General features: G+C 32.9%; 4 protein-coding genes and 1 long non-coding RNA gene across 7 annotated transcripts; 2 read left to right on the top strand and 3 right to left on the bottom strand.

The window, feature by feature from the left end:
- The first annotated feature begins 23023 nt into the window (after positions 1–23023).
- LOC124359216 (G protein-coupled receptor kinase 2) lies at positions 23024–95568 on the top strand. The gene is made up of 14 exons (XM_046811780.1): positions 23024–23394; positions 36987–37082; positions 45550–45665; positions 47677–47754; positions 56927–57117; positions 58427–58631; positions 64994–65140; positions 74165–74339; positions 78676–78791; positions 78996–79088; positions 79183–79326; positions 79548–79685; positions 87342–87467; positions 91374–95568. The coding sequence occupies exons 1-14, from the start codon at positions 23343–23345 to the stop codon at positions 91455–91457; spliced, it is 1761 nt and encodes a 586-aa protein (XP_046667736.1). The 5' UTR covers positions 23024–23342; the 3' UTR covers positions 91458–95568.
- Positions 95569–108455: 12887 nt separating this feature from the next.
- LOC124360996 lies at positions 108456–148131 on the bottom strand. Its single transcript, XM_046815034.1, has 11 exons — positions 147863–148131; positions 144995–145060; positions 122033–122236; positions 120823–120893; positions 120171–120388; positions 119539–119684; positions 114056–114230; positions 112649–112919; positions 111749–111881; positions 110695–110789; positions 108456–108637 (listed from the first exon to the last, which is right to left on the bottom strand). The coding sequence occupies exons 1-11, from the start codon at positions 148045–148047 to the stop codon at positions 108474–108476; spliced, it is 1728 nt and encodes a 575-aa protein (XP_046670990.1). The 5' UTR covers positions 148048–148131; the 3' UTR covers positions 108456–108473.
- A 2049-nt stretch (positions 148132–150180) lies between these two features.
- On the bottom strand, positions 150181–182215 carry LOC124359214 (aspartate aminotransferase, cytoplasmic). The gene is made up of 8 exons (XM_046811778.1): positions 181811–182215; positions 172376–172557; positions 163295–163403; positions 162328–162545; positions 161481–161631; positions 158520–158685; positions 156350–156492; positions 150181–153457 (listed from the first exon to the last, which is right to left on the bottom strand). Exons 1-8 carry the CDS (start codon positions 182046–182048, stop codon positions 153315–153317), a joined length of 1350 nt encoding a protein of 449 aa, XP_046667734.1. The 5' UTR covers positions 182049–182215; the 3' UTR covers positions 150181–153314.
- Positions 173191–176747, top strand: LOC124359215. The gene is made up of 2 exons (XR_006922127.1): positions 173191–173338; positions 175292–176747. It is a non-coding gene; the product is annotated as an uncharacterized LOC124359215 (long non-coding RNA).
- Positions 182216–189309: 7094 nt separating the features above from the next.
- LOC124359212 (histone-lysine N-methyltransferase NSD2) lies at positions 189310–235648 on the bottom strand. 3 transcript variants are annotated; one of them, XM_046811776.1, is made up of 21 exons: positions 235553–235648; positions 229939–230560; positions 225910–226058; positions 221212–221321; positions 219555–219720; positions 219072–219298; positions 218041–218247; positions 215381–215594; positions 213954–214263; positions 212399–212602; positions 211455–211673; positions 209198–209329; positions 205073–205232; positions 204266–204416; positions 203067–203204; positions 202208–202505; positions 200818–200974; positions 200296–200506; positions 197414–197597; positions 193986–194140; positions 189310–191430 (listed from the first exon to the last, which is right to left on the bottom strand). In XM_046811776.1, exons 2-21 carry the CDS (start codon positions 230447–230449, stop codon positions 190246–190248), a joined length of 5088 nt encoding a protein of 1695 aa, XP_046667732.1. In that variant the 5' UTR covers positions 230450–230560; positions 235553–235648; the 3' UTR covers positions 189310–190245. The 3 variants fall into 3 exon arrangements, with proteins under 3 accessions (XP_046667732.1, XP_046667731.1, XP_046667733.1); XM_046811775.1 differs by having other exon boundaries at positions 235479–235626; XM_046811777.1 differs by lacking the exon at positions 235553–235648 and adding an exon at positions 235041–235178.
- Between the last annotated feature and the right edge of the window lie 27581 nt (positions 235649–263229).

The raw sequence follows: 263229 nt of genomic DNA, 5'->3' as shown, positions 1-263229 counted from the left end.
TACTATTAGTGAGTGTGTGTAGATGTAGGAATCCTACTCCTGTCAAAAAGCGTTGACTTACGGTCTAAGATATTTCCAGTGCCATAATAGAATATGCCACGTTGTCCTGGAAAATAGAATATATGTAAACACGTAGGGCTGAGAAACCTACTTGTACAAGAAGGGTCTACTTACGTCTCTTTCAATCTTCTTTCGGTCTAAAATATATCATGTGTCATAGTTGAGTCTGCCTTGTTGCCACGATGGAGTAAAATACATACATACTTAGGCCTGAGAAATTCACTACAGTCAAAATCATCACGTTCCGGTATAAGGAGGAAATCCTTAGGAAGTTTATGAAACATTTCAGTAATCATTAATTATAGTCTTGTTTTCGGACTGTAGTGATGTCAGGGTAGCCAACCAGTCTTGAGAATCTAGACAATATTGAACATAAATATTCATAGTTATTATGAAACAAATATTATTAATTATTATTCGAATGTATTAAAATAGCTGTTAAATCAATTAAGCATTTGGTTGCGTTGTCAAAACCAATGGTGGTACAAACAGCTGGTTACATTTAACAGGAGCTTTCAATTATTTCGTAACTATTGGAACTAAGATGGAACTTTTTGCTATTTTAGAGACCAGTGGAGCGTAGGCCTAAGATTTTTCCTAAATTATAATAGGCCAATATATCTCCCAAGGACCTTAAGAATATCCATGCAGAATTTCAGTACAATCGGTTGAATAGTTTACGCGTGAAAGCAAAGCAAACAAACAAAGGCACTTTCGCCTTTATAATATTATTAGGGTTAGAATTTTGATACAGTGCTTTATCAGTAGTGTAATGCAAAGAGCATATGCCGAGCATACAAGAGCATATACCGATGTATATCAACATTTTCCCCCAAGGTTGTGCCAGTGACGAATTTAAACATCTATTACAAAACCATACTAAACGAGTTAACTGCAGCAATCGCCTTATGGCACAGAGTCAGAATGAGTGTTTGTACATAAGGTACTCAAACTGGTTGGCTTCCTTTACATTGTAATATGGCATGTATACAGTCACTTAAGGAAACACTGAGGAATGAACACTAACACGTCTGCATGAGCCATTATTTCCCAGACTACAGTTCGAAAAGAAACAACAGTTCTATAACGCAAAACCCATAAAAACTGTTATTTTGAAATTTGCATAAATTTCCCCCTTAGAACTTCCCCTTGTGTTAATAGATAATGTTTTTGGCTGTAATATGTTTATTGGTACGTATATTTTCTCTATCTGAAGAACAATGGAAACTCAACTATGGATATGTTTTCAGTGAGTATTAATTCGAGATATTGACTAAAAAGGTTTTCAAGACATTCATATTTTTTATTGTGTAAATAAGATAAACTAATATGACACCTTAAATGCATTAAATCGGAAATAAATCTAAATGGCCGCGGGTCCTAATTTGATGCTTTTTGACCAAAGTAAGCTTCTCACCCAGCTCTAAGTACATACGCGCGCACAACACACACACACACACACACACACACACACACACACACACACACACACACACACACACACACACACACACACACACACACACACACACACACACACACACACACACACACACACACACACACACACTACATTATGCAGCGAAAGATGTGTCTTTTACTCTTACGATAAGACAGTTTTTTAAGACACTTCATAATAACTTGAGTTGCAAACTTCCAAAGAGTTGACTAACTGCTAGGTGCAGTGATGGAATTGAAATGAAATCAATCTGAAAATCAGTAAAAGGTTTGTTTCCAAAACTTATAGTCTTAGACTGTTAGAGCGCAATCCAACTGTCAAGACTAACGACGCTATACTCGTGGAAGACGATTCAAACAATCATGAGTGCAGCATTTGTGTTTAAGAATCCTCAGGCATATTTGTCCTGAGACAAGTAGCATAAATTTGTATGCTTCCTCACAACATTTAATGGACTCATTAATTGATCCCCACTTTATCTATGAAAAAACACTATGGGGAAGAGGCTTTAATACTCATGAGTTTATAAGATTGTTTAAACTGCAAACAACAATTTAAAAAATAAATTATTAGAGACGTACACGGCAGTTTTAATTCATTTAGGGTTGACACACTGCCTTTGTATACTGCATGCTATTAGTTCTATCTGAATAATGTATTACCGTTCGAAGTAAAGATGTAATAAAAACAAACAAGAGTCAGGGACAACTATCAAACGGGCTAACACCGGATATTAATACACGAACGCCTGCATCCCCAAGCAGGTATTTGTCAACAGCCCTGCCGAATGGATTAAAACAGATTAACTCAGGCGTTAAAATCTCGATTAAAAAGTCGATTTTGTTCAATTGCCTTTTACGTGGAGGGGGAGTTGCTGTGTCACAACCGGTAGAGTGAGACAGACGACTTGGACTGTGTCAGAGAGGTCTGTGCCAACCGCATGAGTGTGTGGATGAATGTATGCCCATGTAAGTCTGCTGATTAAATAGCACGCGGCTTATGTTGCCCGACGATTACGTAACATATGTATGAAACACTTAAATACAGAATTATTATTGTTATTACAATGTTAGAGAGGACATTCTTGATTCTTAAGGTTCAGCGATTGAAACATTGTACGTGTTCTCACGGATTTTTCCTGTTAGACTGCTACATTTTTCAACCAGTTTCTTTGCAATCACCTAAAGTCCATTTGCAAAATAAAGTCTCCCCTTGCTAATGTTTGAACAGTCGCCGATATAAATTAAAATTGGTGATGTTTCCACAAAACATTCTCGCGACGTCACTGTCTGAAAGGGGACTCTGCCAATTGAAAAGTCAAATTTTAACCCCTCTTTTATGACACATATAAAATTATATAAAACAAAATTTTGGTTCAAACCTTCCGTATTTATATTTTTTTCATCTTCGGTATATTAAAAAAAATTAAAACTTTATCTACTTCAAAAATTCATGTACCAATATTATGAAGGTGTAAAGATTAACTTAATGAAAAATAATTTTCTTGACATGATTTAGACTGTTTTCAGCAAAGAATTTTTAAGAGAAAACTTCGTGATTAAATGTAAAATCTTTCCTGGTGTTTTTGAAAAATTAAACTCGTTAAAAGTGGATTTACTCGATTTCAGTGTAGAACACCTCTGGGCAGAAAAAATCCCTTTTATTAAATTTAACAGGTTATCTTATACTACGTGGACAGTGATCGCCAAGCTGGGCATTTAACAGCAGTATTTCATTAAAAAAACATGTTAAATGAAATGTTTATGTATTTCTAATGGTTTTAATTTTATCACTGATCTAAAATATCTCAAAAACAAAATATGTAAAGAAATTCTGTTTGTGCCAAAACTCTTGCTTTCGTGTTTTATTTCCAAACACGTAGATGCAGTTAATATTTAGAAAATTTAAAGTTGGTGGTAACGTTTGATATTTTTAATATGCCAAAGTAGGCAATGCTGACCTAGAAACATCCTCTACATTTAATTGTTCTATGCTGCAATTAAAATTACCAGGGCGTGAAACTAGCCCGCACCAAAATAGGCTGATGGTGACTGATGAGTTTTGTTCCCTTCTCTACACCTTTCGCCTATCACTGCTGCCAGTTTTACGTGCGTGAGAAATCACTTATCCATCTCAACATCTGCTGCAATAAACATACAACATTATATGTTACTATAAGGAAATATACGTACGTTTGATTTAATTCATCTCTTTTTCAAAAATGTAAATAGAAAATACAGGGAGCAGATAGTGGTCGGCATCCATGTGGCAACAGCGCAGCGCCTCAATGTCAACGAACTATTTTGGTGTGGGCTACTCTAGCTTTTATGGTTATATCTTTGATTATAAACTGTTATATTCATATCAATCATTAATTTATGCAATTTTCTTTATAACATTACAAAATATTTGAACACGATATATATATATATATATATATATATATATATATATATATATATATATATCATTGTACAATAGTTATACTAGAGGTTGGGATACACATGTACTGCAGAGTAAAATCGCTACCCGGGCCAAGTAGGGTTATACGAGTAGTTTCTTATTACCGGTTATCACTTTTGAATAAAAAAAAAACTTACAGATGACATATGCAAGATGCAAATCCATGTAAAAATATCAAGGTAACTACTTAAGCTTATATACTATATTTTTATGATATTTGCACAGTTTTGGACCCAACGAGACTCCTGAGACAGCTCTGCTTGACAGATAGGCAAGCCTAAGCGAGAATGCCGATTATTTTTGCTGTTCTAACGGAGGTCAGAGAAAGAGCAATCCTTGAATGCTAGTTATTCAGGCGTAGCGAAGGAAAGGATTTATTACTGGTTGACTGGATGGGTGCCATAAAACAAGTGTAATGGTCAGTGGTCAACAGTTTTGACACAGATATCGTGTATTTGCTTTGACCATGAAATATTGACCAATCTACCGTTAACAGTGGGGTAGTTCGTCTCGGTCACAAATCGTGAACAGTACAACTCCAGTTCTGTTCCATAGTCAAAGTTGACCTAATGTAGTAAGTTCAACAAACTAATAAAACTACAGGCCACAAATCGTGAACTGCACAACTCCAGTTCCGTTCCTTAGTCAATGTTGTCGTCATGTAGTAAGTTCAATAAACTAGAAAAAACTACAGGCCACCAATCTTGAACAGCACAATTCTAGTTCTGTTCCATAGTCAAAGTTGACCTAATGTAGTAAGTTCAATAAACTAGTAAAAGTACAGGCCACAAATCGTGAAGATCACAAATCAAGTTCTGTGACAAAGTCAAAGCTGACGTCATGTAGTAAGTCCAATAAACTATTTAAACTTTAGATCACAAATCGTGACTGCACAACTCCAGTTATAGGTCAATCGAAGTTAACGTCATATAATAAATGCAATAAACTAGTTAAACTTCATTACTATTATGTACGTTCATTTGTTTAGCCAAAATATAATGATCAATAATTGCGATAGAGTAAAACAACAGATCATTGTTACCCTATAATGTTAGAAGGTATATACTTATAACTCCCTTTTCCTTTACTGCAGATTTAGAGTCTAGCTGACGTTCTTTTTATCCTACCGAGTTTATTTGACTAAACCATTTAGACAATTTAAGGGGGTTTTTATATTTTAACTTCAGTAAAAAGCCGAGGTATATTTAAACAAAGCGATGCGTAGTTTTTGTTTCACATAATAAATAATAATGATATAATAAAATAATTATGAGGTACCTATGTAGAATAAAATAAATTCTTATACTGAACTAAGGAAATAACACAATATAGGAAACAGAGATCGTAAATCAAGAATGCATACTGGTTATATATATATATATAATATAAATATTACTATATAATAATAATAATATAAATATAACTATATATATATATATATATATATATATATATATATATATATGTGTTAAGTTTAGTTATTTAAACGCATATGTGACAGATACGGCCAAATACAAAATAATTGAATCGTAAAAAGTGAGGGCTCTGTGGTGTAATGGTAGCACATTCACCCGGCAAGTGAGAGATCCGGGTTCGAGTCCCGGCGGAGCAAGTACTTTTTGCGATTCAATGTTTATTGATAAAAATAAAATAAGGCTATTGCCATTTATACGAACTTGATTAATGTAAACAAAAAGTCGTTTGACAGGTATTTGGTCTTCCGATCATATGTTAAGTTTAGTTATTTAAACGCATATGTGACAGATACGGCCAAAATACAAAATAATTGAATCGTAAAAAGTGAGGGCTCTGTGGTGTAATGGTAGCACATTCACCCGGCAAGTGAGAGATCCGGGTTCGAGTCCCGGCGGAGCAAGTACTTTTTGCGATTCAATGTTTATTGATAAAAATAAAATAAGGCTATTGCCATTTATACGAACTTGATTAATGTAAACAAAAGTCGTTTGACAGGTATTTGGTCTTCCGATCATATGTTAAGTTTAGTTATTTAAACGCATATGTGACAGATACGGCCAAATACAAAATAATTGAATCGTAAAAAGTGAGGGCTCTGTGGTGTAATGGTAGCACATTCACCCGGCAAGTGAGAGATCCGGGTTCGAGTCCCGGCGGAGCAAGTACTTTTTGCGATTCAATGTTTATTGATAAAAATAAAATAAGGCTATTGCCATTTATACGAACTTGATTAATGTAAACAAAAGTCGTTTGACAGGTATTTGGTCTTCCGATCATATGTTAAGTTTAGTTATTTAAACGCATATGTGACAGATACGGCCAAATACAAAATAATTGAATCGTAAAAAGTGAGGGCTCTGTGGTGTAATGGTAGCACATTCACCCGGCAAGTGAGAGATCCGGGTTCGAGTCCCGGCGGAGCAAGTACTTTTTGCGATTCAATGTTTATTGATAAAAATAAAATAAGGCTATTGCCATTTATACGAACTTGATTAATGTAAACAAAAGTCGTTTGACAGGTATTTGGTCTTCCGATCATATGTTAAGTTTAGTTATTTAAACGCATATGTGACAGATACGGCCAAATACAAAATAATTGAATCGTAAAAAGTGAGGGCTCTGTGGTGTAATGGTAGCACATTCACCCGGCAAGTGAGAGATCCGAGTTCGAGTCCCGGCGGAGCAAGTACTTTTTGCGATTCAATGTTTATTGATAAATATAAATATATATATATGTATATATATATATATATATATATATATATATATAGTTATATTTATATTATTAGGTGACATATAGCCTAATCACTATTATTTCCAAGAAAGGAAACAGAGGATACAAACAAAAACAAGCTAGGCGACCTGTAAAGCAGGCAGATGTCCTTTTAGACATTTAATCTATTTGTAAATATTGTAGAATGGATGGTTTGGACGTTTTTACTTTTGCTCACGATTGTGATAAAAATGTGCATGAAAACCAAAGTTGGTAACCATAACATGCTTATTTCCTGTTCATAATTATAGGACTAAATATTACTTCCAATTATTTGCTGAGTGGTAAGTGATGCCTATGGCTGGCTGTCCGCACTATTGATTGAATTGAATTTGTAATATTAGATTGATTGGTTTTGAATATTAGAATGTCTTTACAAGAGGAATTAGACTAAATTATGAAGTGCTAAGGGAAGCCTACCATCCATAATTAAACCATCTATTAATAATTAAAAAGAACCAGTTGTTTTGTATTGAGCTAGTACTAATTTATTCAGCTCAGTTCGGCTACGACAGCTGTTATTTGCAATACTTTATTACTCTGTGGCTACACGAGGAGGGCGTGTTGTTTGCCGCACACGGGGCCTCCGACCAGCGGTATTAGTCATACGTGGTCTGCAGCAGAAAAGGAATTGTGCCAAATGAAACTTATACTGTTAAAGACACTAGTATGCGTCAGCCAGTGATGTATCAATGATTGGAGTTAAGGACCCAAACACATCACTGTTGGATGATGACAGTTCTAAACTATGGATATTTGATAATGCTTCAAAGTATCCGTTTGAACATTAGGTCCATGTCACTGATCAAGCTAGTAGGGAGTTCAAGCTGAAACACGCACAATGGTTAGAACGTACCCAATAGGTATCCGAGTTTGTGCATGGGCTCAGCTGTTTCTTCTGATCAACCACACGACAGGTAGGATTTTGTGAAGTTTTTACCTAAGTAGCCATAATCACTAAATAATACAAATTCCCGCCTTCGTTGCTCACTGCGTAGTGAAAGAGGGAATGCATACAGAAGCCTTTGAAAATGATTTTTTTTTTTTCAAAGCGTTACTTTGGATAAAATTATATCGAAATATATCACAAATAGAACCCAACTTAATTTTGAATGGTTAAGTCACGCGAGCTTAAGCAAGGATTCTAACAAGCTTATATGAGATTTTGCACTAGTTGACTGAACCAAGCACGTATTAGTTATGTGGGGAAATAACGATGCATAGGTTTTACCTGCATAGGTTCTTTCAATTCACAGTTGGTCACAGGTGAGAACTGATTAAGTCTCCTTCTCATAAATTCTACTTAAAATCCTGGTTGCTGTAGAATATATGGAGTTTTGGACTAGCAACAAAATCGTATTCTGTTTGCTTTGTCGAAGAATCAGCATACCATAATTTCGATTTGGCATTAGTAATTTATACTCAATCTTTTTGCCCTTAAGGTTGAACTTGCGTCAGTATAGCAAACTCTGACAGTTAGATCGCATGAGCATCATCGGTTCCTGTTTTCTGCGACAAGCAGTCAATATGAATTGAGGGAGACCCTAAAACAAATTGTCATGTAGTAAATATAATTATATGCAGGCTACGTGATCATATTACTAATTTCTCAAAGAACGGTTACCTTTGTAATTAGTATAATAAGGAAACTAAAACGCTTGGGAAATATTTATTAGAGTGAATACACGTGTTTCGGCATCTTCATGTCATCGGAATAACCTTTCAATAGCCGAAATGTGTCTTTATAATAGTGCACGTTTTCCAAGGATTTTAGTTTCCTTTTTCTACTAACTACTTTATTATATATAACCATTTTTAATTTGTTATTGATATTTAACCTTGTGTTTGGCATAGTAACACATGTAGCCTAATTATCCGTAGGATTTCTCTAGAATGATTTCTTCTGTATCCTTTAAAATTTGCATGAAACTTCATTTTTACATAGAAATAATGAGGTTTGTAACTGTCTGTCTGTCCACAGCACATCTCAAGAATCAAATGAAATGAGATCCAATGATGTGTTTTCAAGAGGTTTTTGTTGTCTTGTTGAAAAAATCAATTTACTTCAGTGTAATATACGTACAACCTGAAACTAGATTTTTTAAATTGTATATTTTGTCATCTGAGTAAAGTTGAATGCATAATGACGCTTTGTATCTCAGTGCAGAAGGTCAGAGTCAATGTCATGACTGTTTTAGAGAATGCACCAGTTCCAGTGGTATCTACATGAGTCATCGCTGTCCCAACAGTTACTGACATAAGCATCCATCTGGTAGTTCCATCAACTTCTGACTTCACTACTTTACGTAAATACGTTTAGAGAACGTTTTGTGTTAACAAATAGAGTGTTTCTGTAATTAACTTATTACTCGAATCAATATTATGTAGCTAGGAGTTAGGTATATTTTAATTCATTTCGGAATCCCACATTTAGTATAAAATTTTATTTAATTTATACAGGTAAAACATTTTCTCATTTGGGAAATTGGCTTTAAAGAAAGAGAGAATGATTCGATTACATGTAAAAATGCAAACGAACAAAATATTGATAAATTTCAATAAGGAAATTTGCTGGAAATGCTCGATGTATCCGTCCAGTGAGGTAATAGATGAATTGTTTAAAAATTGTGGTAGTTTTCAATGATATAATGTACTTGTTCTAAGAATACTTGTTAAAACTTTTATTGTAATATTCTACAAAAGTTACACTGAACAAAGGAAGATGTGGTGTAGAATGATACACAAATCATTGTGCCAAATTTTACAAATATTAGACATTTATTTTATATTACGTATCTTATTCGAACAATTAAAATTCAATAATTTACAAACAAAAAAATTCCAGAACGTATCTCTTAGGTTGAAGAACGCTACTTGAACTTGACTATTTGGAGTTACGAACTCTTCGTCTTAACTCTTGGAATCATTCATGGTTGACAGTGATGTACCAGCACCAATAGTTAGTTATGTCTATTTGCAGTTCACTGTTGCCACAAATCATAGGAAGTTTAAGGTTATGTTTGAACAATGATGGTTTCACACATTTTACAGTGATAACAACATATAAAGAAGTAAAACAATCTTTTAGTGCTTAAAAAGAATGTCAAACTATATATGTGTACACGAAAAAACTAAATGTAACACTATTACTAATTAAAATAACTATTTTAATATTTAACCAAGCCATAAAAAGTCATCTTACCATTTTAAATTTATGTACATTTAAAAGCATTTCTGTATTGAAAGCGTAGAGTAAGCATAAAAGTAACAACTATTCTTCTTTTAACCTTTTCTGAAATTACTGATGAGCACAAAGGTTATCCAGGTAATAAAATAGGACATTGTGTTAGTCAAAATAAATTTTAACTCTAGATTTGATCAAATATGAATTATGCTGCACTTAATCATTAGTTTAATACAAAATATAAAAGACAAGGTTACTATCTAACTTTTGCAACAGATTTAAAGACTGTTATAAAACACATTAGTTTTTTTATATTGAAGTATACGCCTTTTAGACAACTCAACTAGCCTATGGCACCAGAAATACCTCATATCGGAATAAACTACAGTGGCCATAATTATATAGAGCTTTTGACCAAAATAGACTTCTCAGATCGGAGTATACGTGTATATATACTTGATCGTGGCATCAACTCAAAATTAAATTCAGTCTCAAAATGAAATAGAGTCCATTACATCATGAGTGTGTTAAGTACAACACTAAAATGTTCGACTTTAGGATTCCTCTTAGGTGGTATAAAATAGTTTAATTGTTATTATAAATCTAGAATTCGGTTCGAAATGATAGAGAATGTTTTTTTTATTTTATGACCCAGCAAAATATAGATATTGTTTGTACTAAAAACTAATTTCATACAAGATAGACGTTTCGATATCCCCGGCTTCTCTATATACAGGGAAAACTAAAATGTTCCTCATGCATCTGGGGGTATTGCGCTCTTTGTAAAAAAAATAGTCATCATAGTATATGCCAAGGGGTTTTTTTAATTGAAGTGGTTGGAATCAAGTTTAATTTAAAAAATGGTCATAACGTCAACATGAATACAAGTCACCAAATCGACGTTTTTGTCAGCAACATATTTTTAATGTATGTTAAGGGTATACCGTAACTCTTATTCTAGGTGATCTTATTGTAAACAGCGTTTTGTGGATGTAACATAAACAAAAAAGCGGAGTTCGTCTGCTTCGTGTCATGAATGATAATAATGTAAATATTGCTGCCCTATCCAAGCCTTCACATTACCCTTGGCAAAATATTTTTCTTGCAAACACACTCGACACCACGCTACATCAAAATTTCACAGATTCGATATTGTAACAAGTTTTAATTGAACTTAATTCTGATTAATTCCCTGTTATTTTACCATTTTTCTTACGACCTATGTTTTCACTTTCCCTGTCTAGATTTATCGACGGTAAAGTATACAGGGAAACGGTCTCTACTGATTTAGATAATCACTTGACTACTCCTGCAGTCTTGTATATAATTGATGGTATCGATATTGTTGTTATAATACGGAATGGTTTAGTAAGGTAAACAAAAGTGCAATTGTTTAAACTCATCCTCCAAAATCATGCAATTTTTTATATCCTCCAATGAAAATCTTGCGAGTAATTAGTAAGGCGTCAAAAGAATAAAGTAAGGCGTCTTTGGCAGAAGTATAGACATCCCTGTGTTAAACAAAGATTGAACGAATTTATTCGTATGTTAATTCCAAAAATGTTAATTAAATTAACAACATGAATACAAGTCACCAAATCGACGTTTTTGTCAGCAACATATTTTTATGTTTAAGGGTATACCGTAACTCTTATTCTAGGTGATCCTTGATGAATGATAATAATGTAAATATTGCTGCCCTATCCAAGCCTTCACATTACCCTTGGCAAAATATTTTTCTTGCAAACACACTCGACACCACGCTACATCAAAATTTCACAGATTCGATATTGTAACAAGTTTTAATTGAACTTAATTCTGATTAATTCCCTGTTATTTTACCATTTTTCTTACGACCTATGTTTTCACTTTCCCTGTCTAGATTTATCGACGGTAAAGTATACAGGGAAACGGTCTCTACTGATTTAGATAATCACTTGACTACTCCTGCAGTCTTGTATATAATTGATGGTATCGATATTGTTGTTATAATACGGAATGGTTTAGTAAGGTAAACAAAAGTGCAATTGTTTAAACTCATCCTCCAAAATCATGCAATTTTTTATATCCTCCAATGAAAATCTTGCGAGTAATTAGTAAGGCGTCAAAAGAATAAAGTAAGGCGTCTTTGGCAGAAGTATAGACATCCCTGTGTTAAACAAAGATTGAACGAATTTATTCGTATGTTAATTCCAAAAATGTTAATTAAATTAATTCCCAAAACAATTACAAAACCTATGAATTCAGTACAGATCCTAGTGATTCAAATGTTTAGCGTGCAACGAAACGACATCATCCATCTTAAATATTCATATAATCACTTAAACTTTGATATTTGAGAGTGATACAAATAGAAGTATGTTGCTTTTGATAGCCGTTTTGTCACAAGTGAACATGGTCTGTGTTTGCTTGTGTAATATGTACAAAAAAATGTTACAGAATATTTATTGATTTTAAAATTTAAATTCGTGTCCTTAAAACGCATTCTTTTATTTAGAATTAACCAAGTATAAATAACGTTAAAAATGTAAAACATGTTCATACATTTAAGTACAGTAGTTGGATAAATATTATTGATATAATTTAAGTAAACTATATATTACATATTAACATATATTCTACAATGGAAATTAGCCTACATGGGCAAGCAGCCTGTGCGTAGGAAGCCCACCAGTTTAAAGTAACTTATGTGAAAATATTCATAACTTTGTTCATTAAGGTTAGTTTTATAACAGTATTTAATGCATTAGATTATTTTAACTCGTCACTGACGCAATCTGGAGTAAACTTTATATATTAATGTTTTATTTACTATCTGCATTACACTACCGATCAAGCACTGTTTGCTTATTATTGATAAAATTCAAATGTAAATAGATGTTTCAGAAAGTTTGTCGAACTATAGCTGTCAACAGCGCTGTCAAAATACGTTTAGTTATCATAACATTCGAATGTAAACAAACTAATTTTTCAATTTGAATTCAACTTTATTTGGTGAAATGAATGTGTTATGGGTGGTAAAAAGCACTCTAAATGTTAATTCAGACCAAAAGCTATACCTGTTCCAAATTTCAGCACAATCCGTATAGCAGTTTCAGCGTGATTCGAGGACAAACCTAGAAACATTCAAACTTTCGCATTTATAATATTAGTGGGATGTACGTGGCAATAGTCTTTCAGGCTGAAATCACATCCCTTGCGGAATGCGCGAGATTGAATGTGGAAAGGGACTACAATAACCTGCTACATTAACCCGGTTAGCAGGGCTGCTCTGCAGGCCTTTGCCAACCATGACTGTATATCAAAGACAGTATGGGAATGCCATAAGGTCATGAAATTACCGGCAACAACCGATAAAGTTATTCTAAAATGGGTGCCTGGCATAGAGAATTCACAGGTATTGAAGGGACAAATAGTTGCACTAAGGAGCCAATAATTGTCCTCTTACTGAGGGGAGCATAGAAGCAAAGCGGTTGCTCAATGGACCATCAAGGGACATTGCAGCAGATGCCCGTAGAATAAGTAGATCAGAGATCATTATGATGACTGGTTTTATTATAAATCATTGGATATTCCGAAGCCACCTGATCAACATAGGTATCCCGGTTCAGGAAATCCTGTACAGGAGATATCACGAGGCTGATGAATCAGCTGAGCATATCATATTTGAATGTCCGGCATTACAGAGCAAACGCTCAAGATTCCTAGTTTTTTTTCCTAAAGAGGGATTGGAGCACGCAAGCATTGATCAGAAGATCTTATAGTTTTGTAAAATTCTGGGATTAGTTTTGTAAAATTCTGGGATTTGACATAGCTTAAACTAGGAAAGAGATGCATAATAAGCCGGATGGCTGAGAGACAATTACCAGGATCAGGAAACCTGGCCCTCTGTTATAAACAATTGCCTGATTTAATTTTCAATAAACACTGAATTGTAAAAAGTACTTGTCTTGCTCTGTCGAGACTCGTACCCGGGGGTTTCACTTGCCGGACGAGCATGCTACCACCACACTATAGAGCCCTCACTTTTTTATGATAAGTTATTTTGTATTTGTCACAAGGTACTTGAAACCATATACTCAAAGATTTACCAGAAATGTTGTAGCGGTTTATAATCTTGATAGGTAATGAAGCCTCCTTTCAAACCGCAGAACAGTTTCAATCGTGCGCTCTTCTTTACGATAGTAATGTTGAGTCTTATTATTTCTTTATCACAGTTGTATATTCGTTGGAAGCTGTGCTGAGAAATGTGAAATACTTTATAATTCTATTCTTGCTTTTGTTTGGCCATGACTTCAGCAGTTCAAGTATGCGCATATTAGCTTTTCTACTATACAACATACTTGGAGCACCTTTATAACGTTCACCATTTAGTTTCATGCTTGACAGATTGAAAAACTTGTATAATTCACCAATTATTATAACGTTTTTTCGTTCCGAAGGATTTGAAAAAAGAGCCTCTTGGGTTCAAAATGACCTTGCTCATGATAGTGGAGAAATATCATTTACATTTATAATAACATATCTTGTGTCTCTTTTGATAAATAGAATACAATTGTTCAATTGATGCTTGTAAAATTAAACTACCTACCACTATATTTTTATAGGATTTTTGGACAAAGCTGTTGATTAAATGATAGGTTTTAGTAGTTCACATTATTTGCGTTTTCTACAACGTGACCTTTTCCAAGACCTATAATATTTTAAGACCAAAACAAGCCGACTTTGAGTCAGCATGGGAGGCCTTTAAAATGAAATTGTTTTATTTTATCGCCACTTAGTAAGTACCGGTATAGTAAAAGGGTAATTTACTATTTATCAAATGTAAATAAATCTAATATCTTGGTCTATATGTTTTTGGAAATTAAAAAAAAAATGTTTCTATTCTATTCCTGGACATTATGATATTACATTTTAACAATGGCTAATGGAAAAACAGAGAAATTAATACTAACATTCCTCAACGATTCATTCTTCCCTGGCTACAGTCCAAAAAACAAGTGTAACGCAAAACTTTAATAACGATTATTTTGGAAAGTTGCAAAACCTTAATAAGAATTTCCCTCTTATACCGAAAGTACATAATAAGTAGGTAGGGCTCTCCCCTAGGTCGTAATAGGCTTTTCAGCCCTACTTTTGTGTGCATTTTCTTCATCAGGCCAAGGTAAACTCAACTATGTCAACACGATTTTGACCAAAGTAGATTTCCGAGAACTAGATAATCGAACGTATGTAAAATTTGATCGAGGCAATATGGCAAGCTAAACTGTGACATAGTAGGTAAGTGAATTTAAATATTCTTAAGTAGGCACTATTTAACCGAAGTAGGCATCTCGGTCCTACGTAAGTATATATACATACATATATATATATATATATATATATATATATATATATATATATATATATATTTCTTCTTCGTCAGAACAACAAGGCATACCGTACTCTACTATAGTACTGGAAATATCTTAGACCTGAAATATACGCTTTTTGACCGAAGTAAGATTCCGAGACTTGTTTTATTTGAGATTTGTGTTTTCTTGATCGGGATGACAAGGCAGATTCAGCTGTGACGTTATGTATATAATTAATTAGAACCAGAAATGCTCCTACACTTGCCAAACATGATATAATAATTAAGTTAAACTCTAATACTATTTACCACGAACTTAAATAATATCTACCTGATGTAGATATTACCCATTGACGGGGTTGACAATATTGAGCACTTCATCACTACCCATGTTGCAAGTGTATTTGATTCACATACTCCAATTGTATGCAAGAGAGTAACAAAAAAGAAAGCCCCGTGGAGGAACGATGTCATAAACAAGCAGACTAAACTAAAAAACAAACTCCGTAAAATATATTAGAAAACCAGGGACAGTAAAGATTGGGAGATGTATAAAAGAACACGCAATGAATTGAATTGGAATGGTGTGGAGAGCAAAGAGAGATTTTTTTTACTGAGAAATTATCCACTAACAAGGATTCCAAAGATTTTTGGACTTGTATGAAACAGTGTAATATAGTTATGAAAAACAGAAATGAAAACATTCCACACCAACTGAAGCTTGATGACATCAATCAGTATTTTGTCAATATGGGGAATGGAAATGAAGCCAGAGTTGAATAAATTGATTTCTTCAGAACTAGTAAGAGAATTGAATCGATGAATGATTTTAGCTTTTCTGCTGTCACTGAAGATGATGTAAAAAAAGCACTAAATGAAATCAAATCTAGAGCTGTTGGTAGTGATGAAAATATCCATCCAAATGATTAAGGCCGTGAGTCCGTATGCTTTGGGTGCAATTACTCATCTCAATAACAAATCATTGATGAGCGGTGTGTTCCCGCAGAGATGGAAAATGAGTATTGTTCATCCATTGCCAAAAGTAACGTCCCCTAAAAGGTGTCCAACAACTGAGACCCATCTCGATTTTACCAGCAATATCAAAGATTATGGAAAAGATAGTAACACGTCAAATAGCACAGTATATGAACGAAGTAAACATATTGCCAAAAACACTATCTGGATTTAGAAAAAATCATAGCACATGCACTGCCCTGGTAAGTCTGTCAGTGACTTAATTGATGCGAAAGATAAAGGGATGTGTAGTTCACTAGTGATATACTGGACTACTCACAAGCATTTGATTCCCTTAACCATGAACTTTTGTACGCTAAGATGCATTTTTATGGCTTTGGCAAAAATTCAATCGAGTGGGTAAAATTATACCTAGGAGACAGAAGTCAGGTTAGAAAGATGGGAAGTGGGGACGTCAACTTCACTTGTCAAAAGGCGAGGTGTTCCTCAAGGAAGTTGTCTTGGGCGTATATTGTTCAACTTATATACGTCTGACTTCCCCAGTTGTGTTCAAAGCTGTGCAGCTCACCTGTACGCAGATGATTGTCAGTTTTCGCTTGTCATACGAACCTGGCTCCATTGATGAGGCTATTGAGATAATAAATTCCGGCCTAGTGAACATCAACACTTGGTCGGTTAACAATGGCCTTAAACTCAATATAGGTAAGTGCATTGTCCTTCATCTTGCCCCACACAATCTGGTGCAGGCCCTTGATCAGAGAGGAGTGAGAGTAAGGCTCAGTGGGGAGAGCCTGTCTGTCTCTGAGTCAGTCAAGACTCTCGGAGTTTGTGCTTGACAGTGAGCTCACCGTTTCTGCTCATGTCACTCATTGCTATCCAGCGTGCCCTTGGTAGGCTGAGGGGTCTGTACAGATTTAGAAGTCTGCTGCCAGAAGCCGCTAAGCTCCGGCTTATAAGTTCTCTTGTTCTATCTGTATTTTATTACTGCTGTCCTGCATACGGCAACAGTATCTCTAGGGGAGACATAGATCGGATTCAAAGACTGCAAAACTCTGCAGTTCGATTCATTTTCAATCTGAGGCGCTTTGATCATGTGTCACCTTTCCGAGATGCTGTCAGTTTGTCCCCCATGGAAAATGTATGCAGGATCCTGACATGTGGCATGATCCACAAGGTGCTTGCGCTGGGTGAGCCGCGGTACCTGAGCGAGAAGCTCCAATTTCGGGAGGAGGTCTCTCAACGCAGTGTCCGCCATGGTGACCTGCTTCTCTTTCCCAGAGTCAAGCATGAGTTTGGGAGGAGGAGCTTTTCTTACTTTGGCCCAAAGTTGTACAATGACCTCCCCCAGAACCTTAAACAGACATCTGTTACTGTTTTTTAAAAGTAAATTAAGAAAAATGATTGTACAGTAAATTTAATTGTCTTGTTTGGGTGTTTTTTCTTCAGTCTATAGGTTTTAGTTTTTATTTTATTTCCCAGTATTGTAAATAGTGTAAGATATGACAATAGTTGTTCTGTAAAGCAATTGTTATACTGAGAAACGCTTGCAATAAAGGCATTTTTATTTATTTATGTATGCCTACTTACGTTTTAAAATGTTTATAGGACTCCCATCATATTACATCATAATTGCTTTTGTAAGTAATATAAGGACTTTGGTTCTAAGATTGCGTGCAAAGCAGCGGGTAACAGCTAATAAATTTAATAAATGTTAAAAGTCGTTTCACAGGTATTTGGCTTTCCGATCATATGTTATTTTACTTATTTAAACACATACGTGAAGAAAACGTCAATTGTTCACTGATTTTCAACTTTTATGTTCTAATATTAATAAATAGTTTTATTAAATGTCAAAGCTATATGTAAACCACTCAATACTGTTGAATAAATAAATAAAAAGGTATCTTAAAAGCTAACTTTGTTTTGTCCCAACATAACGTAATTTTTCTTTTATACTTCATGTCAACCCAGTAATTCATTGAAACAACTTTTGAAATTGACTAACAAGTCAAACTGGCTTACCACTCTTTAAAAGTAGAAACTACCTAAACTATCCTAAGTAGCTATAAAGTTAACAACAATTAACACAAACTAAAAAAAGACTACTGGTTATTCTAATAAATGTTCGTTGTGGATGGGCTATTGTGAAGATACAAAATATACTCTGATGAAATCAGGAAGGATAAAAGCTAAAACTGCGTAAAAAATACCTAAACTAACGAAGCCTACCAGCCAAATTTCAGAGCCGGCCGTACCGACTGCTATCTTGACTTTTTTACATGTATTTACTATATTACATCGTTACAGTTTGGTCGTCGGAGATGTTGAATTTCAAAGATTTATTATATACGCATCTATCTTTTAAGAATATATTCATGTGAACATAGTGATTTTTATGGAAACATGTACACATTTAACAAAACCAAGAAGACATATTTGATTCTACTCTTTCAAATTAGTTAGACCAAATTATAACATGAGGAGGAAAAATTCTTGAATGTGTAAATTTTTATTAGGTACAACCAAGGATCGTTTAGAGTAAGACGCTACTAAGCTTCTAAGCGAATAAGACAATGGTTGTAAGGCCTTCACAAACACACAATAAAGTAAACGGATTTATTTATTTATTTACATTCCAAGGGCAATACACCAATAACAATACACTTTACAACAAGTTGATGGCACATGTTAAGAAAAAAAAAACAGCAAAAAACTTAACGAGTAAAACAAACAATTGGATATAACAGTAGCTATGCTACAAGATGCTTAACTGTCAATTCAAAGCCTTACAACTAAATCTGATATTGAATACTTAAATACTTACTCAACGAAGATATCCGACAACTCTGCCACGAATGCTAATAATACGGTGACTAGAAAGTACTACGAATCAGTTAACAAAGATAACAGAAAGAACAAAAACAACGGACTTAATAATAACCATAACAAAGCAAAAATAACAGAGCAATGAATAACAAACGAATAAATAACAACACTATAGAATAACAAAACGATAGAGAATGTGATTAATAACAAAAAAGAAATTGCAATAAGACTATGATTATGACTAGAAGAGATGACTAATGCAGGTCTGGGCTGGAGTCCGCAGCAATGCGTTTGATGGCTCGAAGGGATGTGGAGAAAAAATCCACAGACGAGCAAATGTCGTTGCCGAGTCGCATCAAACGTGGGATGGGGCTATGTCGGAGGTAGTTCCTGGCGGCATGACTCAGCTCGAACAAATGCTGCTGCCTTGTTCCTGTGGGGATACGAAACCGGATCATTTCAAGTAGGCTGCAGCAATTGATCTGGCAGTTTATGAGCCTGTACAGGAAGGAGATATCATCAACTCTTCGTCTGCACTCCAGACTCCGAAGACCATACGCAGCCGACAGCTCGTCCACTGAGACGTCAAAGTATCCCATCCCAGAACGGAATCCCAGAAATCGCACAAAGCGTCTCTGCACTGACTGGAGCTGTTTGATATGTCCCATGTTGGTATGGGGATCAGACGACAGAATAATTCTCCAGCAGCGGGCGAGCAAGTGTCCTGAACATAAGGGCAGGAGCGCCGGTACTCAGCCCGTGTTTAACTGTCCGGATGATCAAACCCAATAACCTTGAGGCTCTGGAGCAAATGTGGCTGATGTGGGAGCCAAATTCGAATGACGAGTCGATGAAGACGCCAAGGTCCCTGATTACCTCACATCTCTCCACTCGGGATCCGTCCATGGAGTACTCAGCAACTATAACAGTCGTCCTCCTACTATAGGTGATAAGCTTCGTCTTCAAAGGATTCACAGACATTTCGTTGGAGGTGCACCAATTAAGGACATTGTCCAGGGCACTCTGCAAAACCTGGCAGTCGTGGATAGATGTTACCTCAATGAAAAGCTTAGTCATCAGCAAATAGCAGGAAGGGAACGCCAATGACTTCCTTGATGTCATTTATGTATATCGAAAAGAGAAGAGGACCCAGATGGGAACCCTGGAGCACTCCAGAGCTTACAACAGAGGAACAAGATATGTGATTGGCAAACCGGACGTACAGTCCTCGATCAGAGAGGTAGCTCTTGAACCATCGCAGCATCACCCCGACGACCCCATATCCCTCCAACTTAGCAAGAAGGTGCCGGTGACTTATTTTGTCAAAAGCCTTGCTAAAGTCTATGTAAACTGCATCCACTTGGTTTCTGCGGCTAAGAGCGTCCATCACATAACACTGGAGTGAAAGGAGGTTTGTTTCCGTTCACCTTCCTGTGAGGAAACCGTGCTGCTCATCAATGATAACATGCTTAAAGAGAGGCTGCAGCATGTCCAGAATGAGGCTCTAAAACACCTTACTCAGAACAGATTGTATCACAATCGGTCTGTAGTTAGTAGCGTCACTGCAATCGCCAGACTTCATTATAGGGATCACGAATCCATCCTTGAGAGCATCATGGAAAATTCCAGTGGACAAGCTGAGGTTGAACAGAAAGCAGAGCAGAGGAGCTAGTTCAGAGTGACAAAAATTGAGGACCCCCGGAGTAACCTCATCAGGACCACATCCCTTAGCAGAGTCAAGAGCAACGAGTTTTCCGTGAACGGCATCAAGTGAGACGGAGCAATCAGAGAAGACAAAGGAGGTATTGAAGGGCGGAACAGGCAGAGCTTTGGAAGATGCAGGTGTGTATACAGAGGAAAAGTAGGTGGCAAAGAGCTCGCACATCTCAAAAGGAGCAGAGACCTCAATGTTGCCAAGTCTAAGTGAAGAAGGAGTGGTAGATGTGCGATTGGGGTCATTCACGAAGCTCCAGAACACCTTGACGTTCGAGGAGATAGTAGAGTTTACGTAACCCACGTAGCTAGCACGGCATTCCCTGGAGATGGTCCGGCAACACTCTCGGATTCTTGCAGAACGAACGATAGTCCATCTCATCGTGAGATAGTTTGAACCTCTTGTGAAGTATCTTCTTAAATATGACTAGCTCCTTCAATTCTTTAGAGAACCACCTAGGAAATACAGAGGGACCAACACGCTTCCAGGGAGAGTGGGATCTAATGCAATCCCCAAGTTGTTTGCAGAAGCTGGAGAAAAGGAGGTTAACATCATTTCAATTATAATCAAGTCGAGCTATTCCATGCTGGAGATCACATCTTACCGCTTCTAAGTTACACCTCACAGTATTCCGAATATATGTGGGGTGGTCAGCACGAGAATTCATTGGGCAAAAAGCAACACTGGTAACGCCAAGGGCAGGGTGACAGGGTTCAGATGCAAGAAGTGGATCGTCCTCCAAAGAGACAGTAAAAAGGTCAGACGGGCCAAATATCAAATCCAATTGGACTCCCCGAACATTGAGGACATCACTGATCTGTGATAAATCCAGTTGAGAAGCAAGGCCCAGAAGAACCCTCACAGGAGGAGGAGCAACGGGTAAGTCAGGGTTAATCCAGTTGAAGCCAGGCAAATTGAAATCACCGGTAATCAAAACCGCATCGAAGTTGTGGCAAGTGGAGATAGTTTCAGTGAGCGACTCAGCAAAAAAAGAGTAGATCCCTGTTGGAGACCGTGGAGGTATGTAAAAAGCACAGATCAGAATCTTCAACAAGGGGTTAAGTCCGACAAGTACACACAGAGTCTCAACCGGCAGATCAGGCTGCATGATCTCAGAAGAATGAAGAGTCCTGTTAACAGCTATCAGGATGCCACCACCACCCTGTTTACTGCTGGCAAGGGCTGAGTGGCCCTTGCGATAGACAACAAAGTCATCAAAGCCAATCTCCGATGATGAAATAGATGAGTTCAAGTTTGTTTCAGTAAAGATAACAACATTATATAAACAAATAGGGATGACAGCATGCAGAGAACTTAACTTAGATCGAATTCCATTGACGTTTTGATAGAGTAAATTGAGTTGTGTAGTGCCGTTGGAGATTATCCGTTTTTTGTCTGTACAATCTTGGGATTGCCGTTGATGTACTTAATTGTGAGGTTACTTTCACCCGAGTCTGATCGACGAGCCAACTCAACTCTAAGGTGCTTGAGACGCATTGCTTCGTTCTTGGTTCTATCACGTCCAACAGATACTTAGGAAAAGTCATCGCCCAGTCCCGACATTATATCCTTGGTGGCAGCCCTAGTACTTTTGTTAACAATAGCCTCGTGCCCGACGACATTCTTGATGGGACGAGGTTTGATGCCAGAAGTTTTGCCCACTCGGAAGAACTTGAATTTATGGACATCAATACCAGGATCGATAGCTGCAACTATAGACTGAAATCTTGTCTTGTCGTCCAAGATCTTGTCCTGCACAGACCCTTTCTTACTCTCGCTAAGGCCAAACACCATGACATTTTTAGCACGAAGGGTCCTCTCATTCATTTCCTCAATAGCCGAGTCCACATACGATTCCGCAGAGGGAGTGTGACTTTCCAGTTTACATAATCTGGAATTTGTTCGATCGATTATAACTACTGGGTTACTACGTCTCACAGATAGAATGTTTGAGAGTAAACCTCCATAATGAATGAATACTAATAGTTTTCAAATACTTGCATTATGTATAAGTCCTAAAAATTTCCTTCGTCACTTATTTAGTTTATATAACTGAAACATTCAATCGAGTCCTGATACATCCTTTTAGTATATATATATTTTTTAAGTGTTTAAATACTTTTATGATAGTATACCCATTTGGTCAGTTCATAAGGTGTAAGTTAGCCTCTTTGGGTCCATTGCAGACGTCACAGCCTCCGCAAGATTTAATTTATCTTGATCTAGAAGGCTCTGCTCAAGTTCAGCATCTCTTAGCGGACGACGTCTTGTCTCAGTCTGTGACATTTGTTGTTTTACTATACTTAATTAGTAGTCATCTTTTATATTAGTGTTTCGTATTTTAAAAACTATTGTTTTATATAGAACTAAAGTTAAGTTTTTGAATGTGAGTGACTGTAATGACCATTTCTTAGTATGAGTGGTGGTATTGCACAGAACTCCTGAAAACGCCATCTTCCCCGCTCCACCACACCCCGTCGTCTACATCGAAGTAAACATCTTTCATGGGAGAGGGTCGATATCGGCCCGGGGAACGGGAAATCGAGCAAACTGGAACTCATGGAATTAGAGAATATTGTTGCGAACACCGTCTATTTAAAAGCGAGAGAAGGTAAGCAAATAACTACTTGCAAAATTGTCTCTTTAAGTGAATATTATAAGAAATCAATATATTGACACAAAAATGCCTAATCTAGAATTGGGCTAGGTTGTGGCTCTCAATTTTCATTGCATTAATAAAAGTTCTACTCAAGAAACCTTAAACATAATTATTTAATTAGGGTTTAAATTTAAACTAAAACATCCTTACTAAGTAAATTTCAGGTGTTAAACCAAAGAATAATAGTACCCTGGTAATTTGAAAAATGTATTTTTTTTACATCATACCCTTGCTTTGCCCTGACTTTTCAATTGTTTGCTGGTCATTGTTTAGCTTGCTAATTTTGGTTTTACTTATTACAATAATATACACATGACATAGCTTGTATATTAGATTTAATTTTGTAAATCTAAGTTAAATGGTCAGTATTCATGGTAATATAGCTAGGCCTAGTTAATTATCAACTATCAGGTTTATGTAATGAAATAATGTAGGCCTTAGTCTATTTATTTCTAACGATTAGGCTAACCTATAAAATGTAAGCCCATTTTTAGCAAGCACTTAAAAACATATGGTTAACAACGTTAAGCGGACCCGGTTTTTTTATATCGAAGAATATAATCATCGATACCGAATATTCGCATCTCGAATCCTAGACTATAAATTGATACAAAAGTATCTATAGCCTAGCCCTAAATAACAATCATATGTTTTAAATTAAAATATGAGTATATAGGAAAACTCATAAATAAATAAGAAGTGGCATAAATAATAAACAAAATTGATCAAACGGGAAAACACATAAATAATTATGAGCCACAATTCATATGGTTTATGTCATAATTATTGAATTGTTTAATTATACACAAGTAATTATATATTATTAGATGTATCCTGAAACTTTTCATGTATGTAGTCAATGATAATGAGCAATACATATATTTTTCCTGATCAAATCCAAGGGAGCGTATTTTAGGAATTTCAAAAAATGTTTTTTGAATATTTTTGAAAATTTGTAAATGTATGTAACATAGTCATGTGATACATCTAATTGAAGAGAATGCTACAAATTTTAGCTCATTTTAAAATAATTGTAAAGTGACTGAAAACTGTATTTTTTTGGCTTTTTAAATGCCTGTAACTCAAAAACGAAAAGCCCAAAAAATTTGAAATTTTGGATTTTAACTATTTCTTGTGGGTAGAACACATAAACAAAAAATCATACAAATCTGAGAGGTCAAGGTTCAGACCATTGGTTGATTTGGTATGGAATGACCCAATAATTATTATTGTTATACATACACGTAATCGTATATGTAATTATAATACGCCTGCGTGTATTATTTGAAAGTGTTTACAGCTGTTGATATAGATTAAGTTAATTGTTCAAAATAATTAACCAGTATCGATTAGTTATATTGATGGTTATGATTAAGTAATATCGTTTGCCAATTTCGATATAAAAAACCGGGTCCGCTTATCGTACCCTACCCAATATTCGGATGAACAAAAAAAATACTGTTGACACATAGTAATGGTTAGGTGAAGAGAAGTCAAGTATCGGTAAGTATTGCTATTTCTGTTTGAATTGTTGGCTAAAGCTAATAATATAAGCTATATCCTTTTTTTCTTACTCTAAAACCAATTTCTTGTCCATAAAGCCAAACTTTTATTCATTAAATTGACATTTACATGACAGATATACTGTCTTGCAGGAAGGCATAATAGCCTCTGAGCCTTTTAAAAGTTAGTGAGAATACAAACACTGTTCAGTGTCATGTCCTCAAATAACCAAACGTAGCTGCAGTATAATAAGCGGATCACCGCCCCAATTGGATCATGATTATCGAATGATATCTAATCATCGATGGGTAGACTTTAATAAGAGGCCTACATTCATTATTTGGTTGTTTCAATCAAATGGTTCAATTGTTTTCATCCAAAGGAATAATTCAATATTACAATTCATTTAACTTAGAATATGATTTCAACTTATTAGTTACAGTAATTGTAATGTAAATAATAAACAGCAAGAAGTACCTAACATTTTAAGTCTTTGAAAATAGCAATAAATCTGAGAAATATATGTGAGATATTTCTTACAAGTGACGAGATTTGTTTTTAAAAGTGGTTTCAACATTGTGGGTTTGGATCCTGGTAACCCATGAGGAGAATTATTTGCTCCATTTCACAAGAATGGTTACTCGTTGTGGTAAATCTTAAGATTAGCGACTACCGCTCCGATCGCCGTAATTTTTTGCATTCTAACACGGTGAAATTACGTTAACCTGTGTTAGTATGCAAAAAATTACGGCGGTTGGAGCGGTAGTCGCTGATCTTAAGATTTACCCTCGTTGTTATCAAGCTGAGCAAGTTATAAATATTGTAAGGTTTCTTTGATATCTAAGACTAGGCCATAGTTAATTTTGTTGTTTTTTTTTTTGTAATGTCATTGTAAAATTTATGTCCTGAAATATAATGTACAAGAATCTTCTTGTTACGGTAATTTATTATAACTCTTATTTTATACGATATTTACATATCGAAGTTGGATAATATATCGAACCATTCGATCAAAACAACCGAATAACGAGTGTAGGCCGCTTATTAAAGTCTCCCCTCATCGATATTCATGACCATCCAACCATCCAAAAGTACTGAAAGCAAAATGTCTGACCAAATAACGTAATAGATATTTCAAGGAACAAATTAGTTTTCTGGTTTTAAATCTTACAAATTAATATATAACAATTAATATTTATTGTTTATAGTTTAACTTGTAAGTTAAAATATAATGTATAATTATCATAATTACAAATAAAACAATACATTTACATAGCCTATCCTTAACTATTTTCAAGGATAAACGTGACGCCTTGTGTAACAAAGAACACATGTACGTTATTGTTCTTGCCGACATTAGTCAAGAACCAAACCAACTTGATTTTACTTTGAAAGTATTTCCAAACAAGATTGATCTTTGAATAAATTTTGAACAATAAGATTGAATTAAATTTTATATTTTCAAAATTGTATTATTGAGAATCTATACTTTTATATGTGAAATGTATTTATTTCAAATGTATAAACTAACTAAACTGTATTTAAACTACTCTTGAGTCACGTAGTACTTACAATTATTTTACAGGGTAGACATAATGTGATAGCATTTAAAGAATTCTTGAATAGATCACCACCAATAATCATTACTTACTCTTACTTACTTACTCTCAGGGCCATTTATATCGGAGGTGATATTTAGCCGCACCAACAAAGCTCCTCCATCTTGAACAGTCCTCTGCATCTTCCTCTGAAGCGCCCATCTTCTCCATATCAGCCTTCACCTGGTTCCACCATCTCACTTTCGGTCTCCCACGGGGCCGTCTTCCTTCTGGGTTACCGTACATTACCCTCCTCAGTTTGCACTCCTCTTCTCAAAACATGGCCTGCCCAACGGAGTCTTCTGCACTTTATTTCTCCTATTACATCCGTACTATTGTAGAGCTCCCTGATTTCTCTATTATGTTTTCTTCTCCATACCCCTTGTTCATATGATGGCCCATAAATTTTACGTAAAATTTTATTCTCGAAAACTAGAAGCTTTTTCTCATCCTTCTTATTTAGCCTCCACGTTTCAGATCCATACAAAAGCACTGGACATATAATTGTTTTGTATATTCTAGTTTTTGAATATAATCATTACTTCTCGTTAATACATACATTCCATGCAAGATGATCAGAAATACAGTCACTTCTGAGACTAATTAGATTCTATAGTTTGGGAGTTTGCAGAAGTTACTGGATCTACAAAGTTGTACTCTGGTTAACAGTAAAATGGTCATAAACTTTTGTTTTTAGGCCAAAATAGGATTCTGGTTTTCATCTCCTCACTACATACTGGAAACTTTGGATTTACAGGAGCAAGCTCGTTGTCTTGCAACAATTTAAAACATTGCTTAAAGTTTAAAAATACATTTTGGCCCCACATCTGCATATTCATCGCCATTGTTGTTCTCATTGTCACTAACATACTCACTACATAAACGAAATAACAACTGAAATTGATGTTACTAGCCTATTCAGTACGTAATAAAATAAAATCAGCTGGAAATGGTAATTATGAATATCTATAGGTTACTGTTGTATTCGATAGTATTGATATTTATAATCGATAATCATGTTTCGGTTGTGGCAGTGGACGCTTTGGACTAGAGCCCAAAACATCACATTATTTTGATTCTTTTAACACCTAAAGCACTGTTTTCAACCCACCATTTTATTATCTTCCTCAATCTCCTCACTAACCTACATGTTAAGTTAAAACTTTGGAAGGAGTTTTTTGGCAACCCATTTTTATTTACATCAAGTATAGCACTATCATCTTTCTATTTATTACTTGAGTTTTCTGTATTGTTTTGTTAAAAATATGGTATTAGAATATCTATTTAAAATACTGTTAAACGATGTTAAAATATTGAAGATTGAATACTCATTAATATCGATGATTCGATAATCATAAACATCGTTGATTCGATTGAGATGGTGGCTACATATTATTTTGCAGCCTAAGCTAATTCAAACAAAGTAAAATCATTTGCATAGTGTGACTGATGACATCAGCAAGAACAATGACAGTGAACATGCACTTTTTGTGTCAAAATGTATTTTTAAATATTGAAATAGCTACATAATGATCAATTGCTCTTTTAAATCCAAAGTGTCCAGTTTGTAGTGAGGTAATAAAAACAGAAATAAAGGAGGAAATCGTATAGTTAAAACAAACATGACATTACAATAAATGCACTTTGAGAGGACAACATTTTTTTACACTAAAAATTTGGTTTGATGAATATAGTGTACTATATTATGTACTATTTTAGTTGGAACAAAACCAACTAAGAACTTTCAAATAAATTATAGTTTTGACCTATCAGTATATGCAGATATACCACTGCAAATTGACCGTCATTTTGTAAAGAGGTTTGTTTGGTATGGTTATAAAAAAATTACTAAGTATTATTATTTTCCTATGATCTTAAATAGGCCTACCTATAATCCTTTTACATAAAAATATAGCTTAACTATAATACAATCTTAAAAGTTTATAATCTAATTCAGTTTGACATTATAGTTACAAGCTAATGCAAACAAAGTAGTAATTCATTTACTATAATTGTAAGATCTATACTGAAATTTTTAATATCTGTAACGTAATTTGGATTGACATTTTGGTTTCAGTAATTTTAGATAATCACGAATACATAGATTTGATTGTTGTGGTGGCCACTTATTATACTGCAGCTTCCTCCTGAGTAACAAAAACAAACCATTTTAAAGAGGTTGAAATGGTTCTCTTCTTACAATTATCTTTCTATTTACCTGAGTTTTCAGCATCAGTCTAGAATAGATCTATTGAAGGCAATAAAACAAAGTTTATTATTATTTAAAGCTATTTAATTAAATATACTAAATTTAATTGTGCTTTTTTTATTTTAAATGAAAATCACTTTTAGAAGGAATATGATGATTACAGTTTGAAATTTGTTATAAAGTTTATACAGTTATTTGCTACAATTAATTAATCAAAATTGGTTGGTAATATTGATGGTTCTAATTTAAAAATATTGTTTGTTACTCAGTATTTTGGTATTAACCCGACCACATAGTGATATTAAATGCTGTGTAAGGTTTCCGGTAATCTGTTTACTTGAGTATTGTTGAGCACTCTTAGCAGGGTTTAAGCTGTGATCTCAGTTGTCGCATTTTGTGAAACAAGCTGAGAAAATGCAACACTGTTGAGAAAAGTTCTTGCAAAATTGCAATCAAAGCGAAAAAGAACTAACCGTGAAAGAAATTATATTGCATTTTAAAAATCATTTTACAGCATTAATAATATTATTTTCAATGGTACTATAAAATTATACATTTTGTCATCACATTTAATTTCATGTATATAAAATATCACACACCGTGAGGCGCAGCTGGTCGACAAACTGTCTGGTCGTAAGATCAAATGTATAGATACATGAGTTTGAACATTAACCACAAACTAACTAATAGAACTATAATTAGAGGAGTTACATTAAACTAATGCTTGTATGTTTCTGCATCTAGACGTATTAAGCAAATTATTTACAACCTAGTTTTGTGTCTGTAAGAATGAGAAATAGGTACCGGTTTTGACGCTTTACTACTAAACAGCAACTCAACAAGCTTTTGGGGAGTCTGTCATGAGCAGTACTTGAATAAAAGAGTGGTACAATCAATTCAAAAATGGTCAAATATTAGTGGAAAGTGAATTGCATTCAGGCGGGTCATCGACTAGCCGGAATGAGAATGTTATTGAACAAGTGCAAAATTTAGTCACCATCGTCTTATAGTCCAAGAACTAGCAGAGAAATTGGAGTCAACATTGGGTCAGTATGTTCGATTTTAACCGAGGATTTGATAATGAGAAGAGTGTCCACAAACTTTGTTCCAAAGTTGCTTCAAATCAAATCAAATCAAATATCCTTTATTTCCATCAGACATGTAACATGCATTGGATTGCGTCATAAATATTTAAAAAAAAAACACATGTACAGTTTTGTATCTATAAAATTATTATTAATCAATTATTAATATTTATATATTATAATTAATCAATTATTAAAACTAATTAATTTTACATCATACAGACTATTTATTTCCAATAAATTCACTGAGGGTGTAGAAACATTTTTCTATTAAAAAAGCCTTCAGTGTTCTCTTAAAGACCATTATATCATTTACATTCTTTAGGTCCACAGGAAGAGAATTATAAAAAATTACGGCATTATAAAAACAGTGATGTTTGAAAAAAGAGGTTGCATGGGGGGGAATATTTAATTTGTTGCTATTTCTGAGACAGTGTCCGGACTGCGGAATTAGTGACTCGAAAATGCCCTGGTTTTGCTTAAAAAAGACCAATGTGTGGTAAATATATATACTTGGAAAAGTAAGCAGATTGAAGTTCTTAAAGTGTGATTTGCAGGATTCTGATTGACGGATGCCAGCAATAGCTCTCACCGCTTTCTTCTGCAAAAGAAAGACATGGTTTGTTCTGCAATTTTCAAAACCCCAAATTTCAACAGCGTATGAAAGGTAGGGATAAACTAATGCAAAATATGAAGTTAGAAGCACATCGGTGCCCGTGAAAGATGAAAGTCTACGAAGAACAAAAATACCAGCACAGACTTTACGTGCGACATGATTTACATGAAAGGAGAAGCTAAGATTCCTATCGACAATTAGGCCTAAAAACTTGACCATTTGCTCAGAACAAACCTCTGTATCGCCAACCCAAACACTCAAAGAGTCATTGCGTCTTGATGAAATTGAAAAATCTAGCAATGTAGTTTTATCAGTATTCACGGCCAAACCATTACTCTGAAACCACTGGACTATTGAATTACACTGAACAAACGTATTTATCTCCATATTGAAACGACAAGACTCATCAATTACAAGTGATGTGTCGTCAGCAAACAAACACAACAAGCCCCTCGAAACACAACTGCTGAGGTCATTCACATACAAAATAAAGAGGAAGGGTCCAAGTATGGAGCCCTGTGGCACACCCGTCTTGACAATCTGCTCGTCAGAAAAGCATCTTTTCCTAGTATTTACGTCAACGTATGGAATTTCCACAACTTGTCTACGCTGACTCAAGAAAGATGACAGCCATTGATTTGCCAAGCCACGCACACCCACTCTGTCAAGCTTTTGCAAAAGAAGTTCATGCGAAACCATGTCAAATGCTTTTCTCAAATCAAAAAAGATACCAGTAGAAAACTGTCCTTCATCAAGAGCTTTAACAACTTTATCCAAGAGAGCAAACATTGCCTTCACAGTTGAGCCTCCCTTGACAAAGCCAAACTGTTTGTCAAACATAACTTTATTACTCTCCAGGAAAGCCGTTAACCTTATCAAAACTGCCTTCTCAAACACCTTAGAAAATGTCGATCCAATCGAAATAGGCCTGAAATTATCAAGTTCCTCAACCAGTCCCCTTTTATGTAACGGCTTCACTATAGACAACTTTAAAATGTCAGGAAACAGGCCATTTTCAAACGAAAAATTTATCAAATGAGCAAGTGGCCTAACAAAATACTCCGTACATGATTTAAGAAGCTTCGATGATATATTGTCGAAGCCAGAAGAAGCCTTTGCTTTTATAGATCTGATGATGTCAGATACTTCCACTTCAGAAACAGGTGAAAAGAAAAATGAAGACACCCCTGCACATGATTGTTGTTGAAGAAGAGACAACGATATGGAAGATGAACTTGCATTCGACACATTAATGAAGAAATCATTGAACAAGTTAGAAACGTCCTTCGGATCCCTAATAATGACTCCTTTACTATCCTTGATGGTTCGAGGGATATCTGCCAAAACTCTTGCCTTACCTCTATGCTCGTTCACTATGTCCCACACAGTCTTAACTTTATTTGAGGAAGTCTGCAGTAAATGTTTAACTTTAGATGACTTAGCTTCCCTCACACTAGCCCTATATTGCCTCTTCAAAGAAAGGTATTGTTTTCTTCTCTCATCAGAAGAACTCAGGTCTTTAGTTTTATAATACCAATGCGCAACCAAATCACGTAGCTCAATTTGCTCCTGGGTTAAAGACACTTTGGCATTTGGAGAACGCCCACGAATCCGAACCCTTTTCTCAGGAAAAGCCTGAATGAAATAAAACTCTATAGAGGACATAAACAAGCTCATCTTATCATCCATTGTTCTAGCTGCGTAAACATCATGCCATGTTTCCCCACCCAGAAGATGTCTAAAAATACGAACATTATCTTCTACAAATGATCGCTTAAGCATAAACTTAGGGCAATCAGGACTAGATAAATACCTGACATGTGAGATTTGTGCATGGTGATCGGACAGTGCAGCTTACAATAGAGCAAAAACAACTTCGCCTTGAAATTGCACAAGACATTCTGGGCAGTGCAAACAGTAACCCTGACTTTTAAGTGCATGGCAGTAGGCTGCCCCAAGGAAAAAAAAAACCTGACTTCCTGAAAACAGCGATCACTGGTGATGAATCCTAGATTTATGGATATGACCTGGAAACCAAGATCAATCATCGCAGTGGAAACGCACGACCAAGACCTAGAAATCATGGCAAGTAGGCAGCCAAGTCAAGGTCATGTTGACAGTCTTCTTTGACTTCAGTGGAGTGGTGCATCATGAGTACACACCACACGGCCAAACCATCACAAAAGAATACTATCTTGAGGTTCTGCGTGATGCTGTGTGGCGCAAACGACTGAATCTGTGGGCAAAAAAAAATTGGTAGCTCCCATCACGACAATGAAACTGCCCACTGTTCACATCTAATTCAGAGTTTTCTGGCTAATAACAACACACCTCTGCTTCACCTAGCTCCGTACTCCCCCGTCATGGCCTCCTGTGATTTCTGGCTATTTCCTAAGCTGAAAATGGCCCTGAAAGGAACTCGATTTCAAGAAAGAGAAGACATTTAACAGAATACGACGGCTGAGCTTTACAGCATTCAAAAAGATGCCTTCCAAAAAGATTTTGAACAGTGGCAGAAGCACTGGGAGAAGTGTGTACATCACCACGGAGACTACTTTGAAAGGGATTATAAGTTTGTAGCACTAGTTCAATAAATAGATTTTTAACTAACAAAAGTTTAATACTTTTTGAACAGCCCTCGTAATTATTAAAAAATTCTAAAATTACATACTCCAAGTATCCAACGAACGGCCATGCTTGTTGCTATGACAGCACTGTTGATGCGCCATAGCTAACACACATACAAATAAAAACCAATGTTGTACACTTCTAACCATCTTGTCTTGGCGTGGTGTCTTTATTTAGTACTGGAGATTTTTTGAAGTTATGTTATAGTCTGATTTTATTTTGAAATGACAGACATTCGTAAAAGGTTAAGCATAACCAATTTAAGCAATTTCTTAATCTCTATTGAAGGTACTAATCAAAAGAAATCCATTTCAATGAGGCTTAAACATTGGTGTTTACAAAACAAAGTACGCTACAAATTGAATGTTGTTGTAGGGCCTAATTAGTTGGTTTTTTTTAGAGATAAATTGATGTTAAAGGTGAAAAATGATATTTTTATGAAAGTGGTGTCAAAATGTTTGTACTGAAATGTACAACAACAAAAAATAAAACAACAGAATATTTATGTACTTGTGGCATGTAAAAATATAAAAAATATATAAGAATTCATTTTTTTACTTTTGATGTTTTTTTAGCAAATTAAATTTAAAAAAATGGTATTGTAGAGATTGTTTTCATTTGTTATAATGTTAAACATTTGAAAAATGGTTACTTTTTTTAGGAAGACAATAGTTACATAATAGTATTTGATATGGTGTACATAATCAAAAAAACCATTTTACAGTAGCCTTACCGATAGTTGACACCTCACTAAAACAAAGTCAGTGAACAACATATTATATACTCACATTTCTCTTGTTTCATATCTGCTGTAATATGTATGCTTCATACTTATTTTATTTTTTCTAAAAAGTATATACACTATATACAGATATAAAAGTCACACAATTTGTGTGTTCGTGTTTTGGAAACTACACGCTATGTCAACCTTCTCTAAATTGTATACACATTGTTCTCCGATTAACAAGTATTTTTTTTTGTTTCAAAAAAAAATTGTACATACAAAGTTGCAAGCATTTGGAAATAAACTCTCGAATCACCAGTCACTGGCTGATCATTGCCAGCTGTTGTTGCAACTCTTCTTTTGTGTTTTGTTTGTACTGTAACTAATATATTTTTTTATAAAATACTACACGAATTACGTATTGTATTTATACTGTGAAATAAAATTGTTTTTAAACAATATTAGGTGTAACAGATTAATTTTACAATTAACAATCGTGTTTTACTGCAAATCATACTGTGTTTATAATGTTTACATTTTATAATTTAATATGTTTTTGATAAATATTTAAAACATAATTTTAGCCTTTTATTTACATTAATTCTTCTTCATGTGCTATGTCCGTGTTATCTATGTTTTGGCTACCCGAATATAGGCCGATCCACAGTACTTCGGTTGAACACAGTCCTAGTGTAAATCTAATGGAAGTAGAAACTCTGAAATTTATAGTTCCATAATAACAGATACATAGTACACTGGCATTGTTTAGTCTATACTAATATGTAATAAATTGGTAATTTTGCACACCAAACACTGAACATTTGGCAAAATTTTCCATGAAATAATATTTATGAGTTATGTATAATGTATTATTTATGAGTATATAATTAATTGGTGGTTTCATAAACTAACCCATATGAAAATTTGGTAAAGTTTTCTATGAAATCATATTGATGAGTATGTATTATGTATTATTTATTAATAATATGTAATTAATTGATAATTTCATACTAGAAGTGCTATGAAAGTTTGATAAAATGTTCCATGAAATCATTTTTATGAGTTTTGTTATTGCATCAGTCAAAAGGTTAACTCATAGAGAAATTTTAAGTATAGGTGCCAACGTCTGAGAGGTCTAAGACGTAAGACTATGGATTTGAGCTAGAAATAGTGCAGGTTGAAATCCTGTCTGTAACCGTAGCACTTTTATCAATACAATTGACTTTGTAATTTGTTGACTTTTAAATTTCATTCAATAAGATCCTTGCAAAAGGTTACTGGCTCATGAAGAAGGCCAGAATAAGGTTTAAAAGGGGACCGTGCCCTTTTCCTAAAGAAAATAAAAATTAAGAAAAATTGTTCTAGTATTTATTGTATTACATTCTACTTCTTAAGAAATATATACATACAATCATCACTTTTGAATCATTTTAGACAAAGTTTTATTTAGAAGCGTCTGATTCTATGTATTATAGGGTAAAGAAAATACTTATAATAATAAATCTTTATTGTCACAAACGTTTCATAATAATATAGCACAGCTATAAAACAGAAGACATGTCAGATATAACCTACACTACTCTTGTTTGAATCCTTGTTGAAGTCCAAACAACCAAACACACAATACAATAAAACACACAAAACATCAATAAAATACACAATAAAATAAACACAAGGGTATTAATTAACTTATCATAGGAAATCAATATACCAACTTGTAGACCTACTTAAAAACATAAAAATTACCATTAACAAACAGTAATGCAGTGCCAAAATTAAAAAAAAAAAACATAATTTAAAAACTCATTTACATTATAATATATTTATTTTAAGTAACAACTCCTTAATGTTATCTCAGAATGCACCTGAATACATTAATTCCTTAAACCTTAAAGTCAATTTATTGAAAAATGAATGACACATGTATGATGGTGTCTTTTCCACCACTTTCAGATATGTCTGGGGTATTGAAAATTAGTTTTATACCTAGTATTATGATTGTGTCTATGGTTTTCATTAAAAAGGTTGTCGTAATTAAACTGCACTGCTATTAACGTTTTGAAAATTATTAGGCTTGGTACAGTTAACATTTTATGTTCAATTTTAACCAATTTCAACAAACTTATAATCACATTTCCAAGTTCAAATAAGTTGTATTTAATCCAAAGATAAGGGTTAACCTTTTCCACTAAATTTCCTGAACCCTGTTGTTCCCTTATACTATATTACTCATTCATTTTTAGAAAAAAATGAAGTAAATAATAAACTATACTATGCTACCATTTTGGAGAATTGAGCTTTAAGTATAGAATTGCTATAAAGTTATTGAACTACTACCTCTGTTTTTTTATAGATTCTGGTTAGACATTATATTGATAATAAATTAATAAAATGGAGGAAAATAAAGTAAAATAATAAATTTATACTTTTATTGTGCTTTAACAGAAATATCCAAAAAACATTTTTAAATTCACATATATGAATTTTATGAAAGTGTATGTGTTTATACAAGTTTTTAAAAATTTATTTTTGATATAGCACAGATATTCTTAATTGTAAACAAACTTGGAAATCAAGTTTTACTTTTGTGTAGAAATTTTATAAAAGAGTATGAAAAGTAATGTTAAAGGATAATATATTGATAATAATTGCAAATGAACTCAAATTATCAAAAAGAAGTTAAACACAACACTAATCACCTGTCATTCATGATTCATAAAAATAATAGACTACATCAGTTGTATTAGCTGCTCATAGTGTTATAATAAAAATTTCTTATGACAATGTAATTTCACAGTCAGAAGATATAATTGTCTCTTTTAAATGTCAAGACTAAAACAGCTGTCATGAAGCTTTATGACAAGTTAGAGTATAACTGCATAATAAAGGCGTATTGACATTGAATAGCCAATGGCACAGAATGTCATTGGAGTGGTGACATCCGAGTGGAAAATATTAAGAAAACACAGTAGAAACATCTATGTATTAAAAATAAATGATATTAGAAAAGAAAAAGGAAAGCATATTAGCGATGTCTATTTTCTTTATATTAGTGTAATTAATCGAAAATAAAACTGCATTACGGTATTGTGGATGGAGAGTGACGGAAATGAAATATTTGTTCTGTATATTTATAAATAGCCTAATGCATTTCTATTGAGATGTTTAATTTTTATTTCAGGTGGAGCAGATAGTAACAAAGGGAAGAGCAAAAAATGGAAAAAAATCTTGCAGTTTCCCCACATATCACAATGCTTAGACTTAAAAAATAAGATTGGTAAGTTGAGTTTTGATAACATATCCCAAGTTATTATATGTGAGTTGAATTATGACCAGACTAGATTTGTCTTAAGGTATATTCTTTTGTAGCAATTCTTACATATAGCTTGTCTTAATGAAACCTGTACATTTGGACGTGCATTTTCTTTTGGATAAAAAAATTATCTGTCATTGTGATGGTAGCCCACACTTTTCTTTAACACATTAGACCTTGAAATGAGCATCTTCGATTATCCTTACTTGTCAACCAGATATCTCCTAGCATCACCATGTTCATATCTCATCTTGTTTTGTTGCTCTAGACATGGAGGTTCATAAATTCAACCAATAACTTCCCACACACTTGTTTTAGTGTTCAGCATTAAAGAAAATTGATTCCTTAATTGCATTGAATCTTGCATTGATTTTTTCCCATCTTGGCATATTTAGTTTAAATTAATGTCATGTTTAATTCCCAAAATATTAAATTTAAAATGGAAAAATCCCTAGACCAATAATGTTAACCCTTAACCCATTGGCCTTGTATCACGGAACGGTTCCATGACAGCTAGTCTGGGCTCAAAATTTATATCACGGAACTGTTCTGTTACAAGTACAGCGCCATCTAAATAATTTTGTTTTAACTCCTTTTTCAACCAAATGTTAGTATAAATTAGACTAATATTGTTGTAACACATAAGAAAAACTGCAGTACTACAATTAATTGAAATTTAAATGAATAATACATAACTATAAGAATATTAGTGTACTACAAGAGAAAAAAAATCAATATTATTCTTGGAATTTTCAGTATTTAGAAAAAACATTTATTCTGACAAACTATGCATATATATATACAGGGTGATTCATGATGTTCTCCCCCCACTTCTACAGCACATTGTACTAGTAAAAATAATGAAAAAATATATATAAACATAGGTCCGAAAACGCTTCGTTAGCGAGTTACAGCTAGCGAAAGATTTCGCCTGAATTCCTGGGTAAAGAGTAAAATAAAGCCATACTGAACTTTTGGAAAGGCTAATTAAGTAAGAAATATCGTGGATTCTTATGTATTTTTACCTGATAAAGCTAATAAAATAGGTTTCATAACTGTACCTGTAGTAGTTTTTGAGGGATTCAGGGTTAAATGCAAAAAATTGGGGCACGAAACAATGTTTTTTTAAGTTTGATTTGATGTACAATAACTTTGTTAAATTGGTAATAAATACATAAAATCAACAAACATTAATTGTAGAGAATTTAATTCCGAGAAAATTGATATAATCAAAGTCTAAAATAAAACAGAAATAAGTACCAAAAAATCGATTTTATTCAGTATAATACATTACTAGCTGAAAAGAAATACCGTACGGTATTTAGTTAAAATAAAACAAAAACAAAATGTTTGTTCCTTAATGATGAGATAAATTGAGAAAACAAGATTAACTGTTAAATAAATTTGTTTGTAAATAAAAATATCATGTTTTATTACGTTGTATTTTTTTTTTTTTTAATAAAAATTTACATCAAATGTTCGAAAATAATACACAAACGTGCTGCAAAATGTATTGATAATGATGGCCTCATTTTCGAACATCTATTATAAAAAGGTGCGTACGGTTGGCCCAACCTGATTAATTTTGCTTAAAACTAGTAATGTATTATACTGAATAAAATCGATTTTTTAACACTGTATAAGCCAAAGTTAAACTTATTTTTTTTAATTTTTTGGAAGAAACAAATTTTTTTTTATCTGTAAAAGTTTTTAACATGTAGACACCCCATATATGGTTATATTCGCATGTCACATCCCACATCATAAGATGAAAATTCAAAGAAATATCTGGTATTTTATTGATATTTTCATGCAATACAATCCGTGTTTCCCAATCATAATCAATACATTTACGCATTTTACTCATTCAAAGCATTTTCATGATTATAATGTACATATTAAACTAAAATAAGACAATATGGATACACCATGTGCCGCCTTTATCATGATTCCAATGGTAGAGACATATCCATATGCTGCGCTTTTAAGATTTCAAATTAAGAGGAAACAAAGGTGAAGTTCAGCTGACAAGATCATTAGTTATAATCATAACACAGTAACATTATACATTATAGATATTTCTTATTACCATAGACTTTTATGAAATTTGGTATGAAGGTACTCCTTATATAGATGAGGAAAATTGCCAATTTCCCCCCAATTATTTCAATCGACTTCAAAGTTACAGCTATGTAAAGTTTTTCAAAATCCACCAAAAACCTAATCTACATATTTTGAAATCACGAAAGCTTTAATCAAAGTAGAGAGATGGAAATGGTGTCACTTTACTCGGTTTTTCATTCTCCTTCTCTTAATGTACTTTGTCATAAGAACTTTTTTGAAAAGTTTAATTCAAAATTTAGATATTTTCCAAAAAGTGCAATAGAAAACCGGTATGGAATATCCTGGATACATAGTAAACTAACATTGATTATTGATAAAATGTGCAGTTGTATTTTTCACTTAATTTACAAGTGAAATTTTCATCTTATTCTATTTGGTAAGAAGGCTGAAACAAAGATTGTAATGTAAAATGCTAACTATGTTGATTTGCAACAAAAGTATCTATCATTAAAAACATGAAAAAAGTATTGCACCTAAGTTGAATTATAAAATACAAATTTGCGTATTCTTTAATTGTCGTGAAGAATTTGGTAATGCATTTTGTAATTTTACATCCTATGGATTTTACAGTTTAATGTCTGCATCTTGTAAATAGTTGTTTAATGTATTTTGAGAAAGACAAGAAAACTTAGTTGTTTCCCTAACAAGCTCCCGCTTAGAATAATACAAGTTGATAGTTATTGCTTTTAAAGCAAATCAAACAGACTTGAGAAACCATTTCCTAATACATTAAAATGATGATATGTTAGTACATATATTCAATTTGTGCAAGATTTGGGTTAATCCTGTTTAACAATTTAAAATATTATTTTTTATCAGATGCCTGCATTATTTTCTTTAACTAATTGAAAGTAATCATTTTGTTTCATTAATTGTACTATTTTATTAACATTTATGTCTTTTGTTATAAATAAATTACTGTAATTGATTACTTTTACCTAAGTAATATTGCTTTAGTACAGTAAAACATTTTACTTTCAAGTGTTGAAATATTTGTAAACAGTTTTATCTAGTACAACATATAACAAAGCTTATTTTCAAATAAGTAGTGAAATATTTTTGAATTAAGTATAACTATTGCCTTATTTGAGATGTTATAAGAATTAAAGCAATGTTAATTATATCTATTTATATTTTGTATACTATTTATGAAAAATACAGTACCAAAGCAAAATACATTGGAAAAGTGACCATTCAGAAATGTACTGCACGGAACAGTTTATACTGAAGTTTGAGGTTTGTTGAGTACTAGGAAGCTTTGCCCTGCTGGAATGTAGAGCCTGGCTCAATTAATGCTCAATTGACACAGATTTACAACATGGGTATATTGCTTGCCCTCACAGCACGTCCTTGGATTTTGCATTGTTTATTCAAATAAAGTTCTCAAGGGTGCAAGCTGTCCTTCTTTTGCAATAGAAAATTCGTAATTTTATTAAAATATGTACTGTTTTTATTTGCCTTTACTTAAATGTAGATTAATATTAATGAATGTTTACTAAATAGAGAAATGTTAATAATTTTGATAAAAAATATTAACAGGTTATAATTTTAAATTAAACATTTTATAAGTGGATTCTTATATTAGTAAGGTTGGATAGTTGACTTTAATAAAAAAATTCTTCTCTGTATGTGTTTTCTCGTTAACATATTCAGGTCATTTGGATAACTTAAATACAGTTTTACTCTTTAATTGTTAGATCTAGCATTTTCAAAATCCTGAACAAATACTGTATGACACTGGATACTCAAGCAGGATTGTCCTTCAATATGTTGCACAAAAGTCTAGGAAAATCATCCACAAGTTAACAGTTTCTTATCCTTTAGGACTCTTCTTCCTTTCTCATATTTTTTACTGTACATTCTTCCAGAGCAAAAAGATAATACTTTTACTTTTGAAGTGTAAATGTAGATTAGTCTAATTAGTACTTATGCATATAAAATATATCTAGTCAAAGACTATATAGCAGAACAAGACATGGTTCTAAGCAAATATGGTTTTGAATGTGTCAAGCTAAAATAAATATGACCCATGATATTCATCATTGCTTTTTTGTACTATTTCACTACCCTCCCATTTAGTCCTCCAATAAAATTAGCTCTAACAGTCTGTTCTTTTCTTTGCAAGAATTACTCCATCCATTTTATAAAAAAAGATTAGATAGATTTAACGTTAGTTCACCTCCTGAACATATTACATTGATTGTTCATGAAAGTGCCTATTCACTGTTGTTCAATATCAGCTGTATCATGACGATTTGAAGTTATTTTGTATTGGTAGTGGTTGTGTTTTAGGAAGTGGTATCAAACAGTTCCCGGACTAAGTCTGTTAATTTTTGTTTTTTTTTTTTACCTGGGCTATTATTGGCTGTTATCCCCTTTGAAATAAGCCCCATTTGAGTTGATACAATGAACCCAGTTTTTTCCACAGCTGAAAAGTGTCAAAAAAGAGCTTTTTTGCAAAGCTGTTGAGAACTTCCTGCGTTTTTCTTGTAAGTCTTCAACACTGTTAAAACGATGATCTTACATATTTTCATTTTTGGGAAGAGAGAAAAGTCACAAGTAACAAAATCTCTTTCGGCTTAGTTTGGTCTGTGAACACGCCAACACGAGTGAGTACTACATCGAGTACAGCCATCGACAATGTCATTACAAACGTATTAGACGTTTCGGTTTCCGTTCTGGATGCCACTAGCTATCTCTGACCACTTCGCACAGGAGGCCGTGATCGGGAATCTCAGTCCGAAGATGGAACCTCTTTCGGTAAATCTAAGAAGAGATCTTAAAATTCAAAATATCCAAATTCTTAACAGATTTCTCCAAGGAGAATCCTGGATTTTATAGATAGTTTTGATCATGCGGAGGAAGCGTTTTCTGCGTTTAAAGACTGTTTGAACTTTTATTTGAACATCACTTGCCCCTATAAGTCATTTAAAGAGTGATCAGACAAAAAACACAACACTTGGATTAATCAAAACATTCTCAATTTAAGAAAAACATTAAAATTTTATCATTCAATTTACATAGAATCGACAAATGAAGAATTCAAAAATTTCTTTCGAGCATACAAGCTAAATTACAGCAAAGAAATAAAAGCTGCTAAGGTTTGGGATATTGAAAATAGACTAATGAATACTGAACATTTTTCTAAAAGTGCGTGGAATATAATTAAAAATACAACTCAAACACAAGTCCTAAAACATTTCAAACCTAAGCTTAAAATACACTATAAAATAACAAAAAATCCGCTTGAAGTGGCAAGTTAGTTTAATAACTTTTTCTTCACGGTTGCTGAGCCGGACCCATGTTTTAATGGGAACAGCACCCGAGAGGACTCATTGACGGGACTGGTCTCGTCCATGGTCCTGTCTCCTGTGAGTGAGGCGGAGTTGGTCCGTGTAGTACAGGAGCTGAAGCCGAAAAAGACAGGTGACATCAACGGGATGTCTGTGTGGTTAATTAACACATTCACTGCGGATGACAAAATTACCGGTGACAGAAAATGCGGGAATTTTGTTTTGTTTTTTACTTACCCAAAACAGAGTCAGGATAGCCGAAAGGGTTGTACAAGGTATCCCGGAAGCTTCGTTGGCCGGAACGGGTGATGTCATGTCCGTGCTGAGTCTGCTCGTCATCCACACCGGGTGCCGGTCCCTGTGTTGTATGTGCTCGCAGCGCACTAGGTTTCGGCACAAACACTCATGAATTACACGTATAAAGTACATGAATGACACGTAGATAGTACATCAATTACACGTATTGGGGTGGGGTGGCCCACTGGTGGGGGATGCCGCCTTCACCGTCCCTAGAACTGTTCGAACTCGACTCATTGTCTTCATCAGATGAAAAATTATCGTCAATAACATTATCGTCTTCCTCCATTATGAGTACATACACAATCAACAGACAATATAATCCACTCACACAATATCGCAAAGCATACACAACAAAAACGAAAATGGCGACCGGCGACGAATCGCACTAACTGACTCAGCTAAACAGGCACACCTCACTATGAGTGTTACAGCCTTCTCGGGCAAGTGCTCAGCTCACACTGAAGCAATATGAAAGCAGCTGCTGTATGCCGAGCTCGCTCGTCCACCGTCCAGCACGCCATTTTCGCATGACGAGCATGCTCGTCACCCGCAGTGAATGTGTTAAGCGCTGCTTTAAGCACATTTCAGTACCACTCACAAAATTGATTAACCTGTCGTTCGTCCAAGGCGTCTTCCCATCCACTTTGAAGACAGCAAAAGTCATTCCAATTTTTACAAAAAGGACGATCCTTATATCGCAAGTAACTATCGTCCTATATGACAAAACGGCATTTAATAAAATTTCTTGACAGCTTCCATAGCTAATACCGACACTACTACATAAGTAATTTATTGTCTGATGATGGTCTTCATAAATGAGGTGCTGAATTTTTCCAACAATTTCATCTGTTTTGATCGTGGAAGGTCGTCTTTAACGATGCCTTGAAACGAACGTACCACTCTAAAACCTGTGTTATTCTCAATGAATGTTCTTTAAAAGCTTCTTGAAGCATTGTAAAAGTTTCCGTTGCTGAGTTTAAAGCAATACTTAATGCAAGCCTATTGCTCGAATTTATCAGCCATCATAAAAATTGCTACTTAATGATCTTGCAGTCAACTATTGAATTATTTCAAGCCATTTGAGAATTCTGCAGACAAAGCAAGAAGAGCATGTTCATATTGTGTTTTGTTCAAGTTGTTTTATTTTGCTTGAAATTTAATTTAATCCTTTTTTAACTGATTTCAGCTATGGTGGAGTGAGTAAACAAAGAGGAAAACTTGTTTGCCAGACTTTTGCTAGTTATTTTTCCTAAGAGAAATTGAATTTTCTTTGGAAAAGTGTTTGGAATTGTGATATGTTATCTCAAACTTGTAAGTTCTACAAATGAGAACTTTGGGCAGTAACATGAATTATTGAAAGAAAAATGTTTCTTTGTTGTCAGAGAGTAATAATTTCAAAAAACAAAAATGTTAATAAATTTATTAAGAATATTTTAACGGAGAAATTGTAATAAATCTGACCAATGTCAGCCAAAAGGTTAAGTCTTTACTAACTCCTGTTTTTTTATACATATTTTGTTCAAAAAAGTATTAGCATTATGAGTTGCTGTGCACACTAAAACAACCGTGAAGCGTTATAATGTGTACCTAACTAATAAATAAAATTAAGTATGGAGTGAAATTTGCTGAATATATTGTTACTCTACAACATGATACTTTAGACCAAACCTGATATCTTAAATAAAATTTGTAGTAATTTTTATTTATTTACATGAGGTTTGTACATTTACAATACACACATATTTTTCGGTCATTGCATTGTAATAAAAACAATTATACAAAATTGTACAAAAATTAAATTTTGTTTGATTTTTTCCCAATATTTTTTATTTTTACTGTACACATTTATTAAAACCTGTAATAATACCAGAAATACTGCTATTTTCCATGCTGCTGGTAAGTAATGGGGGTTTTCTTGATGGCATCCTCAGAAATGTTGTGCATCCTTGGTGATAAACCATGCTAAACCTTAGTCAAATCCCATGAAGGGACATCTACTATAATCAAACTCTTATCTTGCCTATTTAAAATAAAGTTTCATCCAAAATTCAAGCCTATAACTCAATTTCATCTCTTTAGCAATATGCTTTTGTTAAGGCTCAAGGATGGATGTGCTCCATCATTGAACTTAATTTTGCCTAAGTAGAAATAGAGCTTCATAAAAAATTTCAAGTCTATAACACACAAATGCATTTCGCACATTTTGTTTTCAAGATATCTATTGAGAGACAGACAAGACAGAGGGAGAATTCTTTTAGCACACTGAGTAGAAGAAAAATATTCAAATTGCCAACTTTTTCTAAGCTTGGATATCATGTGGGAAGTTAAGTTTTGCTAACACTCATCTAAATTCCATGAAGTGACATTCATCATCATCAAACTCGATGTTGTCCATATAGAAATGAAGCATCTTGCAAAATTTCAAGTATATACCTAAATTATTTTTGGAGTTACTGAGTGGACAGACAGACAGAAGTGAAATGTTTTCAGCCCATCCCTTTGCTAACATTCAGCCAACTAAAAGTTTAATCCATGATTGATGAAGTATTGGGGATTACCATACTGCTTTTTTGCATTTATTAACAACACAGTGAATAATTAATAAAATTAATAAAACACCACACACATCTAAAGCAATCAGAAAATATGCTTCCATAAATATTAAAATGGTTACTCGTTTCACTAACAGATAAAACTTAATGAACATGTTTCAGATCTAAGATACAGTTATGTGGTGGACCAACAACCTATTGGGCGGTTGCTGTTTCGTCAGTTCTGTCAAGAAGCAAGCCCTGAATATCATAGATATAATGTCTTCTTGGACTCCATCGTAAGTATCAGAGACAGACAAGGCAGTGGTATGATGCTTTGTATGCAATGTCTCTGTGACCCTGAACTTAACTGTTGCTCAGAAGGTTAAGTGCTCACTAGGATTGGATGTTAAACACCTCATTACTAGGAAGGGGGAGGCATGCTACTCAGCGAAATGATTGCTCTCTTGTAATTTAAATCTTTTTCAAATATACAATATGCTTTTGCATATAAATAAAATAAAAAGATGTTGCATAATAGTTTTTTGTGTTAGCAGCATTACTAATTTTGATTAAAAAACTATTAATTTATAATAAAATAGAGTCAACATATTTGTCAAATTATTTTGGATGGATTGATCATTAACTTGCACTGGAAAGAAAAATGTGTGCTACAACTCAGTTTCTAATTTGTTATTTTACCTTTTAGAGTATTTAAAGAAAAAAATGTGATTTGAAATACATTGAAAAAATAAGTAATGGGTTTCATAGAAATCTGCTCATTGATATCACCCTCATGTCAGGATGTCTGGAAAATTGTTTCTTTTATTTGCCCACCAAACATAAACCTCAGGCTCCATAACCAACTGCTGATGAATATTTACAGGGTAAATTATGAAAATAATGCACATCTTCTAAATAAATATATTTATTCATTCGATTGTTACAAATAGTTAAAATTGTTCAAAATAGACTCTTGCTGCATCAATACGCTTGCAGATACAATTCTGCCACGCCTGAAAAGCAACCGAGAATTCCTTGATTGCCTCTCAAGAACCTTGTAACGTGAGCTTGGTGGATGTTCTCCACCAAAGGGTCCAATATGTAAAGAGGCTGGGGCACCACAAGGGTCTTGTTCTAGGTCAGGTAGTTAGTAATGATGAAGGCCTTGTGTCTGGGGTATTGCAGTGGCGGAGTTTGAAGATGTCTTTGATTTCAAGCCTGACGCGTGCAACCCAGTGTTTGTCTCTTGAGCACCTTGAAATAAAAAGGCTGCGTTGAAATTTTGTCCTTGAGGTACAAACTCAAAATGAACGATTCCTCGGATGTAAAAGAAGACAATCAGCATGGTTTTGGTACGAGACTTGCTTATGCACGCTTTTAGGTTTGGGACAAGATTGTGTCCCACTTTCTACATTGAGATCTTAAAATGCATTCCTCCTCTATGGTCTCTTTAAGCATTTGATAAGTTTCCGTTGCATTCTTTCCAAGCCACACACAAAACTTGATTGCGTACCACTATCCCAGCATGTGCTCCACCACGCCATGAAACAATAAAAAAAGGCTTACATGTGAAAGAAAGTGATCGAACTTGTTTGGACACTACAGGATTTACTATATAGCAATTGCTGTAGAACTTCAATTTTCTTAAATATTTTATTTTATGCTCTATACGAGATATAGTCTAGATCACAGCAGAGACCAATGATAGAAGTAAAATGCTGATCCATTTGGGAGAAGTGTGCTGAATTGTTAGATAAGTTGTCATAGTGTTACGCTGCACTGAGCCCTCTACTCATCATTTCCTTATCCTTTGACCTCACCCTTCCCCCGCACCGCATTGCTCCTGCCCAACTAAACACCACTCCACAGCTTGTTTAGAGAATAGATCCATTATAGTGAACTGTAGTCACACTGTTCTCGCTGGCTTCAAAATTTTAACATATAACTATTTTTATTAATGGTTCTGATTACAGGGACCTAGGCTGAAGTTGACCTCCATATTGAAAAATAATAAGATTTGGAACAAACTATTAATTATTGTTTTTGACAAAACAAAAAATGTTTTAATCTATTGCACTGTAATGTTATAAAATATGTCCGACCGTTTTGATGACCATTTTTGATGACCTTGTATAAAATTGCCTGCTAGTATAATGATGACATTGACACTGATATTACATAATTTCCAGTTGTAGGATTATTAATTAACATGGCATTATTGAAGATTGTGCAATTTGACCACAGACTGTTGCAACTAGTGAAGGCTTGATTGGATGATGTTAATACTGATTAATTGTTATATTACAGGAGCACTATGAAGTGGAGTCAGATGAAAACAGGGAGGAGTTGGCACAGACTGTGTACGACCGGTACCTCAAGAGAGACGTGAGTGTTCTTTCTGTCATAACACGTAACATAATGACCCATCTTTATGCCAAGTAAACAGTGAGAAGAGATCAATTTGTTATTTCACCTAAAGTTTTCTATACAGAGGTTTTACTGTAGTTTGTAAAATACAAGAAGTCATGTTTTGACTTTGGTCCCTAGAAATCCCTTTTTATACATTTTGATTACCAAGTTCCTTAATAATAAGGAATATAATCACAAATTTATTTAATTTTAATAGTACATTTGCACGCCAATTTTTATAGAAAATTTAACAAATTTCACTATCATGTAATTAATTTATAATTGTTCTTTTTATTAAACTTGGTTTTGAGTTACCATTTTTTTGTTATTTGTATAAGTATGACTCTGTTTCCTTTAGTAACTAAACAAGATGCACCAAGCACATACATTTTGTAAAATGTTACGTTTGATCAACCCTGTATTATTTTTCTACAAGTAGCATTTTTAATCACCAAATTTAAAATTCTCAAAAATTAATATTTAAAATATCTTATTGTTTTATTTTTTATAAAAGCCCTTTCTACAACAAGACTGTTCAAGTTAGACCCATGAAAATTTTAATATGCAACATTCTTTATTACTTTCACGAATATTACTAAAGTAACATTTCAAAATTTACATAATATAACTCCATATTATTATTTCATCTTTATTTTAAAAATTAAACCATACAAAACAGAATTAACCATTCATGAGTAAATGCATTTGTTACAAAATAGTATTGATTTTGAAGAATCTCGTTTCCAAATTCACATGAAAATAGTAATGATGTTCCTGAACGTCATCCAACTATGACGCTGGTCTAGTGGTTACCTCTCTATGTACTCTGTGGAAGAAAGCAGCCAGCTGTTCTGTATCTATAACGTCTTGGTGCTGTTTTCTGCTGTCAGGTGCGTCGAAGCCACAGTGCATGCCTCGAGCCTTTTCCCACAACAGTTTCCCACCTAAATCACTCAAATCCCAACAAAAAAAGGGTGTTAAATACATTATCCTTATCACATTCTGGTACTGTACTGTGAACATGATATTCTTAGTCTCTCCGATTTGTATAAAAGATCTAAAAGTACTGAACTAATTGATACATCGATTTATTCGCTATTGTATGTTACCATTACTTTCATCGAAAAACATAGTTACTTTATAAAGTGGCTTTTTCCCTGCGATGTTTGACTGTCGCTTGCAGCAACGGTCACCAGTTGTTGAGAGTGATAGACTGTCACTGCAGCAATTGTCACCAGTACCTCAGCTAATGAACAAAATGCTTTATTTAAAAACTTAGTTACATAAAAAATATTTTTGCAGAAAAAACAACACTCTTTTAAAGTGAAACATTTTAAACTGTGTGTTTAGCGTTTTTAAAACATAGTCCATAACTTGTTTACACAGGAAAAAATAACTAACCATATATTTAAAAATTAGAACACTTAAAACAAACAATTAAAATTAAACACTCATCAGTGTTTTTTCTTTAATTTTTCCTCACAAAAGCTTAGCTATTGTAACTATGTTTATTTTATGGTAGGATTCATGGTTCACAACACTGAATGCAGACAAGTCTTTTTTATACTAGATATTAAAAATATTAGATAACCTCTATCCTCCGGGTCTGAGTTGTCTACAGTTAAATTCATGAAATGGTTTCTAGATTGGGGGATAATACAATCATCAAAGCTTTAATTACCATCACTGTCACTTTAATTATACTGACAATCACTGTAAAACGCTCCATCATTACACATAATGTAAACACACAGTCAGAGAACACAGTGTACAATATATAAGCTATCAGCTGACCAGCAGTGAAACACTCAAAATATTTTTAAAAAATCGTGTTAACCATAGTATGAAAACTAAATTATTTATTTATTTGTGGTATCCTAACACTTAGTAAGAGACATACCAATGATATCTAGCGGAAATACAATGAACTACGTGAGCAGTATAATGTAAAATGCTGACTACGTAACCAGCGCATGTGTCTACCACAATGGGTTAAACCATACATTCCATCCAATTGTAAGCGATTTGGAATAAAACTGTATGTATTGTGTGACACCAATTCTGGCATTGTTCTTAATTTTATTATTTATACCTGCAAGACCACTGACTATTTGACTGAGAATGAAGATGTTGGTTGGAGTCTCAGTAAAAGTTATCGGAACACTGATGCAACCTTAGGTAGGGCATAATCATGTATTTTATGCACATAATTGATACAGCGGTGCCACTTTGTTCGAGTGGCTTCTTGAAAATTAAACAGCAGCTTGTGGAACTTTCAAATAAAATCATTAAGGTTTCCTATGCTGTCAATGTATCCTTTGACTTTTTTTATTAATAAAATGATATAGACTAATTTTCATTTGAAAATAAAAAAAATCTTCTTACTATTTTGGTTGTGTTAGGATTCAACATCCTTACTCTTATGAACACATCATGTAATGACATTCCAAAACATCCATACTCCGCAAAGAGTTAATTAAAATCACATTTGTCAACTGTACTTAAAAAAACAAATGGGCTTATTATATTTACTGTTGTGAAGTGTCTAACATAGACAACCTCGCTGTCAAAAGGGCTCTTAAAATAAAAACTTGTAATATTGATTTTTTGGATTTTTGAATTAGTTATTACTTAAAAGTAACTAATACAAAATTAAAATAACGTTATAACTTTTTTCAATTCAAAGTAAATATACATATTGAGTATTTTGTTAGATTTGTTTTACAATTTGTCTTTGACACTATTACAGTAAATGCACACTTAACAGGCTTGGTTTCAACTGGCCACTGTTTACAAGTTATGTTTGACACTAGTACAGTACATACACACTTCACAGGCTTCTTTTCCACTGGTAATTTTGTTCACGATGTGTTTGACACTAGTACAGAACATGCACATTTAAGTGGCTTTGTTTCAACCGACCACAGTTTACAAAGTTGTGTTTGACACTATTACAGAAGATGCACACTAACTGGCTTTGTTTCAACTGGCCACTGTTTACATGTTGTGGTTGACACTAGTAGAGAAGATGCACACTTAACTGGCTTTGTTTCAACTGGCCATTGTTTACAAGTTGTGTTTGACACTATTACAAAAGATGCACACTAACTGTCTTTGTTTTAACTGGCCACTGTTTACAAATTGTGTTTGACACTATTACAGTAGACCTTGTTTCAACTGGTCACTGTTTTATAAGTTGTGTTTGACACATGTAGTACAGTGGATATATACTCAACGGGCTAGATTTCAAGTGGTCATTTTTACAAGTTGTGGGTGACAAATCTAGTACATTAGATGCACACTTAACTGGTCTCACTGTTTTACAAATTGTATTTGACAAGGTACAATAGATGCTTGTGAATTAAAGTTTATTGTTAGTTGCAATTTTGTTTTCCAAATGTTTGACAAAGATTAAAGATATATAATGTGTATGTATATATATATATATATATATATATAATGTGTATGTGTATATATATATATATATATATATATTACAATATTCTGTAATTTAACCCTTTCTGGGCCAGGCGGCAATATATTGCCGTCATAGATCGCGTCTGAAAAGTGCCAGGCGGCAAAATATTGCCTCCGTTGTTTTCTTAAATAAATACGACGTCAAATGATTAAAGTTTTATGTTTTTTTTATTCCCTGGTATATTTGTAGATAGTTAATATAAATATCATTTTTATTTTGGAGGTCTGTGCATTTTTATTTCGTAATTGTCACATGACATTATCAGCTGACTCGATCTTTTGTTGTTATTCTTTATGCTTTAGTGTAATCATATTATTGTATGCTGGATTCTTCATTATTTTATTTTGTGGTTGTAAATATTAGTAGTGTTAGTTGTTATGTGCTTAGCTATTGTGTGTAGTAGTTACAATGACTGACAATTTGCGATCTCACGGGAGTGAAATTGTAAATAGCACATTTGTAAATAGAAAAAGTGTAAATAAATTTCAAATAGAATTGTGTAAATATTTCTTGGTAAATAGTGTTTTTTAACTGTATTGAAACTGTTTATGGATCCTACAATCATCTGTTTACCGGTACATCCATAATGTGAATATTTATTTTAAGTTTCTTGCAATGTAAGAGGCAGTTGCTTTAACACATAAAATGTTGCGAAGTACAATTATGCGTATTTATACAAAATGTGTCATACAGAATTTATTTATGAGAGAAATAACACAAAATTTTGTATGGTTGTTCCTTTCTAAATGTACAATATAATAAAGTAGCTTCTCACAGTAAAATTATTTTTCCTTTTTTAGTTATTTGCAAAAAAATAACAAATTTTTATGTAATCTATTAAAACATTATTTTTTTAAATTTTAAATTACCGGTACTTAAAACTATATCTATATATTTTTTTGTTGATAGTATATATCTATACGAGTAATTTGGTGCAACTTTTAGGTCATTCTCTAATTTTTATGAAAAATTATAAATTTTAATCTAAGAGACTGCAAAATCGCCAATTTTAGCTTGGCACTTTTGACTTGTCACGAAGGGATACGAGATGTGAAAAATTTTTTGTGAAACATCTCATATTTGGTCCTAGCCCTGAAAGGGTTAAGGACATACTGTTTATAAATAAAGCCTATTTTTATTTAACAAACATGTTTATATTTAGTTTTCATTCTGGTGTCCTATTATCTGAGACACAATAAGAAATATAATTAAAAACTTTTTAATTATTTCAAAGCTGTTTTACAATTATCATAAATTGACCCTGAAATTTTATTTTTATCTCTACAATTCTTGTTTCTGTGCAAATTTTATAGTAATGTGTTCATGTATATTAACTACTGTTGAAAAATATTTAGTACCACATCCTGTATGATTAGAGATAAACAAAACCACTTATTAAATCCGCAAAACCGTTGTTCTTGATAAGTTTTTATATAATAACCTTTACCTGGAACAATCAATATTCTTAATACGTAGTACTAAGTAATTCTTACAAGTTTTTCTCATTCTTTATGCATCACAATAAACATTTCAAAAAGTCTGTCCATTTATACTTATCCATCTACAAGCCCTCCTTATCTTTCCTTTCTTAAACTTGGTTACATTTCCTATGCTCACTCTCCAGTCATTAAGGAGAATGTATGAGTTCGCCAATAATTCTTTTATCACACCAGCTTTTTAATAACATTGAGAATATTTATCACGCCTCACAATGATAGTAGGAATAAATCAGAATTACTATGCAACCTAAACACCTTCAGTGTGACTTGAGTCGACTTTAAGAGAGCCTGGATAGTATTAATGTGCTTACAACGCAGTCAACATATTAATTCATCCGTTGATCTTAGGATACCGCAATAAAAACAAGCTTCACTGAAATTCTATCTTAGCTATGGTGAGAAATCCTATCTCACCAGCTTCATGATGTCAAAAGGAATAAATGGACTTACATAATATTCCTATGTTGCCAGCCTTAGGGCAGCATTATAAATACACATTCAATGGAAATCTTATGTTATTAGCGTCATGGTGATTCTGAAGATCAATGGGTTTACTGAATGCCTATGTTGCCAGTTTCATTACGTTATTAGTAATAAATGGATCAACTAATGGTTATGTTACTATCCTCAGGACAGCATTGTAAGTACCCAACATTCAATGGAAATGTTATCTGGTTTCGCTGAATACACATACAGTGGAACCTGGCTAATTCGAAATGTTCTTTAATTCGAATATTTATATTGATCCCTAGCATTTTCTATATAAGTAATGTAAAAATATCGTGGTTAATTCGAAGTTTATTTTGGATAATTCGAACTTTTTATGCCAACCCGATGCCAATTTTAAAGTGGAAAGATTCGCGAAAAGACGCTGCACTCTTTCTAATCACAAGGCACTTGCTTCTAGGCCATTGGACACAGATCTAGCCACCCTCCCGCCCGGCCGGCCGGCTCGGCCCAATGCTTCCACGCCTATTGTTTTGTAGACGTGACTCATCGCGACTGGCACAAGCTGCGCTGCCTGCAAGGTCACTCCACCCTCATCCACTCCACTTCCCACCAGCTCTGTATTTTGTAAATTGATTCAACCGTTAGTTTCACGTGGTTAGTCTATTTTGACAACTGTGCGGGTGTGTGAACTTTCTCGCTTGTCGTTTGTTTACTTACAGTACTGTATGTCTTCCGTAATTTTACATATGATTTGTTAGTGTTTGACTCTTTGTTCGTTGAGCAAAATGTCGTCGCCTCGTAATCCTCGAACATACAAAACTTTGTCTTTGGCTCAAAAAATAGCGGCAATCAAAGAAGTAGAGAAGGGGGTTAAGAAAAAATCTGAGATTGTCAAGGACTTTGGAATTCCTCCTAACACATTGTCCACCTACTTAAAGAATAAAGAACAAATATTCGGGAATGAAAGTGAGAACATTAAAGACCGGAAAAGGTTAAGGGAGCCAGAAAATCCAGATTTCGACAATTGTGTTTTAAAAGTGGTTCAAACAAACTAGGGATAAGAAGATTCCAGTGAGTGGTCCTCTCATAAAAAGCAGAGCTGAATAATTTGCTACTGAATTGGGGAAAAAAGATTTTAAGGCTAGTACAGGGTGGCTTGACGGCTTCAAAGATCGCAACAAAATTTTGTTGAAATCCATTTGTGGTGAAAGTGGAAGCGTTAATCAACAAGAAGCCAACCAATGGAAAACAGATTTGGAGGAGATGATTCAGGATCGGGACAAAAGGGACATCTTCAATGTTGATGAAACGGGACTTTTTTTAAATGCACCCCTGACAAAACACTCGCATTTAAAGAAGAAAAATGCCACGGAGGAAAACTGAGTAAAGAGAGAATTACTCTCCTGGTTGGTGCAAACATGGACGGATCAGAAAAGCTGCCTTTACTAATGATTGGCAAGTCGGCTAGTCCCCGTTGTTTCAAGAACGTCAAATCAAAACCAGTGGAGTATGTTAACAGCGTAAGAGCTTGGATGACCAGTCACCTTTTTGAGAAATGGTTGTTGAACTTAGACAAAAAGTTCATAAAAGAAAACCGAAAAGTTATTTTGTTTATAGACAACTGTACTGCGCACAACACGATTCCAGTAATGGAAAATTAGTAATTTTTTCCCTGCCAATATGACTTCGGTTGTCCAGCCTATGGACCAGGGGATCATAAAAAATCTAAAACATTTTTACAGATGTTTATTGGTTGAGTACGTACTTACTGAAGATTGTGACGCCCTAAAAATCAAGTTAGACATTCTTCAAGCCTCTCACATGTGCAAGAAAGCTTGGGACAAAGTAACGCCCGAAACGAACAAACATTGCTTTAAAAAAGCTGGTTTTGTAAAAAAGGAGGACGATGCTGAAAAAGCCAACGACATTATAGCGGAAGCGGTACCTTCAGTTGACGGCTAGGAGGACGTCATTACTGACCCTGCCATCTCTTTTGAAGATTTTGTCAACGTGGATGAAGATGTTGCAGTATGTGGTGAGATAACAGACGCGGAGATCATCGCTGAAGTGCTCAACAATAAACAAGATGGCGACATGGCATCGGGTGACGAAGACGGTGAGTTATCAGTTAGGGCGGAAATAAACGTTTCGAGTGCGGCCGAAGCAGCACATCACATCATGGAACTTAGACGTTTTTTTGAAAGTAAAAATGACGTAAGTGAGTCTATTTTCAATTCATTGAATATGGCAGAATCTTTTGTCACTTCTGAAAGACTTAACAATAGAAAACAAGTGAAGATTTCCGACTTCTTTCGAAAAAATTAAATAATATTGTACTGTATAATGTTCCTGATCACCATTAAACTTATTTTCTTTTATTCATAAACATATACTGTAACTAGCTGTTTCCCGCGGCTTCGCACGCTTTTCGTAAGTTTTGCCCGCGTATGAGCATTTCTGGTTGAAGTAAATTATATTTCCAACCCCGATGTAGATTTTACCTTGATGTCACGATCAAGAAAATATGTCAAAAATGTATTGTACATGCATAATGTATTTTATTACAAAGTGGTCTACCACTCAACCTTTAAGTTCAACCAAAAATTTAGTTTAGACAATTATACATCATAACTTAGCGCCTTCAAATAGTGTTTCACTGTTTAATATACGTATCTATCTCGTAATTGCAGGTTATAATGTGCAGGCGCTTTGAAAACTTTTCTTCATTTTATTCGTTTATATTCACGACATAAGCGAATAATTCAGATAATAACTATCCTATCTTCTAAGTTAGACTAAATTACGGATACATGTGAAATTTGATTGAAATTGGTTCAGTCGTTTTGGAGTTTATTGGCAACATACATCGTGACTCAAGATTTTTATATATATAAGATTGTGTAATTTTTAGATAGTTCATCATTCAATTTTACACTGTTTTACCATACTTTGCCTAGTAGAAATGCATAGAAAAACATACATTTACAACCATTCATGTTATTTTCAATAAAGGTTTTCAGCAAAGATGTGAAGTGTCATTATTTTAAGCCTTCAATTCTTAACTTTTTTAATTTGAATTTTTGGATAGTTCGAATTTTTTTATTGGTCCCTTGAGATTCGAATTATCCAAGTTCCACTATATTACCAGCTTCATGACATATTAGGAATAATGGATTAACTTACATGATTATATTCTCAGCCACATATCAGTATTGGGAGTGTATGGGATTAGATTATGTTTGTAACATTGAGAAGTAATAGATTTATTTATAAACCTTATACCAGACCAAAGAGGTTTGTTTAGTAGTTTTACTACTAAATAGGTTTTTAAGGACTTATAATAAAAATTTATAGAATTGTACTGACATTTTATATTTTGAAACTACACACTGTCCTGACAAATATTTCTGACTTGTAAGGTTTTGTAATTACCTTCCTTCATAATAGTTCTTAATACCCAGAAATTCTGTAATGTTGCCAATTAATTTTAAAATTTAGTATTTCACTTGATTATCATGTTTTTCTATCTCAAGGCTAAAGTTACTATAGTGCCAATTTGTATTTCAACCACAAAGGTCTAGAAGTTAAAATATTCTGGACTTGGTAATTATTATATTTATGCAAAATTAAGGATAATCTGCAACATTTCTTGATCTGAGAAGTGTGTATATATAAGCAACTTACAAATTCAAATCCATTAATTGTTTGTAACATATTATAGGCACCAGATGCTGTGGATGTACTCAATACAGAGATGATTGTATACTGCAAAGAGAAGATCAACTCTGGCAACAGAGAACTATTTACAGACTGCATGGCAGCAGTGAAGACCTTCCTGGCTGGGGAACCTTTCTCCAAGTTCCAGGAGTCCATGTACTTTCACCGTTACTTGCAGTGGAAATGGCTTGAAAGGTAGTTTTCAACCATAAACTTGTTGACTGTGTATTGTGACACTACTGAAAGCAATACTAAATTGTATTAACTTAGTTAGGATTTACTTTTCAAAAAGCTATGAAAAAGTTATTTTTTTAACCCTTTTAATGCCGACGTGCGCCGCGAGCGCACGTCACTACGTTTTACGAAAAATGCCGACGTGCGCTGGGGGCGCTCGTCCGGTTTTTGTTATATTGTAGTTTTAATTATTGACCAAATGCCACTAAACTTTGCATACTTTATCTAGACACTACTACTATTGATACAATAAAATCTTTTTTACTCTATGCTCAACATATGATGACGTATAGGCTATAAGCTGTTTTCAACCTCATTTACATCCAATCATTCAGTGAGCGTCTTTGTTTGCTGTGGTAATACGTTGTTGCTAGGTTATGTTTTAATGGAAATTATTTGTGCTTTTCTTTTGTTTATTTCAGTTTGTTTATATTATTATTAGTTTTGTGATTATTGTAAATAGATTTGACCATGAGTAAAAGAGGGAGATTCATACTTTGTGCTTCTGCAAACACAAGTGTTAAAAAATTTTAAATTATGTACCCTATATTGTAAATAATTAATTTTAATTTTATGTAACCTACTTTCTTTATTATTTCAACAAACAATTTTATACATTGGGCTAAACAACACGTGTAAATAAATTGATTTTGAATGAAACTGACCAAAATATGTCTTATTGAATTTTACTGTAAAATGTGGACTTTACAAGGTTTTTGATAAAATGCTGTAACTTCTCTATTTTTCAAAGTAGGTTCTTCAAATTTGGTGTGTGTGTTAACAAATTAATATAGTACAATTGCCAGTGACTACTTTTTATTTAAGGCTAATAATAAAAGTACTTTTATATGTTCAAACTCACTTTTTTTAACTTTTTGTTTTTTTTATTTTTTGTTTTTTACAAATATAAATTATATAAATTTGTAAAAATTGTAATACTCATTAAATTTAAACACCCCACATTATTACGTAAAAAACTACACCTCAATGGATAATTTCCTTCAATAAATAAAAAAGTTATACATTTTTAAAAAATAGTTGTCAAATTATGGGAAAAGGGCCTGGCATTCTTCGCATGTACTTTTTGAAAACAGGCTGGCATTTTTCACATGGTCACTGAAAAAATGTCTGGCATTAAAAGGGTTAATCAAGAAAATTTAATAAGTACTAATTTTTTGAATATTTTTATAACAGAATTACTATTATTAAGATATGATTGATTACTAGTAACTGATTGGTATCTAATCTATTTTATGTCTTGTTGATATAGCCAACCTGTAACATACAAGACTTTCCGCATGTACCGGGTATTGGGGAAGGGAGGTTTCGGCGAAGTGTGTGCATGCCAGGTGCGGGCCACCGGCAAGATGTACGCCTGCAAGAAACTTGAAAAGAAACGGATAAAGAAGCGCAAAGGAGAGGCTATGGTGCTTATTGAGAAACAAATCCTACAGAAAATTAACTCAAAATTTGTGGTGAGTTTTTATTGTAACAGGATGTTAATGTTGAATGCTAAAGCATTGCTGTAATATATGTATTAAAATCTCTCAATCGATCAATGATGTAAATGAATATATATATATATATATATATATATATATATATATATATATATACTAGCAGTTGCCCACTGCTTTGCACCCAATTTCCTGTTCAAAAACAGTACACTATGTTCACGTATTCTTTTTCTATCGCATTCTCAACATTCCTGAGATTATTGATAGTAGTTTTTTCGTGAGCCTCTTTTGCACATTATGTAGGTATGTACCACATTTCCTGCCTCTATAATTCATGGTTTTTGCTACGTGTTGATAAGTTATTCGGTACGATTAATTTATATGGATGAATAAATATAAATTATTTATATTATATAATTTATATTATTATATTATAGTTATAGAGATAAACTAATTATGTTATAAAGAATCAAATTCGGTCTGTTAAAATTAATTTTCTGTCTAAGATATTTCCAGTATTATTGTGGAGTTTGCCTTGTGCTCTGATCAAGAAAATGTATCAACGAAAACCAATTTCGATCATAAAACATCTTCTTTCACTCTTTTCATTTACCTTCGATCTAACCAAATTCGATTACCTTATGTGCAAACATTCACGGCTTTTTGCAATGAGGTGGTTTTTATAACAGCGTTCAATAGTATTTTCATTGCATTAGATAGTTTATTGATCATTGGTGCAATCTAAATTTAAAATTAGGTAATAACTTAGTCTATGCAATCTGCATTACACTACTAATCAAGCACTTTACAATAATAATTTTCTAAATTTTTAATGTAAACAAATGTTTCTGCCTCTTTGATGAAGTTCAGCTGAAAGTATTAACAGCTGTTAAGTATCAGTTCATTTTGTATTACGTGTCGCAGTGCGGTCTGCCGGATCGAAGGTAAAACATTCTAAAATCAACAACTACTTAGAAATTAAAAATTAATTAATAAAACATTTTCCAGTGGACCAAATTGTGAATCTAAACGATTCTCGAATTCCATTGAAAACACAAAAACTTTCATCAAAATCGGTCCAGTCGTTTAGGAGGAGTTCAGTCACATACACATGAACACAAGAAATATATATACATATATATATTCCTAATGGGCTTCTGTCAGACAAAACAAAACCTAATTAATACTCTGGTAATCATGGTTGTTGATGTTGATTCTTGTAACAACTTGTTTTATGATTTTGTGTCATAAATTTTCAAAATAACAAGTAATGAGTGTTTTATCTTTATCTACCTTACAATAACTTTAAATAACAATTCAAACATTAAATGGCTACCAAATTTGATAGAGTAACATTAGAGACCTCTAATTTGTGCAGTTCTTCTTTTTTATAATAACTTTAAAATGAGGTGTAACTGCATCAAAAAACTAAGTCAATGGTATTTGCTTTTATTTATACAGATTTCAAAGGTCTAAAATGTTATGTATTTTATTCATACATGTTAAGGAAAAGAATATAATACCTTTCAAATAACTTTATTTTCTATGTAGGTTGTTTATAAAATTGGATACAAAATTACTTTGAAATATATATATATATATATATATATATATATATATATATATATACTGTATATATATATATATATATATTATACATTTTATTATATGTATATATATATATATATATATTATTTATTTTTCAATTTTACATGACAGCTACAGGACATGATATAGCACAAACAAAGTACAAAACCTTCAATTATTCCCAAAACAGCCATCCTAACTAAAATTAATGTACTCTTAATATGAACTTTACATAACAAACTAAACTGCTGGCAGTTACACAAATTAATATTTAAATTTCTTTACACAACATAAATAAATGAACTCTATACAATTTAAATAAAAATAACAACTTGCTTCATTGTACACATACACTTCTACAATGAACAATAAATTAAATCAAAATAAAAGGTTGCTGCATATCTTTAAAATATTTTCCAAATTATCATTAAAAATATCTAAGTTTAATTGGTTTAAATTAAGAAACCGTAGAGTCTTGTACAAAGGAAAATTATAATGAGAAACTGTTCTACATCTAGGTAAAGCAAATAAATTAAATTCTCTAAATATATGATGTGGTACATGCAAACCTATGTGACTTAACCCTTTGCACGCCAAGTAATTACGTATATGTTTTGCCCTAGCGCCAAATTACTGAATATTTAAATTTTTTGAAAACAGTAAAGCCATTTTTTTATTTGTTTAAGTAATTGATTTAAAGAATAAAAAACCTTGAAATGCTTTTATGGGCATTTTTTAAAATGAAATATAGATATTTTTCTATTTTAAGGACCAGTAGGTATGAAAACGTTATTTTGATAAAACTGTATAATTTTTACAAACATATACCGGTACATGAAGTAGATATAATGTGTGATAAGTAAATAAATACACATTTTGGAAAACAGTAAAAAACATCTTACGAACTGTTTTCTGTTTTTTTTTTTTACGAATAATCGTCCAAAGTATGTAACCCCAAGAACGAAATCGTCAAAGTCTGGATCGTCTGCGTTAGCCATAATTATGGCAATATATTCACAAGTTACGTCAAAATAATAAATAATAGTTATTACTATAGTAATAATTTTAATAGTTCACAAGCACTAAACGTAATATAAACTAATAAAACTGTAAAAACATAAACTGTCAGTGAGCAGGAACACTAGAGATAGAACTTCACGAAATGGCGGCGAGTATAATCGCTTTGGGCGTTTCGAGAAGTACGGAAAACAAATATGAATAGAAAGAAACAGCTGTTACCGATCGATACTCCTCAAAAGTTCAGTTGGCACATTAGCTAATGCACTAGGCAGCAAAAGTGACTTTCTCTGCCATCTAGCGACAAATTCTACTACTATTAAACTATCTAATGTTGTAAAATGTAGTTCGCGATATAACTCGCTATGGGCGCTGTACAGACTTTTATGCATGCGAAATAACTCGCTTATGGCGTGCAAAGGGTTAACAAATACGAACTATCAACTGAATTATTAAGTAACTTACATAAAAAACTTATTGAGGCTAGTTCCCTTCTTATGGACAATTTTTTAATCTCAAACATTTCCCTTAAATTAGAAATGGGCATGTCGTAAGGACATACATAATTATGTTGTTTGTAAAATAAAAATTTAAGAAATTTGTTTTGTATTATCTCTAAATTGCTACACTCTAACACATTTATTGAATTCCAGATAACAGAACAATACTCTAATTTACTTCTTATCATAGTTTTATACAAAGTCATAATTGTCTCAGTGTTGTGAAAATATCTTGAAAAATATATATAATATACATATAATATATATATATATATATATATATATATATATATATTATAAAAATATACATATTCAAACACATATGTGACAGGTAGGGCCAAATACAATATAATTGAATTGTAAAAAGTAGGGGCTCTGTGGTGTAATGGTAGCACATTCACCCAGCAAGTGAGAGATCCGGGTTCGAGTCCCGGCGAAGCAAGTACTTTTTGTGATTCAATGTTTATTGAAAGAATTATATATATATATATATATAAGATATACATACCATACCTCCGTACCTTATTGTACGCACTTGTATGCTGCCAACAAAACATACAAAATGTAAATACCTCTAAAGTATTTTTGCTACAACACATACTCAATGCAACAACCAGAAACATATTTTTCTATGCAGCATGATAGTCTAGTCACTGAGTAACATAATTTTAAAACAGGTAGATGGTTAACAGAAATGCAATAAATCTTCTTGAATGAAATAGTACATAATAATTTACTTATTTTATATTAAACATATTGTATTTAAATAAAGATAAGGTAAAATACGGGGTAACTAAAACGCCCTATTACTGAAAGGAATTTTATCCAACCACAGTTTCAGGGTAACATAAGGTAGTGTAAAAGATAGTATTATGTCTATAGCAATAAAATATTCTCAAAACAATAAATAAATTTAATGTATACATGGTGTTCACAAAAGGGTGTCACAAACACTGTGGCTGGTAGTACTCATCATTTTAAACAAAAATATATCCTATAAACATAGATCAGGTCATCATTTCAAACAAATAATATTGTAAAAACACATGTCATGAAATGTGTTGTTTAGCCAATAGCCACCATTTTGTACTTTTTACAAAAAAATTGTTATCTCTAGAACTAGTAAAGATACACCCCAGTAGTTGACTCCCCCAAATTTGGTAGAGTCCTATTCGACTACCCTAAACTTGATAGCATTCTATTATTGTGTTTACTACAACTTAGCTGCGCTTCTACTCTGAACATAGAAAATACTAGCTAATACAAGCCAGTTGGACTTTGAGTTCATATACAATACTAATATATATATATATATATCTTCTCCTACTACATTCCTTAACCTAATGCGATCGACTATATTATATTTATTATGAAAATTCAAAACATTTTGTAAAGCAATATGGCTTTACTATTAAACAAAATTAATGGAAATTAATTAACCACGCTATGATCCTACAATCGCCCAAGATTAATAGGATTGAAAGTTCCATCAGAATGTTGTTTATTCCTACTGCGTAATGGTATAAGTTTTTGTTTTATTTCAAATATAAGAGTATACTATTGCCTTAAAAACTTATTTACTTCTCATAATTAATTTTTGATAAAATTACTATTAATATTGAATTCATTTATTGCCCAAACTCTATAAAAAGAAAATAATATAGTAATATTGTGAGGTTGCATCATCTGGAATAGCAACAACATTGTTGGATAGGGAACCCTTAACTTAAACATTAATGACACTCCAATGTTAAGCATTTCAAAACAATCCAACTCAATCCAAGTTTTTCGAGAATGTAAGCTGATTTTCCAGACCAAGTGTGTTAAACGAAGGAGGATTTGATATTTAGACATGACTCTCCAAGACATATGTAGCTGCAAGTCAATTATAGGGACATGACTGTTGCAGGCTAGTGATTTTAGACAAACACTGCTTGTCATTTCCCAGGGAAGGTCCTAGTCAGAGAACTTAGTCACTAGCTTCTTTTATATGCTGGTAAAGTCATAAGCAGAGTCTAGTTCTTGTGTAATAGCTCTGAATAATATCACTGTTCTATTTCATTTTACATTTGAAATAAAGTGCAGATTTTTAGGTATTTCTTCACCAGTATTAGAACATTAGGTACAGTTTTTCGATGAATTTCAAAAGACGAAAACAATAGATCTCATTGCTGCCTATATACTCTTGATATGAACTTTCAAGGTAACCTTTTCTCTAGACGTATTCTAGAAATTTTGCAGAGTTGATTTAGTCTTGTATACCATTAACCATTACTGTTTGGATTTCATTAGAATTCCACCCTCCTAGTCAAAAATAGGTTAATCCTTGAACTGCAGACATTACAGTCACTTTTGAACCAAAAATGAATATGAATATTTTTAACAGTAATAATAATAAAAATAACAGACTCAATGTAAAATCATCTAATAATTAATTTTAGTAACTTCCCTCTTGTAGTTAAAATTAATCTTTTCCCCCATTTTGTATGCCTTTAGGAAGATTATCTTAAAGGGTGTGATTTGGAAATTAAAAAAAAATTCTTCTTACTAAAACTACTGATTACACAAGCTTAAATCTTTAAATTAAACCATTTATGCTTGTGTCTCCAATTTTTGTGGAGTTTGGTATATTAAGTAATACAAATTTTATTATATGTATTATCAAGTATATATAGTTATTAAATTTGTATTGCCATCAAAATATTGTGCACGACTTAGACAAGTCTGAATCTGTGTGATAGAACAGTTCATAATAAATATATAAAAGAAACAAGACGTAATGAATACACATAAACAATAAAATATGAGTGTGTAGTTTAGCTTTTAGCTAATTTTTTCAATTTTACCAATCACAACTGAGATTTTATACTAACACTCAATATTAGGCAGGAGTTTGATTTCTTAACAAACTTATGAGATCCATAGATTCAATGGCCTTTCCTAGGACGTAGCTGTAGTCCCCCCCTTCCCCACCAATAAAAATATAAAAATTCAAATTCATATTCATATTGTTATCTTACCTAATAAATCTTTGTTTATTATTTAGAGTATCATTTTCACATAGTCTTTAATGCAGTTCCATATTACAATACAACTATGCATAGACTGGGCTGTTTTATCATCTCAGGCTAATACTGCAGCATACCCTCCTTTAACTTATATTCATGATACTAGGTGCAGCTTATTCCAGTTGCCCTCCTTTTGAACCTGCCCTGATATTCCAAAGTTTATCTGGTTTAATATCAATTGAATAAAACCTTGTGTAAATTATTACAGGTAAGCTTGGCTTATGCGTACGAGACAAAAGATGCCCTGTGTCTGGTGCTAACCATTATGAACGGAGGGGATCTGAAATTTCATATCTACAACATGGGTGGGGACCCTGGCTTCGACATCCATCGAGCTCGTTTCTACGCTGCTGAGGTATTTGTTGTTTTGCCTAGATAATGATGTTAAATCTGCCGCTGAAATCCTGAATTCTAACATATTGTAAACACATAATTTACAACCATTTGCTGAAAGTTTTACAGTTTATTATAAGTATAATTGTATTTAAAAATGTACACTTTATTATTTATAAGTAATAAAGTTATAAAAGAAGGATGTATTTGTTCAAAAGCCTTTATTTTCTAAAACATATCATTTATTCATCTATACTTACTAAAAACTTACATTTCATAATACAATATTTATCATTTTTGCCCAGTTTTAAAATATATAAATCTGTATGTTTATAAAGAAGATCAAAAGCAAAATACATTATATAATACATAGTACAAATAATTATATATAGGCTAGCCTATATCTTCTAGGTTTTGGAGAAAAATATCCCACATAAATTGCATTATTTGATTGTCTAATGTTATTTAACAATTATTTTCTAACTTTATTAAGGCACATGGGATGCTACATTGTCTATTAAAACTAAAGACATACAGAATTATTTATAAGTTGGTCATGATTTTTAAGTTTTCTAAGATATCTGAGAAATCTCTAAAGAGAAATCTTCTCATATAGTCACCTGCATCAGTATTTTTATTTAACACTGACTGGTAATGTTAAAACTGTTGTATGTATTCTATGCCCATTTTTTTTTAATATTCACATAAAATTTATCAGTTAATATACTTTATTTTATTTAGCAAATATATAATAAAAAACATAGATTTAATTTTCTGTAAAATATAGTTTGTGGAGATCTTAATCAGAAATTTACAAATATTAAAATCTACTAACATATTGTATTATATTAGGACTATCGTGTATAAAAAGTTTTTGACGTAAATACAAAAAAGTAATAAATAATGTCTGCAATGAATTATAATCATCTATTTTATGTACATTCAATATATCCGACTTCTGCCAAAAGAGAATTTTACTATAACTGGGTTATAAAATATGGTATTATTATTCCACCTCATATTTGCATGTTGTACTCTTTTAATTTATATAGTGGAACCCTGATATATGTATAAACTCAAGAGGAAATACAAAACTTCGATGCATTGAGAATTTTGATATAACGAGGTTTGATATATCAAGGTTGTTTGGTGCAGACTTTGATATATAATAGGTTCAAAACAACAACAGTAATAATAAAGGTTTGATTATAAATACTTTATTGGGAAATGTGTAGTAATGGTCATGAGAGTATTTGCTGGTATACCAAATTCCTTTGCAATGTCACTTTATCTTCTTATTCCCGGCATCCACAGTTTACAAGTTTAACTTAATCTTGATAAGTTGTTTTGCCATCACACTTTTATAGGAAATACTATCACAGCTGATTATCTAACACACATAGTTCATGAAATTCATGTAAATTTTCTTGAATCACGGTAACATCCAAATAAACTGAGGGTGAAATGGTGATTCACCAATGACGACAACAGAAAACAAACTAGTGTCTCGACATGAAAAATACGGTACTATAGTTAAATATTTTGCGCTTATAAACTGAAACTTTGATATACAGTGTGAGTTAGTATGCATACACTCTTAGTTTTTATGGATGAAGATGGGAGGATAGAACTCAGGACACATTTCTAGGAAATTGAAGTGAACTTTTTTTGTTACTGTTACAACTGTGCCCATTTCCCCAAAGTGGTATTTTGTGGGGTGGGGCAATTGAACATTTTTTTATGTAAAGACCCATTATGTGATACATTATTTGAAAGGTCTTGATAAAAGAAGGAACAGTGGAAACTATAACTTTGTATCTCAACCCAGTACAAAATGGCAGCTCATTGAAATTAATTAAAAATTAATTGAGGCAAAACAGAACATCCACATTCAGAAGGTAAATAACTTTAATAGACTCCATACAAACTCAAACTTGTCGTACTGTTATTACCCGCTGTATTGCAGGCCTTCCTTATCTTATCAGTTTTGAGGAAGTCCAGTATCATGTTCAGTTTCTGGTTGGAATTAACAACCAGACATTAAGTGAACAAGAGCATATTACGATCCTAATGATGCGAGGCCACGGAGATCGGATGAGATCTTATAATGAAGTAAGGAACTTATTTAATGACACTTATCTCTGTATCTAAACGAAACCCTGTATCTAAATCAAGAGTGCAACAAAAAATTCAACGTTTCCAGGAAATAGGCGGCGTTAAAGACCACCCCAAACCTGGATGACCAAAATCGACTACAGACGAAGCATTGTCACTTGACGTTTTACAGTCTGTAGTAAAGATCCTTATGCCTCAATAAGAAATGTTTCTCAAGAATAAAGTATATCTCAAACATCAGTTTTTAAGGTTTTACATAATAGCGTATAATATTTGTTTAGTTCATGAGCTAAGTGAGGACAATTTTGATCGTCGAGTAGAATTTTGTGAAATAATGGTGTGGAACATTGATAATAATACAATTAGATTAAACAACATTGCTTTATCATATGAAGCAACTTTTATGTTAAACGGTAACATCAACAGGTACAATGCTCGTTATTGGGCTGATGTTAACCCTCATTGGATGAGAGAGTAACATACCCAGCACTCTGAAAAATTAAACGTTTGGCTTGGCATTGTTAGGGATCAGTTTGTTTATTGATGGAAATCTTAATGCCAAAGATAACCATCAAATGTTACATAATTAGGTTTATCCAGCTAGCCAAGTAGCAACCAACAACTGTAATGAAGTTTGGTTACAGCAGGATGGAGTACCTCCACACTGTGGTCTGCATGTCCGCGAGTATTTAAACAATATTTTTTCAAAATCGCTGGATAGGCAGAAGAGAAAGTATTGAGTGAGTGGCCACCAAGATCGCCAGATCTATCTCCACTTGACTACTTTGTGTGGGGTCACTTTAAAAACATTTATAAAACGAAACCTCAGTGCATTAATGACGTTAGGGACAGAATAGTAGCGGAAATTCAATAAATCCCGTGTGAATCTATACAGCGTGCCATTTCAAGTTTCTACAACAGACTGGACATTGTCAAACTGTCCTAGGACAGCAGTTTGACCATCTGATATAAAAAAAAACACAGGTTAGTAAGTTTTAGCTGTTTTATTGCTTACCCCTGCAACTGGCTTTAAGCCATTATCGACACATTAACTACATTTCAAATGGCACTAAGCTATTTTCGACGCATTAACTGTGTTGTAATATGATCTCTCACAGCAAGTTTATTTTTACCATTTGAACTAAAAAAACATAAATTTAAAGGTAAAGATCTAAGGTTTCGTATTATATCATTTAAAACATTCTGTTCCATTAAATTTGTCATTAAAAAATTTTAAACTTTGACATTCACATCTTGCAATTTGTTTACTGTATGTTTCTCAAAATTCTCTATCGAGAGTTTACGTTCTACATGATCTTGTGTGTCGTTATTACAAAATGTGTATTATTGACTTTCAGAAACATCGTTTCAATAGCCTGTAAGCAAATAAATGTTTATACAATAGTTGTTTGAAAAGATTGTTTTTTAAATCTGAAAATGCCTAATGTGTCGAAAAGAGCTTTATTAAATTTTATCATTGTATGGAAGTAGTGAAAACCATATCAAAACAAAGAAGAACTTCTAAGCAACAGTATCATCACTAAAGACGATGAACGTTATTTTATTTTAATTCCGTTGCACAATCACTGTCTCACCTAGTAGATAAGAATTAAGCATTGTGTGGTTGCCATAGTGATTTCTCGGTTGTTATTACACCATTTGTCAAAACGTGTATTGTTTGCTATTTATTTGTATCTTTAGGTATTTATTGTTTAGTGTGAATAAAAAAACATTTGTGTAGTGTTTTGCAAATTATTGAAGTAACAATATGGAAGCTTTTACCTGCAGATAGGCCTCTGTTGATATAGTTCAATATTTTTATTGCTGGATAAATAATTTATCGAACATTTCACAATAAGTGTTAATTTGAATAGTAGTGGCATTAGTAATGTACCGGGTAGTTAATCAGAAGACAATGTTAGTTTGGTAGATAAGATTGAAGTTTTACCTGACTTGGATGAACCATTGTGTAGGGAATTAATTCTGCCTGATCATACTGATTTCAAAAATGTTAGAGATAAAAATAACTTACATAAATATACTTTTTATAGATGTATAGATAATTTTTAGATGAAAACAAAATTTTTTCCTAACAAACTTTAGGTTATTATTTCACAATTTTTACTTTTATAAAAACTTTTTTAAATTTGTTGCCGTAGAAACATTTTTAAATAATTAACTTCTATAAATATATTTTTTGTTCTACATGTATTCAAATTTTAGTAAAAAAAATTAGTTCTTCCAATAGAATACAAACTGTCATAATTCTATGCAAAATAGTGAAATAAGAGAATTTTGGCAATGTTGTAGTTTTTGTAGATATATCATTAAAAAGTACCAACAAACTTTTACAGACATTTTTGTTTATAATTTGTGAGTTAGATGTATAACTCATTAGAGGAGTGTCCTGAGTTTCAATTTTCTATCTTTGTCCATTGCAGGATCCATCCATGCTTTTAACTTAGATTAGTACTAATTAGATTGGTAAACTGTAGAAGTGGATTAGTTGGTGTGCTCTTTTTAAAAAAGTAGGCTATTTGAAAAATGGTTATGTTTACTTAAATTGTTTGAGTTTTTTTTTTTCATTTCAAAACTGAATATTATATTAGTATGATGGGAAAAAAACGTTACTACATTAACCCTAGAGAGCTAACGTGTTCAAAAAGTTACGTTAAAGCTAACGTAGGATTCAAAAAATGGACAAATACATTTTATTTTACAAAAATGCCATTTAATTGCGTATAAACACTTACAATACAGCTTAGTAAACCTTTTTAAAACTAAGTCTATGGTTAAATCTCATCTGTACAATGGACACAGCAACTTCCGCGATGCTCGGCACAGATTGGCTTGGCACATCGGCAGCAAAAGATTGACGTCATCCTCCGTTTTGCTGATGGACATATTCCACAAATTGTTCGACGGGGGTGCTGAGGGACATTAACTTTGTTTGTTTGAAGAGGTGCCTTAATTATTTCAGCAATTGATTGGCGGAGTTTTCTTGGCAAGTTTGGGTAGTTCATACGGTGCTGAAGCCATGGTGTGATGAGGTCATATTGGATTTGCATTGCAAAGTTTCTCCTTGAAAGCGATTTCAGGCCCATTTTCACCACGTTACTAGTGTAAATAACATATGAATTTACTAGCATGATATTTATCATGCCAAAAAATACACATAATGGCCACCACCTCGTCTTTCGGCTGCACATCATTTGATGGCACATTTGATCCAAAGTATCAACTGCACCTTTGGTTGCGTTGTATGTCTCAATGATTAGAGTTTTTTTGAGTCCTTATCAAATGATGGCTTTTCATGACAAGTCGATAGAAGCAACACATTTTTGGAATTCTGACTTTGTATGAAACCATTGTTTCAAAACATACTGGTCCCAACTTTCCTATTTTTCGTGCACAACATTTCTGGAGGGATTTCTCTTTTGTTTTTTTCTAAGAGTACAGACTATGGTCAATTTATATGGTTCTTCCAATAAGGAAGTTGCTAGAGGTACTGATGTGAACCAGTTGTCAATGGTTATATTTCTGTTGGAACCATGACAAGTAGTAGACAGCTTTTTCACAAAGAATTCGCCAAGGGGCATGCCTTATGTATTTAATGTTCTTCCTGAGTATGGAATGGCATCAACCATGAACTTTGTTGCATTGTCACACATTAAAACCAGTTTGATTCCGTATTTATCGGATTTCGAAGGAATGTACATTCTAAATAAACAGCGTCCTCTAAATGCAAGTAGCTGCTCATCGATTGTGAAAAAGGACCCTGGCTTGTACGAAGTGCGACATGTTTGAATAAACATATCCCAGATTTCTCTTATATGAGCAACACTAGGGTTTTTTTTCTTTCGGCTCTACTTTCACTGGCATCGAAACGCAAACATTCTAGCAAGAAATGAGAACGTTCACAAGACACAGTAGCATTATATAGTAGACCACTAAGTTCAGGATTAAACAGTTCATTAGAAGGTAAATGGTTGTCTTTTTTAGCTGCTGAAAGTATCAATAATCCTAGAAAAGCATCAAGTTCTATGTTGGATAGCTGAGCAACTATAGTAATTTGTCTGCTATAGTTGGCACCTTTTTTCCCAATTTTTGAGTAAAGAAAATGTTAAATGTCTCACTTGGTTTGATTTTATTAGCGGTATTGGCAGTAGGACCTGGCCGTATGTGAATTATATTTCGTGCAGCAGAAACATTTCTACCAGTCACCAGTGTAGGCTTATTAGTCCAGCGATGTCCGTTTTTACCCCTAAGGCTCACTTTATCACATACAATTATGTGAGGATCAGATATTTGAGCTGTAGAACTCTGGGTCGGTGCAGCATCTAAGATAGGCCCTGGCTGGCAAGATAAGGAGGCACTCATACCTGGTTGTATTGATGTAGTTGTAGCCACTTCATCTACGGGATGTAAAGATAGAGAGGCCGTGGTTTCTGGTAGTGGTATAGAAGTTGGGTTTTCAACGGCCGGTGCAGTTTTCTTTTTCCTCTTGGGGGATGGAGGTAGTTCTTCATCTGAACTGGAGTCATCTTGTAAAGTTTTCTTTGCAGGGGAATAGGATGGATCAGCATCTGTGTCATCGCTGTCAATTTGGAATTCCACTTCATCAACTTCATCTTTCTCTTTTATAAAGTTCCGAAAATCCAAGCGTAAAAGCTAACGTATTGTATTTCTTACGAACCACTGTTTAGTACACCCACTTTGATGGCTGAAAAGTGACTAGCGGCAAGCTCCCCCCCCCCCCTCTTGGACATATTTACAAACGCAGGTGGCTGGACGAGTCCACTTGGCCAGCGCAAGGGGGTGTTCCATGAAAACTTCAAAACTCAAGTCGTCAGATATACGACACGTTAGCTTTCTAGGGTTAAAAATGTTACTATTACAATGGCTTATTGAAAGGTTCTAAAATGTAAAATGAAAAAGAAAACTTATTTTCTGGTCCTATTTACAAAATATACACATCACCCCACAGTTATGCTTAAGCCTAGGCCTACTCTTTGTAGTTTTTTGTTGTATGATACATGTCAAAACATGAGTTAGGATGGAGACCAGGTTTACGTGGATATAGGTCTAGGCCTAACCCTAACTGGTGCTGAAGGTTGTTGTTCAGCCTTGTTTTCATCTAAATTACGAACAGTTATTACACTTTCATCCTCAGAAATAGAAAGATCAATATCGTCATTGTTACTATCAAAATCAAACAATGCATCCTCAATGTCTTCATCATGCAAAACAATTACATAACCACTGCAACTGCTTGCTGACACCTTTTCGGTTGAAAATAAAAACCCACTTTACATGTTTATTTGTTGATAACTAAACAATCATAATTAATCTGTTTGTATTCCTAAACAATTGAATTCAAAACATGTTTTAAATACTATGCAGGTGTTCATCGTAATAATGCCGAAAGTGAAACCATAGAGGAAGGTAACTTGTGACTGGTTATTTAAAACCCTTTCACAAGATCTACAGAGACATTACATCCATCAAATATGAGTCCGAATGACTTTTTTGTTAGATATTTGCATTACAACATATGTCGGACTCAGTTCGGCCTTGGACTGGAAAGGCGGAGACAGGGATGTCAGACTGAATTCGCCTATGGACCCCAAAAGGTTAAACCTTCTATTGAATCTCTATATCTATAGAGGTAAAATAAGGATTTAAGTAAATGACACATTCAAGAGGAATAACAAAACTTCGATTTATCATTGAATTCAGTATATCAAGGTTCCACTGTATATACAGGGTGAGGCAAACCACCAGTCCACGATGTTTAGCGGTTGAATGGTGAAATCTACCTTTTTGTTTTAATAAATCCACCATATTTCACGCTAAAGAATTTGGAAAAATAATTTTCAACCCCCAAAAATATCCCAATATGGCACTGCACACATTTGTAAAGATTTTTAAATTATTAATGTAGTTTGAAGTTGTACCTCATCTTTTCATTGATCCTTTTGAAAATCTTTTCAATTAATTAAATTGCTTAAGATTAATTCAATTCCAGCATCTCAGGGAGAAAAAGTTTTAAATATTCTCTTAATAACGTCCAGGTAACACCTTCGCCATGTGCTTTTGGGATAGTTTTTAAGTTGGCCATCAGAGCATTGTAGTAATTAAACATCACTAATATGGATTTGTAGTAGTTAAAATTAACTTTACTAGAGGCCAATGTATATTATCTTACAGCTGTCAGGCGTTGTGGAGCAAAACAGCTGTTTGGCACGTGATAACACGGGCATGGCAGTTCAGAGGTTAATGTTGAAGTCCTGAAGAAATTCTGACAAGCAATGTTCAGTCTTGTACCATCTTACTGTGACAGTCCTTGTCCCTCCAGATTAATAGTTTCCACCAGTCCCATGCTCTTGAAAAAAAAACAGTGTTTCTTTACCACTGTGGGGAATGACTTGTCTTCAATCACCCATAGGTGACTCTCTCTAAGAGTTGGAACGTTATAAAATGGCATGATCATATCGTCACTAATGACAATTTTGGTAATAATCTGATGACCACCATTTTTAAGCAGTTGGAGGATCTGCTGGATGATTTTCACATAAAATATCATGCAATATTATTCGCACTGTTGCAAATCTAATCCTTTATTGAAGCTTCAATCATTAAATAAGTGGACTGTCAGTCCTGTTGGATCTTAGCACATACCCGATCAATGTTTTCTTGAGTGACAGCTGAATAGGGCCTTCCTAAAGTTCATTGTGTTAAAGTGAATTTCAGCCCCTTTAAAATGCTGGATATTACCTTAAAACTGTAGCACGGGATGGTGCTTTAGAACCATCCAGAAGTGCTTCAGTTTGACCTCAAAACTTTTAGAGTGACTCTTTTATAAAGTTGAACATGATCTATATCTAACACCTTAAATAATCCTCGGTTGACTGTGGTATTTGCTGTCTAGGTGCTCTGTGGACTGGAACACTTGCACTACCAGGGCCTGGTATATCGGGACTGTAAACCGGAGAACATTCTCCTGGATGACTCTGGACACGTCCGAATATCAGACTTGGGGTTAGCTGTCGAAATTCCGGAGGGAGAAATGGTCAGAGGTCGTGTGGGAACGGTGGGCTACATGGGTAAGTGCTTTATGCTTAGTCTTAATATCTTCACAGGGTAGCATAATCGATATAGGCATTTGCTAATTCATTGGTTGTAAAATGCATTTAACCCATTGAAGAAGCAATTAACCTAGCCTCTCTAGAACAATGTTTGAATTGATTTTGGTGAAAATACATGTGTGTACTGAAATATTAATAGAATGAGTTTGAAATAAATTAGCCAATTTTTCAGAAAATGTTAGTCTATTTGGTTGCTGTACAGTAGTGTTGCTTTCTCCAAATAATTTTTTATTTAATTTTTTAAGTATACATTTACAATTTTTGTAGTAAAAAAAACAAAACAATCAAAAACAAATATCTATATTTATTACCTACCATGTTTTTTATACATGGAAAACCAGTTTTTATTGGATTACCTAATTATAAAGCATAATAACCATGAACTGTCAAAATTCACTTAAATTTTTTCACTTTTTGATGATTTTATGACAAGTTCCTGAATTTGGGAGATGGGATAAAACTGTTTGTTACATTCAATTGTTATTATTAAAATAATAATTAAAATAAACTATTTACATTACATACAATGTTTATTCACTTTTTATAATTCACATGTGTATCTTTGATATCTCAGTATCACTGTCCCAAGTTTCTGTCTACTTCTGAAGTACACCAATTGTCTTGTTCCATGAGGTAGCGGAGGAACTGGAAACTCATTCAACAACTGTAACAGTTAAATTTAGTGTTTACATTGAAAACATGATACAGAGAATGTAAGCAGAACATTGAAGTGACTAAAATTGAGCATATGGCAAAATGTGAACAATCACAAAACAAGTTATTAGTTGTGGTTCCAGTATGCAAACAAAAAAATCGAAACTGAATAATTGCTCATAAGGATGCAAGAGGGCTCAATACTGTGATCTAGCGGAAAAAAGAACAAATACCTGATTGTTAGCATCTAGAACGAGCACGAGTGCCGCTCCGGCTAGATTATTCAGTCCCGCTCGGCCACAACAAGTGACGCTCGGGCAAGTTCCCCAATGGGTTAAATATCTCCATGAGGGGAAATGGTGTTGTTTGCATGCTCTGTTCTGAACTACTACCCTGCCTAGAAATGAAGAAATGAAGTTTCTTGGAAGATTTTATGTCTATTATTTCAGTTCCAACTTGAGATTTTCCAGAGTGATAGGCTTCGATAACATTTTGCCAAATCCACATATGTCATCATTTAACTAGATCTTATAGAAATTAAGTTTCTTGCAAATCTATGCTCAGTTTCTCATGATATCGTTTTAAAGTAAAGTAATGTCTTATTATCTAGATCGATATACTTTGCTAATGTTTAGCCTTAATCTCATGTATAGATTTTTTCACTTAAGACAAGAAGCTGAATAACCCCTTGCACTTAGTCCTACAAGAACATTTTGGACTTGCTTTTGAAATGACAGGATATTCAAGATGGGTAAAATTGGGGGTAGAGGCCGCCTCCTGTTTAGATCCCATGCAAAGAGATAGAGGGCACTATATTTAAGATATGTAAAAGGGATGCTGGCTTTGTTTCAGCCTTTAACACTAAGAGAACTTGACCCACTCCACCAGTCATCATCTTCCAAACTAAATAGACTTATAGATCAACCCTTTTATCTCAATATCTCATCATTTTTATCTCAGTGATGTACCGCTTCTGGATATCCAGGGTTTTAAGTTACACATCAGTTTTTTTTCTGTACTTAGTGTATGTTCAAGTCTTTAGCTTAATTTGTTCTCAAGTTCCTGCAGCCAAGTAGGCTTTGATACCCTGTAGACAAGTAGGCTTTGCTAATGTTTAGCCAAATTCCTTAGAGAGACATGTTCCATAATCAAATTTGATGTTGTTTATATAGAAATGAAGCTTCACACAAAATTTTAAGTTGGTTGTTTTATTCATTTTTGAAATATTGTGTGGACAGAGAGACAGAGCAGAAATTTTGCCTTCTGACTAATAGGTTTTGCTAACACTTACTCAAATAAAACCATATCTTGTTTGATTTTCCAATTGAAATGTTACAGTAGCCATTAATTTTTATACTTGATTGTCATAAGCATTCATGTCTCATAGGCCCAGTCTTCTCACATGTCCTGATTTGCCTTCTTGGTCTTGTTTGTTACCATAACCCTGTGGCTGGTATATTGAAAGATAATATGTATTTAAAAAAATAATAATATTTTGTTTGACTTTCCAATTTAAATGTTAAATATTTATTTTTATAATTATCATAAGCATTCCAATACATTTGTTGTCTTAGGCCAAGTTGTTGGTAAGCCTGGTGATCCCTTAAAATATAATTTGTTTCATTATTGTGCCTTTTTTGTTGTTGTCACTTTAGTATCTGATAAATTTCTGTTATGTTTTGAATGTAATTATATTATTGTATTAGTAGAGTTCCTAGGTATCTTATTATTCCAACAAAATAATTCATATCATTGTTATCACTGATTTTTCAGAACCCCCTTTGTTATAAAAGGTTACTTATTATATTTGTAATGGTTTTTGCAGTTTAATGTAAGGTTTGGAATGAATTTCACTCTTGCTATGACTCTGTGTCTACAAAGTGTTGTGGATTCAAGTAAAATATTTTCCTAATCTTTCTAGGTAATATGTAAGAGCTGTCTGTATTCACATCCATTTATTTGGAGACTTGTTCAAATGTTTTTATACACACACCCAGAGAAAAATTATTGTAGATTTTTAATATAAACATGAACATTTCATCAAAATTGTAAAAATTACTATGAAAAGTCAAACATAGTTTTTTTTATCAAAAAAGTTACATAACAGTTTAGAATTTTATTTCAGTTTAATTTTCAAAATGTCCTCAGTCCTCTTACACAGGCTCTGGTCTATTTCACATTGCTCTAACAGTCACTTTGCAACTTGGATCCTATTCAAAAGTTCCTCTTTGTTATTTACAGGTGTCGTATACACCCCACACAAAAAAGTCCATGGGGTTGAGATCAGGAGATCTTGCAGGCCAAGGTACAGGACCTTCTCTGTCTATCCAATTTGGCCCACTAGTTCGCAATGTATAGCGGCTGAACCGAGAAATCTACCTTCTTCGTTTTAATAAATCCCCCATATTTCAACCCCAAAGAATTTCTAAAAATAATTTTCAACCCCCTAAAATGCATTTAGCCAATTTCGGACGTCAATAGTAAAGTGAGGAGGAGTGTCATCTTGTTGATAAATAATATCTTGGCAGTGTATAGAGTCAAACACATCCAACATTTGAGGCAAATTGTGTTGCAAAAAGTCAAGATACATAACACTTGTTAAACTTCCTTGAAAAATTTGAGGTCCTAAGAATCGATTGCCAATCACACCTGCCCAACCATTATTACATTATTACTAAATCTTCTCTGAAATGACTGCTCTCTTGCAGCTTTTAGGTTTTCAGTATTCCACAAGTGCATGTTGCCAAAGTTAAATACTCTTTGTCTTGTAAGAGCTTTGTCTGTCTGTAAGGTTTAAAAAATATATATATATTTTTCAATGTCAGAATTTAATAAATAGCGACAAAATTCTTGTCTAATAGCATGATCATTAGGTTCAAGGCCATGCACTTTTGTAAAATTATAAGGGTAGAGTGTATTCTTCTTTAAAACTTTCAAAATTGTACTCACGCCAATGTCACCTGCCAAATGCCAATGCCTCAGTGTAGCGGATACAATGGTTATCGTAAGATAACCAGATTAAGCACAGTGGAGAGTGGCTGCTGATGGATGGGTGACGCTGAGCGATCCTGTCTTTGCAAGCAGCCCGCCTGCCCAGCCTGTTGGTGGTGGTTCCAAAGTACCTTTAAAACTGTCAGTCCCCAGGTTAAATGTTAGAGGGCGTCTTGGACATTACTTCGCCTGGTGAAATAAGACATCAATAATCTTTACTTTATGTTTACATGCAAGATTCCTGTTACTAACCCCTTGGTCTTTTCATAGTCATTTTACAATTTTGGTAAAGTGTTCATGTTAATATTAGAAACTAAAATAATTTTTCTCTACATATGTGTGAGTAATAAAAGTATTACTCACACTTTAATTTCAGTATTTGAGCCACATTTATGTCGTATTATCACCTACAAAAAATTTAACACTAGGTCATGACCACCCTTTATATATAAAATCTTAAAACATTGATAAATCTTCTTGACACTAAATTTCCTCATGGCAACTGTTTACTTGTGCTGGAAGGGGTTTTTAACTCCCTACACCCTCAATGTTCCACTTGATTCCTACATCCATCCCACACTTCATTGTTCTGTTGTATCCAAATTCCTCCAATCTGGAATTGTCTTCTGTTAGTTCATTGTTGTTGCAGCCCCAGAAGTGATAGACAACGAGAAATATACATTTAGTCCTGATTGGTTCAGTTTTGGTTGTCTCATCTATGAAATGATTGAAGGTCAGGCACCCTTTCGGGCAAGGAAGGAAAAGGTATTTAATTTATATCTGACTTTTTACATTAAATTAATGTTAATGTTATTGGTTTAAAATACACTAAAGAGTTGTTTATATTGCCTTGTAAAGTTTCAGTTCGTTTAAAGACAGTAACACAATGTTAATCAGTATATATCATAGTATTGCATGATTGCACACCTTTAATTGTACATTGTGTAAGGATGTAACCATTGTGTACAGGTCAAGAGAGAAGAGGTTGATCGTAGAGTGAAGGATGATCAGGAGAAGTATTCCCATAAGTTCAGTGAGGAAGCCAAGTCTCTCTGCAAACAGGTAAAAATACAATTACAAACTGAAACTTAGCATGTTCGTTATATTCCATATGAAATATTTGTCTTGAGTGGTGGAAATGTGTTTGTTGTTACAGTTGCTGAAAAAGCATCCCAAGACTAGACTTGGCTGTCATTGTGGCCGTTATGGTGCTCGAGAGATAAAACAACATGAATTTTTCAAGTGTATGAATTGGAAGAGGCTGGAAGCTGGAATGCAGGAGCCACCTTTCATACCAGATGTAAGTGACGAGTTCTTGTGATAAAACCATTGATTCATTTTTCTTAGTGTTTATTTTTTATAAGGTTTGTGGTGAAAGCCATGGTATTAACCCTTTTAGTACCAGTGTGCATATTTACAGACATTTGAAGGATGCCAACATTTGGTGTATAGACACTATGAAAACTACAGAAGAATGGCAATATCTGTGTATGTGTCTATAATATATATTTTATATTTCAGCCTCATGCAGTGTATGCCAAAGATGTGCTGGACATTGAGCAGTTCTCCACTGTGAAGGGAGTCAACTTGGATGCTACTGATGACACATTCTACAGCAAGTTCAACACTGGGTCTGTCTCTATACCTTGGCAAAATGAGGTAATAACACAATTATTTAGATACTAGAAGTTACCCGCAGCTTCGCACACAATTTAGTAGGTGATGCACATGTATGACCACTGCTGGTCCGAATGAATAATATTTCCGACGCCAATGTTCAGTTTGCCTTGTTGCCATGATCAAGCAAATGCGTCAAAAAGTTTATATAATTTACCCTTTGCCATTTGGCCATTGTAATTTACTTTGTTCTTACTGTGTTTTGTTCCATACATGATTTTGTTTTGTTTCCTTATGTATCACAGATCAGAGAAGCCTACTTCTGTCAAAAGTGAACTAAGATGGGTTTTAAAACTGTCTTTAAATTTATAGAAAAAGTTGGTAACATTTTCTTTTAGATATAACCGTAATAATATTATAAATTGGAAAGTGCCTTAATTGTTTATTTTGCTTTCAAACATGAACTAATTAACCGATTGGACTGAAATTTTGCATGAAAATTCTCAGGGTTCAAATTCAAATTCAAATTAAAAAATTTCTTTATTCAGCCATGTAACAGATTACAAGAATAGCGTCACAATAAATCTCAATATTAAATTTATAATTGCTATATTAAAACATAAAAAATCAGTTTGAACACTCACTGAAAAAGTAAGATTTGGGCTATGTAGCCTTCTACAGAGTAAGTTAAAACAATTTTTAAATCAAGACAGTTATTTAGTTAAGGTAATTAATAGGTTAATTTAAGGGATTTTATACATTTCTAAACATACCCAACAATACTTAAATGTTACTTACATATTGAAACAAAAAAAGTCTTCAAAAGAATACAAGGATAATGTTAATAAATAATTTTTAAGTAGTTTTTTGAATTTTTCATAATTTTGCTCATTTTGAATATTGAGAGGAAGGTTAAACAAAAAATTTTGTGCCAATGAAACCAGTTTTCTTTTCATAAAACTTCAGCCTATGTTGTTCCACATATCTGCTACGTCTTTAAATTATTGATCATGATGATTTAAAATACTAATTGGGTTGTTGTATTTTTTTACGTATAAAACAGTTTCATAAATGTATAGATCATATACAGTTAAAATTTGAAGTTGAGAAAAGTATGGTTTCACTGTATCTCTTTGTTTTAGGTTAAAAATTATTCTTAGAGCTTTTTTTTATGTTGTAATAAGATTCTGTCCAGATTTCTTTTAGTTGTGGCTCCGTATATTCCTATATTGGTAAGACATATGGGGAATTTACCATAGCAAAGTAGATGGCTTTTGCAAATGTCTCAATGCTAGCACACCCTTGACATTTGGCGTAAAGCAAATAGACCGGAGGACATTTTTTTTTACCACATAATCAACATGTTTCTCCCAACCCAAATTCCGATCTAATATTATTCCAAGAAACTTTGTATTGTCTACTTGATTCAATTTTGAATTTTCTAAATATATGTTAGGCTCAAATTGTAATCTTGATTGTTAGTACTGAACGATACAAAATTTGATTTATTTGGGTTTAGCAAGAGATTCTTGGAACTCAGGAAATCTTTAACAGTTAAAAGGTTTAAAAAAGACAAAAGCTCAATGTCTTCCTGTTTATTACCTGAAACCGTAATACTTGCATCATCAGCATAAAGGCATATTGAGCCTTCACCTGGAACCGTCCCAGGGAGCCCCTTTAAATAACAGAGAAATAAAAGAGGGCCCAGGATAGAACCTTGAGGAACGCCATGTTTAACTATTTTAAATTTTTTGAAAAATAGGTTCTAATGTAATTATATTGACTTCCAGCATAGTTTAAAATGTGTTTGGATTTGAGTACACTGCTGTCTATTCTTCAAATATGACCTAAACCAATTGTATTCCTTGCCTTTTTATATTAAAATCACTAAGGACATTAAGCAACCCATCATGTGACACACTGTCGAATGCTTTGGTAAGATCAAGAAAAATTCCAGTAACTTTTTCATTTCTGTCAATTGAGTCTATAATCGATTCAATAAATTTAACACTTGCTGTAGCTGTGGATCTGCCTGGTCGAAAAACCATGTTGCTCGTTATCAAGTAACTGATTTTAGTTCCAAATATTTCATAAGCTGGTTATAAACTACTTTTTCATAAACCTTTGAGAATACAGGTAACAATGATATAGGTCTGAAACTTGATGGGTCATTTGTGTTTCCTTTTTTTATGAAGAGGTATTACCTTAGCAATTTTTAATTGACATGGGAAAAAACCAGAAATGAATTAAAATAATGTGCGTGAGTGGCCTGGAGATGAGCGGGAAACGATTGTTTTACCAAAGCCATTGGAAATATCATCAATACCAGTTTGAAAATTTATTTTTAAAAAGTCATAACAATTTTTTTTTACTGCATCTTCATTAAACAGATTCAAAAGTGAATTTTCTTGAACTTTGTGTTTTAAAGGACAACTCACTAACAATTTTTAGGTTGGATGTTTGGAATTACTAAATTATCTACAGCATTTACAAAATAATCATTAAAAATATTGCTGACAAGGTTTGGCTCTGATACAGTTTTGCCCTCTACAACAATATGGTATATTTTTCATTTGTTTTTAGTAGTGTTGTCAACTTCAGATTTTATAATTTGCCATGTAGATTTTGATTTATTTGTAGAATTCATTATTTTATTATCCAAAAACTGTTTTTTTTTTCATTATCAATTTGCAATTTAACTTCTCTTTTTAACTGTTTAATTTTCTGTTTTAAAAACTCAGTTTTCAGCAATCTATACTCTTTTTCAAGTTTCACAATTTCATCATTTTTAATTTTTACATCATTTGAAATCCATTTAACATTGTTATTTTTTTCTATTGTTAGTAGTTTGGGAAAGCTAGTTTCAAAGGCATAAGCAAATTTACAATAAAAAACATTGTATTTAGTTTCAACAGTAGCTTGATAAACATCTAAACCAATTTTCGTGTGCCAGAAGTTTAAAAAATAAATCTGTGTTAGCCTTCGTAAATTTCCTACAGTATTTTTTTAGTTTTATGACCAAACTCATTTTCCAAACCATAAATTTCCAACAACTGTCCATCATGGTCTGATAAGTGTGTTATTATAACCCGATATTTTTAACTTTTTACATTTAATGTTAGTGATAAAGTTATCTATTGCAGTTTCAGATTCTGATGTAACTCGGGTAGGAAAAATCTACTTTATACTCGAGATTCATAAGAACGTAAAATATTTTAACAAAGGCATTATAAGTTTTATCCTTATTCAAAACATTTATGTTTAAGTCACCTGCAATAAGGATATTTTTTGTATTTTTTTGCACAATAAATCACAAAGGAAATCAATTTATAAAAAAAAGATTCAAGTAAGCATTGCTGGGGGGATCTGTATATACATACCAAGATAAAAGAAAATGTGTTTACAGTTTATTTCCGATAAACAGCATTCAAATTCTTTTCTCCACCAAAAAGATTTTGTATGGCAGGAATTGATACTTTTTTTTACTCTTGATGCAATTTTAACTAATATCAATACACCAACCGCCCAATGAATGACATCTACTAAAAAAGGAAACACTTTTTGTAATTTTGTACATTTAAATAAGTAATTTCTGTTTCGGTCATTTTATGTTCAGATATTGCGACAATATCAGGTTGAATTTCCTCTAGATTAATTTTTAATATGTTTAGGCGTGATGATAAATGTTGAACATTGTGATGTAGTATTTTAAGAGATTGAAGTTGAGTGCCGTTTAGATTATTGTTTAAATTGTAATAGTCATTACCAAAAAGTATTATTGCTATTGTTATTAAAATACATTGAGTTTAAATTGGGTCTCTACCTTATTAACATCTATACTAAGATTATTATAAACAGATGCAGAAGCGTCTTCATTGTCATAAAACATTAGTTTAAAACCTAAAGGAGAAGAACATAAAATCAATAACACTAGATTGCCCATGAATTTTTTCCACTTTCACTGGCCACTTCTTCTAACATATCTAATGGTGGATCTGCACTGCAGTCCAAAGGTGTCTCAGTCGGTGAAGTAGTTTCCAATGTTTTATTTGGACTGTCAAACGGTTGGTTCCTCTGCGTAGCTAACCTCACTTCGCTCAGATTCTGCTCATCGAAAGGGTTTGTTGGACATGAGATAATGCAGTCATCAAAAGAATTCACACAATGGTTTTGCTCTTCTAGATGATGGTCTGAAGGCTCTTCTTTTTGTGCTGTCATCATGGAATGTCCTTGAAGATGTTGGATGATGGTTTCCATCCTCTTCATAAAATCAGGATGCTCTAAACCATTGTATAATCTTCTTGTTGCTCTTTCTTCATAAGACACAATTGTGACATCTACTCCAGAGGATTTTTGAAATTCTATGAGATTTGATAAGAAATGTGTTCCAGTTGTATGTTATCCCTAACACAGCCCATTGGTGAACAAATGAGCTGTTTGTGTCCTCTATTTATGAAGTCTGCAGCGAATTGATGGAAAGCTGTGTCATAGTCTGCAGAGGTTGGTTTCTCAAAATGTTGGTTCCTGGGATGAATATTATTTTTACGAAAATCTCTTTGGGCTATACACGTCACTGGTCTCTAAAATAGCAAAAATCCCCACCTTAGTCTCTAAAGTTACGAAATATTAATTTAAAGATCTTGCTAAATGTAATCAATTGTTTGTGTCAACGTTGTTTTTGACATCGCAACCATGTGTTTAATTTCTTTAACCATTAATTTAATAATAATATTTATGTTTCATAAAACTGTGAATACTCATGTGCAAGAATGTCGAGATACTCAAGACTGATTTGCTAACCTGACTTTACTACAGTCTGTATAACAATACTATAAATGATTACTGAAATGTTGCATAAACTTCCTAAGGATTTTATTCTTATACTGAGACTAGATGATTTTTACAGTAGTGGATTACTCAGGCCTAAGAATTATGTATATTTTCCTCATCATGGCAATAAGGCAAACTCAACTATGACACTGGATATTTCTTAGGCCAGAAGATTTTTGACAGAAGTAGGTTTCTCAGTCCTACATGTTTATATGTTTATATATATTCTATTTATCAAGACAACCTGGCATATTCTATTATGGCACTAGAAATATCTTAGACTGGAAGTCAACGCTTTTTGACAGGAGTAGGATTCCTTTATATATTCTTGATTGAGTCAATAAAGCAAACTCAATTTGACACCGTAAATACAATAGATTAGAAGTAATTTTAAAGTCCAGTAATTAGACATTTTTTGACCAAGGTAGGCTTCTCAGTCCTAAGTAGGTAAATATATTTCTTTCATCAGGACAACGAGACAAAAGCAACTATAGCACTGGTAATATATTAAACTGGAAATTAGATCACAGGAGCTGGAACTAAGTAGGTTTTATTTTTAACCAAAGTAGGTTTTTGAGACCTATGTATCAATTTTATAAACCTAGACAACAAGGAAAACTCTGCTGGGGCATCGATAATATAATTCACTTTAACCAGAAATACTCCTAAATGCTTAAAAAGTCATATATGAATTAATTAGTCTCTCAACTTCTGATTGTCTAACCCATAAACTGTGAAAAATAGGTACCTAATCTTATGCCTACTTACGTTTGAAAAATATCATAGGAGACCATTACAATACATCATAAGTGCTTTGACTAAGTAGACTACAGTGTTTCATTTTAAAAATTGCGGGTGAAGCCGCAGGTAACATCTAGTACTTGATATTTGATAAAAATGACACTACGCGTTTGTTTCTTTAGAAACAGAAAAATATTTTTAATGTTTTAGAACATTTAGAGCTGGAATTGGTACATAAATTCAAAAACACAGTTTAGCGAACTTTCATCTAGCATAGTTTTTACTGACTGCTTCAAAGGGAGTCTTTGGAGTCTGACCATGTTATGTTTTAGGACATTTTCTAAGGTAGGTGATTACTTACCTAATCATTGAAATCTGAAACGGTGTGAAAAATAATGGTTATTCCTTTGAGAATGACTCACCATAAATGTAAACAAATTCAAAATAGAAACCATGTTTACACTGAACAGTTGATTAAATTAGACATGCTCTTTAAATTAATATTTCACAACTTTAGAGACCAAGATGGAATTTTTCGCTACTTTAAAGGCCAGTGGAGCATAGCCAGGAGGGATTTTAGAAATAAGAATAGACCTATCTTTATCCCAGGGACCGTAAGAATGTCCACGTAAAATTTCAGTACAATTGGTTGAATAATTTACGCATGAAAACAAAACAAACCAACAAAGGCACTTTTGCATTTATAATATTAGGAGTTTAGAATCAAGAATGATTTATGGTTGTACCACTTCACAAAAATGTTATCAAAGTCACATTATATTGGATATGTATACTATTTAGATTATGACTACTTTAAAATTTCCTTATTCATGACCATTTTAAATTATTGAAAAGTTTTGTACCAATGTAGATATAATTATTTTACAATGTGTTTAACCTAATGTATTCCAAATCAATTAAATCTGAAGATCTGGTCTAATGTACAATGTAGAAAATTTCTTAAAATAAAGAAGGTCAGATTTTTAATGGTAAAAACTAGACTATTTAAAAACATGGCAATGTTAGTATGCCTAATCTACGAAAAAGGTTTATAAGAGTCTCTTTCATGAATGTTCATATAACAACAGATAGCATTTTTTATATTTAAATACTTCCTATGCATCATCACATTTTCCACCAAAGAATAGTGCCATATACAAGGTGAACAGTAGACACTGATAAGTAAACTAAAACTTGAATTTCTAAAAAATAACTCTGGGAGAGCAGAGAAAGTGGGTATTAGCACCCCTTAAATCAATATTAATTTCTAAAAGCCTAACTTATTTAAGCTTATTTTCAGAGCCGGTAAGCCTACTACTTAACATAAAAGGATATTTGTGTGTTTTGGTTGACTTTTAATTTATTTGTGTGAAACCATATATAGTATCTTTCCCTCATGTATTAAATTATGATATTGTTCAAATAATGATTTTTTAATTGATATTAGTAGAGTAGTGTCGACTGCATATAAGATAGTACTATTAGGCACAAAATTAGGCAAGTCATTTACAAACACAGTAAACCGAGGAGCCCAGAACAGAACCCTGGGGCTCTCCACAAGTAACATGTTGAAGACCGGACTGAGCTTTGCATACCTTTATGAATATTAGTTCTTTATGCACAATACCATACTAATGTAATGTTTCTACCACTTTGCTTACATCTATAAGTAATGTACAGGTTTCCTCCTTGTTTTCAAGACATACATAAGATATATTTTATTTTCCACTGCTTTAACGGTTATCAAGTTATTTTTAAATCCATAATGAGCTTCTTTAAACAAGTGGCTATGCTAAGGAAATTTACAATTTGTTTTTTCATAACACTTTTAGACATAACCATAAGGGAAATTGGGTGGTAGTTGTTTATATGTATCTTGTCTCGTTTTTGTGTATAGGGACAGTAGCAGTAACAGTACCTTTTAGGCGCTGAGGGTAACTTCCTACACTAAGATATGTCTTAAATTAATTAATAACAATAAATGTTTGTCTATAAATAATTAATAATCAAGTGTTCTGTGTCAGCTAAATTTGTTTAGTAATTGATTTAATAAAGATAATAAATTATTGTTATCTTATAAATATATCTATATTTAATATGATTAATAGAGATTTGAATTTTTTACAGATGATAGAGACAGAATGTTATAAAGAATTAAATGTATTTGGACCCAACAGCAGTCCAACTCCTGACCTCATCCTGGATGCCATTCCTGAACCGGAGAAGAAAGGCTGTTTCCCTTTTCGTAGAAAGGTAATTATTATTAAATAATCTATAATTTAATGTAATTTAACTAAAAAAGTTATTTTAAAATATTACATTTCTTTCATTTCATTTAGTACAATCCAAACTAAAATATGTCAATGAATTAAACATATATAAATTAAATTTTCATGACGCACAACACAAACCTCTCGTACCTGGTTACGTTTCACATAATCTGTCTAAACATTACACTTTATCAGACCGTGTGGAAAACTTAGATGTTTGGACATCGTAGGAAAGTAACATCAGAAACCTCAATTAATGGTGATAATAGGAAATTCAGAAGTTATGGTGACAATATTTTTCATGTGAAAATGTATTAAGCCTTGCATTAACCCTTTTAACCCCGACGTCCGTACTATACGGACGTCGTAAAAATGGCGTCAACTCCCGATGTCCATATAGTGCGGACGTGCACTTTTTATTACTTTACTGGCCACCTATTTCACCAAATGCTTTGAAATTTCACAGACTTGTGCACAAAGATATTTTGCATCAAAATATATTAGTTTGTAATGTTTGACTTCGTATTTTGTCAGTCTGTAACTGAGCAATTGCAGTTCGTCTCGACTGACTGCTCACGCTTGTTGCAGACAGCTGTATATCACGTGGTTGTGAATATTCCGTTTTCTTCACAGTTTTAGGTTAAAGCAATGTAAAGTACGGCAGTTAAAGTTTAGTTTATTATTTGTTTGATTTCAAAATGAGTAAAAAGACATCGTTCAAAGTCTCCCGTAAGTGAAAATGCACTAATTAGTAACCTAGTTGCAAATGGTGTGGATGTGATTAGTGACGACGATTTGAGTGATGGATATCTTGAAAACTTAAATTTAGATTATGAACAGTTTTAATTATTTTGTCAGAAATAACCTTGGTTTTATGTTTATTTTAAGTACTGTGAATTTCAAAGGTCTTGTTACATTGCCTTGCCTTTTTATCTATATGGTTTCCATGATCAAACTTAAAATTATTTAATTTTTATTTATTTTTTATATATGTATGTAAAAAAAATTATTTTCAAAATAATAATTTTATTTGTATATTTCTGTAAGCTACATGTACAAAGAAGTAAAACAAAAAAAAGAATTACCTAAATATCTTAAAAAATAACTGAGTTATGAATTTTTTACAAAACCCTTACATTTTGTCTGAAAATGGCTTGGGATTTCTGGCACATCACTTGATTTAATGGCCGGGGTTAAAAGGGTTAATAAATTATAGTACAGAATTTAAGAAATACATTTAAATAATGTTTGTGATTGCGGTTTGTTAACAATCAATCCAATTTGTTAGAAAATGAAATAATTTTAACTTATACATATACAATCCCTAACTTGTGATCAAATTTTTAAATTAATATAATTAACTCATTGAGTTAGTAGTTATTTAAGACTCAACAGGACTTGTGGCAGCTAAAATGCAAGTGTTTTGGTTCAAAATTTATAAAAATGTCAAATTAAGGGAAAGAATGTTTAAAGTTTTGCCATTTTATTTAAAGTTAATTGATTTCTATGACACACTAATGTCATGTGTCTGTATTTTATTATTGTGCTGTTGTTAATTTTAACTTAGCTATATCCATGTGACGTTCATGGCAATTTTGTTTAAAAAAAGTAAAATGGGTGAGTCATGAAGGTCTGAGGTACTGGTTGTGCAGGGAATTGGTCAAGTTATTTTGATCTAACAGAGACAACGTTAGGCAGATCTAAGTAAGCAGATTTGCATGTTGGAATGAATCCATAATGCTTTGTCATGTTCTGTTTTGTAAAAATCAATGTTATTGTTGAATAAGTCAATTTAATGTTCTTTCATTTTGCACTGAAAGGGAGTCATTTACTGAGATTCATTCTTGTTGGATAGCAAATGAAGAGTTCTACTTCATTAAGGTTTGCTACAAGCTTTGCAACCTGAAAGGATATGCTGAAAATATTTTTACAAGGTCTGTCAATTTTTGTTGACAGAGGTTTCTTTTCCTTGATGGGGTTTTATTCAGTGTTTGTTTTTTTACCAAACAATTTTAGAGTACAGCTTTGTCTATTTGCTGCAGAGGTTCTCTGGGTGTGATCACCAGATCAGCCAATCATTCCTTAGCAGTTTTTTTGAATAAAGTTTGTCTGAGTTCAGATGTTGCAATTCTCTCAAGAATGGTCCCTTCCTTCTCGGTGTAGAAAGGTTTAGACTTTATAGGGGAGGTTCTGGTGTTTGAACTAACTTCCACTTCCTCAGAATTAGTGGATGTGTTTTGAGCTTACAATAACATCTTTGACATATTTTCCATACAATCTTGTTCTATATTCGTGTTTAGGACTTCAAGCAACAGAGATTAAGAATGAAGTTCAGACGATAAAGTATTTTCAATTTGGAGTTGTTTGAATAGCAGTGTTGGTTGATTTAGGCCTATTGACAATATCACTTTAGTTTTCAATTGTATTTTCTAGGCCTTTTATGATTTCCCCTTATTTTCTATCTTTATAATGTAGTCATTAATTATTTGGTCAAGTTTAGTGTCATGCTCTTCAAAAATGTTTTGGTTATTTATACGTAACTGCTTTTATTATCAAGTTAACCCTGGGTTTCTTCAAGTAATTATTATAGGGTTTCAAGTATGTCTGTGTATTGTGCCTCATTATTTTTCATGTCTTTGAATGTTTCTTCATAAGTTCAGCTTTCAGTCTAATAATTGTTCCTTTAAAGTAAAAGCAGCCTATTTTAGCATCAATTTTCAGCTTTTATTCTTCACTGTTTGTGTTTACAAAGAATTATTCCTAATGAGACTGTTCATTTTTGGAAGAGTTTATTTAAAAATTAAAGGTATCTTTTAAAGTTTCGTTGCATTTTGTGCATTCCCAGTCCTTAACATGATTACATTTTTTAAGACTTGATATATTTTGGCAGCCTTCTTCCTCTGAATAGCCTGGTGATCGTGTGATCCTTTTGAATGGAAGGCAGTTGCCTGGTGATTGATATAAAAGTGGCTAAGTTAAGGAACATATATGATAGGACATCAATGACTTGGTAAAATTCATTGGTGATGATTTTTAATACCTTGGATTAAATATTATTAATATTAATACCTTGTATTAATATTTTTTTAAATAAGGGTGTGTTTCCTGATAAATTTAAGATTTTTAAGGTGGTACCTTTTTTAAAAAATAGTGAAGGAAGGAGGTAGCCATATACAGACAGATCTCTGTAGTCCCTGTGATGGCTCAGATCTTCGAAATTGTCATTAAAGACCAGGTAAGTGTCTAATTTAAGTTTAATAATTTAATATCTCCAGTTCAATATGGATTTAGGCACTAGTGTGTTATATGGTCATGCAGTTGGAAGTACTGTGGTCTGTTATTGAGAGCTGTGATGATGGCTGTATGGTTCAAGCAGTGTTGTGCGATCTAAGGAAGGCTTTAGACTGTGTTGACCAGGATATGTTATTGAAAAAAATATAATATTATGGTATTATTGGCAGCAAAATTTAGTTCTTTGAAACTTATTTAACCAATTAGCAGCAAAAAAATCTTTTTAAATAACTCAAGGTCAGATACTTCCAGAATTTAGTGTAATGTTCCACAGAGATTAGTTCTTGGCCCATTCAATTTTGTCATTATGGTTAATGATTTGCCTGATAATTTATCAGTTAAACCTATTATGTTCCTATTCCTAAGATGTTTACAGGTGGCCTAGTTACCTGGAGATTTAGAACGCTTTGCCTTGCGGTAAGCTGAATCTCTATGCTTTTGAAGTCCATGAATGAAATCACTTATCCAGAGAACAGGTTTTTTTTGTAAAGCGTTTACTATGATAGTTGCATGTTTGTTAAAACAATTGCACAAATGAGAGTTATAAAAAAAGACCAAGATTGTTAATAGGCTAATTATATTTGTGTGTCTGTTACAGAAGAAGCAGTCAGCGCGAACTAGGCCTGTGCCAGTGGCGGAGCACTATCTGAAGCCTGTGAGTGCACCAGACGATGTCAGCTGATCGACCAATCACACAAATACGCTCACACATACTTAGTAACTAATTATCCGACACCGCATGGGCAGTCCCTTAATAGTCAAACATACAGTGATGTATGTTTTATTGAAGAGGGAATTTTAGTTTTAATCCAAGTGTTAATTCACTTGATTTTTTGAGACAGTTGAATAACGGCTTGAGTATCTTTATTTGAATCAATATTTATCTCCCATGAAATATCGAGTTTATAAAGTAATTGAAATTTTATGTTGTGCTGAATTGAACTGAACTTTTTATTATGTTTCAAGTGATTGTGTATAGATTTCACTTTTCATTTATTTGGTTTAATACTTGTTAATCTTATAAAATATGGTAATGTTGGGAAAAATCCACTTGTAGCTGCAGCTCTTTTTTAAAACCAGTTAGGTTTGAGGTGGACTGTTGGTGGATGTGTTTTATGCTTTAACATGGTTCTGTCTTCTATGAGGACAACAAATGTTTGTCATCTAAATTCCTTTACACTCTGTGTCATGGAGTTGAAGATCAAAGTTGGTTGTCTACGTTTTAAACACCGGATTTACATTTGAAATCTTTCTTTACATTAAGATCAGTATTATATGACAATTTCTCAGAGATTTATTAATTTTTGATAATTGCATGTTACAATATTAAATCTGAGATTGAATATTTCATTGATTTACAAGCTAACTTCCACCAAGAATATTATAATTACTTATTTCATCTTTAGTAACACAATTGAATTGATATTCAGAAATAATTAACTTAAAATTACTGACTAAAAGATTATTTATAATAGTGTCTCAAATTTAAATTAATTTTACATGTGCATATCATACTAAAAATATTTCACATTAAGATAAACTTCAAATACTTTTTAATACTTGTAGTACGGAACAAGTAAAACACATTTTTTATAAATTTTGAAATGTTATAAATCATGAATTAAATTAATTTTTATTTGAACGTTTTTTGCTGATACTTATAGCATAGATAGAATTTTTCGTAACCCTGGATCTGACATTTAAAATCTGTACTGGCAGACACTACTTTTCTATTTTTGCACATAAATATATGTATAGTTATTGAAGTAAAGTATACAGTAATATATATGTTTTCTTGTTCAGTACTTTACAGGGAATACACACACACATTTGCACACATTATATGTAGTAAATGAGTTGTTTGTTTTAAATTAGCATCTTTTTGAACTCCCTTAAAAAACAAAAAAAGTCTAAAAAGCAATTGCAAGTTATGAAAATGTTTTTAGTACTGAGTGATGAAAAAATTATATTATATATTGTATAAATTACAATTATATATACAAATATATCTTTCATTGTATGATTAAATAGTACAATTTTACATTGATTAAAATCTTCAAATTTCATGATACACGAGCAAACTCAGTTCATCAAGAACCTTATAACATTACTTGGTACATTCCATAATGAAAACGTTAATGTAGTTTTTAAAATCAAAAACTCAATAATAACTCCAAAAAAAATACTAGTGAATAGTCGCAAGATAGAAACAATGTAAATAACACTCACAGAGAAATGCACAATATGGAATTGAAAGATAAGCAGTTGTTTCAAAATGAGTGTTATTCTTAAGCAAGGAATTCTGTACATGGATTGTAGCTAATATTACTGCCACATGAATGTTTATGTGACTTATGAGAGAGTAAAACTCCCTTCTATATAAATGGGTGAGCACAATAAATTGTCAAACCTATGTTTGTATTAATTTTCTAGTTTTGTAGCTTAAGTACTAAGCATTATTGTTCAATAAATCATACTTCAGATTAATTTATGAAACATTCCGATTGATTTTATATAAAATATTACCTATTTAAATGTATATTTTATCTCCATGATCAATAGTTTGATTAAAAAAATGAATGTAAATACAACTAGTCACTATTCGAGGGTTGATGCAGTTATGGAGATCAAGAGGTTGAGATTGAGGTTTTGGCTAGGCATTCACACACAAATTACATAATTCTGATGTCTGACTGTTCAGATTTTAGTAAACATAATTGTATAAATTAAATTTTAAACATAAAACAAAATGCTATTAATAAACATAATATAAATAAAAGACAAATAATTAAAGTTTATTATATATGAACAGTGATTTAGATACAGAAAGTCAGGTATTTGGCTGTTATAATCTTTTTTTTAAATTTGAGTGTTTAATGTGGCTTAGTCCACAAATATCCTTACATAATTTAATTGCTAACGGTTTTTACTAATAACACTATGAACCTAAAAAGTTTTTTGAAATCATTGAAAAAATTTTGAAACAAATGAAGACACTGAAATCTGATGTCATTATTTTTATTAACACTTTGACTGCGGCAGACGCCTTACAGCGCAGTGGCTTAGTACTATGTTCGTCATCACTCAGTATAGACCAGTAGTGAAGGTGATAACCTAAAAACAAATCAATAAAATAATATACTTTGGATCTGTTGTCTAAACTATTAACTGTGTGAAAGATTGTAACAGTTCAGTATTGGTAAGGGGCTGCCCATGTCAGCTGCTTCTGTAAGATACAAATTTCAGGGTCAGTGGCGACATCTCCACACACAGGACCTTGATTTTTTAAATTTTAAACTATTTATGTAATGACCTTGTTGCATGTGACTTGATTTCTTAAAATCCAGTCCATAAATATTATATAGCATATAATAATATTGTAACAATTCTTTGGTGATATCATTAAGTGGTACAAATTGTATCTTTCGGTTATTTTCACACTAATAATGAGTATAAATACGATATGTAAGATAATTTATATTGTTTTTTTCATGAACTAAGATAGTAAGATTAAGGTCAGAAAAACCAAGTGATAAATGAAGAGGAGGACAAGTTGTTTATATCTTCTATCCAGGAAGTTTTTTAGTTGAATTTGTTTCTTACAGTGGCTGGAGGAAATCAAAGAGAAAGTTTTGCTTTTAAACTTAAACTTGGTTGTTTGTAATATAGTAGCAGCTGCAATTATGAGAGATGAAACAACAGCATATAAAGTCAGGATGTCTACTCCTTTGCTATTTCATAAAGAAACGAGCATAGCAGTGCTAAACAACTTATGTCTCGTATTTAGGAAACAGACGGGTACATTATCAAATAACACAACTGTTATAAGCCGAGACTAAAGCCTCATAAATAGTGCTGAAATATTTGAATTCATTAAGTTCCATCTTATTTTGGAAATGGAAATGCATGAATAGCCATGGCAAGGGCCAAGCTTGCTACTGGTACACAACCTATTAATGTTGATTGTGTTAGTTACACAAGAGATAACTCATCCAATGCTGTAAATTGAGGTACAGAAAAAGTGAGCACCTCTGTGGAGTGTGAGGCACAGGTAGCTCATGTCTTAAATATTTGCACAATAACAATCAAAGTTGTATGGAACAGCTCTAGTGTCAAACCTCAGCACACCTCTTCTGTATGAATGATTAATCTCCTTTGTAACTAATACAATCAAAGCTAATAGCTTCTCAATACAGTTGTACTCAGGTCAATGACCAGGTCGTGACTAAAACTAGATTTGCAAGTTTCGTTGTTGTTTGAAAATATCCTTGACCTCATAATGACATCAAGACCTCATTCAAGTACAATATTGTTGTGAAACCTTGTCTGGTTGACAGCCGACGTAACTTGTGCTTTTGTTATCATAGAGAGGGTAAGTCAGATTTGCTCAAGCATTTTTATTTTCCATTAAGGTTGGAGTACTGAATCCATATATTCCAGTACTCTTTGAAATGTAAAAATCTTTGTTTTATGATGCTGTATAATTCCTGATGTTACGGTATCTGCTCTGCATTATTATGCTCGCCAACAAAAGTTATACACTTCAGCTTGTGGAAGGTATTTGGTGTTTTTCTTTTTAGGCACAGATTGATAGCACATTTCTGCTGTCATTGAGTTACACCGAACTCAATTTAAAAATCAGGGTTATGCTTTCTCTCAGAATTCATTAGAGCCACTCAAGAAGACAAACTGAACTAAAGAAATTAGGACAAAGCAGTGTGCATTTTAATATGTGAACTTTCTGTATCCTTCAATATCTGTTCAAATTTGATTAAATTGTGAAAACCCCCTTTTGATGATTTTGTCACTAAGCTATTTTTATCCTGGTACTTATAACCCTAAAACATTGGAAACATTTTAACTGTAGATTTTATATGATTAATCCTTACAATTAAAAACAATATGGAAAACAATATTCATCTGTTTCATTGAAGATGATCAGAAAGACAAAGTCATTACAGAATACAGTTTTAATATTTTGCAACATTAATTTAATTTAACACAATTATTCAAATCAAGGAGATGTCGTCTTTTCATATAGTATTGTATGAGTTGCACAATGTTGTTCTAGTTCAGTATTTAGTGTTGCTCAGACAAAATTGTTTTGTAAATTCAATATAGAACTCGCTCATGTTTGCAAAGTTACACTGTTGTGTATGTAGATAGAGACATTTTGAATTGCTTAGTGTTAAACGTTTGTACTGTGTAAACACTTGTTATAAATTAACTGTGTCTGCACATTACAATGTAAAACAATCAAATGTATGTTTTTAAAAAAATATATAAAAGTGAACAATCTCCCATACTTACTTACTCTTACTCCCAGGGCCATTTATATCGGAGGTGATATTTAGCCGCACCAACAAAGCTCCTCCATCTTGAACGGTCCTCTGCATCTTCCTCTGAAGCGCCCACCTTCTCCATATCAGCCTTTACCTGGTTCCACCATCTCACTTTCGGTCTCCCACGGGGTCGTCTTCCTTCTGGGTTACCGTACATTACCCTCCTCAGTTTGCATTCCTCTTCTCTTCTCAAAACATGGCCTGCCCAACGGAGTCTTCTGCACTTTATTTCTCCTATTACATCCGTACTATTGTAGAGCTCCCTGATTTCTCTATTATGTTTTCTTCTCCATACCCCTTGTTCATATGATGGCCCATAAATTTTACGTAAAATTCTATTCTCGAAAACTAGAAGCTTTTTCTCATCCTTCTTATTTAGCCTCCACGTTTCGGATCCGTACAAAAGCACTGGACATATAATTGTTTTGTATATTCTAGTTTTAGTTTTGTGAGAGAGAGATTTGGTTGAAAGTATCCTATTGCATGCATATACACATCTATTTGCTGAGTTGATCCTATTTTGTATCTCTGGTTCATCTGTGTTTTTATTTGATATTGTGACCCCAAGGTACTTAAAGTTCTCCACTTGTTCGAAAACATGCCCATCAATTTGTAGGGGTCCTCCTCTTTGATTTTGATTCCTTCTAAAGTGCATATATTTAGTTTTTGTTTATTAATAAATATACTTATTGTTTACTCCCATACTTATTGTTTATTAATAAATATTTTTAATTTTTTAAGCTCTTATTATATTAACATCCTAAACAAGATTGTGCCTGATCATTGGTGAAGCCTATCACTCAGTAGGGCCGGGGAAATTAAATTTTTGTCTGTCCACTCGATATCTCAAGATCAAACTGATCTATATACTTAAAATTTTGCATGAAGCTTCATTTTTATATAGGATACATCGAGTTCTGAAGTGGTTTGAAATTTGGCTAGACAGTATCAAACATTTTTACATGGGTCTTATGGGTAACCATGATGTTAACGAGAAAATTCCAGAGTAAAATAAATTGTAACCAAATTTAGTACAATCATATGTAATATTAACTTGTGACCTACAACACATGTAGCCTAACTGTCCTTAAGATATTTCTATGTAGACAATAATGAGTTCGATCATGGTGCATGTTAATCCATGGGATTAGGCGGAGTATCATTTAGGCTAGTATGTTGACACAATTTGTCTGTTTGGGAGCTGTAAAAACTTTTTCTGTAAGATTTTCTCTCTGTCTGTCTATCCACAGGAAATCTTGAGAATGAAATTAACTATAGATTTTAATTTTCACTTGCAATTGCAGCGAAGCCTGTTACGTGACATATGGTCTAGTATAATCCTATCTTGTTCTAATTTAAGTGATGCTATTTGACTGATGATTAAGAGGATAATAACTGGATAACCCAAAAATTACATATGATTAAGATCAAATACAAATTGTTAAAAGTAACCACCAGGTCTTCTCCAGACAAGGAGCAATCACATATTTACTAAAACAGATTTTTGTTTTAGAAATTTGTTTTAAAAGCAGTTTTAATTATATTTGTCGTTGTTGATTGTTGATGAGTAAAATGTTGTATATTGTAATAGGCCTCAAGCTATGCAAGGGTTTAGACCTATTTTAATTCAGAGGTCTCTTGGAAACTGTTCCTAGATATTTCTCGCCACTTCACTTACAACAGATATTGTAATAATAATCCATGTGGTAGAAGATACTCATGTCATCGTTCAAATTTAAATTCTAAAATCTCATCTCCAATTCAACTAATTCTTCTTAAGCATTCCAAATATCTAACATATAATTCTCCAATAGATATAGAATATCACCCTCTGAATGTTTGTCGAACGGTCCAGCAGTCCATCCGTTACAGATATTTACATTGTGCTGATGTTCCCTGCAGGTCAGACCACTTCTCACCACTTCACTTACAACAGAAATTGTACAGGAAATACCAGGAATGCCAAGGAAATGAATTGTTGTTTAATGGAAGTAAAAGTAAACTCAAACTTTCAGTAAAATTATCAAAATATAAATCAGTCAATCTGTTTTACCCGTTGTATAATTCATCATATTTAAGTTAATACTTTCTGTGTGTTGTAGATGGAAAGGAAATTACCTAAAAATGAAGGGTATTTCATTTTTTATTCTCACAAAGGCAATGAGAATCAATTGTACACAACTGTCTGGAATATAATTGCATTTTGAATATGCTAACAAACCCTATTACTAGTTTTTATCTATCATTTTTCAAACTCAACTTTCTTTAATTAAACCACAAACACCACATAAAAGTGTTAAAAAACAAAATCATTTACTTATCCGTGTTTAATAACAAATATCTTGCATAACGTTGTGTAACTTTGCAAACAACAATAATTTATTTGCTCACATTTTTCTTGGCACAAAACTGCATTTATGTATGCTAATATTCAGTTCCAAGTTTTGAAAATATACTGCAATTTATATGTTCAACACTAAACTCTCATAAGTTGTTAATTATATTGTTTTAGAGTAATATAGGTACCTATTTTTATGAATCTGGCAGAACTCCTTTATAAAGATAACTGTTGAATAATTTTCTATTCCTGGTGTTTTGTTACTAATATTTTTGTAAGGTACCTGAATAATAGTTTATAATTTTAAAATTATTATTTTTGGTGTTTATAAAATGAATGTAGTTACATATAAATTAAATGTAATGTTCTTCATCTTTTAACTTTGCATTAAAACTATTGAAATGATTGTGACAAATGAAACTATGTGGTTTCATATTAAAAAGACTAGGTTGATAGCTCAAGTTATGCTTAGTTTGTAATGCAATATTGCCATTACAACTTCAGTTATGACAGTTTTATTTATTTTGAAAAAATGAAGAAAATTAAATTAACAATGTGTTTTTTTTGTGGTGTCATAAAGGTCTTCATATCTTAAAAAGTTCAATTTACATTCGAAATATTACACTTAAGTGTTGTACTGTTTGAGTGTGATAAATTATGTAAACACTAAATATGAGAGTTAATTCTTCACATAATATAAAGCTGGACAGTACACTTCATCAACCCTTGTCCACTAACTTTTCTACATTTGGGATTTGTATAAATTCTATATAAATTCATTGGCTGTTGTGTAGCTCTGTAACTCTCCATCTTGTTGTATATACAAAGTCTCGTCCGTTTTATAATCTGTCTACTTGTCAGATCAGTGTCAGTTACCGCACATCGCTCGTAAATTATTGGTTTATTTTTATTGTTAAAGAATGCTTAGCGCTGGCGCTATAGATCAGATTGTGTTGGATTAGATTGGCTTTTTCATGTCATGTCCCCTTCATGTTTATTTTTAACTGTATTATTTTAAGTATGTTCAAACTAGTTCTAAAGGTTACAATGAAGACAAATTAATGTTTTTATAAACTTTTAAACTACTTTTACTTGGTTAGAGAACATCCAGTGAGAATTTAAAAACCGTTATGTATTAAAATGTGTGTTATATAATGTAATTTAATTATTGTTATTTTTAAATGTTTTAATTCCTGATATTATATAATACCTCATAATTTGTTATACTAGTAAGCAAATAGAAAGAAAGAGATCTGAAGCTTATTGAAAAATAGAGCTCAGTTGTTCATAAATTTAATATTCTTTACACCCCACATTTTTGAAATTATTATATTTTATAATGTAGAGATTTTTCATAAATATTAGTTTGGGTTTTGTAAAGTATAGTTATTTATTTTAAGCCAAAATTGTTACATAATTTATTTAAAATTGTTCAATATTTGTCAACAAATAACTGTTAATTAATTGTGTAATGTTTTTTTATTAATTTACAGTATTATATTTAACAACTTTATTATTACTCAATAACGTCTTCAAGTACATACTTGAGTTGAATAGTCATTCATTGCCCAATTTCTTATATTAAAAAACATAAGGATGTTTGTTCATTTTATTTCACTTTCAACTTAAATTCTCACTAGTTGTGGTTACTGTAATAGTTATTGTTCCTTTGTTCTTTTCCATATATTTGAAGGTAGCAATAGAAGAGTTTGAATCGACGAACACAATCAGGCAATTCGTTTTGGCAATATACGTATTGTATACTCTTAGGCTAGCGTTTAGTTCATAGACAGTATTATTTATATTTCTTTTTTAAATCTATATTATTTAGTGTAGTTGAGAAAGGGTCTTATTTCTGCCCCGACTGTGCCAACTAAATACAGGATCCATATAAACTGTTTGTGTGTACTTTCGTATAGCAAATAATGATGTTATATCTTATTATTATTCATTACTAAACATTTAGATTTTCAAAGGTTTATCATTTTTCAAGAAAACATTATATTAGTGTTATTTTGTCTTGATCACAATTTATATAATAAAAATATTGAATGTGGTATGAGTATAACTTTATACATTGGCCGATCAGGCAATATCTACACTTCTGTACTTTTATGTGAATATCAGTTAAAAGTTTGTATGTACAATATGTGAAAAATATTCAGATTTGTCCTTTGAATAAAGATTGGATATTTGTTTGTATAAGTAAAATTATATTTAACCTTTTTTTGTAAAATCTTATTTACAATTTATCAGTGTGGGATTATTTAAAAAAAAATTAAACTTAATTAAAACAAGTTAAATCTGTTTAGTAAAAAATATGATATTGTATAACACTTTAATATATCTGAGTTCTATCTTTTATTTGACTTCTTGCTTGTACCATGAATGTTGTTAAATATAAAAATAGTTTATTAATAGAAATTACTATCTGCATCTCTATAATTTCAATTAATATTAAAAACAAAATATGTTTTTCACTGAAGAAATGCTTTATAAAATATGGTGCTAATCATTGCTGTAGACCTTGTTAATTCATGTTTCTTTATTAATATTCCCTTTTCAGAATAGTTATCAAAATCCCAAAGCACAATTGATTAGTTGGTACAAAGGTACCTGGCACATAAAAACTATATACGTATTAATTTGAGCTCAAAGTCCCATACACTTTTTAGTTATTAAAATTTAAGCACATAGGCTTTGTAATAACGAATTTATTTTACTGATAAATTTTTATTTTGTAGTGTTAAGTTTTTCATGATATGCGAACAAATAATAATTATTAATTACCTGTAATATAAGTACATGAACGAATCATTAACGAATTAGTTATTTAGTTATAATATTGTGTTGACATGAAGATTGAATTTATTGTACATTAATGCTTTCAATTTATGTCAAAATATGGGTTGGGCTTTGTTGTTATACATTGTAAAATTGTATTTTCACTGATAATATTGGTTTTCCCAACATGTTAGCTGCAAGCAATTCTTTAAGGTGGGGTCATGAATTGATGATGTATGTGATATTAGTTCTCTTGTTAGAGGCGAGATAACTACTATATTTCAATTCAATGAATTCATTGTGAGTAAGTCAATTATGAGATGTTCAGATTGGTAATTTACTCATTATTTTGTACTACGTTGGTACCAAAATACTTGCAAAATAATATCATAATATAATATTTAAGAGCTGGAATAACTACCATTCTATTAGTTTTTACAAAAACTTCAGCAAATTTGCAACATAATTGAAAAATGTTCCACTAGAATATGCTTTACTGGGTCAGGCTGGTAGCAGTGCAGGATCAGTCTGAACAGACGTCATTCAGCTAACATGTCTAAAGAGTTTGTACATTTTTGAAAGATTTATGTATGAAGAATTACATCATTGATATTTTCCATCATTAATGATGGCAAATGTCCAAAACGATCCTGTAATCCATTTAAATCATTCATTACCATTAATGAAATGTCATCAAACGTTTAGATTGTAAGCAAAGATTATTGCTGATATGATTGTTTACTTTATTGATGTTTTCAAATTATATATTTACAGTCTGACATATTTTTCTATTAAGATTTACTAGTATTCAGGTCAATTAATTTAACATAAAAACATATACAAATAACGAACATATAAAAACTTTTGAATGAGTTAATTGTTTATTTCTTAAGTACAAAACTTATTAGTTAATTCTATGATGTTAGTTTTGTTTTATTTCAGTTATTCTGTCTGATTAACTGGGGCTAATTTAACATAAACATGTTTTTTTACTTAATACTAAAACTCTTGTGTATATATATATATATATATATATATAAAGTAACCCAAATAACAATTTTAACATTTATATCTTTGTTTTCATATCTTCAATTAAAATAGTTGTTAGCCCAGTTTTATGTAATCCATGGAGCTAAAGTGATTTATCCACATATCACCCATTGATATTAATTATTAGGCTAATACAAATGTGAGAGGATCTTGCAAGAACCAGGTAACATAACATAGTGGGCCACAACTGGCAGACTATTCATATAAGATCTTTTCAATATAGAAAACATCACCATATTCTGATGTAAATACAAATACAACATTGCACTATATAGTCTTGAAAATTTGTTTACACTTCAATAGTAATATGCATGATATAAGATTTTATTCAAGAGTATGTAGTACAAGGCATGAAAATGTAGATGATTACAATAAATTAAAATTTCATAAAGAGCCATCATATAGAAGAGTGATTATCTAGAGAAGAGACAAGTTTTCGTGCTATTAAAAAATTTGATGATTATTTTATTTATCAGGTCAAGTGGGAAATTATTTTATTTTCCATGATAAAGTATATACTTGTATATAACATGTATTTAAAATATATTGTCTTTCTTTAAAGTGAAGAATAATAATTGTACTGTATGTAATTTCCAGCTATGTACTACAGCACTCATCTGATCATTATAGCCCCAGTTGATCAAGTATTTAATTGTAACCGTAAATTAAATTAGTTTGTTTTATGTATTTTTTTAAGTTATGACAATTATGGAAGGGGTATAGTTTTCAAATGTAATCCACAGAGCTGTTTCTGTTCATTGAAAAGTTAAGGTCCGTGTTTTTTACTTGTAAAATTATTGTTATATTACACATAGCACAAACCTAGTCCTTTAGATCTTTTTATCAAACAAATAGGGATCTTTAATTGTGTTATTGTATGTTTAGTACAAGAATAAAGGTTTTGTTCCCGTGGCTTTCATGATTCCAGAAGTTGCTCAAGTAGGTTGATCTCGCCACTCCTCAGGTCGTCTTCTGATGGTTTTCACTTTTGTTCTAGCAGAGTCGAAGGGTCAGTCATTGTGTTCACGGTCGTTATTTATTTTGCTATGCAAGCAGTTTATTGTTTATACGTTGTATATATAAATATTCTATGTATATAGTATTATATTTTTGTTTATATGTGCTTTATCATGTACTTTGTGTTATAATGCGTTGTATCGTAGAATTAAAGATTCTTATGGAAATTAAATAGTTTGATTAATCCGCCTACCCTTAACTTAAACACTTATATAATTGTTGTGAAAACTATCTAGAAGTTAGTAATATATATTTCAAGTTTTATTATTTTATTTAAGAGTTTACATATATTGTTCTAACATTTTAGTTGTGGCAGACGTCTTTTGGCGGTGCTGGCTCTTTAAAGGACTCAAAGTCAATCAGTATAGAGCCATAGTATAGGTGGTAACTCATTGAGGAAGTGTTATTTTAGCCTCCACAGCACTACGTGATATCTATTACAAATAGTAAAAATGTACACAGCACTTTGTGAAATATTAAAGATCAAATTAAGAGATTGATTGTTAAAAGTTTTACCGTTTTATTAAAAAGAAGACATTGAGCTAACTTACACGACAACCTTAGTCATTAAGACATAGCTCATCGGATGAAGTAACCGATAGCGTCACTATACAGCTGGTAGCCATTTTCCTTAGCTTCCCGCCAGTGCTGCATTCTGACATTACTCCATGAAACTACTTGAACTAGAAAGAGAATAACATTTCACAAAACTTTGTTTTTTGTGGTAAAGTGTTTTTCCAGCTGAATAATTGAGATTGAAAGGTTTGACAATATGGAAACAATTTGTTGGGCCACTTTACCTGACAGGTCATATATATGAACATATAAACTGGGTTATGTTATTTGGTAATATAAAAAGTAAAAGTTTTATTTTTTCACTTAATTTATTATACTTTTTATGTTACTTAATTTTATAAAATAACAAATATTACTTATGAATGTCTCTAAAACATTTCTGACACAAAAATGGTTTTTCGGGACATTCATTACAAACTGTGGCTACCTGTGTCATATTTCTTGCCACATTTTGTCCTTTTTCTTCAGACACTTAGCCCATTTTGCACACTTTCCTTGCTCTGCATTTTCTAGCTCCTTTACCAACAAAAGGAAATTATGCCAGATAGTGGTGACTAGTTGCTGTTACTCTCAGAATAAGCAGTTCTTTTTGCACACCCATCAATGAACAAGCCAATTCCTCTTTGAACTGAATAATTGAGACCACGTGTTTCTTTTTCTGGGCATTAGGATTTGTCTTGGAGTTCAGGAAACTACTGTAGGCCAACCAAGAATCAAGAAATTTATTGCAACATAACATCCACAGTTATACAACTATACATGTTGTGTGAACAGGTTGCTTGTCTATAATACATACTATATGGTAAAAACAGTTTGTACAACATTTCATACATTAACAATGTATTTGTCAAATTCACTAAAACTACACAAGCTGCAGATTGTCCTGCAAGAATTCAGAAATATTATAATAGGCCTTATTAATTAGTAAACTTTTCACTGATTTTTTAAAACTGAACACTGTTAGCTGCTTTACATGTAGAGGTAATTTGTTGTAAAATTTAATTCCCATATAATTTGGAGAGCTTTCAAATAATGTTAATTTGTGAAGAGGAAATTGCAGATTGTCTTTAAAACGGGTGCCATACTGATGTTCATGATGAATTATATTTTCTGAATTTAGGCGATTATGAATAAATATTAAACAGCTATAGATTGAATGGTCAATATTTTCATATCTCTAAAAATATCTTTACATGAAGCTCTCTGATTCAAAAATAGCATGGTTCTAATATATCTCTTTTGAGCTTTAAAAACAGAGAAAATACCTGAACTACATCCCCACACTTGGATCCCATATTGTGCCAATGAACAAAAGCAAGCATAATAAACTATGAGCCTAGTCTTAATATCAACCAGCTCTCTCAATGTGTACATTTGGTAGCAAGCTGAGCTCAGTTTTTTATTTAGCAGTTCTATGTGTGGTCTCCAAGAAAGATTTTTATCAATAACTAGCCCCAAAAACTTAGTGGTATTTACTGTAACAATCACTGAGTTCTTAAAATCTATATTAAAATTGGACATAGCCTTATTTTGTACAGTCTGAAATTTTACAATTTGTGTCTTATCACTGTTTAATGCGAGCCCATTACAAGTAAACCATTTTTCTAAGTCTATTAGGGGGAATTAATTATTTCTAATTTTAAATCTTACTCCCTGTTACATTTTACCAGAGATGTTGTGTCATCAGGATACAAAATCAGGTCATTTCTAATATTATGTGGCATGTCATTTATAAATATAATGAACAACAAAGGGCCCAGAATGGACCCCTGTGGTACACCAGTACATATATTCACCCATGATGATATACTTTTTATGCCATTATTGTTGATTAGCGTTCTTTGCTTTCTACCATGAAGAAAAGATTGAAACCATGCTAAAGAGTTGCCCAAAATCCCATAAAATTTTAGTTTACTAACAAGTAAGGAATGATTTACACAGTCAAAGGCCTTGGAGAGGTCACAGAATACACCAGCAGTACTCTGTGACCCATCCAAAGCCCCCAGGATCTGCTCAACCATATTAGAGGCAGCCTCAACTGTACTATGGCCAGAGCAAAAACCATATTGACTTTTACACAGAAAACTATTACTCTCTAGGTAGTTACATAACTGTTTGTGTGCTATTTTTTCAAAGACTTTGGAGATACTGGATGGGATGGAGACTGGTCTGTAATTGTTTGGATCTTGTTTTTCACCTTTTTTAAAAACTGGCTTTATATCTGCATATTTCAGTTGGATGGGAAATTCACCAGACATGAATGATTGGTTAATAATCAAAGCCAGAGGATGTGAGATGTACATTGCAGTAGCTTTGAGCACTCCCACTGAGATCTCATCCCATGCTACAGACTTCGTGTCTCTCAGACTCATTATGACACTATGAACCTCTTGAGCACTAACACACTTAAATACAAATGAGGCTTGTTTATTACAAGAAACGTTACTTAGTAGCTGAATAGCTGAATTGATCAGTGGTTTGGCACCAATATTCTTAGTTATATTTACAAACATTGTATTGAAATAATGTGCAACATGCTTAGCATCTGTATACATTTCATCTTGTACCTTGAGATTCATGCAGTCAGATTTTTTAATTGTATGCATACCTAATTCAGTTTTTATCACATTCCACACAGCTTTGCTTTTATTTTCAGAATCTTTGATATATTTACAATTATACATTCTTTTAGCAGCAGCATAAACTTTAAAAAAAAAATGTTTATAATCTTTTACATATTTATTAAAATTTACATCATTGCTATATTTTGCCATTTTGTGAAGAGCCCTTTTTTTCTTACTTGACACAATTATCCCATTCGTAACCCATTTCTTATTTTTAAATGCACTTTGGGAGCCACATTTAAATTTGACAGATGTATAAGGAAAAGAAACTTCAAAACATGTTTTAAAACTATCGAGAAACCTATTAAACCAAACTGTAATTTCTGAAGTCCCAAGCAGAAGTTCCTCTCGTACTTTATAGAACCATCGCATTGTCTTTCGCACTGCAGTGCTGTAGGATGTTTATATGAAATATCAATCCCAACGTTTGCCTTATTGTAGTCAACAACTAAGGGTTTCAAGATCTGTGGTCCACCAGCTTTTTTAGGTTCAAGCAAGACATATTCAGGCTTATGGAATGTGGAGAGCAGGTGCACTTCTCTCTTATATTTCCACTTAGTAACAACTATGCCTTCATTGTTTTCTGATCACACCATTTCATCCTTAAACATATTTTGTTTAAAGAGGTTTTTTGGTAAACCTTTGAGGATTTTTCAAGTACCAGTGAGATGGTTTTGACTTGACAACATCAGATTGGCAAGTTCAACTGATGAAATAGTATGTGCACATGAAATTATACAGTGCGAGTTAAAAGTATGAATACACTGTTTAGTTATTGATGGATAAAGATGTAGGGATTGAACTTGGGACACCTTTTTAGGAAATAGAAGTGAACTTTATAGTCATTGTTAAACTTTGCCATTTCCCAAAAATGGGATTATGGTGGCCACTCCTTATGTCCTTATAAATACTCGTGGAAATGCAAGCCATAGTGTGGAGATGCTCCATCCTGCTAGAACCAAACTTCATTACAGTTGTTGGTTGCTACTTGAATAGCTGGATAATCCTGATTTTGTAATATTTCATTTCCTTGGCATTAAGGTTTCCATCAATAAAAAAAGAGACCAACAAAGTGATCCCTCACAATGCCAAGCCAAAGGTTTAATTTTTTAGAGTGTTGTGTATATTGCTCTCTCATCTAATGAGGGTTAACATCAGCCCAATAACGAGCATTGTGTCTGTTGACATTACTATTTAACATGAAATTTGCTTCATCTGAGAAAGCAATGTTCCGCATCATCATTTCACAAAATTCTACTCAACGATCAAAATCGTTCTCATCTAGCTCATGAATTTAATGAAAATTGTACGCTTTATAACCACTGTCATGTAAAACTTTACAAACTGATGTTTGAGATGTACCTAATATTTGAGAAACATTTCTTGTTGAGGCATCAGACTGTAAAATGTTAAGTATTATGCTTTGTTTGTATCCGATTATGGTCGTCCAGGTTTGGGGCACGCAGTTAACGTTTTGTTGAAAACAAGTTAATTTCCATAGAATTAATATCTTTCATGGGTAAACATAATCTTATAACTGCATTTATACTTGTGTAAGTATGGTAGTTAAAATATCAAATAAAATACTAAATTTGAATCCTACCTCATTTACATATGTACAATATATAAAGTTTCATCTGTCACTAAGTGTCACTGGATTCCGCCCTGCGAACTGCTCTGGCACAGTGTTCAAGCAGATGATAAGACTTTGGGTGAAATCTATAATTACATCAGGGCAAAAGAAATTGGTTTTCTTTTTTGAGATTTTACTCACATACAGCACACAAGCGGCAGTTGGAGTTGGGGAGTTAGTGAGTTCATGAGTAGGGCCAAGGACATCACCAGATGGAAGAACAACTTCTCTGTCTGACTCTCCACAATGGGCTGAAGCAGATGAACAGTTTTTTTCTTGTGCCATATGACTTGGGTATTTAAGTTTATTGGATGTCAATAGTTATACAATGTGATCAGTATTTGGGATATACAAATTTGACAACAGGAGGAAGCTGTGCCTTTGCTCTTTTTGTTTGTTTCCAATGATAGAACAGACGGAAAGTAAAGAAATATAGAATCTCCACAGCACTGAGTAGAGAACCTCCCAAGAACAGTCCAGCTATCCCTCCTAGAGCAACTGAAACAATATAAACAGTATTATTGCTTACAGGTATTATAACTAGAGGATATTCCTAAACTGTGCCTTTGCTCTCTTCACTTCCAGTGGTAGAATAGATGGAAAGTAAAGAAATATAGAGTTTCCACAGCACTGAGAAGCATACCTCCCAAGAACAATCCAGCTATCCCTCCTAGAGCAACTGAAACAATATAAACAGTATTATTGCAACGGGCATTATAACTAGAGGACATTCCTAAACTGTGTCTTTGCTCTCTTCACTTCCAGTGGTAGAATAGATGGAAAGTAAAGAAATATAGAGTTTCCACAGCACTGAGAAGCATATCTCCCAAGAAACAATCCAGCTATCCCTCCTAGAGCAACTGAAACAATATAAACAGTATTATTGCAACGGGCATTATAACTAGAGGACATTCCTAAACTGTGTCTTTGCTCTCTTCACTTCCAGTGGTAGAATAGATGGAAAGTAAAGAAATATAGAGTTTCCACAGCACTGAGAAGCATATCTCCCAAGAACAATCCAGCTATCCCTCCTAGAGCAACTGAAACAATATAAACAGTATTATTGCAACGGGCATTATAACTAGAGGACATTCCTAAACTGTGTCTTTGCTCTCTTCACTTCCAGTGGTAGAATAGATGGAAAGTAAAGAAATATAGAATCTCTCCACAGCACTGAGAAGAGTACCTCTCAAAAACAGTCCAGCTATCCCTCCTAGGGCAACTGAAACAATATAAAAGGTGCTATTGCTAACGGTTTTAATAATTAGAGAACAATTCTAAACTGTGCCTTTGCCCTCTCCGTTTACTTCCAGTGATTGAATAGATGGAAAGTAAAGAAATATAGAATCTCTCCACAGCACTGAGAAGAGTACCTCTCAAAAACAGTCCAGCTATCCCTCCTAGGGCAACTGAAACAATATAAAAGGTACTATTGCTAACGGTTTTAATAATTAGAGAACAATTCTAAACTGTGCCTTTGCCCTCTCCGTTTACTTCCAGTGGTTGAATAGATGGAAAGTAAAGAAATTATAGAATCTCCACAGCAATGAGAAGAAAATCTCCCAAGAACAGTCGAGCTATCCCTCCTAGGGCAACTTTAACAAAATAAACAGAAGTATTAATGAAGATTAAAATAACTAGAGGACAGTCCTAAACTCATTGATCATACTCGCTTCTGTCCTGTGTATCTAATTTGTATTGTAAGTAAATAAAACTCTAAGAAACATTGTACTAGCTTGCATAGCAAATTCTGTTTCAAAACCCAAAACATTTTAGTAGTTCATAAGGAAGGATTTTAAACATTATTTATATTCACTGAAATAAAGTTTTTTACAAAATTTCAAGATTATTTTAAACTCTTTTACTGTCTCATCATTTATGTAAAGTGATACCATTTAAATAAATTCATTGAATTTAAAAAAAAAACAAAATTATATTAAAATTTTAATTATTAATTGTTTCAAAGACAAAGTTTTATTTATGAAAGACTTATAATAAAATGATAACTGTGTAGAAGAGAAAATAAATTTCGTAGAGGAAAGAGACAAAAGTTACTCAGGAAATTTGTAAATCTGTTATAGTGATCTTTGGAATTTAAACTATGAAAATTCATTGATATTAAAAACTAACACTAGCCATAAACAACACATCAGTACAGGTAGAAAAACTATTTCTCAGGAGTGCTTATAAGTAACATGAATGTATGAACAAATTCCTTTAGATTAGTAGTTTACAAAATTTCATCCTGGAACATATCAAGCTTACATTAAAATATAGTGTTAACATACAAGGTCAGGAATATACATGTATATGATCAAATGGGAATTCCATGAAACCAATTCTGAAGTGCTGTAGTTAAATATAAAACTTGATGCTAGTAAATTTGTTGCGTTAAAGATCCCAAAAATTATTCTTTCAACTACCACTTCTTTCTAATGAATACTTCATTAATATGGAGTATATATAAGACTACAATTTATTTTGTTTTGATTTTGTTGTAGTTGCTGAAATTGTAATACTTAATTTGTTGTTCAGAAATAAATTGATCAACTTACCCAAAAACTCCATAGGACCATACATCACGTCCGTTTTGTACAACATGTTATACTTTCCTTTATAGTGCAGGTCAAACCCAATGTGTGAAAGATTCCTGGTAACAAGGATGAAGCAGACTTTAAATATTTGTAAAATATTTCACCTAATAAATCTGAGTTAAAATAAAATTGATAAGCTATGTTGAAATGTGGGTATTCATTTTCTAACCATGCAGTAAAGTACTCAGCTGGGTTCACTTCTGGCTGGTTTATACCTTCCAGTTGAACTCACACTAGACACAGCAAAAACCGATGTGTTACCTAAATCTGGACAACCTTATGAATATCCAGGAGTGGCACATAACTAACCGCACATAACTAACCGCAAATGTTGAGATTCTGGGGTGCAAGGGCAAGGGTAGTTTCTGGGTAGTCTACTGAGGGATATCTACCTCTAGTTCAAGTTCATGAGGTTTTCTAAGAGTCAAAGGTTCTTGCGAGCCTAGACTCAAGGGCATGCCACCCCCTGCCTGCTATGACTGGAGAGGCTGGTTCAGAGCTGGCTTTCCCTTCTGAGGAGGCATGACTGAAACTAATGCCCTAAATACTTCCTCATGGATCTCGGCAGAAGGCAACCTTACCCATGTAGAATATCCTGTCATTCCGGAAGCAGCACAAAGGTCCTTTTAGGACTAGGTGTGATGTCTAAGCTTCTTGTTCTAAGAGAAACAAAAAACTTGTGCAGCAAAATACTAGATTCAATTCAAAACTACTTGAATCATTAAGTATACATGAATAGTGTCAAGATTTTAATTTAGGTATATACTAGTTGAGAAACAAGAATACATATACAAAAACAATATATGTATACCTGTATCATATAAAATAGAGCAAGTTTAAAATAAAATTATTACAATAAGTTGCAATTAAAACAGCTTTGGGAACAATACAATTAGTTATGGATTACCTTATTTTCAGAATACATAATATATCCAGGATACAGCACACCGTGCCTGGGTGACATGAACATATTATCTAGATCTAGTAAAATTAAGATTTTACTGCTATGACTTACTGTGTCTGTGAAATGGAGGTATCAAACATGTATTGCTGACTGTTACAATCAGCTGGACAGTCACACTGCATGCCTTCTGTTTGAGATTGGAAAAATTCATGTCCACTTTTGGGTTCAAGGGAGTTGAAAAATACTGAAATTACATATAATGGCAAGTACTATAAATTATTCTTTAAATTTGCCTATATTTAAATATGGGAATATTAAAAAACTATTAACTTATGTTAAGCATCCACTACACACATTGTTGACAGTATAATAAATTAATAATGGGTTATTTATTGTTTAATACTATTTTAAAGTACTTACAGTTATAATTCTTCAAGCAATTCAAGCCTTTTACATCACAGGGTGGGTATTTGATGTCATCTGAAACGATAAATCAAGAAAAATAAATCTTTAAACAAATAAATTAAAGTGCAGGAAAAGTACTAAAAAATAATATAGGTACTTGTCAAATAACAAATGTATGTGTCTGTCATGTAACACATTCCTCATAACTTTTATAAGCAAGATATGTTTGAGTTAAAAATATATATGTAAACAGGTGTTATTAGTAAAGCCCCTCTCTAGTTCCCAGTGCTTAGTACAGTAAACTCCTACAGGACTTTTATACCATGAAATGTTTCTTAGAAAGCAAATGTACTTATAAAAATTAAAAAAAGGAAACTAAAAAATAAAGAATTATTCTTCCTCCCCTATCATAGTTTTTTTACACCATTTAGAATTTATTTTTAAACATATTAGCTTAATTTATTTATTTTAAACATTAAGGTGCAAGGAATTTGTTTGAGGATAGTTTTAAATTGTGTGGTATATGTTTTCAGTGCAACAAATTATATTATATACATTATATATATAGTATGTGAAAGAGCAACTGAAAAAATGTGTTAAACTTGCCATTGTAAATAAATAAGAAGTCTGGACTGCAGTTGCAGTAAGCTTTGGCATAGTCTCTACTGCACTCTGCCAGACAGTTGTGTTCGTTGTAAGCCCCTGTCCAGCCAACTCGCTCCTCCATGAAGAGACAATTGCGGTCCTCAAAGTCCAAGAAGCGTACTCGTCTCTCTGCCTGTAGTGTAATACCGTAGACACGAATGTCAACAAATGTAGCTGGGTCTATTCTTTGATTCTCACTGTTAGGGAAACTGCGGGGCTCTTCCAGGTAAAACTATCAAAATTCAATATAAGTAATGAAAGCTCAATTTTCCAACTTATATTAAATAGGCACTTGCTTTCATGAAACAATCCACTAGTTTATTGTGATTCTGCTATGGTGACACGTATCAAAGAATTAATCAATCAGACCAGCAGGTGCCTTGGAAACAAAACAGAGTTGTCAAAGAATTAGAATTGTATAATACATAAATACACACAGAAGAGACCTTAAATTACTGAAAACAACATGAATATGCAGGATGGTATTTGTATGTTGTGGCAATGGCACCTTCATCTATATTAATCACATAGGAAAAAGAATATATTAAAAGAATGTTAGACCTGGTATGATAATATGACAGAACTATCATGCCTAAGCTATAGCTGATGTATAAATGTTTGTTGAGCAGAGTTTGGTCATCAAATGTTTTGTAGCAAACAAGTGGTAAATTTATTACCAAACAATTTTTGAGAATATAAACTTCACCATATCACCATCTTGGATACAACAATTTATTTTGGGTGAAAGTAATTTGGAAAACAACTGTCTATATCTATAATAATACCACTAAAGGGGAACTGGAGAACCCCCAGGAAAGGGAATTGGAATAAATGTAGATATTGTTGACTGGTGTACCTATATGAAAAATCCGAGATCGGGGTCAGTTTCTATCTTAACGTGGAAAAACTGAATATGATCTTTACCTGGAATTCAAATGGAAGCAGGGTGCCTGAATTGAGGCAGTGACATTCAAACTCTCCTCAATTTTAAATCCGGCAGCCAAAATGTAAAATGCTCCTTACCACTTCAGTTTGTGAATAGTTATATTCTATATATCACGAGTAAAACCCTTTCAAGCCCATCTAGTTCACTTTTCATTTCACTCGTGAAAGCAATCTGTTATAATGACCAAAAATGACGACTTGTAATGTATCAAGCATCAAACAAGAGACAATGAAAGTCAGAGTGAGGACAGCTAATCTACTGTTGCATACAATAGTGTGGAAAAGCTTTTAGAAACATGAATCTTAGTATTTTCTCCATGTGTAAGTTTTCTTACAATTCCTTCGTCTGCAACTGAAGAAGTATTGCATACACACATACACACATTATTACTTTATATAATATAATTTAAATAAGAAACTGACCATTACTCCAGGAGTTATATTTGTTCCAGTGGGCAGCTGTTCTGAAGACATAACCTCAACTGTCATCCTAAGACCTGTCCAGGGACCACTGGTAGAGGCCCTTCGAGGTCTTACTTCTCCAGTCCAATCCCTCCAGTACTGCGGCTCCATCCCTCGACCATAGCCCCAAGAAACTCTGGTGAGACAAATAATATAGTGAAGGAGACAATCTCAAGTCATCGTAATGTGAGTTCAGGATCTTTGTCAGTGGCTCTTTAATACTTCACTTCTCCAATCCAGTCCTTCAAGTACTGTGACTTCATCCCTCAACCCATAAGTCCTCCTTTGAATGGAGAGAAGCGATATCTGTATCTATTTATACCCATATCTTGGCATTATAAAGAAAGAAGAACTGTGCAGAGGCAGATTTGATCCTTTGATCATGTAATAACCTATTTTAACTCTAGCAATAATCCTGGTAGATCCTGCGTTTTCATATATATATATATGTATGCTCCCGGCGGAGCAAGTACTTTTTGCGATTCAATGTTTATTGAAATTATATATATATATATATATATATATATATATATATATATATATATATATATATATGGAGTCCAGTGTTAAAGACACAATAATTGTGGTTATTCTCTTTTAAATTATACCAAGCTCTTTTATATACTGCTAGCTGGAGTAAGCTAAGGTACAGCCCATTCAGACACTTTCTCTTACTCTGTTCATTACCCTTGTCAACTGAATTAAGTTGAGTAAACTCAGTGTTTCATGTCAAAATGATCACCAGTCTTCCACACCAAAAAGTATTAAATGTTATATTCAGACAGAGTAAGCTGTTGTAAGTACCACAGGTTATGCCAGAGAATGAAACCCTGATCAGAACCTACAGTAACTTTCTTTGACTTCCTACCCTCTGTGATTCCTAGAGCAGATTCAGCCCTTGAGGTAACCCATGATGATAACAAGCAGATATTTCAGAACAATGAAAGTCATTCAATAAGTGATATCAAACAACTGAATTTTCATCAAAGACTCAAATTCCAGAATTGAGACACAGGATTCAATTACTGAATCTGTAGAGATTTGCCACACCATTAATTATCGACATATCAATATTACAAAAATTACCAATCACTTAAACATGTTTTTCTCATACATTATATATATGAAAAAGTGCATATAGACAACTTTAATTAATAAAGTATAGTAGTTTTAAAATAATATTTTGCTTGCAGTTTTATATTCATGTTTATGTGTCGCAACGAGTCTGCTGGGTCTATTCTTGCTGGGCCTGTTGGTAGATAATTTTGACGTTGTCAATGCATGTAACTGCCTTACGACAATAAAGAGATTTGATTGATTGATTGATTGATTCACAGATGACAGCTCTCCAGTAGCATGTAAATTACTGATTGCTAAAACTTGTTTTATTCGTACTTTTGTAAATAATATTTTGTTGCAGTTCATATTTCCTATTTGCGGACGTCAGTTACTTGACGGAAAACAGACAGACAATTGCTAATTTTTATTTATCTCACAATTTGTATAGTTGTATAAATATTTCCTTTATAAAGAACATGTATGTTTATATCTTGATAGTTTTATTATGTCTAGGGATGGTTAGAAATAAGTTCAAAATACGTCCTATAAGTAATACTAATTCATGACCGTATTATGAGTTTAATTTATCAAACTAACGTAAAAGGTAAAGGGATATGACTTATTTCTTATAATATAGCTATTTCTCTGATCCTCTGCAAATCCCTTCAACATAGGATGGTATTCTTGGATTATTTTTTACTGGGTAGTCTCCAAAGGTTTAAGAATGGCACAAATAAGTTTTATGGTGATTTTGTTTAAATCATACTTAAACTAAAAAAAAACTATTAGGCAGTGGCGTAGCGAAGGGGGGGGTCCAGGGGGTCCGGACCCCCCCCGAAATTTTAAGACATATTAAAAAATAAAGCATGGAGCAGGAGAAAAAAGGAGAGTTATCATTATTCTTGTCTACAAACATTAAATTGATTGATGTAATTGATTAAAGTGACTGTTGTTAAAAATATAATTGTCCTTTCGTTTAAATCAGGAGTGCCCAACCTTTTTTACCCAAGGGCCACATTGTAAAGCCTTTATGGCCAGGCGGGCCAACATCCCAGGGAATTTGGAATCCCAAACAAAACGTATTGCCCGGGGGTTTGTTCCAGAAATCTTGTGCAAAATATGAGTTTTAAGGTTATTTGGCGCTTGTTTCCTGATTATTGTAATTTCTTATTATTTATTAGTTGTTAGGTAAAGGTTTATAATATAGTATGTGTTTAGGTACTTTTAGTAGAAATAAATATAAACCCAGACTTTTGGATGTTTGCTCTAATTCTGAGGGAACAATAAAAAAGTCACCAATAAATTGAATACATTGATTTTAATTAATCCTACTAAGATACTAGGATATACAAATTACGTGGCTAGTGTTGACCTTGAGTTGGGTAGGGGTTACGTCGCCGCACCGCGCGCTGTGCTGTGCTTTACGCGCCCTCTATTCGCCAGCCGGCAGCCACCACCGTAGTCAGTGAAATCTGTCTGCAACTACTTTACTTCTTTCAACACTCATACTCCACCAAATGAATACGGCTCGTTCTACGTGAAATCGGCTGGACTGCTTGGTTCTCAAAATTTGTATTTATTTAATATTTCAAATGCTTGTAAACAAATTTGGTTGTTTTGGCAACAAGGCGGTCCACATAAAACTGACTCGCGGGCCGGATTCGGCCCGCGGGCCGTAGGTTAGGCAGCCCTGGTTTAAATCATAAAGTATCAAACGATACTTTTGGGCTCGGCCTTTCGGATAGTGTAGTGTAATCACGATTCACGGTATTTCTATAGGGCGCGGTTACGTGACGTCGCAAAGTAACCTGAACCGTAACACGGCGAACAGTTTAAATTAGCGACCACTTCGTTCAAATTCGTCTTAGGGACGTAAAATGGCTGCTTAGAATTAAGTTACGACGTTGATTTTAGGTGTCATTAAACTGTATACGTGTATATAATTATCGAAAAAAAATATATAAAATCACTTTCGGTCGGAAAATACACTTGAAAAACACTACTGATTAGAACTTCAACTAATTTGGACTTCAGTGATTGAGGTAAACTTGGTGTTTTCAATTGAGTTAGGACGACGATTTCTTTTATCATTAAACTGCACACTGTACCTATATAATTATCGAGAAAAAAAAATCACTTCCGGTCGGTAAATACCGAAGAAAATCTCTCTACAGATTCAAGTTTTGGATTTCACTGGTTGAGTGGTTGAGGTAAAAGTGGTACTTAGAATTATGTTAGGACGTTGAATTTAGGTATTAATTCGACCTAAAATCAACGTTCTAACATAATTCTAAGTACTACTTTTATCTCAACGACTCAATCAGTGAAATCCAAAATCGTCAAAATCTGAATCAGTAGAGCTTGTCCTCGGTATTTTCCGACCGGAAGTGATTAAATTGTTTTTTTTCTCGATAATTATGTATGTATTCGTCGGCGTTGAATTAATACCTAAAATCACCGTCCTAACATAATTCTAAGTACCACTTTTACCTCAACCACTCAACCAGTAAAATCCAAAATCGTCAAAACTTGAATCTGTAGAGCTTTTCTTCGGTATTTACCGACCGGAAGTGATTTTTTTCTCGATAATTATATAGGTAGTAGTGTTCAGTTTAATGATAACAAAAAATCGTCGTCTCAACCCCCAAAAAAATACCACGTTTACCTCAATAACTGAAGTCCGAAGTAGTTGAAGTTCTAATCATTAGAGTTTTTTAGGTGTATTTTATTTCCGACCGAAAGTGATTTTTTTCCCCCCGATAATTATATACTCGTCTACAGTGTAATGATAAAAAAAATCGTCATTATAAGTCATTTATAAATACCTTAATCAGTGAAATCTAAAGTAGCCGAACTTCTAATCTGTAGAGTTTTTCCAGTGCATTTTCCGACCGTTAGTTTGATCTGTACCCGAGCAACGCTCGATAATTGCCCTCCTTTTCTAAAGGGTTTTCGGCCGCCAGTAGCCCGATGTCCCCGAAGGGGTATTTCATTTTCTCCACAGAATATAGTTGTGTCAATTATAAGCTTGAGTGAAGCTCTGTTTTGTTCTTTTTATTTCTTATCCGTTGAATCCAACATCACTTTGGTGCCTTCCACTCGGCCAGAATCGAACTTTGTAAAGTTCCTGTAGCTATACAAGAAAATTTGTGGTACTAGAGTTGCTGTGAGAGTTGAATTTGCATATTACATCTTTCCACTTTTTGTAAAAGGCGTAGTTACTAAAGCTCCATATTTTTGGTATTTACCAGTGAACTCATTGGCAAATAACACAGAAAACGTCCCCCGTATCCCCCGATTTCGGACCCCCCCCGAACGAAATTTCTGGCTACGCCACTGCTATTAGGATTTCAGAATTGGGAATACATTTTATAAGATTTGGAATCGGATTGAAGATTTAACAATTCTGGATTTTCCAACTAATTCCAATGCTTCACTGCTGCTCCAATCTGCAGAACTAAGAGGATGTTTTATATCCAAGATTACCAACAGAATAATTTTTGGGCTTGGAGTCTCACAATTGAAGCTCTTTGCATGGTTTTGATCACCTCTGCTAATATCGTACCATGATGAAATGGTGTTTGCAGAAGTCATAATGTCTGGCCAACAAATTTCCAGTTGCTTTAACTGCTACACGAATTTTTAGACTTTTTTCCTACATGGTAAAAGCAAGATAAGCTTGAATCTGCAGTGGATCCTTAAACCTATCCTTCACAGAATGTGTAGGCAACAGGTATCCATGATGGTTTTCATGATACCCTTGTCATTAAACGACTTCTAGTTTTTAAATCTTAAGTTTGCTCCTTAGAAAAATGAGGTACTCCTTAATGTCATTTATGTTGTAACTTCTCTTTCAGTGATTTTATTTGATACTTTTTATTCTGGTAAAATTATTCCTTATTACATAAAATTGCTTTTGGTGAGTATTGTAAAATTTTCTTTGTCTAATTTAGGAAAATTATGCATTTATAACTGTTTATTTATTCAATGGTCTATTTCGAACAGCTCCAGTTATTCAGTACATAAAGCCTTTGTAGTTAAAATTTAGTAATATGTCTAAACAAAATTTAGAAGTATACTTTTCTATAAATTTGTTTGATTGACTTCTAAATTCTATTGATGGCTGATTGCTGACTACATTTATAGATAATTTTCTAATATTAGTATATAAGTTTCATACTTATCTATCATCTTTAGAAAAACCTAAATCATGGATACTGGTATTCTAAGATTAATGATGGAATGGCCACTATTTTTTTTTACTGACCATAGAAGGAATATAGATGCATTATATGTGGTAATTCAACTTATTACTCATTCAGGTATAAAAATGTTATTGACAGCCATGAAGACTTCAAAATTAGATCAGCTGAGAATATACTTACACGTGGCTTGGTTCAGAGAGGTCGTTGTTGAAGGAGTAACAAAAGCCTAGGTCAGTTCTCTGTACCTCAAAGAGAGAGCAGCAGTCATGATAGTTCTCTCTCCACCAACACATACCGTGAAATACCTCTGAGCAAGAACGTTGCACCTATTATACAAATACAGAGTAATTCATTCTATAGAACATCTTTCATTTCATTATTTTTAGAGGACATGCTAGTAAAATGCTAGCTGCGCATCTAAAGCTTCGTTTAATTTACATTGACAACTTTTTAAATTTATAAAAGAGAAAATTTCAAATTGTACTTTAAGAGAGGCCTTTGAATCTAAAATAGTTTTATTAGTATTTAAATTTAATAACAAATTAATATATTAAAATATTATCTTAATAAAAAATATTGGATCCATACTGAGGCACTTATGGCTATCTGTATTTTAATTTTAAAACAACTACAGTTGCTGTAGATATAAAGAATTTATTGAATTAGATTTCCTGTTTTGCTTTTGTTGTACTGATAGCCCTACTAAACCCGTGACCTGAACCTGAATTGGGAATCTGCTCTTATCAAATGAGTGCTTCTAAGCTGTGAAACAAATTATTTTCTCAACTTTTAGACTTTACGATACTACTTACTTTCCTGAGGAGCTCTTCGATATCAATTTGACCAAAATCCTCGGAAGTAAGATTTGCACTGGTCAATGTTTCCATGAAGTCAAAGTCACCAAACGTCATGTCAGCCAGTGCCTTCAATAGAACTAAAACTTTGTCAAGAGTTATATTTCCTCCATTCGGTATGTCCCTGGGAAAATTAAATTTTACATCATTATTAATCCATGAGCAACATTTAAATGCTCAATTTGTATTGTTTGAACTTAAAGAGTAAATATTCTTAGTTGGGAATAACCCAAACACATTTTGTATTTTTATAAATAATTATTTTGTTGAAGAAGATGCTTTTTCTAAAATAGTCACATATTATTTTCAATCTGATCCTCAATAATTCACAAGTTCATTTATATAAATTTTTACACTGTTTATTATTCAATTACAATTATTTTTCTTGTTCATATGTTCTAGTTAGCTTAATAATTCTATATTTGTAAATATATATATATACAATATTATGTCTGAAAAAGTACGCAAAGACGAATGAAAATTTAAAAAGAGTTTATCAATATTTTATTTTTAATGTTATAAGAGAATTAATATTTTATATACATATAAAAGTCCCGGCGGAGCAAATAATTTTTGTGATTCAATGTTTATTGAAAAATTATATACATACATATAGCTGGGAGGCAGCCTAGGATATTATCTAAAAATACTTTTTCTGGTGTCAGGATGGCAAGTTTACACCTTTGGATTAATATTGGAATGTGGAATGAGACAAGTAAGTTTAAATGTCAATCAGCAGATAGGACAGGCCAAGTACTATGACATCTATTACTATGGGGATTAAGACCAATTGTCTCCAAAGTTCAACTTAGTAGTGAAACAGTTAGATATCAACTCATATAGGGATGGCAAAAGTGATGCGCAAGAAAGTCTGAGAAAGTATTTTTGGACTCTCCGGAGCTTTTATACTCCTGATGGCTCCGCTCTGGGCCTGAAGCCCCCACCGATGGCTTCAGCTCCCCATCTTAATTTTCCTAGTTTTCTATTGGTTCTTATTGTTGGCTGTCAAGAACTTTGTCGGCCAAACCCAAGTTCCTACTCAGACATGTGGTTGTCCGAAAAGAATTATATGAGGTTAGTCTATTTTTTTTTATCTATATATAAATCTAAATTTAAATCACGGTTGCTTCACAGATGCTAATAATTCTTGTTAAGAAATGTAAGAATTCATACATGATAAAAGGATTTCGGACATTTGCCATCGTTATGATTACAAAAGGTATAACATATTTTCTTCTTTTTGTTCTCTATTTTTGTATGTACTAATACCTCCCCCACCTGACGAAGAGGATAGATTCCAATCCTCGAAACCTTTTGTTATACCTTTTGTAACCATAACAATGTCAAATTTCCGAAATTCTGTTATCCTGTCAAACCTTCCATCGTCAATAACAAACTTTAAACAAAGAGTTCATACATGTTATTGGCATAATGAATCAACCAGGTGGAATACTAATCTAGCTCAGACTGGTAAGGGCCAACAACAACATTAAACTTCAAACAGTTATACCATTCTCTCTCTTAATCCTATAGGAGATGTCCCATTTTAGAGATGTATTCCAAGCGTTTTTTTTTAATTTGTATTTTTTTGAATATTTATTGAAATAAAGTACAACAATATTTACATAAAAATATTTTTTTGAATAGGTGAAAAAATCAAAAAGTATTAGATATAAACCAAAACAGTCAAGCCAGGTGGGCTATTTTTTCTAATATGTGATTTATTAATGTCTAAACTTTAATTGGAAATATTCATTAAAAAAAAAATTAAAATATCTTGGCAACAAATGGGCTTAGTCAAAATGTAATAGAGTACTAACCTCTGAGTGAGTTGGAGTGCACGACGCCAATCAACTCGACTGGTGTCGCATATGGTGAGGGAGGGGAAGGGAATGTTAGCACAGTCATTGCGGGTTGTAGCTACCGTTGTCGTTACTGTGGGGTGACGGTAGGCCAGCCAAGAGTTGTAACCAACCACAACCATCGCTAAAGTAGCCACAGTCACCAATATTGCCCACAGAACTCTGCCAAAATATGATTTCATGCAGTGGCATATCCATAATTTGAACTTGGAACTGCTCGAACTCATAATCTGATATTTCAACTCATGGTTGGAGAATCTATCGATCCCTTATGTTTTAAATGTTAGATGTTAAAACATGTTAATGTTTTAAAAGGTAGAGAAACAGGATGTTTAGAAAAACTTTAATAAATGGGCAAGAGGATTTAAGAGTTTACTAAACAGATCACCTTCTTTAAACTGGATTTGTCTTCATCACCTCTTTAATAAAATACATAAAGCATTGGCCTTATATACTAACTCAATTAGACATGAGTGCGTTCTGAGGTTGAAGTTTTCATGCAAATTTATCATCCCTGAATTAATATAAGTGGTAAACCTAAAAACTCAAAATGTACAAATACAATTAAAGCTAAAAATATAAATATAAATATACCCTTCTACAGAGAATTCAATTATTATCCCTTGAATAGGCTACTGCGTGTATGTGTACAGAGTGTCCTGAATATCTATAAAAAATATAATTCCATCAAAAAAATAATATTTAAAGACATTTGATTTTCTTAAATTATATTCAATTAAAAAATCTAATTTCCTTAAGTCAGAAATGAATAAGAGCATGTTACTCGCTGAAGCTTATATTAAATTTCACATTGTTATCCACACACTTTTATTTGCCCTTATTATAAACAGTCGCGTAGCAAAGGGGGGGTGGGCCGCACCGAGTGTCACCTTTTTTGGGGTGACACCCACGTGGTCTCTCAACTTTAAGAACAAACAATGTACAAACAAACAAAAATAAATCGTTAGCACAAAAATTTATTTTTCGGGAATTCCTCCACTAGCATTAGCTCAGCTCTATGTAATGGATTTCCGCAGAAGAGCCTAACGCTGTTGTGGGGGATTGCCTGTCCCATACTCTCGACCTTTGACGTTTCAGTTGCACCATTTCTCATTTGTTTCTTGAAGTGTGTTGTGTTTGGTTGGCGTAAATTGTTAAATGTGTATTATTCTATAGTGATGGATAATAAAAAGAAAAAAAATACATTATATCCATGACCTTTATCATATAAATTTATTGATTTTTACTTTCGATGGAGTGACACCACCAACTTCTGCACCGGGTGTCACCCAAAGTAGCTACGCCACTGATTATAAAATTGCCTAAATTTTGTACTTTTTTGCAATCAGGAAATAATACAGAAGAGCAGTGAATTTAACATTAAAAAAATTCCAAATTTAACTTTGATTGCACCATTGTAAGTGGGATATATAACAAGATATGATTTGAGAAAATATTTTTCTGTTTTTATATCCTCCTATGTTTTACCCTTCGCAATACTAAAGTAGCTGACAATTTATCTCTATCTTTATTTGAGAAATTCTCTAATCAAATTCACAAAAAGTATGTTGAATGCTTAAATAATGCAAATTGGCACTCTTCTGCCACACTCACTTTGCATTGTGTTTTATTACAATAATAGTTAGACAAATAAAATATACTTCCATTTAATTAATCAGAGTTTATGTGGACTACATGTGTGTGTAATTAAAACATGTGTAAAAAATCAGTTCTGAAAAAATAAATACTTATTGAAAACAAAAACATCAGTAGCCCATTAAACTAAATAAATTTTTTAAGTATCTGTTAATTTTCAATATGTTAGTAGTCATTATTAATTTGAAAAAAATCATTGAACACAAATACTCTTGAGACCTGGGTAACACCTGCATTATAAAAAAAATCCTATTTACATTTTATTTCTATTTATATCTACCATTATAGTTAAACGATGGAGTCTCAAGAAAGAATTCAACCAATTGTTGTAGCCAAACCTCTAAGGGCTAGAGAGATGTTAACAACTGTCATCCGTAAAGATATGTTGGATGCTATGAGAGTAGTACCAGTAAAGCCATTATCAGGTAATAAAGCACCAGTGTCAGAAAAACAAAAGGAAGCTAATGCTGAGATTTACCATGAGGGATACGTTAATGGAAAATTATATTTGGTACCAGACCAGAATCTACAAGCAATGAGAGATATTATTAATTTGAAAATGAGAAAGAAACACAGTAGTGTAGTCAAACCTCAAACTTCCCTTGAAGAACCAACACAGTACAATGAATTCACAACTAAATTAGATATTTTACTTGACAAACTTGATCAATTATCTTGGAGTTCAGAGGATGAAACGACTCTTGAACATAAAGCTCCAGAAAAATCAGATGGTTCAAAAATTAAAAGTGTTCTTGGCCAGACAAAAGGTGAAAGATCAGGAAAATCAAGTTCACAGGACATTTTCATGACCTCTAATCAAGCAACTAATGAATCAAAAAACATTGAAATTGTAGATGATCTAGCAAAGAAGACTCTTAAATCTGGATCTGAAAGACAGAAGGAGAGCATTTTACATAAACTATATGGGAAAAGTGAGGAATCAAAGTCAAAGAGTGATGATAGTTCTGGTGTAGCCATGCCATCACTATCCAAAGAGGTTTATACTTATGGTAAACCTATAGTAAAAGCAAAAGATGAGGATATATTGCATACAAAATTTAAAGAGGATAAATCATCAAGATTGAAAGGTTTTGACAAATTTGTAGTTAGTAATAAAGATGAGGGCTTTCCACAGAAGAAATTTAAAGAAAGGGACTCATCAAAATATAGTTCTGGCAGGTCAATTCTTGAAACATTACGAGATGAGGTTTTGGACAAAAGGAATAAAACAGAAGAGCTCACAAATTCAGGGGGCACTGAAATTTCTGACAAACATGGATTTGAAACTGAAGACGAAAGATCTTTCAACAAAAGGTATAAAAAAGGTAAGCCATCAACATTAAGTAGAACTGATAATTGTGGCAATGTTGTGGCCGAAGAAAAAAATGATAAATCTGAAACATATGATAGACAAAGGAAAAGTTCAAAAGATAAAAGGCTTGAGGGAAAGACAGAGCAAATAAAACTTGATAAAGCACCAAGTGAATCCGGTACAACTTCATACATAAAGCCCTCTTCTCTTCCTCCAATTCTAGATGAAAAAATCAAATACAAAAAAGTCAGGCCCTTGGTTTCTTTAGAAAAAGAGCACTGTTTAAGTAATCCTGCTTTAAAATTACATAATGAATTATCAGATAACATTATTATACCTGAAAGAAAAATGTACGAACCTTCTTATACAACAGAAGTTTGTAGACTTATTATATCAGGACATTTTAAACATGGAACAACTCCAATATTTATAATCCAACAGAATAACAATGGCTCAAACATACTAGGAAAACATATTCCTGATTTTAAAACACATAAAAAAGAAGGTAATATTGATATAGTTTTATCAGGAAAGTTTTTTACTGAAAATATTCTCATAGAGAAAACTAAAAATTCTCCAGCTGTTATCAATATCAAACCAAATAAAATCATTATAGATCATAAAAGTAAAATTCACAGAGAAAAATTTAAAGATGTGTATAATTTAGGACCTATTGATATTGTATTGGAAGGAGAATTTATAAAAGATAAACTCACTTCCAAATTTACTCCAGTATTGTCATTGGAAATAACAAAACCCATTCACTTAAAAGATGGTTTAGAAGAATTTCAAGATATACCTACAACAGTTTTGTTCAGTAGAAATGCTGTAGCGACTACACCTTTCAGTAAAAAGGAAGTGTTTGATGATAAAAGGCCTAGGAAAGATGATTTGCAAGAGGTAGACAGTTATATTACATCCAAAAAAGAAAAACATGTACACTATGGAGAAGGCCAGGAGGTAAGGGCAATTGAGGAGCTAGAAAATTTGCAGACAGAAAAAGATCAGGAAAGAAAAGGAATCCTCAAAAGAATAATTGGAAACAAATTATTTAAAATTCTAACCAATTCTATCCTCAGTAAGAATAAGAAAAATACAACAACCAATGATAAACCAACTGATGAATTAAATCAATCAAGTCAACTTCTTAGAACAAAATGTTCAAGAAAAAGAGAAAATGCTGCAATAAGGCGCAAACCATATATGAAAGGCAGAAAGACAAAACCGTTATTGAGTAACGAGAGGCCTTCAGCTGAGAGAATTGTTCCTGACTCTAAAATTGAAATGTTTCACACCAACGAAGAAAATAAATCATCTTTTACTGGAAGAAAAAATACTGGAAATGAAGTGTCATCTAGTCCAAACATAAAAGGAAGTGTAAAATCAGCTCCAAGGAGGAAGAAAAAAAGTCATACAATTGTAGAAAACCCTATTTTAGCACAAATGCAAGAATTTTTCATAACATAACAATTTTTTTCTAGGTCTGTATTACTTCTAGAAATGCTTGTAACTTGTCTGTAAATATAATATTGATACATATTAGTATTGTAGCCTCTAAAAGTGTTTACTAAATATAACAAAAATAAAATATCTCTTTTATTATTCTTAATGTATACTATGTACTAAACCTGAAATGTGTATAGTAAACATTAAAAATAATAAAAGTATTAAAAGAATCTTATTTATTTTTTTACGTTGGTACATTATCAATTTGAAATATTTGATATGAAATAATAACAATTCATGAAAACTATGTATGTGTTAAAAATAAATCAAATTGGATATATAGATAAATGCTTGTATGGTTGAGTAATAACATTGCAGACTAAAACTGAGGGAATTACTAATTTTTTCTATGTATCTATTTATTCTTCTTTTTGTTTAATAGATCAGTAAAATCTAACTTTAAGCTCTTGGATAGGCAGAACAAAAGTGAATAAGTGAGAAAAGTTTCAAGAAGCTTTATTATCAATATAATATGTTGTAATATCAAAATGTACAATTACATTTTGATATTAGATACACAACTTTAAAAAAATGTAAAAGTTTTATAAAAAATTACTCATCGAACACATAAACCGTAAGTTGAAGCTTCTACATTTGGAGCTATCTAGAAACTCAACAAGTAGAACCATCCAATAAACTCAGTGGATATTTTAGCAAAAAATTGGAAGTGTGTAACAAAATTTAAGACTGGAATCAATATTGTGTCTCAGGCATTAACCTGGTGGTTTTTACTTCTATTTATTCACTTCTATACTTCACTTCTGACTTCCTGGACTTCAACTATTGATTGATTTTGGCTGCTTTCATCTCAGAGTAAGACATGCTTAACGTCCTTGTTCATATTTTGGATTGAGTAACATCTGTGTCAACGTTGTTGGCTGTATGGCAGTTGTAGAGCAATTTTCATTTCCACCAACATAAGTGCATGATCATACTTAGGAAGACTGCAAACTTATACTCATTTCCTTATTTGTGTAAAAGTGAGCACTCATAATTTAATTATAGCTGATTGGTGGTGTACACTTTTGCATTTTATTTTTAGCGATGACTCAACAGTTTCTCTGGTTGTTCATTTGTATTTTAATTTTCTTTAACTCATAAGTAAGATAAGCAATGTGTTGAGTTATGAAATACTAGTATATGTAAGACATATATATTTTCTTAATTAAAGGCTATTTGGTAATTACAAAAATAAGTGTGTGTGATGAAAGATGAAGACACATTTTGTCTTAAAGAATTATTATGCTAGACAACAGTTTCTTGTGATATCTATCAATCTTGAATTGCATGTTACAGTGTGGTAAGCATTTTCAGCACATTTCTGATGTAATTTTTGAACCTCATTCTTTGAAATCAACCAAATCATTATACCAAATGTGTTAAGTGTTGTTAAGTGGTGTACATACTTTAAAGTCAAAGAATCTTTATTTATTTAAAATTTTTGTTAATAATGTTTATGTGTTATTGTTTGTTCCAGTGTAAAAATTCTTCTAGTGTGTAAAACGACCTGGTCACCGCCATCTGTTCAATAGTCTTCAGGTTCTTTCCCTTCTGTGTCTTGATCTCAGATGGCAGTAAGTTGTATAGCTTGCATCCCATGTATGATGGCTTTTTTGCATATAGTGAGAGACGGTGTGCAGGCAGGATGCAATTGTTAACATGACAAGTGTTATAGTGATGTATGTATGTCTGCTCCCTGAAGTAGTTTATTCCTTTCAGCAAACAGGACCACTTTCTGGATGTACAGGGCTACAATCTTCATAATACAGAGATAGATCCTTGAGCCATTCATGGTAGTTATCCCTGGGTATTAGGCCTATTAGGGTTCTTATCTTTCTTCTGGATTAGAAGGATTCTTTGTAAGTTGGTGGCTGTTGTACCTCCCCACATCTAAGAAATGCCATATCTTAGCTAGGATTCAAAAATGGCATAAAAAGTTATTTTGGCCGTGTTTAAATCTCTGATATGGTGAATTCTTTCGGTGACAGATAGGCCAGTGTTTACCTTCTTACACAATAGACGAAATTATTGATTCATAATCTTAGAGATCAGAATGGTGTCACAATACATTAAGATTTTCAGTTTGTTTCAAAGTTAACAGATACATCTGGTAAATATATAGTTCCTATATTTAAGTTTCAATCTTCTAATTGGTAGATTTTACAGTCAAATAATTATTAATGTCAATTTTCTTCTTCACTCCTCAAGTTTAAGAAATTATCCAGCGAGTAAAATGGCCGTTCTGAAAGGTATTGTGTCAAGGCTAACTTCAGTCCTTTTCCTTGCAGTCCTTTGAGTTCTTCAAGAAGAAAGTTAAAAAGATTACTGCCTGTGTTTTCTTCTTAAAGAGTGTAGTATGGTGTAACAGAAGATGGAAGTTTGATGCATGACGGGTATTGTATGAGTGAATGTCGTTGTCTCATAGTAGTTGTTCTCTGTCTGTATGGACTATGACTTCTCTGATATACAAGCCAATTGTTATCATACACTGGCGAGGGAATGCACTCCTACAGCTCTCTTGGACCGAGGTTTGACATTATCCTGACTGCTCAATTTTGTAATAGTAATGTAACAGGTCAAATTACGACATTTGAATATTCGCGGGGAATTGGCAGACTGTGACGTCAGTGAATCGGAAGAGTGTGACGTCAGTGAATCACATGTTGTCGGAATTGAGATTTATTTAATTAATAACGAAGAAATATATTAAACTTTATACGGGAAAAGATTTGATTAATTAAAATGAAGTAAACATAACCAAAATTCGTGTTTTACAAAGGTGCTAAATAGAATTACGCAGAAAAGCCAATTGTGGGATAAATGACTTGTATATTGATCACGTCATAAAGCACATGTTGCTAAAAATTTAAATAAAAAGCTTTGAAAAAAATAATAAAAAGAAAATAGAAAGACTTAAATTGATTAATTATAGTAAACGTGATAAATTTCGACAATTATAAAAAAAGAATCAAATTATATTTATTCGTGAAGACGCTGATTTGAACGGGAGAGGGGATGAGTATTGTTTTGAGTCGGTATCCGTAGTTTTATACGGAGATTCTGTCTTCTCTTTCCAGACTTGAAGCAAGGAGGTTGTGTGGATTCTCCTGAGATAGTAGTGGTAAAATTAATAGGAAACTGTAATATGGTGTATTGAAATTTTAATGAAGGATGGGATATTATGTTAGACTCTTAAATTATCAAAGCAAGGTGAGTGGAATTATATATGTATGGACAGTGTAATACGGAATAGATTAACGTCAAGGTCACTTGGTTTGACTTTTCTTTGAGTATCCCATTTATAAAAAGTGTGATAGGAACTTTATTGGAGTGATATTAAATTTTTTTTAACCACTACTCAACCTATTAAAAAACCTGAGATAGACATAGACTTGTTGTTGGTGACAACACCACAGACATTCAAATTTAATAGTAATTTGGTATTAAGTTGGAATAGTATCAGTTGGCTAACACGAAGTAATTTACATCACCAATGAGAGGGAGCACATGTTAAATAGTGATTGGGAGAGGATTGGGACAGCAATTTGTTTATCTGGAAGGTGGCAGAGTTTCAAGCAGTACCAAGGGAACGCAGCTAGCTTTGGGCAGATTTTGAGCAAGATGGCGACCAACACCATCCGGAGCAAAATGGTACAGCAACGTGGGACTGGTAACAAAAAGGCGCACAACTACATGGGGCGTCAACAACACTAAAAAACCGACACACAGCAAATTGACACAACTATGAGGGGCAGATCTCTCGACAAATTGACGCAGTCAACGTAGGCTGATCCTCAGCAAATTGGCACTGCAACGTGGAGCGGATCCACAGTAGTAAGTTTTTCGTAAGTTTCCTGCTGTTGTACAGACATTATTAGACCATATCTTAGATGGGACTCGAATAATGCGTAGTAAGCGGTTCTTGTAGTCACAGTATCACTGACTTGCATTGTCCTTTTTAGGATGTATAAGCACGAGTTCAAATTCTTGGAGAGTTGGTCAATATGATTGTTCCAGGATATACAGTTATCTATAGTACAACACAGGTCAACATGGTGTGTCCAAGAGAGAGTGTCAACTGTCAGTACAAGAAATCCTGTATGTGATTTTATGTCAACTTCTAGTAGATTCGCAATTCTATCACTTCTCCTGCCAAAAGCCAGTTGCTTGGTAGTGATCATGTTAACTACTAGATCATTCAGATGGCAGTACTGGCAAGTCATATTTAGTGCTGTGTATGAGACAATAGCTAGTTCTTCTGTAGAGTTTCCAGCAAGAAGAAATGTTGTTTCATCAGTGTTCATTAAAGTGGAACAGTGGTACTAAAATAATAATGGGTGGTATTAGTAAATAAGATGAACAGAACAGGACCTAAGACTGATCCCTGAGGCACTCACCTGTCTCGATATAGGGGTTTAGATCTATTGTTATGTATTATTCCATTGTTATTATTATGTCTAATTTCCAACACTTGGCTTCCTGTAAGACTTGAGAAATTTAAAAAAGTCACTGCTTTATGGAGGTTCAACTTTTCAATAAGTTACCTGATATGGCATGGACAACAACTATCAATAAATTTAAAATTGTTCTTAAGAATTGGCTTAAGATAACTCCCTTCTACACTGTTAATGAATTTTTTGCCTACGATACAAGTACTTTAATATTTTAAATGTAAACTTTGTTGATTTTAAATTTCTTTTATTATCTGTTCGTAACTTTGTTTTGTTATTTATTAGTATTGTTTAAGTGATCATTTTAATTGTTTGATTTTTAAGTGGTAATGTTGAAGCTTTCTAGTCACACTGATAGTACTAAGTTGTTTTATCTTCCTCTTTTGTGCATTTTTATTTAATAATCACTGTTTCACAGTAAAACAGGTTGCTCTATACCTGCCACTCAACATCAAAGTTATGTTTGTTAAGACACTTGTGTATCCTCATTTCAACTATTGTGACACAGTGATAAACGACATGACTGTTAGACAGGCGTCAGCGAGCCCAATATTATGTATAAGATTTATTTTCAATCTTGGACATTCTGAGTGCATTTCTCCTTATTTCCAGCAATTATCTCTCCTAAAGCTTGTACAGCTTCATAAGTACCATAACCTCACTCTTTTACACTTGATCATCAAGTTAAAGTTTCTTAGTTACGTGTCTAACAATTTTAGTTTCATATCTGATATCAGCAGACAACCCTCACATCGGAGTGCTTCTCTACTTACTATACCTGTCCACCGTTCATCAGTTTTAAATATATCATTCACTGTTCATGCTTGCCTTTTATGGAATTCACTCCCTGACAATATTAAATATATTGAAAGCCACGCACGCTTTGGGGCGATGATCGAGAACTGGTTGTGGACTGTGTATGGGTGGAGGTTGGTGGTACCTGTGAGGTGCATGTGGGTGAACAAATGAGGTTTGCATTATTAGTACTAGATTTGATTGAAAATTTAATTAGATAATCTGAATATATTTAAGTTATTATTGTTATGTGTTGTATCAATGTTCTTTCAGTATATATAGCTAAGTTTATAGTACTCTTTACATTTGTTTAGTATAGTTTTAAGAGAATGTTATTAGTATTGTTTGTATTATTCATATTATCTTGAGGTAGAATGGAAAAGAGGGCTAAACAGCCCTAACTCCACCTCAAAAATAAAGACATGTTTCATTTCTTGCAAGGACGTCTTTAAAGAATTGTCTATCTTCATTTAACGTTGCATAAAACCAGCTGTTTATACCCACTATACTCCAAGAAGTATTTGACTCACTTGTGTCGTGTGGACTGATATATCTGCATTTATTGCTGTAGATTTGAGTATGTACAGACTATTGACGAGGTGGAGGTATAAATAATTCTGGTGGGTGGTAGATGCAGTCTTCTCCTGTTGTGACTGGCAAGTATTTCTTCAAGTTTCTTGCATTTGTTGTCTGGCACTAAGTTATTGACACTTATGTCACCCATGATGACTTTAGGGTGGTTTTAAGCCTTTGTTTCTTCAATGATGATGGAGAGAATATGTAGAGTTTCATATAGTTTTCCACTTAGTAATCTGTAAATGATGTATAGTTGTTATTTTCTTGTAGTTATCCTGACTACTGCTACTTCACATTTAAGTTCCTTGCAATAATGAGATACATTAAGGGTTTATGTTTTTAGCCACAAGGATTCTTTGTGTGTGTGTGTGTGTGTGTGTGTGTGTGTGTGTGTGTGTGTGTGTGTGTGTGTGTGTGTGTGTGTGTGTGTGTGTGTGTGTGTGTGTGTGTGTTGTAAGGTTTCATGGTTAGATTAAGATTTAAATTGTAAGGTTGTGAAATATTAAAATGTATTAATATGAGCAAGGGGAGCAAGGGGAGCAAGGGCTGTTGTGAGAGGATTTAAATAGTAGGTTCGATTGACAACACAACACACTCAAATGAACCAACACATATTTTATTAATAGTAGCACCTCATTATATTGATTTAATTCTTAAATAAAAATGATATCATCAACAGACAAATTGAACACAAAACTTTAAAACCAATCATGAATTATGTTTAATATTGAATGATTTATTACAAGTTACGTTTCATTGATTTTTAAAAATTATTAGTTAAACATCATAGTAAATTTTGTTATGTAGTGTTTCAATAAATATGTATTCATTAACTGAACGTAAGCAAACTTTCTTTTAAAATATCTAAACATTTACATACATTTTCATGATTAAATGACTTTTCCAAATTGAGAACATTTACATAAAATATATGGAATAGGAAAATATGAATTTCAATATAAAACTATAAATTTGATTTCTACACATGATAATCACTTTTAACCACTTTAGGTACAGAGGTGCCTTGGAATTTTAAATGAAACATATTAAAATGATTAATGAAACCCTGACATATAATATTACGTTCCTAAAATTAAATACAAGATTTTCTTAACTTACATTTTGTTTGCACTTGACACTATTTTGCCTAAAATATTTTTGCCGCACACAAACACTTGCACTCGCACTCCCGATCGTCACCTAACGAATCCACTCCCAGACTTTCTTCCATCTCACTCGTTGTTCCTGATTTTTTATGTTGCCCCCGCCAGCTCTCCTGACCATGCCTCTGCCAAATCTCTCCATCTTAATTGGTGAGTACCAATATTTTGATATCAGTACGGCTGTCTCTTACATAGTCACATGATTTTTATAAATAAGCATTTCCGCTGCTTAAACAAGCATTTCCTGTTTGTTCATTATCAGTGTCTGGGTGGATGTGTGTATCCACTTACATCCGGAGGATGTTTGTTTCGGATTGTAATACAAGACTTCCTTTCCAGCAACTATCTGTACATTGATTCTATGAATTTTGTTATACTAATAATGACGTATTCTTACATTCCCCTGGCTTAATGACGATTTTACCTATGAATCTTTTACCTATGAATCGCACTTATTGTCCAATTTAGGTTATCCATTGGGTAGTCACGTTCATGTACTGTAGGTTTCAGGAATTTTATTTTGATGTTGTTAATGTGGATGAAATAGAGGGCTATAAAAAGAAGTAGTGTTAATATAGAAGTCCAGGCTAATGAAATGTACAAAATGATTTCCGTGTTGTTTACTATGTTGTTGTCGTTGTGTTTGAGCTGGAAGTAGTGTTGTCTTTGTAGATTGTGAACGAAGTAGGTGGTCGATAAGGTCCAGTTTTCATGGAGGTGTTGGAATTCTTGTCTTGTTTCCAATTCGAGGGGTAATATAGTTATGGAGTGAAATTTTAACCAAGAAATGGGCAGGACATGTGTTATTTGATAGTTGTGTTGTTTGATATATATATGGCAACCCCTCCTTTCCTGGGGTTTCCCTGCTTTAAGAGAGTATCTGAGAAATGTAGTGTTTTCCAGGAGTTCAGTCTTCAAGCCATGTTCACTCAAGATTACTATATCAGGTTGAGCGTCTTGGAGTAGTTGACATATCCTTTCTACTTTATTTCTTGCTCCCTGAACATCCTGATGTAAAATTAGCAGTTATTTTTTTCTGGTTGTTTCGTAGCAAGCACCTGTTCTTTTGGGTATTGTGTTTGACATAGCTTCTTTTATCTTCCAATCTTTTTGCCCAGTTTGGTCTAAAAATACTCATTGTGGCGAAAGTCTGTCTGTTCTATAATTGGCTTCAGGTGGAGATGGTGGGATAGAGGTGAGTAAGAATTATGTGGTCTCTATAGAGTTCATATTATGTTTTTATATCTTTAGAGCCAGTTACTTGGTCAAATTTTGTGCTTCTTTCTTGTTTAAGCTTACTCATTGCATCCTTTAACTGCCTAGTTTCCTTTTCTAAGTGTAGGCTTCTCTGATGTGTGATATATACATTTTTTTTATCGGGTAACAAGGCTAAATTAAATCTGGAACAAAACTTACTGAGTTCAAAGAAAATTACAATAGCCATAAATATATATTTTTTTCATATTTTCTTGATCGTGGCAACAAGACAAACTCAACATTAGGATGGGAAATATAATTCAATCAAACCAGCAGTGGTCATACACATGCAACACCCACTAAATTGCATGCAAAGTAGCGCATAACTGCTAGTAGTGCAGGTATGGTATAAGAGACAATGTAGTCTAACTTTTACTTTACATTTAAACACTTTTATGAAACGTAAATTAGTTGCATTTGACAAAAATAGGCTTCTCAGAGCAGTGTGTATGTATGTATATTTTCTTGATCATGAAAGAGGCAAAATCAGCTTTGGAAAAGAAAATACAAAAATTGGAATAAATTACAATAGCCATAAATATACACTTTTTAACACACATTTCCTTGATCCGTGGGAAGAAGGCATACTCAACATTGGCGAGGCAAATGTCAGCAGAAGACGGGCCAGAGTGCTGCTGATGTGGGGTAACGCGATGACGCTCCGATTACAATAGTTCTAGCAATACGGTCCAAAAATTCTTTTGCTTAAAAATTAAATCTTACACATAAACACACAATAAACGTTATAAAAATGTAATTTACATCAAATTTATAGAACAAATAACTGAAAATAAAACTTTGCCTTCTATTTCAACAATTGTTAAACAAAATTGTTTAACGTGAAGTCAAATCAGCACTGCATGGTCCAAAAATTTCTCTCGGATCGGCCCTGTACTCTGAAATTAATAATATATATTCTCAACCAATAAAAAATGAGGTACCATGAACCTTTAGTCTACTGTTATTTATGTGTTATTATTACATATCCACTAATTATTAATTATGTTATATTTGTACCATAGTTCTAATTCTTTATGCTGAATCGCGGTAGGAAGTAGGCTCCTGTTAACTAGACGCGGTGCGTGGACATTGTTTAGTTGAACCGGTAATCAGCTGATCGGTCTACGTTCCGACCCGGCAAGCCTGGAGAGGGTCAGAAGTAGGCAGTCGAGTCTTGAAGCCACGACGAGAAGGTGTACCGGTCGAAGCTGAAGTTTTCTCCCTCTAACCCTATAGTTGGGATTTAGAGTAATTATTTATCGCGTGTAAATTCAAGTTCAAGTATTTAAATTTTTTAGTGCGTTTTATTTTGCGATCTGCCTCCGTAATCTTCAAAGTAGTAAGTCCCGTACCAGCGTATAGTTAATATCTTTTATTTTATAATACTGTAATTAAAATTTCTAAAGTTTCCCATCTTTCAGAGTCTGAAAATTTAATTCAATTTTTTGAAGTATTGTGAATTAAATTTTGGTCATAAAGTAAATATCAAGTTTTGTGTTATATTAATTTTGAGTATTTTGAGAAGAGAACTTTTTATTTTGTTTTGTTAATTTAAACCATTTTTGGAGAAGTATACATTTTTAGTTTAATTTTAATTTTAATAGCTTTTAATCAGACTCTTAATTAGATTTGTTCGATTGAGTGACATTTGAAGAAAATTGAATCAAAGTTTGTAAACTTTGTAAACTTTTGGGTGAACTTAAATTTCGGAATAAATCAAGTATTTCCGAAAAGTTGTTTTGATTTACGAAATATTAGCTCCATATAAATTTAATATATGTGCTATAATAACGGTACATAATTTGCGCCACTCTGCTATTTCTTTTTGAGCATAAACTTGTACAACAGGTTATTTACAGGAAAGAACTTGTAAACTGGTATAAACTTGTATAATTCATGAAAGTGTGTGTAACTTGTATAAGACTTGTATGAACTTGAACATTGTGTATAAACCTGCATAATTTTGTGTAGTGAGTAAGACTTAGGACTTAGAATAATATTGTGAGTTTGGAATATTTGATTTATTTTAAGAAAATTATTTTAAAATAAAAATGGAGCTAGCGCATGTAGATCTGTTGCTCAAAAAGGAATTAATATTTGAAATAAATTTTAGGGGCGGAAATGCTTCTGAAAGCGACACCGTCCAGAATCTTAGAAAAATGTTGAGGTCCCTTTTGAAATTAAATATCAGGGCCAACACTGGTAATCTGAAGGGGCGTATAGAACCTAGCACTGCATTAAAGGAAATAAAAGTTGATTTGGAGGCATTATCTGTCAAGATAGGAAACTTGTCCGAGGAAAAATCGACAGGCGAGTATTTGAGACTAGTGTGTAGGCACAAACATCTCACTGTGAGAGTTGATGTATTATATGAGTTGTATAAGTGGGAAGGAGCGTCTGAAACCTTAATTTCAAAACTTAAGGATGGTTTGATTGAAATTAAGGCAAAATTAGGAAAACTTGGCGTAAGCGAGGAGGAAATAGTGAATTTTGAAACCAGTCTTTTAAATACAAGCCTGGAAGAGGAAGAATTCGAAGAGATGAGCAAGCCCGTATCTCAAACGAGAAACGAGGATATTTTAGGTTTGAGTATTCCCCAGGGGAAACATGTAGAAGGGAATTTTGCAAAATTGCCAAATCCCCTAGAGCGATTTTAAAAAATGTTTAAACCCACAGACGGACTAAATGTTTCAGAATTGTTGAATTATATCGAAATAATGTTAAAAATTAAGGGTGAAACTAGCTTAAGTGATAGTGAGATCATAAATATGAGTGTAGGTTATGCCACTGGTCCACTTTACAATAAAATGCTTCAATTTAAGGTAAATGCTAGTAATTTTAGTGAAGTACACAAAGGACTATTAGATTATTTTGTTCCATTTGGTCATAGAGAAGCCTTGAAGAGGGACTTAGTAACTAGATCACAAAAACCTGATGAAAAACTGAGCAGTTATATTTTAAACGTTAAGCAAAATGCAAAATTGCTATTGTGTGATTATTCTGAGACCGAACTGACGGAATTGATAAAATTAGGTATCTCATCTCAAGTAAGGGCCCGACTGGTATTTTGTACAAATCCGAAAAATTTTGCCGACCTTGACAATTTATGTATATATGAGCAGAACGTAGCCTATGAAGAAGTGAAGGTGTGCGAGGAACGTAAAGTTTGTAAATCGGACTTTGTTCTGAAAAGTAATGTAAACTCAACTGCAAACTCGTATGTAAACAATCCCATGATGGTAAAGAAAGCAATAATAAAATGTTTTATTTGTAATAAACCGGGACATATCGCTAGGGATTGTTTTAAAAATATTCAGAGAGCACAGATACCGAGATTCGAAAAATCTGCGGTCCCAAAAAACTTATAAATAGGGGAGAATTCCAAGAAGGTAGTGCGAGAGTGGAATCTCCCCGGTCACGTCCCACTGACATTAAAAATAATTATAATTATGGAAGAGGTCGAGAACAAATGAGGGCAAGGGGTAAGAATAATGTGGGAAATTCCTGTATGAATGTAAAAAGGGCCGGACGTAGCCAAGGTTCAATGACCCTGCCCGTTGTAAAAGTGTTTGTTGGTAAGGGTACATATCATAATGTATTATTGGACACGGGAAGCGGAGTGAACCTGATAAGCGAAAGCATTTACGACTCATTGTTAAAGAAAGGACTGGCTAGTATTCTTGAACATACTGATATTAAATGTTTGTCGGCAGATAACAACGAATTATCAATCCTGGGTAAATGTATTGTAAAAATAAAGATAGAATGTTTTTCTTGGAAAGTTCAGTTTTTAGTTTCGAAAAATTTGTCTTGGCCAATAATTCTGGGTTCAAATTTTATAAAAGAAACTGGCATGGTGGTGGATTTAAAACAGGATATGTGTTGGTTTAAGTTTAAACCAGAAGTCACAATCGAGTTATTTCAGAATAATACAATCCTTATAAATAATGTGAACCAGAGTATTGTGGTAGGGTGCAATAAGGCAAAGGAGGGTATTTTAAAAATTATTAACGAATTCCCTCAAGTTTTTACCGATAAAATAGGGCAAGCTATTGACTTCGAAATTGACCTAGAAGTCAGCGACCCCGAGCCAGTGAGATTGAAGCCGTATCCGCTATCCCCCCCCAAGCTGCAAGAATTAAGAAAAATTTTAGATGAACTGTTGGCACAGAATATAATTAGACCCAGTGTGTCAAATTATGCTAGCCCCGCATTTTTAGTAACCAAACCGGGAAGTGATAAATCTAGAATGGTGATTAATTACTCAAAATTAAATAGTAAGTTGAAGAGAGTGGAACATCCAATTGGAGACGTATACGAATCATACCACTACTTACAAGGGTGTACTTATTTTTCAAACTTAGATTTGAGTAATTCATTTTACCAATTAAAACTTACGGAAAAAAGCAAACATTTAACTGGTTTTGTTACGCCGTTTGAATCATATGAATTCAATCGTGTACCATATGGGTTACACTTGGGAAGCGGAACAATGAGCCGCTTATTAAATAAAGTGTTGCAAGGTGTAAAATTTCAGTATGCTTTAAATTATGTAGATGACATAATAATATTTAGTAAAAGTTTACCAGAGCATATAGAACATGTCAGAGATGTTGTGGAGAGGCTGGCCAAACATGGACTTACAGTTAACCCGAATAAGGTGAGCTTTGCATGTAAAGAGATCAAGTTTTTAGGTCACCTAATCTCTAAGGACCAGATAAGAGTCGACCCGGATAGAACTTCTGCCATTAGAGATGCGAGAGAGCCAAAGGACGCAAAAGGCGTAAGTAGATTTATCGGAGCGGTGAGCTATTTCGCAAAGTTCATCCCAAACTATGCAGACAAGGCAGCATGTTTAAATGAACTGAGAAAAAAGAATAGGAAATTTGAGTGGACTCAGGAGTGCCAGGAGAGCTTCAACAGCTTAAAGGAAAGCGTAAGTACACCACCAGTATTAATAATACCAGATTATAATAAGCCATTTATCCTATGTACGGATGCGAGTGACAAGGCAGCAGGAAGCTGTTTAATGCAGGAAATAGAAGGTGAGAATAAACCAGTGGCTTATTATTCAAAAAAAATTCAATGAATCCGAACAAAGAAACTTGACTGTGTACCAAAAGGAAGCACTTGCAGTGGTATGCGCGATAAACAAATTTCGCAGCTACCTAGAAGTAAGGCCTTTTACGCTAATAACGGACAATAGTGCACTAGCGTGGGTACTAGGCAATTTTAGGAAATTAGGAAAATTAGGTAGGTGGGCAGCTACAATTTTGAGCCTACCATTTCAAATTAAACACGTAAAATCAAAAGACAATGCGGTGGCAGACTATTTATCTAGACTATTTGAATGTAGAGATAAGATGCAAAGTGTGGAGGAAATTGAAGAATACCAGTACGGTATAGAAAATGATAGTGTAACGGACAATAGCATAAGAGTAGCAATTAAGGAAGAAAATGTAAATAGTGTATTTGTAAATAGCGTAGGTAATTTTCCACTAGCTTATACGGACTTTAAGGTTCACCAAACCCAGGACAATATAATACGAAAAATATATAATAGTATAAAAGGTGGTACTAACTCTGAAAAATATTTCTTGTGTAAGGGAGTTGTGATGTATAGAAGTAAGCCTACTAGTAAGCCAAAGATATGTCTACCAGAACATTTAGTAGATATGGTGTTTAAGTATTACCATGAGTCGGAAATCGGGGGCCACTATGGAATATTAAAAACTACCAGAAAGATATGCGATTTATTTTACCATGCGGATCTTGCCGGGCTGATAAAAGACAAGGTAAAAATGTGCGAAGCTTGTGCGTTAGCGAAAACCGGTAAGGTTTATCATGGCAAACTGATTTCTGGTGTATCAGCTAGGCCCATGGATAAATTGTACATAGACATTTTTGGCCCTTTAACCAGGTCTAGTAGTGGAAATAATAATATCCTGATTGTACTTGACGACCATTCAAAAATGGTATTTTTAAGTGCGATAAAAGACGCGAAAAGTAAATCAATAATAAAAGTATTAGAAAGTGAAATTTTTAAAAATTTTGCATATTGCAAAAATATAGTGTCGGACAATGCACAGTGTTTTAGAAGTGTCGAACTAAAGAACTATTTATTCGCCCGGGGAATCAATCATCAATTTGTAACTCCATTTGTACCACAGGGAAACAAAAGTGAACGTCAGTTGAGGACAGTAAAACAGATGTTAAAAATTTACTTTAATTCGGATCAAACTAAGTGGGACACCAAATTAACTGAATTACAATTAGCGATAAATTGTGCGACCTCGGAAGCTACTAAAAATTCACCATACGAAATTATGTTCGGAAATAGGCCTAACTTGGAATTGACCAACAGATGGAACATTAATGATTTATTGGACTGTGATGTGTCAAAGCCGGATAATTTGGATAGGTTTCAAAGAACTGTGTTAAACTTAAAAAAGTCCATTTCGGCTAACAGGAAGAGGGCAGGCTATAGTGATAAGGAATGTGAACACCCATTCAAAGTTGGAAGCCTTGTATACGTGAAGACACACTGGCTGAGTAACAAAGCGGAAAAATTTCAGGCAAAAATGGCAAACCGGTTTTGTGGACCCTACAGGATTATATATAAATTAACAGAAGTGACCTTTATAGTTCAGGATATCAAGGATGAAAGATCAGTGAAGAAAGTGCATGTTTCACAATTAAAGTTAAAGTACTAAAAGTGAAAGTTGAGAACTCAATAAACATTAGCCCGGGGCAAAGGTCAGTATGTTTTATTTTCAGGACAATTATATTGTCGAAAAGGAATTGAAGATGGGTCTAAAAACAATAAATTGGCAATATAATTTATTTCTAAATTAACTTCAAGAATTGATTATATAATTATGTATTAATTTGGCCCAAAACACAAAACAAGTTAAGTATGAGAATCCAGTAGTTTATTATAATAATACAAATAAATATTGGAATATAAAAGGGTGATGTGACGACGTTTTAATTTCAGCAATTGTATGGCTAAGATGAGAAGTCATAATATAAAATGCCAGTGTAAGTGTGTGATAGGAGTGTTGTTGTAAACCATGTAATTTTCAGGGACAACGAATGGCATTAATGGTGTATGAAATTAATACACAGAGGTATTGTGATATATCATGAGATATATTTCTTCCCTGTTCCTCCAAATGTAGAAGGACAGGGTAATTTTGGTAAAGTTGTGGTGTTGTTGTCCCCTGTTCCTTCCAATAGAGAAGGACAGGGTAATATTTTTTGGTATACAATGAGTTGTATTAATAGTGATATTTCTTCCCTGTTCCTTCAAATGTAGAAGGACAGGGTAATATTGTTTTTTTATCACTATATGAGGTTTATTGTGTGTAAAAAATTGATTATTGTGCCATTGTAATCCCTGTAAATTGATTTTATTGTAATTAACAACATCTGGTAATGGTTTACATTCGTGACACTGGCGCAGGCGTACAATAAGAACACCGTGAAAGACTGACAGCCATACAATTATACGGAGGGAATATTTTGTAAAAAGGAATGTCCTCCAAGAGCTCAATGCCTCGCTGGCTGAAATTGTTATTAGATTGGAGGAGCAGGTAGCAGTGCTATTAGCGAACCAGAGCCAGCCAACCACGAGATCAACGAGGCCGCCGCACTGCACCGGCCGCACAATCATTGGAGAAGCTACCTGCCTCGACTCCTCACCTACCACATCCCTCTGCGATGGCTACCTGGGGAGCCACACTGGACGTCGGACACTCCTACCACATCACCCCTCGGACTACACATCACAGCCTCCACGTAGTGATAAGTACAAAAGAATTGTTATTTAAAAGTGTGCATGTGGAGGGATATTATTGTACTTAGTCCGGGATGAGTGTTTAAAGGTTTAGGTTCCTACCGTGATTGCAGCTTCGGGCTAGGGAAAATATGTACCATAGTTCTAATTCTTTATGCTGAATCGCGGTAGGAAGTAGGCTCCTGTTAACTAGACGCGGTGCGTGGACATTGTTTAGTTGAACCGGTAATCAGCTGATCGGTCTACGTTCCGACCCGGCAAGCCTGGAGAGGGTCAGAAGTAGGCAGTCGAGTCTTGAAGCCACGACGAGAAGGTGTACCGGTCGAAGCTGAAGTTTTCTTCCTCTAACCCTATAGTTGGGATTTAGAGTAATTATTTATCGCGTGTAAATTCAAGTTCAAGTATTTAAATTTTTTAGTGCGTTTTATTTTGCGATCTGCCTCCGTAATCTTCAAAGTAGTAAGTCCCGTACCAGCGTATAGTTAATATCTTTTATTTTATAATACTGTAATTAAAATTTCTAAAGTTTCCCATCTTTCAGAGTCTGAAAATTTAATTCAATTTTTTGAAGTATTGTGAATTAAATTTTGGTCATAAAGTAAATATCAAGTTTTGTGTTATATTAATTTTGAGTATTTTGAGAAGAGAACTTTTTATTTTGTTTTGTTAATTTAAACCATTTTTGGAGAAGTATACATTTTTAGTTTAATTTTAATTTTAATAGCTTTTAATCAGACTCTTAATTAGATTTGTTCGATTGAGTGACATTTGAAGAAAATTGAATCAAAGTTTGTAAACTTTGTAAACTTTTGGGTGAACTTAAATTTCGGAATAAATCAAGTATTTCCGAAAAGTTGTTTTGATTTACGAAATATTAGCTCCATATAAATTTAATATATGTGCTATAATAACGGTACATATTAGTTATGTCGTTATGTACGAAAAAAAACAAAATGGCTGACTGACTACAGTCTCTAGTGAAGTGTCTCCCAAGAAAGTAGTGTTTTAAAGTGGTAATACCCCAACAAATTATTATTACTTGCACATAAATCTTACCTTGGAACACTTGTAAGTAATCAACATTATATTATTATCAAGAAACAACTTAAAAAAAAAAAAAAAATTACACAAGCAACTGACACTGCCAATCTTGTAGTCAGTAATTCTCTTTCAAGAACAAAATAACTTCTTCTTATAGCAACTTCATTGTAATAAACTACATTAAATTTTATCCTTAACAAGATCGCAGTAGTAATAATAAAACAAAAGGTTGACTGTGACATCGCAGAAATTGCCAACACATAAGCGACTAAACACGTCACTGTTATCTTAATACCATCAAGACAACCTCACAGGCGCTACACCATATGTGACAAGGCTGCTGACCCAGATACCGTGTCAGCAGTGCTACACCATATGTAACAAGGCCGCTGACCCAGATACCGCATCAGCAGTGCTTATGCTGACCCAGATACCGCATCAGCAGTGCTTATGCTACGACAACACCTTTTAGCTGACTGCAGTACAACTAACACTGTACTGCTTCTATCTGGCTGACAAGGAGTTGATTACCCATAAATCAAACACATTTATTTTCAACCTCTGACTAATTCTGACCACTAGAAGTCTGCCAAATCTAGTATAAAAAACAGCTTCCTTTATTGATTTGACATATTTTTACCCTGACCACTAGAAGTCTGCCAAATCTAGAATAAAAAACAGTAGAACTCATGTACTGCAGTATTATAAACAACAATAATTATCAAGAGCTTGCAATCCTATAATTAAAATTCACAGTGAAATCTTGGCTATAATTTACCATTTATTAATTTATAGTAGTAATAACTTCTTTTCCCCCTAATATAAACTGGACTATCCTTTTTATATAATGGCACCAACAAACTTTCCCTGAAAATGGCACCATCAAAATGTAAGAGGACTATCTAAGAAAGTAGATAGGCTTAACCACATTTTAAATACTGATAACCCAACCATTTTAATAATAACTGAACATGGATTAAATACTAACAACCTGTTACTAACAAAATTTGATGGTTATTCATTGGTTACAAAGTTTTGTCGGGAAGATCACAAATTAGGTGGAGTGGCCATTTACATCAAAGATACAGCAAACATTGAGGCAGAAGAGATTAACATATCAGAACACTGTCTAGAACTTGTATGTGAAGCTGCATTAGCAAAATTTATTATTAAATCACACACAATATATGTGCTTGGAATCTACCGACCACCAGGAGGGCAAGCAAGATTGGCAATGAACACCATCTCTTCTGTTCTCTCATCCATTCAAGCTGAAAATAAATCCCTAGTCTTAATGGGTGATGTTAACTTTGACAGACTTACTGAAAATACTGACAACACACTGTTTGAAGAGGATTTACTGACTTACGGAATCCGACGTCTTCCACTGCCGGCAACTCGAATAACTCACAACTCAAGATCATCCATTGACTGTATATGTACAAACCTATCAGAGGATAAAGTAAGCTTTTCAATTACTGAAACAGGAATATCTGACCATTTAGGACAATCATGTAGCTTCCATCTAGGATTAAAACGTACTCATGAAAATAGAAGCTCATTCAAAAGAATCTACAGTAGGAGAAACCTTGAAAACTTGAAAGCTACACTTGCATTAGAAAACTGGGATTCCGTTCACAATGCCCTTGATGCAGAAGAAGCCTTCAAATCATTTCAAACCATAATGGCTAGAACACTGGATCATGCTTGCCCAAAGAAAAGAACTAGAACAAAATGTAAATCTAAGCTTAAGATCTACTATGATGAAGAAGTTATGATGATGAAAGATGACTTCCTTAGAGCACACTATAAGTATGAAATGACGGGGAATGAAAGCGACAGGATAACAATGATTTCAAAAAAGAAAGCGTATGACATTAAACTTAGAACCCTTAAACGCAACAGTGCCGCTGAACATATAGCTCAATCAAACAACAAGCCCAAAGCTCTTTGGGAGATTATCAATTCAGAAAAACAAAACAAACTATCATGCAGTTCTTTATCGAGTTTAGAAATAGATGGCAAGATAGAAAACAATCCATATCTTATAGCCGAACATCTAAACCTCTACTTCTCACAGATTGCAGACACAACACTTGAAAAATCCCGTAACGAGATTCAAAACAATAACATACTCCCCCTAACTGGAAATGCCTTCACCTTATATCAAGGTGAACCACTAAATCTAACTCCTACTGAATCCAGTGAAGTACTAAGAGTTATTCAGTCACTGAAATTCAAACTCTCTTGTGGTGTTGATGAAATTCCATCGAAAGTAGTAAAACACTGTGCAACACATTTAGCAGCCCCACTTGTAAGCATAATAAATAAATCATTTAATCTTGGCCAATTTCCATCTGGTTTGAAACTCTCCAAAATTTACCCTAAACACAAAAAAGGCTCCACAACCAAAGCAGAAAACTATCGCCCAATTTCACTGATCTCCACCTTTTCAAAGATCATAGAGAAGATTGCACTTTCAAGAATGCTGGTCCACCTTGAACACTATGACCTTGACCTAATAACAAAAAGTCAGCATGGCTTCCTCAGAGGAAAATCTACAATCAGTGCCATCACAAGCCTTACTGAATATGTCATCGACCAACTTGAAGACAATAATTATGTATCAGCAGTCCTATTAGACTACAGTAAGGCTTTTGACTGCTTGGGGCATGAGCTGATTCTTAAGAAACTGTCCGCACTAGGAATTCAAGGCAGAGCAAATGACTGGGTGGCTAGCTATCTCGAGGGACGCAAGCATATTGTTGAAGTAAAGAAAACTGCAAATGGACAAAGCTGTACTTACAGATCCAAAACAGCTCCAGTGAATAGAGGAGTCCCACAGGGCTCAGTATTGGGTCCATTTTTGTTTGTACTTTTTACTAATGATTTTTCACATTATATCAACACTGACAATGTAAAAACTATTATGTATGCAGATGATACAACCCTTCTTATAAAAAATGACTCCACACTGGGCCTGCATGCAGACATTGTCACATCAACAAACAAAACTCTGCAGTACTGCCTGAAAAATGACCTGGCAATTAACCCAACAAAGACCTCCCAAATTAATTTTAGCAGAAGACAAGATCAAGTGCCTAACGTCCAAAACATCACAATAGAAAAACAATCAAAACTATTAGGCATAGTGATTGATGGTGATCTTACCTGGACTGATCATATTAACAGTTTGACCAAAAAGCTTGGATCTGGAATCTACGCAGTAAGAAGAATTAAGTGGATAGGAGGACTGCAAGCGGCAAAGACAACTTACCATGCTGTTTTTGAATCCCATATAAGGTATGGTATATCAGTATGGGGAGGAACATCTGCCCATAATCTTAGCAAGATCTTATTCCTCCAAAAAAAGGCAATAAGGACACTGGCAGATCTGGGACCACTTGAAAGCTGCAGAGAAGCTTTTAAGACTTTAAAACTCATGACTGTCATAGCACTGTACATCTACTCTGTAGTTGTCCAGACAGTTGAAATGGAGTTACCAAGAGCTAAGGATACTCACTCCCACAACACCCGGAGAGCAACTGACTACCTCCTTCCTGGACACCATACTACACGGTACAGCAGGAAACCATCCTACATGGGAAGAAAAATCTTCAACACCCTACCTCTCAACCTGAAAAATCTTGGAGGGAATGAGATGAAGAAAAGCCTTCAAGACTGGCTCATGGAAAGACCCTTTTACACCATGACAGAATTTTTTGACTCTGTAAACAGTACATTGTAAAGCAAGAGACCTGGATTTTAATTCATTGTAAATTTTGACGCCATTACACTTCTTTATGCTGATGTAAATAAAGAACTTTTGACTATTGACTATGTTTATAAATTGTTCTATTTTTAAAATAATGTATTTTAATTATATTGCAGTCACCTGTTCATTGCAGAATTTATCTACTACATTATGTACACTGTTATGTGTAAATAAATTACTGATTCTGGGAGCCATATATGAAGAAGTTGAAATCTGAGCTAATCACAACTGTGTAGTAACTTTAGATGGTCTATGCCATTTTAAGAGCATTATTAAAACTTTAAGTATCATCAAAGATGATATCTGTCTTAAAGTAGCTATTTATATACTATTATTTTGGACCACATAAGAGTGTATACTCTACAGACTGTATAAAATCTTATACATTTATAAAGCAGTACAGGGAATTGTACATATTCTTAAAAAGATTGATAAGTTTTCCAGTAACCACAATAAACTATTGAAAATTGAGCATCCATAGCTCATACCTCTCACAAAGGAATCTATCCTGGCGGGCTATGTGGGGCAGACCATGAAGGGATAGGTTGTTGCAGAGGTCTTTCAGGAAATGTTGCCAGACTGCCGGAGACTTGTTGTGTATTACAGACTTGCGGGACATTGGAGCCAAGCGACGCACCCTCATACCCTGGTATTGCCTACTTCGCTGACATCAGAATAGAAATATTACAACATTTAAAGAGAACATATGTGCATTAACATTTTTATTTAGAATTGAAGCAGGATGCAATGAAATATGTTTAAATTATAGTGAAAACTTTAAATAAACACTATATAATTTTGATATTAAATTTTATATACAACAAAATGTTTCCATACATTATACAGCTAAATAAATTGTTTGTTTCGTCATTGTAATAATAAAATTTGTATTTTATTAAACTTACCATTATTGTGGGTATATTTGTAAAAAAATTCTGCCTAGTTCACGCCACTTTCAATTCTCACCAGTACTAAAAATTAGAAAACTGCCTTTTGGCTTGATGTGGTATGCACTTGCTTTGAATGACAGTTCTAACAAGGTATTAGGACTTGGATGTCAGTATAATGTACATATCCGACACTCTTACTATTAGGTTGACTTTAACAAGGCATTGAAGAGGTCAATATAGTTGCTGGTGAAAAAAATATCTGTGAAACCACCTGTCACCATTATTTATATGGTTGAACTGAAATCAAGGAATACTCCTCAATCTTTTAACGTGTACATATTGTATTTAAGACATGTTAGAAAAATTATTTTAGTGACTCACATTTGCCTATAGAGTATTGAGACTCTCATTAATAAAGACAGTTAATTTACCATGAGGTGTCTTATATAATATGTACCAGTAGGATGATGTGGGTTTATCATAAACTGTCTTGCAGTTTCATGTCAGCATAGAAAATACCCTACCTCATCAATCTCAAAATTTGTTTATTTTGGTTGTTTATGCTAATTTAAATATTTTATCAATTGTATCACCATGTGTCTGTAAGTTTTATTTTATTCAGTTGTACGGTTGTGCAGTATTTTGACCCGACCAGTCAATAAAAAATTATATCTGAGTAATTAATATTTTCTTTGTATTAACTACTTCTCACAATTTCTGTCCTCCTTAACATAAATCTTAAAGAATGTCCTTGAGTCTTGACTAAGAGAAAAATTTAACTACAATCACTGTGTTTATGTTAAAACCTAATTTAAGTATTCAATATAGTTTTAAAATAATTTTTAACTATATATAACTATGTCTAGAACATTCCTATAAAGTGTAGTAGTTGTGACATCAATAATTTCTGTGATACAAGAAAATTTAGATAGTACAAACAACACAATAAAATTGAGATAGTACAAACAACACATTATTAAATAATGTGTTTGTGTGACAATGACTTTTTTATTCTGAGCCTAACCAGAAGATTTTCCAAAAGTTATAATTTAACTAGACAGAGTAAAATATTTGTTTTAGGCTTGGGAAATTATATCAGGTAACCACACTGTTAATATTAAATTGAAATTTAGTCTCTAATTATTTTTAACCATAATTTCTGTGGCAATTAGTTTGTGGAACTTTTTCATAATAGATTTGAAATGATGAACATTTTTATTTATTATTACTTAACTAAAAATATAAAGACACTCTTTGAGAAAAAAATGCAATTTAGAAAAAACTCACGTTTTATTAGATTTGAAAATTTGTAAATGTGTAAAGAAATCAGAACTAGAGAATCAGTCTAGAATAAAAGCTACATGTCATAATTCACCAAAATCTTATCATATGTTTAGTCTCTAGCATAAAATAAATGGAAATTTTTCAAAAAATTCTAACTTAATATTTTTAAACTAAATGAGTTTCATAAAAAATATTTTTTATTTTTGTTTTCTTTAACATTTTTATTTATTATGTCAGCAGTAATTTTATGTAAAAGTACTTTTTACTTAAATGCAAGTTTATGGACTAAAAAAATTAATTTACACATTTTTAAGTAAAAAAAAATGGTCATGGACCCTGCAAAAAGGTCATTCTGAGCTGAACAGTTTTGGTTATAACCCATGCTAAAACGCTGAAAAGTTTTAGAAACTACATGGTGTTGGTATCCATCAAGAGGTAACTTATTATTACCTGAAGTATAGTAACACCATATTGAGAATTTTATAATGAGACACCTTTCTTATTAGTACTTGTAGTTTTTAATGTACCAGGAAATATTCCTACCTAAATTCTAAATTATCAACATTTACTAAAATAAATAAAAGGAATAAATCAGACATACATAAATTGAACTACTTTTATTTGTAAATAGATCTGTATAAATATTTTATGCAGTTTTTGTTATACTGTGCTGAAATAAAAAATGTTATAGAATGAAACATGAATCTCCATATGGTTTACAGTATAATTTATTGAATAACAATGATTTCTTATTGATCCCATAAAAAGGCAGTACATTTGAAGTTGCAGTGATGATTTCCAATATCTCTATTTTAATATATTGGCAACAAAAGAAAAAAAATATTTAAAGTTTTAAATTTACTTAAGAGAACATTTTTACTTTGTATATAACTACCAACCAAATAACACTAGTATTACAGTATACTGTATAGCTAACAATGAACTTCAACGTTTATTAATACAACACATCTAAACAATACATCACAAACAATTAATTATAATAACAACAAATATATAAATAATATGAATAAATATGTAACAAAACAATACTAAGTTCTAACAATTTCCATTTTTTAGTACAAATTAATCTTTAGCTTTTACTGTTCACTTTCTCAAGATCTAGCAGTACATGTGATTTTTCATTGTCAAACACAGGAGATAAAGGCTCATTCAATAATTAATATATTCAACTAAATATCAAGTATAATCAATTAGTGTACTTCATAACAATTACAGAAAATGTTCATTTTGGGTGCAGGATTGTGTTTATGCCAGACTAAGCTGAACTCCATAATTCAATAAAGTACCAGAAACTTTTAGATGAGTTATCAACAATATTTTATTCATACTGCACAAATACACAAAGATATAACAATTAACAACCTTCTTTTACCAGTGCAACTAGAGGTAAAATACATACTCATAGAATAGAACATAAAGTATACTACAAAAGAGTGCAAAAATGCATAAAAGAAGACAAGAAATGCTGAACTAAATGCATAGTGAAGAACTCATCTTAGTACTGGTTACAAGAAAATAAAAATTCTTACAACAAAGAGGATAAAAACTTGTGACTGATTTTTTTAGTACACTTAAACATGTACAAACATTTTGGAATTTATAGCATTTTGTCTATTTTTTGTGTGTAGTTTGATGAAAAATATAATATAATTTAATATCTATTAAATTATTTTTACCCCTAAGTTAAAATTATTAATACAGCTTGAAATCCCCCCCTTAATTTAAACACAAGCATGAATGAAGAAAATAACTTTTCTCTTAATCTACTTCTATTTCATCAAATAAAAAAATGATATATGTATTTTTTTATTCTTTTATAAAGTTTTACTGATGATCACACATTATTGTATTATTTAAAAAGTAAACAAAAATTTGCATGAGAAAAATGTCATAATAACACTTATGGTTGCACAAAATCATTAATTTTCAAATAGTTAAAAAATAATAGAGTTTAATATTGCTAACAATAAATTTATGCTAAATAATTAAGTTTTAAAATAAATACCTCTTTAAATGGTATAAAATACATTGTTTAAATGATTACTTAGCTAAAATAAAAGTACAGTTGGCAATCTTCATCCAAATAAGTTACTTTGAATTTTAATTAAACTATAACTTAGTACCTCACTTCTTTATTAATCCTCGACACAATTATCTCCAGCTTAAAAGAGCCAAATATGAAAGAAATTAATATAACTTAACAAAGATATTCATTTTGGTAATTACAACCATATTAGTTTGGCATAGGCAATATAAGCTGTCAATAGTAGACATTATTTGTAAAACTACAATAAACTCGAGAGTATAGTAAAAGAGAATAATATCCGTGAAATATGATAAATTTGCAATCTTCTAGATTTAATGGTTATTATTAATCATAAGTTCCTCATTTTTAAATATCTGTTTATTATCTTTTTAAGGGTTTGACTGAAATGTTTTTTGCAATCCTCCTTCTTCTATTAGACAGCATTTTAATTTATTGGTGCTATTGTCTATGCTAAATTAATAAATAAAACACAAAATTATTATTGCACTTCTTGCCAACTCAATCTTGCCTTTATCTTCATTACTTATTCAAAATAAAACTGAATTTCCAGTGTTTTTACCCTGTATCATCTGCTGGAATTAGACAGACTTTAGGATCAAATTAATCATTAACATTTCACCAGATTTCTGATGCCTTAAGATATATTTGAAGAACTTTTTCTCACCTTTGATTAAAAATAATACTTTTTAATACTTTTATTTAAATAATACAACAATTAATTATACCTAAACTTAGATAAATTTAGAAAATATGAAAATTTTTGTCAGCTAAAATTTAATCCTTGTAACACTGATCATTGCACAGTGGAGCTGAGACCTAACAAAATGGCATCAACTCAAGTCTTTGTCAGGTTCGCACGAATCTTTGTTGTAAAGGGGTTTCAACATACTGATTTACCTGTGAACACACTCAGCACTTAGCTGAGGTTGAAGGCTCCTTTTACAAAATTATGATGTTATTACAACTACAGGTCTGAGAATGAAGTAAAGATTGTTGTACAAAAGAACAAATTGTTCAGAGACATTGACCCTCACTATAATGGTTAAAGCTGTTATGGTTAGCAGATAAGGAGTAGAGAAACCAGCCCAACAAAACTATTTATATTACGCTCTGAAATGTGGAAAACAAAAATAGCCTAATAGGGAAGTTTTGTAATGTATTTTATTTTCCCACAAAATTTTATGCTTTTTATGCCACCTGCTCCGCTGCTGTACATTGGCTGATAGAGAATCAGGCCTTTAGATATAACTCAAGTCAATACTGTCAAATACTCAGCCACCGTGCAACTATTGATATGTTCTCACAAAATATGAAACAATCACAACCAAATTATTTTTAAAATCTATCACAATTTTCAATAATGTAAACATATTATAGATTGCCTAATAAATATAACATAAATTATTAAATGTAACATTTATTATCATTTTAAGGAAACCACACACACACACGTGTGTGTGTGTGTGTGTGTGTGTGTGTTTGGTTTATATAATAATGTAAAGTACATAAAAGAGAATAAATACCTACAAAAAAACCAGGGCTATATAAATACGACACTATTATAATTTCTTAACAAATTTTAAATTAAATGAAATGTATTAAATTTATCCTCAAACTTCAAACAGTATTTTCTATTTTATTTTACACTCTATTGCTTCCTTCAACTAGTTACTGGGGAAACTGGAGAACGGTCTCATGGATAGACTGAGCCACATAGTCAATATTCTTGGTGGTCAACCCACACATGTTGATACGGCCAGACTTGAGGAGGTAGATGTGGTAATGATTCACCAGATGTTCTACTTGCCTCTCTGTAATCAATTTACATACTTTATTAAAATGGTACAACCTTATTAGCACAGTTCCCTTTCGTATTGTAGGTAAGATTTTGGGGGCAAGTTGCTTCCCCAGTAATGTGGGAGGAGTTGGCCTACTATGTATTACTTATTCACCACAGTGACATATGTTAATTTTTAATATGAAATAAAAGTGTATGGTATCCATAAATTACTCTACCAAACTTAATCATTTAAATTTTAGATCAAAGGAAATACAACATTTCACATAAAGTATAATACTATCTTGGTTAGTATCTTGGTTTACGTTCTGTCTGAGTTTTTTTTTTTTTTAAGAAAAATAATTATATATTTAAATTTATTAATACTTTGAATGCCAAGAGCTAATGAGGTCTGCCCATCAGTACTTCCGAGAAGTGCCAAAGACCGATGAGGTCGGTCTGCAGGCACTCCCAAAAAATGTAAAGGGAATGGCTTTTGCATATTTATTATTCTCTTACTAATGACATATGGCATTAATCTTATTTTATACTGAATAAATCAAATATAAGGGATTATCTATCTTGATTTGTTGCAGCAGGAAAGCTATTTGCCAAATATAAGAGTCAAATTATATATGTGTCCAGATTTTTAACATTTTTTTACGAATATATAAAAAAATTAAAACTCAGTTATACATAAACTTACTTTTGATAAACTTGGTATATTTATTTCTACTTACATAGGGAACAATAAAAAAGATGCATATAAATAAATTCAGTTCATAAAATTACAATTTTGTATTTAAAAATTTCTACAGATTTTAACACTCAAATAAACATATGTTATAGCCTACTTTCCCCCTACATACATAAAATTAAAATCAGCCTATAAGTTTATTGTTTGGTGGAACAGTACAAAAATATCAACACTAAGTGCTTGGGATTTAATGGGTTAAAGGTATAAAATTCAAACTATGCCAAACTTTTAACCTAATAAAATAAGATTCAGAAAAATATCATCTCAGATTTAAAAACGGCATCCATGCAAAATTTTCAAACTGTAATAACTGAAAACAAGAGATTTTATACTGGGTGTCCCAGAAAGGAATGCACTTTTAAAAAGAAAAAAACAGAAAAATGGCTTTATTTACAGCAATTATCCCAGGATTACCTGTTTTTACACTTCAGGGAAATTACTTGTGAAAGATTACATCATCCAGATGTAGACCCCTCCGGCGCCGGCACTCCGCCAAACGAAACCTTACATCTGCGAAAACTCGACGGCAGAGTTCTGGTGGGATGTCTACAATTTCCTCACGAATATTTTGCTTCAGATGATCGAGGGTAGCAGGAGCTTTGTTGTACACCCGACTTTTTAGATACCCCCACAAAAAAAATGTCCAGTGGAGTTAGGTCTGGGCTTCTCGGAGGAAAGTTGATGTCACCAAATCTGGAAATGACTTTCCCACGAAACAGCTGCCTTATTGCAGTCATGGAGTTTCCTGCTGTATGACACGTAGCTCCGTCCTGTTGAAACCACAATCTTTGCCTGTTAGCCCGAGGTAACGTCTGCAAGAACGGCTGTAAATGATCATTAATCATTGTTATGTATCGCTGGGAATTTACTGTCACAGTGTTCCCTTGGTTATCCTCAAAGAAATACGGCCCAATGATGCCTGTTTGAGTCATTCCCGCCCAGACAGTAACCTTCGGGGAATGTAAACAGCGTTGGTGTTTCTCCCTTGGATTTTCTGCAGACCAATAACGGCAGTTTTGCTTATTCACATATCCATCGACATGGAAATGTGCTTCATCACTGAAGATTATGTTATTGAAATTTCTAAAACTACGAAGCATCTCGTTTGCGTAGTTAAGCCGAAGCGGGTAGTCAGTCTCTTTCAATGCCTGTACTAACTGGATTTTGTACGGGTGTAACTTCAAATCTTGTTTCAAAATGCGTTGAATACTGGTTCGGGGTATATTCAAAGCAGCAGCGTGTTTTCTTACTGATCGATGTGGATTATCCTCCACAGCATCTCGGACACGCTCGATATTTTGTTCAGAACGCACTTCTCTATGGCGACCGATGGGACGAGGGTTCATAGTTGATTCTGTAGCTTCAAATTTGCGCACCCAGCATTTAATTATGTTCACTGATGGCGTTTGGTTGAGATCATGAAGTCTGTATTGAGCGCGGAAGTGTCGTCGAACTGTCACATAAGAAAGCGTATGGTAATACTCGCGTACACAGAAAGCACGCTGCTCACCGGTAAAGCGATCCATGGCAAATGATTTTCCGCAGGCATGGCTACAAAGCCCTGATAAGCTCCTTATCTCTCTTGGACATTCGGCTTTCCCCAAAATAAAAGTGCATTCCTTTCTGGGACACCCAGTAGAAAATGTATAATGATATTTATACATGTAAAATTGTATGACCTTAAAATAAGGGTGTAAAAGTGTTTGAAGTTTAAAATCTTTTTCAGAGGTAAAAACTCAAAGTTGTTTTACTGCAGGCGGCTCTTAACAATAAAGTAACAAATAATTTACTATTAACATTTTGTAACTTGGTGAAATGTAAATTTGTAACAATCCTGTTAATATAAATGGTGAAAAGATTAACTTTTTATGAAAAAAGGTTTAATTCATAAAAATCCTCACATTTAGCAATACAATACGAACACTATATTTATAAATAGTTGCCATTATTGTTAGCATCATAGTACCTTTTATCAACAGCAATTTTCATAATATTGATTATATTTAGCAATAATACAAATACAAAATACAAGTACATAACAAAGTTTTGTGCAGGATTGTTACATCCTTATCTTAAACTAGGCTTTAACGTTTTAAATTCATTCTGTTACAGGAATGAAGCTGAGCGATGCACAAGTACAAATCAGCGATCATTAAAAAAAAAACTTACGGTTGAGTCCAGTATAAGAGAACATTCCAATCTGTCTGGTGATGTGTTCCCAAGTGCCAGGAGTTCCAAGTTTTTCCAGCCTATCCCTCAGAGCTTGCCTCATTTCCAGAATTCGACCAGACATAGTCTTGATACAACCTTTCCTATAAATATAATTATAAAATTGACAAAACTATACAAATTTGATTTACATTTGTAGTTTACTTCAATTTAATTACAACAATTCATTAAAAATCTATTTGACGAAGCATAAATATTTATATTTATGAATGATATGTCCCCATCCTCAAGAGTCCTCAGTAGCCCTCCTCAGCAACCCTCTCTCATTATCCTTTGAGTATCCACTAGCCTCAAGGGTACCGACTAGCTTCATTAACAACCCTATGTGAAATATGAAATATGCCTTTATTTAAGAGGCGGAGTTAGGGCTATTTAGCCCTCTCTACCACTCAACCTCACATAATATACAGATTTATGTACATTGAATGATCTTAACTAATAACAAATTTTAAATTAAAATAAATGCTTAAAAATTAACAAAAATATATACATACTATGTAATGATTTAAAATCAAATTTATCAGCTTAATATATAGAAAAAATTCAAACAAAGTCACATCCTCAGAGTGATTAGCCTCATCAGCAACCCTATCTCATTGTCCTTGGAGTACCCACTAGCCTCATCAACAACCCTATGTCACATCCTGAGAGTCCTCATTAGCCTTATCAGCAGCACTATCTCATTATCCTTGGAGTACCCACTAGCCTCAGAGAACCCACTTGTCTCATCAACAACCCAGTAAACATTATTCTTAATCACTTTCTTTCTTGATCATTTTTAATCACTCATTTATGATTCAAGAACTGTTGCAAATGTTGGTCTGATGCAGTTATTCTCAAATGTTAACCCATTGCGGATCAACGACGTGAGGGTGACGCGGAGCGAGGCGTGGACCAAAAGCACAATGACGTGACCCTCACGCGGATGACGTGGTACGGATGACTCATTTGTTTTGAACGCTTATCGCTGTTATAAGCCTCGGAGATATTTATAGTCAGTTTTCCTGGACTGGCTTCCTATCTTATCTCTGATACTCGTCCACAAATACTCCCCTCGTTATCGGTCAATAACGTTATTATTTGCGACAAATTGTTTGTCTGAGGCGTACAGTCGTGGCGTTCTATTTTCCTTTGCCTCGTGTGCGTGTACGTAAATAAAATGGGTGACAATTTACGATCATCTGAATTAGATAGACTATTATTAGAAAGTGGAAGTGATGAAAGTGATATCGATAGTGTTATTGAGGATGGAGACGGTTCTATCACGCGTATTTGTCCACGTTTTCATAATTACGCGGATACTAATGTTGACAGTGACGAGCGGGCTAGTGACCATGATTCAGATGTTCAGACTATTTCAGACATTGTTCCTGGGACACCACCGGATGTGGAAACTCTATTTCAACATCATTTCAATATCAATAAAAACGCTCAAAGTAGTGCTTCCGAGGATATTTATGAATATACTTCTAGTATAATATACTTGTCTAATATGATCTGTATAATGTTTATATAACATAAATAACAACATAAACAAACAAAACATGTATAATTAGCGAGCGCGCTAAGCAGGCAGGTAGGCGTGCAAACACTGCGGGTGCTGCGTTGCAATACGGATTAATTCGTACTCTAAGGCCCGCGCGCGCGCCGTTTTCACGATCCGCAATGGGTTAAATAAAAATATTTGTTTTAACTCTAAACAAGGTCCAAATTTTACGAACTGTTTAGGATAAGTTCTTGAGTACTAAAAATAAAAAATTGCATTCTTCTTAAATCAAAACCTTTGTTTTTTCCCTTTTTGTTACTCCAAATTGTCTTATGATATTATAATAGATAAAATAAATATTATCTATAATTTTGATGAAACGTATTAACTTATACAAACTTTTTGAAATGTATTTGTATTTTTTATTTTATAGTAGGTTAAAAGGAAATAAAATTAGATTTTGCAGCCACTTCATACAAAAATTATCAAGATCATTGAAACATATATCTTAAAAATTGCCTTTTTATACCTTAATACACTATAAAATGTTTGAAGGTTTTATATACTGAATTTACAGAAATTTTATAGTATTGTAGCTTTTATAGTATTGTAATATTGACAGACCATTCTTCAAAGAGTTCTGGATCATTGAGGACACCGGCCACTATTCTAGCCCCATGACTTGGAGGGTTGGAGTACATCCCCCGCACAATCAGAGTCACCTGAGATTTCATTGGAGCCACTACCTTCTGGTCATGTACAACAAATGTTAAATTACCTATTCTTTCATCTGAAACACACAAATCAGTTTAGATAAAACATGTTTTTATTAGATCTTTAAAATATTAAAATTACATAAGTATAAACTATTTAACAACAATGATACATTTCTTGAAGTTTATATATATATATATATATATATATATATATATATATATATATATAAATTATAAAAAATATATATATAATTTGTTCAAACAAATTCTTGTAGACAATACAAATTCTCATATTGTACTGTTCAATTTTTATTTTATTTTCAACATAAGACAATGGCAAATGACCCTTAGTAATAAATCCGAAACTCCCAGTAACACATATCCATTTATTGGCATTTTCAATTTTAAATCTGTTGGCTGCAGATGGCACTTCACACAGAACCCAAAATATCTCAAGATTTGAATTGTGTCAACAGCATTATGACATTGTACCATCTGAAAAAATAAGGATAATTTCACTATACAAAATGAGGCCAACCTCGGACTAAATTAGGTCAGGAGCAGCTGCTTACAAACACACATTGCCACTATTACGAGCGTTTAATGTAATAGTCAGTTTAACTACGTTCAACTTCATTACACAAGATGGAGCCAACCTCGGACTAACTGATGTCTGGGGCAGCTTACACACATTGCCACTAGTATAAGCTTTTATTGTAAGGGTCAGTTTAACTACGTTCAACTTCATTACACAAGATGGAGCCAACCTCGGACTAACTGATGTCTGGGGCAGCTTACACACATTGCCACTAGTATAAGCTTTTATTGTAAGGGTCAGTTTAACTACGTTCAACTTCATTACACAAGATGGAGCCAACCTCGGACTAACTGATGTCTGGGGCAGCTTACACACATTGCCACTAGTATAAGCTTTTATTGTAAGGGTCAGTTTAACTACGTTCAACTTCATTACACAAGATGGAGCCAACCTCGGACTAACTGATGTCTGGGGCAGCTTACACACATTGCCACTAGTATAAGCTTTTATTGTAAGGGTCAGTTTAACTACGTTCAACTTCATTACACAAGATGGAGCCAACCTTGGACTAACTGATGTCTGGGGCAGCTTACACACATTGCCACTAGTATAAGCTTTTATTGTAAGGGTCAGTTTAACTACGTTCAACTTCATTACACAAGATGGAGCCAACCTCGGACTAACTGATGTCTGGGGCAGCTTACACACATTGCCACTAGTATAAGCTTTTATTGTAAGGGTCAGTTTAACTACGTTCAACTTCATTACACAAGATGGAGCCAACCTTGGACTAACTGATGTCTGGGGCAGCTTACACACATTGCCACTAGTATAAGCTTTTATTGTAAGGGTCAGTTTAACTACGTTCAACTTCATTACACAAGATGGAGCCAACCTTGGACTAACTGATGTCTGGGGCAGCTTACACACATTGCCACTAGTATAAGCTTTTATTGTAAGGGTCAGTTTAACTACGTTCAACTTCATTACACAAGATGAAGCCAACCTTGGACTAACTGATGTCTGGGGCAGCTTACACACATTGCCACTAGTATAAGCTTTTATTGTAAGGGTCAGTTTAACTACGTTCAACTTCATTACACAAGATGGAGCCAACCTCGGACTAACTGATGTCTGGGGCAGCTTACACACATTGCCACTAGTATAAGCTTTTAATGTAAGGGTCAGTTTAACTACGTTCAACTTCATTACACAAGATGGAGCCAACCTCGGACTAACTGATGTCTGGGGCAGCTTACACACATTCTCGTTACCATAAACGATTCTTGGTGTCGTGACTTTTTCACTCAGTTAACAGTTAAGTTTTTCGTGTTGTCCAGTTAATGAAAATGGCGTTAGTTAATTCTGACATTTTATGGACTTAATGAGGACTTGTGTAGAAATTAAACATTTTATCTCCTCAATGTAGACTAAGATACAACCACAAGACATTTTGTTAACCTCATGTGTACTGGTGGAATAGAGTATTTTAGTGGCTTTAATATCACTTTGCTTTGGTTCTAATTACTGTATCTCAAACTTTCATAGTTTATTTTCAAAGGCTTTATTAATCTGTATTAATGTACCTATTCTCGTATAAAGTCCTGTTATCTGCATTCCTTATCCAAATCTAATATATTGATTGAACAATTAATTAATGTATTCAATATACCAAACATCTGAGCAGGATTGTTCAGGTATCTATTACTGTATGTTGGTTTTCCTTATACTGAATTTCTATAATCCTGTCTAATTTCCTTGTTATTACAATACAAAAATGGCACAACACTAATTGTTTTCCAACTTGGTATTAGGATGTATGGAGTGTTTTCAGTATTCATCTAAGTTATCTTTGCCATTTTTCCAAACTATCCATACATCAACTATATAGCAAACTATAACTTTGACATCTGCTATCATCCCAGTACAATACTCTCTGTGCAAGTTTTCCATACATAAAGTGTACTTATACATGTGAGAATGTATAAGTCATCCTATTGTCATCCCACAAGTTTGTTCATAGTAGCTTCTAAAAAGCTTTTTATATTTTGTTCTAATATCTAATGTTTAACATAATTGCTTCAAAAAAATTGGCACCATAAAATTATTAAAAAGTTGACAGCCGTAATACTGTAAAAAGAAAGCCATACTGATCTCTGCCAACCATGTTACAGCTCAACCTCTTTGACTCAACTGTATAAGCAGACACGTTTTATTGAAAGGTTTAGTATCTTAGCTGAAAATAGTTCTCCAAAATGAGGCAAAAATATTCCAAAAAGGTGTTAACAATGTTTTGACTCAGTGGTAATTAGATGAACTATGATAACTTACTGTAGAGTCCAAAATTCTTGGCAAATGATTGACAGCACAAAAGCTCAAAGCCACGAGACACAAAGTAGCGCACAGCATAGGAATCCTTCTCCAAATCTCCTGATGCAAAACCTTGGTAGGCTGAATCAAACAGAGGGAATAGTTTGCGTTCCTGAAAATATAAACTGTATCATTCGCTCAAGAATGCTATAATTTATCTAAAAAGTATTTATGTGCATTTACAGTACATTTGTGTTGTGTAAGAAGGTATAATTAAGATTTAAGTTACCTCAATCAATAAGGTTCGTCGATCACTCATAGAAAAGACTAAAATGATACCAGTTTTGACATATACATGTCATATCAAACACTTATGCATAAAATGTCAGTAGAAACATTATTACAATAATAAAAATATTAAAATATTAAATTTATAAAATATAACATATAAAATATTTATAAAAGGCCAATATTATTGGCCAGGAGAACTACACATTATAGACCGCATGTTAGAGTCATTTCAAAGTCAATAGCTTTATAGTGTCTGAACTGGATATATGAACTTCAAGTTAAATATTATTTTAAAACCAAAAATTTAAGTTATTTTGGTTATTTACATACAGATTTTTATAAAGACTTGATTGAAATATGCTAATATTTAATACAATTTATTTGTGTTGGATCGGAATTTCATGTAAATATGTCAAACTACCAACTTTTGATTGATCAGAAATTGATTTAAAAATTGTTAAAAGTAAATTAACAATACTTAAAAATTAAGTAGTTTTTTAGTTTGTTTTGCTTGTGTTATTATTCACAAAATCTATTTAGAATAATAACATTAGTAAATGACAAACATTCATGGTACCTGAACGATATCTGCAATAGCTGCCCATTGCTCCTCTGTTGGGTCACACCCAGTGGGGTTGTGTGCGCAAGCATGCAGGATTATCACTGAGTTTTCTGGAGCATTCTGAAGATCCTCCTTCATCCCGGCCCAGTCAATTGTACGGTTCTTCTCGTCCCAATAGCGATAATCCCTGCCATCCGTGAAACCTCCGTTGTAGAACACGAGCCCATGGTTCTCTAACAATTAAACATTTTGGTTAAAAAAACTTAAAACAGAAAATTTAATAAACATAAAACATAAATTTAGATGCCATTAAATTACTTTGCTATTAATGTACTGAGTTACGTTAGGTCCACAAGAATATTACAAGAGTATATGGGAAGAAGAAGAAGGGGCAGATGCTCCTCTGGAACTAGACATTTTTATTTTCTGTAATATATAAAAGTATCAATAGCAATCATGTCTTACTATGCTGACTTATCAGTTAGGAAATAAGAGATTGTCGCATATTCAAGCAGATAATTGGGTTAACATTTTGGGCTATAAAATTAAATAAAAGGAATCATAATGGTTGCCAAACATCTAATTTTACGAACTCCTCTTTGTGATTTGTCTGAAGATAAATTTCTTTAATATCAAGTACGTGCAATGTAATAAGTTCCACAGCCAATACGAGAATTTTGAAAAAGGCTCTTGAATCATTTCTAATGAGATGGAAATATTGAGAATAATAGTAACTAATATTATAAAATATGGAGTATCTAAGTTTTTTGCTTAACCCTTTCAGTACCAATGTCCATTTTTACGGACATCTGAAAAATAAATGAAGACAAAATTTATGCAATAAAAATGTAAGAACAAAATTCAATTTGCTAGTTTAATTCTTTAGATCTAATGTACAATGAGTTGAAAAGTATTTAAATAATACTGCAAATACACATAACACCCAGGAGTATGACTAATACAATGACTGACATGTACTAACCCCATGAGGGCCGTGAGTAATAGAAGACCGAGTATTTGAGATGGCGGGCCAGGAACTCTGCTGCAACTCTCAATGCACCAGTACCACTCAGTGTTTGTACACCAAAAGCCTGTAACACACTCAAAATATAAAATGAGAGCCATGAGTAATAGAAGATTGAGTATTTGTGATTGGCGGGCCAGGAACTCTGCTGCAACTCTCAATGCACCAGTACCACTCAGTGTTTGTACACCAAAAGCCTGTAACACACTCAAAATATAAAATGAGAGCCATGAGTAATAGAAGATTGAGTATTTGTGATTGGCGGGCCAGGAACTCTGCTGCAACTCTCAATGCACCAGTACCACTCAGTGTTTGTACACCAAAAGCCTGTAACACACTCAAAATATAAAATGAGAGCCATGAGTAATAGCAGATTGAGTATTTGTGATTGGCGGGCCAGGAACCACTGACAACTAATATTCCTACATGCTGAAAAACAAAATAAACTCATTCAGTGTTCATTAGTGTAGATTTTTTAAAATAACTCATAAATAAAGGAATTTAACTAGTGTATGATTATTAGGATTGTTATATATAACAGTTAATATTGTATGGCATGTGTTAGAAAAAATAACTTTTTTTTTTTAAACTGGTGCAAACTGCACAACACAGGATATGCCATTCCCATCCTCAATGCTCTCATTCTTTGTTTCATACAACAAAATTTGTTGCTGTCTGCAGTTCAACTAGTTTAGCTTAGAATAGTTAGCCAAGCATGAAGGCCATGTATAGTGTAGTATGAAAGCTATTGGCTGCTGAAAAAATTACATTTCAACTTCACCTGAATCCAACTTTATGAAGTTTTTCTATAGTAACAGAGAAAAGATAAGTTTGAACTCACTACTGATTACATAATCCAGCATGCATGTGCGAGTTTCTTTTACACATATATGTTAAAAGTACACATGAGTACCACTGGCAATAATCAAATTTGTTGTTAACGGTCATTAGATTTCCTTTGGTAAACTAATTTCAACTGGTGGAAATTTATCATAAATTATGTTTGGAGAAAATATCATGAACTATACTGTAATTAAAAATGATGCCAGTTGTTTCGTGAGGAGCAACTGATGATCACAATGAAAAGCAAAGTGACAGATTGCCTGCAGTTACTGATGACCTCATCAAAAATCAATCATAACGTTAATGAAAATAGAAGGTTCACTATCACAGATCTAGTGTATGAAATTTTGACTGAGGAACTTCAATATCGTAAATTTTGTGCCTGATGGGTGAGTACCCAAACTCTTCAGAATCAGAAATGGGATTATTTAACTCAAAACAAAGAGAATAGGACCAGCTCTAAAATTTCTTATCCGGTTCCCTGAAGGTGGTAAAATGTTTTAAACACATATTCACAGGTGATGAAACATGAATTTTTTGAAGTCAATGTAGAATGAATCAATGGAGTAAGAATACATTTCATAGTTGAGAACACTGCCATAATCGGTTTCATGCATAGGCAGCTGAATTTTATTCAATTAGTATTGACAAGCTTGCACCTAGAACAAGTGCTTAAGTGTAAATGTTATATATTCTAAAAAATAGTTTAAGAGCTGTTCTTTCAAATATATACAATAAAAAATCTATAAAAGTTACAGGTAATGTTTTATTTGTTAAAGTTACTTATGACCCTCGTATATTCAATTAATATTAAATATGTTATATTACAAATATTAAAGATCTAATGCAATGCAACACTGCAACAATGTGGGAGAGATTAACATCACCATAGGAAACAGTCAAATAACTGACTGCAGAATGTCAAATAGTGTTGTAGAAAGAATGTTTGTCTTTGAATCATCATTCTGAATGATTCAATTATAAACTCGAAATATGTGAAGATACTTCTTACAGATATCATACTCAACTCTAATTCAAAACTTACATTCAAAATGACACTGAATTTGTCAGTTATATCTGTGTTCAACTTAAAATGTGACAAAACTTTTCTCAACAACCAAGAAGAGTTGGTGCTTTTAATTTGTTATGCCTCAATGAATTGAAATATAGAAAAAAAGTAAATTTTAAGTATTATAAAATAAATATCTTGATAAAAAATCTTTACAAGTGGGCAGTTGGATCAACAAAAAAAGAGATTTATCAAAAAAATTATGTCATAACACCCATTATTGAAGTATTTTAGAGCGATAAAATGTCTGAATGAAAATAACAGACCACTTGACAGTACAATAAAAGTTGAAGATCTCAACGAGAGGAGAGTGTCGTTTGTAAGTGCACCAACCAGGTGATTACATTATTACAGATTAGACACAGCTTATTGACAATACTGACAATTAATTGAAGATAACGGTATGTATTATACTAATAAAACATACTAAACCCATTATCACTGGTTATAATTGTGCTCAGAATTTACATTTTATTACAAGTACATACAATAAATTTTATCATTACTGAAAAAATAAAAGGTTTCACGCTCTCCTATGATTTTAATTGAATGCTTACAACTTCTAGTCCCCAAAAGCCACTATAAATATCACACAAAAACTTGCCTAGAAAATAGTGCTTTAAAATTTGTACTATGAGTTAAAAGTTACAGAGCCAAAATGTGTACTTGTATCAAATTTTACTACCAAACATTTTGCAACAAAATACTCTGAAAAAACTTGAATTGAAAATACAATTTTCACAAAATTTACATGTTAAGCTCAGAATAAGTAATAAAACACTTTGTGCAAACACTAAAATACTATATTTTTAATGAAAAATCTTTTTGCACTTTTCATTTTATCTATATCTCATTGTCAAATGTTAAGTAACACTTAGAAATCATAATATACCATTAATAATAATAATAAGGGGGAGCAAAGCAGAGGTTGTATTCCACAAAGAAAGGATTTCAAATATTATTAACACATGTATTAACACGTCCATTTCAACCACCTCATCGGGTATACACAATCTTTCGCAACTACCATAGAGTACCCGTGCGGATACACACCCAACTTTCGTAAATCACGTTGTGCGCCTGATGGGATACACATTGCTGTGCATTTCCTTATTGCATTTTTATTGTTTGCCTGTCTTGGGAGGTTTGTTAAATTTGATGTCATACTTAAAAATTACATCAGACTATCGTATACCCTGTCGGGCACATGATTGCTTAATTTTTTAGGTATCTCTTGGGGTACATGGAAAAGCATGGAAAAAACATATTGAAATAATTTTTTTGTACAAAATTACAAAGCCTACATAATTTTCTCGTTATATGTACTTAAATTTTTACACAGTTTTTTTCCCATTATTATTGAAAAATTCATAGGTATATAAAAAAGTCCAGAAATTGGCCATCTTCGTGAACGTGTTAATTTCCAGGAGCTAAACCAAACTTGCATTATATAAGCACATAACCTTGGGTTTCTTCAAAACGATATAAGAATTTCTCCTTAAAAAATGGAGTAGTCAGCTGGTTGAGTACTCAGTTTTGGTGAAGGTTGAAACAGTAATAAAGTTTGTTGAAAAATCAAGGGTATACAAAAAAGTCCAGAAATTTGCCATCAGTAGTAACTTTCAGTCTCTTTATCTAGTCCATTAACTCTTGTTAGTCTTTATTCAATTCATTATTTCCTTTTTTTAATGTATATCAATTAGTAATTTTGAAAACTTTTTGAAGAACATTTCATAGTCTATATATTTTATAAATTAACTGTAGAATGATTTCAATGTTTTGTCTAGTATTATTACTTACCAATAAACTGAAATGGTCATTAATTAGTCAGAGAGGAGACTTAAAATTTTAAATATATGAGTTCTAATTCATATTGATTTGATGACAGTGGCTGACTTAAAATACCAAAACTCAATTCCATACTTGGTGAGGCTCAAGTGATATATCCTTTATTAATTAGAAAATGTAAACCTTTTCAATAAATTAGTGTTTAAATACTAACTATGACTAGATCATTAGAATAACATAATTTGTCTTTAACAACTACAAACAAATTTAATTATTTTAAATTTTATGTACGACTTGTATGTATTTATTTTGTAAATAATAAGCTCTAGTTAAAAAGTTTAGAAGTATTATAAATCAGTAATTGTATGTAATTGGTGCCTGCAAAACAGGTTCCAATAATACTTTATTTAGTTCAAGCTATATCAGTAAAATAGGCAATAATTAAGACTGTAGTTATACTCAGCCTTTATGATACACCAAAGAACTACTAACTTGACAGAACTTGAAGTGAAATGAACTCAGAAAAATTACACACGTTCATGAGCAGAACATTGTTAATATGGACTTAATGCCCGCTGCCAATATCAGTGGCTCCATTCATTTCAGTAATTATGACTAAGTGAAACAGCACACAATGCTTCAGTTGGGCTACAGCCTGTTGTTTTTACCATATAAAATTGCATGAACAGACTTACATTGTATGTCGGTTGATTGCATTACTTGGTAAATATATTGCCTTTTAGGTTCCACGTGCTAAATACAATTATTTACCAACACAACCAATACTTGAGTTAGAATCAAAAAATGTGTTTAGTAGCCCCAACATGTTACACTCTGACTAGAAAACAAAATATCTCTATATAATAATTCAGTCTCAATTAAAAGTTACTGATTCTTTTAACAATGAACTATAAACTATATAAATCTAGCTTTGACAAAACTTAACCAGTTGGTTCTTCAGTACTGATAAATTTAATGATAATTATTACAGAATAGCTGTTCTGCATAATATAAACTTAAATACTCAACATGATATTTTAAAACTATACTGAGTGATAAATTACTCAAATTGAGACATGTTCAAAAAGGAGAAATGATAAGTAAGGAATGTTTCCACCTGGCGCCGCCAGGCACTTGTCAATCGTGTATATATTGCTGTGCTCGTGCTCAGCAGCTCAGTCAGCATGCAGCCATGACAACGGGAACATCTCCGCACTGCCCATTAAAAAAATTTTTAATTTGAAATATATCAGGGTTGCCACTCAAAACCCAGGGCCTAGTAACAAGGGCTGCACCATTTTGCCTGCCGGCGTGACCCCCTGGTCACGTGACCGCATATGTCTCGAACCTGACGTCTGCCGTGTCTACCCGCTTGCCACTATGGGAGCGTTATGGTTTACACGCTATTACACATCAGTAGAATAATATAATTAAGGACATCCTTATATTATATTCTTAAACTGTGTGATCTGCTGAAACTAGCAGTATAAATATATTTCAGTTTATATCGATCTGAAAATTGTACAACCACAAAAAGACGTGTTTGAACTCCAAAATGCAATACATTGAAAGTTTATAAGCCTTATTTTTTTGGTTAAAACAAATTTTTAGCGGCAAAGTTATAGTAAATTAGTTTATCTATAAGTTTCATTGGAAGAATTGGAATAAAACATTATTCCCTTAGGCTTTTCTATATAAATGAATAATAGAATAATTTTAGAAAGAAATTATATCCGTCGAATCTACTTTTTTTTCAATTTGCACACATCTTATTGATTAATAACTATTTAAATAATTTTATGGATAGGTTTGAAAATATTTTGTGACTTAACTTAGGCAATGTAAATGTCTAGTAGAACCAATGACGAAAAGATTGCAAGTCCAAATAAAATTAGTTCGTTCATTTTACAGCATTATTTGTTTACTGTTTTGTTTAAGACGTCAATACCTAAAACTACAATTATGCATGTTAATGGATTGATACCACTTAATAGTTACAGCACTCATTTATCTAGTTCAACACTGTTCATCAGTCTTTTTTTTATTGAATCCACTTCTTAGCTTTTTTAAGCTGTTTCCTCTTGCATTCTAAGTTACTATTAACATTCCTTAATCTAATAAAAGTTCTCACTCTGGCATACACGTTTATGGCTTGCTTGCAAACATTTATACAATATATCATGCTCTCTTCTCAGATTAGTTTTTTTTTTCTAAAACATCAATGGAAGATTTCAGATTGTTGTTTTCTTCTAACAGATTCTCGCATTTTTCGCAAACAGAACTCGGTTGTACGAGGTTACTTTCGTCTAATCGGTCTGTATTTAGCGGCTCAATTCGAGGTTTTTTTGGACTTAAACTGTCTAATCGTTCAATTGCGTTTTTACGAACACGTTGTTTTTCTATCCGTTCATTGCGTATATCGTCATCGTCATTACTGATAGTGGGAAGTTTTATTGACGGAACAACAAAGGGCTTTGATAACAATTTCTGAGACCTAATAAGCGATTTTTCATGTCATCAATGTAGTCAGATGGTGCAAAATGATCACTACACACATAGACTTACAATTTACCGCGTCTCTTCTTTTACACTTTGATAACCAAATTTTACAAGTCTCACTGTCTTTTGGAAACTTATAGTACGCTACTCGCTGTTCACTTCCTTTAGTCTTTTTAGAGTTATTTGGACAAGTAGCCACAGCACAACAACTCATTTTGACACTGCATAAATAGACTAAGTCCACATCAAATCACTGAGGATCAACCTCAATTAAATCACTTCGGCATGTGCAGCAGCGTGTAAACAACAGTGCGCCAATGTAACACATGTTCAACGCCAACACGGCCAGTCCCTACAAGTTGCAAAGCGGTGCAAGCACGGTGGCGGTATCTGGCCTGATCAGGACAGCGACGTCACGGCACCCCCCTCCCGCCTGCCGTGGCGGCACCGCGCTGAGATCAAAGAAATGGCTCAGCCCTTGTTACTAGGCCCTGCTCAAAACCTCTCTTCAAATTTTTGATTCTCTAGTCTTTTTCAAACAAAGTAAACAACTGTATTTAACCCTTACGTCGAGTTCAACAGTGACGGTTTATCGTCACCAGCTGTATTTGCAAGAAATGCCACAAGAAAAGCTGCAATGCTCTAGCATTTTGTCGCTAGCGATATGCGAGAAATTCGGTAACGATTTATCGCTCTCACCTATTTTAAGCTCCTTAGTTTTTATCTCTGTGTCGACAAAACATCGTGTATATCGAATAACTTTCCTTTCTGTGATGTTTGGAAAATACATATATCCAATATAGAATAAACGAAGATAACAAATAAATATGGCACAGAAGTAGAACTAACCAAGATAAACTCCACTACACTAGTAGAAGCAACCCTCAGATGCAGCTCGCGAACAAATGTAGATCTTCATTCACAATTTCACAATCCACGTCACGTATAATACAATGTTTTGAGATTTACAAATTCTTAATTCTAGAAGCTGTCAAATTGTGTCTTGATTTTATAACTTCTTGAAGAAGGAAAAATTATTTTTGTTATTTTCCTGGTTCTCAGAACAATTCCCGGCTTATTCCCTGGTTTTCTTTACTGGTCCGATAAATTCCCGGCTTATTCCCAGTTTTTCCGATCGGGTGGCCATCATGTGTATGTTGCAATCGAAAAACCTGCCAGTTGTGAAGTGCGGTCTGATGTTTTTTTTTTTTTTTTTCAAAATAAAAATTCATTGGGAACTATATGCGTAATGACTGAAAGTTCTGTCAGGAAGTGGTGTATTCAGTTTAAAAATGGCAGAACAAATGTTCATGATCAAGAGAAAAGTGGTCATCCGAGCATTGTGACTGACGACTGGTTACGAAAGTTGACGAAAAGATTCTATTTGGAGGCCTACCACAGTGTTGGTGATACACTATTGGATTGAATCCTAACAGGAGACGAAATTTGGGTGAAACATGTGATTAATGAAACAAAATTACAGTCCATGGAGTGGAGGCAAACAAGTTTCCCTAAAAACCAAGGAAATATCCGCAAACCTTTTCGGCAAGGAAATATTGGAAACAGTGTTCTGGGACAGGCAAGGTGTTCTCTTATTGATTTTCTCGAGCATGGTGCAATAAGAGCCGTACTGCCAAACATTACAAAACCTTAAAAGAGCTGTCCAAAACAAGCGCTAAGGAAAATTTTCAATCAAAACTTTTGCATGACAATGTCTGACCTCACACAGCAAACTGTACACTAAAACTCTTGAACAAGTATTTCCTCATCCCCTACAGTTCTGATCTTGCTCTAAGTAGTTTTCATTTGTTTTCAAAAATTAACATCTGGCTAGCTACACAGTGTTTTGACAATGATGAGCTCCAGGTATGCGTCACTGAGTGACTGAGATCACAGGTGGCAGAATTCTATGACAGGAGTTTCAAAGCTTGTCCACCGCTATAAGTGCTTAATTTGTATGGTGATTTTGAAAAAAGCAGTATTAAATAGTCATTCTTTCACATTTATATAATAAAATGTTTTTCTTATACTTGGTTTATTAAATTCCAAAACGTTCCTTATTTTCTAAATAGCTCTCATACTTATATATACTGCAAGGATTGACCCTCGATCTATATGCATTAATAGAATGTACTATAACTTGTCCAACACAACAAAAAATCCAGGGAGGAGAGAATAAAACGGAGTGGTCACCTTGCATCCTCCCTTGAAGCGCAGATTAAACCAAGATTGTGGCCGCAGCCTATGAGTCATCCTAGTGTCAAGCACTGCCGTGCCATTGTGGATATACGAGCAATCAATACACGACAGTCTGTTCTGTGCTGTGTTCTGTTCTGTTAGATTGATGTGTTTATTGCAGTGCTATATTATTGATGTGGTTATTAGTCTATATACCTACTCTTAAATTTAAACAATGAGTCATTACACTAACAACTATTTCCTATATAAAAACTAATTCAAAGACCTCAAAAAAGAAATGATACTATAAAAAAACCAAGTCAACAAACCAGTCGACATAAAAAAATAAATAACTTCAGTACACTAAACTTTGGAATTTAATCCTAAACTTTTACACGGTACAATTAATTGAAAGTAATAAACACTATTATTCTGATTACATGGTTCATAGAAAAACATGAGTAAAATATTGTACATTTCAACATTAAAGCACAAAAATTAAAAGCACACTCCAGCCGGTGTAGTTCTAAACGAATTGTCAATCCAATATGGACAACTTTTCATCAAGCCCCATACACTGTTTTGGCTGGTGTCTACTCCATATTATTCTATCCATCCTGCCAAAAACTACCACTTTGCATAGTAAATACGTTATAACTGACCCTGCCCTCCACTAGAGGTTTGCTGTCTGCCCCCAGTAACATTGTGGTGGCTGCCGTCGCTGCAGCTTCCAGGCCCAACACTGGCAGGTACTCCTTGTTGAGCGTGTCATCAGCTGCCAGCTTAGCCTCCATCTTGCGCACCACCGGTAAAACCCATGGTTTGCCCTCATCTGTGCGGTAGGCTGTAACCAAACACAAGTTAATATTGCTTTAAATTCAAATAATTATATAAAACTCCAATTAAGCTGCCCATTATCAAGTTAAATGATTTTAAATTATACTTATAAGACTGAAAAACCCCATCTACAATAAAAGTTTGAAACCAAATAACAACAATAATACCAACTTTGAGAGTTATTTATAAATCTGTGTCATCACTTTCAAGAAACAAACAGCAACACAAAATTATTAATTATGATACTTCTGTACGTATTATAGAGCTTGTGCGGTTTCAGAACTTTAATAAACTCCACGCCGAAACAATCTAAAACAGAATTTAATAACTGCAATGGTACACAAATATATATTAGCCACTTCGTTGACATCTTTGTCATGAAAAACAAAGTAGAGGAGGTGAATGCATACAGTGTGCCAGCTGAACATTTGAGGTGTGGGAGTAGATATATCAATTAAGCCATGTCAATTTAATAACAATCAACTACTTTTCTTGATATTAGAATAAAACTAGAATTAGATACAAAATTAAATCTTGCTAAAGGTCATTAGTAGCTGATTAACATAAGGTTCATATTTAAAGAAAACAAAGACTAAGATTCTTACCCAAGTTCAACACAGAGGGCATAACTTGATAAGATTAATGTAATTTATTACTTCAGTTAATTTTAACTATGTTATCGTCTATGACGGTACAAGGATACACAACAGTTAATTATAATGATTTGTGTTGAAAGTTGCATTAATATTACAGTAGCTGTTAATGTATAATGTACTTTACATCAATCCGTAAGTTTTAAATCAACTTAAACTTTAATGGAATCACAAAATTCTTAAGCTTTTACTATAGGTAATGTGCAAAAATGTGTATATACATTTTTATTCAACAAATATGACTAGATAAGTGTTATTCTCTATTTGTACCATCATCACTAATATATTTTTTTAAAGTATTTACTTAAAATTACTAAATATTATTTTATTATTTCCATGATAATATATATATATTAAAAAGTTATATAATGTAATATGAAATAAACAGTATTATATAACAAAATGTAACTTATATTCTCTGTTTTTCTGTAATCCATATTATTAAAATAATTTCTTGATTTTTTACAGCAATTTTATATATTTAAAACTATTATTTTATGTAAGTACTTGGTATCAATGGAAAGCTCTTCCACTCCAGATGTGCCTTTTGTGAGTTTAAAATACTTCTGACTGCCCCACTGGCTTTCAACATTAATCTCACTATATGATTTTATCTTATTTTACTTGTTTGATTTAAAACAGCTGATTATTAAAAATAACACATTGCACGGTCAATTTTGTTCTCAGTCCACTAACTTGATATCATACGATTGGTTATAACAATCAAATAATGTGTGAAAAATAACATTGAGCTTTGTTTACAAAATGAAGTGTGTACACTGCCTAATATACTGAAATAAAAACTGCTGTTAACTGGTGGGAATTTTGTATGATTGTCTTGTTAATATGTTAGAATGTTCTTCTGGTTTAGTAATCTCAATATTATGTAACTAAACATTGTTATAAAACTCAATTTAACAAACAAAATCGTGAATGTGTATATGTACGGTGGTCTACTTTAAATTGGCTTCCTTCGACATTGTGAGATTTCATATTAAATTAAGGTATTTGGCATTACATAAACCAATGAAATATGCAATCTGTGACAACAAATTGTTTATTTTTATAGCAGAGAAAACCAATGAGGCAGCAGCAATTGTAGTTTTGTACTGATGAGGGGTATGATACTGATTGGGTATATAAAAATTGACATATTCCTAGACTGAACAAAGTTAATAGTATATTATAGAGAAAAGCTATTGAAAAGCAAGGACATACACAGTGTTGTGCCAAGTTTTCAGATTTCATACTTCCAAGGACAAATACAGAGAGATAGTGAAACAGGTGACCCGTGAGGCAAGCATATGTGTCTTTTTAGAGAATTAAACTAATCGTTAATATTACATATGTGACTGTTGGATCCTTGTGCTTTTGTTGAGCAAAATCTTCTATGTACAGATGTGTTGAAGTCTGTATGGACACTGAAATAAATAAGTATCTCAAATATGGCTATTTCTGTTACAAAATTATCATGGAATTCACATTATAAGTCCTTTAACTTGGAAAGCTACAGACTATTTCACATTCCTCCAAACTGGCATAAAATAGTTCAGTGTTGCTGAATTTGTTTATTAAAATGGTATTTAATTATGGTATTTTCAAGATAGATGTGTTATAGGGAAATTTAACATTGGTGGTTAAAAAACTCACTCTTAAACTCCAAGCTCCCAAAACAATGCTCTCTAAACTTTAAGTACAATTATTCTAAAATGGACCAAGAGATTTAAATACTCCCTACTAACCATTACTTAGAAGTAGTCAAATACATAACTGTACATAAAATATTAAGTAGCATGTCATACTAATCATAATATTTAAATTTTTCTATGTCTTTAGGAATTTAGTTTTACAATACTTTGCACTAGTAACTTAAGTAGTCAATAAAACATTAAAACAAAATTATATCTTATTAAAAGATGTTTTATACTTTCTGTAGACATGATTTTAACCCTTAGAGTATTAACATCAGATCCACAGAATGTTTTGAAAAAACACCTATGTTTCTTCTACTAATTTTATTTAAATCTAAATTCAGGCACTTCGATTGAATTCTGATAAAAAATATTAGTTACTTTTTTATGTTGGTAGCACTGACAAAAGACCTGCACTTCTAGATGTGTGCTGATACAAGCACAAAGAGAACAGTGTTCAGTACTCCTGGCCAGAAGATCAAGACCAGGACCAAGTCCCCACAGTCACCTCCTAATGCTTCAAAAGACCTGCACACCATCTCAACACTTCTAGATGTGTGCTGATACAAGCACAAAGAGAACAGTGTTCAGTAATCCTGGCCAGAAGATCAAGACCAGGACCAAGTCCCCACAGTCACCTCCTAATGCTTCAAAAGACATGCACACCATCTCAACACTTCTAGATGTGTGCTGATACAAGCACAAAGAGAACAGTGTTCAGTACTCCTGGCCAGAAGATCAAGACCAGGACCAAGTCCCCACAGTCACCTCCTAATGCTTCAAAAGACATGCACACCATCTCAACACTTCTAGATGTGTGCTGATACAAGCACAAAGAGAACAGTGTTCAGTACTCCTGGCCAGAAGATCAAGACCAGGACCAAGTCCCCACAGTCACCTCCTAATGCTTCAAAAGACATGCACACCATCTCAACACTTCTAGATGTGTGCTGATACAAGCACAAAGAGAACAGTGTTCAGTACTCCTGGCCAGAAGATCAAGACCAGGACCAAGTCCCCACAGTCACCTCCTAATGCTTCAAAAGACATGCACACCATCTCAACACTTCTAGATGTGTGCTGATACAAGCACAAAGAGAACAGTGTTCAGTACTCCTGGCCAGAAGATCAAGACCAGGACCAAGTCCCCACAGTCACCTCCTAATGCTTCAAAAGACCTGCACACCATCTCAACACTTCTAGATGTGTGCTGATACAAGCACAAAGAGAACAGTGTTCAGTACTCCTGGCCAGAAGATCAAGACCAGGACCAAGTCCCCACAGTCACCCCCTAATGCTTCAAAAGAGCTGCACAACATATCAAACACTGATTTAAAATCAGGTGGCCTAAGCAATAGTGATGAATGAGAAGATTATATTGAAGGCAACAACCCAGGGTTCACTCAAAAATGTTTTTAAATTCAGTCTTTCAGAAAAAGGAAGTTTTCTACTCTCTTCTACTAACAGTAGTGACATTTAAATGCAATGAAAGTAAAAAGATTGACAATAATACATTGTTAACAAACAAACCACAAATGACTATACAATATAGTACATTTATTGGAGGTGTTGCCACCACTGACCAGATGCTTTATTGAATTTAAGGCTGCTATCAAACTGGAAAAAGATTACATTGTATAGCTTTGAGCGAAATTGCAGTGTATGTAAACCAGCAAGCACAAACCAAAGAGAAAGTAGGACAAATACAATGTGTATTTCAGAACGGTGACAACAGAGTCTATCTCCTGTGCTTGATTAAACATTTTTTTCTTTGCTAATACATAAATGTGTTATCTTCTTTGTGTATATTATTCTTCCATATATAGTTTTCATAGTAAAAATGTACTGTTTTACTTTACTTGTTCCCAGATATAAGGTAAATATTTAACATCATTAACTTAGCATAGTTTTATTAAAAAATGGTTTACTAACAATCCAATTTTCATCATTTGGCTGACTTTTAAAATTTGTAATACTGTTAAAAAGTATATTTTCAATGTGTTTTTCTAAGCCAAAAATGAAAAAAATTCATTTTGTGTGCGTTATCCATATTTTTTACTTATTTCACTTACATTATCATTTTGTTATAATTGTAACTTACAGGAAATTTAATGAAAAGAAATTAACATTTTGACGAGAATACTATTAAATTAGCTGTACAAACAAGATACCACAATGGCTCTATAACAATGAAATTCACCTGTTGAAACACTTCTTAAAACGATGGTTAACATCTGTTGTTTAAGGTGCCAAACTAATTTTGAACTTACTTGGTTCTTTGCCAATTGATTTAAAAATGTTTTCATGTCCTCTTTTCTAAGGCATGCATGTTACCAAACATATTACAAGTTGAAATGTGTGAGCTGAAATATTGAAATAATGTTTAAACCAAAGCTATGAATCTACATTTTGGTTGAGGAGGTTATCAATCCACTAGCCTGGTGTAACTGGCTGTTAAGAGTTAAGTGCACTGAAGGTCGTCTCAATGTAGATTAACAGCTTCATATAATATATTGTTGTCTTTCTCTTGTCTGTAAAGCCACTTTATAAGAACGATAAGCTTTTAGAATGAAGTACTTTTCATCAACAAATTTAATAAATTATTCATAGCTCACTTTATTATCTATTTCGTTACAACAGCCTACTTCAAATTGTTTATAACTTATTTATTACACTTGGTTAGTATTATTAGTGACTAGCCAACTGAAAGTGATGGAGAAAATACTATAGCCTACTTAAAGTTTTAGTATTTCTTAAGTATATTAACTTATATTTGTATTTTTGGAAAGGGCTTTATTTTCTGATTACTAACATCAACCCAAGCGAAATAATGATAACACAGAAGTAAATACTTGGTAGAGTTTATCAGACGCACATGTATACCAAAATTAGTCAGTATGTTAATTAATTTTTCTGCAATGTCCTATATCTTATAAATAAAAATGGATCACTGAATGTGTAGATAAGTGCTTATATCGAGAACAGCTGCACCAATTTATAGTCCAAGTAAAGTTTATACAGACAGATTCTCCCAGAACACATTAGAATTTGAAAAAATAATGATAATATTTAGGTTTCACAATACAAATTTAACTGTTATTAAACAGCTGTTGACACTTTTAAACCTTCTCTGATGTTTCAGCTGAAGTTCGTCAAAGAAGCTGAAACATTAATTGACAATTTAATTTTATATTTTGTATAAAAGCCACACTGGTTGGCTTCCTTGATATGGCATTTTTACAGTGGCATAAAGAAAAACACTAATATGCCTCAATGAGCCATTCTTTCCCAGAGCTGTAGGTGTGAAAATCAGCAAGACTTCTATAATGCAAAATCTATTATATAGCCCACGATTATTTTGACATGTTGCATGAACTTATTAAGGATTTCCCCTTTATATCAGGAGTATACGTTTTGACCATATTAGCCTTCTCAGACCTAAATATGTATGTATAGTTTCTTCATCAGGACAATAAGACAAACACACTATGGAACTAAAGACATCTTAGACAGTGGCTGGAAATAGACATTTTTTTACCAAAATGGGATTGTGAGACCTACGTTTACATTTTCTTTATTGGGGTAACAAGGTTAATTCAGCTGTGTTGTCAGTAATATAATTAATTTGAACCGGAAATACTCCCTACACGCAAAACCTGATATGAGAGTCAATCCCTTAACCTCTGATCATCTTAACCATGAACATAAAATAAAATATACCCGTGTATGCTTACTTACAGTTAAAAAATATCACTGCAAACCATCATAAGTGCTTAATCCTAGTAGGCAAAGGACTTTGACTTAATACGATTGAGTGAAAAGCTGCGGTTACAGCTAGTCAATATTATAGAACATAATTCTTGTATTGAATGATAACTTTAAAATACTTTTTGTCTGTATGAATCAAGGTAGATGAAACAACAAAATATGAGTGATGAATTAGATGAAAACATGGTTAATGTTTTATTATCAAGTTAAATTACTCCTATTATCAAATAATTTATTCTGTAGTAAAATCTAGCTCTGCCTTATCTGAAGAATAAAATTCCCATCATGGAACTTGCTCAATTGCCAGTTTTAGGAACGTTACTGAAGTAATCCCCCAAATCAGTTACAACTCTAAAATGCTGAATAAGTTAGTAAGAGAACATCACTCCAACACTTACTACTGACATTGTGACAGTTTGACTTGTCTTTCTATCTTAATTTTTTTTTTCGCACAATCATTTTATATTTTGTATTTGAAAATAGTTTTCAGAACAGGGGTTCCTTCTACTTTCCACAGCATTTTTCATAGGTTTTTATAGGTTATGTTCACAGTGAAACAGATATACTCCCAATCCCAACATGAAGCTGGTGAAAAATGACCTAGCAAAGCTTGTGTATTCCCAACACCAACAAATTCCAGGCAAGAAAGTGTTAAAGGCTACATTATCCATATTATTTCAATACTGCTGTGATGTTAATGAGTTGGAATTACCTGTTGATGTCTCTAAACTGACTAGATAAGAGTTCCCAGTGAAGCCTGCAAATCCCCAATCCTGACACATTTGGAACTACTAGCAAAATCGAACCTCAAATACGATATGAGAACGGTTATACAGGATAGCTGGTGAAGCTAATGGGTGAAGCTAATCACCTTAAAGTTGGTAAGATATGGATACACTTGAGGCTGGTGAGATAACAGCTTCCAAAAAACCCAATGTATTCTCAATATCATAATGAGACTGATATGACAAAAGTTTCCTGGCAAACACAATGCATTTCCAAACCAACTATAAAGCTAATGAGATACAATTGCTAGTTAAGCAATATAGTGAATTCTTGGTAACGTTACTGTGTTCCTAATGTTTCAAGATGAATCAAACTTCATTAAGTAGGTTGTAGTATCACATAGGTTTAAATTCAAGTCAGTGTCAATCCAGAGGTTTTGAAAATGACTTTCTTTGGACTTTTACATGTACATGTTTGTTATGGTTCTCACTTATGGGACTACTCCACTGCCGCCTAGAAAACATTTTATAGCAAAAAAAATGCAGTTAGGTTAATGGCTAATCTTTCAACTCTAGTTTTAAATTATGACATTGGCTTGCAATAAACATTTTTCAAAATTTAGTTTATGTCAGAGAAAATTTTAATGTTTTCACTTCACACAAGTCTTTACATGATTGGAACACCAAATTTTGAAAAAAATCTTGTAACACCCAAAATAATTCTGATTAAGAAATATAATAACCACAGTTATCAGAAATTTAGAATATTCAGTAAGTTACCAATGGATTTAAGACATTTGCCTATAAACACGTAACTGAAACAAAGCTAAACCATGAATGTAGTATTTGAGTAATGGCCGCTAGAGACGGGATATACTGTTGCTTGTCAATAACTACAAAATAACGTGTTGAGTTATTACGTTCCTGTGACCTGTTCCGTGGTAGCATGTTAGTATACAAAAATTTAACTAACTCACTACAAAGTAACATAGACTGATAAATTAATAATTTTATAAATGGGTTAATTCAAGTTTGACTATATAACACAGTTATTGGGTACTAAGAAGTCCTTATTTACCTACCATTTGTTATTTAGACTATACATACGTTTGTATTATAAATATTAAAAGTTAAATGTAACCTTAACAAACGCTCATGTGATCTTACCTTCAATTTGGGTACCATCTCAAGGTATGTTTTTCTTGTTTCGCCAGAAGTTCAGGGTGGATGCCACCAAAGCCTGCACTGATGGCCAGGGGCATTTCTGATCGGTATTTTCCCAACTTCAGATCATGTCCCAGATCGTTCAACTTCTCCAACGTCATATCATGTTGTAATATATGAGACGTGATCCAAGATTGGAAAAGTACCGATTGGAAATGCTTCTGGCCATTGGTGCAGGCTTTGATTGGCGTCTTCAGTGCCACTCCGCACTTCTGGCGAAACAAAGAAAATTATCCCTCAAGATAGTACCTAAATTCAAGCTCAGATCACATGATCGCTTGTAAAGGTTATGTTTAACTTTGGTACTACTAGTAAAATGTTTAATATTACCTACTCTAAACCTACTTATATCGCATAATAACATTGCATAGTTTAATAATATTTCCATTGCTAATATATGCCTCATTGCTTACATGGAATAGCCAGGGCTGATACTGACTACCAAGTAATCCAAAACAAATAAAAATCGTTATGAGAACAAATCATTCAGCCTAGATGTTTCTGAAAAAACAGATAACAGGTTACCACTGAATTACCTGTTACTGACACTAATACTGCAGATCTGTAATGGCAGAAAGTGGTTAGGCCTATGCACATTTTATTTGTGTCAGACACGATAACCTTCAAAATAATAAAAGGTAAGTAAATGTTATATTTTATAACTTATCCTAGATCGTTTTTTATTCATCATAACATTATTATTCTTTATACTGTAATTTGAAATACAACGCAATTAAAATATAACGTAATTTGATATAAGTAGTTGTAGGGAGGATTCTTTAATCATTAATGATGATTAAATAGCCGATATTTAGATGCTTATTATACTGCAGCCATCACCATATAAGGAGGTCCAAATTTAAAAAAACCTGGAAAACTTTTCCATATAATTAAACGTTTTTATAATAAATATAATTTTAATTTTAGTAACGCTATTTCTTAGTACTTTATTTCAAAAGGCTAACTTTTTATCTAGATATAAAAAACATTTAATTTGTGTACCAAATAACAGAGATAGATATGATTACCAACACAATGCAAAATGAGATAGAAACCCTCCGGCATGGCTGGTACTAACTTGTAATAAATACTTGGAACTGGCGTAGCATAAAATGAAAAATTCCTCTGGCATTAAAAGGGTTAGGGATATAATGCATGTTCTAGGGTTAACCAAACTAAATGTAATAAAATGAACTTACCTCCAACTCCTAGATTGACTTTGTTAGGATTAGTATCTTCTAAGCAGCTTTTATTCAAGGCAAATACCTCAATTGGAGGAGCTGGTTGAACACAAGTAAATTTTGACATTTTTCTGCTAGTTAATACTTCTAACCTTAACCTCACACCTTCAACTGGAACGATCCAGGTAAGGCAGCTGATATTGGCTGGAAGGAGAGCAATGCCTCTCCGACATTCTCTCAAAATCAGCTGTGCCATTGTAGTTAAATGCTTTTATATACTGTATATAATAGACAATTTGTTAATTTATTCAAATGAAATCTAAATTGATATACGAATCAAATTTTGGATGAACATGAAATAATGCTATGATATTTAAAATTACGTGGTTGCTGTACGACAATATTGAAGAAAACTGAGTAACACAATGGACAGAATACTGAAGTGGAACAAGATAATGTATTGAACTATCAAAAGTGATTGATTGGAGTACTTTTAAAGATAATTTCATGGAGATAAATTCATTCAAAATTTAAAACAGAAAAATACTCATTAATCTATTGCATTGTCCATGTTCAGAATCAGAACTGTTGCAGAAAAAACCGTAACTAGAATTCGTACAAAATTAACGTCAAATTTATTATGAAATACACAATATTACAAAACAGTGTCCTCTTATAAGGATTCGATTGACCATATGGGTACAAATCTAAGATTTGTTTCTTATTTGTTTCCATCAAGCCACTCATTTTGATTAACTTGACACTCCAAACATTAAAATATGTTCAGTAGAAGCAAAGTTATGGACTTTTTATGAAAATATGTACACGTATCTTTCACAGGCCATTTCCCCAATATAACTTCTCTTGGATACAATTGACCTGTCCAACCATTGCTGAATAAAAACCATTTGGCTCAGATTTTGAAGTTAATCAACTTGAATGTGTAGCATGTTCAGAAGAGGATGAGGAACCAACTGAGGAATCTAAAAACTAAAATGGGTTGGAAAACATACTTGCGGTTGGAAAAAGTATTAGTGGTCAAGTCAACCTTACTGAAGCTAATATCAATACAATACAGTTGCACTATGGACTTGCAATCAAATTAAATACTGAAAACTTTAAAGCCGTAAACATAGCAATATGATGAAAATACTTTAATTTGATTAAATGTAATGAAGAACCACCAGTGCACGGTCAGTACCCCAACGTTAAGATACCTGGTACCTACAAGTACCAGAAGGCTGTCACAAATAAGGAAATCTATGATTATACCCAGCACACTCCATTAACCTACTTCAGTTATGGAGAAAATCAAACCCATTTTTTAAAGTTTTCTGTACCAGAACATTGTCAGATGCGTTTGCATGGAGGCACACAAAATCCTAATGAGTCAGAAAAGAGTGTTCACGGCATCCGAAACGCATGTTCGTCCATCTAAGTACATGCGAATTATGTGTTTATTAAGCCATCATTAATTTAAGCAGAGGACATATCAAATGTTTAATTTTAAGAAATCTTGGTGTTCCTAGTTCCTCCTTCATCCTAGTATTAATGGATAATCGGAACGTTATGTTTAAATATTAAAACAGAAATTAGCATCCATAAAAAGTTAGAAAGACCTCTGCAACAGAAACTCGGCTTGTTACTCTTCTTCTGTATCCTTCTCCTACTGACGAGGCTCGCGCAAAGAGAATTTGCGAAAAATGACATCGTGATGGAATACATGAAAAGAAAAACAACTACTTCAGATAAAAATTTGACACAAATGTTAACTACATTAGATGCAATGGCCACTACTGCGCAGATACCAGTTAAGGTAAGTAAAATCACGTAATGAGCAGTTTTAACTAAACCACTATTTATTGTATAATAGTAAAACTTAGAAATCAGAACCGTTCCGAACTGAGGTCGCTGTCAGCGGCATGTTCAGGATTTGTCGAAACTGCTTGGCTCTGACCAGTCTAATTTTCGGGATTTATCGGTACTGCTCGGCTCTGCTCCCACTCTTTCTCTCCGCAGCGTGCGATCACCCATGAGTACCTCGTCCAGTTTGTTGGTCCCTTCTTAACGTCTGTTGGTAGACAGGCAAGATGGCGGCAGGTACTGGTGAGGTGCTGTTATGTGTATGTAATAGCATTACAAAGAGGCAGATGAGCCTAAAGTGAAGGTTTTTTTGTAGGAAAACGTTCCATATAAATTTTACTAAACTAGACGTTGATAAATTACGTGAACTAAACGCAAAATTAACTTGGAAATAGCAGTATTCGTTTCCTTATATGGCAGATCATGTGTTTTCTATGTACCCTTATTTAAAAATTTTATAAAAACAAATTTTAAATATAAACTCATATATGTTATACATTATTACGTCATTTTTAAGGAGAATGTAGAGATAATTATGGTATAAAGACATTGTGCATAAACCATTAAAAACCTACTATTACGCAAAAATATTATGTTTTAAAGTGGTGGAACTGCACCTAATAAAGTGAGATAATATGATAAATATTAGAATCTGAGATAGCCAATATACTCTACATTTTATCTAGATTCAGAAAATTTTTAACTGTATACAAGTTCTCTCATAGAAAATTTACAAATCAAAATACACAAAACTTTAGAGAATTGTATTCAATACAAAACAATAAATAAATTAATAGCCATTTATTACTTTTTTATATTTGAAAAGTGGTGAGATGAACCTAAATTTGTTGCTATGGGTACGATCGTTTACAAACATTACAATTACAAAAGCAAATTTTGAGATGAAAACGTTCAATTGATTACCTTAATTTTCTAATAAATAAATACTAATTTTGAACTTTTGCTGAAATATTGGCTTAATTTGGGGTTCTAGAAAGCATGAAGTGAAACCTAGGTTTCACTGCCAAGGCCTAAGTTGAGTCTAACAGATCAAAAAGTTCTCTAATGTTACAAAGCTATAAACCTTAATAATAAACCATACCTATGATATATTACCAATATTGCAGCTCCCAGACACTTTCACTGTATGTACAATAGCCTCGATTTACAATACAAAAGATTCAATTAAAAAAACTCAAATTAATGGTTGGTTTTCTATTTCGGAGACCCTGAAGATCATTATTTAACTACTATGCTAAGAACACAAGTCTCAAATATTTTGAAAAGTTTTAATGTTTGCATGCATGAATGCTTTTTTTTGCGTTGGGGTATTGGGGTGGATTCACAGATCCTCACACGTCAACCTGAGCTTATTGTGTGCCCCTTTGATGTTAGAGGGGTAAGCCTATCTTTGTGCCCTTAATTAGGCTAAGAAGCTTTTCCCCGATACTAGCATCTGGTTCGTCACCTGGTTGTTTATCACCGAAAAGAGCCCTTCTCCTTGCTCCCAGTCCATTATTATGAATGCTTACAATCACATTTGAGTGACTAAGAAAATTTAAAAAAAGTACATCTAGTTTGAGAATTCACTTGTAAACAAACACATTTCTAAATTTTGCGAGTAGGGCTCTTTTTAACCTCCCGGATGTTTAATCCACCTTCGAATGTTTTCTAGCTACATTACACTTCCTTACGTCTTGTTGGGCCTTTGATACTCCGTTGTATTGGTTTATTTGTATGTAGACAAGATTAATTGCCTGTCATAATTTACGTTGTAAAATCAAGGTTTAGTGAAATAAATTTAATTGTGCTGCATCCTGCAACATTCAGCTTTGAAAATGTAATTTCAATATAAGTATGCTGTACCAAACTACGGAAAGGGGTTTAACTCAGAGTATACGCTGAAAATACAGTGGTACATTTCAATAGGTTTGCCAGGAACTGAAATAAATTAAATCTAGAGGAGTACGGAGCGAGAACGCGTGCACTGCTCATTCCACTAATCCAGTACACGAGCTATCTGTAGTTGGCAGGAGGGGCCCCTCCATCCACACTCTTTCTTTCCGTAGTGTGCGATCACCCCATTCAGGTGACCCATGAGGAGCTCGTACAAACTGGAATGGAAATGGTTGCATGCAAGCTGATACTCTCATAGTTGCTGTTGTAACCTAACCTAACCTGGCTTGGTACGTACAAGTTGGCGCTGTTTCAGTCGCTTATTGATAATTGAAGGAAGTGACAAAGAGGAGTATGTTTCTACGTTATCTGGGCGTCCGAACTGGCTTCCTGTACAGAGAGGTACCTGTGGACCGTTTGGCTGAAGCGCTGTGTCTTCCACCATTGGCAGCCAGAAGAAAAGTCCAAGATTTAATGTTTCTGTATAAAATCATCAATGGTCTGACTGATTTCCCTGAGTTGCTGGAACGTGTGTTTTTTCATCTGCCTTCTCATACAAGATCCAGAGAACTTTTTCGTAGATTCCATCATGTGACTAACTATGAAATGAACAGCGCCATGGTCAGGATGCAATGTCTTGGAAACTCGTCTGAGAGGTGGACTTCTTCATGTCGGAGGCTACTTTCCGAAGATCAATTAAGGACTTCCACTTCTCTGGGTGATCATTAGCAGTGGTGCTGTTTGCGTAAATATTTAATTGGTGGTGCCTTTAAAGGGCCACAGTATCACATGTTGTCAGTGGTCCTGTGATGTCTCACTGTGATCAGTGCCAGTACTGCGAATGGTGGTGCACTCGGGGGACCACTTATGGTATTTTGGAGTGGCTGTGGTTGTTGCGGAGTTGTTATGGCTAAGTAGTGTAATGGTTTGTTGTTGTATGTTGCATGGTTTATTTTCTTGTTAATGCTTACCGATAATTTACGTTAGTTGTTATGGTTCTTATTATATTTCTTGTATTATTTTGGTTTATTGTTATTGTTTTCGTATTGATATTACTTCTTGAATTGGTATAGATTTTTAATAAGCTGGTTTTAGTTGGACGTGGATGTGTTTTGTGCACGGCTGCTATGCATGATTAATACTGTTGATTATTATAGAATGTTCCACTATCTCTTTGTTAATGCTTAAGATATATTTATGTTATTGGTTCTTAGTTTTTTATCATACATATATTTATATTTTCTTATTATGATTATTGTTATTTATATTACTGTCATTGGTTGTATACATTGTCTCTTTTTTTTTACTTGGCTACCTCTCATGCACGATGGACTCTTGTTTGATTAATGTTGTTGCCTGCTGCCATCCGTGTAATATATAGCTATTGTGTAATTTTTTTTCTTCAAACATTGAATGCTTATTGTTATGTAGTTGCATGTAATGGGTTTCCGTGAAATAAATAAATAAATGTTTTTATTTCTTGAAAATACATCTGCCAAATTTGATTTGTTCTACGGTCAAGTAAACGTCATGCATCCAATTAACACTGAAAGGGGGAATATGGCGAGTTTCTTAAACTATACATAATTCTGTTAGATCTTTCAATATTTAAGGATGAACATAGAAACTTTTGAATACAAAAAAGACTATAAATCGCCTAAACTTAAAAAAAAAATATGGTGTAACGTTCACATTAACCCGATATTAAAGGAAGAAAGACTTGTACTAACGTCGTTATTTAGCTATATGCTCATCATTTAAACATTTGTATTTATCATTCCGGATAGCAGCATCAGCAGTGAGAAAGATTGTTAACGAAACATGGTTGTTCTTGAAATCGACAGTGGAATTTTCTTCTTATAAAAGAAATTGATCGTCAGCCAAGCTAGTTTTGGTGAAGGTCGAATGGGAGGGTGTAATGGGAAATTCCAATCTCCCTAACACTGACTGGACAACACCCTGTTCATTTCCAATGAATATTCCATCTGGTCATTTATGTGATCTTGCAAAAATAATACAGCTAAATTAAACTAACCACAAACCAACCGTAGAGGAGTCAGTATTGACAAAGTATTTACCTATCCATCTCCCAACGTTTCTATTGCTCATGACATATTACTAACACTTGATCAAAATCACCCTGCCTTGACTTTCTCTCTTAACACTACTAGTTCCAGACCATGTACTCCAGCAGAAACTCAACTTAAAAAAATGCATGTCAAAGTGGTCCTTTGCTGTCTTCAAAAATTTTCTACCCAACAATGAGCTCACAATGCAACGTCGAAATGCTATTCATGGACATCTCCTGTTGGCTCCCGAATGTCCTGCTCAAGATGAACCGTGGATCCAGTTTTCCACCATGGTTCACTGATGAGTTGAAGCGATTAGTAATTCTGAAGGTCCTACACAAGACATTATAAGTAAAATTTAAACTTCACAGACGATGCAAGGCACCAGCAGAGGATTGCTACAGAAACTATATTTGCCGTATATGATGGTTATATGACCTATACACCAGAGCCATTAGTTTCAATAGAAGGTGTATAATGAACTCTGAAAAATACAATGATTTACCACAAAGTAGACTACTCCCCAATTTGTATTTTGAAGGCATGAGTTTTTCAACAAGACTAACACCATACCAGACTTAAAAAAAAAAAATGCAAGAAATCCTTTACCGATAAAAGTACATTTTGTAATGGTCTACAAGCCAACCTATTATATAAATTGAGAATTTGTGGGCAATTAAAAAAGAATGGGTTGCAAAGGAAGAGTTACTACAAAAACATCCATGATTTTTAAACTAAGAAATTAAAACCTTATAGCAAAATCTTAGTTTCAATATAGAAGAGAAGTGAGTCATTAAAAACGTATGACATATCAACAATAAATACATATTATAACATTGTTATTTACTCAGTATTACAATTAATTTGAATAGCACTTGTATGTCATTATATAAATCACTGTTAATTTGTTGAAAAGTTTCCTCTCCACACCAATCAAATTGGCAATTTCCATTCGTCTCTCGACCTGATTTTTTAATATTACTTGGTAATCTATACTTGGCAAACTCAATGTTTCATTTACCATACTATAACAATTTGAGTTTCTTCTAATCCATTTGTATTGAAATAAAGGAACAGATAATTTACTTATCCATATTTGAAAATAGACCAAATACTTTAGTTTACTACATGACAAAATGTTTTTATCAATTATTTAGAAACATGCAGCTAAAGTGGTGACAGTCTCAATTGACTCCATAAAACAATCAGTTTAGTACAACTGAGATGTTAGAACTCAAGAAATTAATACAAAAGGTGTGAATCTTCAAATTTTATTTTGTTGTCAAAAATTTAGAAATTGTAAAAATGTTAATGTGTGTTAAAATTTATATTGTTGAACGGCAATAATATAGAAATATAAGATCGTGACTGTGCAGGGGATTTATATCCATTACTCAATGTTCAGAAAACATGTATAAACATGGTTTGTTTACATTATGGTAGATGTTTCAGTTTCAGAGCTTCAATGAAGATGGCTCTCCACAACAGTACTAAAAGATCTCAAAATTGATTTTAATTTTGAATGCACCAATGAGTTTCTATTCAAACATGAATAATAGAATTTCTAAATAGAAAAGTAACAAAAATTCTGCATCATAAAAAGATATAGAAGAATTAAAACAGTTGTATAATAGGTACACTAAGATTCACGTAGCATGTAAGGCAGGGACTTCAAAAGAAAATGGTCAATTTTAAAATAGTTAATATTTTATTGTGTACAAAGTTCCACTAGTACAATCCTGTGTAACTACAAAATAGGTAGCTAGGTAACATTAAACATTTAATCTAAATCTTATATAAAAATAGTAAGGCAGGCAGCACTCTTTGTATGCAACTTTGGAGATGGAATTGTGTATATAAAAAACATTACATTTAAAAACAATTTTATATTTTAAAAACGTCAAAACTCAACATACTATTTTGAAATCAGCAAAATTCTCAGAACTGAGCCTGATTTGCCATAAAGACTAGCTTTTCTTTTTTTCAAAATTTTTATACATCTGTTCATTAAAGAATAAAAAAAATCTAATACCACTTTTATAAAAGTCCTTTATAATATAAAGATTACAAAACATGACAAGGAGTAAAATTAAAATCTGATCAATAAATGAAATACCACTTATAAGAAAACAAAACTCATTAATATATATACACACTACTATAAAATATAGAATCATATAAATGTTATAACAAAGAAATTACATACTAAAAATAGAAAGAGAAAATAACTTATCTACAAGATTGTGATGAAATGCTTAAACCAACAATGTATATATTGTAACCCAAATATTTTTCACGTAAAATAATAATCAGGTGTTGAAATGTTAAATCGTTTATTTATGGGGTAGTAAAAGCAACAGTCATGCTCTAGTTAAAATATGAAAAAATTCAAAGTTTACAATAATTTACATTAAAAATGTTTGTTTATAAAAACTAGCTTTGAATATAAAACGCCTTTTTAATAAATTAATTATATAATTTATAACACTTTGTAAGGTAAAACATAACTGCAGTCATTCAACTATTCATAAAATAATAAATATTGAAAGATTTATAACTATTATTTAAGGCAAATCAATATTGGTTTCATTTCATACATTATTAGATTTAAGGGAATCTAAAAAGTTAAGCTACTTCCATTATATTATTTGATTGTTCAATGCAATTTGATAACTCACTCTTACCATTTAACCCTTCCAATTTTTCATTTGTCCTTTTCTTTTCTGATGTGTTAAAGTCAGTTAACTTCATTTCTAAAGAGGACTCACTTTTATACACTTTATCACTGCTCGATTCAGAGTACGACAACTCAAAATCGTCAACATTTTCTTCAACATGTTCATTGTTTCTCGAGACTAGAGTTTCTTCTTTGTTACCTGTTGTTGATTCTGACACTTTATTAACTACTTCTTCAATGTCATCTACAATCATTTTTTCACTATCATAACTTTCTTCAACTGATAATTTTTCAGAGTCTAGATTGTTTGAAGTTTCAGTGTGACCCTCAATCTTTTGATCTTCTTCAAAATTCTTTATCTCTCCCTTTACAGTTGAGTTCACAATGTCACCTTTTTGATGACATTCATTGTCATCAACATCTTTTATACTTTCTGGCTGATTATCCAAATCATTTTGGTTAGTAGTATCTAGGCTGTCAACTAATTTGCGTTTATTGCAGTTTACACTATCACTTTCAGTCTCACAAATTAAGTCTTGCATGGAAGATACATCAGAAATATTGTGAAGTTGATCAAATTCATTGTGCTTTTGGCCGTGTTTTCCATTTTTATTTTCACTATGAATTTCTGATTGAGTATCGTCATTATCAGCTGAATCTATATTCTCAATTGGTAAATTGGTAATAACCTGATGAAGCAACTCTGTTACATCATTGCTAGCATTAACCTCATCATCGGTTTTATTGGATTTAGGACTCAATTCACCATTATGCTCAGTCTTTTCATAGGAAACTATAAGTTTGTCATCAACAGAAGAAGGCCGATTTTTACGTTTTGACACTTTCCCCACAAGTCCATTGACTACTTTGTCTGAATTAGGTTTGTTATTCTCTGCATAGCTCCTGGCTCTCCTTGAACGTCGTTTTGGAACGTCAATGGATTTGATCACGATATTGTTGTTGGTAGGATCCTCTTTAACTGAAGATTCGGTATGGTTTTGAGAGGAAGTTGTCAAGTTATCACTACTGTCAATTATATTTGTTTCCACTGTAATGGGTTCTGTTGTTGAATCGGGTTTAGGTTTTAAACTGTCAACACCTGTCTCACTTTTGTTATTTTCAACTGTTTTCTCCTAAAAAACAACAAACAAAACACCATTAATAATAAAATTAAAATAAATGTTTAACTTTATTAGAACTTTGTTTGGTTTCTATTTTCGCATGAAATTAATTATTTATACAGTAATCTGTAACAATTTTTAAATAGTTTAAAATCCTAGATTGTTATCACAAATTAGGAATCTTTAAAAATTGTATGGTGACATACTTATAATTCAGTACAAGTATACATCTGTTTGTTGAGAAGACTAGGTTGTTATTTTATAGTAGAGTATACTTTTGATTGCTAAAATATTTTATTTATGTATGACAGACAAATATTAAAACTTCGTATTAATCTAGAATTTTGTACATTTTCTTAACAAGTTGACTGCAGCACACACACCAATTTGTACGCAACAAATAAGATGCTCAATATTGAGTCGCGGTGAAAGTGTTAACTACATGTATTATGGACAATTATACAATAGTTTAAGACAATGATTACAACATACTCACCAGTGAAGGTGTAACTGAATCTAATTTTTATGTGTTAACAATTGTAATAAATGAATGATCAAAGAATGTTTAGACACCATTATAAGATTGCAAATGGTATGTCCCAAGACTGCAAGAGATTGGAGTATAAATGTATACACTCATGGCTATAGTTTTCATTCTTTGTTATTAAGCGCGCTTGTAAAATCTTCTAAGAAACCTGGTTTAGGAAGTCTGTCAAATAGCACCTGAATTTTGAGGTTTTATTTGTTTTACACCAAAGGCCTAACATGGAATCAGTAAAAAAAAACCCAATTGATGCCTATTACGTAAATCTACAGATCAAATGAATTAACAACGAGACACACTCTCTGGACACTTGATAATGCATAAATGCATTTTGCTTATGCTAACTTATCACTTGTAATTTTCCTTCAACTTATTTTAACCTGAGTTTGATTTGATCACACATGCTGCTCCAAAAATTCACATTGATACTTTCAAATTTATCTTTTTAGATTATTTCTTTACACATTTATTCTCAGCTATTCAGAATAACTATTCAACAATACAATATAAGCTCATTTTTTACTGGTAAGTGTTATGTGTATGTTTATGTTTAGCCATGAATGAACATCAGATTTATGAGAATGTGTCAAGAATTCAACATCTCAGTGATCATTGAACTTTAATTGGATGTTCACTATTTCAAATTGCTCTCTTATAAGGGTGAATACACTTTAAAACAAGTTTTAGAGAACATTTTTGAATGTTTATTATTAACAAATGAGACCCACTATCTGGATAATTGAGAATTCATTAATGCAATTTGCACACGCTTACTTAGCACTTGTATTTTCTTTCAATAGGAAATGTTCTTGAAAAAATCTTATGATTAGCTTCATTACCTGTATGCATCTTAGAATATACTAGTTGAAACAGTCTGCATATTAAACTATGTTTATAAAAAATACATTATACTTCCAACTCCATTTCAATATTAATAATTTATACAATTTTGTACAAAATAATACATACAATCAAGAGAAGTGTGCTTACAATATATTTGAAAAGTTTGATATTTTATTTATGTGGCTTCATTCACATGAAAGCCAGTTTAAGTTTAAAACCCTAAAAGCCATGGAAAGAGTAGAAATAGTTAAAAAAGTCTGTATTTCAGTTGACTACCATACTACCAGTCGTTTGTGACATAGTTGTGTTCGTTTCCATTCGTTGTGTCAGTTGTGTTCGTAGTCGTTGTGTCAGTACTCTTGTACAAGAAAAAAAAAATAGTATTTATTATATCACTCATATTTTATAATACAAGCTATTAAAAGTGTACTGTTAATAGAGTTGTAAACAAAATCAAACATCACTTCAAAATATTAGTCAAAATAGATAGTAAAACTTCTTTCGCAATTTACATAATGCACCTACAACATTGACCTAGTATGAGTTCTTTGTTGTATGAGCTGCAAATTTACATATTCTAATAATTTCACTGATCTAAAGTTTTTGGAAACAATTGCTAAACAATAGATTAAGGTTACTTTAATGAGTTTTATTACCTAAAACAATTCTCATATCATAACTAGGATAGGTTATCTCTACAAAGAACAAACCTAAACAATCTGTAAAACAGTTTGATTTGGGTATTTATAGTAAAACTCGAATGGGTTAATCCAATTACATATTTTTCACAGGGAAAAGTTATGTTTTTGATGTTATGTTTATAGAATTAACATAACAAAAGGAAGAATAAAGGCAATACTTCAACACACTATAAATTGCAATATATTGCTATTTACAGGTTAAAAATAAAGGAAAATCAAACAAACCACGTATTTATGAACTGACCCAACAACATACTCAACTGATGCCTAACTATAATTGCTAGATCATAGCAGCATTGTTATACATACAGATGACTCACGTTTCATGGCTCATTTGTAATCAAATTGCAACCTCTTGTCTAAACTGTAATATGAGCCATTTATGGAGTTACTTGATCTATGAAATTCATTATGACTATCTTGATATATTCCTCAACAATAAATAACACAAAGTTATAGGAATGAATACAAAATTTTACCTCATCATGTTTCAAACAGACAAGTCCTTTCATAGGGTCGAGGCGAATGTTACCCTCAGAGTGTTCTTGGCAGAATGAGTTCACACAAAACGTGCAACGGCGTACTCTACCTTTGTTGCAGATGTTGCACTGGTGCCACGGACACAGCCAGTAGCCTACACAAAAGCAAAATAGTTCAATAAATGTTATAAGTAACAATTACAAAAAAATCAACAAATAAAAATGCAAATTTTTTTTTATTTTAGTGACATCCAACCATCAACAACATTTGAATACAGCAAGTTTAGATATATTTTTATACAAATAAAGTCAACTCTTGATTAGATCAACCATGCTGCAGGTTACCCAGTAAATTAAATGTGGAATTTTTGTTCTCCGCCTCACTTCAATTAATTTGTTAAATTGTTGACCCCAGGTTTTTTCATTAGGCTACAGACCTACATCATCAATATTTCTAACTTCAAACCAGCATAATTTGTTAAAGAGTGAACCTTTTTTAGATGAGATTTATGACATTGCACTCTAATAATAGAGACATTTAATTTTATGTACTACTTCACCTATGCTCTAATTTAAGATTCCCTTCTGACTCCTTGTGGGCCATCCCCCTGACATGACAAAAAATGGTAGTTACTTAAAAAAATTGATTTATAGATGCATTAATGATGTACCAAGTTTAATTACTATTTCTGTAATCGTTCAGGAATTATCAAGCCTGTGCGGGACTTTTGTGACACCCTGTATATCTTCACATAACAACATAAAAAATTGTCTGGATTTTGTTGCACTGTCCTTACAAAAAATTAATTACTTTTACAGAATGATTCAACATTTCTTTCAATGGACAAAAAGATGTGAAACTAGGTTTTTCTTATGTATAACACAATGCCTCCAAACATGAGTTATTTCATGCAACGTTGCAAACCATTGCAACAACTAGACTTAGATATATTAGATAGATTTTCCACCATCAAAGCAAATACCATAATCATTTTTACAATTGGTTTTATTTTTGTGGTAAAACCTTGAATAAAATTGAATGTCCTCAACAGTACATCTTTTAGTGACATGATAGCTTGGCAACAGGTATTCCTCGAGCTTGTTAGCATTGAAGTATTTTACAATGACAAGCAAAACTGATAAATTAGAAACATCAGTGCACCCATCCACTTAATAGAAAACCAGAGACTGTTTAATTTTTAAATACTGAAGATCTTAGTACCATCAGACATACCTTACCTCCTTAATGGTTTTATTTTGTACCTAAAATTATGTTGTTCTGCTGAATTGTTTAGTGTGTTTTTTACAGAAAAGGTCTGTAGAGTTCAGACAGATATTTTTTGACGTATAAAAAGTTATTTTTCTGGCTTTTTTCAATTTTTAAAATATATTGTCCACCAAATAATTTTTACTCTTTGTGTTCGTGTCATATCTCTGCAAACAAAGCCAATCGGTATTTGTGCTTCGGATATTTCCATGGTATGATAATTTTTTAAGTAAGAACCGTTTTGTAATGGATCAAGGGAAACTTTATGTATGAACTTAAGTTGTATCACAAACTAAATTATGAACAGTTATTCTCTTCTCTACATAGTCATCATGAATATTTAAACATTTTTTTTAGTCCTAGCACCAGCTTTTGTATCCCATTATCAAAGAACTCTGCCGTCTGACCATTAAACCATTTAGTAACTGTTTCTTGTAACATATCATCATTTCCAAACATTCCAAGAGGATTAAAGTAGGAAGTAAAGCTTCTTGTATCCAGCGGGCATGAAATATTACACCTTAATGCTTCCATGTTGAGAAGCATACGGCAAACCTTCCAATTTGTCATGTGTATATAAAAACGTATGCCTGTTTTTCCTATCACATCAAAATCCCCTTGCTAAAACTTGGATTTTCACCTGCTTACTTAACAAACTCTGAAATGCAACATTTGTATGCGATTGTGTGAAACATAACAACTTGGTTAGTATTATGCTGAATGTTTTAGTAAGCTGTGATTGTTTGATGTGAAAATTAATCCAATGAAGACAAAACTGGGTGTTTCATAAAAGTAAATATATATGATTTTTATCAGATTAATTAGGGGATGGACTTATTATGGTAAGGGAGCCCGGGATGCTAAATTTGCAATGACTAAAGCGTCATGGGGGCCTATAGGATTCTGAAGATTAAGTCTTAAAATGAAAAAAGTTTATGTTAATTTTTTTATTTCAGTGTGGAGGAAAGCGTGGACAAATTTTCAAAAATGTAAAAAAAAAACATTCACATGGAAATACTTGAGCGCGTCAGACATTCATAATGTATACGCGCTATGTCTTTCTGATAACCGAGCGATATTAATCTGACGAGTAATAGTGGACGGTGGCCATAAAAAGGGATAGAAAAAAGAGAAAAAAAAAGTTATTTGAGCTTGTCAGATATTCAGAGGGAATGTTAAGTAAACTCAAAAAAGTATCCTATTTAAATGACTGACGATTTGGATGTGATCGAAAAAGTCATCACAGATTTGTGAAAATGTAAAAAAATGCGGTTTTGAAATACTCGAGCGCGTCAGATATTTATACAGGCGGTTCAATTCGATGTCCTGACTATTCTAAAAGATAAACTGACAATAATGTGGAGAAATATTGTTCATCTGACAATTTGAAAAAATTTTTTTGTTTTCTTTTTTCACACGTTTTTTTCCACAAAATACACATTTCACACTTATATCACTCATTATTGTAATGTATATAACACTTATTGCATTAAACAATCAAACAAATAAATAAAAACGTTGTATTTCTACAAAAACACTTTGTTATTGTGATCAGCTGAGATGACATTATGGCGGTAGATGGTAGTGTGCGGATGGTGCAAGATAGTGAAAGACAGAGAAAGAGTGAGAAGGAAAGAGAGGCGCGGAGTGGGAAATATACAGTTCTCAGCGGCTGTACGCTCCACCCTTTATTTATGGTTTTAGCTACCTTACCCCATGAAAATCGTCAGATTATATTTTATCCGTAATCCTTAAAAGATTTCCTTCAAAATAAGAAAAGTTCAATCGCGTTTGAGTATTTCGAGGTAATGTATTTTTTTTACACCTTTGTGACTTGCCTATTTCCTTATACCACGCTTAAATCATCAGATTATTGAAATCTACACTGTTCTACATGTACTTAACTTACCTTGTATTTATCTGAAGCGCACGAGTTTTTCTGAGGAACGATTTTTTTTACTAGTCTGACGGTCTGCCCTCAACGCAGACCCCTATATTAAAGGTTCATATGTGCTAGGGGTACATTACAGGGTATGGCATTTCTCTCCATATAATTTTCTGACGCACTCTAGTAACGCGAAAAATCCCCGCTAGGGCTCCCCTACTATTACAACAAATTTAATGCCATTTAAAAATGCTTGAACTTTCTTGACCTATTTACCTTGAGGATGCTGTTTTTTGCCCAAACAGGAGAGATGGTAGCCTTTGGTGCAATGTTTACCATCACAAAGAAGCAGCTCCCCCTCTTCACCACAGACAAAACATTCCTCCTCATGGGTCTTGCTAACAACCACTTTCTTTTTCTTTGTTGTCTTCTTCTCCTTATTATCTTCTTTGTCGGCATTCTGCAACATAGTAGTTTTGGTGTCATTTATGGTTTAACTTAGAATTTGGATGAGCTGAGAACCTTACAGAATTAATAAAATTACAGATTTTACGCAGAGTTGAAAGTTATTGTGTTAATTGTTACGTTGTCAACATTTATGTACATTTTATATTACAATCATATCTACACTGACAGTCAGAATTGTTCTAGATAGAGACAATATAACAGAATATTACAAACATTTCGTAAGAGGTGTATATAAAAAATATTGCACTGTAACTAGACCAATTAATTAACTCATCATATTATACTACAGCAGTCCCTCTATAGTCCGGCCCTGCGCTAAACTGGTCTCCGTAGTAATCAACGCAGTAGATAACAGCAGTAAGGGAATGCCTGTATCGTCACTAAGCATTGCCGCAGTAACTCTACTAATCTTAGACAATTGCCCTGGAGACCCTGATGAAACCAAATTAAAACAAGTGATGCTGTATTTAAACATCATTTTATCGCCCAATGTTACCATAATCCTACAACTAAAGGATCAAAATGTGATTCAGGTCATTAAAATAAATGACAAAAAAGTCTGCTCTATAACATGTTGAATAGTAACAAGAGTATTTATTGTTCAGTTTCTTAAGGAGGGCAATCTAAAAAAAGTTATTTTCCATTTTTAAGAATGAAAAAAGTAATTACAAAAACAATTGTCTGTTTATAGGCGAACGTATGGTCCGATCTTCCACTGTTGAAAGAATATAAGAAGCAAACATCAAGTACATCAAAAGATGGTCAATGTACTGAAGAGGATTCAAGCGTTTAAGATCAAAATGAAACTGAGTTGAATGAACTTCAGAAAGCTATTTCTCCCTTTGTAGTGGTGATGAAGGAAGCCTAACAATAAGTGACGTTCAATCTTGGCTTGTTGGCTGCCCTGAACAAAACCATGAGTGATAAGAGAACTTATACTTACAGAAAAAATTGAAAAGATTTAAGAATCAGTTCACTTTATGGATGCTCTTGACAGTGCAAGAGCATCCATTTGAACAAGCATCAAGTGGGCTGAAAAAAATGGAGAAGCAGCACAAGACATCTTAGTTTTAGAGAGACTATGAAAAGTTTTGAGAAGTCTTTTATTGAGTAAAGAAATTATGCAGTACAAGAGTATCACAAAACTAAAACATCTTAAGAATTTGAAACTGAGATTGGCCTTTTTTTATTTTTCCATTTTAATGTCATCAAACAATCTTTTTAATGTACAGTACTGTACATGTGCTTAACCCATTCATGACTGAATAAATTACTATATTTTTATATAGTAATTAATATATTACTATATATTACTATTTTTGGACTACAGAACTGGATATTTTCCATGCTTTTGTGTAAGAACAGGTGCACTTTGCATAACACTTACTGTATAACATGCTATGAATATTATAAATGTACCTTAGTTATTCCTTGTTATTGTATGAACACAAAATGTTAGTTTTTTTAAATATACATATATTTACAAATTTTTATTATACTTCTTTAGAAGTTGGTTTGGGTGTGAAACACCTCAAAACATGTTTCCAGATGAAGTGGAACATGACACTTTTTACATTGGTACACTGTTTCACTTCTTTTCCCCTGTGAGGCACAAACTTTACATTTTCTTGAGGGCCTGGCTTTGGTGGTTGGAGGTATCTTTTCAATAAAATGCCCCCAAAACTTACCTTGAAGGCGCAGTGGTGATTCTCCACAAGCGGGAGGCCACCAAAGGGTTACCTGAGCCCAAAAGGTTTCGTCACAGAAGTGATTGAACACATCTGATTCAGTGCAACTTTTCTCCTAACTGCCTCGAAATGATAGGATTTATTCCATGATTTCCGGTAAAACGCATTGTACTAACAGTATTTGGTCCAACCTCCACGCAAAATCACAAGGCCTAGCCGGTGGGTTATCGTCACTTTCATTATCACTGCTGTCATCGTTTGTACCATCAGACATTTTATTATTTTCATGTATCATGTCATCTTGTTCACTGTCACTTTCCTTATCACCACTTTCATCTAAAACATTAGCATCGTAAGCCGCAAAATCATCCGAATTTACGAACACATCATTCCAGTCGCGAGACGCCATCTTGACTGTTTACAAACGAAAGAAAGCTGTTTTGCCAAGATGATTTGAGGCAATATCAGATGATTTTCGGCAAGGAAGAAGAAGAAGAAAAACATAGACTAGAATATTGAGAACAAAATATGCGCCAAATGTGAATGCCTCTGCGATCTATTGGCAATATATTCAACTACGTCGATGTCGTGTCTAGCGGACGGGCGCTGCCCGTCTTTATTCATTGGGCCACGCGAAGTGAAGGATGGAAACTGCCCGTTCAATGTCTTCAATGGGTTAATACAAAAGTGAGATAATGTAAGTACACACTGTATTTAAACTGCTATCCTTTTTTATTTTAAGACTCTATTGTACATCTTTATGGTAAGAATTAACTTCTTGAGTAAAAATAAATTCTATTACGTAATTTAAACTAATTTTTCAATTGAACTCCAGTAATCCAGCTTTTTGACTGATCCAATATGTATCTGGTCTGAATTGTGTTGTATTAGTGAGGGAATACTGTGCACCAATTTAATTCTTTTTAGAAATTTTACCTGAATATCAACAATAGTACAACATCATCCATGATTATATTTAAAGTTTAATCCAAAACAGTTTACCTTGTTAGCTTTAACACCAATGAAGCCACTACAATTGGGTGCTCCACACATACAAGGCTTCTTGTCCGAGCCTATACTCTCGAGGTTGTAGTTGAACACCAGCTCAGAGTTAGCTGGGATGTCGCAGAGAGCGAACAAGCCGACACGAGTATCACCGTTCACTGTCCATTTCTGTGTTTCGCAGTTGGGCTGGCAAGAATGGTTCATGAATCTGAAACAAGATATTATGAGATCAAATAAGATAAGGCATGGTTTTCTGAGTGTTATAATTTCTCTTACTTTGTACTGTTTGACCAAAATCTATTTTACAATATCAGAAACATAGGTCATTAAGTTATTTTTTATAGATATTAGGTATTTTTTTTTTTACAAACAGGTTGATTAGATTTTATGTTAAATTTTCAAACATTTCTACCAAACTTATATAGTTTAGGAGCCAAAACAAACAATAATTGCAATGTGGTACGGTTAGTCCACACAGCTGACAGGGGTGTAATAATAATGTGATAAATCAAGACATACCTTGCAACATTACCCTTTGGTCCAGCATCCAGCATCCTATCTTTGTCAATTGTCAAAAAATAAAAGTTCTCTTCATTGTTCTCGTGCATGTGGGAAAGCCTTTTCTTGTACTCTTCTTCATCAATCATCTCTCCCACATACTCAATTACAAAGTCACCTGTACACAGATTTGTGGTATCATTCAATTTGCTAATAATACAACCTTCATGACATGTATTGAGTAATATTTAACAATTTTTAATACTAGGTTAGAGTATGTTAAAATCTTATAAAATACATTGCTTCTGATGGTTAATGTGGAACATGTTCATTTTCACTTTTTTATGTTCTTATACAGTTATACTATTTCAATACCATATTTTCCAAACTAATACCTAATAGGTTATTGTGGTCAACTAATAGCTGCTTGAAACAGTTTATGGTTTAGAGAAATATTAATTAGTCAATGGTTTTAGGCTTGTATATTCTCAGTTTAGTTAATATATTGTAAAGGACATATTTATATTCAAAGTGATAAAATGTGCTTAGTTTAAGAAAGCAAGCACAACAGGATCTATATACTATAACTTAGCAACATACTAGAAAACATGTAATTAGCAAAATGTTACATGATTTACTTTTATTTGATATTTTTTAGTATTATAATTTATTTACTTTACATACTTATAAAGTAAATAAATTATGTCTTATGTTTTTTCGCCTGGTAAAATAAGACATTCTTTACTTTTCTTTAAGTACCTTATTCATCACAGGATTCATTGACTTGAACAATGGATGAAACTAGTTTGAAATAAATATTGACTTCATAATTAAAGATCAAATAATTACGATTACCATTCATTTATAGTGAACCTATGAACTCATACGTCTAGATATATTCATTAAACAACAAACTTCTTTTTTTGACATTACTGAAGTAAATATTCTTAAAGTTTCGTACTTTCTTTCTACAGGCTTAATATATTTTATATTTAAAATGAAGACCGATAAAAGGCAAACAATTTGCCAGAGTTAATTAAAGGAAGTTTCAGCACTCGTCGGTAAACCACTCATAGGAAGAAAATAATTTTGGCTAATAAAACAGTATTCCTGCATTTTATCCAGTCTTTGTGTCTGATCCCTCCAAAAAACTAATAATTTACAAGTTGAATGGATAGCAATCATTTGAACTTAATCAATAAGTCAAAAATCTGATGCAGTTTAACATCTAAATCCTAACAATACCTAACTTTTCAAAGATACCAATCAGAAATATGTTTGACTATCAAATTTTAAACAAGATTGTAATTAGTGGTAAAACAGAGACTGATCAAATACCCCCAGTTGCTGCTCAAAGAGTAGTAATATTTAGCTAAGGAAAAATCCAGATTATCATAAATAATAATGGTACCTTTTTTGAGATCCACAAGAGTTCTGAGTCCCCAGCCACGGCTCTGAGTCTGGTAGGGCTGAAGGGGAGGGTACTGTCGCTTCTCAAACAACTGGTTGCAGCATTTTTCACCGGCTGGACAAACCTGTGGGTTGCACTCAACCATCAAGATCCTGTTGAGGCAGTCGGACTCAGGAGCGCATGGTGCCTTGCTGTTGGGGTCACATTCACATGGTGTCAGGCTGGATATGTTCATTTCCAACATGCGCACGTTACCCACTGGCTTGTTGGTCTTCAGCTTCACATAGTTTGGTGGCTTCTACACACAAGCAACATGTATAAATTTTTAAAGAGGAAACAACATACATTAATTTGATGATTATATCACACAGTGAATGAAAAAACTATTCTACATACACTAGAAAAAATGAATTAACAAGAAATTTTAAAACCTCTTTCTTAGCTTGGGAGAATGAAAACTGTCATTACTCCGAGCACAGAAACATGAAGACATTCACACAATTTACATTGAAGTGGTGCATTTTCTGTGACTGATAGGTCTGGTGATTGAAAGATGTATGATTATTTGTAAAAGAACGACAAAGATATACTGACTGTCCATTTATGTTTGTTCTGTCCATTATTTATTTAATGTAATGTTAAATTTACTATCATTTTCACTGGAAAATAAAATGAACACGAAACAATCACCAGGTACAATGAATAACAGAATAATCGACAACTGCATGATAATATCAAATTGGACAAAGGTTACAATGTTTTGTATGTTAATCTGTGAGCCGTTTATGGCCATGGTCATCTACCACACGAAGGACTTCAGAGGTATTTTGTATTTACTTTACTTAAACTGACTACAAACCATTCCAGGTCTGGTTCCGGCTTCACGAGTGGTTTTTTCTTCTGCATACTTTTGCTGTGCCTCACTCGCTTCTTTCACCGCCTTCTCGAACATGTTGTCTACAGACGACTTCTTGTAATTACTTTTCCCAGCAGTGTCCTGGAGAAAAACATGTACATAAAATGTTACATGCCAAACCATTGTTTTTTTTATCTTCAGAAATAGTTTTTATATAATTAATTTAAATAAATATAAAAGCTTTGCTCAATTAAATTCAAACTCTCATAAAAGTCATAAGAAGTTTTTAAATGAAAATATGTTTATTATCTCTTAAATGACCGATTACGATTTTTAAATCAAGATGCTATGTAAAGTAAAAAATAACTAGAAATATGTGTACAAGCAATGAAAACACAAAACAGTAGAATGACTAACTATATAAAGATTATAATAGTAAAACTAAAATAACAAAGAATGTTTAGAGAAAGAAACAGGATTTTTAAGACATTTTCCATTGTTCAGTGGAATAAGAAATCAGTAACGCTACGCCTCACACCACAATTTTTTTGAGATTAAATTCATTTCCAGTTCCCAGGCTAAGTTTTTATCCTTCCAAACCCTACATCCTGTTCCCATACTGCAAAGGCCCAATAAGCAACATTTTATTGTTGTTGTTATTATTATTACTTGATTTACAAACTCAATCAACTATAACGGTTTGTTTTCAATCTAATTTTAACCAACAATTAAAAAAAAAAACAATAGAAAATTGAGCGCGAAGCCACGGGTAACTGCTAGTATTTGATATAAAATTATTAGTATAGGAAAACAGTGCAGACATCCTATGCCAAAATCATCAGTATTGCTGTTCTTGTGGTTTTAAGCAATACCACCAAACTGCCAACTGTGAGACAAAAACTGGTTTAAGCATTGATCGATAAGCACAGAGGCTGTCAAGCGGTAAACATCACATCTCTAAATTACTAAAAAAACATACTTCTTACATACTCTAGTACACTAAGTTAGAACTACCATTATAATAAAAACAAGGGAAAACAATTGGTTTGCAACTATACACATTTACAGCATTTAAAGCACGGCCAGCCCTCGTGCTTATATGAGCTTACTTACGGTGCTACGAGGGCTAATAATTTAATTTATTGAAAGCATAATTTAATTTTCTTAAGCACAACACTAATAAATGAGTAATCAGTACTAACCCCATCTTGATAGAGGAAGACACGGCCACGGTTGATCCAGTAGTGGTCATGTGAGCCGAAAAACTTTACGGCAAACTCTCCCCGTACATGAGGGAGGTTGAGGATATTATCAGGGATCAGAGCTGGATACAGAATCTCAGCAGGCCACCATCTGTACACACCAAACATAACCATACATTTCTGGTCTTGAAATTCTTGGAATTGTACAAATAGAATGCAAACACAAAATTACAATATTCTTTAATAGATTTCTTGGAAAAATTTCAGGTTGGTCCTGCCAAGTAATAGTGATTATGGGTTAGATGGAACATGCAGTGTACACCAGTTTCCACACATTTCTGACCTGTACTATTCATTGAGAGATCACGTTTGCGATTAGTTAATGTTGATTTGTTGTCCACACCTTTTAAAACTAAAAAAATTGTATTTATGCTTATTTGCAATACACAAAATAATTAGCTATTTACAGCTCAGGGCGGACAACAACCGCCTGTAGTAACCTATTTATTTGAATTGTTTAACACTGTGAACCCCCAAGGCATTTGTCATTATTGTAATCGCTAAATGAATTTGTAAGAAATCCACAGATAACGATTTAAGGGCTTCATAATTGCTAAATGTCCTAGGAGACAATTTACCTTTGTCACTGCTTCAGTTTCAGTGCTATCGAAATAAACACACAACATGATCAACAACTTTTCTGTGTATTTTTTGTTATAATGAACACAATTCCAACTACAATTAAAAGTAAATTAAGTAACTGAAAACCACAAAGCCATGCTTTGAACTTAGGAATATACGGCGTACCTGTAAACTCCCAGTTTTACCCAGACAATCTCGCCATAAAGAGGAAAACGTCCAGTGAGACAGTCCTCGCAGATGTAACTACCGTCCGGAGGAGTGGAGATGTTGAGACAGCTTGCGTGGAATGATGTTGGACACAAGTCACAGCAGATGAGAGATCCTCCTGCCATACATACCATTGTTACTCTCACAGCTGACTATTAACTTATTAAAGTTCAAGGATTCTTCCAACAGTCATTTAAGAAAGGAAATTGTAGTATCTAGTTTGTAATACTTGAAAAACATCTGTTGCAATGTTGTGTAATTTTTGTTACAAAACTGATTCATAGTGTTTAAGCCTTATGGTACTGAATGGCAATCGGCCAGTACATATAAAAGAATGTTTTGAAAGCATCAGTTGATCAAAATAGTTCGTAAAAACACCTCTTACTTTAAAAATAAGATTGTATTTTACCCTGACATTGTTTAAATAACATGACTATTTGTTACTCTTATTACAAAAGAATAACACAGTTTAGCACAAGCATACCTAGGTACATTTTAGTCCTCCATAGCTAAAAAACGGGTACGAAGCTGTGAAAAGTGTGAAATAACAAATTGTAATTTTATTTTACTTGTCCTCTTATACATCCCTTGATATTGTCTGCCTATGTAACACATTTATGTCAAGTTTACTTTTGACCACAGATTGTAAATATATTATTTTTAATTTTGAACATAAGGATGGAGAAATGGATGGTAACACATTTGTATAGGCTAAACCAGTATGTGACAGAATTAGATTCCAGACACTGGCCTAAGAGGCATGTAAACACTGAAGCTAAACTTAATATTCACATTAAACATATATGTTGTACACAAATACTAGATGCTTACTAAGAAGTCATTTTTTTAACAATGTCAAAATAACACACCAGAAATCCCCAAAAATTGTGAAACATTTGACATATGACATTTTTGGACCACAAAAGTCCCAAAGGACTAAACTAGCCAAAGTTCTGACTGTTCAGAAAAATTGTTGTCTCACTGAAAAGTTTTAGCATTAGGGCCTCTGTTGAATCCAACTGGTTTTTACAGACAACAGTTTTTGTTTGTTTTCATGACATGACATGGGAATTAGTATAACACTGCTGTTTTTTTAATTTTTTTTATTAATTATTTATGAGTTTTAGAATATTTGATAAGTAGCACTCAAGCCCAACCAAACATTTAAACATTTCCACAACTCTTCAAAGTAATTTTAAATCCAACCACAGAAATTCACTAATCTTACTAATTATCACCACATCAAATCCTATGGAATGACAATTGACATTCAGCATCCATAACAAAATATTTATCAAGCTTTAACAATTGATAACAATATGTTGTGATTTGTTACAATAAAGTGCTTATTAGGTTTAGTGACCATTCAAATAATTAGTGTCTTTTTCAGCTTCTGAAATTTATATTTTAAGGCAGATTTTATGTACAAAGTCAGCCAATTGTAATCACCTTTATTAAAGCACTTAAGGAAAATGTCTTCATAACTTCATCGAACATAATCCTCAGAGCCCAAACCAGCCCCCATTTAATGTTTTATGTATTTAGTTTGTTTTTAAAAAAGTTGTTGAGTTTGGGAGAGGAAGTAGTTAGTGCTGTCAAGATTGTATGGTGACCGTTTTACTGGGAATAGGTGTTTGCTTTTGAAGACAAATTACACGCATTCCAAAAAATATAAGCTTGAAAAAATCAGCAAGTTAAATTTGCTTAAAGAATCTTATATATAATTGAGATTGATCCACCATATTTCACTTTTACGGCCTTGTTCTGAATTGTAAATAGTGGATTCGTGACCCCATATGATTAAACAATAGCTCATTTAGGGATAGAAACATACATAGTCAGCTGTTAGTAAGGCGTCTTTACCAGAAAATGAAGCCAACCTCCGTAAGATGAATGAAGTGCTACTTTGTTTTTTAAAATTATGTTATCAATTTTGTTGTGGAAGAATAAATTAGTTAATTATCAGACAAAGGAAATCAGAGCTAGAACTAGGACTGACACGAAAATCTCTAATTATTATATCAGAAGAGTTAGCATTTCTTTGGGAGGATCTTAAATAGAATTCAACAGGTTTAGTCTTATTAGACATTTAAATGAAGATGGATCTGTCCCAGCCACTGAAGCAAAGAACTAATCTGAATATAGATATTAATTTCTAAACATTCCCCGTCTCTATTGAAAATGTTGAAGGATGCATCATCTGAAAAGATACACAAGTTGTCCTGATTTACAGCTGGAGGTACGGTATGCCATTTACAAATAAAAAAAGAACAGATCCCAGGACAAAGAACCTTGAAGCACACCTGTAAAATAGTAGAACTGTAAAATATGGAACAGCCACTGCTTGCTTTTGGTTGTGAACAAAAAAGAAATTCAATTATACACCTTGCCTCTAATAGAAACTTGGTAATTTTTTCAATAAGCAAATTGTGAGGAACAACGCTGAAAGCATTATTTTAATCTAAGTGAAAGACATCAAGTGAAGAGACAACCTCACGAAGGAAATGAAATATAGCTTCTGTAGTGAAAGTTGTCTTTCTAAATCCAATAGATGTAGTTAATAAACTTCTATGTCGACAGATGTAGATTTACTTACCGTTATAGCTCTGACCCCTTTAATTCAGGTGTATAAGCAGACTTAATTTATTGGCAGTTAAAAAAAATATATTGATCAATTTAACAATGTTAAAATGTTTCAATTCATCATGAACCAATCAATATACTTACATGATAGTCATAAATCATATTACTGCCACTTATTCATCATAACTAATTAGCAGTACCTAAAATGTACAGTTTTATTGCAATAATTTTGTATCATGCAATTTTGTAACACACTATACAGTTATTTTATTACTTTTTTAACAAATTAAAAATCAGTAAGTAATATTAAATACTATGTTTGTTTATCACTGTTAAATCACAAAAATATATAACTTGTAAAATCTGAATAAAATTAGTTCCGAGTACAGGAAAAAAGGGTATAACAACCTTGTTGTTGGGTTTGTACGAATGTATGCTCTTTTTTTGTAAATCTGATATTGTTACTCTGTGAGAGAATACTCTCAGTTTCCATGCAAAGAATAACATGCAGACAGTTTGACAAAAATCCTACCTTCAGGTCTCACTGCTCCAAACAGCATAAACAACAGTGAATTTTATTCAAATGGACAGTTCTTATAAGAAATCACTAAGACCATGTATCTAAAGAAACTTAATAGGGTACTAATTAGTTCTACAAGTCAAAGTAATTATCACCATTGTACTGAAGTAACAGGGGTATGAGGTTGATTTCAGCCTAACCTACAGCGAAATCAAAGTTGGTTAATTGCAGAGTTAAATGGTCTATTGCTCCGGCGATTAGTAGAGGGAGACATCTTAATAATATCATAATAAATATTCACATCAGAATAAATGTTACATCACTGAAAATAAGAAAAATAAAAGTTCAAAAACAAGTAAACAATGAATAATTTCAACTTGAAAATAATCTTGCATATTGCATAGTTTAACTCTTGTGATGAATTCATACTTGCCAAGGGTCATGAAGGAAAATGGAAGTGCCTGAGCCGAGGTGTTCTTTTTTTTTTATATGGATGTTATTGTCACATGCTAGTAGCTGTACATGGAAAAATTGGGTTAGTTCCATAAAAAAAAGAAATATCATGATTTTATATACAAAATTTGACTTGAATCTCATCAATTCTATGTTTCTGCATTGTAACACGTATGTTTGGGAACAAAAGCGTATCACCACTCTTCAATTTACTGAAAATCTTTTATTGTATTTCACTGATCGATTTTTGAATACAAATCTCTTTTTGAAGACTCAGTGGATGCAAGATTTGTCTTTGACAAATCACTAACTCTTTTATCTATTGGAAAGAATTGATCTTATCGGTGTGGTCATACTTTCAAGTCAGTCTCATCTTGTCTTTTGCGATGTAAACTGTACGACGGGCTGATCATTTCATTAGCCTTGATGGGTTAATTTTATAAGACCTGTTCTGGAATTGAGGTTAAAGGCATAAAACCCAAACTGATTTATTCTCAGGTTAACCAGAACTAAAACGTACTACTGACCTGAAGCACATATGAAGCACCAAGCAGCATTGATATGGTGAGTTACACCCTTCCTGGGAGGTTGGTAATGCTGCGGACAGATGATCTGGGTGTTTGTAAGTATCTCAGATCCTGCTGGGAGGCAGTAGTTACCTAACACAACAGTTACTTTCCTTTAGATCTTAACTTCTTACAGATCATATATTGTGAGGAGTATTATTTAAATATTCTACATATCTCTGATTGAAAATTAACATAAACAAATTAGAATTAATTTTAGTAAATTGTCTGAAACTACAAGGCAATTTTAGCTGATGCTAAAAACTTTTGGTCCTATAACTGACAAATGAAAAATGTTTAAGTGTTCATTAAAGACATAGTTTATGCCTACATAGAATTGTTAATATCTTTTATCAAACAGTTTAAATAAACTTGTTGAATTTTAACCCTTAAAGCGATAATTTAAATTACTGTCAAACGCTAAGACATAAAAAAATAGTTTTTTTAAAATTTCCCAATGCTAATTTTTGTTTCATATTCCTTGGTATTACCTTTATAAAAAAAAAAATAAACATGTAATATTTTTGAGAATTTTATACGCACGAAAACATTTGAAATTTTGAATAAACTGCATTGCAGGATAATGTACATAGGAACACTATTTGACAGATTACATTACATTTATACAGGTTATTTATAATGAGTGTAACTGAAGTTTCTGTATAATTAGTACATAAAAATAAATAAGTTCAGTATAAGATTTTGAAATGTAATAATATGAAATTATATGATCATCTGGATTAGCCATTATAACAAAAAATTATACTAAATGTTAGTAAAAACAAACTAAAACACTATTAGAATAACAATGGACTGATTCAAAACACTTTGTTTAACAATATAACCAACATACGACCAACACACACGTAGTTAAACAGCTGAATGAAACGAACACGTCTGTAGGCGTATGCGCGTCACAGGCCATACAAAAAATGGCGGCGATTGCTTTCAACCCGAGTAGATACCGTTACAACGTCCACCAACGGTGACAAAGCGTTTTGTCTAGTCCCGACAGTCGAAAGGAACATCGACCTGCTCTCTTACGGAAGTTTTAACAACTAATTCTTTGCCATTTCAAAAGTAAAGCTTTTGCGTTTGTAAACGTTATCCGCGTTTAAAGCATCGGCAGTTCCGCGTCTATAGGCGATAGCCGCGTCGGAAGGGTTAAAATGTGTTTTATGTTTACATTGATAGAGCAGCTGAAACAAATAATCCAGGAGCTGAGACCATATAAACACATAAACTAGGTGTTTTTGTAATCGATAAAAGAATAATTTCCTGAAAATAAATATATTGTCAGCCACACTATTTTTGGTGGAAGTTTAGATGGGAGGGCATCAAAAGAGTTAAGAAAAAAACATTTTATTCTCAGATTATACTTTTATAACTTGAGCCAGCTGTAGTGGTAACCATCCTGATTATAGTCCCATATGAACAATGCACTTTTATGCCCTTATTTTTATCATGAGTTGTCGTTGATGTCTCATTCTGAAGATCTTATTAATATGCACCCAAATGATTTTTATTTTTTCTTGTTAAGTTTCTACTTTTTAAAATAATAAAGTACAAAATAATTTAAAATATTTTATCTGAACCACCAATAAAATTATAGAAAAAGTACAAAAGCGTTGCAAGTGTATTAGTTATATCTTAAAATGAGACATCTTCTTTGATTCTATGATTAAAAATATGGTTGTTAATGAGCATGAGCTTTAACATTGTTCTTATGGGATTCAATCAAGATAGCTACCACTACAACCGGCTCTTAAATAATAGTTATATCACAGTCAGATAACTAGAAAAAGAGACTTGCTGTCGCCATTTTAAAACTCTGCATATGATTAGGTGACTCTGATTTAATATTAGAATATGTGTAAAGTGTCTGACGGCTGATTTTTTCGATCTCTAGAGCGGCTTACAATTGATTTTCTTGTAGGAAATTTGTCTGTATATTTCAAGAAAAACCAGGTTGTGTGTTTATACAATGCAAATTAGCCCTTGGCTTCTGGACCAAAACAAAACAAAACAACAAGTCAAGCTACACATCTTCTAGTGGTGAATTTTGATATGTTATCAACATTCTTAGATAGTACAGAGAGACCAAATTTAAGATAGAATCGTTGTGATATAATTACAATGAAAACTTCAGCTATTGTCTACAAAAAACATCATTTTTGGGGTTTTACAGTAACATCTTAAGGAGTGACCATAGAATTACCATAGTGGTAAGTGGTGGGGCAGCGGACACAGCGCACCAGCTTGTCATTGCTGTAACGAGCCTTGATGACGCTCGGGTTGTCAGAAGCACAGGTGTGACAGGTATGCTGAGGACAGGTCAAGACACCTCGGTCGCTGCCCTTCCCATTCCCGTTGGTTCTCCACGACGCCTGTGGCCACGACTTTATACATTCCTCATGATAAACCTTCCCACAGTAAGCTGCAACACACATAGAACCTTAGTAACTAGTAAAGTTCGAAAAAGTAATTGAGTGAACTATGTATTTTAGGAACCACATTATTAATACTTAGTTTGCCTTCTATATATTACAAAATTAAAATAATATAAACATGTTTATAAACTTGCCAATATCTAATACAAAACTCCATATCCAGTGGTCCATCTCCCATAATCTAGAATGAATTTGAAGAGAACCTTATTTGTGTCAGCTGACATACATGGAGAATATAAATATAATTCATGAAATTTTAAAACCATCTTTAAGATATGCATTATTTTTACTACTGCTGGATAACAGAAAAACCAGTTTTTCTTTACTAAAAAACAACACAGCTCATTTTGATTCAACAAATCTTTGGCCTGCAGTCTTAGTAAGGAAGTAATAAGGGGAGGGCTATTCAACTCCTCACTCTCTGATAACTAGAAACAATAATTAAAATAATTAAGATTATTAAGTCAAAGGGGTTTCAGATCATATAGTACACTTAGGGATTGTTATTTCATTACTATGAGAGTTCAATTACAACAAATTGTTTTTGATTTTTGTACTGAAAAAAAGAACAAAAAGGAAAATAAAAAACTATTTAATTGATTTAACTGACTGTGCGGAAAAATGCACTAATAATAAAAGCTCTGTGATCATATTATAAATGGATTCAAGAACGTGGAAGTACCAAACTGATAAAACATATTAAGTTACGTACCTGTGATACAACGGTAAAGTTTAGCATCCCCACTTTTCTTCTCAATGTACTCTTGACAGATGAAACAGGGCAAAGAACGACCTTCAAGACAGTTCTTACAACGGAAGCTCTCACTTTCCTCCCCACTCTCACTGTCTTTGCTGCCCTTCCGTACTTTCCCAGAGGGCTTCACTTCAGGCTCTATCACTTCCACCACTGGCACACCTACAGAAAGATAATTAATACTCCATGATGAGCTGTCTCAGATTAGTTACAGTCTGAAAATAGCAATATTACTGACATTTGAAGTATTTATGTTGTATAAAAACTTGTTGCTTTTGTAATACAGTGCTGACGACATGACCATCATCTTAGTATTTTTTCAAATAACGCTTTGTCAATAAAGAACTTTAAAGAAATAGTTGTAGCTTTTTGAGGAAATTCAATTGATAGATATTAATTATTGTTATCCATGGGTCAGAATGGAGTAGCCTATTTGGAATGATATACAGAATTTGAATGATAGTAAACTCATATGAAGCATTTGAGATGTTAAAGTTAGGAATGGGCCAATTCCAAAGTAATTGATTCCAATTTTGAAATATTTTATCTGATTTATTTTTTACTTGTCATTTGGGATTAAAAATAGTTACAAAAATGTATATTTTCACGCCAGTATTGTATAAATTACACTTTGCGAATTTGATTCTTAGACATTTGTAAAGTACCAACAAATTATATTCATGTAACCAAAATTTTACTTATGGTCTTGGTTTTATCAAGAATAACCCTCTGAAGATCAATTGACGGCATAGACAGACAGATAAACTTTACCTGACCACATCACATTGTCCTTGGTCTTATAATGATAAAATATCCTATTGTGTAATGACGTTCATTTCTTAAGATTAGTTTTAAACTTCATCATTCTTAGGCAAACTAGGAACCACAGACCAATGTAAAAAATAGATATTTGTTACAAAGTTGATTTGAATGTTTATTCTTACAGCAATTGGTCATGCAATGGGATTCACAATTTATCATTTGTGGCTTTTTGTGGAGTATGTTATATAGTTTAGTTTTTACTATGTTAAAATTAGATATTGTGCTGTAATTGTTTTAAGTCTGAAAAGTTAACTGAAAAGTTTAATTTTTTAGTAAGCCACTGTGCTATTTTTGTTGACCACCAACTTGCTGTTGCATCCTATATCCGTATTTTGACACGATCAGACTAATTTTGACAATTAATTTGTAACATATATTAATGAGCTAGCTTTATAAAGATCTCATATGTCATGCTGTATCCATACTTCATTTTCTGATGCCATATTAATGTAAAGCACTGATACAGATGTAATAAAACATTCTTCCGTACATAGAGTTTAGACAAAAAATACATGTTTATTTAACACTTTTTTATTAATACTGATAGTGGTATTTGAATCAAGAAAAGAAGTCTTGAGATTGAGATCTCAAATGCGTTGATTTAAAAAAAAAATAGAATGTTTCCAAAATAGGATTCAGCCCAAATTGATTAAAACTTGTTTAATGTAAATAATGAAAGAATCATGCTTACTATCCACATTTTGTTGTTGCTGGTCTTTTACATTTTGACCTGCACGTTCACTGGGTAGCCTTGAATTAAGATCTTTTTCAAGTACTCTTCCATTTTCAATATGTCCATCTGATTGACTAGTATCCGAGGAAGAAGGAGATCCAGCTGGGTCCAAGCTTTTCCTGGGTCTGCCTTTCTTTGTTTTCCTGGTTGGGGTGACTAAAGGCAGCTCAGGCTTGGGGGGATTGGTGATACAATCTGGGTGGTAATAGCCTTGACATGGTCCTCGACATCTGACAGTATCCCCTGCCTTCTCACAGATCTGACAAACCTGAGCATATCACATTGTTATACATTATCATGGGGAACAAGCCATAGTCAGACAAGAATGGGATATAAACATTAAATCCAGATAATAACATATTTTTACTATACAAATTTTCATTGTTTCTAAGTTCAATTCATTTTATATGTATACAATATAAAAAATAAACAAAACTTTTTTTGAAAACCACAGTACTGCTGGTGACCGCCAGGTAATGAACCAACAAATAAATAACTTGGGACTACAACCTCTTTGATTTTATAATTTTGGTTTACTAACAGTACCAATATATTAAAAATAATACTTTAACCCTTCACACACCACTAATAAATCCATTAACTTTCCTACAACGCCAAGACCAAGTAAAAATCTTTTATTACTTCAAGTTCAAAGCTAATTTTTATTATAACTAAATTATAAAAGGCAAAAAAATTATAAAACAAGACATTTGTTTATTGTTTGTAGTTTAGTATTAATAATAAATACTAAACTGAAAAGTTTAATTACATTTTACTATAAAACAAGATAAATATTTCAAACTAATCACAATACTACCATACGATGAAGAATAATAAGATATGTAGTAGACGTGTTACTGTGACAACCAAGAGAGAGCAGTAATACACGCCACGGACATGTTTTAGTTATAGCTCTATAGGAGACGCAGAACTTTCCCAAAGTCAAGCAGGTGGTCGGAGTTAGACAAAAGGCGCTCCCCTCCCCCTACAGCAAAGTGAGGGTTGTTTTTAAATACTTCCTTGGCAACTGCGACAAGCACAAGCACAGAGCGTGCACTGGGCATTTCTAAGATCTTTTGTGAACTAAAAAACTCTCCAAGAGACATAATCTATAATATCGATATAACTGTACTTGGTGTTTTGATCAAAGTCTACCATTCTAATATATTCGTCTGTGGCGTTGGAAGGGTTAAGATTTGTATATAAGTAACTTTGTGAGCATTTTTATAGTATCACACTTGTTGACAAAGTTTAAATTAGTGTCATTTTTGTAAAGGCCTTTAATTTGACATACAATTTGCCAGTATTGAACTTTTTAAATATAAAAACAAATGTTTAAATACAACCTGAAATGGCAAGAAATACATAAATGATATTTTAATTACCTTTTCGGATTTTGCCCCTGAAAACAGGTATTTGCAATTGTTTCTTTTTGAAACTGTTGATTTTGGTGTAGCTACAGCTAAGGGTGCTGGACTACTACTTTTTGAAGATCGGATTTCTTCTTCAGCATCCTCTGAAGAGCCTTCTACTTCCTCAGGTGTTTCTTCACTAGACTCACTCTCATCTCTTTCTTGGCTTGTAAATCTTGGTTTATACCTAAAATACAGAATTTTACTTGATTTTTTGTTAATTCATATATACTACTAAAGATATTTTTTATTTATCTTTATTTTGACCTATCAGTGATATACTATACTGTGGGTTTCTATTTATTTTAACAGTCATAAGGTAGTCTACAACTGATGACTTTTCAAATATAAGTGAAACTAGTTTAGTTAGGTATTTTTGTATTAAATTAATATGAGTAGGCTAATTTATTACACATGGGAATTACAAAATTGAAGACTGACTATATAAATTACATTAACTAGCTATGACACAGAAGCAGATTTTAACAAAGGTGTAGAAGATTTTAACTACACTCAGTTGAACTATATCAATGACGAAAATTGTGTTTTAGAATTTAACAATAATAATAGTATTGAACAAAATAATGATGAAATAAATAAATCTGTGTTTAAGAAGATAAGATCAGATCACAGTTTTTTTATTATCTAAAACAATATATAGAGTTAATAAATATGATATTTAGCTTCATGTTCTCTTATGATAAAGACACAATGAAGATACATCAAATCTGCTATGTTCATATTTAGGAAAAGGCAACAAATGCATTTTTTGGTAACAAATAAAAATGTTCTTATATGCTTATTAACATGAAAAAATAACTGTTTGATACAAAGACTCTACTGATGAACCTAACTAAAATTGCATAGAGTAAGAAAGGTTTGAGTATGACCAAAATAACTTTACAACACAAAGGAGCATGGAGTACACAACAGCCCGCTATAAAATCATTTGGAACGTTTCTCACCACACATGGTACTGCATTATATTATATTCATATTGTGCACATTTATAGATATGTTCATAGCTGTGTGGTATTGCCTAAGTATAAAATGAATAAAAACAGAATTTTTGGGCTTCACAATCAGTTAACCCTCAACTGATGACAGACGGCACAGACGTTCATCAATATCGTTTGTGAACTGATAAAGACGGCAGAGCCGTCCGCTATTATTAAGTGAAAACCATGTAAGTTATAAAGACGTAACTTGCACCAGCCGAATCCTCTAATCATAAATAACAAATTCATTTTATATAGTTTATATTCGTAATATTACTTGTTGTCAGCTGATATCGATCCAAATGCCGCACGGCATAAAGCTGACAGACTATGCAGCTGGTGACATGCTGCATGACCTTGACGTCGTTTGTTGCTACCGTTGCTAGGTTATTATGTAGGCTAATCATTTATAATTATTGTTATGTTATGAAATGGGCGATCGTCGTTGTTCAAATTATATACATAAACTATCAGATGATGAAAATATTAGTTCTGATGATGAAAGTAGCATATCAGCAAATAAAGTGCATGATGATATTTCTTTGTCAGATTTCTTGTCAGGTAGTCTGGATGATTATAAACCGGTGCAATATGAGTTGGGTTTTGATAGTGAAAACAATTCATCACTATCTGTAATTCGTCTTGTCTAAAGAATTTATCAAACACCAATATGAGATGCGTAGTGCCAAAAAAGTAGTACATACTTGTTTTTATCAAAACACTTTTTTTGGATTGTAAATAAGTGTATATATGTTGTAATATTTCTGTTCACTACAAAACTGTGTATATTTGGTATATTTAACACATTGCGGATCACTGACGAGCTGGGTTCGTCACGCAGCGGCCGGGCCTAACGATGACGAGCTCAGGTCGCAAAAGCGATCTGCTTTTAAGTTTCCCTCCAAATAGTTCTATTAGTGTCTGATAGATCGGGCGATCATCTTCAATTGTCAACTAAGAGTGTTTAACAACGGTCTACGTTTAGTTTTCAAAAGTTTTATAAATATCCTACAGATCGCAGTTGTATGTCGAAGTTGAAAAATCATTCATATGAGTTTACTTTCTGCTTTTTAGCGCTTCTGATTGGGTGTTTTCCTTACTTGTTATTATAATACTTTTGAGGTTAGTGACACAACTAATAGATGCAGACGTACATGTTGGCGGGTTTAATCTAGATAATGGCCCGGATGTTGTAATCGCTTCGCCCGAGCCGCTTTATTTAGACTATGATTCAGACATCATCCCTGCCACCCTGGAACCTTGCTCACGTGTTATCGTTGCTACATCATGGATACCCCATGTTCCATCTGAACGAATATCTTCACAACTTAATTTTCTAGTATACAATAGCGAGCGATACAATGTGGAGCACCATTGCTGTTCATGCGGCCGTTGCCGTAAATTAATTCATGCCCGCGTGCCAAAACAATACGATCCGCAATGGGTTAAGGTATCTTACTTTCTCAAGTCATGTAATAGTTACATGGAGTGAATTTGGAAAACAAAAACTGTACAATACACATTATTCAATTTATGTAAAAATAAAAATTCAATACTCTAGTAAGTGCATATTTGAAATTTTTTAAATTGTTCTCTGGTTTCTAATGTTCTGCAGAATAAACTAAAATATATTACCTTGCTTTTTGTGCTTCATCCATGGCGTCCCACATCTTCTGCAAATACTTATTTATTTCCTTCTCGTTGAGATCAGGATGGTCATCTGATACTCTATCGAAATGTTTTAAGCAGAATGCTTGGAAATCGGCTGCAGTTTTCTTCTTTACGTATCGTTTCTTTGGTTTCTTTTTTTCTACTGGAGTTGCTACCGAAGTTTCAGCATTTCTAACAAAACGCATCAAATAGTATAAATGATGAGGTTTATAAAAAGGTGTAGTACAAATATTAAGTTGCAAATGTAACACAAAAGACAATTGTCTGATAACATTTGAGGCAGTATTGCCACATTAATATTGAACAACTTTTCCCTCAATCACGGGGCTATTGTAACATACTGCCTCCTTGATGTATGTCTTATCTAACAGAAGTAAAACAGATGAATGAAACAGAATTTTGCACATTTATTTATGGTAACAGCTGATAATATCTGCTTATTGCAGCAGATGTTGAGACGGATCAATAATATTTTTCATACAAGTAAAACTGGCAACAGTGGTAGGTGTGGGCTATAGAGGGGGATTCAGATTGACCAGCCACCGGACTATTTTCTTGCAGACACTCTAGTTAATGTTGGATTTGTGGTTTGAGTAGTCACTAATCATTCATTACATGAAGGAAATTACATTTGGCTAATACAAGTCAAGAAATTATAAGACATAGTGTTTATAAGCTTTAATAACCGAATATATTTGAACTTTTGACTTTAGTTGTTTGGCTATTTATCTGTATGATTTCTGAGTACTGGAACGGTTTTCGGAAAACAACTGAATAACAATTGATCTCAAAACAGTTAATTTTTGTCATTACTGGAAAACCTGTGCTCACAAGGTCTAAAGTGTATCTATACAACAGTAAGCATTATGTACAACTAACAATCTTATTCTGTTTGATCATATCATTACTTGGGTGTACTTGAAGCCCACAGAATATATGGAATCAAATTAAATATTTTCAAGGTATCTTAGCTACAATCGAAATATGATTTTTACCTTTTCAATAGAACCACTTTAGGTGTGTCAGGTTCAGTAGGAGTGGGAGTTATAGGTGGGGGAGAACCAGCTATGTCAGCATTAGCCGACTGGTTGCTGCGAGCTAACTGCATCAACAGTGCTTGTCTTCTCTTGCGGTCAGCTATTGTCCGAGGTGTGGCCAGAAGAGGGTCTTCTGGTTCTGGTTTCACCGCTTCCGGTTCAGTATTCACTTCTTCCAGTTTAATCTAGTACAAAACCAACTATCACATTAGAGAACAAAAAATCTGTAGTATAGTACACAACATGTCATGTTCAAAATTGATTGTTATACAAATAGAGGTCAGGACTATGCAGCTTCAATGGTGCAATAATACTTCAGCCAAACAAACATTTATTTTTTTAACTAAATTACTAGTGTTACAAAATAATGTAAGACATTCCCTAGTATATTGTGATAATAACATAAAATATCATAACAGTAGACTGTTAAACTTATCATACCTGTTTTTTCTTTACTTCCTCCTCCTGCTGTGGACTCTGCTCCGCCTTCCGTTTCCTGCCACGTTTCTTAGGTGGGGACTCCAGCTGACTGAGTACCTGCTGTGTTGTCAGCTGTGGTGGGGGTGCTGGGGGGAAATGTGCTAAGAAGAAACCTATTCTTTGTTCCCTGAAAGATATTAAATGAAATAAATATGTGACAATTTATTGGGACACAAAATATTAATGACACAAAATACGTGGATTGTAGATTGCTACTCTATAGTTATATTTAATAAATAGGTCGTCCTACGGCTTTTTAGCAGGCTTTCATCTGTTTTAGCATCAAGTCAATGATAGTTCGACAGTCTTTCTTAGTGAAGCTTCGCCAAATCTGGCTAACATGAATTTTAGTTTGGCTTTTTACTTGGGTTTCTTCTTTGCTAGATGAGTGGCCATGGTGTTCCATAGATTTTCAATAGGATTAGTCAGGGCTTCGAGGTGGCCACTTCAGAACCTCAACATCATGGTCATCAAACCATTTTTGTTTGTGGTTTGTCTTGTGGCACGGGACATCGTCTTGCTGTAAAATGAAATGTTCACACCGAGCAGTTTGTTAGGTAATGGTAACATAAATTCCTCCTAAGTTTGGCAACACTTAACACTGTTCTATCAACAAACTGAAGCTTCCCAGGGCAGTCACTTGATATGAAGCCCATATCATCACTGCTTCGTCACCGCCCTTAACTGCTGAGGCGTGGTTTTGTGTGGCCTACCTCTCCGTGGAGCATCAATCACTGTACCGGCTTGATTAAAACCGCCTCACTGTTTTTTCCTCATGTTAGACACATTTAAATTGGATGCAATCGTTCCGTATAAATTACTGCCCTGGTACATATCAATACTTGTCACTTCACTTCCTCTTAACACAGATGAGCAACCCATAATCACAACTTTAACTTTTACAAAAGGGCAAAATACAAATGGGGTTGAAAACGTAGCTGTACAACTGTCTCAAGGTCAGTGGTCTATGCATGTGATGGCTTGTTTCATTAAAATAAAATCAGAACACTGCTATGCAAATTGCATGTCTCTATCTGGAAGCATTTACTTACGGCAGCAAAATGAGAAAACTCATACTTTTGTTAGAAAATTTCCCAAATAGTTTAATAGCCATTTATTAATAGGATCAAAACACTATTAGTTTACGACTAGGTGCAAACATGCTGTTATGAAGGGGTGTCCTAAAACTTTCTAGTGATACTTTAATGTGTAAATAACATTAACTACACTGAAGTTGTAGGTGAGCCTTACTGAACAATTGTCTACTCCGGCCCTTGCCCTTTTAAGACACTAGTAACTTCCTGCACTACAAGTTAAATATAAAAACTAATTTGTAATTTTAAGATTGAAAGTTGTTACAAATTGTGTATACGTAATAGAAAAAACTAAACCATATAGTCTTATTTTATGTAAACTAAAATAAATCCAACTTTTATCATTGCTCCATTAAGTTGAATACATTATTCTCATTGCATTGTAAATAGCTAAATAATGCAATAACAGAGGCCAGTATAATTTTAGACAAAAATTGAATAATTAATAATTTTGTTGAAATGTCTTATTATAAAAGAATTGTACTGTATCTCCTAAATGAATAATAAGCAATATATATATGTACCTGGATGCGGTAATCAAATCTTCTGCTTCCTGCACTGCCTTCTCCCACACTTGTACAACAGCTGGCTTGATCACAAATGCTGATGTCTGTTTGGGCTCCTTCTTCCTCATCTAAAGAATGTTATGTTTATATATAAAAAACATGGAAAATTAAAAAAATGATGCAACAGTGAATACAAAATAGGTCACTTTCTAGAAGGCACATTCTTATTTGTACTTTTTATGACCCTTTAGTCTAAAGTGATTAATTCAAAGTACTTTATAAACAGAAAAACTCAGTACTGCTCATAGGAGAAGTAACTAATTTGCTATGTGGAAAAATCCCAATGGTAAGTATATTTTTTACAGTGAAGATCTTACCCACGTTTACCAACAGTAAAATAGTTGAATATTGAGTTAAGCTCTATTTAATCTTTTGCTTAGTGCAGCATCTGAAATCTGACACTGATACAGATTGAATCCTAAATTTGGAGTCCATGTCTGCCTGAAGGGATCCATAATAAGATGTTCAAAATTAACTTCTTGCATTGTTTTGGCATCAGAGATACTTAGGCTGTTGAAAACTCAGTTTCTTCGCTACGCTTTGGAATTGTCTAAAACATTGTAGTGCACTCATTTGTGCACCTGATGAGACAATGAGAACACCTCTTCATCTAGACTACACTGGGTAGCTGCTGGGCGACCAGATTGAACTTATTTGTAGCCTACATGTCTCTGATGTCAAAACGATGCAGAGTTTGTTTTGAGCGTCTTCGTCATTGACTTTAATGTGACGTCTCTCTTCAGACAAATGTGAACTCCATATTCCAGGGCCAATCTGTGAAGATTTTAGACACTTCATCAAGCGGAAGGTGAAATGGAGCTTAACTCAATATTCGCATCGAAACAAACCTTTCCACCAAAATTACGTAATATATAGAGTAAAATACAAACACAGGATAGTATAAAACTGACTTCACACTCTCTCAAAAAACCTTTGCTCTAGAAACATAAGAGCCAAAGCAGAAAAAAATATTTTCGAAGGGTCTATGGTTTTACCGCATTGGCTGGGAGGCTGCTGAAGGACTATTGCATTCTCCTTACTTTTTAATAAATTTCTAGGAACATATGGCTACATCGTGTATTCTGATTGATACTCTAAACTAAAGTTATTCTAAATTGTAAAAGGTGATGTTTTAGACTATTTTGTATTAATTAATATTTTTATTTTAAGACTAGCTGTTACCCGCGACTTCGCACATAATCTTTAGGACCGAAGTCCTTATATTACTTAGTAAAAGCAATTATGATGTAATATGATGGGAGTCCTATAAAAATTTTAAAACGTAAGTAGGCATACATCAGGTAGATATTATTTAAGTTTATGGTAAATAGTATCAGAGTTTAACTTAATTATTATATCATGTTTGGCACGTGTAGGAGCATTTATGGTTCTAGTTAATTATATACATAACGTCACAGCTGAATCTGCCTTGTCATCCCGATGAAGAAAACACAAATCTCGGATCACACAGGTCTCGGAAACTTACTTCAGTCAAAAAGCGTATATTTCCAGTCCTTGTTGTATATTTCAGGTCTAAGATATTTCCCGTACCATAGTAGAGTTTGCCTTGATTGTTCTGACAAAGAAAAAATATAAATGTACTTACGTAGGACCGAGATGCCTACTTCAGTTAAAAAGTGCCTACTTAAGACAGTTTAAATTCACTCACCTACTATGTCACAGTTTAGCTTGCCATATTGCCTCAATCAAAATACTATATGCGTGCGATTATCTAGTTCTCAGAAACCTATTTTGTTCAAAATTGTGTTGACATAATTGAGTCTGCCTTGTCCTGATGAAGAAAATACACACATAAGTAGGACTGAAAAGCCTATTACGACCTATGGGAAAGTCCTACCTACTTCTTATGTACTTTCGGTACAGGGGAGAAATCCTTATTAAGGTTATGCAACATTCCAAAATAATTGTTATTAAAGTTTTGTGTTACACTTGTTTTTTGGACTTTAGCCAGAGAAAGAATGAATCGTTGAGGCATGTTAGTATTCATTTCTCTGTTTTTCCATAAACCATTGTTAAAATGTAATAACATAATGTCAAGGAAGCCCACCAGTTTAAAGTAACTTATATATGATAACACTCATAACTTTGTTTATTAAGATTAGTTTTATAACAGTATTTAATGCATTAGATGATTTTAATTCGTCACTGGCGCAATCTGGAGTAAAATTTATATATTAATGTTTTATTTACTATCTGCATACACTACCAATCAAGCACTGTTTACTTATTATTGATACAATTTTAATGTAAACAGATGTTTCAGAAAGTTTGTCGAACTATAGCTGTCAACAGCTGTTTAGTGCAGTTTAATGTGAATCATGAAACGTAAAAACTACAATTTTTTCTGAATTCCAAAATATTCCAGGTAACTTTTCTTAACTTTTTCTTCATAAAAACCTTCCTCGGATTTCAATGGACATTTTACAAAAAAATTAACCGAATCGGTCCAACTGTTATCGAGATTAGCGCTTACCAACACATTTCGCCATTCATTTTTATTTATAAGATAAGATAAAAAATCTAAAATATATATTTAATGATTTATGTAATTGTATAACTGCTGTACACCGATGGACTCCCCGCAAACACACCTGTAGTCTTTACAGGGAATAACCCTTACTTAAACTTTGTGTATATACATTTTTAGGAATACATATTTTTTGATTTGAAATAATATTGGATCGCTGTGAACAAAAACTAATACTGAACAATCATAAACAAATAATTACCAAAACATTGACAGATATAGGCTATTTTTTGATCATAGCAAATAGAAATTTGTATAACTATTCAATATTTTTACTATAGCCATCTAAATCTCCTTAATCCTGGAAGCGTATGTAAGAAACTCCAAAGTCTGTGCTAATTTTTGTAGATTTATAGGGTCCCTATGTAAATTTAATAAAAAATCTAATATATATATATATATATATATATATATATATATAAAAGTAGTGTATAAAATTTTTCATGGAACAGAGCATGTAAGAAACAGAGAATAAGACTACATAATTTTGAATTAAAATTATATTGTATTTATATATACATATGAAAAATATATTACATTAAAGTATCCACATTATATCAAAATATAAGATGCTTCATAAGTCCAAAATAACAAAATTGTAGGAAATTAAGTTTTGAACACATAAATATATAGTGTTATGGGGTTCAGAATAAAAAATGGAAATAAGTTTTATGTTTACTGAAAAAGTGGAAAAGTTTTACCTGCTATAAGCATCATAAAGAAATAAACATAATACATTTAACACACATATAAATTAATGTTTTTATCTGTTTTAAAGTTAGCCGATGTAAAAGGGTTTATAAGTCAGTTTTACCTAAATAAAAACCAGCATTTAAAAACTTATACTTATACTAACAAAGTCAGTCAGTCAGAATTCAATTAGAATGTAATGAATATCTTTTGATCTAAAAGAATCCTCCATTCTGAAATATAATCAATAAAAGTGCATGGTAATACTTAGATCAATTCGATAATAGAAATCTCCAAACAAGAAAATAATTTGTTTGTAAACAACAATCTTCACTGTACAAAAATTAACAACAATATCAAATCTGGGAAAAAACTCAAAAATCTGCAACTAGAAAGAAGAAAAAAATCAAAGACCACTAAGCATTAAAAACAACTCATCGGCTTTCAATTGATGTATAATTTAAAAGTCTTTGACCTGTAATAATGCTTTTACAGGTAAAATACAAATCAACACTTTGTGTCAATCCCACTTTCCAAGTTAAGAGATTGACACCAAATACGTTCGTCGACATTTTTAGGGTTAAAGACCTCTTTTCTCAAACTAAATAATACAATTCGCATTATCAAGTAAATAACAATATGCTTCAGTTTTAAGTGGGCACAATATATTCTCCTGGATGAAAAACACTTTACAGCATTTATTAACTATATTGAGAACACTAACCAATACTACTAACTTTTTATTTTTTTTGAGGCCTTTCAATAGTAAGGCCTCAAAAAAATAAAAAGTTATTAGTATTTGTTGGTGTTCTCGATGTAGTGAATAAATTAAGAATAGCCAGTTGCTCTATCTTCAACACTTACAGCAGTCAAAAGTTTTATGGTTATACTGAGCTTTCATAACTCAATAATTAAGGCCAGAGGAAGGAGTTAGTTAACTATGAAATAAAGTGGATAATATAAACCAAAGTGATTTACTGAAACAAAATAGAAGAATTGTTTACATCTTTCCAATTATACTCCCATTTTTACAACAATGAAGTACTACAGTAAGAATGTTTGGTCTAATAGAACAGTACAATGGCAAGTCTGAACACCTGTCATCATTGTTCCATCATAATCACTTTTTAAAGAACTGTAATCTTCTTAGCTGGATCGTGCAAAAGTAAAGTGTTATTTTAATTTTTTCATTGATAGAGTAAATTTATATTAAACAAAAATTACATTACGATCCTGTAAATAAATTCTATTTCACATTTTTAAATGTCTTCTAAATAATTTTCTAATTGGACAAGGTGATATTCCTGAGCTTTTTTTAACATTAATTCATTCTCAATATGTTAAACAAAACTATTAACTAATGAAGAATTTAAGTTGTATAGTAAATTCCTTTACACAAATTACAAATAGCAACTTACACCAGCAAGTATTGTATCTCCCAGCTGTAAGAAAGCTTCTCGTCCATTGTAGGCCATAATGGCAGTGGTGTTCAGCCAACTACGGCGACCGTTGTCACCAAAGAACTGGACATGCATCCAACGCTGACTGACCATGTTGCGCCCTTTACCTGCATTTAATAAAATTACATAAACCTACGGAACCTGATAATAACATATATTAACAACACATAGTTTTATCTTATTAAAAATCAGATTTTAGCTTTGACCATAATAGCTATATCAATAAGAAAATCCTGAAAAGTGACAAATTTTGTTTCTCTCCTACACAAATACTGAAATAGCGGAAACACTTTTACACCCTAAGAATTTGTGCCATCTTGATCAACTCAACCTTCTGTCTCTTATAATTTCAAGCCTATGATAACTGAACCACTTGGTAAATCTATCTGGTTATTGCAATAGCTTGGTTAACTAAAACCTCCAAATACAATTCCAGTTGTGAACACAACACATTGCTGAATATAAACACCCAGAATGATTTCTTAACCCTGGCAGTGTGTAAAGCGCATCTCAAGTACACTTCAAAACAGCTGTGTGTCATGTTGATGCGCATCTCAGATGCTCTTCAGGATTTTTGGATGAAAGATGTATTTATTAGGAAGATATCTGGGTATTTATACCAATATATACCTATATATATATATATATATATATATATATATATATATATATGTGTGTGTGTGTGTGTGTGTGTATTATATGTCTTTATCTCTAGTGTACAAAGTTTGGTCAACACTTATCAAAAGTATCATTTCAAAAGCTCGCACCAGCGGTCCGAAGAAACTACCAAATACATTTTTTCTAACCAATCACAAGACTGATATGACATGACTGACAAACTATTGCCAAATTCAACCAAATGCAGAAATGTATTATCTTTACAGCACTGTAACTGCTATTTCATTCACTGTCCTACTTGTTTTACAATAAACATTCTCCCAAATTCTTACATAGGCCCCGGTCAATTCCATACATACACTGTTCAGGAAAACATAATTCACTCCTTTGATAGATTAAAAAAAATATCTCCTTGAAAATGAAGATCTAATGCATCAAAAAAATTGTCAAGCAAGAAGGTATTTGAGCTCTGGGGTTACCATTAGTTTCAAAATGAAGTTGGAGGCAATTTCTCTCTCCCATAATGGGCAATCAGTCAGCTTGCTGTTTTTATGATTTTGATGTTATTTTTTCCAAGAGAAAATAATAACGAATAGTTTGTAGGCCAGTAAAAGTCATATTACGTATATATAAACAAATTTAGTTTATTTCATTAGTGATAAGCTGCTTTTTATATTTCTAAAAGGCCATATGACAACATTTTGTATATGTACTTATTCACAGGTACGTGTTCTAAAATGCTATAGAAAAAAAACTTAGTTTTTGTTATAATTTATTTTTACAAAAAACTTTATACAAGTTTTTTCAGCGAAAATATGTTTACAAGCGCCTGTTACGTATTATGCTAGATTTATCACTCATACTATTTTGATTTTACACTTATTTTCCATGATCTAATTAGTTTTCTATGTGGAATGTGAGTGGTATATATATATATATATATATATATATATATATATATATATATATATATATATATATATATATCAGTATAAGCCCTAACTTGTAGCTTGTTTTCAGGGTGTTAAAAAAATTGTATTTCTACAGGATTTTTCTTTTGATTAAAAATTATATCTTTATACTAAGGTTACATATTTTGTTATTTTCTAATAGGGTATTCTTTTTACAATATAACAATAATTTTTTGGGAATTTTAAACTTGCTCTATTAAAAAATCTATTCTACATTAAAAAAAATATTTAGCCTGCTGTTTAAAACTTTTTTATAACTCATGTGTTTTACTTCAAAAAACATTGTATTGCATAAATTCTTTTTTTCTACTGAAAAACTAAACATACAGTCATTTTCTGCATAGTATTTTTAATACATGTGGCTATTTCAAATTATATTAAAAGCTATTTTTTGCTGATTAAAATTGGTCAAAGGTAAAAATCTGGTAAAACAGTTTTTCCTGGTTCTCATTCTTCTAATGATAATGACAATAAAATATAATATTTATAAACTAGATAGAAGAAATTAAAGTTTTCCAGGATGACATATACTACTTAAAAGTACCCAAAAGACACTAAGATATGACATATAATACATTTGGTTTTATGTGCTTGGGTTTTTTACTAGGCTACAAATGAATTCGTAACTATAGATTTGCTTGTAGGCGGTCTGAACTTAATGTTGTTCTCAAAATACAAAACCGCTTCAGTATGACACATATACCATGTAAAAGTGCACAATATACACTAAATAATAATATATTATAAACTTATTGGTAGCCTAATACAAAATTTTTCTATGCATAAAATCAGATGTATATTACTTACTTTCATATGATATATGTATCTTGGTGGGAGCAGTTTTGTATTTTTGAGGTAAAGTTCGGACTGTCCACAAGTAAATATTAGTTACGATTTTCAAATCTGCCGCCAAAAATAGCCAGCTATGATATTGTGAATTTAATGGTTTATTTTTGTTCCAGCTGCTGACTGTGTAATTATAAACAATAAATTTATATTTAGTTATGTAATGTGCCAACCCATAATTTGTTTTATTTAGTGAACAGATTATATTTATAAGTATATATGTTAGGTTTCAATGACTGTCGTCTGCCATTTTCTTCTCTTGCTTCTTTAAGAGGTTGGAGCTGGCTATGAAGTATGAGATAGTGAGGGGAAACTCCTTAATGGAAGCCATTGGCAGTTTCACACCGGTACTTTAGAGGTGTTTCTCAACTTGTATACTTTTATGTCCAAGCGAAATAACAGAATTCTATAATTATATACAGTTCAGGTGATTGATGATTTGAGAAATAACAAAAAAAAACTTATGATATGAAGTAAACATATATTGAACTTTTACCAATCTAAGTCTGCTACTTTAAAGTTTTTCTAAACTATAATATTAACTATTAAGTCAGTTTTGTGTATATGAAAAAAGTAGTTAAATAATATAAACAATGTATGAGTAAATAAACTACAGGCTGTTTGTCTTAAATTAAGTATAATAATTCAGTCCACCAAGGTGGTTTATGCCCATAAGACTTGAAACTCATTTCTAGAAGATGAACTTATGAAACAAAATATAATTACAAAGTTATGATTATATTAAGACAATTATGATATTGTGTAGATTATTACAATCAAATATAGCATGTAAGCACTGTTCTGCCTGCAAACGTTCTACACACACTCAATATTCCTGATTTAATGAAACTTCCCCAACAGTGTAAAATAATTGAATTTGGGTTTTCAGAATAATGTTAGGAATATAATAAACATTATGTGGATAAAATAGAAATTAACCTTATGTCTAGTGAGATATATAATGGTCTGTAGCCAAAAATGTCAACAAGCATCACCATGGTATCCTAATATAACACAAAAATAATCATCACTATCAGTTTAAAATTGTAAAAGATTATTTTTATTCGATGGCCTACTACTATAGGCCATCATATATGCAAGTTATTTGTCACTATCACCCCCTCATAATGCTGAGTGTAAAGTTTATTAATTTATTTAGATTGAATTTTCAAAGAACTAACACTTTTTTATAATTATTGTTTGCCAAATTTACTTGTAGCAGGCTCCAGAGTTACTTATAATTATTAATTCAGATTTTTTGCTCATAATAAATTCACACCATTTTTAATTAAATAAACTAGAGAAACAAAAAAATTACCTTCCAAATTAAAAAATCTACAACTAGTTTATTGTAATTATGTAATAACTAAAGAAAATTTTTCAAAATGCATATCAATTTGTCGTTATTTAGACATTTTCAACATTACATTTCATATGTATCTGTTCCCAATAACATGTCACATTAATTTCTGAGTAAATAACAACTTATATGTGTATGCTTACTTTAATTTTATTTGGAAATGCAGTATGCACAACTAATAATATTACTTACGGACGATTTTTGTGAATATTTTCTGCAGAGGATCGAGAGCGATGATGCACGGCCAGAATGGGTGTCCTCCTACCCTTGCCCAGGCCAGGTCTCCCACCATCCACTCACAACCCTCGATCGGAATACTCGGGTCTTGTGGCTCTGCTTTTATTACTACTTTTGTCATATCTTCGTTAGGAGTTTCGTTCTTTAGTGGTGTTTTGGGTGGTCTTCCGCGCCTCGGTGTATTTGGGTCAGGTTTTCCTTCAGATTTTTTTGGTGAAGCTTTCTTTTTAACTTCTTTATGTACATTAAAATACTGAATCTGATTTCCTGGGCTCAACTTAAGATAGGCACTGACCTTCTTGTCAGTGGACACAAAGTCCTCTTGTAATTTTGGTTTGTGAGATCGCCCATACCTACTTATATTTGGCGAACTCGGGGAATCTTCTGGCTCTGATTTTGTCTTTACCGGGGAACTCACACTCACATTGCCCGAGTTAGAGCTACTGCTTGGGCGTCGCTCATACATACTGGGTTTTGAAATACAATTATGAATTGGAGTAGAAAACGGTAATTTCAACTTATGGAAAACATAAAAAAGACGAACTATGCTCTACACTGCAAATCTTCATGCTAGAACCTGAAAACACAATTTTGAGATATTACTATCACAGTTTTCAAATAAATAAAATAAACACATTATAGTTCTACTCCCAACCATAGTTTGTTATTTATGACTTACATTGCTTTATTTAGAAAATGTAAGAGTTTCCTACAAGAAGATCACGACTAATTTCAACACACAAAACCTTTGGTGATGCTTCCCACTAATAGCTTGTGGCATCATTGTCAGAAGTACTACTGTAGGTCCTAATAAGATTTTTTGTTTGTTTTTAAAGTGTTCCAAAACTTGTTTTATGTAATTCCGGTGCTAAACATTTCCAAAATGTTTATGGTTCCAGTATGAGGGGCCACCACATCAGTCGAATGAGTAAACCAAGTTATTGATTAGAAATTTTTAAATTATTGAATACTAAAAACATTCTAACAATACTGTTTAAAATTAATAAATCTAACAAAGTAAAATCACTTTTGTGGTATTTGAGTAATGGCCACTACTACAATGGCAATGGAACATGCATTGTGTCTCAAGCTGTCTGACATGTTTTTGCTTCAAAATGGTGACAAGTAAATAAGTTTTAGACTGCTATATTTGTTACATTTAATAAACACACATTAGGTAGTTTTTAATTATTAGCCCTTTGAGTGCCATGGCAACAGCATATCAGATATAATAAAAACATTGTAAATTGCAGTGTGAGTTGGCGTGATGATGTGTATTTAGGTGACAAATTTTTATGTAGTACATAATAGTTTAAATTTTCAGAATTGTTATAGCTGAATTCAATATATTTTGATATAAATTAATGCCAGTTTTTTGTTTTCTTCCTCGTAGGTCTTTGGAGTGATAGTTAACTATATTTTGGTATCAATTTACAATAACGTGACCATGGAAAGGTATGTTCATTTTTTTCCCTGAAAACTACAATTTTTCCTGAAAACAATAGTGAAGAAAAAATTTGTCTGCAACGAAAATCAAAGGAGTTACGATTTTTTGAAATCCTCTGAAAACTCTTGTTTTTGACAGTACCTCTGGCAATTTTACTGAAATGATGATGACTAGTACGTTAATCCTGTCAACGATGCCTGCCCGCTGCACACTGCTTGCTCTTTTAGAAAAAAAATTAACTCGAGCTTGCAAAAGTCGAATCCCAGATCACGTGATGCCCCTGATCCTTAACCCTCCAAGTGTTGTTCGACAAAATTTTGTCGGTTATTTTCCATCCTTAACCCTAGAACTGGCGGTCATTTCATCCTGTAGTGTCGGGCTGTTTTGGAGCTTCGCGCAAGGTTTTTTTAAAAAAATTATTAAAAATATAAAATAAAAGCAATATAAATAAGAGTATATATATTTTTGTGTTTAGAATTAAACGTAGAATTGCACTATATTGTAAAATTAACCATAAAAAATTTTCTAATAAACACTTTTTTTATTCAAATATAAAATTTACGAAAAATATTTCTTAAATTTGGGGGGGACCATACCTAGCAAATGAAGTTATAGTGAGAAATATTTATAAGTGAGATAGCCATTCTGTGTCAAATTTTATCTAGTTTCAGAAAAACATAAACATTATACACTTTTATGAAAGCATCATAAAGCTATAGAACAAAAAGCAGCGATGCGCATAAATTCTGAAAATCGGTTGTATATGTAAGACTTTGGTAAAACAAGTTTTACTAATACAATTGTCCATGAATACATTGTTATATTGCAAATTTTCTTACTCAGAATGAAATAACCTGTACAGTACTAATGAAATAATTTCCATAAATTATTTTTTGAAAAGTAAAAAATAGTTACATTTTGCCATTATTCAAAATTTTTGCGAAAAGTCTTTATTCATCAAAATATAAAATGGTTTCTAAAGCTTGTACTAACTCAAAATTTATAAATTTATGTTTTATAAGTAATAGGAAATATTATGTAGTTTTAGAAAACTATAAATATAACTAAATATATGGAAAAATTATAGAATAACTCAAACAGTTATTATATATAACCAAAGAAATTACAGGAAATATATATTTTATTGTGAAAACGATCTATTTACCAAAAATAAATAGTTACTTCAGAGCTAAAAGAGTGCTATAAATAACGTTTAGTAAGTGAAAACAATAACAAACTATGTGAAATGAATTTTAGCCAAGTCATTTTGCCATAGCCTACACAAAGCCGGTAATTTCTCAAACATATTTCAGTAAATAGAAATTGATTTATTCTAAAATATATTTACACTACTACAACATCAAACAACACACTACACATTAAATACGACACTAAAACACTCGTAAAACTATTAAAACTTACGAATATCCACAGCTCCGACCGAAACAATCCACAATGGCAGCGGCAATATGGCGGTCACAACAAACTGCGTCGTTTTCTTTTACGTTCAAAATGACAAGCTTGCTACGTCATAACCATAATACAAAGAGGAATAAAACTCATCTGTTCCCTAGCATTTTTCTTCCCAAATCCAATGGTGCATGAATTATATTGATACGTTACCGGAGTATATTGTAAAAAGTAATTATACGAGAGAATGTTTGACCGACAAAATTTTGACGGTTAACAGTAAAGAAGCGGCATTAACCGACATAATTATGTCGATTAACAGTTCTAGGGTTAACGCAATAATGCCCGAAAGGCATCAATATAATACAATAATATACTTTCCCCCCAGTTTATATGCACCTGTGATAATAATACTTGGCTATAAATGTCCAACCCATGAAAAAAGTCCATTTTTCATGGTCACGCTATTGTAAATAAATACCTATATTTTTATGATCTGTTAGACAATGAATTCGTCAGATGCAGATTAAGTGTTTGGCTAATAGCACTGTGTTTAGGATTATAGTACAATCATTAAATATTGTGAATTGCAGATTACATTTGTTGCTCTAGTTAGTTTGTACTCTTAGTCATGTAAACAATGATTTTGACAACAGCTGTTTTTTTACAAATTTGACGATCTATTGTTGACAATAGTTTATTGTTTAAGTAGTGTTTCATGGCCTTTCATGTGGTAAGTTATGCCTGAAAAAATCATACCTACATATGGAAAATTTGAATGAAATTCTAATATTTTCCATGACGACAAGTACCCCAACGCGTACATGCGATCTTTCAGAACTGCATCACATACCCTACCCTAGATATGTACCCCATGTAAAACACGTTTTGCGCCTGATGTGGTACACATTGCTAAGCATTTCTTTATTTAACTTTTTATTGTGTGCCTGTATTGGTGGCTTTTTAAATTTGATCCCACGCTTAAATAAATACCTCACACTATCGTGTATCTCGTAGGGAGATTGCTGAATTTGTAGGTGCCCCATCGGGTGCATGACGCACTTTACAAAAGCCCGGTGTGTACCTGTTGGGGTACACGAAGGCTGTTGTGAAAGATTACGTGTACTCGATGGAGTACGCTTAGTCGCAAACATGTTAAAAATAGCAGAAAGTTACTAAATGTTACTTTTTTTTAATTATGTTTAATAAATATACAAGTAGCCTAAACAGTTTTTACCTAATATAACAACTCTACTGTAATATGAAATATCCCTATTGTAATCCAGTTTCAACATTTTCATTTCAGTAGTTTAGATAATCATATATCGATTGTGGTGGTAGTGGCGTATTATACTGCAGACTTTATAGTTTAAATAATTATAAGTATCAATGATTTTTTTGTCGAAGTGGCCGCTTAATATGTTTAGAAACTAAATTAAAAAAAAAACAAAAAATGTGTAGAAAGCCCTAACAATTTAAAAGTCCTGGATAAATGAATTAACAGGTGTATGGGCTGACGGTAATGCCTTTGTAGGATATGGTTTTATCCCATGCTGGTGGCGATAAGCAAAGAAAATTTGAGATATCAGCCTTACTTTTCTGTAAAATAAAAGAATTCTAGAGGATCTGAATACAAATACTTGAGATCTCCCGACCAATAGACTAGTTGAGATAGGCCTATAGCCTAATCTTAATTCTATAGGCTAGCCTAGGTCTAGACTACGTAAATAATTTGTATGCCATACTATATACGCCTATAATTATTGATTGTATTAAAATGCGTTGTGGAAATAAAAGTATATCCATTAGTCAATAAGAAATTGTTAAAATGGTTATAGAAATGTTTTTTTCGTTATATGACTTAATAATGCAATTAAGTGGTTTATGTAGATTTGACATGAAACAGCCAAGTTCATGAGGATAACATACTTAGATGCTGAATCTGTAACATTGTTAGGCCTACCTCCACCAAGTAGTTGAAACTCCATGTTACATACATCTGGCACATGATACACTAGTGACGGAGTAACTAATCCAGAACATCCATCAATGATAGTAAGATTGTAATATTAAATCCTCTCACTAAAAACCTACATAAAATTAACAAACTTGAAAGTATACATCTAAATTATCCATTAGAAATAAAATGTCTGACAAAGCTTTTTAGTCTAGTTAAGAATTAATTATAATAGATACTCACTTTTGGAAACAAATTGAAAATTGAACACACAAAATTTTAAACTTTTAAGTTAATATTTTTCTGTTATGTTTATAACAGGACTGTATTCTACTAGAGTTAAAACGGCCATTCACACATACACATTTCAGATCACCATGGAGAAGACCACAGTGTAAAGAAGGCAGGGTCAGACTCATGAGCACTAACCTTTTAATTATATTCGAGTCTAATTACTTATTTGAAACAACTTTAAGGTTATAACAGAAATAAAAAAATAAAATACGGTAGATTTTACAGACTACTCTATTAGAGAAAGTAACAATATAAACAAATGAATTTTAAGAATCTTTACTGCTTGAAGATAAGGGACAGGGCATCTAATGGAGGAGTTTTCAACAAGAATAATTTTATCAATTTAAAACTTTCTACCTAAGCTAGAACAAAAGTAAAATTACTTACAAGATCTTTAAAAATTGTTCTTGTTATTAATTAAAAACTTGCACATATCAGCTTCAATATAAATTAAAATTCACCTTTTCAATAGAAGTTGCTAAATTGTACACAAGTCAACTGACTACGCGAATAGTAGTGGGGTAACTCCGCGCCGAAACAGGCCACTAAAATTTTAACCGCGAACTGGAAACAAAATAGAAGTTTTTAAATTAAATATTTACTTGTTTATAGTATTTAATTATTTTACGTTAACACTATGAAAGTAATTAAAACTTGTCAATAAGACATCTAAGTCGTTAAGTTTAAAAACTACGTCTACAGCTAAATTATTACAAAATTTATGGTTTAACTATTTTGAATGCAAATTTGATGTGCAAATCATTGCATTATATAAAGTGTTATTATTTTAACGTCTTAATTGTTTCAATGAAATTAATAATAATAATTACTCTTCTATAAAGATCTATTAATTAAAAATATCTCGAGGACTGGTGATAGCAGTTGATGCAACAGTTGAAAGCACTATCACTAATATTTACCGGTAGCACCGGTTGTACTTTGTTAAAATCAGAAATCAGAAATCTTGTCGTTGACAATTTACAAAATGCATGAGAGTCGTCAATTCATAACTGAAATATAAACTTAAGGAAATAGTGTAGCTAATACCCATAAAAATAGGTAACATCATACAGTGGTTTATTCATTAGAATTTCCTTAAGTGAAATTTTAAAACTTTGAGGTGTGAGAGTTTTTAATTTTCCAGGTAATGCATTGTTCATTTTAATACCTTGATACATAAAGCTTTGTGGAGTCACTGAAAACATGCATCTTGTTTGAGCTATGTTATGTCTATTTCTTATTATACGAGTATATGTAACTAACCTTACACTCCTTTACATACACAAGAACTGAAAAACATACATAGACGGAAGAGTAAGTATACCTAGCCTAACAAAAAATGGTTTGCAGTGAGCCTGCCAGTCAGCACCAAAGATAATACGGACAGCCTTTTTTGGAACACAAATAATTTGAGCATAAGAACAATTCGCCGAAAGCGAAAGTCTATAAGACAAAATCTATAAGTGGCTATGTATATGACCATAGTAGATGCAAAGGAGAACATCAGGAGATTAACTCCCTCTCAATGATCTAATAATAAATAGACCTTTAGAACTTTTGCGGTCAGGTATCCAATGTGCGAGTGCCATTTGAGGTTGAAGATGGAAGATGGAATTTTAAGAAAGCCAATTTCTCTAGACTAGAACGAAGGCAAAGTTGTATGTACTGAACCTTCTCCCCATTCAAGCTCAGCTTATTACCATTACACCAGCCATGTATTATACCTGATATAGAGGTAACAATATCTTTAGCTGTCTGAGGCCTAATACTCTGAACACACAAGGCCAGATCATCTGCAAACACAAAAAACTTTTCGTGTTGCTCTATGATTTGGCTTGGAAGATCTTTTTGTAAATTATAAATACGGTCTGACCAAGTATAGATTCCTGTGGTACGCCTTGTACAGTCTGCAAATCATTTAAATATACAGACTGAGATCTCTTTTCCAATTAGTATCTAAAAAAAGAAATGGCAACACCCTCAAACGAGTAAAACTACAACTTATCTTTCAACAAATCACGTGTTACAGTGTCGAAGGTCTTGGACATATCAAACGATCTAAAAAAGAACACTCTTTTTAGCTTCCATACTTTTAAAACAGTTTGTAATTAGAGCTTGAGTGGCTGCAACAGTATTATGCTGAGGCCTAAAACCATGTTGATATTCTGATAAAAGATTATTTCCTTTTAGGAAGATTATCATCTGCCTATATATGAGACGTTCCAAGACCTTCGACACTGTAGGCACAATGGATATTGGGTCTATAGTTTGAACATAAATCTTTCTGACCTTTCTCATGTACTGGTATCACTTTATTTTTTTTAAGTTTGTCAAAATAAAAGCCCCTTGTGATGCATAAGTTAAATAAGTATTCTCACTTATGTAATCTCACTAAATAAGACCTCACTTATGTGCTTAGAAGCTATTATTAAGTGTGATGCATTTATTCAAAAAATATCTAGACAAGAGCTATTTTTTAGTTTATTTATGACTAAGAACACTGCTTCTAAAGTGAATTATTTTAGAGTAAAAGTTTCAACTTGGGGTATTTTACTGTTTGTATTTCTACTTAAGAAATAATAAATATCCGCAGACAGACAATCTGGTATATACAAGGGCTTATTATTTAAATGTCTACCTTCATAAATAGCTGCCCATGAAGCCTTTAACACATTGAACGATCCAGCAATAACATTATTGTTATAATGTTATAGTTTAATTTGGCTCTCCTAATTTCACTTTTATATCGTGCTTTCAGTGATTTGTATTTTTCCCTAATTGGCTTGTTATTTAAAGTACTGCTAAATAAAAAAATAAAGCCTCTCCAACTTCTATTTAAAACTAACTAATACTTCATGGCACTATTTGTTATTTGGTTTTAGTTATCAATACTTTAGTTTGTATTGGTACAAAAATATATAGAGCACATAGAAACAGATCAAAGAAACATTAAAGATATCATTAATATATAGGTTACTATTATAATTATACAACAAATCAGTCTACTTTGCTAATAGACTACTGAACAAACATCTAGCAGAGTTTTCATAGTTTAAACGCCTTGTTATATGTCTAGGGTTTATTCTATGTTTGTAGACTCCAAACTAACACAAAAAAGGATAGCATTGTGATCAGAGACTGGTATGTGTAATACAGAAGCAGTCCATGTGTCCGGATGCAATGTAGACAAAATATTATCAATACAAGTCCCTTTTGAAGCATTGTGCTATAAAGTTAGGTTTGGTTATTTCTTTACTGCAATATGTAGACCGAATAGTTTTATTAGGCTATTTAACTCGTGTGTTTCATTGTTGATTTCCAGCAAATCTACATTAAAATCCCTCAAGCATATAAAGTCAAACTTCACACCATGCACAGTATAAAAGATGTCAAGCAGTTTATCCATAAAAGCATGAAAGTTACCTGTAGGTGAACTGTGGAAATTCACCAGCATAGTATTAAAAGTTTTCAGATGTACTGCAGACAATTCAAAAACATGCTCCTCAGCAACAGTAGGTACGGTAAATATTAGTAAATTTGTGGGTAAACATGCTTTTTGACCAACATTACACTGCCATCATGCACAGTCACAGTTCTTGCAAAACAAGTTGCAATTTTATATCCTGCTAAATCAATATTTACAATGTCTACTTTAGATAATCAGTGCTCCATCATACAAATAACATCAACATTTTATAACACAAGTGAAAATGTCTCCGATTGTCACACAGTGGCTAGTCAAAGCAGAGCTTAATTTGGCATTTTCTTTTTGTAATTCAGTAAGTTGTTTTCTCATCTCAGTCTGGTTTATCGTTAATTCAGAACACTGTTCATTTTGATATGTTCAAAACACTGACTAAAATGATAACTATCACTTTTTTCTGACTTATCTGTATCAGGCGACTTATGAATCACATGATGTTTTATGTAAATACCAGTACAGCACAACTTGCACTACCAATTATTAATACTTACAGCCTTGTTTTTACTAAATTCACAGTAATTTATATTCGCACATTCATTGTGAATCCAAAGGTTACAGACTAATATCCTGCACACTTGAGTTTGTCAGACTTTTGAGAAATTATTTTATGACAGATACCACATTTCGTAACGTCTTTTCGACAGAACAAAGCCATAACAAACGTGAATGACCTGAGAATGCTAACTGTCTTGTTTGTGTTTTTTCCGACGAAAGAAACCTGAAATATAATAATTCCTTTGGAAGTATACAAAGTATATATTTGATCGTTATAAGTAAATATGTCAACAAACATAATTTATAATTGATTGTAACTAAATTAATTATACGTTTTTACAAACAAATGTAAGTTATGTTTCTTAGATTTTTGTTTCTAAGAAACAACGTATAAAATGTATATTAATTTTGACGTTTCAAGATGGTAGACCTGTCTTTATTTCTTGGTAGAAATCTACTTTTTTTAGGAACCCGGCAGGGATATTTATTCCTAAACCGTGTATATTTTAAGCAGATCTTACTCGTTATGTAGATTTATCATACCCGTACTACTCTCTTTTATGTAAGGATCAAATTCAAATAATTGTAGTACGTGAGGTCCTGGTTTCAATTATACATTATGACAGTACCAGATAGGAATATAATTTGCTTTGTAAATACAATTATTCCAACAGAAAAGATAAATTTCTTTATTAATGTAGCCTACAGCAAAAGTTTCAAAACTTTTAAACGAACGGACGTGACGGTCGGTGATCAAATAATCTGGGAAGTCCGTTTTTGATCAATGGTAAGATAATGATTAAGATTTAGAACAGTAGACTTATTATTATCATATTCTTCCTTAAGGACCCCTCATCCTTAAATTACTTTTCTTTCGTTCTCTAGGCTCAATATATTATGTCACTATTAGCTGGCATGTTTGAGGTCTGGTTTAAAAACACTCAACTTTGTGTTTTCGGTTAATTGAAAAGTCATTGATGTTTTGTAACTTTGTATATGCCAACCCTTAGTTCAGCCAGTTTGTGTTGAATTAAACTTGAATTACTGGTTAAAGCATCTATTTCACTGTGTTTGTTGAATTTAAACCTAGCAATGATAATAAGGACGTTATGAAATTCTGTAATTGATAAATGAAAAAGTTTGGATTGAATCCCCGAATAAAAAAAAGAAATAGGGACAATCCAAATAGAACATGTGACAGTAAATATAAGGTAAAAAAAGTAAGGGTAAAGTTATGATGGCTGTCCAATTTACAAGCAAAAACGGAGTGAAACATTTACATGAGAAAGAAAATCTATCTACATTATTCACCGTGATTAAAGGGTAGAATAAACAACACAAGTGATACTTTCTGCAGTGATGTACTGATTCCTAGTACAATGCTGTATGCTAGGACTTTCAAAAGTAAGAAACTGATCCTTTAAAGAACCTTTTCACCTAAGAAATGTATAAAACCATATATGAGTATTTGCAGCAATTTTTGGAAAAACTGATTACAACAAAATGGACGTCAGTTATATTGGTTACCCTGAATAAAAAATATCTTGATCTTATATTTATTGATAAAGTTATCTACTGGCCCACTATTAGACATAAGACTCTGGTATTCTATATATTTTTATTACAAAAGGCTTTTTGATGCATATATTTTACAGTCAAATCTTGCTCTTCTAACCACTCACCAAACATTTTTACTATGAGTACACAGCTAAAGGATCCCCTCCAAAACTCTCCATAAAAATACACTGGTTGGTATTTTTTAATCTCTTTAAAGCCTCAGCTCTCGGTTATGTTGGTTTGTTTAATTCACTGTGGCTGCTATTCCTGTATGATGGGATCTCCCCAGGATTTGAACCCGTGATCTGTCAGATAGAGAGCCGTGACTGTATCGACAAGTCTACGGAGGAGGACCACTGGTTGGGATAAATACCGAGAACACTTCGTTGACATTGTGACTTAGGAATTGTACTCTAAGCTTTGATGATCATTGATAATATGGTTGGTTACCTTAACGATACAATTCAATTAGCACCGTGAATAGACAAAGAGGAAAGTCCTAACTTTGACCTGATTACAAAGAACAATCTTAAGACCTGAACAAAGGTCTTGCTATACTCGTATTTAATACTGCACAATGGAAGAAGTCCATTAAAAATAAATACTATTACTAGCCCGATTATTTTTATTAGCACTATTTTGTATATTTTGTTATTCAATAGTGCTACAATTCTCGTATAGGCATAGTCATGGAAGGGTTTGGAAATTGTAATCTCCATTCGTACAAATAAATATTTAAAATTATTTTGACATGAGTTATACATATGAAGATTTAAAAGACAAAGATTTGTAATTTAAGTCAAATTATATCTCGCAGTTCAATGTAGCTGATTTGTATATTCGCCAAAAAAAGAGTAAATCTGGACTCCTTAGAAGTTAACTGTAGTAGGATTCATGCTATCGCACATCGAGTGAAAGACAGCGAGTAAAGTTAATAAGCAATTAATTTTCATATGAATTGTAACAGTTTTAAACCTAAATTTCATCTTAAAATAATTCTAATCGCTTTCATTACTGACACTAGTCGTGCATTAATAAATTGTATAGATGATGGTTGCCGATAGCGGTAGTAGTAATGAAAACGTAAAAGTACTTTTGAAGTATGATTGGGAGTGGTCAGGATTGTAGCTTTGTTGCTCAAAATGTTGAAGAAGAACTAAACAGAAACATAAATAAAAGAGAATCTACCAATTCTTCTATTGAAACATTTGTTAGTTGAAATTACGTGAGTTTATAATATTTGTTAACTTTCTAAAATGCCCACTCGTGATCAGGCCCTCTAGAATTTGAACTGCTAGATTCTATAATATTAGTAGATGGTATTCTATAATAACGTTAGTACCTATGAACTAACTCGAGGGATTTTTTCGTTCGACGCCATTAGTACGGGACAGCGTTGAAAAAGCCATTAGGGCCATGCTTTCAGAACCTAGGAATAGGTTCTAATCCTGTTCAAACAACCATAAAACAGCCTTTCTTGGTTTGCTATTTTATTTCAGTAATTAAAATAGCACAGAAAAGTTGCTAAATAGACACTATGTTCATCGTAACAAGCAGGTAGAACAATTAGTATTATATTTAATTTCATCACAATATTTAATTTTGATGAGTGAGGTCTAAAAACGCAAGTTTAGATCAGATCTGACATGTAACATTTATAGTACGGGAGGCGAGAACCTATTTTGTGTAGTATAAGAACACATTATAACTTTTTATTTTGATAGAAGAATGCATTTTAAGGAAGGTGCACCAAATGTCAAACGCCCTTTGATTGAGTGATGACTGATCATTTTATATTTCTAAACTTAAAAAATCAACTAAAAAATATGCGTCACATGCAGGTAAAACAACAATAGTTTTTTCAACAATGATACTAAATACTACTTTATTAACTTCCATAATTAACAAGTTGAGGTTTAGAAATTGAGTCAAATAGTCTAAAAACCTTAAGAAGCATGTTCTGAGACTTTAGGATTGTTTTATATACGAAAACATTAATCACAATTATTGAAGATTTTTAAATGGATGAAGATGGCAAGTAGCATTTAGAGTGCAATTGAGTTAGATGTGCGGTAAAGTGAAGCGTTGACAAGCATTTGGTCACTTTGGCTCTAAATAAATTTTTATTTTAAATAAGTAATTTGAATACATCACAATTTGCAATAATCACCACCTCCATTCCCTAACAACTATATATATTCCTGTGATCCACTAAAACATCACCATTTACTTCCTTCATCCACTACATAAGAACAAGGTTTATTAACACATCCATTTGCATAATATCTGTTAACTAAGCCGATCTGAGGATTAGTAGGCTATCTAGTCACGTAGATACTATAATCCACAGTGATCAAAATACTGATGAACCATCTGTTATAAAGTAAAAATTTATTCTATCAGAAAAACAAGCCAGAATAGAAGCAGCTATTCTCAAATTAGTCAGGGAGTAAGGTAAAGCTTAATTTCCCTAAAAAGGTAAATTTGTTGAGGAGAAAATAAATAAATGTTTTCTTTGAAGTTGAAAATGTTTAGTTTCTGATTATAAATTATGTAGGTAGTGATAGATTTCCAATAGTAAAATGGATTTTCGCTAAAATGTTCCTTATAACAAAAAAGTAGTAATATCAGTACATCGACAGAGGCAAATCGCTAGATATATGAGATACATCAGAATGTTTTAAAAAGAAAATTGATTATAATGATAAAAATAATTCATATATTACAAGTAAAAGTTGCAAAAGTAAGTAGTTGCATTTTTATGTTTTTAAGAACTAAGGCGTTGAACAGTCTTGTGTATAATGTAATCCTTGTCATAATAAAATATCTTTAGCAACATTGTTAAATTAACTACGATATCAGCTAATAATGGGTGTTATATTAATGAATGTTACCCTTGATTTTTGGACATTATTTGTTAGTATAAACTTTTTCATTCTATTTAACCTTCCGCATTGTTTTAAAAGAAACATATTGATTATTAAGGACACACAAGTTTATTTTTAAAGAATATGATCGAAGTAGTTTTTACGCAACAGTGATTGGGGGGGGGGAGGTGTCCACAGACGACGAGATCACGTTATATGAATTATGTATACGAGCCAACAAAAGGATAAATATCACCAAACCACAGCATAAACCCATTTTAAATGCAGCAAAAATACCAGTAGAGCTCGTCTTTAGGTATAATAATACGCTACTATTTTAATACATTTAGTTGTAACACTTATTAAGCTATTACTTCGTTTCTAAATATATTTATTATTTTACATATATTTATAAACTTTCTCCCCCTCGGGTTCCGCATAAGATCGGAATATACTAAGGAAAATGAAATAATACCTCAGTTAGTGAAATCCAAAGTAGTCGGAACTTCTTATCAGTAGAGTTTTTCCGGTGTATTATCCAACCGGAAGTGATTTTTTCAATTTATCTTCGATAATTATGTAAGTATTATTCGGCGTTCAATTGATACCTAAAATCAATGTTCTAACATAATTCTAAGTACCACTTTTATCTCAACGATTCAACCAGTGAAATCCAAAATCGTCAAAACTTTAAAACTGTAGAGAGCTTTTCTTCGGTATTTACCGACCGGAAGTGATTTTTTTCTCAATAATTATGTGGGTACATTGTACAGTTTAATGATAACAAAAATCGCCGTCCTAACTCAATCAAAAACACCACATTTACCTCAATTACTGAAGTCCAAATGAGTTGAAGTTCTAATCAGTAGAGTTTTTCAAGTGTATTACATTTTCCGACCGAAAGCGATTTTTTATTTTTTTTTTTTGATAATTTATATACACGTCTACAGTTTAATGACACCTAAAATCAACGTCGTAACTTAATTCTAAGCAGTCATTTTACGTCCTCAAGACGAATTTGAACGAAGTGGTCGCTAATTTAAACTGTTCGCCGTGTTACGGTTCAGGTTACTTTGCGAAGTCACGTGACCGCGCCCTATAGAAATACCGTGATTACACTACACTATCCGAAAGGCCGAGCCCAAAATTATCGTTTGATACTTTATGATTTAAACGAAAGGACAATTATATTTTTAATAACGGTCACTTTAATCAGTTAAATCAATCAATTTAATGTTTGTAGACAAGAATAAAATAACTCTCCTTTTTTCTCCTGCTCCATGCTTCATTTTTTAATATGTTTTAAAATTTCGGGGGGGGGGGGTCCGGACCCCCTGGACCCCCTCCTTCGCTACGCCACTGGTTGCATCAACACTGTTTACATGTTGTTTTCTCATATTCTGCACCACTGCTTTACTGGGGGATCATAAAGTGTAGATGCCTGAGTTTGAATGCTAACCACAGATTAAATAGTAGAGCTACAACAATAACGGGAGTTATATTAAAAGTTAGCTTGTTGAGTTGTGGGCTTAGACACAAAATGCAAAATTATAAATGTTAACCTAACAGCCTTTCAAAATGCGTAAGTAGGAAACTTAAGATCCGATTAAGATAAATTTATTTTACAAGATAAATACATCAGTATTGTTTTTGAGTACCTGTATGTAGTTTTATAATTTTTGAATATGAAAAAATTTGTTATTAATTACTATTTTAGTTTTCATTCTTGACCAGACAGTTACAAGAGACCGGCATTGATCACGTTACACGGAGTTCTTAGAGGAATTATTTTAGTTCTGTAATTTTGTAGACCACTACAGTATTAAAAACGATTCATATTTAAAAAAATTTAACTGAACAAGGTTTTGTTAACGTTAACACCTGTCTGGCCGTTTAAACGCACAAACCGCCAGACTACCGCGCAACACCGTCCTGGGCAGTAAAAAACAAAGCAACAAAAATACAAAAATATATTTTAAAGTTCAACATTGTTTTTTTATTTTGTCAAGATGACTCGAGTTTCTAATGTTATACTTCTGTCTTCAAAGCCATAGTAATAAATCTTTTGCTAGTAAATGTAATTGTAAAATATCGATATGTTGATGTTTAAACAAATGTGATGCACGAAGCAACATGGATCCAAATTCATGTTTTATCCATTTTAAGTTATTGTTCCTAACCAATGGCGTTTACAATTATTTATAATTTGACACCTAAATCGTATGGTTACGACAAAAAATAACCAACTTATAGCCTAAAGAAAGTAAAGAGCGTAATAAATTGTTTTGAGAAAAACATGTTTCAAAATTCCAAATCTAAGCAGCTAAGTAAGCTAACAGATTTAAGAACAGTTTTTTATACCTAAGCTACATATTTGTCATAATGTCTAGTTTTAAATGCAACAGCTATTTAATGTATTACTTTACGTTTTAGCTCAAAAATATTAAATTAAATACCTTAATAGAGTACGTATGAGCGAAACTCGACAATTTGTAATTTGATAGAAAATATAAAACAAAAACTTATAGATTAGGTTACATTACATTAAGGCTTTAAACTAGGCATACTTGCTTAATGTTTGGCTCAGTTTTGTAATTTACAAAATTACATAGAAATTTGTAATTTCAAAATGGTAGCTTTTATAAGGTTAGGAGAAAAATAAGAATATGTTACATTAAACCAAGTTTTATTAGTAACAAAATTAGATACCGAACAAAACCGTTTAAATTATCCCTCGTAGGCTTAAAAAAACAATGGAACGAACATTAATTATTAATTTACATTTGTGAGAATCTTTGTGATTAAATTGATCGCTTACGTTTGTTTCGACGACTTGGGCAGCCTCGGTTCAAGCTGGTTAACTAACTCTTCTTCCCTTGAGTTATCAGCGACTGTTACTGCAGGGTACAATTGATCTTCGTATTATTCTTTGCAATAGGATATTACTGAACAGGTATTTTTCTGTCATCTGACAATCCTTGAGGGAGCACTCTGTCAGCACACCTTTTAGGTCCATCGTTAGATGGAAAAATCCGGTGAACATAAACGTTACAATCACTTTCAAGTTTGTAGTTGACAACACCTTTGTGGGGGTTCTCAAATTCAAAATGGTTAAACCTGGTGATGCTGGAACCATATTTGGCCAGAAAACTTAGCTAGTTGTAAATTGGCACGTTGGTGTTGCCTCCTTCATCTCAAACAGCAACACCAAGCAAGTTGACTTTGGATGTTAGAGTGGATGCTTCAACTGTTTGTACTAGTTCTTAAACTGAAAAAACAGGTTGTTTTAAATTTTTCTTGAAAAGTCCAATTCCCCAATCACAGGAAAACATTGTATGTCCTACTGGTAAAAATGAAAGAATAATTTTCTGGTTCATATTGTTATACACCCCGCCAAACTAGATAGCCAACCAAAATATTATTTTTATTTTTGGCCGACAAAATTGTTTGCATGGATGTACATAATTCTCTCACCATGGCTGAAATGCTCAAAGTAGTGGTGAAATAGGCTCACAATAAGGTTAGAGTCCTTACCAACGTTTACATTCTCTGGCATCAGATAATTAGCTTGTCTGTTTATGGTCTCACACATAACACAATAGATCCCTTACCTTAAAAGGGACCAAATATATATATAGGTCTTGGCTGAAGGGAGTTGTGTGGAATATGGGCCTGCTGCGCCATATCAAAGCTGTAATGCACAGTAACATCAGCACTAGAAGAGTTAGGTTCACTAGACTACTTTCTTTTCCAACAAAGCAATCTTTCCTTTTCTTGATGATGTTTTAGAATTGTCTCTCTTTTGCAACCAGATCCAAATGGGCTGTCATTTTTCTAAGGGTTTCCATTTTTTCTTCTTCTGTTGCCAATGCCATTTTAGCACCAGATGTATAGTACCGTTGACAAGTGGTACGCAGGTCTGAACGTGGCTTCATTATAACAATATCACCACAGGTTTTACGCCAAATGTTCCGAAATAATCTTTTCGAAATATGTTTCTGAGCGATATCATCTTTAAAACTTGCAGCATATTGTTCATAAAATGTTCCTAATGTTTCATTTGAAGGTAAAAGTTTCAAATTTGCATTGTAATCTGTACTGGCACGACCTGGTAAAGTTAGTGCATTTTGCTCTGTATAGATGGTTAGAAACCTAACGACAAAGACAATTTTGTTATGAGAAGTAACATTTTTTTTGCCATTTTACCTGCATTACTATGTGGGTTTAGATATTAATTAACTTTGATTGTATACCTTGGTAAGGAGTGTGAATAGCTTTATTTTTTTATGTTATGAGCAAACATAAAGGTTTCTCGACATATTTCTAAGCCTTCAAGAAGTTATGTACATCTCGATTTCTGTCTCTGAATTGGTTTGTTATATTTCCCAGTTATCATTCATATGCTACGTGGCATTGATATGTAACTGGAGCGAAACTATCGTGTCCAGTTTGTTTACATGGTTCTCATAAAAATCAATTTCAGCATATCTTCGCATTTCAACCAGCTCATCGCCCTGCCACTGGCGACAATGTTCTTGACACCCACAGCCATTTTCTAAAAAGGCTTCAATCATATTAAAATCAATATCTGCATCAAAAACAGAAGGAAGATTATCATATGCACCAGGATCATTCAGTGGCTGCCCAGCGCGAGCGTCGTTTTCATCGACAGCTTCTTTCACCTACATCTTGAAGAGTCGGTATAACCGGATAACAGCAACACCTCAGATAGATCCGCAGAGACTAGATTAATACCGACATCAACATCACTTTGTTCATCACTACATGAGGATACACCACGTCGACGAAAGTGCTCTTCGTACACTTTACAGTCGTCATCACTCACTTTAACAACACCAAATTTATTAAGCATTTTAAACACAACCTTTCCATCAATGTTTTACATCAGCAGTTTGCGCGAGAACTGGGGGATATGTGGAGAGACAGTAATAAAACCAAACAACAAAACAGCTGTTTCGTGTCAGGCAGCTGATTAGTTGGTTACAGACAGCAGTCACCTGATTGGTTACGTTTTGCAGACAGCTGTGTTATTAAAGAAAATAATCGTTCCTTTGTTAGACGAACGTTCAAGTAGTTAGCTGAAGTGGCGCTAGAGTGCAGGGAAATTTTGATTGACCAGTACACAGTATCTAGAGAAGGGACACAAAGTCGCTCCATGTTATATCTCCAAATGTGTCCCTTTTCTCAAACCTGACAACAATCACTTTATCGATGATTATTTCGCTGTTACCGACTAAATATCACTACAGTCGATACGTTGGAAAAACAAGCGAATGAAAACAGAAAATTGATTTTTTCAGCCTTTACTCAACTATTTACTTGTACTGATAATTTTACCAAGCCGACTTTGGGTTCTTTTTTGCATCACAAATTTAAATTTTTTACGCATTTATAATGAAAGAGTAAAGTTTAAAAACTAGTTTAGATTTAATTCTTTATGTTTCTTGAAATGTTTAAAGTTTACAACCTATAAGTCTAAAATATTTTAAATTTGCCAAAAAATTAATATTTTTTGTTTGTGTTGTTCTCTTAGGCCAAGAAGTTGAGAAACCTCTCATTGCACTTTGTCAAAAGGACATTTTCGCTTGCTTTGCTTGAAGTAGCAGGATGTTCAGGATGGTTGCGTTTGGGGATAGGGGCACCATGACCCGAGAACCATGACTAGGGATAGCGGGATAACGGACAGTCAGGATTACACATATCCAACATTTGGACACACTGCCATAAGCAATTTGCAACATTCAATTCTTCTTCTTCGTTAACGCTGAAGGTTTAATAGGTACTAGTTATTTTTTGACCTCTCCATTTAAACTGTGTCTCTGTCGCAAGTTACTACACCATGGAGGATCAAACTGTCAAAATGTTTTCGACATAATGAGTCGTGACATTTGCTTATAATGATTTTGCTTGTCCAGTGTGCGTCCAGCCTAAGGGAGCACCACCCACCTTCCCTTTGCCCTTGATCGCACGCGATACCCTCATGGTTCATCGTTGCGCCACTACTCTCAAATAAACAAAATCGATTTAAAGAGTCTATACATTATAGTGAAGACATTAGCTCACAGTTAAACTGAACAAAGAAATTTAAGTAGTATGGCCTAGAAATGTTACACCTCAATCGACTATTAAAATTATTATTTAAGAGCAACACGACGCAGGATACACAAACATCAGAACATAACTCCAGATATTCCTTACTCTTCCAGTATCTGTCGCTTTGTTGGAAAGCAAACTAAAATTTATTAAACATTTCTTAAGAAGGACTGTGAAACAAATTAACAAATTAAAGTATAATATCAATTGAAGATCAAAGATCATAAACATTTCATTTGACAATCAATATATTTACTGCCAAAATTCTTGAAAAACTAAATTATATTAAGTAAAAAAAAAAAAACAATAAAAAACAATATTTTTTATCACGTGGTAAAGTTTCCATGCTGAGTTTATTGAGCTATCTTTTAAAAAGTGTAGTTGTTCCATTTATAAAAACATCTAGTGGATTGTCTTAACTTGAAAGAATGTCAATTATAAAATATTAGTTATGTTGTTTGTGTCATTGTTATAATTTGAAAATACTAAGTAGTAAGTAATATTAATCTTCTAATATATAATTAAGGCAAAATCAACATTTATTAATTTTTAAATATACGAAATTTAACTGCAGATATAAAAATGTACATATATAAAATTGTTTTAATACGCCCTCATCTTTCTAGGAAACAAGTTATAAACATCAGTTCTATCATTGGTATAAAATACCACGAGTATAGTAATAATAATTAATTAATTCTGAATTATAAGCTCATTTAGAAAGAGCATAAAAGTATTTTTTAATTGGAAGGAGTTGATTGGTGGGGAAGGCCGGCAATTTTAGTACTTCCCCCTCTGGAAAAATTTGTAGCAGCGACTATGGCAGAACAATCATCTGCAAGAGCAATAATTTCTTATCTGTGGAATCTCTAAATAATTTGTTTCAGGAAAATTATATTATTGTGACAAAAACAAAACGTTTTTGGCTGTATGAGTATAATTTGCCTGTATATTTTTGCTCCAGTTTTAATTTGCTATTTAGTTAAGTTTTATATTGTTTCATATGTTATGCTATTATTTGTATTACCTTTGGAAAAGAACTTTATTACTTTAAAGCAACAATAATATGATTCAGCTGATTGTGAACACTGCATCCTTAAGTTCATGTATATAATATACATTGACATCATCAATGTGTATAACATTGTAGCATATAGGCTTCCGGGACACTTATTTCGTAGCTTCTACACTGATAGCAATCAGTGTCAAAAACGGTATGAAAAAGCTTGCATGAAGGACTCTGTACACTCATCACAAGTTGTGGGAGTAAGTACAATACATCGACATACTAAAAATAAATATTTGGTTTTCTGTAAAAAGCGTGAACTAGTTTAATGATAGGTAAATACGTCTCAAGAAGGTTATGGTTGTAAGAGTGGTGCCAGACATTGATTTCTCCAAATATGTTGGTCGATGTAATTAAGTTAGCGATACCTTACAACGGCAGTATCGAGGAAGCCGTAGAGGGGCGGCAAACACCCCCGGTACAGCAGAACCACCGCGCGAGGCCGGCACACTCCCTCCCTCTGTTGGTGTCTCCGTCTTGCCTCTTCCCCATCTCTTTCTAACTGTTATTTCATTAATTATTGTCCTTCTGGTTAAGAGAAATTGTACTCTCAATGAACTCAATAGACACATAGTGCTGTATTTCAGCGCTAGGTAGTGTATCAAGAGAGTAGCAATTATTACAAACCAGGTTATTTTTCTTTTTTCTTTTTTTTTGAATAACGGCCGATCCTAATTTTTAAACATTATTCTGTCCCTCCTCATGGGCCAATGGCCTGTGCGAGGATCTTATCAAAAAGAAAAAGGGAGAGAGTCGATACAGTACAAGGTCGATGATACTGGTAAAAAGAGCAATGGTCACTTACATGATTTGAACCTGCGCTATCTCTAACTCAGACCCAAAGTCCATCGTCTTAGACCGCTCGGCCATCGGCAGTCCCTATATAAGTTACTGTGGATATGTCGTGTACATCTTTCCATCAAATCGAAGTACATACTTGATACAATTTGAAGCAGTTCTATAGAGCCGTCTATATTAATATGGCATTTTAACAGCACAGTACAAGAAACTGCTGGTAACTGTTAATTCAGGAGTCGAATTTGCATTGTATAAGTGTAAAACCTAGATTTTATTGAAATGGATAGAGACGTTTCCCATAAGGAAAAATCTATCGTCAGCCGCACAGGTTTTTGGTCGAGATGGAAGGGTCAAAAGCGAAAAATATTAACAATATACATTGATATTATTTTGTCAGATATATACTCGTATTTAGGTTTGACACCGCCAGCCACGTAAACACATATTAAATCAACGTCATCTAACCATATAAAGACTCTAAAAGTGGCACCATTCAGTCTCTATCTAATTGTCTGACGGCGATATAAATATTATTAATGTATATTACAACCGGTTATAAATGTACCAATCTAGGTCAAATATAATCTGAGAAAAAATTGCTTCTCGTTTCAGACTTTCAACACCCTTCCAGTTTGACCTTAACCAAAACTAGATCGATTTATTTTGTAGAGGAAATTTCTCTTCGATTTCATGAAAAACCAGGTTTTGTGCACGTTTAAGTGTTAGCTCTTATTATTGTAAATAAGGTATTGATGGTGGTGTATGACTCAATAACTACCGCGACCAGATTAATCTTCTTCTGATGTAGGACATATTTTAGAATTACACCAGACACCACGTGAAATAATTAATCTAAGATTGCTCAGTTGACGTGTACTTAAAACAACATTAGTCACATGCTAGACACTTCCAGTCATGTGTTTACACAAGTAGTTTTAATTATATATTAAAAAACACTCATTAATTTTTGGTTGTTATTAAGGGGCATAGCATTTATTTTTGAGCTGGTTAATATTTCGTTGCAACTGAATGCATAAATAAAACGCTGTTAATCTAACAGAGATTTTAAGTAGAATTATAAAGAAATACTTACTTATATGCATCACAGTGCAGGCGGTATTAGAAAATGCAAGCCGGTTGGCACTCAGGTGCCCAGGTATGTTCTTCAGCTACAATCAGTTTAGTACAGCGTTTGATAGAATTCTTGAATTTGCTTGAAATTTAATTTATTCGACTCTTAGAATTCTGTTAATGTCATAACGATAAAAAAGAATTAAACCTTTGTATTTATATTAATTGTTCACTACGTCTTATCAAAGTCACGTATCATACAACCCCATATAATATATATATATATATATATATATATATATATATATATATATATATATATAAAATATGAGACTTTTTAATGATTATGTTTTAAAAATACCAGCCTCGAACTAAAAAGGCTAGATATTATTAATTATCAACATAATGATTAATACTATTACTGATAAACTTTGGCCTATAATTAAAAAAATCATTGACTACATATCTAAACAGATTCATATATTTTAATATACTATTTATACTAAGTTTGAATGATATATTTTTAGTAATAGAAATGTTGCATTCATTTTCCTATTAATTGAAAATGTATACAAAATAATATTAATGAATTGTCTGTTAATAATAATTATATAAATTCTTTTTGGTGTGAGAACTAAAACAAAATTAAATAAAAAATTAAGTTTACAGTTTTAATGAGATTCTTTATAGTTTTGAATTTTGAATGGCATTAAAATACTTTAATTTACTGTGTATTAACTCACGAAAAATTTAAGATTTTTTCTGAGACTGAATAATCATGTTTCAAAGATCATTGTGTGTTTAAATAGTAGACAATAGTTTTCTACAAAATTGTAGTAACAGGTAAGGAGTGCGCTATATCACGTGTCAGCCTTTGATGCAGTTTCATCCAAAAATTTTAATCTATTGCTCAATTGTTTCGCTAAATATCTTGCAGGTAGACAGATAGAAGAGTATTTTAGCCAGCTCTCTGAATGATATGCTTCACACACGCTCAAGCAATAAGTAACATAAATCAATACTTGTTTTCATGGACATATGCATAGTATTATTTGTAAACAGTTTGCATATTAAAATTTTGCTAAAAGTTGCTTTAACCTGTTTATTTATTGACTGTGATAACATAAATGCTGTATTTATATTTTGGGATTGAAGCCGGTAGTACTACATTTTACCCATTACCTTCTCGTTCCCTAGTTATGTTTGCTTTTAAATCTGAACTATATAATCGTATTATAAAGACAATAATCTGCTTGAGTTTCTTAGTTTTATAATTTTTCAAAGTCAATCAACTGCTCAGAGACGATTTTTTTCTGTAATTTATGTTTGTGAGATGAACTTTATTAAATAAAGTTATTTTATTTGCATTTTTCAAGCCGATTCCAATGTTCTAATAACTATATCAACCGCGGGCTTGTATATCAGTTTCAGAATATTCTATCGCCACATTCCTACGTCACTGCCAGCCCTTGATGACGATTTGAGGTTAGTTGTGAAACGTCGGCAGGTCAGATGTGATGTGATCTACGGCTCGGTTGAGGTTAGGTTTGGTTACAGCTGACTCGTGCCGTAACTTGAGACATCAGCTGTTAACAGATCACCTTCCCTCTAACCCACCCGCCGAGCCGCTGTGGCTTATGTATTTTGTGTCATATTGTCAAGGAGTTATAGATGATATAGATCCTACAAATATACTATAACAATTTAATTACAATATTAACTAAGATTCAAAAGTATTTACCTTTCAATCGGACCAGCATAATTTCTGACTGCGCTTTGAATTTCAATTCCCTACAATTCCCCACAAAAAAATTATGTAGTGAAGAGAGCCAAATACGCAACTGGTGCATAAATCAAGATTTTGAATGAAGATACGGAAGGTGTTCAACGAATTTACCGAGCCTAACTCTCCCACGAAAGTTATTCACTCAGATTTTGGCACAAATTAAAAAGTTTAAACTTAAAAATAAATTATCACCTGAAAACCACATTTATTTTCCTACAAGATTATTATGACGCGAAATAGGTACATGCACATAAGGAGTGAAGTGCGAATCTGTTGACCTGAAAGATGGTTTGGGTACGATGCAAAGCTCAACGACAATTTATTGTTCTGAACCAACGTATAAATTTATTCATGCGTGGTTTACATATTGGTCTCACCAAATACATAGTACTTATCGGCAGGACAATTGCTAAAACAGTAAAAGTAATTTAAAAACAAAGTTGATGGTATTGTATAGGTGTCAAATTTCCTGGGTGGCTGTTACTCCTACAATTAGTGGAAAAAACAACTTTACATTATTAATATATAACCACATAACAATAATCTAGTAATACATATAATGACCATGTACAAACCAAACAAAACGGCTATAATGTAATGATATGGTTTTCAATACAGTATATAATGTATTTCAATATTTCATTTTTATTTATAATGTTCTCTCACATAATACAACTTAGCCTACAGAATTTCAACAATACAGATAATTAAAATAATCCAACAGCATAATACAACAACAAGCATTACAAAATAGACATTACAGCAGTGAGCATTACAACAATCAATACTACCAAAGAAAACCATTAAAAGAAAAAACTAAATCAGTTCAGATTGGAGAACTAGCTAAGGTGGTAAACGTTGCAGTCTTAAATTTTTGTGTTAGACTCAAAAATAAATGAAGTTAATTTTATTGAAACAAGGCCTTATTGAAATCATAAGACTATTGTGTTACAAACAGAACAGCTGCTGGTTGTATTATTTACAATCTGCAAGTACGTAACGATGTTTATTCCAAAACTTGTTTACATATAATGTGATTGTCATTGAACTATTTGCTTATTACCCTGCAAGAAGCTGTTTTTTGGATCAGCATCAACTCAAACCATTGTTTTCCAGTTAAAAAGGTACTAGCTTAGATACTGAATTCATAAGGAAGTAAAACAATATATATATATATATATATATATATATATATATATATATATATATATATATATATATATATATATTATAAATGTTGGAATACTAGGTCTACTGACAACTAATTGATTACTGATAGTCAAACAACATATTCTATCGATGCTGTATGAAAATGTACTGTTATTTACTTGTACTAATTCACTAATTCACAATGCCGGTTTAAACAAACAGTTATTCAAGTCTTATCTTTAAAATCTTTACCAGAGGGTTCAGGTTACTAACTCTTGGGTCTGTATGGGGGTTCCTCAAGATTCTATTTTGGGGCCTCTTCTATTTACATTATATGTGAACGACTTCAGTTCTTGCGTCCCTGAAGTTCGCGTTACTCAATACTGCTGACGATACTACAATCATTGTTCAGACATATTCTTCAATAGCATTAAACTTTCAATATTAAACTCTACAAACTAAATTAACTCTTGGTTCAAAATCTCCATTCTTCACTTTCGATCTCAGACAGTTTATAAGGGCGTTGTTTCTCTGGACGAGGTCGATAGCAATGAAGTTGATTCAGTCTGTTTCTTGGGTGTTCATTTAGATGCTGGTTTTTATTGACATCAACATGTCAAAGCCCTTTGTTATCAAGCTCAACTCCGTACTGTTTTCGTTGAGGTGTCTCTCCAATATCCTGAATTGTAACGCACTAATAATGGCTATTATCCCTCTATTATGTCGTACGGCATAATGTCATAGCTTCATCTTCTTTGTTACAAAGGCTCTTCAAATTGCAAAAGAGGGCTATTCGTCTGGTATTTGGCTACAGGAGGTGGAAGAGCTGTGGGCAGGTGTTTCTGCGGGAACGTGCCCAAACCCCTCCCTCCATTTTTATATACTCTGTATCAGTTTACACTTTTAAACTTATTGAAGATTTTCCTACCCAAAATCATATATATATATATATATATATATATATATATATATATATATTCTACCAGAAATAAAAACAGTTGGTTTTTACCTTATCATAATAATAATATGTTCCGAAAATCAGTGGAATATCTAGGACCTAAAGCTTATAAAAGATTACCAAATGTTTTAAAACCAGCCCTTCTCTTTCATCTTTTAAAAATAAACTTAAATAATTCATTGTAAAAACTGTTTAAATTCATTTTCTAAATTTTTTGCCCTACCCACTCATACCAGTAAAAAACATCCACAATACTGTCATCGTAATCTGTACTTTGCTTTCAGTTAGTCAGTTAGCTTTAATATTACATTAATAATATAAACGCTTTTCTAAATTCCATTTAGCATTTAGTTAATCTATGTATACCGATACTGACTAATCTTGATACATGTAAATGTCCATGAGAAATTAATGATTTTGAATTTTCATCATGTCAACATTTAGTTACTTCATAGGTTGTATAACACTGATATTAATATTATGTCTGAGGGTTGGTTATATTGCGGAAAATTAAAAAGAATTACAAATGAAAACTTTATTATTTGGTATTTTTAACTCATTCAATATTCTCCAATGTGGATCTCAGTCAGAACTGGCACGTTTGACGATAGATTTCTTATTAAGAAACTCCTCTGTTACATTTATAATAATCTAGATTGTGTGCTCGTAGACTCTCGATAGTGTGACACTCTCTCCCTCTCTTTATACATAAATATTCCCATCCTTCTTTCACATGCCAAATATAGAAAACTAAAATAAAATCGAATAAATGGAGTGATTTTTGGGGGGTTTGTATAAAAATTGGATGTACTCGTGTGTTTCTTGTGAGTAATTTCAAAGTTGAAATCCTAGGTGCTTATTGCGTTTTTTATATTTCTGAAAATATTAAAATCAAAATATAAAATTCTTTATTTCGGTATGTACATAGTGAAGATATGCAAACCGAAAGATGAGTGGGGATCAGGATGTAATCACGAATACCTGTATCGACTAGATCACTCAGGTCAATCGCACTAATATTCTTGGACAACTGAATATTTGGTGGAATGAAAACTGACAAAGATATTATACTCTGACTCAAACGAGAAATGTCATAGTTTAGAATTAGGTAAAAGTATTTTTCACCCTTTTAACTTTAATTACAACCCGTGTAATATAAACAACAGTTTAATCAAAGGCGATTTATAGCTAGATGCCTAACTAACTTGTACTAGCAGGACTACTTAGTACTAGGACTACTAAACAGAACTTATTTAGAATTGCGCTATACCCAGTAAATGATAATTTTAGGTCTGGACGTACAATTGCGCTGCGAATTATGTTACTGTGAGACTTTTGTATATTGTGCTTCCGTGATTTTAATATTGTCTTTGTATTTAATGAATAATAATTTATTATTTTGCTTATTTTTCATATTTCTAGTTGAAAAGATTATAAGTAAAGTAAATTCCGTAAAAAAACGTAGGTAAGCCAAACGGGGCGATATTTAATCAACTAATGCTCACCCTGGGAGCGATTGGTAACTCTGCAAATACTAGTATCGGCTGATGAATTGTAATCAGCTGACGAGATGAAGATAGCGACACGTGCCGTGGATTAGCGGGCTGCCGACTGCCTAATTGTAGGTTAGGCGACACCCGATACATCTGTGGCCAGGCCCAAGCGGGGACAGCGGCGGCGGCAGTGCTACGGTCATTATTGTTACTGGCTCTACAATTGTTCTGTGGTCATGGCGCATCTCATCTGACATTTCTAATCTGATACCAGTCAAAGGCTACCGTCATAGAGGGGAATAAGTAACTGGGATTCCACCCCATCGTAAGTGATAAGTCTCGTGGTATACACTATACATGCAAGCCGCGGTGAGATGCGGTACTATAGTAGACCTACTATTAGACTGTGACCATTACACTGTTTAAAGCTCGATGAATGAATAATAATTCTCATTACACTACAATCCTATACGCGCACCTCTCAATATAGTTATCCACCTGAACAATCTAGTCGGTATAACGTATGTTTTAGAAGCAAATTTAAATAATATTTTTTTCATAAACCACATATGATTGTGACATGCTATACATAAAATACATACATAAACAGAGACAATATTGAAATAATTGATGCCTAGAGAAATATGTAGAATGAGTATGGAAGGTTGTGTAAATTGAAGTAAATAATACATAAAAATCTTGTACAAAAATATATTTCTTATGATAAAAATGTATCCTTATCCCTTTAAAAACTATCAAAACATAAAGTGAAAATTATGGTACAATACATACCAACGCAACGGTTCTTTATGATACAAAATCGAAGGTACCTTCGTGAGGTGAAGCCGGTCACTTTTGTATTAGGCATTATATAGCTTATATGAATGAGAGTATTTTTGGGGAGGGGGATGGGTGAATTCTGTGAAATGAGAATTCTAAATATGGATAGTTAGTATCACCACTATTGTACCTAACTTAAATGAATTTAGGACTGTAATTTGTCTTTACGTTAGTTTGTTTGATTATGTTCACAATTAAAAAGCCTTCATACTAACATCAACGATGCCACAATGTTAAATCCTATTGAAATGTTTGTAAAAAAATCTCACATGAAAGAGCATTCCCAAAATGTGTATTCGTTCACAACATAAAATAAAAAACAACCTTACATTGCGCTATCAACCAGATATAAAGGGATAATTCTAAAAAGTAAATGGATTGTTAAGTTAATTTGACCAATTAGAGGTAGTTGTTTATAAGTTATACATTAGCAAAATGAAGGGTGGCAGATGTGGACGCGTGCTGCCCCCCGCGGTGTCTTAGAGCAACACTAGGGCACTCTGAATCAACACAGGCGTCACCTCCCGCCAGGAGCGACAGCAGCAGCTTGGTGGGCGAGAGGATAAGCCAAAGTGATCAGAAGATACTACCATGAAGAACACTACCATAGGCGTGACCAGGATTAATAAAAGTAGAGGGGGTGGAGGGAGCGTTGTCTTTTTGATGGAGAAGGGTCGGGATGTTCCCACGAAGATCTTTAAATGGTTCCTGAAATCATCTAATTAGTTAAAACTGATATGTTTAAAAACTGCAAATGCTACTAAGTACAGCCTGCAATAAAGAAAATATGAAATAGTGGTAAGGGTGGCCACTAAACGTTTTACGTTTAAATTTACAGGTATATTTTGATGCACGAAGAAAATGTCTTTAATTTGACATCCAATACGATAGGTTTTCAAAACATAAAACTATGAATATGACGTATATAAATAGATCTATTTAGTAATAGTGCCCAGTTAGCGGTTAGACCGATTACTCAGATCCGACAAAAAACGTGATTACCAAAGAAATCAATTTAATTAGATCAAATAGGCTTAATGACTGTGATTTTCCATGCTTCACATATATGTGACACATCAAATAGAAAAAATAAAAATCGAGATAGTGTCAATCGACAAGTATTACATAGCATGTACATATTTTATTGCTGCTTTTAATTAAACTATACATTATGGTATATTTAATAAAATAAAAATAGGTGTTTTGTGTAGCAACCAACACGAATGTGTGAATGTGTAACGCATAGTACTAAGACAATTCTTGATTTATTTCAATATTATTTCCTTTAGTAGATGTAGAAATCAATTTCTGACAGTCATATGCGACAGATACTGCTTGCACCAAAAACCTTACCCTGACTAAAAATCGTAGCTGAGCACTAATAGAATCAAACTTCTTAAAATAACCAAATAAAGAGTTCGCTTCGACTATCGTCATCGATAATCGGCTTACGGCTTACGCCTATGACTCATTCGGTTAGTCAGTTGTTTTTATACTCGTTCAGAGAAGGAGAAGACACATGCCTAGGTAAGTTTCTATTGATTATTCAGACCTGCCAAAGAATGGATTCCCATGGTCACAGTATTTCAAACTGTGGTATTCTGAATTGATAAAAATCTATTTTTATGCTGTTAAATGATGGTTTATATCAGGGCCAAACTCACATAATACTCAGTATATATTTATTGCAATATAGGATTAAAATAAACTAAAATTCAAATAAATTAGTACAAAAACAAAATTCTTTCCAGGCCTAGGTACATAACTAGTGGAGTTGTACATTTGAACAGGTTTTAACGGCCGCCATATTAAAACGAAATGGCGAACCAAGCTCACCAGGAAACTTAACTGAGCTATTTATAAAATTAATTTAGTACCAAGTTCAAACTTGTTTCAACATCTGTGTTCCCAGTTCTTGGTAATATAGTTGAGTAGAGTCAAGAGAGGAACGGAGTTCGAGGTTACTTGATCGATCAAAATTGATCTGCCAGCATGATCATTCATTTTTTTAAACTGATGCTCTTAGTTTATAATTTATTTCAAGAAATTCTACTGAAGATCCTCTTTTGGAGGATAAAGTTTTTCTCTGCGTCCAATCAAAATCATTACTTTTTCACCTGAAGCCAAAGGATGCCATTGTTTTACACTCCAGTTAAACATTTACTTTTTAAGTTTATCAAAAAGTACATGTTTATAAATTTGTAGTTGGCGTTTATATTTCAACATTTCCAAAATCAAAAGTTCATTTTAATCCCAGGATTACATTTATTCTTTAATTCAATGCTTCGCTCAACTCTTTATAAAATTATAATAGTTCTAAACAAGAATGAGCACTGCCTAATAATGTTATAAATGAAATAAATGCTTCTACTGGAATTTTTAGGAGCCAGTGCATAGTGACCCTTAGGTCAGACGGATAAAATTGAAGCTACTTAAAGATTATATGCTACCACTCAAATGCCTATAGCAAAATCTCTAAAATTACTAACATTGTTTATAAAAAGAACATCAAGAATAATATACATACCATTTTACAAGCATTGTCATTGAATCTATAACGCAATACAATATATAATAATAATATCTGCTTTGATGGAGATATAGAAAATTTCTATTTCTGTGTACTCTTGCGTTGTAGTACCCCCCCCCTAACTCTATGGAACTTTTTTTATTTTAAAAGCTGCTATGTAACCTTACTCAATTATCAAAAATGTAACTGTATCATGTGGTAAGATATGTTGAGAAACTTCATCTGAAAGATTTACATTTGGCCTGAATCTCCATTTCTACGTAGATAAGAAAGAGTTATATGATTGAGCATGTTCGACCACGGTATTTGACTGAGTTTCATTGAACCCCATCACTCAGTCAGTAAGCTCACTCAATTTCTCTCTTGTCTGCAGGAAGGATGTAAAAATTATTTTTCTGTATGATGTCCGTGCGTTTATCTGTTCGCATGAAATGAATTATAGAAATTTTGCATGCAATCTCAGCTGTGCCTGTTACGTGACTCGTGGCGTAACGTACTCCTAACGTTATGGTAATATTTTAAAATAACTCATATGAGACGCAAAATAAGTGTACTAAAAATTCAAAAGGTTCAAAGTAAGACAATTGTATAAAATGCAACATAAAATAAAAGTATATGACGGATTTTTCCAATCGATACAGCTGGCCACTGCTTCCTTCCCAAGCGATCATTGCTCGGTCACTCGCACCTAATCCTTCCGGAAGTAGCAGCCGATATCCGGACAGCAGCAGTAACCCGAGAACGGAAGTGCCGTAGTGTCGTCCTCCGAGCAGAGGGTGACAAAGTCAACCCCCACCTGCTCGGCTACCGGTCACAGCATGGCCACCTAAGCTCGTGGATCCGTCTCTCTAATTACGTAATTAAAATACTTACAACGCCTCTTTGAAATACCACTGGACATATAATATCTGTTACGTGTAAGATGGCTGTAGGGGTTGTAATTTCGATAAATACAATTTAAGGTTTTGTCAAAATCTCTTTATTTCTTCTTGATAATGTGACTGAAAATTTACAAATTATTTCTTGAGTTCAAGAAAATCGCAATTTTGTTCAAACGTTTGCGTAACTAGCTCAAACAATTTTACTGGAATCATGCATAGGCGAATGCATTTCAAAATGTGGTGACTCTGGAACACGTCCTTCACTTCATATTAAAAAATAGGTCACAACCAAAGTAACTATCTTGTTGGAAAATGCATTATTTTTCCCTTTTAGGATTCTTTAACAGAGGAACAAATAACAAATTTGAAAATGCTAGCAATGTAAGCTGTGCAATCGGAATCAAACAGACCAAGTTGGTTAGCGGTGGGAGTATGGCAAACCCACGTGGCGTTGTGTAATACACTGTGTATGTACCTCGTTTGCATTGATATGTAATACATTGCTTTGAGTATTGCAGTTAATTGATTCAGAGATCGCATACATTATTCATTAGTTGGTAAAATACGTGTTACTGTATACCAAGCAATGCAGCATGGTACAACAGTGGTTATTTAATTACATTTAATGATGGAACCATGAGTTGACGTAATATGTGATAAGCTCTACTTAAGCTATATTAAAAGCAAATTTTATTTTGCTAATTGCTATGAAAATTTGTTTGTTACGCTTAATGGAATCTGGTGTAACCACATAGTGTGTGGGGAATAAACACTAATTTGGCATACGTTAGTTCTCTAGTATAGGTTCGACTGCTCTAAAGGATATATCGTTGGATTTATGATTAGATGAATAAAAAAATAGGTATTCTAGTAAAATATCTATAAAATTCTTATTTTATCAGATATTTTGGGAAAAAAAGGTTTTAAACGGCTGAAAATAGATTAGGATATAAATAAACATTATCCCTTTGTCCCATTACACATTGGCCAGATAGATATTCTTTTGTCTCATGTTTTTGTTTCGAATCACATTTAAATAAACATATATA

The sequence above is a fragment of the Homalodisca vitripennis genome, chromosome 4, assembly GCF_021130785.1.
Source record: "Homalodisca vitripennis isolate AUS2020 chromosome 4, UT_GWSS_2.1, whole genome shotgun sequence".
Lineage (NCBI taxonomy): Eukaryota > Metazoa > Arthropoda > Insecta > Hemiptera > Cicadellidae > Homalodisca > Homalodisca vitripennis.
Note: the sequence above shows the minus strand (reverse complement) of the source record. Positions and strands in the feature narration are given on the sequence as shown.

Excerpts from the sequence above, each read along its gene's own strand:
- LOC124359216 (XM_046811780.1), top strand. The coding sequence starts at position 23,343 with ATGGAATTAGAGAATATTGTTGCGAACACCGTCTATTTAAAAGCGAGA. Across the intron at positions 37,083-45,549 it reads AGACTTAAAAAATAAGATTG|ATCTAAGATACAGTTATGTG; the intron begins GTAAGTTGAGTT and ends AACATGTTTCAG. Across the intron at positions 87,468-91,373 it reads GTTTCCCTTTTCGTAGAAAG|AAGAAGCAGTCAGCGCGAAC; the intron begins GTAATTATTATT and ends TGTCTGTTACAG.
- LOC124360996 (XM_046815034.1), bottom strand. The coding sequence starts at position 148,047 with ATGAGGGTGCGTCGCTTGGCTCCAATGTCCCGCAAGTCTGTAATACAC. Across the intron at positions 122,237-144,994 it reads GAAGACGTCGGATTCCGTAA|AGTTCTGTGGGCAATATTGG; the intron begins GTCAGTAAATCC and ends ATATTTTGGCAG. Across the intron at positions 112,920-114,055 it reads ATATAACTCCTGGAGTAATG|TTTTACCTGGAAGAGCCCCG; the intron begins GTCAGTTTCTTA and ends GAATTTTGATAG.
- LOC124359214 (XM_046811778.1), bottom strand. The coding sequence starts at position 182,048 with ATGGCACAGCTGATTTTGAGAGAATGTCGGAGAGGCATTGCTCTCCTT. Across the intron at positions 163,404-172,375 it reads AACCTCTAGTGGAGGGCAGG|GCTTTTGGTGTACAAACACT; the intron begins GTCAGTTATAAC and ends AGTGTGTTACAG. Across the intron at positions 156,493-158,519 it reads CCAGAACTCTTTGAAGAATG|GAAAGGTTGTATCAAGACTA; the intron begins GTCTGTCAATAT and ends TTATATTTATAG.
- LOC124359212 (XM_046811776.1), bottom strand. The coding sequence starts at position 230,449 with ATGTATGAGCGACGCCCAAGCAGTAGCTCTAACTCGGGCAATGTGAGT. Across the intron at positions 215,595-218,040 it reads GATGAAGCACAAAAAGCAAG|GTATAAACCAAGATTTACAA; the intron begins GTAATATATTTT and ends TCTGTATTTTAG. Across the intron at positions 197,598-200,295 it reads TTGGTGTTAAAGCTAACAAG|AATGCCGACAAAGAAGATAA; the intron begins GTAAACTGTTTT and ends ACTATGTTGCAG.